General features: G+C 37.6%; 1 protein-coding gene across 1 annotated transcript; it reads left to right on the forward strand.

Moving 5' to 3' along the window:
- Positions 1–22,495: 22,495 nt before the first annotated feature.
- On the forward strand, positions 22,496–23,897 carry LOC133053670 (F-box/WD repeat-containing protein 2-like). The gene has a single exon (XM_061138187.1). It carries the CDS (start codon positions 22,517–22,519, stop codon positions 23,879–23,881), a length of 1,365 nt encoding a protein of 454 aa, XP_060994170.1. The 5' UTR covers positions 22,496–22,516; the 3' UTR covers positions 23,882–23,897.
- The last annotated feature ends 264,461 nt before the right edge of the window (positions 23,898–288,358 follow it).

The following is a 288,358-nucleotide window of genomic DNA, read 5'->3' on the forward strand; positions in this document are numbered from 1 at the left end:
GAAGAGCCTGAAAAGGTGTGAAAAATATGAAGAGCTTCAAAAGGTGTGAAATACATGAGGAGCATGAAACAGTCTGAAAAATAGGAGGAGCATGAAGCAGTGTTGAAAAACATGAAAGGCCTGAAAAGGTGTGAAATATATGAAGAGCTTCAAAAGGTGCCAAATATATGAGGAGCATGAAACGGTCTGAAAAAAAGGAGGAGCATGAAACCGTGTTCAAAAACATGAAGAGTCTGAAAAGGTGTGAAAAATATGAAGATCTTCAAAAGGTGTCAAAAATATGAGGAGTATGAAACGGTCTGAAAAATAGGAGGAACATGAAGCGGTGTTGAAAAACATGAAGAGCCTGAAAAGGTGTGAAAAATATGAAGAGCTTCAAAAGGTGTCAAAAATATCAGGAGCATGAAACGGTCTGAAAAATAGGAGGAGCATGAAGCTGTGTTCAAAAACGTGAAGAGCCTGAAAAGGTGTGAAAAATATTAAGAGCTTTAAAAGGTGTCAAAAATATGAGGACCATGTAACGGTCTGAAAAATAGGAGGAGCATTAAGCGCTGTTCAAAAACATACCCCACTCACAACTATGGATAAGTCAACTAAATAGAAAATTAACAAGGAAACACAAACCTTAAATGACACATTGGACCAGCTAGACCTAATTGATATCTATAGGACATTTCACCCCAAAACAATCAACTTCACCTTTTTCTCAAGTGCACACGGAACATTCTCCAGAATAGATCACGTCCTGGGCCATAAATCTGGTCTTGGAAAATTCAAAAAAATTGAAATCATTCCAGTCATCTTTTCTGACCACAGTGCAGTAAGATTAGATCTCAATTACAGGGAAAAAATTGTTAAAACTTCAAACATATGGAGGCTAAATAACACGCTTCTGAATAACCAACAAATCATAGAAGAAATCAAAAAAGAAATCAAAATATGTATAGTAATCAATGAAAATGAAAACACAACAAGCCAAAACCTATGGGACACTGTAAAAGCAGTGCTAAGGGGAAGGTTCATAGCATTACAGGCTTACGTCAAGAAACAGAAAAAAAACCAATTAAATAACCTAACTCTACACCTAAAGCAATTAGAGAAGGAAGAAATGAAGAACCCCAGAGTTAGCAGAAGGAAAGAAATCTTAAAAATCAGGGCAGAAATAAATGCAAAAGAAATAAAGAGACCATAGCAAAAATCAACAAAGCTAAAAGCTGGTTTTTTGAAAAAATAAACAAAATTGACAAACCATTAGCAAGACTCATTAAGAAACAAAGAGAGAAAAACCAAATTAACAAAATTAGAAATGAAAATGGAGAGATCACAACAGACAACACTGAAATACAAAGGATCATAAGAGACTACTACCAGCAGCTCTATGCCAATAAAATGGACAACTTGGATGAAATGGACAAATTCTTAGAAAAGTTTAACTTTCCAAAACTGAACCAGGAAGAAATAGAAGATCTTAACAGACCCATCACAAGCAAGGAAATCGAAACTGTCATCAAAAATCTTCCAGCAAACAAAAGCCCAGGACCAGATGGCTTCACAGCTGATTCTACCAAAAATTTAGAGAAGAGCTAACACCTATCTTACTCAAACTCTTCCAGAAAATTGCAGAAGAAGGTAAGCTTCCAAACTCATTCTATGAGGCCACCATCACCCTAATTCCAAAACCAGACAAAGATGCCACAAAAAAAAGAAAACTACAGGCCAATATCACTGATGAACAAAGATGCAAAAATCCTTAACAAAATTCTAGCAAACAGAATCCAACAACATATTAAAAAAATCATACACCGTGACCAAGTGGGCTTTATCCCAGGAATGCAAGGATTCTTTAATATCCGCAAATCAATGTAAAACACCACATTAACAAATTGAAAGATAAAAAGCATATGATTATCTCAATAGATGCAGAGAAAGCCTTTGACAAAATTCAACACTCATTTATGATTAAAACTCTCCAAAAAGCAGGAATAGAAGGAACATACCTCAACATAATAAAAGCTATATATGACAAACCCACAGCAAGCATCACCCTCAATGGTGAAAAATTGAAGGCATTTCCCCTGAAATCAGGAACAAGACAAGGGTGCCCACTCTCACCACTACTATTCAACATAGTGTTGGAAGTTCTGGCCACAGCAATCAGAGCAGAAAAAGAAGTAAAAGGAATCCAGATAGGAAAAGAAGAAGTAAAACTCACTGTTTGCAGATGACATGATCCTCTGTACAGAAAACCCTAAAGACTCTACCAGAAAATTACTAGAGCTAATCAATGAATATAGTAAAGTTGCAGGATATAAAATTAACACACAGAAATCCCTTGCATTCCTATATACTAACAATGAAAAAACAGACAGAGAAATTAAGGAAACAATACCATTCACCATTGCAACAAAAAGAATAAAATACTTAGGAGTATATCTACCTAAAGAAACAAAGGACCTATACATAGAAAACTATAAAACACTGATGAAAGAAATCAAAGAGGACACAAACAGATGGAGAAACATACCGTGTTCATGGATTGGAAGAATTAATATTGTCAAAATGGCTATTCTACCCAAAGCAGTCTAGAGATTCAATGCAATCCCTATCAAGCTACCAATGGTATTTTTCACAGAAGTAGCCCAAAGAATTTCACAATTTGTATGGAAATACAAAAAACCTCGAATAGCCAAAGTAATCTTGAGAAAGAAGAATGGAGCTGGAGGAATCAACCTGCCTGACTTCAGACTCTACTACAAAGCCACAGTCATCAAGACAGTATGGTACTGGCACAAAGACAGAAATATAGATCAATGGAAGAGAATATAAAGCCCAGAGATAAATCCACGAACCTATGGACACCTTATCTTTGACAAAGGAGGCAAGGATATACAATGGAAAAAAGACAACCTCTTTAACAAGTGGTGCTGGGAAAACTGGTCAACCACTTGTAAAAGAATGAAACTAGAACACTTTCTAACACCATACACAAAAATAAACTCAAAATGGATTAAAGATCTAAATGTAAGACCAGAAACTATAAAACTCCTAGAGGAGAACATAGGCAAAACACTCTCCGACATAAATCAAAGCAAGATCCTCTATGACCCACCTCCCAGAATATTGGAAGTAAAAGCAAAACTAAACAAATGGGACCTAATGAAACTTAAAAGCTTTTGCACTACAAAGGAAACTATAAGTAAGGTGAAAAGACAGCCCTCAGATTGGGAGAAAATAATAGCAAATGAAGAAACAGACAAAGGATTAATCTCAAAAATATACAAGCAACTCCTGCAGCTCAATTCCAGAAAAATAAATGACCCAATCAAAAAATGGGCCAAAGAACTAAACAGACATTTCTCCAAAGAAGACATACACATGGCTAATAAACACATGAAAAGATGCTCAACATCACTGATTATTAGAGAAATGCAAATCAAAACCACAATGAGGTACCATTACACGCCAGTCAGGATGGCTGCTATCCAAAAGTCTACAAGTAATAAATGCTGGAGAGGGTGTGGAGAAAAGGGAACCCTCTTACACTGTTGGTGGGAATGCAAACTAGTACAGCCGCTATGGAAAACAGTGTGGAGATTTCTTAAAAAACTGGAAATAGAGCTGCCATATGACCCAGCAATCCCACTTCTGGGCATACACACTGAGGAAACCAGATCTGAAAGAGACACGTGCACCCCAATGTTCATCGCAGCACTGTTTATAATAGCCAGGACATGGAAGCAACCTAGATGCCCATCAGCAGATGAATGGATAAGGAAGCTGTGGTACATATACACCTTGGAATATTACTCAGCCAGTAAAAAGAATTCATTTGAACCAGTCCTAATGAGATGGATGAAGCTGGAGCCCATTATACAGAGTGAAGTAAGCCAGAAAGATAAAGAACATTACAGCATACTGACACATGTATATGGAATTTGAAAGGTGATAACGATAACCCTATATGCAGAACAGAAAAAGAGACACAGAAATACAGAACAGACTTTTGAACTTTGTGGGAGAATGTGAGGGTGGGATATTTCAAAAGAACACCATGTATGCTATCTATGGTGAAACAGATCACCAGCCCAGGTGGGATTCACGAGACAAGTGCTCCGGCCTGGTGCACTGGGAAGACCCAGAGGAATCGGGTGGAGAGGGAGGTGGGAGGGGGGATCGGGATTGGGAATACATGTAAATCCATGGCTGATTCATATCAATGTATGACAAAACCCACTGGAAAAGAAAAATAAAAATAATTTTTTAAAAAAAAGAAACAAAAACATGAAGAGCCTGAAAAGGTGTGAAAAATATGAAGAGCTTCAAAAGGTGTCAAAAATATGAGGAGCATGTAACGGTCTGAAAAATAGGAGGACCATGAAGTGGTGTTCAAAAACATGAAGAGCCTGAAAAGGTGTGAATACAATGAAGAGCTTCAAAAGTTAACAAATATATGAGGAGCATGAAACGGTCTGAAAAATAGGAGGAGCATGAAGCGGTGTTCAAAAACATGAAGAGCCTGAAATGGTGTGAAAATATGAAGAGCTTCAAAAGGTGTGAAAAATATGCAGAACTTCAAAAGGTGTCAAAAATATGAGGAGCATGAAACGGTCTGAAAAATAGGAGGAGCATGAAGCGGTGTTGAAAATCATGAAGAGCCTGAAAACCTGTGAAAAATATGAAGAGCTTCAAAAGGTGTGAAAAATATGAAGAGCTTCAAAAGGTGTGAAAAATATGAAGAGATTCAAAAGGTTTCAAAAATTAGATTAGCATGAAAGGGTCTGAAAAATAGGAGGAGCATGAAGTGGTTTTGAGAAACACGAAGAGCCTGGAAAGGTGTGAAAAATATGAAGAGCTTCAAAAGGTGACAAAAATATGAGCATCATGAAACGGTCTGAAAAATAGGAGGAGCATGAAGCGGTGTTGAAAAACATGAAGAACTGAAACGGTGTGAAATATATGAAGAGCTTCAAAAGGTGTCAAAAATATGAGGAGCAGGAAACGGTCTGAAAATTAGGAGGTTCATGTAGCGGTGTTGAAAAACATGAAGAGCCTGAAAAGGTGTGAAAAACATGAAGAGCTTCAAAAGGTGTCAAAAGTGAGATGAGCATGAAACCTTCTGAAAAATAGGAGGAGCATGAAGCGCTGTTCAAAAACATGAAAAGCCTGAAAAGGTGTGAAAAATATGAAGAGCTTCAAAAGGTGTGAAATACATGAGGAGCATTAAACGGTCTGACAAATAGGAGAAGCATGAAGTTTTGTTCAAAAACATGAAGAGCCTGAAAAGGTGTGAAATATAAGAAGAGCTTCAAAAGGTGTGAAAAATATGAAGAGCTTCAAAAGGAGTCAAAAATGAGATGAGCATGAAACGGTCAGAAAAATAGGAGGAGCATGAAGCGGTGTTGAAAATTATGAAGAGTCTGAAAATGTGTGAAAAATATGAAGCGCTTCAAAATGTGTCAAAAATATGAGGAGCATGAAACGGTCTCAAAAATAGGAGGAGCATGAAGCGGTGTTCAAAAACATGGAGAGCCTGAAAAGTTGTGAAAAATATGAAGAGCTTCAAAAGGTGAGAAAAATATGAGGAGCAGGAAACGGTCTGAAAAATAGAAGCTGCATGAAATGGTGTTCAAAAACATGAAGAGCCTGAAAAGGTGTGAAAATTATGAAGAGCTTCAAAAGGTGTGAAATACATGAGGAGCATGAAACGGTCTGAAAAATATAAGAAGAATGAAGTGGTGTTGAAAAACATGAAGAGCCTGAAAAGGAGTAAAAAATATGAAGAGCTTCAAAAGGTGTCAAGCATATGAAGATCATGAGACGGTCTGAAAAATAGGAGGATCATGAAGCAGTGTTCAAAAACATGAAGAGCCTGAAAATGTGTGAAAAATATTCAGAGCTTCAAAATGTGTCAAATATATGAGGAGCATGAAACGGTCTGAAAAATAGGAGGAGCATGAAACGGTGATTAAAAACATGAAGAGCCTGAAAAGGTGTGAAAAATATGAAGAGCTTCAAAAGGGGTGAAATACATGAGGAGCATGAAACTCTCTGAAAAATAGGAGGAGCATGAAGCGGTGTCAAAAACATGAAGAGCCTAAAAGTTGTGAGAAATATGAAGAGCTTCAAAAGGTGTCAAAAATGAGATGAGCATGAAACGGTCTGAAAAATAGGAGTAGTATGAAGCGGTGTTGAAAAACATGAAGAGCCTAAAAAGTTGTGAAAAATATGAAAAGCTTCAAAAGGGGTCAAAAATGAGATGAGCATGAAACGGTCTGAAAAATAGGAGGATCATGTAACGGTGTTGAAAAACATGAAAAGCCTGAAAAGGTGTGAAAAATATGATGAGCTTCAAAAGGTGTCAAAAATATGAGGAGCATGAAACGGTCTGAAAAATAGGAGTAGCATGAAGCTGTGTTCAAAAACATGAAGAGCCTGAAAAGGTGTGAAAAATATGAAGAGCTTCAAAAGGTGTGAAAAATATGAGGAGGATGAAATGGTCTGAAAATTAGGAGGAGCATTAAGCGGTGTTCAAAAAAAAAAGAGCCTGAAAAAGTGTTAAAAATATGAAGAGCTTCAAAAGGTGTAAAAAATATGAGGAGCAAGAAACGGTCTGAAATAGAGACGCAGCATGAAACGGTGTTGAAAAACATGAAGGCCCTCAAAAGGTGTGAAAAATATGAAGAGCTTCAAAAGGTGTCAAACATATGAAGAGCATGAAACCGTCTGAAAAACAGGAGGATCATGAAGCAGTGTTCAAAAACATGAATAGCCTGAAAATGTGTGAAAAATATTCAGAGCTTCAAAATGTGTCAAATATATGAGGAGCATGAAAAGGTCTGAAAAATAGGAGGAGGATGAAACGGTGATTAAAAACATGAAGAGCCTGAAAAGGTGTGAAAAATATGCAGAGCTTCAAAAGGTGTGAAATAATTGAGGAGCATGAAACAGGCCGAAAAATAGGAGAAGCATGAAGTGGTGTGGAAAAACATGAAGAGCCTGAAAAGGTGTGAAAAATATGAACAGCTTCAAAAGATGTGAAACACATGAGGAGCATGAAACTCTCTGAAAAATAGGAGGATCATGAAGCGGTGATCAAAAACATGAAGAGCCTGAAAAGGTGTGAAAAATATGAAGAGCTTCAAAAGGTGTCAAAAATGAGATGAGCAGGAAATGATCTGAAAAATAAGAGGAGCATGAAGCGGTGTTCAAAAACATGAAGAGCCTGAAAAGGTGTGAAAAATATGAAGAGCTTCAAAAGGTGTCAAAAAAATGAGGAGCATGAAACGGTCTGAAAAATAGCAGGAGCATGAAGCGGTGTTCAAAAACATGAAGAGCCTGAAAAGTTGTGAAAAATATGAAGAGCTTCAAAAGGTGTCAAAAATATGAGGAGCATGAAGCGGTCTGAAAAATAGGCGGAGCATGAAGCGGTGTTGAAAATCATAAAGAGCCTGAAAAGTTGTGCAAAATATGAAGAGCTTCAAAAGATGTGAAAAATTTGAAGAGCTTCAAAAGGTGTCAAAATGAGATGAGCATGAAACGGTCTGAAAAATAGGAGGAGCATGAAGTGGTGTGGAAAAATGAAAAGCCTGAAAAGGTGTGAAATATATGAAGAGCATCAAAAGGTGTGAAAAATATGAAGAGCTTCAAAAGGTTTGAAAAATGAGATGAGCATGAAACGGTCTGAAAAATAGAACAGCATGAAGTGGTGTTGAAAAACATGAAGAGCCTGAAAAGGTGTGAAAAATATGAAGAGCTTCAAAAGGTGTGAAATAGATGAGGAGCATGAAACTGTCTGAAAAATAGGAGGAGCATGAAAAGGTGTTCAAGTACATGAAGAGCCTGAAAAGGTGTGAAAAATATAAAGAGCTTCAAAACGTGTCAAAAATATGAAGAGCATGAAACGGTCGCAAAAATAGGAGGAACTTGAAGTGGTGTTCGAAAACATGAAAAGTCTGAAAAGGTGGGAAATATAAGAAGAGCTTCAAAGGGTGTGAAAAATATGAAGAGCTTCAAAAGGTGTCAAAAATATGAAGAGCATGAAACGGTCTGAAAAGTAGGAGAAGCATGAAGCGGTGTTCAAAAACATGAAGAGCCTGAATATGTGTGAAAAAGTGAAGAGCTTCAAAAGGTGTCAAAAAAATGAGGAGCATGAAACGGTCTGAAAAATAGGAGGAGCATGAAACGGTGTTCAAAAACCTGAAGAGCCTGAAAAGGTGTGAAAAATATGAAGAGTTTACAAAAGTGTGAAAATATGAAGAGCTTCAAAACGAGTCAAAAAAATGAGGAGCATGAAACGGTCTGAAAAATAGGAGGAGCATGAAGTGGTGTTGAAAAACCTGAAGAGTATGAAAAGGAGTGAAATATATGAAGAGCTTCAAAAGATGTCAAAAATATGAGGAGCATGAAACGGTCTGTAAAATATGAGGAGCATAAAACGGTGTTCAAAAACATGAAGAGCCTGAAAATGTGTGAAAAATAGAAAGAGCCTCAAAAGTTGTGAAGCATATGAGGAGCATGAAACGGTCTGAAAAATATGAGGAGCATGAAGCGGTGTTGAAAAACCTGAAGGGCCTGAAAAGTTGTGAAATATATGAAGAGCATCAAAAGGTGTCAAAAATATGAGGAACATGAAACGGTCTGAAAAATAGGAGGAGCATGAAGCGGTGTTCAAAAACATGAAGATCCTGAAAAGGTGTGAAAAATACGAAGAGCTTCAAATGGTGTGAAATACATGAGGAGCATGAAACTGTCTGAAAAATAGGAGGAGCATGAAGCGCTGTTCAAAAACATGAAGAGCTTGAAAAGGTGTAAAAAATATGAAGGGCTACAAAAGGTGTGAAAAACATGAGGAGCATGAAACGGTGTATAAAATAGGAGGAGCATGAAGCGGTGTTCAAAAACATGAAGAGCCTGAAAAGGTGTGAAAAATATGAAGAGCTACAAACGGTGTCAAAAATATGAGGAGAATGAAACGGTCTGAAAAATAGGAGGAGCATGAGACGGTGTTGAAAAACGTGAAGAGCCTGAAAACGTGTAAAAAATATGAAGAGCTTCAAAAGGTGTGAAATACATGAGGAGCATGAAACGGTCTGAAAAATAGGAGGATCATAAAGCGGTGTTGAAAAACATGAAGAGCCTGAAAAGGTGTGAAAAATATGAAGCGCTTCAAAAGATGTCAAAATTATGAGGAGCATGAAACAGTCTGAAAAATAGGAGGAGCATGAATTGGTTTTGAAAAACATGAAGAGCCTGAAAACATGCGAAATATATGAAGCGCTTCAAAAGGTGTGAAATACATGAGGAGCATGAAACAGTTGAAAAATAGGAGGAGCATGAAGCAGTGTTCAAAAACATGAAGAACCGGAAAAGGTGTGAAAAATATGAAGAGCTTCAAAAGGTGTGAAAATAATGAGGAGCATGAAACGGTCTGAAAAATAGGAGGAGCATGAAGCGGTGTTCAAAAACATGAAGAGCCTGAAAAGGTGTGAAAAATATGAAGAGCTTCAAAAGGATGGAAATACATGAGGAGCATGAAACGGTCTGAAAAATAGGAGGAGCATGAAGCAGTGTTGAAAAACATGAAGAGCCTGAAAAGGTGAGTAAAATATGAAGAGCTTCAAAAGGTGTCAAAAATATGAGGAGCATGAAACGGTCTGAAAATTAGGAGGAGCATTAAACGGTTTTCAAAAACATAAAGAGCCTCAAATGGTGTGAAAAATATGAAGAGCTTCAAAAGGTGTCAAAAATAGAAGGAGCATGAAACGGTCTGAAATATAGGAGGAGCATGAAGCGGTGTTGAAAAACATGAAGAGTCTGAAAAGGTGTGAAAATTATGAAGAGCTTCAAAAGATTTCAAAAATATGAGGATCATGAAAAGTTCTGAAGAATAGGAGGAGCATGAAGCGGTGTTGAAAAACATGAAGAGCCTGAAATGGTGTGAAAAATATGAAGCGCTTCAAAAGGTGTCAAAAATATGAGGAGCATGAAACGGTCTGAAAAATAGGAGGAGCATGAAGCGGTGTTGAAGAACATGAAGAGCCTGAAAAGGTGTGAAAAATATGAAGCGCTTCAAAAGATGTCAAAATTATGAGGAGCATGAAACAGTCTGAAAAATAGGAGGAGCATGAATTGGTTTTGAAAAACATGAAGAGCCTGAAAACATGGGAAATATATGAAGCGCTTCAAAAGGTGTGAAATACATGAGGAGCAGGAAACAGTCTAAAAAATAGGAGGAGCATGAAGCAGTGTTCAAAACCATGAAGAACCGGAAAAGGTGTGAAAAATATGAAGAGCTTCAAAATGTGTGAAAATTATGAGGAGCATGAAACGGTCTGAAAAATAGGAGGAGCATGAAGAGGTGTTGAAAAACATGAAGAGCCTGAAACGGTGGGTAAAATATGAAGAGTTTCAAAAGTTGTCAAAAATATGAGGAGCATGAAACGGTCTCAAAAATAGGAGGAGCATTAAACGGTGTTCAAAAACATGAAAAGCCTGAAATGGTGTGAAAAATATGAAGAGCTTCAAAAGGTTGGAAATACATGAGGAGCATGAAACGGTCTGAAAAATAGGAGGAGCATGAAGCGGTGTTGAAAAACATGAACAACCTGAAAAGGTGCGTAAACTATGAAGAGCTTCAAAAGGTTTCAAAAATATGAGGAGCATGAAACGGTCTGAAAAAAAGGAGGAGCATTAAACGGTGTTCAAAAATATGAAGAGCCTGAAATGGTGTGAAAAATATGAAAAGCTTCAAAAGGTGTCAAAAATAGGAGGAGCATGAAACGGTCTGAAATATAGGAGGAGCATGAAGCGGTGTTCAAAAACATGAGGAGGTGAAATGGTGTGAAAAATATGAAGAGCTTCAAAAGGTGTCAAAAACATGAGGAGCATGAAACGGTGTGAAAAATAGGAGGACCACAAGTGGTGTTCAAAAACATGAAGAGACTGAAAACGTGTGAAATATATGAAGAGTTTCAAAATGTGTCAAAAATATGAGGAGCATGAAACGGTGTGAAAAATAGGAGGAACAAAAGTGGTGTTCAAAAACATGAAGAGGCTGAAAAGGTGTGAAATATATGAGGAGATTCAAAAGGTGTCAAAAATATGGGGAGCATGAATCGGTCTGAAAAATATGAGGAGCATGAAGCGGTGTTGAAAAACATGAAGAGCCTGAAAAAGTGGGAAAAATATGAAGAGCTTCAAAAGGTGTCAAAAATATGACGAGCATGATTCAGTTTGAACAATAGGAGGAGCATGAAGCGCTGTTGAAAAACATTAAGAGCCTGAAAAGGTGTGAAATATATGAAGAGCTTCAAAAGGTGTCAAAAATATGAGGAGGATGAAACAATCTGAAAAGTAGGAGGAGCATGAAACGGTGTTGAAAAACATGAAGAGCCTGAAAAGGTGTGAAAAATATGAAGAGCTTCAAAAGGTGTGAAAAGTATGAGTAGCATGAAATGGTCTGAAAAATAGGAGGGGCATGAAGCGGGTTTGAAAAAACTGAAGAGCCTGAAAATGTGTGAAGAATATGAGGAGCATGAAACGGTCTAAAATATAGGAGGAGCATGAATTGGTGTTGAAAAACATGAAGAGCATGAAAAGGCGTGAAAAATATGAAGAGCTGCAAAATGTGTGAAAAACATGAAGAGCATGAAATGGTGTTCAAAAACATGAAAAGGTGTGAAAAATATGAAGAGCTTCAAAAGGTGTCAAAAATATGAGGAGAATGAAACAGTCTTAAAAATAGGAGGAGCATGAAACGGTGTTCAAAAATATGAAAGGCCTGAAAAGTTGTGAAAAATATGAAGAGCTTCAAAGGTGTCAAAAATATGAGGAGCATGAAACGGTCTGAAAAATAGGAGGAGCATTAAACGGTGTTCAAAAACATGAAGAGCCTGAAAAGCTGTGAAAAATATGAAGAGCTTCATAAGGTGTGAAAATTATGAGGAGCATGAAACGGTTTGAAAAATAGGAGGAGCATGAAAGGGTGTTCAAAAACATGAAGAGCCTCAAAAGGTGTAAAAAATATGAAGAGCTTCAACAGGTTGGAAATACATGAGGAGCATGAAACGGTCTGGAAAATAGGACGAGCATGAAGCGGTGTTGAAAAACATGAAGAGCCTGAAAAGGTGGGTAAAATATGAAGAGCTTCAAAAGGTGTCAAAAATATGAGGAGCATGAAACGGTCTGAAAAATAGGAGGAGCATTAAACGGTGTTCAAAAACATGAAGAGCCTGAAATGGTGTGAAAAATATGAAGAGCTTCAAAACGTGTCAAAAATAGGAGGAGCATGAAACGGTCTGAAAAATAGGAGGATCATGAAACGATCTGAAAAATGGGAGGAGCATGAAGCGGTGTTGAAAAACATGAACAGCCTGAAAAGGTGTGAAAAATATGAAGAGCTTCAAAAGGTGTCAAAAATATGAGGAGCATGAAACGGTCTGAAAAATAGGAGGAGCATGAAACGATCTGAAAAATGGGAGGAGCATGAAGCGGTGTTGAAAAACATGAAGAGCCTGAAAACGTGTGAAAAATATTAAGAGCTTAAAAGCAGTGAGAAATATGAAGAGATTCAAAAGTTGCCAAAAATAGGAGGAGCATGAGACGGTCTGGAAAATAGGAGGAGCATGAAACGATCTTAAAAAGTGGAGGAGCATGAAGCGGTGTTGAAGAACATGAAGCGCCTGAAAAGGTGTGAAAAATATGAAGAGCTTCAAAAGGTGTCAAAAATAGGAGGAGCATGAAACGACTGAAAATTAGGAACAGCATGAAGCGGTGTTCAAAAACATGAAGAGCCTGAAAAGGTGTGAAAAATATGAAGAGCTTCAAAAGGTGTCAAAAATATGAGGAGCATGAAACGGTCTGAAAAATAGGAGGAGCATGAAGCGGTGTTAAAAACATGAAGAGCCTGAACACCTGTGGAAAATATTAAGAGCTTCAAAAGGTGTGAAAAATATGAAGAGCTTCAAAAGGTGTAATAGTGAGATGAGCATGAAACGGTCTGAAAAATAGGACGAGCATGACGAGGTGTTGAAAAACATGAAGAGACTGAAAAGGTGTGAAAAATATGAAGAGCTTCAAAAGGTGTCAAATACATGAGGAGCGTGAAACGATCTGAAAAATAGGAGGAGCATGAAATGGTGTTCGAAAACATGAACAGCCTGAAAAGATGTGAAAAATATGAAGAGCTTCAAAAGGTGTCAAAAATATGAGGAGCATGAAACAGTCTGAAAAAGAGGAGGAGCATGACACGGTCTGAAGAAGAGGAGGAGCATGAAACCGTGTTGAAGCACATGAAGATCCTGAAAAGGTGTGAAAAATATGAAGAGCTTCAAAAGGTGTGAAAAATATGAAGAGCTTCAAAAGGTGTGAGAAATATGAAGAGCTTGAAAAGGTGTCAAAAATATGAGGACCATGAAACGGTCTGAATAATACGAGGAACATGAAGCGGAGTTCAAAAACATGAAGTGCCTGAAAAGGTGTGAAAAATATGAAGAGCTTCAAAAGGTGTCAAAAATATGAGGAGCATGAAACGGTCTGAAAAATAGGAGAAGCATGAAACGGTGTTCAAAAACATGAAGAGCATGAAAAGTGGTGAAAAATATGAAGAGCTTCAAAACGTGTCAAAAATATGAGGAGCATGAAACGGTCTGAAAAATAGAAGGAACATGAAGCGGTGTTGAAAAACATGAAAAGTCGGAAAATGTGTGAAAAATATGAAGAGCTTCAAAAGGTGTGAAAAATGAGAGGAGCATGAAAAGTTCTGAAAAATAGGAGGAGCTTGAAGCGGTGTGAAAACCATGAAGAGCCTGAAAACGTGTGAAAAATATGAAGGGCTTCAAAAGGTGTCAAAGATATGAGGAGCATGAAACGGTCTGAAAAATAGGAGGAGAATGAAACGGTGTTCAAAAACATGAAGAGTCTGAAAAGGTGTGAAAAATATGAACAGCTTCAAAAGGTGTGAAATACATGAGGTGCATGAAACGGTCTGAAAAATAGGAGGAGCATGAAGTGATGTTCAAAAACATGAAGAGCCTGAAAAGGTGTGAAAAATATGAACAGCTTCAAAAGGTGTGAAATACATGAGGTGCATGAAACGGTCTGAAAAATAGGAGGAGCATGAAGTGATGTTCAAAAACATGAAGAGCCTGAAAAGGTGTGAAAAATATGAGGAGCATGAAACCTTCTGAAAAATACGAGGAGCATGGAATGGTGTTCAAAAACATGAAGAGCCTGAAAATGTGTGAAAAATATGAAGAGCTTCAAAAGGTGTGCAAAATATGAAGAGCTTCAAGAGGTGTAAAAAATGAGATGACCATGAAACGGTCTGCAAAATAGGAGGAGCATGAAACGGTCTGAAAAATGGGAGGAGCATGAAACGGTCTTAAAAATAGGAGGGGCATGAAGCAGTGTTCAAAAACATGGAGAGCCTGAAAAGGTGTGAAAAATAGGAGGAGCATGAAACGGTCTCAAAAATAGGAGGAGCATGAAGTGGTGTTCAAAAACATGGAGAGCCTGAAAACGTGTGAAAAATATGAAGAGCTTCAAACGGTGTCAAAAATAAGAGGAGCATGAAACGGTCTGAAAAATAGGAGGAACATGAAGCAGTGTTGAAAAACATGAAGAGCCTGAAAAGGTGTGAAAAATATGAAGAGCTTCAAAAGTTGTGAAAAATATGAAGAGCTTCAAAAGGTGTAAAAAATGAGATGAGCATGAAATGGTCTGTAAAATAGGAGGAGCATGAAGCGGTGTCCAAAACATGAAGAGCCTGAAAAGGTGTGAAAAATATGAAAAGCTTCAAAAGGTGTGAAAAATATGAGGAGCATGAAACGGTGAAAAATAGGAGGAGCATAAAGTGATGTTCAAAAACATGAAGAGCCTGAAAAGGTGTCAAAAAAATGAAGAGCTTTAAAAGGTGTCAAAAATATGAAGAGCATGAAACGTTCTGAAAAAATAGTAGCATGAAACGGTGTTCAAAAACATGAAGAGCTTGGAAAGGTGTGAAAAATATGAAGAGCATCAAAACGTGTCAAAATTATGAGGAGCATGAAACGGTCTGAAAAATAGGAGGAGCATGAAGCAGTATTAAAAACATGAAGAGCCTGAAAACCTGTGGAAAATATTAAGAGCTTCAAAAGGTGTGAAAAATATGAAGAGATTCAAAAGGTGTGAAAAATGAAAGGAGCATGAAAAGGTCTGAAAAATAGGAGGAGCATGAAGAGGTGTTCCAAAACATGAAGAGCCTGAAAAGATTTGAAATATATGAAGAGCTTCAAAATGTGTCAAAATTATTAGGAGCATGAAATGTTCTGAAAAATAGAGGAGCATGAAGCGGTGTTGAAACACATGAAGAGCCTGAAAAGGTGTGAAAAATATGAAGAGCTTCAAAAGGTGTCAAAAATATGAGGAGCATGAAACGGTCTGAAAATAGGAGGAGCATGAAGCGGTGTTGAAAAACATGAAGAGCCTGCAAAGGTGTGAAAAATATGAAGAGCTTCAAAAGGAGTGAAAAATATGAAGAGCTTCAAAAGGTGTCAAAAATGAGATGAGCATGAAACGGTCTGAAAAATAGGAGGAGCATGAAGTGGTGTTGAAAAAAATTAAGAGCCTGAAAAGGTGTGAAATATATGAAGAGCTTCAAAAGTTGTCAAAAATATGAGGAGAATGAAACAGTCTGAAAATTGGAGGAGCATGAAGCCGTGTTGAAAAACATGAAGAGCCTGAAAAGTGTGAAAAATACGAAGATTTTCAAAAGGTGTCAAAAATATGAGGAGCATGAAACACTCTGAGAAATAGGAAAATCATGAAGCGGTGTTGAAAAACATGAAGAGCCAGAAAAGGTGTGGAAAATATGAAGAGCTTCAAAAGGTGTCAAAAATATGAGGAGCATGAAACGGTTGGAAAAATAGAGGAGCATGAAACGGTGTTCAAAAACGTGAAGAGCATGAAAAGGTGTGAAAAATATGAAGAGCTTCAAAACGTGTGAAATACATGAGGAGCGTGATAAGGTCTGAAAAAGAGGAGGAGCATGAAGTTGTGTTGAAAAACATAAAGAGCCTGAAAAGGTGTGAAAAATATGAAGAGCTTCAAAACGTGTCCAAAATATGAGGAGCATGAAACGGTCTGATAAATAGGAAGACCATGAAGCGATGTTCAAAAACCTGAAGAGCCTGATAAGGTGTGAAAAATATGAAGAGCTTCAAAAGGTGTGAAAAATATGAGGAGCATGATCCGGTCTGAAAAATAGGACGAGCATGAAGCGGTGTTCAAAAACATGAAGAGCCTGAAAAGGTGTGAAAAATATGAAGAGTTTCAAAAGATGTGAAATATATGAAAAGCTTCAAAAGGTGTCTAAAATGAGATGAGCATGAAACGGTCTGAAAAATACTAGGTGCATGAACCGGTGTTCAAAAACATGAAGAGCCTGAAAAGGTGTGAGAAATATGAATAGCTTCAAAAGGTTTCAATAATATGAGGAGCATGAAACGGTCTGAAAAATAGGAGGAGGATGAAGCGGTATTCTAAACCATGAAGAGCCTGAAAAGGTGTGAGAAATATGAAGAGCTTTAAAAGGTGTCAAAATATGAGGAACATGAAACGTTCTTAAAAAAAAGAGGATCATGAAGCGGTGTTGAAAAACATGAAGAGCCTGAAACCATGTGAAAAATATGAATAGCTTCAAAAATGTGAAAAATATGAAGAGCTTCAAAAGGTGTGAAAAATTTGAAGAGCTTCAAAGGTGTCAAAATGAGATGAGCATGAAATGGTCTGAAAAATACTAGGAGCATGAACCGGTGTTCAAAAACATGAAGAGCCTGAAAAGGTGTGAAACATATGAAGAGCCTCAAAAAATGTCAAAAATATAAGGAGTATGAAATGGTCTCAAAAATAGGAGGAGCATGAAGCGGTGTTGAAATACATGAAGAGCCACAAAAGGTGTGAAATACATGAAGAGCTTTAAAAGGTGTCAAAATATGAGGAGCATGAAACGTTCTGAAAAATAGGAGGATCATGAAACGGTGTTCAAAAACATGAAGAGCCTGAAAAGGTGTGAAAAATATGAAGAGCTTCAAATGGTGTCACAAATATGAGGAGCATGAAACGGTCTGAAAACTAGGAGGAGCATGAAGCGGTGTTGAGAAACATGAAGAGCCTAAAAAGGTGTGAAAAATATGAAGAGCTTCAAAAGGTGTCAAAAATATGAGGAGCATGAAATGGTCTGAAATGTAGGAGGAGCATGAAGTGGTTGTGAAAACCTTCAAGAGCCTGAAAAGGTGTGCAAAATATAAAGAGTTTCAAAAGTTGTGAAAAATATGAAGAGTTTGAAAAGGTGTCAAAAATATGAGGAGCATGAAACGGTATGAAAAATAGGAGGAGCATGAAACTGTGTTCAAAAACATGAAGAGCCAGAAAAGGTGTGAGAAATATGAAGAGCTTCAAAAGGTGTCAAAAATATGAGGAGCATGAAACAGTCTGAAAAACAGGAGGAGCATGAAACGGTGTTCAAAAACATGAAGAGCCTGAAAAGGTGTGAAAAATATGAAGAGCTTCAAAAGGTGTCAAAAATATGAGGAACAAGAAACGGTCTGAAAAATATGAGGAGCATGAAATGGTTTTGAAGAAGATGAAGAGCTTGAAAAGGTGTGAAATATATGAAGAGCTTCAAAAGGTGTCAATAATATGAGGAGCATGAAACACTCTGAAAAATAGGAGGAGCAAGAAGCAGTCGTCAAAAAACATGAAGAGCCTGAAAAGGTGTGAAAAATTTGAGGGCTTCAAAAGGTGTCAAAAATATGAAAAGCTTGAAGCTTCTGAAAAATAGGAGGAGCATGAAGCGGTCCTTAAAAACATGAAGAGCGTGAAAGGTGTGAAAAATATGAAGAGCTTCAAGGTCTCAAAAATATGAGAAGCATGAAACGGTCTGAAAAATAGGAGGAGCATGAAGCGGTGTTGAAAAACATGAAGAGCCTGAAAAGGTGTGGAAAATATGAAGTGCTTCAAAAGGTGTCAGAAATATGAGGAGCATGAAACGGTCTGAAATATAGGAGGAGCATGAAGCGGTGTTCAAAAAGATGAAGAGCCTGAAAAGGTGTGAAAAATATGAAGGGCTTCAAAAGGTATCAAAAATATGAGGAGCATGAAACAGTCTGAAAAATAGGAGGAGCATGAAACGGTGTTGAAAAACATGAAGAGCCTGAAAAGGTGTCAAAAATTTGAGGGCTTCAAAAGGTGTCAAAAATATGAAAAGCTTGAAGCTTCTGAAAAATAGGAGGAGCATGAAGCGGTCCTCAAAAACATGAAGAGAGTGAAAAGGTGTGAAAAATATGAAGAGCTTCAAAAGGTGACAAAAATATGAGGAGCATGAAACGGTCTGAAAAATACGAGGAGCATGAAGCGGTGTTGAAAAACATGAAGAACCTGAAAAGGTGTGAAAAATACAAAGAGCTTCAAAAGGTGTCAAAAATATGAGAAGCATGAAATGACTGAAAAAGAGGAGGAGCATGAAGCGGTGTTCAAAAATATGAAGAGCCTGAAAACGTGTGAAAACTATGAAGAGCTTCTAAAGGTGTCAATAATATGAGGAGCATGAAACAGTCTGAAAAATAGGATGAGAATGAAACGGTTTTGAAAAAGATTAAGAGCAGGAAAGGTGTGAAAAATATGAAGAGCTTCAAAAGGTGTCAAAAATATGAGGAGCATGAAACGGTCTGAAAAATCGGAGGAGCAAGAAGCGGTGTTGAAAAACATGAAGAGCCTGAAAAGGTGTGAAATATATGAAGAGCTTCAAACGGTGTCAAAAATATGAGGAGCATGAAACGGTCTGAAAAATAGGAGGAGCATGATGCGGTGTTGAAGAACATGAAGAGCCTGAAAAGGTGTGAAAAATAGGAAGATCTTCAAAAGGTGTCAAAAATATGAGGAGCATGAACGGTCTGGAAAATAGGAGGAGCTTGAAGTGGTGATGAAAAACATGAAGAGCCTGAAAAGCTGTGAAAAATACGAAGAGCTTCAAAAGGTTTCAAAAATATGAGAAGCATGAAACGACTGCAAAATAGGAGGAGCATGAAACGGTGTTGAAAAACATGAAGAGCCTGAAAAGGTGTGAAAAATATGAAGAGCTTCCAAAATTGTGAAAATATGAGGAGAATGAAATGGTGAAAAATAGGAGGAGCAAGAAATGGTCTGAAAAATAGGAGGAGCATGAAGCGGTGTTCAAAAACATGAAGAGCCTGAAAAGGTGTGAAAAATATGAAGAGCTTGCAAAATTGTAAAAATATGAGGAGAATGAAACGGTCTGAAAAATAGAGGGAGCATGAAACGGTTTGAAAAATAGGAGGAACATGAAACGCTGTTGAAAAACATGAAGAGCCTGAAAAGGTGTGAAAAATAGGTGGATCTTCAAAACGTGTCAAAAATATGAGGAGCATGAAACTGTCTGAAAAAAAGGAGGAGAATGAAGCGATGTTGACAAACATGAAGAGCCTGAAAATGTGTGAAAAATATGAAGAGCTTCAAAAGATGTCAAAAATATGAGGAGCATGAAACGGTCTGAAAAATAGGAGGAGCATGAAGCGGTGTTGAAAAACATGAAGAGCCTGAAAAGGTGTGAAAAATATGAAGAGCTTAAAAGGTGTCAAAAATATGAGCAGCATGAAACGGTCTGAAAAATAGGAGGATCAAGAAACGGTGTTCAAAAACATGAAGAGGCTGAAATTGTGTGAAAAATATGAAGAGCCTCAAAAAATGTCAAACATATAAGGAGTATGAAATGGTCTCAAAAATAGGAGGAGCATGAAGCGGTCTTGAAAACCATGAAGAGCCTGAAACCGTGAGAAAAATAAGAAGAGCTTCAAAAATGTGAAAAATATGAAGAGCTTCAAAAGGTATGAAAAATATGAAGAGCTTCAAAAGTTGTCAAAAATTAGATGAGCATGAAACGGTCTGAAAAATAGGAGGTGCATGAAGCTGTGTTGAAAATCATGAAGAGCCTGAAAAGGTGTGAAAAATATGAAGAGCTTCAAAAGGTGTCAAAAATATGAGGAGCATGAAATGGACGGAAAAATAGGAGGAGCATGAAACGGTGTTGAAAAACATGAAGAGCCTGAAAACGTGTGAAAAATATGTAGAGCTTCAAAAGGTGTGAAAAATAAGAAGAGCTTCAAAAGATGTAAAAAATGAGATGTGCATGAAACAGACTGAAAAATCGGAGGAGCATGAAGTGGTGTTGAAAAACATGAAGAGCCTGAAAATGTGTGAAATATATGAACAGCTTCAAAATGTGTCAAATATATGAGGAGCATGAAACGGACTGCAAAATAGCAGGAGCATGAAGCGGTGTTGAAAAACATGAAGAGCCTGAAAAGGTGTGAAAAATATGAAGAACTTCAAAAGGTGTCAAAAATAAGAGGAGCATGGAACGGTCTGAAAAGTTGGAGGAGCATGAAGTCGTTGTGAAAAACATTAAGAGCCTGAAAAGATGTGCAAAATATGAAGAGCTTCAAAAGGTGTGAAAAATATGAAGAGCTTCAAAGGTGTAAAAAATATGAAGAGCTTCAAAAGGCGTCAAAAATGAGATGAGAATGAAACGGTCTGAAAAATAGGAGGGGCATGAAGCGGTGTTCAAACACATGCAGAGACTGAAAAGGTGTGAAAAATATGAAGAGCTTCAAAGGTGTAAAAAATATGAAGAGCTTCAAAAGGCATCAAAAATGAGATGAGAATGAAACGGTCTGAAAAATAGGAGGATCAAGAAGCGGTGCTGAAAATCATGAAGAGCCTGAAAATGTGTGAAAAATATGAGGAGCTTCAAAAGGTGTGAAAAATATGAAGAGCTTCAAAAGGTGTGAAATACATGAGGAGCTAGAAACGGTCTGAAAAATAGGAGGAGCATGAAGCGGTGTTCAAAAACATGAAGAGCCTGAAAACGTGTGAAAACTATGAAGAGCTTCTAAAGGTGTCAATAATATGAGGAGCATGAAACAGTCTGAAAAATAGGATGAGAATGAAACGGTTTTGAAAAAGATTAAGAGCAGGAAAGGTGTGAAAAATATGAAGAGCTTCAAAAGGTGTCAAAAATATGAGGAGCATGAAACGGTCTGAAAAATAGCAGGAGCAAGAAGTGGTGTTGAAAAACATGAAGAGCCTGAAAAGGTGTGAAATATATGAAGAGCTTCAAACGGTGTCAAAAATATGAGGAGCATGAAACGGTCTGAAAAATAGGAGGAGCATGATGCGGTGTTGAGAAACATGAAGAGCCTGAAAAGGTGTGAAAAATATGAAGAGCTTCAAAAGGTGTCAAAAATATGAGTAGCATGAAATGGGTTGAAAAATAGAAGGAGCATGAATCGGTGGTCAAAATCATGAAGAGCCTGAAAAGGTGTGAAAAATATGAAGAGCTTCAAAAGGTGTAAAATACATGAGGAGCATGATACGGTCTGAAAATAGGAGGAGCATGAAACGGTGTTGAAATACATGAAGAGCCTGAAAAGTTGTGAAAAATATGAAGAGCTTCAAAACGTGTCAAAAATTTGAGGAGCATGAATCGGTCGGATAAATAGGAGGAGCATGAAGTGGAGTTGAAAAACATGAAGAGCCTGAAAACGTGTGAAAAATATGAAGAGCTTCAAAAGGTGTGAAATACATGAGGAGCTAGAAACGGTCTGAAAAATAGGAGGAGCATGAAGCGGTGTTCAAAAACATGAAGAGCCTGAAAAATTGTGAAAAATATGAAGAGCTTCAAAATGTGTGAAAAATAAGAGGAGCATGAAACGGTCTGAAAAATAGGAGGAGCATGAAGCGGTGTTCTAAAACATGAAGAGCCTGAAAAGGTGTGAAAAATATGAAGAGCTTCAAAAGGTGTCAAAAATATGAGTATCATGAAATGGGTTGAAAAATAGAAGGAGCATGAATCGGTGGTCAAAATCATGAAGAGCCTGAAAAGGTGTGAAAAATATGAAGAGCTTCAAAAGGTGTAAAATACATGAGGAGCATGATACGGTCTGAAAATAGGAGGAGCATGAAACGGTGTTGAAATACATGAAGAGCCTGAAAAGTTGTGAAAAATATGAAGAGCTTCAAAACGTGTCAAAAATTTGAGGAGCATGAATCGGTCGGATAAATAGGAGGAGCATGAAGTGGAGTTGAAAAACATGAAGAGCCTGAAAACGTGTGAAAAATATGAAGAGCTTCAAAAGGTGTGAAATACATGAGGAGCTAGAAACGGTCTGAAAAATAGGAGGAGCATGAAGCGGTGTTCAAAAACATGAAGAGCCTGAAAACGTGTGAAAAATATGAAGAGCTTCAAAAGGTGTGAAAAATATGAACAGCTTCAGAGCACCAGAAGCCGCTCCCCTGAGAGGCTGCGGACCCAGAGCGGCGGCCGCCGGTCCAGGCGCCATGGCTGCGGAGCGGACCTGGCCGCTGGGAGGCTCTGGCGGCCCGAGCGCGCCTAGTTGGTGTGAGCCCGGCGCGAGGTCCCGGGCCCTGGGGCGCTCGCTCAGGAAAATTTTTCCATAACCTTATGGAGAGAAAGGACTTTGAGACATGGCTTGATAACATTTCTGTTACATTTCTTTCTCTGACGGACTTGCAGAAAAATGAAACTCTGGATCACCTGATTAGTCTGAGTGGGGCAGTCCAGCTCAGACACCTCTCCAATAACCTGGAGACTCTGCTCAAGCGGGACTTCCTCACACTCCTTCCCCTGGAGCTCAGTTTTTATTTGTTAAAATGGCTCGACCCTCAGACTTTACTCACGTGCTGCCTCGTCTCTAAACAGTGGAATAAGGTGATAAGTGCCTGTACAGAGGTGTGGCAGACCGCCTGTAAAAATTTGGGCTGGCAGATAGATGATTCTGTTCAGGACGCTTTGCACTGGAAGAAGGTTTATTTGAAGGCTATTTTGAGAATGAAGCAACTGGAGGACCATGAAGCCTTTGAGACCTCATCTTTAATTGGACACAGTGCCAGAGTGTATGCACTTTACTACAAAGATGGACTTCTGTGTACAGGGTCAGATGACTTGTCTGCAAAACTGTGGGATGTGAGCACAGGGCAGTGTGTTTATGGCATCCAGACGCACACTTGTGCTGCGGTGAAGTTTGATGAGCAGAAGCTTGTGACAGGCTCCTTTGACAACACCGTGGCCTGCTGGGAATGGAGCTCCGGAGCCAGGACCCAGCACTTCCGGGGGCACACGGGGGCGGTGTTTAGTGTTGACTACAACGACGAACTGGACGTCTTGGTGAGTGGCTCTGCAGACTTCACCGTGAAAGTATGGGCTTTATCTGCTGGGACATGCCTGAACACTCTCACCGGGCACACAGAATGGGTCACCAAGGTGGTCTTGCAGAAGTGCAAAGTCAAGTCTCTCTTGCACAGCCCTGGAGACTACATCCTCTTAAGTGCAGACAAATATGAGATCAAGATTTGGCCAATTGGGAGAGAAATTAACTGTAAGTGCTTAAAGACGTTGTCTGTCTCTGAGGATAGAAGTATCTGCCTGCAGCCAAGACTTCATTTTGATGGCAAATACATTGTCTGTAGTTCGGCACTGGGCCTCTACCAGTGGGACTTCGCCAGTTATGATATTCTCAGGGTCATCAAGACTCCGGAGATAGCAAACCTGGCCTTGCTTGGCTTTGGAGACATCTTTGCCCTGCTGTTTGACAACTGCTACCTGTATATCCTGGACTTGCCGACAGAGAGCCTGATTAGCCGCTGGCCTCTCCCCGAGTATAGGAAGTCCAAGAGGGGCTCCAGCTTCCTGGCGGGTGAAGCGTCCTGGCTGAACGGACTGGACGGGCACAACGACACGGGCCTGGTCTTCGCCACCAGCATGCCCGACCACAGCATCCACCTGGTGCTGTGGAAGCAGCACGGCTGACGTGGGGCGCCGGGGCTGCGGCCCTGGCGCACGGCCCCTGGCAGCCACCTGCATGAACCAAAGTTCTCACCTCACGGCATCATCGCGCAGTGCACAATCACTATCTGTTTGCCGGGGCCGGGGCTCGGGGCGGGGGGCTCGTCTTGTGGACACACACCGCAGCACGCTGACGGGGCGCACCGTTGGCTTCATGTGTTCCTAGTTTGTGGTCAGTGTGAGAGGCTTCGTCTGGGGTTCATCATTTATTTGTCCTTAGTTATGTGGGTCCGTGTGAGAGGCTGCATCTGGGGTTCATCTTTCTTGAATATTGGTTTTAAGTAAAGAAATTTAAATGGCTCATTAATCTGCTAATTGGTTGCCTATAAAAACACAGTCTATTATTAAAGCTTTTTACCATTGCCTTTTTCTCTTTTGAAATTGAAGCAAAGGTGCTATGATGTTGTTACAGCAACTTTTCTCACATGGGGCTTAGCTTTTATAACGACCCGTGTTATAAAGACCACCAAGTTCTGTGACATTCATGCTCTCCACCAAATACCAGTTCTAAAGAAAATGTGTCTTCAGTGCAAATCCAGTTCTATAGATTGATGGTTTGTGACACGTTTTAAGCCCTCATTCTTGTCAGAGCCAAGGTCGGCCGTGTCTGAGATGCACGAAGTTCTGTAGTCTTTGTTTCTGTGGAACAAGCTGGCTGGGTCACCTGCCACCTCCATGACTGCGTAGAGGGGACACGGTTCAGTGGAAGGCGCCAAGCTGGCAGACTGAAGCCTGGCTCTGTTCCCTAGGAGCCCCGCAGCCCAGGAGTGCAGTTCTCTGGCCCCGTTTTCTGTGTCTGTATAGCTAGTTGTTAGGCTGTCATTTGATTTCTGGGATTCTTTCTGGTCCTGTGTCTGCCGAGCTGTGCAAAAGTTGATGCTTCAGTTTTGTCCGATTGCTAATTCGTTGTTTCTTGGCATGATGATCTTGGAGATCATCTATAAATGAAACCACTGATACAAAGTTGTCATCTATAAGGAAATCAAACATGCAAAAAAAAAAGAATGGATAAAAGGGAATGTGGAAAATGTTAACATAGTCTGCTTTAAAAACTGTATGCAGTTGGTGGAAGAAGTGCTGAGAGGAGTTGGGGTTCTCTGGAGAGGCAGGGTGTGCCAGTTCAGAGGGAGAGGTCCCTGACCCTGACGCTCCGTCCTCCGCTGTCTCTCTCTTGATGGGTTGCCTCAGGCAGGCTAACTTTCTGTTGAAAGTGAAGGACTTGCGCTAGATTGGGGTTTGCAAACTCACAGGCCCGGGGAGCCATGCAGAGAGCATAGGTGAGCGCCGCCCTCCGGGCAGGATGGAGCTGTACCAGGGGACGCTCCTCTGACGGGCGGTTTCAGAGCCCTGCCTGCCACGCGGGAGGAAGCCCAGCGTTGCACAGGCCTTCTGATGTGTCAGGTGGAGCTAGGCCTCCAGAATTGTGTTTATAATTCCCTAATTTTAAAAATGTGGACAATGACTTGGAGATCATGTGAAATGCAGTGGGCTAATAAACGAAGCGAGTCTGCAGGCTGCCAGTTCACATTCCCCACCTTCTCATTCCTGCAGAGTAGGCGAGGCTGTGATTCGACAGTGGCGGTGTTTTAATGTAATTGTCACAAACATTAGGGAGACAGTCTAGGGAACGAGTGTTGGGAAGAATTTAAGAGTTCCCAGTTGTGTGACAGAGGAGTGAGGAGGGGGCGTTTCAGTCACGGACCTGCAGGAAAGTATTAATAGTTAGAAGATGAATTTAAGAGCTGGAGCCTGAGTGGGAGGCCCTGCCTGGGAATATGAGGGATTCTTTCTTCTTGTTAACTTTGATATTAACCCATTTTTCAGGTAGGAAAAGGGTTGCTGGTAGAGCTGAGAATGATTCAAAGTACAGGGGGAACACCACACTCCCAAATCCTATCACCCTAGAGCCTGACAACAGACCTCCAAATGCTGCAAAGTCAGGGTTTATGAGAACTGACGGTTGCTCCCAAGGATGGATTTAGGTAATATCCATGCCGAGACTCTGAGGAAATCAGGTGAAAGAACAAGATCTTCATACCCCAAATCCATCTCACATTGATTTCTGTGGGTGAGTGCTGCTTGGTCCTTTTAAGAAATGGGACTAGGTTCAAAGCTGGAATCTACTTCTCAGGAAACCCAGGAGGCTTTGGGCCACGGTGAGGGGAAATGACTTTTCTCATTTTCATCCACCTGGAACATGAAACTGAGATCACAGGTCTAATGATCATCCGTAGTCCCACCTCACCTTCCGACATACATCCAGTTGCTTTAAAGACCACGCGATTATGTAGTCATCTGTGGGGAAACTTTGAAATGACAGACCTAAAGCTTGTATGGCAGGCCCCGTCTCCTTTCGGTTTTCAGTGGCGAGTACCAAGGTTACCACCGAGGTGGCGCAGCTGATTCTGACCTCGGTGCTCAGAGCCCTGCCTTCATCCCTCTTCGTATAGTGTTGCGGTCCATAGAGTCAGAGCCACGGTTTTTCCAGTAGTCATGTACAGATGTGAGAGTTGGACCATAAATAAGGCTGAGCACCAAAGAACTGATGCTTTTGAATTGTGGTGATGGAGAAGACTCTTGAAGTCCCTTGGACAGCCAGGAGATCAATCAATCCTAAAGGAAATCAACCCTGAATATTCACTGAAAGGACTGATGCTGAAGCTGAGGCTCCAATTCTTTGGCCACCTGATGCAAAGAGGCAACTCATTAAGAGAAGACCCTGATGTTGAGAAAGATTGAAGGCAAAAGGAGAAGGGGGCTGAAGAGATAGTTTGATAGCATCACTGACTCAATGGACATGAATTTGAGCAAACTCTGGGAGATAGTGGAGGACAGAGGAGGAGCCTGGCGTGCTGCATGCAGTCCATGGTGTGGCAAAGAGTTGGACACGACTTAGTGACTAAACAACAACAACTTCTATAAAAATGGAAAACCGACCCATCCTTTGGAAAAGAATAAAGCGAGGTGGGGAGTTGAGCACAGTGGATAGGGGTAACTCAGGCTCCTTTCACAGAGTTGGGGGCGCTCTTTCCCGGACACTGACTTCTGCTTCCGTAGCTCAGAGGCTAGGGATTTGCCTTTGCTGCTTCTTTTGTGAGTATTCTCATTTCTGAAAAATTCTTAGGTCATGAACAGATAGACTCCATCTTTCTTCCCGAGCATTGGATTTCTCCAGTAACCCTGGTGTGGTAGAAGGTGGGGTGGCTGTCAGCTCAGGTCTCTGGAGGGACTCATAAGAACTTGGGGCTCTGGGGAGAGGATGGGGTCCGAGAGAGCTGAGGGGGTGTGAGGTTTCAGCAGACTTGGTTCCCATTCCAAAGGAAGCTGGTTCCCCCCCCACAGCAAACCCCATTATTTGAAGAATATAATAAGTGATGTCAACAGCTGGGTTTCACCTGACATCTTAGACCTATCAGAGAAGTAGGAAGAAAGACTTCCTCCAGGGGAGGGGCTTGACTTTGAACAAATCCCACAGGAAGTACACATGTTTGAATAGCTTTTAAGTGGAGGAAAGGGAATGTTGCTATTCGGTTTTAAGGTGTGCACTTCCTTTTTCCTAGTTCAAAGTTACTCTGTTCTGGCCATTGGGAGTGCTCAGGAAAACATGAGTGAGGGTCATGTGATCATGCTAGTGTTTGCTCTCGGGAGAATGTTGAGTGCTCTGCATTTGTAAAACATCTTAGGGAGAAAAGAAGTACTTTTGCAAACAGTATTATGTTAGTCATGCAGAAATCGTTGCTGTCAGGTGAGGCGTTTCAGCTGAACAGAAGCGGCTAAGGAGAGGAGCCCAGCTTGATGCGTTACTTTGGCCAAACCCAGCCAACCCCTGAAGCTGTGGTGGTTGCCCCGACTTCTGGGGTGCCTAGAGATGGGTCTCTCCACCGTCTCACATCTGGCTCTCCATGCCTCCTCGTCTGGGCCTCTGCCGGGCCCTGGCATCCGAACCGCTTGCCGTTGCCTGTAGGGAAGCGTGTAGTCAGACTGCTGCCCTGGGAGGCAGCCTGCGCCAGGGCGCACTCTCCGCTTTCCTTCAGCGCCACGGGGTTGTCAGCGTAGGGGAGAGGCCCCAGGTCCGTCCCCGACACAGCCTTCCTACCTGCTTATGCTGGTGCTTGCCAAGGTTTGAGGGGACCAAGACCCTCTTGAGAATTCTGCAGTCCCTAGACAGTGTCTGACAGAGGGGCCAGGTTAGCACTCCCGACACAAGTGCCTGCTGGCCACCTCTGTGTCCTGATCTGCAGCTCCCTGCGCTTGCTCTAGGAAATGGGATTTCTTTCAGGATAAGTCACCAGATGGATTACCAGTTACCTTTGTACCACTCCCTTCAGCCTGATGAGGCTGAGTGACCGTGCTCGGTGCAAAAAGGTGTTTTGCTATCAAGTCGTTTCCGTGTGTATCCAGTCTCCCCCAGTTGCTTAAAACTTGTGTTACAGTCTTGACTAGTGTGAACATACTTAATGGTTGCAGCTTAAGAGACCCAGCTAACTTCTACTCTTCATGAATGTACTCAAATAAAAATGTGTTTTTGCATATTTAAAAAAAAAAAGAAAAATATGAACAGCTTCAAAAGGTATAAAAAATGAGATGAGCATGAAGCGGTCTGAAAAATAGGAGGAGCATGAAGTGGTGTTGAAGAACATGAAGTGCCTGAAAAGGTGTGAAATATATAATGATCTTCAAAAGGTGTGAAAAATATGAGGAGCATGAAACGGTCTGAAGAATAGGAGGAGCATGAAGCGGTGTTCAAAAACATGAAGAGCCTGGAAAGGTGTGAAAAATATGAAAAGCTTAAAAGGTGTGAAAAATATGAAAAGCTTCAAAAGGTGTGAAATACATGAGGAGCATGAAACGGTCTGAAAAATAGGAGGATCAAGAAGCGGTGTTGAAAAACATGAAGAGCCTGAAAAGGTGTGAAAAATATGCAGAGCTTCAAAAGGTGTGAAATACATGAGGAGCATTAAACGGTCTAAAAAATAGGAGGAGCATGAAGCGGTGTTGAAAATCGTGAAGAGCCTGAAAAGCTGTGAAAAATATGAAGAGCTTCAAAAGGTGTGAAAAAAATGAGGAAAATTAAACGGTATGAAAAATAGGAGGAGCATCAAGCAGTGTTCAAAAACTTGAAGAGCCTGACAAGTTGTGTAAAATATGTAGAGCTTCAAAAGGTGTCAAATATATGAGGAGCATGAAACGGTCTGAAAAATAGGAGCAGCATGAAATGGTGTTCAAAAACATGAAGAGCCTGAAAAGGTGTGAAAAATATGAAGAGCTTCAAAAGGTGTGAAAAATAGGAGGAGCATGAAGCGTTGTTGTGAAACATGAACAGCCGGAAAAGGTTTGAAAAATATGAAGAGCTTCAAAAGGTGTCAAAAATATGAGGAGCATGAAACGGTCTGAAAAATAGGAGCAGCATGAAACGGTGTTCAAAAACATGAAGAGTCTGAAAAGGTGTGAAAAATATGAACAGCTTCAAAAGGTGTGAAATACATGAGGTGCATGAAACGGTCTGAAAAATAGGAGGAGCATGAAGTGATGTTCAAAAACATGAAGAGCCTGAAAAGATGTGAAAAATATGAGGAGCATGAAACTTTCTGAAAAATACGAGGAGCATGGAATGGTGTTCAAAAACATGAAGAGCCTGAAAATGTGTGAAAAATATGAAGAGCTTCAAAAGGTGTGCAAAATATGAAGAGCTTCAAGAGGTGTAAAAAATGAGATGACCATGAAACGGTCTGCAAAATAGGAGGAGCATGAAACGGTCTGAAAAATGGGAGGAGCATGAAACGGTCTTAAAAATAGGAGGGGCATGAAGCAGTGTTCAAAAACATGGAGAGCCTGAAAAGGTGTGAAAAATAGGAGGAGCATGAAAAGGTCTCAAAAATAGGAGGAGCATGAAGTGGTGTTCAAAAACATGGAGAGCGTGAAAACGTGTGAAAAATATGAAGAGCTTCAAACGGTGTCAAAAATAAGAGGAGCATGAAACGGGCTGAAAAATAGGAGGAGCATGAAGCAGTGTTGAAAAACATGAAGAGCCTGAAAAGGTGTGAAAAATATGAAGAGCTTCAAAAGTTGTGAAAAATATGAAGAGCTTCAAAAGGTGTAAAAAATGAGATGAGCATGAAACGGTCTGTAAAATAGGAGGAGCATGAAGCGGTGTCCAAAACATGAAGAGCCTGAAAAGTTGTGAAAAATATGAAAAGCTTCAAAAGGTGTGAAAAATATGAGGAGCATGAAACGGTGAAAAATAGGAGGAGCATAAAGTGATGTTCAAAAACATGAAGAGCCTGAAAAGGTGTCAAAAATATGAAGAGCTTTAAAAGGTGTCAAAAATATGAAGAGCATGAAACGTTCTGAAAAAATAGTAGCATGAAACGGTGTTCAAAAACATGAAGAGCTTGGAAAGGTGTGAAAAATATGAAGAGCATCAAAACGTGTCAAAATTATGAGGAGCATGAAACGGTCTGAAAACTAGGAGGAGCATGAAGCAGTATTAAAAACATGAAGAGCCTGAAAACCTGTGGAAAATATTAAGAGCTTCAAAAGGTGTGAAAAATATGAAGAGCTTCAAAAGGTGTGAAAAATGAAAGGAGCATGAAAAGGTCTGAAAAATAGGAGGAGCATGAAGAGGTGTTCCAAAACATGAAGAGCCTGAAAAGATTTTAAATATATGAAGAGCTTCAAAATGTGTCAAAATTATTAGGAGCATGAAATGTTCTGAAAAATAGAGGAGCATGAAGCGGTGTTGAAACACATGAAGAGCCTGAAAAGGTGTGAAAAATATGAAGAGCTTCAAAAGGTGTCAAAAATATGAGGAGCATGAAACGGTCTGAAAATAGGAGGAGCATGAAGCGGTGTTGAAAAACATGAAGAGCCTGCAAAGGTGTGAAAAATATGAAGAGCTTCAAAAGGAGTGAAAAATATGAAGAGCTTCAAAAGGTGTCAAAAATGAGATGAGCATGAAACGGTCTGAAAAATAGGAGGAGCATGAAGTGGTGTTGAAAAAAATTAAGAGCCTGAAAAGGTGTGAAATATATGAAGAGCTTCAAAAGTTGTCAAAAATATGAGGAGAATGAAACAGTCTGAAAATTGGAGGAGCATGAAGCCGTGTTGAAAAACATGAAGAGCCTGAAAAGTGTGAAAAATACGAAGATTTTCAAAAGGTGTCAAAAATATGAGGAGCATGAAACACTCTGAGAAATAGGAAAATCATGAAGCGGTGTTGAAAAACATGAAGAGCCAGAAAAGGTGTGGAAAATATGAAGAGCTTCAAAAGGTGTCAAAAATATGAGGAGCATGAAACGGTTGGAAAAATAGAGGAGCATGAAACGGTGTTCAAAAACGTGAAGAGCATGAAAAGGTGTGAAAAATATGAAGAGCTTCAAAACGTGTGAAATACATGAGGAGCGTGATAAGGTCTGAAAAATAGGAGGAGCATGAAGTTGTGTTGAAAAACATAAAGAGCCTGAAAAGGTGTGAAAAATATGAAGAGCTTCAAAACGTGTCCAAAATATGAGGAGCATGAAACGGTCTGATAAATAGGAAGACCATGAAGCGATGTTCAAAAACCTGAAGAGCCTGATAAGGTGTGAAAAATATGAAGAGCTTCAAAAGGTGTGAAAAATATGAGGAGCATGATCCGGTCTGAAAAATAGGACGAGCATGAAGCGGTGTTCAAAAACATGAAGAGCCTGAAAAGGTGTGAAAAATATGAAGAGTTTCAAAAGATGTGAAATATATGAAAAGCTTCAAAAGGTGTCTAAAATGAGATGAGCATGAAACGGTCTGAAAAATACTAGGAGCATGAACCGGTGTTTAAAAACATGAAGAGCCTGAAAAGGTGTGAGAAATATGAATAGCTTCAAAAGGTTTCAATAATATGAGGAGCATGAAACGGTCTGAAAAATAGGAGGAGGATGAAGCGGTGTTCTAAACCATGAAGAGCCTGAAAAGGTGTGAGAAATATGAAGAGCTTTAAAAGGTGTCAAAATATGAGGAACATGAAACGTTCTTAAAAAAAAGAGGATCATGAAGCGGTGTTGAAAAACATGAAGAGCCTGAAACCGTGTGAAAAATATGAATAGCTTCAAAAATGTGAAAAATATGAAGAGCTTCAAAAGGTGTGAAAAATTTGAAGAGTTTCAAAGGTGTCAAAATGAGATGAGCATGAAATGGTCTGAAAAATACTAGGAGCATGAACCGGTGTTCAAAAACATGAAGAGCCTGAAAAGGTGTGAAACATATGAAGAGCCTCAAAAAATGTCAAAAATATAAGGAGTATGAAATGGTCTCAAAAATAGGAGGAGCATGAAGCGGTGTTGAAATACATGAAGAGCCACAAAAGGTGTGAAATACATGAAGAGCTTTAAAAGGTGTCAAAATATGAGGAGCATGAAACGTTCTGAAAAATAGGAGGATCATGAAACGGTGTTCAAAAACACGAAGAGCCTGAAAAGGTGTGAAAAATATGAAGAGCTTCAAATGGTGTCACAAATATGAGGAGCATGAAACGGTCTGAAAACTAGGAGGAGCATGAAGCGGTGTTGAGAAACATGAAGAGCCTAAAAAGGTGTGAAAAATATGAAGAGCTTCAAAAGGTGTCAAAAATATGAGGAGCATGAAATGGTCTGAAATGTAGGAGGAGCATGAAGTGGTTGTGAAAACCTTCAAGAGCCTGAAAAGGTGTGCAAAATATAAAGAGTTTCAAAAGTTGTGAAAAATATGAAGAGTTTGAAAAGGTGTCAAAAATATGAGGAGCATGAAACGGTATGAAAAATAGGAGGAGCATGAAACTGTGTTCAAAAACATGAAGAGCCAGAAAAGGTGTGAGAAATATGAAGAGCTTCAAAAGGTGTCAAAAATATGAGGAGCATGAAACAGTCTGAAAAACAGGAGGAGCATGAAACGGTGTTCAAAAACATGAAGAGCCTGAAAAGGTGTGAAAAATATGAAGAGCTTCAAAAGGTGTCAAAAATATGAGGAACAAGAAACGGTCTGAAAAATATGAGGAGCATGAAATGGTTTTGAAGAAGATGAAGAGCTTGAAAAGGTGTGAAATATATGAAGAGCTTCAAAAGGTGTCAAAAATATGAGGAGCATGAAACACTCTGAAAAATAGGAGGAGCAAGAATCAGTCGTCAAAAAACATGAAGAGCCTGAAAAGGTGTGAAAAATTTGAGGGCTTCAAAAGGTGTCAAAAATATGAAAAGCTTGAAGCTTCTGAAAAATAGGAGGAGCATGAAGCGGTCCTTAAAAACATGAAGAGCGTGAAAGGTGTGAAAAATATGAAGAGCTTCAAGGTCTCAAAAATATGAGAAGCATGAAACGGTCTGAAAAATAGGAGGAGCATGAAGCGGTGTTGAAAAACATGAAGAGCCTGAAAAGGTGTGAAAAATATGAAGTGCTTCAAAAGGTGTCAGAAATATGAGGGCATGAAACGGTCTGAAATATAGGAGGAGCATGAAGCGGTGTTCAAAAAGATGAAGAGCCTGAAAAGGTGTGAAAAATATGAAGGGCTTCAAAAGGTATCAAAAATATGAGGAGCATGAAACAGTCTGAAAAATAGGAGGAGCATGAAACGGTGTTGAAAAACATGAAGAGCCTGAAAAGGTGTCAAAAATTTGAGGGCTTCAAAAGGTGTCAAAAATATGAAAAGCTTGAAGCTTCTGAAAAATAGGAGGAGCATGAAGCGGTCCTCAAAAACATGAAGAGCGTGAAAAGGTGTGAAAAATATGAAGAGCTTCAAAAGGTGACAAAAATATGAGGAGCATGAAACGGTCTGAAAAATACGAGGAGCATGAAGCGGTGTTGAAAAACATGAAGAGCCTGAAAAGGTGTGAAAAATACAAAGAGCTTCAAAAGGTGTCAAAAATATGAGAAGCATGAAATGACTGAAAAAGAGGAGGAGCATGAAGCGGTGTTCAAAAATATGAAGAGCCTGAAAACGTGTGAAAACTATGAAGAGCTTCTAAAGGTGTCAATAATATGAGGAGCATGAAACAGTCTGAAAAATAGGATGAGAATGAAACGGTTTTGAAAAAGATTAAGAGCAGGAAAGGTGTGAAAAATATGAAGAGCTTCAAAAGGTGTCAAAAATATGAGGAGCATGAAACGGTCTGAAAAATCGGAGGAGCAAGAAGCGGTGTTGAAAAACATGAAGAGCCTGAAAAGGTGTGAAATATATGAAGAGCTTCAAACGGTGTCAAAAATATGAGGAGCATGAAACGGTCTGAAAAATAGGAGGAGCATGTTGCGGTGTTGAAGAACATGAAGAGCCTGAAAAGGTGTGAAAAATAGGAAGATCTTCAAAAGGTGTCAAAAATATGAGGAGCATGAACGGTCTGGAAAATAGGAGGAGCTTGAAGTGGTGATGAAAAACATGAAGAGCCTGAAAAGCTGTGAAAAATTCGAAGAGCTTCAAAAGGTTTCAAAAATATGAGAAGCATGAAACGACTGCAAAATAGGAGGAGCATGAAACGGTGTTGAAAAACATGAAGAGCCTGAAAAGGTGTGAAAAATATGAAGAGCTTCCAAAATTGTGAAAATATGAGGAGAATGAAATGGTGAAAAATAGGAGGAGCAAGAAACGGTCTGAAAAATAGGAGGAGCATGAAGCGGTGTTCAAAAACATGAAGAGCCTGAAAAGGTGTGAAAAATATGAAGAGCTTGCAAAATTTTAAAAATATGAGGAGAATGAAACGATCTGAAAAATAGAGGGAGCATGAAACGGTTTGAAAAATAGGAGGAACATGAAACGCTGTTGAAAAACATGAAGAGCCTGAAAAGGTGTGAAAAATAGGTGGATCTTCAAAACGTGTCAAAAATATGAGGAGCATGAAACTGTCTGAAAAAAAGGAGGAGAATGAAGCGATGTTGACAAACATGAAGAGCCTGAAAATGTGTGAAAAATATGAAGAGCTTCAAAAGATGTCAAAAATATGAGGAGCATGAAACGGTCTGAAAAATAGGAGGAGCATGAAGCGGTGTTGAAAAACATGAAGAGCCTGAAAAGGTGTGAAAAATATGAAGAGCTTAAAAGGTGTCAAAAATATGAGCAGCATGAAACGGTCTGAAAAATAGGAGGATCAAGAAACGGTGTTCAAAAACATGAAGAGGCTGAAATTGTGTGAAAAATATGAAGAGCCTCAAAAAATGTCAAACATATAAGGAGTATGAAATGGTCTCAAAAATAGGAGGAGCATGAAGCGGTCTTGAAAACCATGAAGAGCCTGAAACCGTGAGAAAAATAAGAAGAGCTTCAAAAATGTGAAAAATATGAAGAGCTTCAAAAGGTATGAAAAATATGAAGAGCTTCAAAAGTTGTCAAAAATTAGATGAGCATGAAACGGTCTGAAAAATAGGAGGTGCATGAAGCTGTGTTGAAAATCATGAAGAGCCTGAAAAGGTGTGAAAAATATGAAGAGCTTCAAAACCTGTGAAAAATATGAAGAGCTTCAAAAGGTGTCAAAAATATGAGGAGCATGAAATGGACGGAAAAATAGGAGGAGCATGAAACGGTGTTGAAAAACATGAAGAGCCTGAAAACGTGTGAAAAATATGTAGAGCTTCAAAAGGTGTGAAAAATAAGAAGAGCTTCAAAAGATGTAAAAAATGAGATGTGCATGAAGCAGACTGAAAAATCGGAGGAGCATGAAGTGGTGTTGAAAAACATGAAGAGCCTGAAAATGTGAGAAATATATGAACAGCTTCAAAATGTGTCAAATATATGAGGAGCATGAAACGGACTGCAAAATAGCAGGAGCATGAAGCGGTGTTGAAAAACATGAAGAGCCTGAAAAGGTGTGAAAAATATGAAGAACTTCAAAAGGTGTCAAAAATAAGAGGAGCATGGAACGGTCTGAAAAGTTGGAGGAGCATGAAGTCGTTGTGAAAAACATTAAGAGCCTGAAAAGATGTGCAAAATATGAAGAGCTTCAAAAGGTGTGAAAAATATGAAGAGCTTCAAAGGTGTAAAAAATATGAAGAGCTTCAAAAGGCGTCAAAAATGAGATGAGAATGAAACGGTCTGAAAAATAGGAGGGGCATGAAGCGGTGTTCAAACACATGCAGAGACTGAAAAGGTGTGAAAAATATGAAGAGCTTCAAAGGTGTAAAAAATATGAAGAGCTTCAAAAGGCGTCAAAAATGAGATGAGAATGAAACGGTCTGAAAAATAGGAGGATCAAGAAGCGGTGCTGAAAATCATGAAGAGCCTGAAAATGTGTGAAAAATATGAGGAGCTTCAAAAGGTGTGAAAAATATGAAGAGCTTCAAAAGGTGTGAAATACATGAGGAGCTAGAAACGGTCTGAAAAATAGGAGGAGCATGAAGCGGTGTTCAAAAACATGAAGAGCCTGAAAACGTGTGAAAACTATGAAGAGCTTCTAAAGGTGTCAATAATATGAGGAGCATGAAACAGTCTGACAAATAGGATGAGAATGAAACGGTTTTGAAAAAGATTAAGAGCAGGAAAGGTGTGAAAAATATGAAGAGCTTCAAAAGGTGTCAAAAATATGAGGAGCATGAAACGGTCTGAAAAATAGCAGGAGCAAGAAGCGGTGTTGAAAAACATGAAGAGCCTGAAAAGGTGTGAAATATATGAAGAGCTTCAAACGGTGTCAAAAATATGAGGAGCATGAAACGGTCTGAAAAATAGGAGGAGCATGATGCGATGTTGAGAAACATGAAGAGCCTGAAAAGGTGTGAAAAATATGAAGAGCTTCAAAAGGTGTCAAAAATATGAGTAGCATGAAATGGGTTGAAAAATAGAAGGAGCATGAATCGGTGGTCAAAATCATGAAGAGCCTGAAAAGGTGTGAAAAATATGAAGAGCTTCAAAAGGTGTAAAATACATGAGGAGCATGATACGGTCTGAAAATAGGAGGAGCATGAAACGGTGTTGAAATACATGAAGAGCCTGAAAAGTTGTGAAAAATATGAAGAGCTTCAAAACGTGTCAAAAATTTGAGGAGCATGAATCGGTCGGATAAATAGGAGGAGCATGAAGTGGAGTTGAAAAACATGAAGAGCCTGAAAACGTGTGAAAAATATGAAGAGCTTCAAAAGGTGTGAAATACATGAGGAGCTAGAAACGGTCTGAAAAATAGGAGGAGCATGAAGCGGTGTTCAAAAACATGAAGAGCCTGAAAAATTGTGAAAAATATGAAGAGCTTCAAAATGTGTGAAAAATAAGAGGAGAATGAAACGGTCTGAAAAATAGGAGGAGCATGAAGCGGTGTTCTAAAACATGAAGAGCCTGAAAAGGTGTGAAAAATATGAAGAGCTTCAAAAGGTGTCAAAAATATGAGGAGCCTGAAACGGTCTGAAAAATAGGAGGAGCATGAAACGGTGTTCAAAAAAATGAAGAGCCTGAAAAGGTGTGAAAAATATGAAGAGCTTCAAAAGGTGTCAAAAATATGAGGAGCCTGAAACGGTCTGAAAAATAGGAGGAGCATGAAGCGGTGTTCAAAAAAATGAAGAGACTGAAAATGTGTGAAATATATGAACAGCTTCAAAATGTGTCAAATATATGAGGAGCATGAAACGGACTGCAAAATAGCAGGAGCATGAAGCGGTGTTGAAAAACATGAAGAGCCTGAAAAGGTGTGAAAAATATGAAGAACTTCAAAAGGTGTCAAAAATAAGAGGAGCATGGAACGGTCTGAAAAGTTGGAGGAGCATGAAGTCGTTGTGAAAAACATTAAGAGCCTGAAAAGATGTGCAAAATATGAAGAGCTTCAAAAGGTGTGAAAAATATGAAGAGCTTCAAAGGTGTAAAAAATATGAAGAGCTTCAAAAGGCGTCAAAAATGAGATGAGAATGAAACGGTCTGAAAAATAGGAGGGGCATGAAGCGGTGTTCAAACACATGCAGAGACTGAAAAGGTGTGAAAAATATGAAGAGCTTCAAAGGTGTAAAAAATATGAAGAGCTTCAAAAGGCGTCAAAAATGAGATGAGAATGAAACGGTCTGAAAAATAGGAGGATCAAGAAGTGGTGCTGAAAATCATGAAGAGCCTGAAAATGTGTGAAAAATATGAGGAGCTTCAAAAGGTGTGAAAAATATGAAGAGCTTCAAAAGGTGTGAAATACATGAGGAGCTAGAAACGGTCTGAAAAATAGGAGGAGCATGAAGCGGTGTTCAAAAACATGAAGAGCCTGAAAACGTGTGAAAACTATGAAGAGCTTCTAAAGGTGTCAATAATATGAGGAGCATGAAACAGTCTGACAAATAGGATGAGAATGAAACGGTTTTGAAAAAGATTAAGAGCAGGAAAGGTGTGAAAAATATGAAGAGCTTCAAAAGGTGTCAAAAATATGAGGAGCATGAAACGGTCTGAAAAATAGCAGGAGCAAGAAGCGGTGTTGAAAAACATGAAGAGCCTGAAAAGGTGTGAAATATATGCAGAGCTTCAAACGGTGTCAAAAATATGAGGAGCATGAAACGGTCTGAAAAATAGGAGGAGCATGATGCGATGTTGAGAAACATGAAGAGCCTGAAAAGGTGTGAAAAATATGAAGAGCTTCAAAAGGTGTCAAAAATATGAGTAGCATGAAATGGGTTGAAAAATAGAAGGAGCATGAATCGGTGGTCAAAATCATGAAGAGCCTGAAAAGGTGTGAAAAATATGAAGAGCTTCAAAAGGTGTAAAATACATGAGGAGCATGATACGGTCTGAAAATAGGAGGAGCATGAAACGGTGTTGAAATACATGAAGAGCCTGAAAAGTTGTGAAAAATATGAAGAGCTTCAAAACGTGTCAAAAATTTGAGGAGCATGAATCGGTCGGATAAATAGGAGGAGCATGAAGTGGAGTTGAAAAACATGAAGAGCCTGAAAACGTGTGAAAAATATGAAGAGCTTCAAAAGGTGTGAAATACATGAGGAGCTAGAAACGGTCTGAAAAATAGGAGGAGCATGAAGCGGTGTTCAAAAACATGAAGAGCCAGAAAAATTGTGAAAAATATGAAGAGCTTCAAAATGTGTGAAAAATAAGAGGAGAATGAAACGGTCTGAAAAATAGGAGGAGCATGAAGCGGTGTTCTAAAACATGAAGAGCCTGAAAAGGTGTGAAAAATATGAAGAGCTTCAAAAGGTGTCAAAAATATGAGGAGCCTGAAACGGTCTGAAAAATAGGAGGAGCATGAAACGGTGTTCAAAAAAATGAAGAGCCTGAAAAGGTGTGAAAAATATGAAGAGCTTCAAAAGGTGTCAAAAATATGATGAGCCTGAAACGGTCTGAAAAATAGGAGGAGCATGAAGCGGTGTTCAAAAAAATGAAGAGACTGAAAATGTGTGAAATATATGAACAGCTTCAAAATGTGTCAAATATATGAGGAGCATGAAACGGACTGCAAAATAGCAGGAGCATGAAGCGGTGTTGAAAAACATGAAGAGCCTGAAAAGGTGTGAAAAATATGAAGAACTTCAAAAGGTGTCAAAAATAAGAGGAGCATGGAACGGTCTGAAAAGTTGGAGGAGCATGAAGTCGTTGTGAAAAACATTAAGAGCCTGAAAAGATGTGCAAAATATGAAGAGCTTCAAAAGGTGTGAAAAATATGAAGAGCTTCAAAGGTGTAAAAAATATGAAGAGCTTCAAAAGGCGTCAAAAATGAGATGAGAATGAAACGGTCTGAAAAATAGGAGGGGCATGAAGCGGTGTTCAAACACATGCAGAGACTGAAAAGGTGTGAAAAATATGAAGAGCTTCAAAGGTGTAAAAAATATGAAGAGCTTCAAAAGGCGTCAAAAATGAGATGAGAATGAAACGGTCTGAAAAATAGGAGGATCAAGAAGTGGTGCTGAAAATCATGAAGAGCCTGAAAATGTGTGAAAAATATGAGGAGCTTCAAAAGGTGTGAAAAATATGAAGAGCTTCAAAAGGTGTGAAATACATGAGGAGCTAGAAACGGTCTGAAAAATAGGAGGAGCATGAAGCGGTGTTCAAAAACATGAAGAGCCTGAAAACGTGTGAAAACTATGAAGAGCTTCTAAAGGTGTCAATAATATGAGGAGCATGAAACAGTCTGACAAATAGGATGAGAATGAAACGGTTTTGAAAAAGATTAAGAGCAGGAAAGGTGTGAAAAATATGAAGAGCTTCAAAAGGTGTCAAAAATATGAGGAGCATGAAACGGTCTGAAAAATAGCAGGAGCAAGAAGCGGTGTTGAAAAACATGAAGAGCCTGAAAAGGTGTGAAATATATGCAGAGCTTCAAACGGTGTCAAAAATATGAGGAGCATGAAACGGTCTGAAAAATAGGAGGAGCATGATGCGATGTTGAGAAACATGAAGAGCCTGAAAAGGTGTGAAAAATATGAAGAGCTTCAAAAGGTGTCAAAAATATGAGTAGCATGAAATGGGTTGAAAAATAGAAGGAGCATGAATCGGTGGTCAAAATCATGAAGAGCCTGAAAAGGTGTGAAAAATATGAAGAGCTTCAAAAGGTGTAAAATACATGAGGAGCATGATACGGTCTGAAAATAGGAGGAGCATGAAACGGTGTTGAAATACATGAAGAGCCTGAAAAGTTGTGAAAAATATGAAGAGCTTCAAAACGTGTCAAAAATTTGAGGAGCATGAATCGGTCGGATAAATAGGAGGAGCATGAAGTGGAGTTGAAAAACATGAAGAGCCTGAAAACGTGTGAAAAATATGAAGAGCTTCAAAAGGTGTGAAATACATGAGGAGCTAGAAACGGTCTGAAAAATAGGAGGAGCATGAAGCGGTGTTCAAAAACATGAAGAGCCTGAAAAATTTTGAAAAATATGAAGAGCTTCAAAATGTGTGAAAAATAAGAGGAGAATGAAACGGTCTGAAAAATAGGAGGAGCATGAAGCGGTGTTCTAAAACATGAAGAGCCTGAAAAGGTGTGAAAAATATGAAGAGCTTCAAAAGGTGTCAAAAATATGAGGAGCCTGAAACGGTCTGAAAAATAGGAGGAGCATGAAACGGTGTTCAAAAAAATGAAGAGCCTGAAAAGGTGTGAAAAATATGAAGAGCTTCAAAAGGTGTCAAAAATATGATGAGCCTGAAACGGTCTGAAAAATAGGAGGAGCATGAAGCGGTGTTCAAAAAAATGAAGAGACTGAAAATGTTTGAAAAATATGAGGAGCTTCAAAAGGTGGTAAATTATGAGGAGCATGAAAAGGTCTGAAAAATAGGAGGAACATAAAACGGTGTTCAAAAACATGAAGGGCCTGAAAACGTGTGAAATATATGAAGAGATTCAAAAGGTGTCAAAAATATGAGGAGCATGAAACGGTCTGAAAATTGGAGGAGCATGAAGTGGAGTTGAAAAACATGAAGAGCCTGAAAATTGTGAAATACATGAAGAGCTTCAAAAGGTGTCAAAAATATGAGGAGCATGAAACGGTCTGAAAAATATGAGGATCATGAAGCGGTTGTGAAAAACATGAAAAGCCTGAAAACGTGTGAAAAATATGAAGAGCATCAAAAGGTGTGAAAAATATGAAGAGCTTCAAAATGTGTCAAATATATGAGGAGCATGAAACGGTCTGAAAAAAAGGAGGAGCATGAAACGTTGTTCAAAAGATGAAGAGCCTGAATAGGTGTGAAAATTATGAAGAGCTTCAAAAGGTGTGAAATATATGAGGAGCATGAAACGGTCTGAAAAATAGAAGGAGCATCAAGCTGTGTTGAAAAATATGAAGAGCCTGAAAAGGTGTGAAAAATATGAAGATCTTCAAAACGTGTCAAAAATATGAGGAACATGAAAGAGTCTGAAAAATAGGAGGAGCATGAAACGGTGTTCAAAATATGAAGGGCCTGAAAAGGTGTGAAATACATGAAGAGCCTCAAAACGTGTCAAAAATATGAGGAGCATGAAACTGTCTGAAAAATAGGAGGAGCATGAAGCGGTGTTGAAAAACATGAAGAGCCTTAAAGAGTGTGAAAAATATGAAGAGATTCAAAATGTGTCAAAAATAAAAGGAGCATGAGATGCTCTGAAAAATAGGAGGAGCATGAACGGTGTTCAAAAAATGAAGAGCCTGAAAAGGAGTGAAAAATATGATGAGCTTCAAAAGGTGTGAAATACATGAGAAGCATGAAACGGTTTGAAAAATAGAAGGAGCATGAAGCTGTGTCGAAAAACATGAAGAGACTGAAAAGTTGTGAAAAATATGAAGAGCTTCAAAAGGTGTGAAAAATATGAAGAGCTTCAGAAGGTGTCTAAAATGAGATGAGCATGAAACGGTTTGAAAAATAGGAGCAGCATGAAGTGGTGTTGAAAAACATGAAGAGCCTGAAAAGGTGTCAAATATATGAAGAGCTTCAAAAGGTGTCAGAAATTAGAGGAGCATGAAACGGTCTGAAAAATAGGAGGAGCATGAAGCGGTGGTGAGAAACATGAAGAGCCTTAAAAGGTATTGAAAAATATGAAGAGCTTCAAAAGGTGTCAAAAATATGAGGAGCCTGAAACGGTCTGAAAAATAGGAGGAACATAAAACAGTGTTCAAAAACATGAAGGGCCTGAAAAGATGTGAAATATATGAAGAGCCTCAAAACGTGTCAAAAATATGAGGAGCATGAAACGGTCTGAAAAATAGGAAGAACATGAAGCGGTGTTGAAAAACATTTAGAGACTGAAAACGTGTGAAAAATAAGAAGAGTTTCAAAAGGTGTGAAAAATATGAAGAGATTCAAAGGTGTCAAAAATATGAGGAGCATGAAACGGTCTGAAAAATAGGAGGAGCATGAAACGGTGTTCAGAAACATGAGGAGCCTTAAAAGGTGTGAAAAATATGAAGAGCTTCCATAGGTGTGAAAAATATGAGGAGCATGAAATGGTCTCAAAAATAGGAGGAGCATGAAGCCGTGTTCGAAAACATGAAGAGCCTGAAAAGAGGTAAAAAATATGAAGAGCTTCAAAAGGTGTCAAATATATGAGGAACATGAAACGGTCTCAACAATAGAAGGAGCATGAAGTGGTATTGAAATTCATGAAGAGCCTCAAAAGGTGTGTAAATATGAAGAGCTTGAAAAGGTGTGAAATACATGAGGAGCATGAGACGGTCTGAAAAACAGGAGGAGCATGAAGCGGTGTGGAAAACATGAAGAGCTTGAGAAGGTGTGAAATATATGAAGAGCTTCAAAAGGTGTGAAAAATATGATGAGCTTCAAAAGCTGTCAAAAATGAGATGAACATGAAACGGTCTGAAAAATAGGAGGAGCATGAAGTGGTGTTGACAAACATAAAGAGCCTGAAAAAGTGTGAAATATATGAAGAGCTTCTAAAGATGTGAAAAATATGAGGAGCTTCAAAAGGTGTCAAAAATATGAGGAGCATGAAATGGTCAGAAAAATAGGAGGAGCATGAAACGGTGTTCAAAACATGAAGGGCCAGAAATGGTGTGAAAAATATGAAGAGCTTCAAAAGGTGTGAAAAATATGAGGAGCATGAAACGGTCTGAAAAAGAAGAGGAGCATGAAGAGGTGTTGAAAAACATGAAGAGCCTTAAAAGGTGTGAAAAATATGAAGAGCTTCAAAAGGTGTCAAAAATATGAGGAGCCTGAGACGGTCTGAAAAATAGGAGGAGCATGACGGGGTTCAAAAACATGAAGCGCCTGAAAAGGTGAGAAAAATATGAAGAGTTTCAAAAGATGTGAAAAATATGAAGAGCTTCAAAAGCTCTCAAAAATTAAAAAGCATGAAACGGTCTGAAAAATAGGAGGAGCATGAAACGGTGTTCAAAAACATGAAGAGCCTGAAAAGGTGTGGAAAATATGAGAGCGTCAAAAGGTGTGAAATACATGAGAAGCATGAAACGGTCTGAAAAATAGAAGGAGAATGAAGCTGTGTTGAAAAACATGAAGAGACTGACAAGGTTTAAAAAATATGAAGAGCTTCAAAACGTTTCAAAAAAATGAGGAGAATGAAACGGTCTGAAAAATAGGAGGGTCATGAAGCGGTGTTTAAAAACATGAAGAGCCTGAAAAGGTGTGAAAAATATGAAGAGCTTCAAAAGGTGTCAAAATTATGAGGAACATGAAACGGTCGGAAAAATAGGAGGAGCATGAATCGGTGTTCAAAAACATGAAGAGCCTGAAAACGTGTAAGAATATGAAGAGCTTCAAAACGTGTGAAAAATATGAAGAGCTTCAGAAGGTGTGAAATACATGAGGAGCATGAAACGGTCTGAAAAATAGGAGGAGCATGAAACGGTTTTCAAATCGTGAAGAGCCTGAAAAGGTGTGACTAATATGAAGAACTTCAAAAGCTGTCAAAAATATGAGGCGCATGAAACGGTGTTCAAAAACATGAAAAGCCTGAAAAAGTGTGAAATATATGAAGATCTTCAAAAGGTGTCTAAAATACGAGTCGCATGACACAGTCAGAAATATAGGAGGAGCATGAAGTGGTGTTGAAAACATGAAGAACCTGAAAAGTTGTGAAATAATGAAGAGCTTCAAAAGGTGTCAAATATATGAGGAGCATGAAACGTTCTGAAAAATAGGAGGTGCAAGAAACGGTGTTCAAAAACATGAAGAGCCTGAAAAGGTTTGAAAAATGTGAAGAGCTTGAAAAGGTGTCAAAAAAATGAGGGGCATGAAACTGTGTGAAAAATAGGAGGAGCATGAAACGTTGTTCAAAAATATGAAGAGCCTGAAAAGGTTTGAAAAATGTGAAGAGCTTGAAAAGGTGTCAAAAATATGAGGGGCATGAAACGGTCTGAAAAAGAGGATGAGCAAGAAGCGGTGTTGAAAAACATGAAGAACATGAAAAGGTGTGAAAAATATGAAGAGCTTCAAAAGGAGTCAAAATATGAGGAGCATGAAACAGTCTGAAAAATAGGAGGACCATGAAACTGTGTTGAAAACATGAAGAGCCTGAAAAGGTGTGAGAAATATGACGAGCTTCTAAAGATATCCAAAATATGAGGAGCATGAAACGGTTTGAAAAATAGAAGGAGCATGATGTGGTGTTGAAAACATGAAGTGCATAAAAATGTGTGAAAAATATGAAGAGCTTCAAAAGATATCAAATATATGAGGAGCATGTAACGGTCTGAATATTAGGAGGAGCATGAGCTGGTGTTCAAAAACATGAAGAGCCTGAAAAGGTGTGAAAAATATGAAGAGCTTCAAAAGATGTCACAAATATGAGGAGCATGAAACGGTCTGAAAAATATGAGGAGCATGAATCGGTGTTCAAAAACATGAAGAGCCTGAAAAGCTGTGAAAAATATGAAGAGCATCAAGAGGTGTCAAAATATGAGGAGCATGAAATGGTCTAAAAAATAGGAGGAGCATGAAACGGTGTTGAAAAACATGAAGAGCCTGAAAAAGTGTGAAAAATATGAAGAGCTTCAAAAGGTGTCAAAAATATGAGGAGCATGAAACGGTCTGAAAAATAGGAGGAAAATAAAGCGGTGTTGAAAAACATGAAGAGCCTGAAAAGGTGTGATAATTATGAAGCGCTTCAAAAGGTGTCAAAATTATGGGGAGCATTAAACGGTCTGAAATATAGGAGGAGCATGAAACCTTGTTGAAAAATATGAAGAGCCTGAAAAGGTGTGAAAAATATGAAGAGCTTCAAAAGGTGTCAAAATATGAGGAGCATGAAACGGTCTGAAAATTAGGAGGAGGATGACACGGTGTTCAAAACATGAAGAGGCTGAAAAGGTTTGAAAAATGTGAAGAGCTTGAAAAGGTGTAAAAAATATGAGGGACATGAAACTGTCTGAAAAATAGGAGGAGCATGAAACGTTGTTCAGAAACATGAAGAGCCTGAAAAGTTGTGAAAAATGTGAAGAGCTTGAAAAGGTGTCAAAAATATGAGGGCCATGAAACGGTCTGAAAAAGAGGATGAGCAAGAAGCGGTGTTGAAAAACATGAAGAGCCTGAAAAGGTGTGAAAAATATGAAGAGCTTCAAAAGGAGTCAAAATATGTGGAGCATGAAACGGTCTGAAAAATAGGAGGTGCAAGAAACGGTGTTCAAAAACATGAACAGCCTGAAAAGGTTTGAAAAATGTGAAGAGCTTGAAAAGGTGTCAAAAATATGAGGGGCATGAAACTGTCTGAAAAATAGGAGGAGCATGAAACCTTGTTGAAAAATATGAAGAGCCTGAAAAGGTGTGAAAAATATGAAGAGCTTCAAAAGGTGTCAAAAATATGAGGAGCATGAAACGGTCTGAAAAATAGGAGGAGCATGAAACGGTGTTGAAAACATGAAGAGCCTGAAAAGGTGTGAAAAATATGAAGAGCTTCAAAAGGTGTCAAAAATATGAGGAGCATGAAACGGTCTGAAAAATATGAGGAGCATGAAACGGTGTTCAAAAACATGAAAACCCTGAAAAGGTGTGAAATATATGAAGAGCTTCAAAAGATGTCAAAAATAGGAGGAGCATGAAGCGGTGTAAAAAAACTTGAAGAGTCTGAAAAGGCGTGAAAAATATGAAGAGCTTCAAAAGATGTCAAAAATATGAGGAGCATGACACGGTCAGAAATATAGGAGGAGCATGAAGTGGTGTTGAAAACATGAAGAACCTGAAAAGTTGTGAAAAATATGAAGAGCTTCAAAAGGTGTCAAATATATGAGGAGTATGAAACGGTCTGAAAAATGGGAGGAGCATGAAGCGGTGTTGAAAAACATGAAGAGCTTGAATAAGTGTGAAAAATATGAAGAGCTCCAAAAGGTGTCAAAAATATGAGGAGCATGAAACAGTCTGAAAAATAGGAGGAGCATGAAGCGGATTTGAAAAGCATGAAGAGCCTGAAAAGGTGTGAAACATATGAAGAGCTTCAAAAGGTGTAAAAAATATGAGGAGCTTGAAACGGTCTGAAAAATAAGAGGATCTGGTTTCCTCAGTGTGTATGCCCAGAAGTGGGATTGCTGGGTCATATGGCAGTTCTATTTCCAGTTTTTTAAGAAATCTCCACACTGTTTTCCATAGGGGCTGTACTAGTGTGCATTCCCACCAACAGTGTAAGAGGGTTCCCTTTTCTCCACACCATCTCCAGCATTTATTGCTTGTAGACTTTTGGATAGCAGCCATCCTGACTGGCATGTAGTGGTACCTCATTGTGGTTTTGATTTGCATTTCTCTAATAATGAGTGATGTTGAGCATCTTTTCATGTGTTTGTTATCCATCTGTATGTCTTCTTTGGAGAAATGTCTGTTTAGTTCTTTGGCTCATTTTTTATTGGGTCATTTATTTTTCTGCAATTGAGCTGCAGGATTTGCTTGTATATTTTTGAGATTAATCCTTTGTCTGTTTCTTCATTTGCTATTATTTTCTCCCAATCTGAGGGCTGTCTTTTCACCTTACTTATAGTTTCCTTTGTAGTGCAAAAGCTTTTAAGTTTCATTAGGTCCCATTTGTTTAGTTTTGCTTTTATTTCCAATATTCTGGGAGGTGGGTCATAGAGGATCTTGCTTTGATTTATGTCGGAGAGTGTTTTGCCTATCTTCTCCTCTAGGAGTTTTATAGTTTCTGGTCTTACATTTAGATCTTTAATCCATTTTGAGTTTATTTTTGTGTATGGTGTTAGAAAGTGTTCTAGTTTCATTCTTTTACAAGTGGTTGACCAGTTTTCCCAGCACCACTTGTTAAAGAGGTTGTCTTTTTTCCATTGTATATCCTTGCCTCCTTTGTCAAAGATAAAGTGTCCATAGGTTCGTCTGAAAGAGACACGTGCACCCCAATGTTCATCGCAGCACTGTTTATAATAGCCAGGACATGGAAGCAACCTAGATGCCCGTCAGCAGATGAATGGATAAGAAAGCTGTGGTACATATACACCATGGAATATCACTCAGCCATTATAAAGAATTCATTTGAATCAGTCCTAATGAGATGGATGAAGCTGGAGCCCATTATACAGAGTGAAGTAAGCCAGAAATATAAAGAACATTAGAGCGTGCTGACACATGTATATGGAATTTAGAAAGGTGATAACGATAACCCTATATGCAGAACAGAAAAAGAGACACAGAAATACAGAACAGACTTTTGAACTTTGTGGGAGAATGCGAGGTTGGGATATTTCAAAAGAACAGCATGTATGCTATCTATGGTGAAACAGATCACCAGCCCAGGTAGGATGCACGAGACAAGTGCTCCGGCTTGGTGCACTGGGAAGACCGAGAGGAATCGGGTGGAGAGGGAGGTGGGAGGGGGTATTGGGATTGGGAATACATGTAAATCCATGGCTGATTCATATCAATGTATGACAAAACCGACTGGGAAAAAAAAATAAAAATAATAAAAAAAATTAAAAAAAAATAACAATAAAAAAAAATAAGAAGAGCATGAAATGGTGTTCAAAAACATGAAGAGCCTGAAAAGGTGTGGAAAATATGAAGCGCTTCAAAAGGTGTCAAATATATGAGGAGCATAAAACGGTCTGAAACATAGGAGGAGCATGAAGCGGTGTTGAAAAACATGAAGAGCCTGAAAAGGTGTGAAAAATATGAAGAGCTTCAAAAGGTGCCAAAAATATGAAGAGCATGAAACGGTCTGAAAAATAGGAGGAGCATGAAATGGTGTTCAAAAACATGAAGACCTGAAAAGGTGTGAAAAATATGAAGAGCTTCAAAAGGTGCCAAAAATATGAGGAGCATGAAACGGTCTGACAAAGTGGAGGAGCATGAAGCGGTGTTGAAAAACATGAAGAGCCTGAAAAGTTGTGAAAAATATGAAGAGCTTCAAAAGGTGTCAAAATATGAGAAGCATGAAACGGTCTGAAAAATAGGAGGAGCATGAAGCAGTGTTGAAAAACATGAAGAGCCTGAAAAGGTGTGAAAAATATGAAGAGCTTCAAAGGTGTCAAAAATATGAGGAGCATGAAACGGTCTGAAAAATAGGAGGAGCATGAAGCGGTGCTGAAAAACATGAAGAGCCTGAAAAGGTGTGTAAAATATGAAGAGCTTCAAAATATGTGAAAAATATGAAGAGCTTCAAAAGGTGTAAAAAATGAGATGAGCATGAAAAGGTCTGAAAAATAGGAGTAGCAATAAGCGGTGTTGAAAAATATGAAGAGCCTGAATAGGTGTAAATAATATGAAGAGCTTCTAAAGGTGTCAAAAATATGAAGTGCTTCAAAAGGTGTCAAAAATGAGATGAGCATTAAACGGTGTGAAAAAAATGAGGAGCATGAAGCGGTGTTGAAAATCATGAAGAGTCTGAAAAGGTATGAAATATACGAGGAGCTTCAAAAGGTGTCAAAAATATGAGTGTCATGAAACGGTCTGAAAATTAGGGGGAGCATGAAGCGGTGTTGAAAAACATGAAGAGCCTGAAAAGTTGTCAAAAATATGAAGAGCTTCTAAAGGGGTCAAAAGTAGAGGAGCTTCAAAAGGTGTCAAAAATGAGATGAGCATGAAATGGTGTGAAAATATGAGGACCATGAAGCCGTTTTGAAAATCATGTAGAGTCTGAAAAGGTGTGAAAAATATGAAGAGCTTCAAAAGGTGTGAAAAATATGAAGAGCTTCAAAAGGTGATAAAAATGAGATGAGCATGAAACGGTATGATAAATAGCAGGAGCATGAACCGGTGTTGTAAAACATGAAGAGTCTGAAATCGTGTGAAAAATATGAAGAGCTTCAAAAATGTGAAAAATATGAAGAGCTTCAAAAGATGTGAAAAATATGCAAAGCTTCAAAAGGTGTCAAAAATGAGATGAGCATGAAACGGTCCGAAAAAAAAGAGGAGCATGAAGTCGTGTTTAAAAATATGAAGAGCCTGAAAAGGTGTGAAAAATATGAAGAGCTTCAAAAGGTGTGAAAAATATTAGGAGCATGATACGGTCTGAAAAATAGGAGGAGCATGAAGCGGTGTTCAAAAACATGAAGAGCCTGAAAAGGTGTGAAAAATATGAAGAGCTTCAAAAGGTGTCAAAAATAGGAGGAGCATGAAACGGTCTGAAAAATATGAGCGGCATGAAGTGGTATTGAAAACCTGAATAGCCTGGAAAGGTGTGAAATATATGAAGAGCTTCTCAAGGTGTCAAAAATAGGAGGAGCATGATACGGTTTGAAAAATATGAGAGGCATGAAGTGGTATTGAAAACCTGAATAGCCTGGAAAGGTGTGAAATATATGAAGAGCTTCAAAAGGTGTGAAAAATATGAAAAGCTTCAAAAGGTGTGAAATACATGACGAGCATGAAACTCTCTGAAAAATAGGAGGAGCATGAAGTGGTGTTGAAAAAAGTGAATAGCCTGTAAAGGTGTGAATATATGAAGAGCTTCAAAAGGTATCAAAACTATGAGGAGCATGAAACGGGCTGAAAAATAGGAGGAGCATGAAGCGGTGTTGAAAAAGGTGAATAGCCTGTAAAGGTGTGAATATATGAAGAGCTTCAAAATGTGTCAAAAATATAGGAGAATGAAACGGTCTGAAAAATAGGAGGAGCATTAAACGGTGTTCAAAACATGAAGAGCTGAAAAGGTGTGAAAAATATGAAGAGCTTCAAAAGGTGTCAAAAATATGAGGAGCATGAAACTCTCTGAAAAATAGGAGGAGCATGAAGCGGTGTTGAAAAACATGAAGAGCCTGAAAAGATGTGAAAAATAAGAAGAGCTTCAAAAGTTGTCAAATATATGAGGAGCATGAAAAGGTCTGAAAAATAGGAGGAGCATGAAACGGAGTTCAAAAACATGAAGAGCCTGAAAAGGTGTGAAAAATATGAAGAGCCTAAAAACGTGCCAAAATATGAGGAGAATGAAACGGTCTGAAATAATGAGGAGGATGAAGTGGTGTTGAAAAACATGAAAAGCCTGAAAACATGTGAAAAATATGAAGAGCTTCAAAAATGTGCAAAATATGAAGAGCTTCAAAAGGTGTGAAAAATATGAGGAGCATGAAACGGACTGAAAAATAGCAGGAGCATGAAGCGTTTTTGAAAAACATTAAGAGCCTGAAAAGGTGTGAGAAATATGAAGAACATCAAAATGTGTCAAAAATACGAGGAGCATGAAACGGTATGAAAAATAGGAGGAGCATGAAACGGTGATCAAAAACATGAAGTGCCTGAAAACCTGTGAAAAATATGAAGAGCTTCAAAAGGTGTGAAATATATGAAGAATTTCAAAAGGTGTCAAAAATGAGAAGAGCATGTAACGGGCTGAAAAATAAGAGCAGCATAAAATGGTTTTGAAAAAAATGAAGAGCCTGAAAAGGTGTGAAAAACATGAAGAGCTTCAAAAGGTGTCAAAAATAGGAGGAGCATGAAACAGTCTGAAAAATAGGAGCAGCATGAAATGGTGTTCAGAAATATGTAGAGCCTGAAAAGGTGTGAAAAATATGAAGAGCTTCAAAAGGTGTGAAAAATATGAGGAGCATAAAACGGTCTGAAAAATAGGAGCAGCATGAAGCTGTGCTCAAATACATGAAGAGCCTGAAAAAGTGTGAAAAATATGAAGAGCTTCAAAAGGTGTCAATAATAAGAGGTGCATGAAACAGTCTGAAAAATAGGATGAGCATGAAGCGGTGTTGAAAAACATGAAGAACCTGAAAAGTTGTGAGAAATATGAAGAGCTTCAACAGGTGTCAAAATATGAGGAGCATGAAACGCTCTGAAAAGAGGAGGAGCATGAAGCGGTGTTGAAAAACATTAAGAGCCTGAAAAGTAGTGAAAAATATGAAGAGCTTCTAAAGGTGTCAAAAATATGAGGAGCAATGTAATGGTCTTAAAAATACGAGGAGCATGAAGTGATGTTGAAAACCATGAATAGCCTGAAAATGTGTGAAATATATGAAGAGATTAAAAATGTGACAAATATATGAGGAGCATGAAACGGTCTGAAAAATACGAGGAGCATTAAACGGTGTTCAAAAGCATGAAGAGCCTGGAAAGGTGTGAAAAATATGAAGAGCTTCAAAAGGTGTCAAAAATATGAGGAGCATGAAACGGTCTGAAAAATAGGAGGAGCAAGAAGTGGTGTTGAAAAAAATGAAGAGCCTGAAAAAGGTGTGAAAATTATGAGGAGAATGAAACGGTCTGAAAAATAGGAGGAGCATGAAATGGTCTGAAAAATAGGAGGAGCATGAAGTGGTGTTCAAAAACATGAAGAGCCTGAAAAGGTGTGAAATATATGAAGAGCTTCAAAAGGTGTCAAAAATATGTGGAGCACGAAACGGTCTGAAAAATAGGAGGAGCATGAAGTGGTGTTGAAAAATATGAAGAGCTTCTAAAATTGTCAAAAATATCAGGAGCATGAAACGGTCTGAAAAATAGGAGGAGCATGAAGTCTTGTTGAAAAACATGAAGAGCCTGAAAATGTGTGAAAAATATGAAGAGCTTCAAAAGGTGTCAAAAATATGGGAGCATGAAACGGTCTGAAAAATAGGAGGACCATGAAGCGGTGTTGAAAAACATGGGGAGCTTGAAAAGGTGTGAAAAATATGAAGAGCTTCAAAAGGTGTCAAAAATATGAGAAGCATGAAACGGTCTGAAAAATAGGAGCAGCATGAAACGGTGTTCAAAAACATGAAGAGCCTGAAAACATGTGAAAAATATGAAGAGCCTCAAAAGGTGTGAAAAATATGAAGAGCTTCAAATAATGTGAAATACATGAGGAGCATGAAATCGTCTGAAAAATAGGAGGAGCATGAAGCGGTGTTGAAAAACATGAAAACCTGAAAAGATGTGAAAAAAATGAACAGCTTCAAAAGGTGTCAAATATATGAGGAGCAAGAAACTGTCTGAAAAATAGGAGGAGCATGAAGCGGTGTTCAAAAAAATGAAGAGCCTGAAAAGGTGTTAAAAATATGAAGAGCTTCAAAAGGTGTGAAAAATATGAGGAGCATGAAACGGTGTGAAAAATAGGAGGAGGATTGTAGCGGTGTTCAAAAACATTAAGAGCATGAAAAGGTGTGAAAAATATGAACAGCTTCAAAAGGTGTGAAACACATGAGGCGCATGAAACTGTCTGAAGAACAGGAGGAGCATGAAGCAGTGTTGAAAAACATGAAGAGCATGAAAAGCTGTGAAAAAGATGAAGAGTTTCAAAAGGTGTCAAAAATATGAGGAGCATGAAACGGTCTGAAAAATAAGAGGAGCAGGAAGCGGTGTTCAAAAACATGGAGAGCCTGAAAAGGTATGAAAAATATGAAGAGCTTCAAAAGGTGTCAAAAATATGAGGAGCATGAAACGGTCTGATAAGTAAGAGTAGCATGAAACGGTGTTCAGAAACATGAAGAGCCTGGAAAGGTGTGAAAAATATGAAGAGCCTCAAAACGTGTCAAAATTATGAGGAGCATGAAACGGTCTGAAAAACAGGAGGATCATGAAGCAGTGTTGAAAAACATGAAGAGCCTTAAAACGTGTGAAAAATAAGAAGAGCTTCAAAAGGTGTGAAAAATATGAATAGCTTCAAAAGGTGTGAAAAAAGAGATGAGCATGAAGCGGTCTGAACAATAGGAGGAGCTTGAAACTGTGCTCAAAAACATGAAGAGCCTGAGAAGGTGTGAAAAATATGAAGAGCTTCAAAAGGTGTGAAAAATATGAGGAGCATGAAACGATCTGAAATATAGGAGGAGCATGAAGTGGTGTTCAAAAACATGAAGAGCCTGAAAATTTGTGAAAAATATGACAGCTTCAAAAGGTGTAAAAATATGAGCAGCATGAAACGGTCTGAAAAATAGGAGGAGCATGAAGCGGTGTTCAAAAACATGAAAAGCCTGAAAAGGTTTGAAAAATATGAAGAGCCTCAAAACGTGTCAAAAATGAGAAGATCATGAAACTGTCTGAAAAATAGGAGTAGCATGAAGTGGTGTTGAAAAAAAAGAAGACACTGAAAAGGTGTGAAATATATGAAGAGCTTCTAACAGTGTCAAAAATATGAGGAGAATGAAAGCGTCTCAAAAATAGGAGGAGCAGGAAGCGGTGTTCAAAAACATGAAGAGCCTGAAAAGTTGTGAAAAATATGAAGAGCTTCAAAAGGTGTCAAATATATGAGGAGCATGAAACGGTCTGAAAAATAGGAGGAGCATGAAGCGGTGTTCAAAAACATGAAGAGCCTGAAAAGGTGTGAAATATATGAAGAGCTTCAAAAGGTGTCAAAAATACGAGGAGCATGAAACGGTCTGAAAAATAGGAGGATCATGAAGCGGGGTTCAAAAACATGGAAAACCTGAAAAGGTGTGAAAAATATGAAAAGCTTCAAAAGGTGTCAAATATGAGATGAGCATGAGAAGTTCTTAAAAATAGGAGGATCATAAAACGGTGCTGAAAAACATGAAGAGCCTGAAAATGTGTGAAAAATATGAAGAGCTTCAAAAGGTGTCAAATATGAGATGAGCATGAAACGGTCTGAAAAATAAGAGGAGCATGAAGTGGTGTTCAAAAATATGAGGAGCCTGAAAAGGTGTGAAAAATATGAAGAGCTGCAAAAGGTGTCAAATATATGAGGAGCATGAAACGGTCTGAAAAATAGGAGGAGCATGAAGTGGTGTTGAAAAAAATGAAAAGCCTGAAAAGGTGTGAAATATATGAAGAACTTCAAAAGGTGTCAAAAATATGAGGAGAATGAAACGGTCTGCAAAATAGGAGAAGCATGAAATGGTGTTCAAAAACATGAAGAGCCTGAAAAGGTGTGAAAAACATGAAGAGCCTGAAAAGGTGTGAAAAATATGAAGAGATTCAAAAGGTGTCAAAAATATTAGGAGCATGAAACGGTCTGAAAAAAAGGAGGAGCAGGAAACCGTGTTCAAAAACATGAAGAGCCTGAAAAGGTGTGAAAAATATGAAGAGCTTCAAAAGGTGTTAAAAATAGGAGGAGCATGAAGCGGTGTTCAAAAACATGAAGAGCCTGAAAATGTGTGTAAAATATGAAGAGCTTCAAAACGTGTCAAAAATATGAGGAGCATGAAACGGTCTGAAAAATAGGTGGATCAAGAAGCGGTGTTGAAAAACATGAAGAGCGTGAAAACGTGTGAAAAATATGAAGAGCTTCAAAAGGTGTGAAAAATATGAAGAGCTTAAAATGGTGTCAAAAATGAGATGAGCATGAAAAGGTCTGAAAAATAGGTGGAGCATGATGTGGTGTTGAGAAACATGAAGAGCCTGAAAAGTTGTGAAAAATATGAAGACCTTCAAAATGTGTCAAAAATATGAGGAGCATGAAACGGTCTGAAAAATAGGAGGAGCATGATACGGTGTTCAAAAACATGAAGAGCCTGAAAAGCTGTGTAAAATATGAAGAGCCTCAAGGTGTGAAATACTTGAGGAGCATCAATCAGTCTGAAAATAGGAGCAGCATGAAACGGTGTTCACAAACATGAAGAGCCTGAAAAGGTGTTAAAAATATGAAGAGCTTCAAAAGCTGTCAAAAATATGAGGAGCATGAAACGATCTGAAAAATAAGAGGAGCATGAAGCGGTGTTCACAAACATTACGAGCCAGAAAAGGTGTGAAAAATATGAAGAGCTTCAAAAGGTGTCAAAAATATGAGGAGCATGAAACGGTCTGAAAAATAGGAAGAGCATGAAGCCGTGTCAAAAACATGAAGAGCCTGAAATGGTGTGAAAATCATGAAGAGCCTAAAAGGTGTGAAAAATATGAAAAGCTTCAAAAGATGTCTCAAATATGAGGAGCATGAAACGGTCTGAAAAATTGGAGGATCATGAAGCGGTGTTGAAAAACATGAAGAGCATGAAAAACTGTGAAAAATATGAAGAGCTTCAAAAGGTGTCAAAAATATGGGAGCATGAAACGGTCTGAAAAATAGGAGAAAAATGAAGCGGTGTTGAAAACCATGAAGAGCCTGAAAAGGTGAGAAAAATATGAAGAGCTTCAAAACGTGTCAAAAATATGAGAAGCATGAAACGGTCTGAAAAATAGGAGCTTCATGAAACGGTGTTCAAAAACCTGAAGAGCCAGAAAAGGTGTGAAAAATATGAAGAGCCTCAAAATGTTTGAAAAATATGAAGAGCTTCAAGAGCTGTCAAAAATGAGATAAGCATGAAACGGTCTGAAAAATAGGAGGGGCATGAAGTTGTGTTGAAAAACATGAAGAGCCTGAAAAGGGGTGAAAAATATGAAGAGCTTCAAAAGGTGTCAAAAATATGTGGAGCATGAAAAGGTCTGAAATATAGGAGGAGCATGAAACGGTGTGCAAAAACATGAAGAGACTGAAAAGGTGTGAAAAATATGAAGAGCCTCAAAAGGTTTGAAAAATATGAAGAGCTTCAAGAGCTGTCAAAAATGAGATAAGCATGAAACGGTCTGAAAAATTGGAGGATCATGAAGCGGTGTTGAAAAACATGAAGAGAATGAAAAGCTGTGAAAAATATGAAGAGCTTCAAAAGGTGTCAAAAATATGGGAGCATGAAACGGTCTGAAAAATAGGAGAAAAATGAAGCGGTGTTGAAAACCATGAAGAGCCTGAAATGGTGAGAAAAATATGAAGAGCTTCAAAACGTGTCAAAAATATGAGAAGCATGAAACGGTCTGAAAAATAGAAGCTTCGTGAAACGGTGTTCAAAAACCTGAAGAGCCAGAAAAGGTGTGAAAAATATGAAGAGCCTCAAAATGTTTGAAAAATATGAAGAGCTTCAAGAGCTGTCAAAAATGAGATAAGCATGAAACGATCTGAAAAATAGGAGGGGCATGAAGTTGTGTTGAAAAACATGAAGAGCCTGAAAAGGGGTGAAAAATATGAAGAGCTTCAAAAGGTGTCAAAAATATGTGGAGCATGAAAAGGTCTGAAATATAGGAGGAGCATGAAACGGTGTTCAAAAAAATGAAGAGCCTGAAAAGGAGTGAAAAATATGAAGAGCTTCAAAAGGTGTCAAAATATGAGGAGCATGAAACGGTCTGAAAAATAGGAGGAGCATGAAGCGGTGTTCAAAAACATGAAGAGCCTGAAAAGGTGTGAAAAATTTGAAGTGCTTCAAAAGGTGTGACAATTAGGAGGAGCATGAAGCGGTGTTCCAAAACATGAAGAGCCTGAAAAGGTGTGAAAAATATGAACAGCTTCAAAAGGTGTCAAAAATGAGATGAGCATGAAACGGTCTGAAAAATCGGAGGAGCATGAAGTGGGGTTGAAAATAATGAAGAGCCTGAAAAGGTGTGTAAAATATGAAGAGCTTCAAAAGGAGTGAAAGACTTGAGGAGCATGAAACCGTCTGAATTATAGGAGGAGCATGAAACGGTGTTGAAAAACATGAAGAGCCTGAAAAGGTGTGAAAAATATGAAGAGCACAAAAGGTGTCAAAAATATGAAGAGCTTCAAAAAGTGTGACAAATGAGATGAGCATGAAATGGTCTGAAAAAGGAGGAGCATGAAGTGGTGTTGAAAAACATGAAGAGCCTGAAAAGGTGTAAAATATATGAAGAGATTCAAAAGGTGTCAAAAATATGAGGAGCTTGAAATGGTCTGAAAAATTGGAGGATCATGAAGCGGTGTTGAAAAACATGAAGAGCCTGAAAAGTTGTGAAAAATATGAAGAGCTTCAAAGGTGTCAAAAATGGGAGGAGCATGAAACGTTCTGAAAAATAGGAGGAGCATGAAATCGTGTTCAAAAACATGAAGAGCCTGAAAAGATGTGAAAAATATGAAGAGCTTCAAAATGTGTGAAATACATGAGGAGCATGAAACTGTCTGAAAAGGAGGAGGAGCATGCAGCCGTGTTCAAAATCATGAAGAGCCTAAAAACGTGTGAAAAATATGAAGAGCTTCAAAAGGTGTGAAAAATAGGAGAAGCATGAAGCGGTGTTGAAAAACATGAAGAGCCTGAAAACGTGTGAAAAACATGAAGAGCTTCAAAAGGTGTGAAAAAAATGAACAGCTTCAAAAAGTGTCAAAAATGAGATGAGCATGAAGCGGTCTCAAAAATGGTGGAGCATGAAGTGTTGTTGAAAAACATGAAGAGCCTGAAATCGTGTGAAAAATATGAAGAGCTTCAAAAGGTGTGAAATACATGAGGAGCATTAATCGGTCTGAAAAATAGGAGTAGCATGAAGCGGTGTTGAAAACATGAAGAGCCTGAAAAGGAGTGAAAAATATGAAGAGCTTCAAAAGGTGTGAAATATATGAAGAGCTTCAACAGGTTTCAAAAATATGAGGAGCATGAAACGGTCTGAAAAATAGGAGGAGCATGAAGCGGTGTTCAAAACATGAAGAGCCTGAAAAAGTGTGAAAAATATGAAGAGCTTCAAAAGGTCTGAAAAATATGAAGAGCCTGAAAAGGTGTCAAAAATGAGATGAGCATGAAACGGTCTGAAAAATAGGAGGAGCATGAAGCGGTGTTCTAAACATGAAAAGCCTGAAAAAGTGTGAAAAATATGAAGAGCTTCACTGGTTTGAAAAATAAGAAGAGCCTGAAAAGGTGTGAAAATTGACATGAGCATGAAACGGTCTGAAAAATAGGAAGAGCATGAAGAGGTGTTCAAAAACATGTACAGCCTGACAAGGTGTATAAAATATGAAGAGCTTCAAAAGGTGTCAAAAATATGAGGAGCATGAAACGGTCTGAAAAATAGGAGCAGCATGAAATGGTGTTCAGAAACATGTAGAGCATGAAAAGGTGTGAAAAATATGAAGAGCTTCAAAAGGTGTCAAAAATATGAGGAGAATAGAACGGTCTGAAAAATAAGAGCAGCATGAAGCTGTGCTCAAATACATGAAGAGCCTGAAAAAGTGTGAAATATATGAAGAGCTTCAAAAGGTGTCAATAATAAGAGGTGCATGAAACAGTCTGAAAAATAGGATGAGCATGAAGCGGTGTTGAAAAACATGAAGAACCTGAAAAGTTGTGAGAAATATGAAGAGCTTCAACAGGTGTCAAAAATATGAGGAGCATGAAACGCTCTGAAAAGAGGAGGAGCATGAAGCGGTGTTGAAAAACATGAAGAGCATGAAAAGTAGTGAAAAATATGAAGAGCTTCTAAAGGTGTCAAAAATATGAGGAGCAATGTAACGGTCTTAAAAATACGAGGAGCATGAAGTGATGTTGAAAACCATGAATAGCCTGAAAATGTGTGAAATATATGAAGAGATTAAAAATGTGACAAATATATGAGGAGCATGAAACGGTCTGACAAACACGAGGAGCATGAAGCGGTGTTCAAAAATATGAAGATCCTGAAGATGTGTGAAAAATATGAAGAGCTTCAAAAGGTGTCAAAAATATGAGAAGCATGAATCGGTCTGAAAAATAGGAAGAGCATGAAGCTGTGTTCAAAAACATGAAGAGCCTGAAAATGTGTGAAAAATATGAAGAGCTTCAAAAGATGTGAAAATTATGAAGAGCTTCAAAAGGTGTCAAAAATGAGATGAGCATGAAACGGTCTGAAAGATAGGAGGAGCATGAAGCGGCCTGAAAAATAGGAGGAGCATAAAGTGGTGTTCAAAAACATGAAGAGCCTGAAAAGGTGTGAAAAATATGAAGAGCTTCAAAAGGTGTCAAAAATATGATGAGCATGAAACGGTCTGAAAAATAGGAGGAGCATGAAGCGGTATTGAAAAACATGAAGAGCCTGAAATCTTGTGAAAAATATGAAGAGCTTCAAAAGATGTGAAAATTATGAAGAGCTTCAAAAAATGTCAAAAATGAGATGAGCATGAAACGGTCTGAAAGATAGGAGGAGCATGAAGCGGTATTGAAAAACATGAAGAACCTGAAAAGGTAGGAAAAATATAAAAAGCTTCAAAACCTGTCAAAAATATGAGGAGCATGAAACGGTCTGAAAAATAGCAGAAGCATGAAGCGGTGTTGAAAACCATGAAGAGTCTGAAAACGTGTGAAAGTATGAAGAGCTTCAAAAATATGAAAAATATGAAGAGCTTCAAAAGGTGTGAAAAATATGAAGAGCTTCAGAAGGTGTCAAAAATATTAGGAGAATGAAACGGTCTGCAAAATAGGAGGAGCATGAAATGGTGTTCAAAAACATGAAGAGCATGGAAAGGTGTGAAAAATATGAAGATCTTCAAAAGGTGTCAAAAATATGAGGAGCAAGAAACGGTCTGAAAAATAGGAGGAGCATTAAACGGTGTTCAAAAATATGAGGAGCCTGAAAACGTGTGAAAAATATGAAAAGCTACAAAAGGTGTCAAAAATATGAGGAGCACGAAACGGTCTAAAAAATAGGAGGAGCATGAAATGCTGTTGAAAAACATGAAGAGCTGAAAAGGACTGAAAAATAGAAAGAGCTTCAAAAGGTGTGAAATATATGAGGAGCATGAAACGGTCTGAAAAATAGGAGAAGCATGAAGCTGTGTTAAAAACCATGAGAACCAGAAAAGGTGTGAAAAATATGAAGAGCTTCAAAAGGTCTGAAATATATGCGGAGCATGAAACGGTCTGAAAAGGAGGAGGAGCATGAAGAGGTGTTCAAAACATGAAGAGACTGAAAAGGTGTGAAAAATATGAAGAGCTTCAAAAGGTGTGAAAAATATGAGGAGCATGAAACGGTCTGAAAAGGAGGAGGAGCATGAAGAGGTGTTCAAAAACATGAAGAGCCTGAAAAGGTTTGAAAAATATGAAGAGCTTCAAAAGGTGTCAAAAATATTAGGAGCAGGAACGGTCTGAAAAATAGGAGGAGCATGAAACGGTGTTCAAAAACATGAAGAGCCTGGAAAGGTGTGAAAATTATGAAGAGCTTCAAAAGGTGTGTAATATATGAGGAACATGAAACGGTCTAAAAAATAGGAGGAGCATGAAGCGGTGTTGAAAAACATGAAGAGCCAGTAAAGGAGTGAAATAAATGAAGAGCTTCAAAAGGTGTGAGAAACATGAAGAGCTTCAACAGGTGTCAAAAATGAGATGGGCATGAAATGGTCTGAAAAACAGGAGGAGCATGAAGTGGTGTTGATAAACATGAAGAGCTGAAAAGTTGTGAAATATATGAAGAGCTTCAAAAGGTGTCAAAAATATGAGGAGTATGAAACGGTCTGAAAACGAAGAGGAGCATGAAGGGGTTTTCAAAAACATGAAGAGCCTGAAAAGCTGTGAAAAATATGAAGAGCTTCAAAAGGTGTCAAAAATATGAGAAGTATGAAACGTTCTGAAAAATAGGAGCATGAAGCTGTTTTGAAAAACATGAAGAGCCTGAAAAGGTGAGAAAAAAATGAAGAGTTTCAAAACGTGTCAAAAATATGAGGAGCATGAAACGGTCTGAAATAGGAGGAGCATGAAATGGTGTTGCGAAACATGAAGAGCCTGAAACGGTTTGAAAAATATGAAGAGTTTCAAAAGGTGTCAAAACTATGGGGAGCATTAAACGTTCTAAACATAGGAGGAGCATGAAGTGGTGTTGAGAAACATGAAGAGCCAGAAAAGGTGTGAAAAATATGAAGAGCTCCAAAAGGTGTGAAAAATATGAGGAGCATGGAACGTTCTGAAAAATAGGAGGAGCATGAAATGATGTTCAAAAACCTGAAGAGCCTGAAAAGCTGTGAAATATATGAAGAGCTTCAAAAGGTGTCAAAAATTAGATTAGCATGAAACTGTCTGAAAAATAGGAGGAGCATGAAGTGGTGTTGAAAAACATGAAGAGCCTGAAAAAGTGTAAAATATATGAAGAGCTTCAAAAGGTGTTAAAAATAGGAGGAGCATGAAGCGGTGTTCAAAAACATGAAGAGCCTGAAAATGTGTGTAAAATATGAAGAGCTTCAAAACGTGTCAAAAATATGAGGAGCATGAAACGGTCTGAAATATAGGTGGATCAAGAAGCGGTGTTGAAAAACATGAAGAGCGTGAAAACGTGTGAAAAATATGAAGAGGTTCAAAAGGTGTGAAAAATATGAAGAGCTTAAAATGGTGTCAAAAATGAGATGAGCATGAAACGGTCTGAAAAATAGGAGCAGCATGAAACGGTGTTTAAAAACATGAAGAGCCTGAAAAGGTGTGAAAAATATAAAGAGCTTCAAAATCTGTGAAATACATGCGGAGCATGAAACGGTCTGAAAAATAGGAGGAGCATGAAAAGGTGTTCAAGAACATGAAGAGCCTGAAATTGTGTGAAAAATATAAAGAGCTTCAAAAGCTGTGAAATACATGCGGAGCATGAAATGGTCTGAAAAATAGGAGGAGCATGAAAAGGTGTTCAAAAACATGAAGAGCCTGAAAAGGTGTTAAAAATATGAACAGCTTCAAAAGGTGTGAAAAATATGAAGAGCTTCAAAATGTGTCAAAAATGAGATGAGCATGAAACGGTCTGAAAAATCGGAGGAGCATGAAGTGAGGTTGAAAATCATGAAGAGCCTGAAAAGGTGTGTAAAATATGAAGAGCTTCAAAAGGAGTGAAATACATGAGGAGCATGAAACCGTCTGAATTATAGGAGGAGCATGAAACGGTGTTCAAAAACATGAATAGCCTGAAAAGGTGTGAAAAATATGAAGAGCTACAAAAGGTGTGAAAAATATGAAGAGCTTCAAAAGGTGTGAAAAATATGAAGAGCTTCAAAAGGTGTGAAATACATGAGGAGCATGAAACGGTCAGAAAAATAGGAGGAGCATGAAGCGGTGTTGAAAAACATGAAGAACCTGAAAAGGTGTTAAAAATATGAAGAGCTTCAAAAGGTATCAAAAATATGAGGAGCATGTAACGGTCTGAAAAATAGGAGGAGCATGAAGTGGTGTTGAAAAAAATGAAGAGACTGTAAATTTGTGAAAAATATGAAGAGCTTCAAATCGTGTCAAAAATATGAGAAGCATGAAACGGTCTGAAAAATAGGAGTAGCATGAAGAGGTGTTCAAAAACATGAAGAGCCTTAAAACGTGTGAAAAATATGAAGAGCTTCAAAAGGTGTGAAAAATAGGAGAAGCATGAAGCGGTGTTGAAAAACATGAAGAGCCTGAAAACGTGTGAAAAACATGAAGAGCTTCAAAAGGTGTGAAAAATATGAACAGCTTCAAAAAGTGTCAAAAATGAGATGAGCATGAAGCGGTCTCAAAAATGGTGGAGCATGAAGTGTTGTTGAAAAACATAAAGAGCCTGAAATCGTGTGAAAAATAGGAAGAGCTTCAAAAGGTGTGAAATACATGAGGAGCATTAATCGGTCTGAAAAATAGGAGTAGTATGAAGCGGTGTTGAAAAACATGAAGAGCCTGAAAAGGAGTGAAAAATATGAAGAGCTTCAAAAGGTGTGAAATATATGAAGAGCTTCAACAGGTTTCAAAAATATGAGGAGCATGAAACGGTCTGAAAAATAGGAGGAGCATGAAGCGGTGTTCAAAACATGAAGAGCCTGAAAAAGTGTGAAAAATATGAAGAGCTTCAAAAGGTTTGAAAAATATGAAGAGCCTGGAAAGGTGTCAAAAATGAGATGAGCATGAAACGGTCTGAAAAATAGAAGGAGCATGAAGTGTTGTTCAAAAACGTGAAGAGCCTGAAAAGGTTTTAAAAATATGAAGAGCTTCAAAAGGTGTGAAATACATGAGGAGCAAGAAACGGTCTGAAAAATAGGAGGAGCATGAAGCGGTGTTTTAAACATGAAAAGCCTGAAAAAGTGTGAAAAATATGAAGAGCTTCACTGGTTTGAAAAATAAGAAGAGCCTGAAAAGGTGTGAAAATTGACATGAGCATGAAACGGCTGAAAAATAGGAAGAGCATGAAGAGGTGTTCAAAAACATGTACAGCGTGACAAGGTGTGAAAAATATGAAGAGCTTCAAAAGGTGTCAAAAATATGAGGAGCATGAAACGGTCTGAAAAATAGGAGGAGCATGAAGTGGTGTTGAAATACATGAAGAGCCTGAAAATGTGTGAAAAATATGAAGAGCTTCAAAACGTGTCAAAAATATGAGAAGCATGAAACGGTCTGAAAAATAGGAGCAGCATGAAGAGCTGTTCAAAAACATGAAGAGCCTGAAAAGGTGTGAAAAATATGAAGAGCTTCAAAAGGTGTGAAAAATAGGAGGAGCATGAAGCGGTGTTGAAAAACATGAAGAGCCTGAAAACGTGTGAAAAATATGAAGAGCTTCAAAAGGTGTGAAAAATATGAACACTTTCAAAAAGTGTCAAAAATGAGATGAGCATGAAGCGGTCTGAAAATTGGTGGAGCATGAAGTGTTGTTGATAAACATGAAGAGCCTGAAATCTTGTGAAAAATATGAAGAGCTTCAAAAGGTGTGAAATACATGAGGAGCATTAATTGGGCTCAAAAATAGGAGTAGCATGAAGCGGTGTTGCAAAACATGAAGAGCCTGAAAAGGTGTGAAAAATATGAAGAGCTACAAAAGGTGTGAAGTACAGGAGGAGCATTAAACGGTCTGAAAAATAGGAGGAGCATGAAGCACTGTTGAAAAACATGAAGAGCCTGAAAAGGTATGAAAAATATGAAGAGCTTCAAAAGGTGTGAAAAATATGAAGAGCTTCAAAAGGTGTCAAAAATATGAAGAGCATGAAACGGTCACAAAAATAGGAGGAACTTGAAGTGGTTTTCGAAAACATGAAGAGTCTGAAAAGGTGTGAAATATAAGAAGAGCTTCAAAAGGTGTCAAAATTATGAGGAGCATGAAACGGTCTGAAAAATAGGAGGATCATGAAACAGTGTTGAAAAACATGAAGAGCCTGAAAAGGTGTGAAAAATATGAAGAGCTTCAAAACGTGTCAAAAATATGAGGAGCATGAAACTGTCTGAAAAATAGGAGGAGCATGATGCGGTGTTGAAAAATATGAAGAGCTTCAAAAGGTGACAAAAATGAGATTACCATGAAACGGTCTGAGAAATAGAAAGAGCATGAAGTCCTTTTCAAAAAAATGAAGAATCTGAAAAGGTGTGAAGTATATGAAGATTTCAAAAGGTGTCAAAAATATGAGCAGCATGAAACGGTCTGAAAAATAGGAGGAGCATGAAGCGGTGTTCAAAAACATGAAAAGCCTGAAAAGGTTTGAAAAATATGAAGAGCCTCAAAACGTGTCAAAAATGAGAAGAGCATGAAACTGTCTGAAAAATAGGAGTAGCATGAAGCGGTGTTGAAAAACATGAAGAGCCTGAAAAGGTGTGAAAAATATGAACAGATTCAAAAGGTGTCAAAAATGAGATGAGCATGTAACGGTCTGAAAAATCGGAGGAGCATGAAGTGGGGTTGAAAATAATGAAGAGCCTGAAAAGGTGTGTAAAATATGAAGAGCTTCAAAAGGAGTGAAAGACTTGAGGAGCATGAAACCGTCTGAATTATAGGAGGAGCATGAAACGGTGTTGAAAAACATGAAGAGCCTCAAAAGGTGTGAAAAATATGAAGAGCACAAAAGGTGTCAAAAATATGAAGAGCTTCAAAAAGTGTGACAAATGAGATGAGCATGAAATGGTCTGAAAAAGGAGGAGCATGAAGTGGTGTTGAAAAACATGAAGAGCCTGAAAAGGTGTCAAATATATGAAGAGCTTCAAAAGGTGTCAGAAATTAGAGGAGCATGAAACGGTCTGAAAAATAGGAGGAGCATGAAGCGGTGGTGAGAAACATGAAGAGCCTGAAAAGGTATTGAAAAATATGAAGAGCTTCAAAAGGTGTCAAAAATATGAGGAGCCTGAAACGGTCTGAAAAATAGGAGGAACATAAAACGGTGTTCAAAAACATGAAGAGCCTGAAAAGGTGTGAAATATATGAAGAGCCTCAAAACGTGTCAAAAATATGAGGAGCATGAAACGGTCTGAAAAATAGGAAGAACATGAAGCGGTGTTGAAAAACATTTAGAGGCTGAAAACGTGTGAAAAATAAGAAGAGTTTCAAAAGGTGTGAAAAATATGAAGAGATTCAAAGGTGTCAAAAATATGAGGAGCATGAAACGGTCTGAAAAATAGGAGGAGCATGAAACGGTGTTCAGAAACATGAGGAGCCTTAAAAGGTGTGAAAAATATGAGGAGCTTCCATAGGTGTGAAAAATATGAGGAGCATGAAATGGTCTCAAAAATAGGAGGAGCATGAAGCCGTGTTCAAAAACATGAAGAGCCTGAAAAGAGGTAAAAAATATGAAGAGCTTCAAAAGGTGTCAAATATATGAGGAACATGAAACGGTCTCAACAATAGGAGGAGCATGAAGTGGTATTGAAATTCATGAAGAGCCTCAAAAGGTGTGTAAATATGAAGAGCTTGAAAAGGTGTGAAATACATGAGGAGCATGAGACGGTCTGAAAAATAGGAGGAGCATGAAGCGGTGTGGAAAACATGAAGAGCTTGAGAAGGTGTGAAATATATGAAGAGCTTCAAAAGGTGTGAAAAATATGATGAGCTTCAAAAGCTGTCAAAAATGAGATGAACATGAAACGGTCTGAAAAATAGGAGGAGCATGAAGTGGTGTTGACAAACATAAAGCGCCTGAAAAACTGTGAAATATATGAAGAGCTTCTAAAGATGTGAAAAATATGAGGAGCTTCAAAAGGTGTCAAAAATATGAGGAGCATGAAATGGTCAGAAAAATAGGAGGAGCATGAAACGGTGTTCAAAACATGAAGGGCCAGAAATGGTGTGAAAAATATGAAGAGCTTCAAAAGGTGTGAAATATATGAGGAGCATGAAACGGTCTGAAAAAGAAGAGGAGCATGAAGAGGTGTTGAAAAACATGAATAGCCTTAAAAGGTGTGAAAAATATGAAGAGCTTCAAAAGGTGTCAAAAATATGAGGAGCCTGAGACGGTCTGAAAAATAGGAGGAGCATGACGGGGTTCAAAAACATGAAGAGCCTGAAAAGGTGAGAAAAATATGAAGAGTTTCAAAAGATGTGAAAAATATGAAGAGCTTCAAAAGCTCTCAAAAATTAAAAAGCATGAAACGGTCTGAAAAATAGGAGGAGCATGAAACGGTGTTCAAAAACATGAAGAGCCTGAAAAGGTGTGGAAAATATGAGAGCGTCAAAAGGTGTGAAATACATGAGAAGCATGAAACGGTCTGAAAAATAGAAGGAGAATGAAGCTGTGTTGAAAAAAATGAAGAGACTGACAAGGTTTAAAAAATATGAAGAGCTTCAAAACGTTTCAAAAAAATGAGGAGAATGAAACGGTCTGAAAAATAGGAGGGTCATGAAGCGGTGTTTAAAAACATGAAGAGCCTGAAAAGGTGTGAAAAATATGAAGAGCTTCAAAAGGTGTCAAAATTATGAGGAACATGAAACGGTCGGAAAAATAGGAGGAGCATGAATCGGTGTTCAAAAACATGAAGAGCCTGAAAAGGTGTGAAAAACATGAAGAGCCTGAAAACGTGTAAGAATATGAAGAGCTTCAAAACGTGTGAAAAATATGAAGAGCTTCAGAAGGTGTGAAATACATGAGGAGCATGAAACGGTCTGAAAAATAGGAGGAGCATGAAACGGTTTTCAAATCGTGAAGAGCCTGAAAAGGTGTGACTAATATGAAGAACTTCAAAAGCTGTCAAAAATATGAGGCGCATGAAACGGTGTTCAAAAACATGAAAAGCCTGAAAAAGTGTGAAATATATGAAGATCTTCAAAAGGTGTCTAAAATACGAGTCGCATGACACAGTCAGAAATATAGGAGGAGCATGAAGTGGTGTTGAAAACATGAAGAACCTGAAAAGTTGTGAAATAATGAAGAGCTTCAAAAGGTGTCAAATATATGAGGAGCATGAAACGTTCTGAAAAATAGGAGGTGCAAGAAACGGTGTTCAAAAACATGAAGAGCCTGAAAAGGTTTGAAAAATGTGAAGAGCTTGAAAAGGTGTCAAAAAAATGAGGGGCATGAAACTGTCTGAAAAATAGGAGGAGCATGAAACGTTGTTCAAAAATATGAAGAGCCTGAAAAGGTTTGAAAAATGTGAAGAGCTTGAAAAGGTGTCAAAAATATGAGGGGCATGAAACGGTCTGAAAAAGAGGATGAGCAAGAAGCGGTGTTGAAAAACATGAAGAACATGAAAAGGTGTGAAAAATATGAAGAGCTTCAAAAGGAGTCAAAATATGAGGAGCATGAAACAGTCTGAAAAATAGGAGGACCATGAAACTGTGTTGAAAACATGAAGAGCCTGAAAAGGTGTGAGAAATATGACGAGCTTCAAAAGATATCCAAAATATGAGGAGCATGAAACGGTTTGAAAAATAGAAGGAGCATGATGTGGTGTTGAAAACATGAAGTGCATAAAAATGTGTGAAAAATATGAAGAGCTTCAAAAGATATCAAATATATGAGGAGCATGTAACGGTCTGAATATTAGGAGGAGCATGAGCTGGTGTTCAAAAACATGAAGAGCCTGAAAAGGTGTGAAAAATATGAAGAGCTTCAAAAGATATCACAAATATGAGGAGCATGAAACGGTCTGAAAAATATGAGGAGCATGAATCGGTGTTCAAAAACATGAAGAGCCTGAAAAGCTGTGAAAAATATGAAGAGCATCAAGAGGTGTCAAAATATGAGGAGCATGAAATGGTCTAAAAAATAGGAGGAGCATGAAACAGTGTTGAAAAACATGAAGAGCCTGAAAAAGTGTGAAAAATATGAAGAGCTTCAAAAGGTGTCAAAAATATGAGGAGCATGAAACGGTCTGAAAAATAGGAGGAGAATAAAGCGGTGTTGAAAAACATGAAGAGCCTGAAAAGGTGTGATAATTATGAAGCGCTTCAAAAGGTGTCAAAATTATGGGGAGCATTAAACGGTCTGAAATATAGGAAGAGCATGAAACCTTGTTGAAAAATATGAAGAGCCTGAAAAGGTGTGAAAAATATGAAGAGCTTCAAAAGGTGTCAAAATATGAGGAGCATGAAACGGTCTGAAAATTAGGAGGAGGATGAAACGGTGTTCAAAACATGAAGAGGCTGAAAAGGTTTGAAAAATGTGAAGAGCTTGAAAAGGTGCAAAAAATCTGAGGGACATGAAACTGTCTGAAAAATAGGAGGAGCATGAAACGTTGTTCAAAAACATGAAGAGCCTGAAAAGTTGTGAAAAATGTGAAGAGCTTGAAAAGGTGTCAAAAATATGAGGGCCATGAAACGGTCTGAAAAAGAGGATGAGCAAGAAGCGGTGTTGAAAAACATGAAGAGCCTGAAAAGGTGTGAAAAATATGAAGAGCTTCAAAAGGAGTCAAAATATGTGGAGCATGAAACGGTCTGAAAAATAGGAGGTGCAAGAAACGGTGTTCAAAAACATGAACAGCCTGAAAAGGTTTGAAAAATGTGAAGAGCTTGAAAAGGTGTCAAAAATATGAGGGGCCTGAAACTGTCTGAAAAATAGGAGGAGAATGAAACCTTGTTGAAAAATATGAAGAGCCTGAAAAGGTGTGAAAAATATGAAGAGCTTCAAAAGGTGTCAAAATATGAGGAGCATGAAACGGTCTGAAAAATAGGAGGAGCATGAAACGGTGTTGAAAACATGAAGAGCCTGAAAAGGTGTGAAAAATATGAAGAGCTTCAAAAGGTGTCAAAAATATGAGGAGCATGAAACGGTCTGAAAAATATGAGGAGCATGAAACGGTGTTCAAAAACATGAAAACCCTGAAAAGGTGTGAAATATATGAAGAGCTTCAAAAGATGTCAAAAATAGGAGGAGCATGAAGCAGTGTAGAAAAACATGAAGAGTCTGAAAAGGCGTGAAAAACATGAAGAGCTTCAAAAGATGTCAAAAATATGAGGAGCATGACACGGTCAGAAATATAGGAGGAGCATGAAGTGGTGTTGAAAACATGAAGAACCTGAAAAGTTGTGAAAAATATGAAGAGCTTCAAAAGGTGTCAAATATATGAGGAGTATGAAACGGTCTGAAAAATGGGAGGAGCATGAAGCGGTGTTGAAAAACATGAAGAGCTTGAATAAGTGTGAAAAATATGAAGAGCTCCAAAAGGTGTCAAAAATATGAGGAGCATGAAACAGTCTGAAAAATAGGAGGAGCATGAAGCGGATTTGAAAAGCATGAAGAGCCTGAAAAGGTGTGAAACATATGAAGAGCTTCAAAAGGTGTAAAAAATATGAGGAGCTTGAAACGGTCTGAAAAATAAGAGGATCTGGTTTCCTCAGTGTGTATGCCCAGAAGTGGGATTGCTGGGTCATATGGCAGTTCTATTTCCAGTTTTTTAAGAAATCTCCACACTGTTTTCCATAGGGGCTGTACTAGTGTGCATTCCCACCAACAGTGTAAGAGGGTTCCCTTTTCTCCACACCATCTCCAGCATTTATTGCTTGTAGACTTTTGGATAGCAGCCATCCTGACTGGCATGTAGTGGTACCTCATTGTGGTTTTGATTTGCATTTCTCTAATAATGAGTGATGTTGAGCATCTTTTCATGTGTTTGTTATCCATCTGTATGTCTTCTTTGGAGAAATGTCTGTTTAGTTCTTTGGCTCATTTTTTATTGGGTCATTTATTTTTCTGCAATTGAGCTGCAGGATTTGCTTGTATATTTTTGAGATTAATCCTTTGTCTGTTTCTTCATTTGCTATTATTTTCTCCCAATCTGAGGGCTGTCTTTTCACCTTACTTATAGTTTCCTTTGTAGTGCAAAAGCTTTTAAGTTTCATTAGGTCCCATTTGTTTAGTTTTGCTTTTATTTCCAATATTCTGGGAGGTGGGTCATAGAGGATCTTGCTTTGATTTATGTCGGAGAGTGTTTTGCCTATCTTCTCCTCTAGGAGTTTTATAGTTTCTGGTCTTACATTTAGATCTTTAATCCATTTTGAGTTTATTTTTGTGTATGGTGTTAGAAAGTGTTCTATTTTCATTCTTTTACAAGTGGTTGACCAGTTTTCCCAGCACCACTTGTTAAAGAGGTTGTCTTTTTTCCATTGTATATCCTTGCCTCCTTTGTCAAAGATAAGGTGTCCATAGGTTCGTCTGAAAGAGACACGTGCACCCCAATGTTCATCGCAGCACTGTTTATAATAGCCAGGACATGGAAGCAACCTAGATGCCCGTCAGCAGATGAATGGATAAGAAAGCTGTGGTACATATACACCATGGAATATCACTCAGCCATTATAAAGAATTCATTTGAATCAGTCCTAATGAGATGGATGAAGCTGGAGCCCATTATACAGAGTGAAGTAAGCCAGAAAGATAAAGAACATTAGAGCGTGCTGACACATGTATATGGAATTTAGAAAGGTGATAACGATAACCCTATATGCAGAACAGAAAAAGAGACACAGAAATACAGAACAGACTTTTGAACTTTGTGGGAGAATGCGAGGTTGGGATATTTCAAAAGAACAGCATGTATGCTATCTATGGTGAAACAGATCACCAGCCCAGGTAGGATGCACGAGACAAGTGCTCCGGCTTGGTGCACTGGGAAGACCGAGAGGAATCGGGTGGAGAGGGAGGTGGGAGGGGGTATTGGGATTGGGAATACATGTAAATCCATGGCTGATTCATATCAATGTATGACAAAACCGACTGGGAAAAAAAAATAAAAATAATAAAAAAAAATAAAAAAAAAATAACAATAAAAAAAAATAAGAAGAGCATGAAATGGTGTTCAAAAACATGAAGAGCCTGAAAAGGTGTGGAAAATATGAAGAGCTTCAAAAGGTGTCAAATATATGAGGAGCATAAAACGGTCTGAAACATAGGAGGAGCATGAAACGGTGTTGAAAAACATGAAGAGCCTGAAAAGGTGTGAAAAATATGAAGAGCTTCAAAAGGTGCCAAAAATATGAAGAGCATGAAACGGTCTGAAAAATAGGAGGAGCATGAAATGGTGTTCAAAAACATGAAGACCTGAAAAGGTGTGAAAAATATGAAGAGCTTCAAAAGGTGCCAAAAATATGAGGAGCATGAAACGGTCTGACAAAGTGGAGGAGCATGAAGCGGTGTTGAAAAACATGAAGAGCCTGAAAAGTTGTGAAAAATATGAAGAGCTTCAAAAGGTGTCAAAATATGAGAAGCATGAAACGGTCTGAAAAATAGGAGGAGCATGAAGCAGTTTTGAAAAACATGAAGAGTCTGAAAAGGTGTGAAAAATATGAAGAGCTTCAAAAGGTGTCAAAAATGAGATGAGCATTAAACGGTGTGAAAAAAATGAGGAGCATGAAGCGGTGTTGGAAATCATGAAGAGTCTGAAAAGGTATGAAATATACGAGGAGCTTCAAAAGGTGTCAAAAATATGAGTGTCATGAAACGGTCTGAAAATTAGGGGGAGCATGAAGCGGTGTTGAAAAACATGAAGAGCCTGAAAAGTTGTCAAAAATATGAAGAGCTTCTAAAGGGGTCAAAAGTAGAGGAGCTTCAAAAGGTGTCAAAAATGAGATGAGCATGAAATGGTGTGAAAATATGAGGACCATGAAGCCGTTTTGAAAATCATGTAGAGTCTGAAAAGGTGTGAAAAATATGAAGAGCTTCAAAAGGTGTGAAAAATATGAAGAGCTTCAAAAGGTGATAAAAATGAGATGAGCATGAAACGGTCTGAAAAATATGAGGAGCATGAAGCGGTGTTGGAAATCATGAAGAGTCTGAAAAGGTGTGAAATATATTAAGAGCTTCAAAAGGTGTCAAAAATATGAGGAGCAAGAAACGGTCTGAAAAATAGGAGGGGCATGAAGCGGTGTTGAAAATCATGAAGAACCTGAAAAGGTGTGAAAAATATGAAGAGCTTCAAAAGGTGTCAAAACTATGAGGAGCATGAAACGGTCTGAAAAATAGGAGGAGCATGAAAAGGTGTTCAAATGCATGAAGAGCCTGAAAAGGTGTGAAAAATATGAAGAGCTTCAAAAGGTGTAAAATACATGAGGAACATGAAACGGTCTGGATAATAGGATGAGCATGAAGTTGTGTTGAAAAACATGAAGAGACTGAAAAGGTGTGAAAAATATGAAGAGGTTCAATAGGTGTGAAAAATATGACGAGTATGATACGGTCTGAAAAATAAGAGGAGCATGAAGCTCTGTTCAAAAACATGAAGAGCCTGAAAAGTTGTGAAAAATATGAAAAGCTTCAAAAGTTGTCAAAAATATGAGGAGCATGAAACATTCTGAAAAATAGGAGGATCATGAAGCGGTGTTCAAATCATGAAGAGGCTGAAAAGGTGTGAAAAATATGAAGAGCTTCAAAACGTGTAAAATACATGAGGAGCATGAAACGGTCTGAAAAATAGGAGAAGCATGAAGCAGTGTTCAAAAACATGAAGAGCCTGAAAAGGTGTGAAAAATATGAAGAGCTTCAAAAAATATCAAAAATATGAGGAGCATTAAATGGTCTGAAAAATAGGAGCAGCATGAAACGGTGTTCAAAAACATGAAGATCCTGAAAAGGTGTGAAAAATATGAAGAGCTCAAAAGGTGTGAAAAATATGAGGACCATGAAACGGCTTGAAAAATAGAAGCTGCATGAAACGGTGTGGAAAAACATGAAGAGCCTGAAAAGGTGTGAAAAATATGAAGAGCTTCAAAAGGTGTCAAAAATATTAGGAGCAGGAACGGTCTGAAAAATAGGAGGAGCATGAAACGGTGTTCAAAAACATGAAGAGCCTGGAAAGGTGTGAAAATTATGAATAGCTTCAAAAAGTGTGTAATATATGAGGAACATGAAACGGTCTAAAAAATAGGAGGAGCATGAAGCAGTGTTGAAAAACATGAAGAGCCAGTAAAGGAATGAAATAAATGAAGAGCTTCAAAAGGTGTGAGAAACATGAAGAGCTTCAACAGGTGTCAAAAATGAGATGGGCATGAAATGGTCTGAAAAACAGGAGGAGCATGAAGTGGTGTTGATAAACATGAAGAGCTGAAAAGTTGTGAAATATATGAAGAGCTTCAAAAGGTGTCAAAAATATGAGGAGTATGAAACGGTCTGAAAACGAAGAGGAGCATGAAGGGGTTTTCAAACACATGAAGAGCCTGAAAAGCTGTGAAAAATATGAAGAGCTTCAAAAGGTGTCAAAAATATGAGAAGTATGAAACGTTCTGAAAAATAGGAGCATGAAGCTGTTTTGAAAAACATGAAGAGCCTGAAAAGGTGAGAAAAAAATGAAGAGTTTCAAAACGTGTCAAAAATATGAGGAGCATGAAACGGTCTAAAATAGGAGGAGCATGAAATGGTGTTGTGAAACATGAAGAGCCTGAAACGGTTTGAAAAATATGAAGAGTTTCAAAAGGTGTCAAAACTATGGGGAGCATTAAACGTTCTAAACATAGGGGGAGCATGAAGTGGTGTTGAGAAACATGAAGAGCCAGAAAAGGTGTGAAAAATATGAAGAGCTCCAAAAGGTGTGAAAAATATGAGGAGCATGGAACGTTCTGAAAAATAGGAGGAGCATGAAACGATGTTCAAAAACCTGAAGAGCCTGAAAAGCTGTGAAATATATGAAGAGCTTCAAAAGGTGTCAAAAATTAGATTAGCATGAAACTGTCTGAAAAATAGGCGGAGCATGAAGTGGTGTTGAAAAACATGAAGAGCCTGAAAATGTGTGTAAAATATGAAGAGCTTCAAAACGTGTCAAAAATATGAGGAGCATGAAACGGTCTGAAATATAGGTGGATCAAGAAGTGGTGTTGAAAAACATGAAGAGCGTGAAAACATGTGAAAAATATGAAGAGGTTCAAAAGGTGTGAAAAATATGAAGAGCTTAAAATGGTGTCAAAAATGAGATGAGCATGAAACGGTCTGAAAAATAGGAGCAGCATGAAACGGTGTTTAAAAACATGAAGAGCCTGAAAAGGTGTGAAAAATATAAAGAGCTTCAAAAGCTGTGAAATACATGCGGAGCATTAAACGGTCTGAAAAATAGGAGGAGCATGAAAAGGTGTTCAAGAACATGAAGAGCCTGAAATTGTGTGAAAAATATAAAGAGCTTCAAAAGCTGTGAAATACATGCGGAGCATGAAATGGTCTGAAAAATAGGAGGAGCATGAAAAGGTGTTCAAAAACATGAAGAGCCTGAAAAGGTGTTAAAAATATGAACAGCTTCAAAAGGTGTGAAAAATATGAAGAGCTTCAAAATGTGTCAAAAATGAGATGAGCATGAAACGGTCTGAAAAATCGGAGGAGCATGAAGTGGGGTTGAAAATCATGAAGAGCCTGAAAAGGTGTGTAAAATATGAAGAGCTTCAAAAGGTGTGAAATACATGAGGAGCATGAAACGGTCAGAAAAATAGGAGGAGCATGAAGCGGTGTTGAAAAACATGAAGAACCTGAAAAGGTGTTAAAAACATGAAGAGCTTCAAAAGGTGTCAAAAATATGAGGAGCTACAAAAGGTGTGAAAAATATGAAGAGCTTCAAAATGTGTGAAATACATGAGGAGCATGAAACGGTCAGAAAAATAGGAGGAGCATGAAGCGGTGTTGAAAAACATGAAGAACCTGAAAAGGTGTTAAAAACATGAAGAGCTTCAAAAGGTGTCAAAAATATGAGGAGCATGTAACGGTCTGAAAAATAGGAGGAGCATGAAGTGGTGTTGAAAAACATGAAGAGACTGTAAATTTGTGAAAAATATGAAGAGCTTCAAATCGTGTCAAAAATATGAGAAGCATGAAACGGTCTGAAAAATAGGAGCAGCATGAAGAGGTGTTCAAAAACATGAAGAGCCTGAAAACGTGTGAAAAATATGAAGAGCTTCAAAAGGTGTGAAAAATAGGAGAAGCATGAAGCGGTGTTGAAAAACATGAAGAGCCTGAAAACGTGTGAAAAACATGAAGAGCTTCAAAAGGTGTGAAAAATATGAACAGCTTCAAAAAGTGTCAAAAATGAGATGAGCATGAAGCGGTCTCAAAAATGGTGGAGCATGAAGTGTTGTTGAAAAACATAAAGAGCCTGAAATCGTGTGAAAAATAGGAAGAGCTTCAAAAGGTGTGAAATACATGAGGAGCATTAATCGGTCTGAAAAATAGGAGTAGTATGAAGCGGTGTTGAAAAACATGAAGAGGCTGAAAAGGAGTGAAAAATATGAAGAGCTTCAAAAGGTGTGAAATATATGAAGAGCTTCAACAGGTTTCAAAAATATGAGGAGCATGAAACGGTCTGAAAAATAGGAGGAGCATGAAGCGGTGTTCAAAACATGAAGAGCCTGAAAAAGTGTGAAAAATATGAAGAGCTTCAAAAGGTTTGAAAAATATGAAGAGCCTGGAAAGGTGTCAAAAATGAGATGAGCATGAAACGGTCTGAAAAATAGAAGGAGCATGAAGTGTTGTTCAAAAACGTGAAGAGCCTGAAAAGGTTTGAAAAATATGAAGAGCTTCAAAAGGTGTGAAATACATGAGGAGCAAGAAACGGTCTGAAAAATAGGAGGAGCACGAAGCGGTGTTTTAAACATGAAAAGCCTGAAAAAGTGTGAAAAATATGAAGAGCTTCACTGGTTTGAAAAATAAGAAGAGCCTGAAAAGGTGTGAAAATTGACATGAGCATGAAACGGTCTGAAAAATAGGAAGAGCATGAAGAGGTGTTCAAAAACATGTACAGCGTGACAAGGTGTGAAAAATATGAAGAGCTTCAAAAGGTGTGAAAAATAGGAGGAGCATGAAGCGGTGTTGAAAAACATGAAGAGCCTGAAATGTTGCAAAAATATGAAAAGCTTCAAAAGGTGTCAAAAATATGAGGAGCATGAAACGGTCTGAAAAACCGGAGGAGCATGAAGCGGTGTTCAAAAACATGAAGAGCCTGAAAAGGTGTGAAAAATTTGAAGAGCTTTAAAAATGTGAAAAATATGAAGAGCTTCAAAAGGTGTGAAATATATGAAGAGCTTCAAAAGGTGTGAAAAATATGAAGAGCTTCAAAAGGTGTCAAAAATATGAAGAGAATGAAAAGGTCTGAAAAATAGGAGGAGCATGAAGTGGTGTTGAAAAACATGAAGAGCCTGAAAAAGTGTGAAAAATTTGAAGAGCTTTAAAAATGTGAAAAATATGAAGAGCTTCAAAAGGTGTGAAATATATGAAGAGCTTCAAAAGGTGTGAAAAATATGAAGAGCTTCAAAAGGTGTCAAAAATATGAAGAGCATGAAACGGTCACAAAAATAGGAGGAACTTGAAGTGGTTTTCGAAAACATGAAGAGTCTGAAAAGGTGTGAAATATAAGAAGAGCTTCAAAAGGTGTCAAAATTATGAGGAGCATGAAACGGTCTGAAAAATAGGAGGATCATGAAACAGTGTTGAAAAACATGAAGAGCCTGAAAAGGTGTGAAAAATATGAAGAGCTTCAAAACGTGTCAAAAATATGAGGAGCATGAAACCGTCTGAAAAATAGGAGGAGCATGATGCGGTGTTGAAAAATATGAAGAGCTTCAAAAGGTGACAAAAATGAGATTACCATGAAACGGTCTGAGAAATAGAAAGAGCATGAAGTCCTTTTCAAAAAAATGAAGAATCTGAAAAGGTGTGAAGTATATGAAGATTTCAAAAGGTGTCAAAAATATGAGCAGCATGAAACGGTCTGAAAAATAGGAGGAGCATGAAGCGGTGTTCAAAAACATGAAAAGCCTGAAAAGGTTTCAAAAATATGAAGAGCCTCAAAACGTGTCAAAAATGAGAAGAGCATGAAACTGTCTGAAAAATAGGAGTAGCATGAAGCGGTGTTGAAAAACATGAAGAGCCTGAAAAGGTGTGAAAAATATGAACAGATTCAAAAGGTGTCAAAAATGAGATGAGCATGTAACGGTCTGAAAAATCGGAGGAGCATGAAGTGGGGTTGAAAATAATGAAGAGCCTGAAAAGGTGTGTAAAATATGAAGAGCTTCAAAAGGAGTGAAAGACTTGAGGAGCATGAAACCGTCTGAATTATAGGAGGAGCATGAAACGGTGTTGAAAAACATGAAGAGCCTCAAAAGGTGTGAAAAATATGAAGAGCACAAAAGGTGTCAAAAATATGAAGAGCTTCAAAAAGTGTGACAAATGAGATGAGCATGAAATGGTCTGAAAAGGAGGAGCATGAAGTGGTGTTGAAAAACATGAAGAGCCTGAAAAGGTGTAAAATATATGAAGAGATTCAAAAGGTGTCAAAAATATGAGGAGCTTGAAATGGTCTGAAAAATTGGAGGATCATGAAGCGGTGTTGAAAAACATGAAGAGCCTGAAAAGTTGTGAAAAATATGAAGAGCTTCAAAGGTGTCAAAAATGGGAGGAGCATGAAACGGTCTGAAAAATAGGAGGAGCATGAAATCGTATTCAAAAACATGAAGAGCCTGAAAAGGTGTGAAAAATATGAAGAGCTTCAAAATGTGTGAAATACATGAGGAGCATGAAACGGTCTGAAAAGGAGGAGGAGCATGAAGCCGTGTTCAAAATCATGAAGAGCCTAAAAACGTGTGAAAAATATGAAGAGCTTCAAAAGGTGTGAAAAATAGGAGAAGCATGAAGCGGTGTTGAAAAACATGAAGAGCCTGAAAACGTGTGAAAAACATGAAGAGCTTCAAAAGGTGTGAAAAATATGAACAGCTTCAAAAAGTGTCAAAAATGAGATGAGCATGAAGCGGTGTCAAAAATGGTGGAGCATGAAGTGTTGTTGAAAAACATGAAGAGCCTGAAATCGTGTGAAAAATATGAAGAGCTTCAAAAGGTGTGAAATACATGAGGAGCATTAATCGGTCTGAAAAATAGCAGTAGCATGAAGCGGTGTTGAAAAACATGAAGAGCCTGAAAAGGAGTGAAAAATATAAAAAGCTTCAAAAGGTGTGAAATATATGAAGAGCTTCAACAGGTTTCAAAAATATGAGGAGCATGAAACGGTCTGAAAAATAGGAGGAGCATGAAGCGGTGTTCAAAACATGAAGAGCCTGAAAAAGTGTGAAAAATATGAAGAGCTTCAAAAGGTCTGAAAAATATGAAGAGCCTGAAAAGGTGTCAAAAATGAGATGAGCATGAAACGGTCTGAAAAATAGGAGGAGCATTAAGCGGTGTTCCAAATCATGAAGAGCCTGAAAATGTGTGTAAAATATGAAGAGCTTCAAAACGTGTCAAAAATATGAGGAGCATGAAACGGTCTGAAAAATAGGAGGATCAAGAAGCGGTGTTGAAAAACATGAAGATCTGAAAACTTGTGAAAAATATGAAGAGCTTCAAAAGGTGTCCACAATATGAGGAGCAAGAAACTGTCTGAGAAATAGGAGGAGCATGAAGTGGTGCTGAAAAACATGAAGAGCCTGAAAAGGTGTAAAATATATGAAGAGATTCAAAAGGTGTCAAAAATATGAGGAGCTTGAAACGGTCTGAAACATTGGAGGATCATGAAGCGGTGTTGAAAAACATGAAGAGCCTGAAAAGTTGTGAAAAATATGAAGAGCTTCAAAGGTGTCAAAAATGGGAGGAGCATGAAACGGTCTGAAAAATAGGAGGAGCATGAAATCGTGTTCAAAAACATGAAGAGCCTGAAAAGGTGTGAAAAATATGAAGAGCTTCAAAATGTGTGAAATACATGAGGAGCATGAAACTGTCTGAAAAGGAGGAGGTGCATGAAGTGGTGTTCAAAAACATGAAGAGCCTGAAAAGGTGTGAATAATATGAAGAGGTTCAAAAGGTGTGAAAAATATGAGGAGCATGATATGGTGTGAAAAATAGGAGGAGCATGAAGCGGTGTTCAAAACATGAAGAGCCTGAAAGGGTGTGAAAAATATGAAGAGCTTCAAAAGGTGTGAAATACATGAGGAGCATGAAACTGTCTGAAAAATAGGAGGAGCATGAAAAGGTGTTCAAGAACATGAAGAGCCTGAAAATGTGTGAAAAATATAAAGAGCATCAAAAGGTGTGAAATACATGCGGAGCATTAAATGGTCTGAAAAATAAGAGGAGCATGAAGTGGTGTTGAAAAACATGAAGAGCCTGAAAAGGTGTGAAATAAATGAAGAGCTTCAAAAGGTGTGAAAAATATGAAGAGCTTCTAAAGGTGTCAAAAATATGAGGAGCATGAAACGGTTTGAACAATAGGAGGAGCATGAAAAGGTTTTCAAGAACATGAAGAGCCTGAAATTGTGTGAAAAATATAAAGAGCTTCAAAAGCTGTGAAATACATGCGGAGCATGTAATGGTCTGAAAAATAGGATGAGCATGAAAAGGTGTTCAAAAAAAAGAAGAGCATGAAAAGGTGTTAAAAATATGAACAGCTTCAAAAGGTGTGAAAAATATGAAGAGCTTCAAAAGGTGTCAAAAATGAGATGAGCATGAAACGGTCTGAAAAATCGGAGGAGCATGAAGTGGGGTTGAAAATCATGAAGAGCCTGAAAAGGTGTGTAAAATAAGAAGAGCTTCAAAAGGAGTGAATTACATGAGGAGCATGAAACCGTCTGAATTATAGGAGGAGCATGAAACGGTGTTCAAAAACATGAATAGCCTAAAAAGGTGTGAAAAATATGAAGAGCTACAAAAGGTGTGACAAATATGAAGAGCTTCAAAAGGTGTGAAAAATATGAAGAGCTTCAAAAGGTGTGAAATACATGAGGAGCATGAAACGGTCAGAAAAATAGGAGGAGCATGAAGCGGTGTTGAAAAACATGAAGAACCTGAAAAGGTGTTAAAAATATGAAGAGCTTCAAAAGGTGTCAAAAATACGAGGAGCATGTAACGGTCTGAAAAATAGGAGGAGCATGAAGTGGTGTTGAAAAACATGAAGAGACTGTAAATTTGTGAAAAATATGAAGAGCTTCAAATCGTGTCAAAAATATGAGAAGCATGAAACGGTCTGAAAAATAGGAGCAGCATGAAGAGGTGTTCAAAAACATGAAGAGCCTGAAAAGGTGTGAAAAATATGAAGAGCTTCAAAAGGTTTGAAAAATATGAAGAGCCTGAAAAGGTGTCAAAAATGAGATGAGCATGAAACGGTCTGAAAAATAGGAGGAGCATGAAGTGTTGTTCAAAAACGTGAAGAGCCTGAAAAGGTGTGAAAAATATGAAGAGCTTCAAAAGGTGTGAAATACATGAGGAGCAAGAAACGGTCTGAAAAATAGGAGGAACATGAAGCGGTGTTCTAAACATGAAAAGCCTGAAAAAGTGTGAAAAATATGAAGAGCTTCACTGGTTTGAAAAATAAGAAGAGCCTGAAAAGGTGTGAAAATTGACATGAGCATGAAAAGGTCTGAAAAATAGGAAGAGCATGAAGAGGTGTTCAAAAACATGTACAGCCTGACAAGGTGTGAAAAATATGAAGAGCTTCAAAAGGTGTCAAAAATATGAGGAGCATGAAACGGTCTGAAAAATAGGAGGAGCATGAAGTGGTGTTGAAATACATGAAGAGCCTGAAAATGTGTGAAAAATATGAAGAGCTTCAAAACGTGTCAAAAATATGAGAAGAATGAAACGGTCTGAAAAATAGGAGCAGCATGAAGAGCTGTTCAAAAACATGAAGAGCCTGAAAAGGTGTGAAAAATATGAAGAGCTTCAAAAGGTGTGAAAAATAGGAGGAGCATGAAGCGGTGTTGAAAAACATGAAGAGCCTGAAAACGTGTGAAAAATATGAAGAGCTTCAAAATGTGTGAAAAATATGAACAGTTTCAAAAAGTGTCAAAAATGAGATGAGCATGAAGCGGTCTGAAAAATGGTGGAGCATGAAATGTTGTTGAAAAACATGAAGAGCCTGAAATCGTGTGAAAAATATGAAGAGCTTCAAAAGGTGTGAAATACATGAGGAGCATTAATCGGTCTCAAAAATAGGAGTAGCATGAAGCGGTGTTGAAAAACATGAAGAGCCTGAAAAGGTGTGAAAAATATGAAGAGCTACAAAAGGTGTGAAGTACAGGAGGAGCATAAAACGGTCTGAAAAATAGGAGGAGCACGAAGCGGTGTTGAAAAACATGAAGAGCCTGAAAAGGTATGAAAAATATGAAGAGCTTCAAAAGGTGTGAAAAATATGAGGAGCATGAAACGGTGTATAATATAGGAGGAGCATGAAGCAGTGTTCAAAAACATGAAGAGCCTGAAAAGGTGTGAAAAATATGAAGAGGTTCAAAAGATGTGAAATACATTAGGAGCATGAAAAGGTCTGAAAAATAGGAGGAACAAAAAATGGTGTTGAAAAACATGAAGAGCCTGAAAAGATGTGAAAAATATGAAGAGCTTCAAAATGTGTCAAAAATATGAGGAGCATGAAACGGTCTGAAAAACAGGAGAAGCATGAAGCGGTGTTGAAAAACATGAGGAGCCTGAAAACGTGTGAAAAATATGAAGAGCTTCAAAAATATGAAAAATATGAAGAGATTCAAAAGGTGTGAAAAATATGAAGAGCTTCAAAATGTGTGAAAAATATGAGGAGCATGAAACGGTCTGAAAAATAGGAGCAGCATGAAGTGGTGTTGAAAAACATGAAGAGCCTGAAATCGTGTGAAAAATATGAAGAGCTTCAAAAGTTGTGAAAAATAGGAGGAGCATGAAGCGGTGTTGAAACACATGAAGAGCCTGATATCGTGTGAAAAATATGAAGAGCTTCAAAAATATGAAAAATATGGAGAGATTCAAAAGTGTGAAAAATATGAAGAGCTTCAAAAGATGTCAAAAATGAGATGAGCATGAAACGGTCTGAAGAAAAGGAGGAGCATGAAGCGGAGTTAACAAAAATGAAGAGCCTGAAAAGGTGGAAAATATATGAAGAGCTTCAAAAGGTGTCAAAAATTGGAGGAGCATGAAACAATCTGAAAAATAGGAGGAGCATGAATTGGTTTTGAAAAACATGAAGAGCCTGAAAACCTGCGAAATATATGAAGCACTTCAAACGGTGTGAAATACATGAGGAGCATGAAACAGTTGAAAAATAGGACGAGCATGAAGCGGTGATCAAAAACACGAAGAGCTCGAAAGGTGTGAAAAATATGAAGAGCTTCAAAATTATGAAAAATATGAAGAGCTTCAATAGGTGTGAAAAATGTGAAGAGATTCAAAATGTGTCAAAAATGACATGAGCATGAAACGGTCTGAAAAATACGAGGAGCATGAAGCGGTGTTGAAAATCATGAAGAGCCTGAAAAGGTGTTAAAAATATGAAAAGCCTCAAAACGCGTCAAAATATGAGGATCATGAAACGGTCTGAAAAATAGGAGGAGCATGAAGTGGTGTTGAAAAACATGAAGAGCCTAAAAAGGTGTGAAAAATATGAAGAGCTTCAAAACGCTTCAAAATATGAGGATCATGAAACGGTCTGAAAAATAGGAGAAGCATGAAACGGTGTTCAAAAACATGAAGAGCCTGAAAAGCTGTGAAAAATATGAAGAGCTTCTAAAGGTGTGAAATACATGAGGAGCATGAAAGGGTAAGAAAAATATGAGGAGCATGAAGTAGTGTTCAAAAACATGACGAACCGGAAAAGATGTGAAAAATATGAAGAGCTTCATAAGGTGTGAAAATTATGAGGAGCATGAAACGGTATGAAAAATATGAGGAGCATGAAGCAGTGTTCAAAAACATGAAGAGCCTGAAAAGGTGTGAAAAATATGAAGAGCTTCAAAAGGTTGGAAATACATGAGGAGCATGAAACGGTCTGGAAAATAGGACGAGCATGAAGCGGTGTGGAAAAACATGAAGAGCCTGAAAACGTGTGAAAAATATGAAGAGCTTAAAAGCTGTGAGAAATACGAAGAGCTTCAAAAGTTGTCAAAAATAGGAGGAGCATGAAACGGTCTGGAAAATAGGATGATCATGAAGCGGTGTTGAAAACATGAAGAGCCTGAAAAGGTGTGAAAAATATGAAGAGCTTCAAAAAGTGTCAAAAATATGAGGAGCATGAAACGGTCTGAAATACAGGAGGATCATGAAGCCGTGTTCAAAAACATGAAGAGCCTGAAAAGGTGTGAAAAATATGAAGAGCTTCAAAAGGTGTCAAAAATATGAGGAGCATGAAACGGTCTGAAAAATATGAGGAGCATGAAATGATCTGAAAATAGGAGGATGATGAAGCCGTGTTGAAAAACATGGGGAGCCTGAAAATGTGTGAAAAATATGAAGAGCTTCAAAAGGCGTCAAAAATATGAGGAGAATGAAACGGTCTGAAATATTGGAGGAGCAAGAAACAGAGTTCAAAAACATGAAGATTCAGAAAAGGTGTGAAAAATACGAAGAGCTTCAAAAGTTGTCAAAAATATGAGGAGCATGAAACGGTCTGAAAAATAGGAGGAGCATGAAGCGGTGTTCAAAAACATGAAGAGCCTGAAAAGGTGTGAAAAATATGAAGAGCTTCAAAAGGAGTCAAATATATGAGGAGCAGGAAACGTTCTGAAAAATAGGAGAAGCATGAAGTGGTGTAGAAAAACATGAAGACCCTGAAAAGGTGTGAAAAATATAAAGAGCTTCAAAAGGTGTCAAAATATGAGGAGCATGAAACTGTCTGCAATATAGGAGGAGCATGAAAAGGTGTTAAAAAACATGAAGAGCTTCAGAAGTTGTGAAACATATGAAGAGCTTCAAAAGGTGTCAAAAATATGAGGAGCATGAAAAGGTCTGAAAAATAGGAGAAGAATGAAGTGGTGTTGAAAAACATGAAGTGCCTGAAAAGGTGTGAAAAATATGAAGAGCTTCAAAAGGTGTCAAAAATATAAGGAGCATGAAACGGTCTGAAAAATAGGAGGAGCATGAAGCGGTATTCAAAAACATGAAGAGCATGAAAAGCTGTGCAATTATGTCAAGCTTCAAAAGGTGTGAAAAATATGAGGAGCATGAAACTGTCTGAAAAATAGGAGGAGCATGAAGCGGTGTTAAAGAACATGAAGAGCCTGAAAAGGTGTGAAATATATGAAGAGCTTCAAAAGGTTCAAAAATATGAGGAGCACGAAACGGTCTGGAAAAAAGGAGGAGCATGAAGCGGTATTCAAAAACATGAAGAGCCTGAAAAGCTCTCAAATTATGTCAAGCTTCAAAACGTGTGACAAATATGAGGAGCATGAAACGGTCTGAAAAATAGGAGGAGGATGAAGCGGTGTTAAAGAACATGAAGAGCCTGAAAAGGTGTGAAAAATATGAAGAGCTTCAAAATCTGTCAAAAATTTGAGGAGCATGAAACGTTCTGAAAAATAGGAGGAGCATGAACTGATGTTGAAAAACATGAAGAGCCTGAAAAGGTGTGAAAAATATGAAGAGCTACAAAAGGTGTCAGAAATTTGAGGAGCATGAAACGGTCTGAAAAATAGGAGGAGTATGTAGCGGTGTTCAAAAAAATGAAGAGCCTGAAGAGGTGTGAAAAATATGAAGAGCTTCAAAAGGTGTCAAAAATATGAGGAGCATGAAACGGTCTGAAAAATAGGAGGAGCATGAAGCGGTGTTCAAAAACATGAAGAGCCGTAAAAGGTGTGAAAAATATGAAGAGCGTCAAAAGGTGTCAAATATATGGGGAGCATGAAACGGTCTGAAAAATAGGAACTGCATGAAACGGTGTTCAAAAACATGAAGAGCCTGAAAAGTTCTGAAAAATATGAAGAGCTTCAAAAGGTGTGAAAAATATAAGAAGCATGAAACGGTCTGAAAAACAGGAGGAGCATGAAGCGCTGTTGAAAAATATGAAGAGCCTGAAAAGGTGTGAAAGATATGAAGAGTTTCAAAAGGTGGCAAAAACATGAGGAGCATGAAACAGTCTGAAAATTAGGAAGAGCATGAAGTGGTGTTCAAAAACATGAAGAGCCTGAAAAGGAGTGAAAAATATGAAGAGCTCCAAAGGTGTCAAAAATATGACGAGCATGAAACAGTCTGAAAATTAGGAAGAGCATGAAGTGGTGTTCAAAAACAGGACGAGCCTGTAAAGGGGTGAAAAATATGAAGAGTTTCAAAAGGTTTGAAAAATATGAAGAGCTTCAAAAGGTGTCAAAAATATGAGGAGCATGTAACGGTCTGAAAAACAGGGGGAGCATGAAGTGATGTTGAAAAACATGAAGAGCCTGAAAACGTGTGAAAAATATGAAGAGCTTCAAAAATATGAAAAATATGAAAAGATTCAAAAGGTGTGAAAAATATGAAGAGCTTCAAAAGATGTCAAAAATGAGATGAGCATGAAACGGTCTGAAAAATAGGAGGAGCATGAAGCGGTGTTGAAAATCATGAAGAGCCTGAAAAGTTGTGAAAAAAGGCAGAGCTTCAAAAGGTGTCAAAAATATGAGGAGAATGAAACGGTCTGAAAAATACGAGGAGCATGAAGTGGTGTTGATAAACATGAAGAGCCTAAAAGGTGTGAAAAATATGAAGAGCTTCAAAAGGAGTCAACAATATGAGGAGCATTAAACGGTCTGAAAAATACGAGGAGCATGAAGCGGTGTTGAAAATCATGAAGAGCCTGAAAAGGTGTGAAATATATGAAGAGCTTCAAAAGGTGTGAAAAATATGAAGAGCTTCAAAAGGTGTCAACAATATGAGGAGCATGAAACGGTCTGAAAAATAGGAGGAGCATGAAGCAGTGTTGAAAATCATGAAGAGCCTGAAAAGGTGTGAAATATATGAAGAGCTTCAAAAGGTGTGAAAAATATGAAGAGCTTCAAAAGGTGTCAAAAATATGAGCAGCATGAAACGGTCGGAAAAATAGGAGGAGCATGAAGTTGTGTTGAAAAACATGAAGAGACTGAAAAAGTGTGAAAAATATGAAGAGCTTCCAAAGGTGTCAAATATATGAGGAGCATGAAACGGTCTGAAAAATGGGAGGAGCATAAAGCGGTGTTCAAAAACATGAAGAGCCTGAAAAGCTGTGAAAAATATGAAGAGCTTCAAAAGATGTCAAAAATGAGATGAGCATGAAACGGTCTGAAAAATAGGAGGAGCATGAAGCGGTGTTGAAAATCATGAAGAGCCTGAAAAGTTGTGAAAAAAGGCAGAGCTTCAAAAGGTGTCAAAAATATGAGGAGAATGAAACGGTCTGAAAAATACGAGGAGCATGAAGTGGTGTTGATAAACATGAAGAGCCTAAAAGGTGTGAAAAATATGAAGAGCTTCAAAAGGAGTCAACAATATGAGGAGCATTAAACGGTCTGAAAAATACGAGGAGCATGAAGCGGTGTTGAAAATCATGAAGAGCCTGAAAAGGTGTGAAATATATGAAGAGCTTCAAAAGGTGTGAAAAATATGAAGAGCTTCAAAAGGTGTCAACAATATGAGGAGCATGAAACGGTCTGAAAAATAGGAGGAGCATGAAGCAGTGTTGAAAATCATGAAGAGCCTGAAAAGGTGTGAAATATATGAAGAGCTTCAAAAGGTGTGAAAAATATGAAGAGCTTCAAAAGGTGTCAAAAATATGAGCAGCATGAAACGGTCGGAAAAATAGGAGGAGCATGAAGTTGTGTTGAAAAACATGAAGAGACTGAAAAAGTGTGAAAAATATGAAGAGCTTCCAAAGGTGTCAAATATATGAGGAGCATGAAACGGTCTGAAAAATGGGAGGAGCATAAAGCGGTGTTCAAAAACATGAAGAGCCTGAAAAGCTGTGAAAAATATGAAGAGCTTCAAAAGATGTCAAAAATGAGATGAGCATGAAACGGTCTGAAAAATAGGAGGAGCATGAAGCGGTGTTGAAAATCATGAAGAGCCTGAAAAGTTGTGAAAAAAGGCAGAGCTTCAAAAGGTGTCAAAAATATGAGGAGAATGAAACGGTCTGAAAAATACGAGGAGCATGAAGTGGTGTTGATAAACATGAAGAGCCTAAAAGGTGTGAAAAATATGAAGAGCTTCAAAAGGAGTCAACAATATGAGGAGCATTAAACGGTCTGAAAAATACGAGGAGCATGAAGCGGTGTTGAAAATCATGAAGAGCCTGAAAAGGTGTGAAATATATGAAGAGCTTCAAAAGGTGTGAAAAATATGAAGAGCTTCAAAAGGTGTCAACAATATGAGGAGCATGAAACGGTCTGAAAAATAGGAGGAGCATGAAGCAGTGTTGAAAATCATGAAGAGCCTGAAAAGGTGTGAAATATATGAAGAGCTTCAAAAGGTGTGAAAAATATGAAGAGCTTCAAAAGGTGTCAAAAATATGAGCAGCATGAAACGGTCGGAAAAATAGGAGGAGCATGAAGTTGTGTTGAAAAACATGAAGAGACTGAAAAAGTGTGAAAAATATGAAGAGCTTCCAAAGGTGTCAAATATATGAGGAGCATGAAACGGTCTGAAAAATAGGAGGAGCATAAAGCGGTGTTCAAAAACATGAAGAGCCTGAAAAGCTGTGAAAAATATGAAGAGCTTCAAAAGGTGTAAAAAATTTGAAGAGCTTCAAAAGGTGTCAAAAATGAGATGAGCATGAAACGGTCGGAAAAATAGGAGGAGCAGAAAGCGGTGTTCAAAGAAATGCAGAGACTGAAAAATTGTGAAAAATATGAAGAGCTTCAAAAGGTGTAAAAAATAGGAGGAGCATGAAACGGGTTGAAAAATAGGAGGAGCATGAACCGGTGTTCAAAAACATAAAGAGCATGAAAAGATGTGAAAAACATGAAGAGCTTCATAACGTGTCAAAATTGTTTAGCATGAAAGGGTCTGAAAAATAGGAGGAGCATGAAGTGGTGTTGAAAACATGAAGAGCCTGAAAAGGTGTGAAATATACGAAGAGCTTCAAAAGGTGTGAAAAATATGAAGTGCATCAAAAGTTGTCAAAAATGAGATGAGCATGAAACGGTCTGAAAATAGGAGGAGCATGAAGTGGTATTGAAAAACATGAAGAACCTGAAAACGTGTGAAAAATATGAAGAGATTCAAAAGGTGTGAAATATATGAAGCGCTTCAAAAGATGTCAAAAATGAGATGAGCATGAAACGGTCTGATAAATAAGAGGAGCATGAAGCGGGGTTGAAAATCATGAAGAGCCTGAAAAGGTGTGAAAAATAGGCAGAGCTTCAAAAGGTGTCAAAAATATGAGGAGAATGAAACGGTCTGAAAAATACGAGGAGCATGAAGTGGTGTTGAAAAACATGAAGAGCCTGAAAAGGTGTGAAAAATATGAAGAGCTTCAAAAGGTGTCAAAAATATGAGGAGCATGAAACGGTCTAAAAAATAGGAGGAGCATAAAGGTGTTCAAAAACTTGAACAGCCTGAAAAGGTGTGAAAGGAATGAAGAGCTTCAAAAGGTGTGAAAAATATGAAGAGCTTCAAAAGGTGTCAAAAATTAGATTAGCATGAAAGGGTCTGAAAAATAGGAGCAGCATGAAGTGGTGTTGAAAAACATGAAGTGCCTGAAAAGGTGTGAAATATATGAACAGCTTCAAAAGGTGTGAAAAATATGAAGAGCTTCAAAAGGTGTGAAAAATATGAAGAGCTTCAAAATTTGTCAAAAATGAGATGAGCATGAAACGATCTGAAAAATAGGAAGATTATGAAGCGGTGTTCAAAAACATGGGGAGCCTGAAAAGGTGTGAAAAATATGAACAGCTTCAAAAGGTGTCAAACATATGAGGAGCATGAAACGGTCTGAAAAATAGGAGGAGCATTAAACGGTGTTCAAAAACATGAAGAGCCTGAAATGGTGTGAAAAATATGAAGAGCTTCAAAAGGTGTCAAAAATAGGAGGAGCATGAAACGGTCTGAAAAATAGGAGGAGCATGAAGCGGTGTAAAAAACATGAAGAGCCTAAAAGGGGTGAAAAATATGAAGAGCTGCAAAAGGTGTCAAAAATATGAGGATCATGAAACCGTCTGAAAAATAGGAGGAGCATGAAGCGGTGTTCAAAAACATGCAAAGCCTGAAAAGGTGTGAAAAATACGAGGAGCATAAAACGGTCTGAAAAATAAGAGAAGCATGAAGTGGTGATGAAAAACATGAAGAGCCTGAAAACGTGTGAAATATATGAAGAGTTTCAAAAGGTGTCAAAATATGAGGAGCATGAAACTGTGTGAAAAATAGGAGGACCACAAGTGGTGTTCAAAAACATGAAGAGCCTGAAAAGGTGTGAAAATTTTGAGGAGATTCAAAAGGTGTCATAAATATGAGGAGCATTAATCGGTCTGAAAAATATGAGGAGCATAAAGTGGTGTTGAAAAACATGAAGAGCCTGAAAAAGTGTGAAAAATATGAAGAGCTTCAAAAGGTGTCAAAAATATGACGAGCATGATTCAGTTTGAACAATAGGAGAAGCATGAAGTGTTGTTGAAAATCATGAAGAACCTGAAAAGTTGTGAAATATATGAAAAGCTTCAAAAGGTGTCAAAAATATGAGGAGCATGATACGGACAAAAAATAGGAGGAGCTTGAAACGGTGTTCAAAAACATGAAGAGCCTGGAAAGGTGTGAAAAATATGAAGAGCCTCAAAACGTGTCAAATATATGAGGAGCATGAACCGGTCTGAAAAATAGGAGGAACATGAAGCGGTGCTGAAAAACATGAAGAGCCTGAAAAAGTGTGAAAAACATGAAGAGCCTGAAAATGTGTGAAAAATATGAAGAGCTTCAAGAGGTGTGAAAAATATGAGGATCATGAAACGGTCTGAAAAAATAGGAGGAGCATGAAGCGGTGTTGAAAAACATGAAGAGCCTGAAATGGCGTCAAAATTAGGAAGAGCTTCAAAAGGTGTCAAAAATATGAGGAGCAAGAAAAGGTCTGAAAAATAGGAGGAGCATGAAACGGTGTTAAAAACATGAAGAGCCTGAAAAGGTGTGAATAATATGAAGAGATTCAAAAGGTGTGAAAAATATGAAGAGGTTCCAAAGGAGTCAAAAATGAGATGAGCATGAAACGGTCTGAAAAATAGGAGTAGCATGAAGTGGTGTTGAAAAACATGAAGTGCCTGAAAAGGTGTGAAATATATGAAGAGCTTCAAAAGGTGTGAAAAATACGAGGAGCATGAAGAGGTGTTCAAAAACATGAAAAGCCTGAAATGTTGCAAAAAATATGAAAAGCTTCAAAAGGTGTCAAAAATATGAGGAGCATGAAACGGTCTGAAAAACCGGAGGAGCATGAAGCGGTGTTCAAAAACATGAAGAGCCTGAAAAGGTGTGAAAAATTTGAAGAGCTTTAAAAATGTGAAAAATATGAAGAGCTTCAAAAGGTGTGAAATATATGAAGAGCTTCAAAAGGTGTGAAAAATATGAAGAGCTTCAAAAGGTGTCAAAAATATGAAGAGCATGAAAAGGTCTGAAAAATAGGAGGAGCATGAAGTGGTGTTGAAAAACATGAAGAGCCTGAAAAAGTGTGAAATATATGAAGAGCTTCAAAAGGTGTGAAAAATATGAAGAGCTTCAAAAGGTGTCAAAAATATGAAGAGCATGAAACGGTCACAAAAATAGGAGGAACTTGAAGTGGTTTTCGAAAACATGAAGAGTCTGAAAAGGTGTGAAATATAAGAAGAGCTTCAAAAGGTGTCAAAATTATGAGGAGCATGAAACGGTCTGAAAAATAGGAGGATCATGAAACAGTGTTGAAAAACATGAAGAGCCTGAAAAGGTGTGAAAAATATGAAGAGCTTCAAAACGTGTCAAAAATATGAGGAGCATGAAACTGTCTGAAAAATAGGAGGAGCATGATGCAGTGTTGAAAAATATGAAGAGCTTCAAAAGGTGACAAAAATGAGATTACCATGAAACGGTCTGAGAAATAGAAAGAGCATGAAGTTCTTTTCAAAAAAATGAAGAATCTGAAAAGGTGTGAAGTATATGAAGATTTCAAAAGGTGTCAAAAATATGAGCAGCATGAAACGGTCTGAAAAATAGGAGGAGCATGAAGCGGTGTTCAAAAACATGAAAAGCCTGAAAAGGTTTGAAAAATATGAAGAGCCTCAAAACGTGTCAAAAATGAGAAGAGCATGAAACTGTCTGAAAAATAGGAGTAGCATGAAGCGGTGTTGAAAAACATGAAGAGCCTGAAAAGGTGTGAAAAATATGAACAGCTTCAAAAGGTGTCAAAAATGAGATGAGCATGTAACGGTCTGAAAAATCGGAGGAGCATGAAGTGGGGTTGAAAATAATGAAGAGCCTGAAAAGGTGTGTAAAACATGAAGAGCTTCAAAATGAGTGAAAGACTTGAGGAGCATGAAACCGTCTGAATTATAGGAGGAGCATGAAACGGTGTTGAAAAACATGAAGAGCTTCAAAAGGTGTGAAAAATATGAAGAGCACAAAAGGTGTCAAAAATATGAAGAGCTTCAAAAAGTGTGACAAATGAGATGAGCATGAAATGGTCTGAAAAAGGAGGAGCATGAAGTGGTGTTGAAAAACATGAAGAGCCTGAAAAGGTGTCAAATATATGAAGAGCTTCAAAAGGTGTCAGAAATTAGAGGAGCATGAAACGGTCTGAAAAATAGGAGGAGCATGAAGCGGTGGTGAGAAACATGAAGAGCCTGAAAAGGTATTGAAAAATATGAAGAGCTTCAAAAGGTGTCAAAAATATGAGGAGCCTGAAACGGTCTGAAAAATAGGAGGAACATAAAACGGTGTTCAAAAACATGAAGAGCCTGAAAAGGTGTGAAATATATGAAGAGCCTCAAAACGTGTCAAAAATATGAGGAGCATGAAACGGTCTGAAAAATAGGAAGAACATGAAGAGGTGTTGAAAAACATTTAGAGGCTGAAAACGTGTGAAAAATAAGAAGAGTTTCAAAAGGTGTGAAAAATATGAAGAGATTCAAAGGTGTCAAAAATATGAGGAGCATGAAACGGTCTGAAAAATAGGAGGAGCATGAAACGGTGTTCAGAAACATGAGGAGCCTTAAAAGGTGTGAAAAATATGAAGAGCTTCCATAGGTGTGAAAAATATGAGGAGCATGAAATGGTCTCAAAAATAGGAGGAGCATGAAGCCGTGTTCGAAAACATGAAGAGCCTGAAAAGAGGTAAAAAATATGAAGAGCTTCAAAAGGTGTCAAATATATGAGGAACATGAAACGGTCTCAACAATAGGAGGAGCATGAAGTGGTATTGAAATTCATGAAGAGCCTCAAAAGGTGTGTAAATATGAAGAGCTTGAAAAGGTGTGAAATACATGAGGAGCATGAGACGGTCTGAAAAATAGGAGGAGCATGAAGCGGTGTGGAAAACATGAAGAGCTTGAGAAGGTGTGAAATATATGAAGAGCTTCAAAAGGTGTGAAAAATATGATGAGCTTCAAAAGCTGTCAAAAATGAGATGAACATGAAACGGTCTGAAAAATAGGAGGAGCATGAAGTGGTGTTGACAAACATAAAGAGCCTGAAAAAGTGTGAAATATATGAAGAGCTTCTAAAGATGTGAAAAATATGAGGAGCTTCAAAAGGTGTCAAAAATATGAGGAGCATGAAATGGTCAGAAAAATAGGAGGAGCATGAAACGGTGTTCAAAACATGAAGGGCCAGAAATGGTGTGAAAAATATGAAGAGCTTCAAAAGGTGTGAAAAATATGAGGAGAATGAAACTGTCTGAAAATGAAGAGGAGCATGAAGAGGTGTTGAAAAACATGAATAGCCTTAAAAGGTGTGAAAAATATGAAGAGCTTCAAAAGGTGTCAAAAATATGAGGAGCCTGAGACGGTCTGAAAAATAGAAGGAGCATGACGGGGTTCAAAAACATGAAGAGCCTGAAAAGGTGAGAAAAATATGAAGAGTTTCAAAAGATGTGAAAAATATGAAGAGCTTCAAAAGCTCTCAAAAATTAAAAAGCATGAAACGGTCTGAAAAATAGGAGGAGCATGAAACGGTGTTCAAAAACATGAAGAGCCTGAAAAGGTGTGGAAAATATGAGAGCGTCAAAAGGTGTGAAATACATGAGAAGCATGAAACGGTCTGAAAAATAGAAGGAGAATGAAGCTGTGTTGAAAAAAATGAAGAGACTGACAAGGTTTAAAAAATATGAAGAGCTTCAAAACGTTTCAAAAAAATGAGGAGAATGAAACGGTCTGAAAAATAGGAGGGTCATGAAGCGGTGTTTAAAAACATGAAGAGCCTGAAAAGGTGTGAAAAATATGAAGAGCTTCAAAAGGTGTCAAAATTATGAGGAACATGAAACGGTCGGAAAAATAGGAGGAGCATGAATCGGTGTTCAAAAACATGAAGAGCCTAAAAAGGTGTGAAAAATATGAAGAGCCTCAAAACGTGTCAAAAATATGAGGAGCATGAAACGGTTTGAAAAATAGGCGGAGCATGAAGCGGTGTTGAAAAACATGAAGAGCCTGAAAACGTGTAAGAATATGAAGAGCTTCAAAACGTGTGAAAAATATGAAGAGCTTCAGAAGGTGTGAAATACATGAGGAGCATGAAACGGTCTGAAAAATAGGAGGAGCATGAAACGGTTTTCAAATCGTGAAGAGCCTGAAAAGGTGTGACTAATATGAAGAACTTCAAAAGCTGTCAAAAATATGAGGCGCATGAAACGGTGTTCAAAAACATGAAAAGCCTGAAAAAGTGTGAAATATATGAAGATCTTCAAAAGGTGTCTAAAATACGAGTCGCATGACACAGTCAGAAATATAGGAGGAGCATGAAGTGGTGTTGAAAACATGAAGAACCTGAAAAGTTGTGAAATAATGAAGAGCTTCAAAAGGTGTCAAATATATGAGGAGCATGAAACGTTCTGAAAAATAGGAGGTGCAAGAAACGGTGTTCAAAAACATGAAGAGCCTGAAAAGGTTTGGAAAATGTGAAGAGCTTGAAAAGGTGTCAAAAAAATGAGGGGCATGAAACTCTCTGAAAAAGAGGATGAGCAAGAAGCGGTGTTGAAAAACATGAAGAACATGAAAAGGTGTGAAAAATATGAAGAGCTTCAAAAGGAGTCAAAATATGAGGAGCATGAAACAGTCTGAAAAATAGGAGGACCATGAAACTGTGTTGAAAACATGAAGAGCCTGAAAAGGTGTGAGAAATATGACGAGCTTCAAAAGATATCCAAAATATGAGGAGCATGAAACGGTTTGAAAAATAGAAGGAGCATGATGTGTTGTTGAAAACATGAAGTGCATAAAAATGTGTGAAAAATATGAAGAGCTTCAAAAGATATCAAATATATGAGGAGCATGTAACGGTCTGAATATTAGGAGGAGCATGAGCTGGTGTTCAAAAACATGAAGAGCCTGAAAAGGTGTGAAAAATATGAAGAGCTTCAAAAGATATCACAAATATGAGGAGCATGAAACGGTCTGAAAAATATGAGGAGCATGAATCGGTGTTCAAAAACATGAAGAGCCTGAAAAGCTGTGAAAAATATGAAGAGCATCAAGAGGTGTCAAAATATGAGGAGCATGAAATGGTCTAAAAAATAGGAGGAGCATGAAACGGTGTTGAAAAACATGAAGAGCCTGAAAAAGTGTGAAAAATATGAAGAGCTTCAAAAGGTGTCAAAAATATGAGGAGCATGAAACGGTCTGAAAAATAGGAGGAGAATAAAGCGGTGTTGAAAAACATGAAGAGCCTGAAAAGGTGTGATAATTATGAAGCGCTTCAAAAGGTGTCAAAATTATGGGGAGCATTAAACGGTCTGAAATATAGGAGGAGCATGAAACCTTGTTGAAAAATATGAAGAGCCTGAAAAGGTGTGAAAAATATGAAGAGCTTCAAAAGGTGTCAAAATATGAGGAGCATGAAACGGTCTGAAAATTAGGTGGAGGATGAAACGGTGTTCAAAACATGAAGAGGCTGAAAAGGTTTGAAAAATGTGAAGAGCTTGAAAAGGTGTAAAAAATATGAGGGACATGAAACTGTCTGAAAAATAGGAGGAGCATGAAACGTTGTTCAAAAACATGAAGAGCCTGAAAAGTTGTGAAAAATGTGAAGAGCTTGAAAAGGTGTCAAAAAAATGAGGGCCATGAAACGGTCTGAAAAAGAGGATGAGCAAGAAGCGGTGTTGAAAAACATGAAGAGCCTGAAAAGGTGTGAAAAATATGAAGAGCTTCAAAAGGAGTCAAAATATGTGGAGCATGAAACGGTCTGAAAAATAGGAGGAGCATGAAACGGTGTTGAAAACATGAAGAGCCTGAAAAGGTGTGAAAAATATGAAGAGCTTCAAAAGGTGTCAAAAATATGAGGAGCATGAAACGGTCTGAAAAATATGAGGAGCATGAAACGGTGTTCAAAAACATGAAAACCCTGAAAAGGTGTGAAATATATGAAGAGCTTCAAAAGATGTCAAATATAGGAGGAGCATGAAGCGGTGTAGAAAAACATGAAGAGTCTGAAAAGGCGTGAAAAACATGAAGAGCTTCAAAAGATGTCAAAAATATGAGGAGCATGACACGGTCAGAAATAGAGGAGGAGCATGAAGTGGTGTTAAAAACATGAAGAACCTGAAAAGTTGTGAAAAATATGAAGAGCTTCAAAAGGTGTCAAATATATGAGGAGTATGAAACGGTCTGAATAATGGGAGGAGCATGAAGCGGTGTTGAAAAACATGAAGAGCTTGAATAAGTGTGAAAAATATGAAGAGCTCCAAAAGGTGTCAAAAATATGAGGAGCATGAAACAGTCTGAAAAATAGGAGGAGCATGAAGCGGATTTGAAAAGCATGAAGAGCCTGAAAAGGTGTGAAACATATGAAGAGCTTCAAAAGGTGTAAAAAATATGAGGAGATTGAAACGGTCTGAAAAATAAGAGGATCTGGTTTCCTCAGTGTGTATGTCCAGAAGTGGGATTGCTGGGTCATATGGCAGTTCTATTTCCAGTTTTTTAAGAAATCTCCACACTGTTTTCCATAGGGGCTGTACTAGTGTGCATTCCCACCAACAGTGTAAGAGGGTTCCCTTTTCTCCACACCATCTCCAGCATTTATTGCTTGTAGACTTTTGGATAGCAGCCATCCTGACTGGCATGTAGTGGTACCTCATTGTGGTTTTGATTTGCATTTCTCTAATAATGAGTGATGTTGAGCATCTTTTCATGTGTTTGTTATCCATCTGTATGTCTTCTTTGGAGAAATGTCTGTTTAGTTCTTTGGCTCATTTTTTATTGGGTCATTTATTTTTCTGCAATTGAGCTGCAGGATTTGCTTGTATATTTTTGAGATTAATCCTTTGTCTGTTTCTTCATTTGCTATTATTTTCTCCCAATCTGAGGGCTGTCTTTTCACCTTACTTATAGTTTCCTTTGTAGTGCAAAAGCTTTTAAGTTTCATTAGGTCCCATTTGTTTAGTTTTGCTTTTATTTCCAATATTCTGGGAGGTGGGTCATAGAGGATCTTGCTTTGATTTATGTCGGAGAGTGTTTTGCCTATCTTCTCCTCTAGGAGTTTTATAGTTTCTGGTCTTACATTTAGATCTTTAATCCATTTTGAGTTTATTTTTGTGTATGGTGTTAGAAAGTGTTCTAGTTTCATTCTTTTACAAGTGGTTGACCAGTTTTCCCAGCACCACTTGTTAAAGAGGTTGTCTTTTTTCCATTGTATATCCTTGCCTCCTTTGTCAAAGATAAGGTGTCCATAGGTTCGTCTGAAAGAGACACGTGCACCCCAATGTTCATCGCAGCACTGTTTATAATAGCCAGGACATGGAAGCAACCTAGATGCCCGTCAGCAGATGAATGGATAAGAAAGCTGTGGTACATATACACCATGGAATATCACTCAGCCATTATAAAGAATTCATTTGAATCAGTCCTAATGAGATGGATGAAGCTGGAGCCCATTATACAGAGTGAAGTAAGCCAGAAAGATAAAGAACATTAGAGCGTGCTGACACATGTATATGGAATTTAGAAAGGTGATAACGATAACCCTATATGCAGAACAGAAAAAGAGACACAGAAATACAGAACAGACTTTTGAACTTTGTGGGAGAATGCGAGGTTGGGATATTTCAAAAGAACAGCATGTATGCTATCTATGGTGAAACAGATCACCAGCCCAGGTAGGATGCACGAGACAAGTGCTCCGGCTTGGTGCACTGGGAAGACCGAGAGGAATCGGGTGGAGAGGGAGGTGGGAGGGGGTATTGGGATTGGGAATACATGTAAATCCATGGCTGATTCATATCAATGTATGACAAAACCGACTGGGAAAAAAAAATAAAAATAATAAAAAAAAATAAAAAAAAATAACAATAAAAAAAAATAAGAAGAGCATGAAATGGTGTTCAAAAACATGAAGAGCCTGAAAAGGTGTGGAAAATATGAAGAGCTTCAAAAGGTTTCAAATATATGAGGAGCATAAAACGGTCTGAAACATAGGAGGAGCATGAAGCGGTGTTGAAAAACATGAAGAGCCTGAAAAGGTGTGAAAAATATGAAGAGCTTCAAAAGGTGCCAAAAATATGAAGAGCATGAAACGGTCTGAAAAATAGGAGGAGCATGAAATGGTGTTCAAAAACATGAAGACCTGAAAAGGTGTGAAAAATATGAAGAGCTTCAAAAGGTGCCAAATATATGAGGAGCATGAAACGGTCTGACAAAGTGGAGGAGCATGAAGCGGTGTTGAAAAACATGAAGAGCCTGAAAAGTTGTGAAAAATATGAAGAGCTTCAAAAGGTGTCAAAATATGAGAAGCATGAAACGGTCGGAAAATAGGAGGAGCATGAAGCAGTGTTGAAAAACATGAAGAGTCTGAAAAGGTGTGAAAAATATGAAGAGCTTCAAAGGTGTCAAAAATATGAGGAGCATGAAACGGTCTGAAAAATAGGAGGAGCATGAAGCGGTGCTGAAAAACATGAAGAGCCTGAAAAGGTGTGTAAAATATGAAGAGCTTCAAAATATGTGAAAAATATGAAGAGCTTCAAAAGGTGTAAAAAATGAGATGAGCATGAAAAGGTCTGAAAAATAGGAGTAGCAATAAGCGGTGTTGAAAAATATGAAGAGCCTGAAAAGGTGTAAAAAATATGAAGAGCTTCTAAAGGTGTCAAAAATATGAAGAGCTTCAAAAGGTGTCAAAAATGAGATGAGCATTAAACGGTGTGAAAAAAATGAGGAGCATGAAGCGGTGTTGGAAATCATGAAGAGTCTGAAAAGGTATGAAATATACGAGGAGCTTCAAAAGGTGTCAAAAATATGAAGAGCATCAAAGGGTCTGAAAAATAGGAGGAGCATGAAGCGGTGTTCAAAAACATGACGAGCCTGAAAAGTTGTCAAAAATATGAAGAGCTTCTAAGGGGTCAAAAGTAGAGGAGCTTCAAAAGGTGTCAAAAATGAGATGAGCATGAAATGGTGTGAAAATATGAGGACCATGAAGCCGTTTTGAAAATCATGTAGAGTCTGAAAAGGTGTGAAAAATATGAAGAGCTTCAAAAGATGTCAAAAATATGAAGAGCATCAAAGGGTCTGAAAAATAGGAGGAGCATGAAGCGGTGTTCAAAAACATGAAGAGCCTGAAAAGGTGTGAAAAATATGACGAGCATGAAACGGTCTAAAATATAGGAGGAGCATGAATTGGTGTTGAAAAACATGAAGATCATGAAAAGGCGTGAAAAATATGAAGAGCTGCAAAATGTGTGAAAAATATGAGGAGCATGAAATGGTGTTCAAAAACATGAAAAGGTGTGAAAAATATGAAGAGCTTCAAAAGGTGTTAAAAATATTAGGAGCATGAAACGGTCTTAAAAATAGGAGGAGCATGAAACAGTGTTCAAAAATATGAAAGGCCTGAAAAGGTTTGAAAAATATGAAGAGCTTCAAAAGGTGTGAAAATTATGAGGAGCATGAAACGGTATGAAAAATAGGAGGAACATGAAGCGTTGTTGAAAAACGTGAAGAGCCTGAAAAGGTTTGAAAAATAGGAAGAGCTTCAAAAGGTGTCAAAAATATGAGTAGCATGAGACGGTCTGAAAAATAGGAGGAGCATGAAGCGATGTTGAAAAACATGAAGCGCATGAAAAGGTGTGAAATATATGAAGAGCTTCAAAAGATGTCAAAAATAATAGGAGCATGAAACGTTCTGAAAAATAGAAGGAACATGAAGCGGTGTTCAAAAGCATGAAGAGCCTGAAAAGGTGTGAAAAATATGAAGAGCTTCAAAAGGTGTGAAAAATATGAGGAGTATGAAACGGTCTGAAAAATAGGAGGAGCATGAAACCTTGTCCAAAAACATGAAGAGCCTGAAAAGATTTGAAAAATATGAAGACTTTCAAAAGGTGTGAAATACATGAGAAGCATGAAACGGTGTGAAAAATGGAGGAGCATGAAGCGGTATTGAAAAACATGAAGAGCCTGAAAAGGTGTGAAAAATATGAAGAGCTTCATAAGGTGTAAAAAATGAGATGAGCATGATACGGTCTGAAAAATAGGAGGGGCATTAAGTGGTGTTGAAAAAGATGAAAAGCCTGAAAAGGTGTGAAATATATGAAGAGATTCAAAAGGTGTCAAAAATATGAGGAGCATGAAACGGTCTGAAAAATAGGAGGAGAATAAAGCGGTGTTGAAAAACATGAAGAGCCTGAAAAGGTGTGATAATTATGAAGCGCTTCAAAAGGTGTCAAAATTATGGGGAGCATTAAACGGTCTGAAATATAGGAGGAGCATGAAACCTTGTTGAAAAATATGAAGAGCCTGAAAAGGTGTGAAAAATATGAAGAGCTTCAAAAGGTGTCAAAATATGAGGAGCATGAAACGGTCTGAAAATTAGGTGGAGGATGAAACGGTGTTCAAAACATGAAGAGGCTGAAAAGGTTTGAAAAATGTGAAGAGCTTGAAAAGGTGTAAAAAATATGAGGGACATGAAACTGTCTGAAAAATAGGAGGAGCATGAAACGTTGTTCAAAAACATGAAGAGCCTGAAAAGTTGTGAAAAATGTGAAGAGCTTGAAAAGGTGTCAAAAAAATGAGGGCCATGAAACGGTCTGAAAAAGAGGATGAGCAAGAAGCGGTGTTGAAAAACATGAAGAGCCTGAAAAGGTGTGAAAAATATGAAGAGCTTCAAAAGGAGTCAAAATATGTGGAGCATGAAACGGTCTGAAAAATAGGAGGAGCATGAAACGGTGTTGAAAACATGAAGAGCCTGAAAAGGTGTGAAAAATATGAAGAGCTTCAAAAGGTGTCAAAAATATGAGGAGCATGAAACGGTCTGAAAAATATGAGGAGCATGAAACGGTGTTCAAAAACATGAAAACCCTGAAAAGGTGTGAAATATATGAAGAGCTTCAAAAGATGTCAAATATAGGAGGAGCATGAAGCGGTGTAGAAAAACATGAAGAGTCTGAAAAGGCGTGAAAAACATGAAGAGCTTCAAAAGATGTCAAAAATATGAGGAGCATGACACGGTCAGAAATAGAGGAGGAGCATGAAGTGGTGTTAAAAACATGAAGAACCTGAAAAGTTGTGAAAAATATGAAGAGCTTCAAAAGGTGTCAAATATATGAGGAGTATGAAACGGTCTGAATAATGGGAGGAGCATGAAGCGGTGTTGAAAAACATGAAGAGCTTGAATAAGTGTGAAAAATATGAAGAGCTCCAAAAGGTGTCAAAAATATGAGGAGCATGAAACAGTCTGAAAAATAGGAGGAGCATGAAGCGGATTTGAAAAGCATGAAGAGCCTGAAAAGGTGTGAAACATATGAAGAGCTTCAAAAGGTGTAAAAAATATGAGGAGATTGAAACGGTCTGAAAAATAAGAGGATCTGGTTTCCTCAGTGTGTATGTCCAGAAGTGGGATTGCTGGGTCATATGGCAGTTCTATTTCCAGTTTTTTAAGAAATCTCCACACTGTTTTCCATAGGGGCTGTACTAGTGTGCATTCCCACCAACAGTGTAAGAGGGTTCCCTTTTCTCCACACCATCTCCAGCATTTATTGCTTGTAGACTTTTGGATAGCAGCCATCCTGACTGGCATGTAGTGGTACCTCATTGTGGTTTTGATTTGCATTTCTCTAATAATGAGTGATGTTGAGCATCTTTTCATGTGTTTGTTATCCATCTGTATGTCTTCTTTGGAGAAATGTCTGTTTAGTTCTTTGGCTCATTTTTTATTGGGTCATTTATTTTTCTGCAATTGAGCTGCAGGATTTGCTTGTATATTTTTGAGATTAATCCTTTGTCTGTTTCTTCATTTGCTATTATTTTCTCCCAATCTGAGGGCTGTCTTTTCACCTTACTTATAGTTTCCTTTGTAGTGCAAAAGCTTTTAAGTTTCATTAGGTCCCATTTGTTTAGTTTTGCTTTTATTTCCAATATTCTGGGAGGTGGGTCATAGAGGATCTTGCTTTGATTTATGTCGGAGAGTGTTTTGCCTATCTTCTCCTCTAGGAGTTTTATAGTTTCTGGTCTTACATTTAGATCTTTAATCCATTTTGAGTTTATTTTTGTGTATGGTGTTAGAAAGTGTTCTAGTTTCATTCTTTTACAAGTGGTTGACCAGTTTTCCCAGCACCACTTGTTAAAGAGGTTGTCTTTTTTCCATTGTATATCCTTGCCTCCTTTGTCAAAGATAAGGTGTCCATAGGTTCGTCTGAAAGAGACACGTGCACCCCAATGTTCATCGCAGCACTGTTTATAATAGCCAGGACATGGAAGCAACCTAGATGCCCGTCAGCAGATGAATGGATAAGAAAGCTGTGGTACATATACACCATGGAATATCACTCAGCCATTATAAAGAATTCATTTGAATCAGTCCTAATGAGATGGATGAAGCTGGAGCCCATTATACAGAGTGAAGTAAGCCAGAAAGATAAAGAACATTAGAGCGTGCTGACACATGTATATGGAATTTAGAAAGGTGATAACGATAACCCTATATGCAGAACAGAAAAAGAGACACAGAAATACAGAACAGACTTTTGAACTTTGTGGGAGAATGCGAGGTTGGGATATTTCAAAAGAACAGCATGTATGCTATCTATGGTGAAACAGATCACCAGCCCAGGTAGGATGCACGAGACAAGTGCTCCGGCTTGGTGCACTGGGAAGACCGAGAGGAATCGGGTGGAGAGGGAGGTGGGAGGGGGTATTGGGATTGGGAATACATGTAAATCCATGGCTGATTCATATCAATGTATGACAAAACCGACTGGGAAAAAAAAATAAAAATAATAAAAAAAAATAAAAAAAAATAACAATAAAAAAAAATAAGAAGAGCATGAAATGGTGTTCAAAAACATGAAGAGCCTGAAAAGGTGTGGAAAATATGAAGAGCTTCAAAAGGTTTCAAATATATGAGGAGCATAAAACGGTCTGAAACATAGGAGGAGCATGAAGCGGTGTTGAAAAACATGAAGAGCCTGAAAAGGTGTGAAAAATATGAAGAGCTTCAAAAGGTGCCAAAAATATGAAGAGCATGAAACGGTCTGAAAAATAGGAGGAGCATGAAATGGTGTTCAAAAACATGAAGACCTGAAAAGGTGTGAAAAATATGAAGAGCTTCAAAAGGTGCCAAATATATGAGGAGCATGAAACGGTCTGACAAAGTGGAGGAGCATGAAGCGGTGTTGAAAAACATGAAGAGCCTGAAAAGTTGTGAAAAATATGAAGAGCTTCAAAAGGTGTCAAAATATGAGAAGCATGAAACGGTCGGAAAATAGGAGGAGCATGAAGCAGTGTTGAAAAACATGAAGAGTCTGAAAAGGTGTGAAAAATATGAAGAGCTTCAAAGGTGTCAAAAATATGAGGAGCATGAAACGGTCTGAAAAATAGGAGGAGCATGAAGCGGTGCTGAAAAACATGAAGAGCCTGAAAAGGTGTGTAAAATATGAAGAGCTTCAAAATATGTGAAAAATATGAAGAGCTTCAAAAGGTGTAAAAAATGAGATGAGCATGAAAAGGTCTGAAAAATAGGAGTAGCAATAAGCGGTGTTGAAAAATATGAAGAGCCTGAAAAGGTGTAAAAAATATGAAGAGCTTCTAAAGGTGTCAAAAATATGAAGAGCTTCAAAAGGTGTCAAAAATGAGATGAGCATTAAACGGTGTGAAAAAAATGAGGAGCATGAAGCGGTGTTGGAAATCATGAAGAGTCTGAAAAGGTATGAAATATACGAGGAGCTTCAAAAGGTGTCAAAAATATGAAGAGCATCAAAGGGTCTGAAAAATAGGAGGAGCATGAAGCGGTGTTCAAAAACATGACGAGCCTGAAAAGTTGTCAAAAATATGAAGAGCTTCTAAGGGGTCAAAAGTAGAGGAGCTTCAAAAGGTGTCAAAAATGAGATGAGCATGAAATGGTGTGAAAATATGAGGACCATGAAGCCGTTTTGAAAATCATGTAGAGTCTGAAAAGGTGTGAAAAATATGAAGAGCTTCAAAAGATGTCAAAAATATGAAGAGCATCAAAGGGTCTGAAAAATAGGAGGAGCATGAAGCGGTGTTCAAAAACATGAAGAGCCTGAAAAGGTGTGAAAAATATGACGAGCATGAAACGGTCTAAAATATAGGAGGAGCATGAATTGGTGTTGAAAAACATGAAGATCATGAAAAGGCGTGAAAAATATGAAGAGCTGCAAAATGTGTGAAAAATATGAGGAGCATGAAATGGTGTTCAAAAACATGAAAAGGTGTGAAAAATATGAAGAGCTTCAAAAGGTGTTAAAAATATTAGGAGCATGAAACGGTCTTAAAAATAGGAGGAGCATGAAACAGTGTTCAAAAATATGAAAGGCCTGAAAAGGTTTGAAAAATATGAAGAGCTTCAAAAGGTGTGAAAATTATGAGGAGCATGAAACGGTATGAAAAATAGGAGGAACATGAAGCGTTGTTGAAAAACGTGAAGAGCCTGAAAAGGTTTGAAAAATAGGAAGAGCTTCAAAAGGTGTCAAAAATATGAGTAGCATGAGACGGTCTGAAAAATAGGAGGAGCATGAAGCGATGTTGAAAAACATGAAGCGCATGAAAAGGTGTGAAATATATGAAGAGCTTCAAAAGATGTCAAAAATAATAGGAGCATGAAACGTTCTGAAAAATAGAAGGAACATGAAGCGGTGTTCAAAAGCATGAAGAGCCTGAAAAGGTGTGAAAAATATGAAGAGCTTCAAAAGGTGTGAAAAATATGAGGAGTATGAAACGGTCTGAAAAATAGGAGGAGCATGAAGCAGTGTTCAAAAACTTGAAGAGCCTGAAAATATGTGAAATATATGAGGAGCATGAAACGGTCTGAAAAATAGAGGAGCATGAAGTGGTCTTGAAAAACATGAAGAGCCTGAAAATGTGTGAAAAATATGAAGAGCTTCAAAAGGTGATAAAAATATGAGGAGCATGAAACGGTCTGAAAAATAGCAGCGTGAAGCGGTGTTCGAAAACATGAAGAGTTGAAAAGGTGTGAAAAATATGAAGAGCTTCAAAAGTTGTGAAAAATATGAAAAGCATGAAACAGTCTGAAAAATAGGAGGAGTATGAAGCGGTGTTGAAAAACATGAAGAGTCTGAGAAGGTGTGAAAAATATGCAGAGCTTCAAAAGATGTCAAATATATGAGGATCATGAAAATTTCTGAAGAATACGAGGAGCATGAAGCGGTTTTGAAAAACATGAAGAGCCTGAAAAGGTGTGAAAAATATGAAGCGCTTCAAAAGGTGTCAAAAATATGAGGAGCATGAAACAGTCTGAAAAATAGGAGGAGCATGAATTGGTTTTGAAAAACATGAAGAGCCTGAAAAGGTGTGAAAAATATGAAGAGCTTCAAAAATATGAAAAATATGAAAAGATTCAAAAGGTGTGAAAAATATGAAGAGATTCAAAAGATGTCAAAAATGAGATGAGCATGAAACGGTCTGAAAAATAGGAGGAGCATGAAGCGGTGTTGAAAATCATGAAGAGCCTGAAAAGTTGTGAAAAAAGGCAGAGCTTCAAAAGGTGTCAAAAATATGAGGAGAATGAAACGGTCTGAAAAATACGAGGAGCATGAAGTGGTGTTGATAAACATGAAGAGCCTAAAAGGTGTGAAAAATATGAAGAGCTTCAAAAGGAGTCAACAATATGAGGAGCATTAAACGGTCTGAAAAATACGAGGAGCATGAAGCGGTGTTGAAAATCATGAAGAGCCTGAAAAGGTGTGAAATATATGAAGAGCTTCAAAAGGTGTGAAAAATATGAAGAGCTTCAAAAGGTGTCAACAATATGAGGAGCATGAAACGGTCTGAAAAATAGGAGGAGCATGAAGCAGTGTTGAAAATCATGAAGAGCCTGAAAAGGTGTGAAATATATGAAGAGCTTCAAAAGGTGTGAAAAATATGAAGAGCTTCAAAAGGTGTCAAAAAAATGAGCAGCATGAAACGGTCGGAAAAATAGGAGGAGCATGAAGTTGTGTTGAAAAACAAGAAGAGACTGAAAAAGTGTGAAAAATATGAAGAGCTTCCAAAGGTGTCAAATATATGAGGAGCATGAAACGGTCTGAAAAATAGGAGGAGCATAAAGCGGTGTTCAAAAACATGAAGAGCCTGAAAAGCTGTGAAAAATATGAAGAGCTTCAAAAGGTGTAAAAAATTTGAAGAGCTTCAAAAGGTGTCAAAAATGAGATGAGCATGAAACGGTCGGAAAAATAGGAGGAGCAGAAAGCGGTGTTCAAAGAAATGCAGAGACTGAAAAATTGTGAAAAATATGAAGAGCTTCAAAAGGTGTAAAAAATAGGAGGAGCATGAAACGGGTTGAAAAATAGGAGGAGCATGAACCGGTGTTCAAAAACATAAAGAGCATGAAAAGATGTGAAAAACATGAAGAGCTTCATAACGTGTCAAAATTGTTTAGCATGAAAGGGTCTGAAAAATAGGAGGAGCATGAAGTGGTGTTGAAAACATGAAGAGCCTGAAAAGGTGTGAAATGTACGAAGAGCTTCAAAAGGTGTGAAAAATATGAAGTGCATCAAAAGTTGTCAAAAATGAGATGAGCATGAAACGGTCTGAAAATAGGAGGAGCATGAAGTGGTATTGAAAAACATGAAGAACCTGAAAACGTGTGAAAAATATGAAGAGATTCAAAAGGTGTGAAATATATGAAGCGCTTCAAAAGATGTCAAAAATGAGATGAGCATGAAACGGTCTGATAAATAAGAGGAGCATGAAGCGGGGTTGAAAATCATGAAGAGCCTGAAAAGGTGTGAAAAATAGGCAGAGCTTCAAAAAGTGTCAAAAATATGAGGAGAATGAAACGGTCTGAAAAATACGAGGAGCATGAAGTGGTGTTGAAAAACATGAAGAGCCTGAAAAGGTGTGAAAAATATGAAGAGCTTCAAAAGGTGTCAAAAATATGAGGAGCATGAAACGGTCTAAAAAATAGGAGGAGCATAAAGGTGTTCAAAAACTTGAACAGCCTGAAAAGGTGTGAAAGGAATGAAGAGCTTCAAAAGGTGTGAAAAATATGAAGAGCTTCAAAAGGTGTCAAAAATATGAGGAGCATGAAACGGCCTGAAAAATAGGAGGAGCATGAAGCGACGTTTAAAAACATGAAGAGCCTGAAACGGTGTGAAATATATGAAGAGCTGCAAAACGTGTCAAAAATATGAAGAGCATGAAACGATCTGCAAAATAGGAGAAGCATGAAACGGTGTTCAAAAACATGAAGAGCCTGAAAAGGTGAGAAAAATATGAAGACCTTCAAAAGGTGTCAAAAATATGAAGAACATGAATCGGTCTGAAAAATCGGAAGAGCATGAAACGATGTTCCAAAAAATTAAAGGTTGAAAAGGTGTGAAATATATAAAGAGCTTCAAAACGTGACAAAAATATGAGAAGCATGAAACGGTCTCAAAAATAGGAGGACCATGAAGCGGTGTTGAAAAACATGAAGAGCCTGAAAACGTGTGAAAAATATGAAGAGCTTCAAAAGGTGTGAAAAATATGAAAATCTTCAAAAGGTGTCAAAAATGACATGAGCATGTAACGGTCTGAAAAATAGGACGAGCTTGAAGTGGTGTTCAGAAACATGAAGAGCCTGAAAAGGATTGAAATATATGAAGAGCTTCAAAGGTGTCAAAAGTATGAGGAGCATGAAACGGTCTGAAAAATAGGAAGAGCATGAAGCGTGTTGAAAAACATGAATAGGCTGAAAAGGTGTGAAAAATAAGAAGAGCTTCAAAAGGTGTCAAAAATATGAAGCGCTTCAAACGGTGTCAAAAATGAGAGTAGCATGAAACGGTCTGAAAAATAGGAGGAGCAAGAAGCTGTGTTCAAAAACATGAAGGCCTGAAAATGTGTGAAATATATGAAGAGCTTCAAAAGGTGTGAAATACATGAGGATCATGAAACGGTCTGAACAATAGGAGGAGCATGAAGCGGTGTTCAAAAACATGAAGAGCCTGAAAAGGTGTGAAAAATATGAAGAGTTTCAAAAGATGTAAAAAATATGAGGAGCATGAAGCGGTGTTGAAAAAAACTGAAGAGCATGAAAAGGTGTGAAAAATATGAAGAGCTTCAAAATGTGTGAAAAAAATGAAGAGCTTTCAAAGTTGTTCAAATATGAGATGAGCATGAAACGGTCTGAAAAATAGGAGGAGCATGAAGTGGCTTTGAAAATGATGAAGAGTCTGAAAAGGTGTGAAATATATGAAGAGCTTCAAAAGGTGTCAAAAATATGAGGAGCCCTAAATGGTCTGAAAAATAGGAGGAGCATGAAGCGGTGTTGAAAAACGTGAAGAGCCTGAAAAGTTGTGAAAAATATGAAGAGCTTCAAAAGATGTCAAAATTAACGGGAGCATGAAACGGTCTGAAAAATAGGAGGAGCATGAAGCGGTGTTGAAAAACATGAAGAGCCTGAAAAGGTATGAAAACTATGAAGAGCTTCAAACGGTATGAAAAATATGAAGAGCATCAAAAGGTGTCAAAACGAGATGAGCATGAAATGGTCTGAAAAATAGGAGGAGCATGAAGTGGTGTTCAAAAAAATGAAGAGCCTGAAAAGGTGTGAAATATATGAAGAGCTTCAAAAGGTGTCAAAATTATGAGGAGCTTGAAAAGGGCTGAAAAATAGGAGGAGCATGTAGCGGTGTTCAAAAACATGAAGAGATGGAAAAGGTGTGAAAAATATGATGAGCTTCAAAAGGTGTCAAAAATATGAGGAGCATGAAACGGTCTGAAAAATAGGAGGAGCAAGAAGCTGTGTTCAAAAACCTGAGAGCCTGAAACGGTGTGAAATATATGAAGAGCTGCAAAACGTGTCAAAAATATGAAGAGCATGAAGCGATCTGCAAAATAGGAGAAGCATGAAACGGTGTTCAAAAACATGAGGAGGCTGAAAAGGTGTGAAAAAAATGAAGACCTTTAAAAGGTGTCAAAAATATGAAGAGCATGAATCGGTCTGAAAAATCGGAGGAGCCTGAAATGATGTTCCAAAACATTAAAGGTTGAAAAGGTGTGAAAATATGAAGAGCTTCAAAACGTGTCAAAAATATGAGAAGCTTTAAACGGTCTCAAAAATAGAAGGACCATGAAGCGGTGTTGAAAAACATGAAGAGCCTGAAAACGTGTGAAAAATATGAAGAGCTTCAAAAGGTGTGAAAAATATGAAAAACTTCAAAAGGTGTCAAAAATGACATGAGCATGTAAAGGTCTGAAAATTAGGACGAGCATGAAGTGGTGTTCAGAAACATGAAGAGCCTGAAAAGGAGTGAAATATATGAAGAGCTTCAAAGGTGTCAAAAATATGAGGAGCATGAAACGGTCTGAAAAATAGGAGGAGCATGAAGCGTTGTTGAAAAACATCAATAGGCTGAAAAGGTGTGAAAAATAAGAAGAGCTTCAAAAGGTGTGAAAAATATGAAGCGCTTCAAATGGTGTCAAAAATGAGAGTAGCATGAAATGGTCTGAAAAATAGGAAGAGCATGAAACTTTGTTCAAAAATATGAAGAGCCTGAAAAGGTGTGAAAAATATGAAGAGCTTCAAAAGGTTTGAAATACATGAGGAGCATGAAACGGTCTGAAAAATAGGAGGAAAATGAAGCGGTGTTCAAAAACATGAAGAGCCTGAAAATGTGTGAAAAATATGAAGAGCTTCAAGAGGTGTGAAAAATATGAGGAGCATGAAACGGTCTGAAAAATAGGAGGAGCATGAAGTGGTGTTGAAAAACATGAAGAGCCTGAAATGGCGTCAAAACTAGGAAGAGCTTCAAAAGGTGTCAAAAATATGAGGAGCATGAAAAGGTCTGAAAATAGGAGGAGCATGAAGCTGTGTTCAAAAACATGAAGAGCCTGAAAAGGTGTGAAAAAAATGAAGATCCTTAAAAGATGTGAAAAATATGAAGAGCTTAAAAACGTGTCAAAAATATGACGACCATGAAACGGTCTGAAAAATAGGAGGAGCCTGAAGTGGTGTTGAAAAACATGAAGAGCTTGAAAACGTGGAAAAATATGAAGAGTTTCAAATGGTGTGAAAAATATGAAGAGTTTTAAATGGTGTCAAAAAAGAAATGAGAATAAAACAGTCTGAAAAATAGGAGGAGCATGAAGTGGTATTCAAAAAAATGAAGAGCGTGAAAAGGTGTTAACAATATGAAGAGCTACAAAAGGTGTCAAACATATGAGGAGCATGAAACAGTCTGAAAAATAGGAGGAGCATGAAGCGGTGTTCAAACAAATGAAGAGCCTGAAACGGTGTGAAATATATGAAGAGCTTCAAAGGTGTCAAAAATATGAGGAGCAAGAAACAGTCTGAAAAATAGGCGGAGCATGAACCGGTGTTCAAAAACGTGAAGAGCCTGAAAAGTTGTGAAAAATATGAAGAGCTTGAAAAGGTGTCAAATATATGAGGAGCATGAAACCGTCTGAAAAATACGAGGAACATGAAACGGTGTTGAAAAACATGAAGAGCCTGAAAAGGTGTGAAAAATATGAGGAGCTTCAAAAGTGTAAAAAATAGGAGGAGCATGAAGCGGTGTTCAAAACATGAAGAGCCTGAAAAGGTGTGAAAAATTTGAAGAGCTTCAAAAGGTTTCAAAATATGAGAAGCATGAAACCGTCTGAAAAATACGAGGAACATGAAACGGTGTTGAAAAACATGAAGGGCCTGAAAACGTGTGAAAAATATGAAAAGCTTCAAAAGGTGTGAAAATATGAAGAGTTTCAAAAGGTGTCATAAATGAGATGAGCATGAAACGGTCTAAAAAACAGGAGGAGCATGAAGTGGTCTTGAAAAACTTGAAGAGCCTGAAAAAGTGTGAAATATATGAAGAACTTCAAAGGTGTCAAAAATATGAGGAGCATGAAACGGTCTGAGAAATAGGAAGAGCATGAAAAGGTCTGAAAAATATGAGGAGCATGAAGCGTTGTTCAAAAACATGCAGAAAATGAAAAAGTGTGAAATATATGAAGAGCTTCAAAAGGTGTGAAAAATATGAGGAGCATGAAACGGTCTGAAAAATAGGAGGATCATGAACCGGTGTTGAAACACATGAAGAGCCTGAAAAGGTGTGAAGAATATGAAGAGCTTCAAATTGTGTCAAAAATATGAGGAGCATGAAACGGTCTGAAAAAATAGGAGCAACATGAAACGGTGTTCAAAAACATGAAGAGCCTGAAAATGTGTGAAATATATGAAGAGACTCAAAACGTGTCAAAAATATGAGGAGCATGAAACGGTCTGAAAAATAAGAGGAGCATGAAGCGGTGTTGAAAAACATGAAGAGACTGAAAACGTGTGAAAAATATGAAGAGCTTCAAAGGTGTGAAAAATATGAAGAGATTCAAAGATGTCAAAAAAATGGGGAGCATGAAATGGTCTGAAAAATAGGAGGAGCATGAAACGGTCTGAAAAATAGGAAGAGCCTGAAACGGTGTGCCAAATATAAAGAGTTTGAAAAGGTGTCAATAATAAGCGTTGCATGAAACAGTCTGAAAAATAGGAGGAGCGTGAACAGTCTGAAAAATAGGAAGAGCATGACACGGTGTTGAAAAACATGAAGACCCTGAAAATTTGTGACAAATATAAAGAGTTTCAAAAGGTGTCAATAATAAGCGTTACATGAAACAGTCTGAAAAATAGGAGAAGCGTGCACGGATTGAAAAATAGGAGCAGCATGAAATGGTGTTCAAAAACATGAAGAGCCTGAAAAGGTGTGAAAAATATTAAGAGCTTCAAAAGGTGTGAAATACATGAGGAGCATGAAACGGTCTGAAAAACAGGAGGAGCATGAAGCAGTGTTGAAAAACATGAAGAGCATGAAAAGACATGAAAAATATGAAGAGCCTCAAAAGCTGTCAAAAATATGAGGAGCATGAAACGCTCTGAAAAATAGGAGGAGCATGAAGCGGTGTTGAAAAACATGAAGAGCCTGAAAACGTGTGAAAAATATGAAGAGCTTCAAAAGGTGTGAAAAATATGAAGAGCTTCAAAAGGTGTCAAAAATGAGATGAGCATGAAACGGTCTGAAAATAGGAGAACATGAAGTGCTGTTGAAAAACATGAAGAGCCTGAAAAAGTGTGAAATATATGAAGAGCTTCAAAAGGTGTCAAAAATATGAGGAGCATGAAATGGTCTGAAAAATAAGAGGAGCATGAAGTGGTGTTGAAAAACATGAAGAGCCTGAAAACGTGTGAAAAATACGACGAGCTTCAAAAGGTGTCAAAAATATGAGGAACATGAAACGGTCTGAAAAATAGGAGGATCATGAAGCGGTGTTGAAACACCTGAAGAGCCTAAAAAGTGTGAAAAATATGAAGAGCTTCAAAAGGTGTCAACAATATGAGGAGCATGAAACGGTCTGAAAAATGAGAGGAGCATGAAGCGGTGTTAAAAAAACTGAAGAGCCTGAAAATGTGTGAAAAATATGAAGAGCTTCAAAATGTGTGAAATATATGAGGAGCATGAAACGGTCTGAAATATAGGAGGAGCATGAAGCGGTGTTCAAAAACATCAAGAGCCTGAAGTTGCGTGAAAATTATGAAGAGCTTCAAAAGGTGTCAAAAATATGAGGAGCATGAAACGGTCTGAAAATAGGAGGAGCATGAAACGATGTTCAAAAACATGAAGAGCCTGAAAAGCTGTGAAAAATATGAAGAGCTTCAAAAGGTGTGAAAAATATGAAGAGCTTCAAAAGGTGTGAAAATTATGAAGAGCTTCAAAAGGTGTCAAAAATGAGATGATCATGAAACGGTCTGAAAAATAGGAGGAGCAGGAATTCGTGTTGTAAAACATGAAGAGCCTGAAAAAGTGTGAAATATATGAAGAGCTTCAAAAAGTGTCAAATACATGAGGAGCTTCAAAAGGTGTCAAAATTATGAGGACCATGAAACGGTTTGAAAAATAGGAGCAGCATGAAACGTTGTCCAAAAACTTGAAGAGCCTGAAAAGGTGTGAAACATATGAAGAGCTTCAAAAGGTGTGAAATAGAAGAGGAGCATGAAACGGTCTGAAACATAGGAGGAGCATGAAGCGGTGTTGAAAAAAAAGAAGGGCCTGAAAACGTGTGAAAAATATGAAGAGCTTCAAAAGGTGTGAAACATATGAAGAGCTTCAAAAGGTGTGAAATGGAAGAGGAGCATGAAACGGTCTGAAAAAAAGCAGGAGCATGAAGTCGTGTTCAAAAACATGAAGAGCCTGAAAAGGTGTAAAAATTATGAAGAGCTTCAAAAGGTGTGAAATACATGAGGAGCATGGAACTGTCTGAAAAATAGGAGGAGCATGAAGCGGTGTTTAAAAACATGAAGAGCCTGAAAAGGTGTGAAAATTATGAAGAGCTTCAAAAGGTGTGAAATACATGAGGAGCATGTAACGTTCTGAAAAATTGGAGGAGCATGAGGCGCTGTTGAAAAACATGAAGAGCCTGAAAAGCTGTGAAAATTATGAAGACCTTCAAAAGGTGTCAAAAATATGAGGAGCATGAAACGGTCTGACAAAGAGGAGGAGCATAAAGTGGTGTTTAAAAACATGAAGGGCCTGAAAAGGTGTGAACAGTTTGAAGAGCTTCAAAAGGTGTCAAAAATTTGAGGAGCAAGAAACGGTCTGACAAATAGGAGGAGCATGAAGTGGTGTTCAAAAACATGAAGAGCCTGAAAAGGTGTGAAAAATATGAAGAGCTTCAAAAGGTGTCAAAAATATGAAGAGCTTCAAAAGGTGTCAAAAATGATATGAGCATGAAACGGTCTGAAAAATAGGAGGAGCATTAAGCGGTGTTCAAAAACATGAAGAGCCTGAAAAAGTGTGAAAAATATGAAGAGCTTCAAAAGGTGTGAAAAATGAGAGGATCATGAAATGGTCTGAAAAATAGGAGGAGCATGAAGCAGTGTTCAAAAACATGAAGAGCCTGAAAAGGTATGACAAATATGAAGAGCTTCAAAAAGTGTCAAAAATATGAGGAGCATGAAACGGTCTCAAAAATCGGAGGAGCATGAAGCGGTGTTAAAAATATGGAGATCGTGAAAAGGTGTGAAAAATATGAAGAGCGTCAAAAGCTGTGAAAATTATGAGGAGCATGAAATAGTCTGAAAAATAGTAGGAGCATGAAGCGGTGTTGAAAAAAAAGAAGAGCCTGAAAATGTGTGAAAAATATGAATAGCTTCAAAAGGTGTGAAATACATGAGGAACATTAAACGTTCTGAAAAATAGGAGGAGCATGAAGCGGTGTTCAAAAACATGAAGATCCTGAAAAGGTGTGAAAAATACGAAGAGCTTCAAAAAGTGTGAATAATAGGAGGAGCATGAAGCGGTGTTCAAAAACATGAAGAGCCTGAAAAGGTGTGAAAAATACGAAGAGCTTCAAAAAGTGTGAATATTAGGAGGAGCATGAAGCGGTGTTCAAAAACATGAAGAGCCTGAAAAGGTTTGAAAAATATGAAGAGCTTCAAACGGTGTGAAATACATGAGGAGCATGAAACGGTCTGAAAAATAGGAGGAGCATGAAACGGTGTTCCAAAACATGAACAGCCTGAAAAGTTGTGAAAAATATGAAGAGCTTCAAAAGGTGTAAAAATTATGAGGAGCATGAAAAGGTCTGAAAAATAGGAGGAGCATGAAACGGTGTTCCAAAACATGAATAGCCTGAAAAGGTGTGAAAAATATGAAGAGCATCAAAAGGTGTGAAAAATATCAAGAGCATGAAACGGTCTGAAAAATAGGAGGAGCATGAAGCGGTGTTCAAAAACATGAAGAGCCTGAGAACGTGTGAAAAATATGAAGAGCTTCAAAAGGTGTGAAATACATGAGAGAAATGAAACTATCTGAAAAATTGGAGGAGCATGAAGCTGTGTTGAAAAACATGAAGAGCCTGAAAAGGTGTGATAAATATGAAGACCTTCTAAAGGTGTCAAAAATAAGAGAACAATGAAACGGTCTGGAAAATAGGAGGAGCATGAAGTGGTGTTGAATATGATGAAGAGCCTGAAAAGGTGTGAAATATATGAGGAGCTTGAAAATGTGTCAAAAATATGAGGAGCATGAAACAATCTGAAAAATAGGAGGCGCATGAAGTGGTGTTGAAAAACATGAAGAGCCTGAAAAGGTGTGAAAAATATGAAGAGCTTCAAAAGGTGTCAAAAATGACTTGAGCTTGAAACGGTCTGAAAAATTGGAGGAGCATGAAGCGATGTTGAAAAACATGAAGAGCCTGAAAAAGTGTGAAAAATATGAAGAGCTTCAAAAGGTGTTAAATATATGAGGAGCAAGAATCGGTCTCAAAAATAGGAGGAGCATGAAGCGGTGTTCAAAACCATGAAGAGCCTGAAAAGGTGTGAAAAATATGAAGAGGTTCAAAAATGTGATAAATATGAAGAGCTTCAAAGGTGTCAAATATATGAAGAGCTTCAAACGGTGTCCAAATTATGAGGAGCATGAAACGGTCTGAAAAATAGGAGGAGCATTACGCGGGGTTGAAAAACATGAAGAGCCTGAGAACGTGTGAAAAATATGAAGAGCTTCAAAGGTGTCAAATATATGAAGAGATTCTAACGCTGTCCAAATTATGAGGAGCATAGAACGGTCTGAAAAATAGGAGGAGCATGAAGCGGGGCTGAAAAACATGAAGAGCCTGAGAAAGTGTGAAAAATATGAAGAGCTTCAAAAGGTGTGAAAAATATGAGGAGCTTCAAAAGGTGTCAAAAATATGAGGAGCATGAAACGATCTGAAAAATAGAAGGAGCATGATGCAGTGTTGAAAAATATGAAGAGCCCGAAAACGTGTGAAAAATATGAAGATCTTCAAAAGGTATGAAAAATATGAAGAGCTTCAAAAGTTGTCAAAAAAGAGATGAGCATGAAAAGGTCTGAAAAATAGGAGGAGCATGAAGCGGTGTTCAAAACCATGAAGAGCCTGAAAAGGTGTGCAAAATATGAAGAGCTTCAAAACCTGTCAAAAATATGAGAAGCATGAAACGGTCAGAAAAATAGGAGGAGCATAAACCGGAGTTCAAAAACATGAAGAGACTGAAAAGGTTTGAAAAATATGAGGAGCTTCAAAAGGTGTGAAAAATCTGAAGATCTTCAAAAGGTGTCAAAAATGAGATGAGCATAAAACGGTATGAAAAATAGGAGGAGCATGAAGTGGTGTTGATAAACATGAAGAGCCTGAAAAGGTGTGAAATATATGAGGAGCTTGAAAAGGTGTCAAAAATATGAGGAGCATGAAACGGTCTGAAAAATAGGAGGTGCATGAAGTGGTGTTGAAAAACATGAAGAGCCTGAAAAGGTTTGAAAAATATGAAGAGCTTCAAAGGTGTCAAAATTATGAGGAGCATGAAACGGTCTGAAAAATAGGAGGAGCATGAAACGGGGTTGAAAAACATGAAGAGATTGAAAAGGTGTGAAAAATACGAAGAGCTTCAAAATGTGTCAAAAATATGAGGAGCATGAAAAGGTCTGAAATATAGGAGGAGCATGAACCGGTGTTCAAAAACATCAAGGCCTGAAAAGGTGTGAAAAACTTGAAGAGCCTGAAAATGTGGGTAAAATATGAAGAGCTTCAAAAAGTGTTAAGAATGAGATGAGCATGAAACGGTCTGATAAATTGGAGGAGTATGAAGTTGTGTTGAAAAACATGAAGAGCCTGAAATGGTGTGAAATATATGAGGAGCTTGAAAAGGTGTCAAAAATATGAGGAGCATGAAACGATGTGAAAAATAGGAGGTGCATGAAGTGGTGTTGAAAAACATGAAAGGGTGTGAAAAATATGAAGAGCTTCAAAAGGTGTCAAAAATATGAGGAGCATGAAACGGTCTGAAAAATAGGAGAATCATGCAGTGGTGTTGAAAAACATGAACAGCCTGAAAAGGTGTGTAAAATATGAAGAGCTTGATAAGGTGTCATAAAAATGAGGAGCATGAAACGTTTGGAAAAATAGGAGGAGAATGAAGTGGTGTTGAAAAACATGAAGAGCCTGAAAAGGAGTGAAAAATATGAAGAGCTTCAAAAGGCGTCAAAAATTTGAGGAGCATGAAACGGTTGGAAAAATAGGAGGAGCATGAAGTGGTGTTGAAAAACATGAAGAGCCTGAAAAGCGGTGAAAAATATGAAGAGCTTCAAAAGGTGTCAAAATTATGAGGAGCATTAAACAGTCTGAAAAATAGGAGGAGCATGAAGAGGTGTTCAAAAACATGAAGACCCTGGAAAGGTGCGAAAAATATGAAGAGCCAGAAAATGTGTGAAAATTATGAAGAGCTTCAAAAGGTTTGAAATACATGAGGACCTTGAAACGGTCTGAAAAACAGGAGGAGCATGAAGCGGTGTTGAAAAACATGAAGAGCCTGAAAACGTGTGAAAAAAATGAAGAGCTTCAAAGGTGTGAAAAAAATCAAGAGCTTCAAAAGGTGTCAAAAATATGAGGAACATGTAACGGTCTGAAAAATAGGAGGAGCATGAAATGCTGATCAAAAACATGAAGAGCCTGAAAAGGAGTGAAAAACATAAAGAGATTCAAAAGGTGTGAAACACATGAGGAGCATGAAACGGTCTGAAAAATAGGAGAAGCCTGAAGTGGTGTGGAAAAAGGAGAAGAGCCTGAAAAGGCGTGAGAAATATGAAGAGCTTCAAAAGGTGTCAAAAGTATGAAGAGCATGATACGGTCTGAAAAATACGACGAGCATGAAGCGGTGTTCAGAAACATGAAGAGCCTGAAAAGGTGTGAAAAATATGAAAAGCATCAAAAGGTGTCAAAAAAGAGATGATCATGAAACGATCTGAAAAATATTAGGAGCATGAAGCGGTTTTGAAAAATATGAAGAGCCTGAAAAGGTGTGAGAAATATGAAGACCTTCAAAAGGTGTCAAAAATAAGAGGAGTATGAAACGGTCTGCAAAAAATGAGGAGCAAGAAGTGTTGTTCAAAAACATGAAGAGCCTGAAAAGGTGTGAAAAATATGAGAAGCTTCAAAAGGTGTCAAAAATGAGATGAGCATGAAACGGTCTGAAAAATAGGAGGAGCATGAAGTAGTGTTGAAAAAAATGAAGAGCCTGAAAAGGTGTGAAAAACATGAAGAGCTTTAAAAGGTGTGAAAAATATGAAGAGCTTCAAAAGGTGTCAAAATGAGATGAGCATGAAACGGTCTGAAAAATAGGAGGAGCATGAAGTAGTGTTGAAAAAAATGAAGAGCCTGAAAAGTGTGAAAAATATGAAGAGCTTCAAAAGGTGTCAAAAATATGAGGAGCACGAAATGGTCTGAAAAATAGGAGGAGCATGAAACGGTGTTGAAAAACATGAAGAGCCTGGGAACGTGTGAAAAATATGAAGAGCTTCAAAAGGTGTGAAAAATATGGGGAGCTTCGAAATGGGTCAAAAATATCAGGAGCATAAAACGGTCTGAAAAATAGGAGGAGCATGAAGTGGTGTTGAAAAACATGAAGAGCCTGAAAAGTGTGAAAAATATGAAGAGCTTCAAAAGGTGTCAAGAATATGAGGAGCATGAAATGGTCTGAAAAAAAGGAGGAGCATGAAGCGGTGTTCAAAAAATGAAGAGCCTGAAAAGGTGAGAAAAATATGAAGAGCTTCAAAAGGTGTCAAAAATATGAGGAGCATGAAACGGTCTGAAAAATAGGAGAAGCATGAAGTGTTGTGGAAAAAGATGAAGAGCCTGAAAAGGTGTGAGAAATATGAAGAGCATCAAAATGTGTCAAAAATATGAGGAGCCAGATACGGTCTGAAAAATAGGAGGAGCATGAAGTTGCGTTGAAAAACATGAAGAGACTGAAAAGGTGTGAAAAATATGAAGAGCTTCAAAAGGTGTGAAAACATGAGTAGCTTCAAAACGTGTCAAAAATGAGATGAGCATGAAAAGATCTGAAAAACAGGAGGAGAATGAAGTGCTGTTGAAAAACATGAAGAGCCTGAAATGGTGTGAAATATATGAAGAGCTTCAAAAGGTGTGAAATACATGAATAGCATGAAACGGTCTGAAAAATAGGAGAAGCATGAAGTGGTGTGGAAAAAGATGAAGAGCCTGAAAAGCTGTGAGAAATATGAAGAGCTTCAAAAGGTGTCAAAAATATGAGGAGCATGAAACCGTCTGAAAAATAGAAGGACGATGAAGCGGTGTTGAAAAACATGAAGAGCCTGAGAACGTGTGAAAAATATGAAGAGCTTCAAAATGTGTGAAAACATGAGGAGCTTCAAAAGGTGTCAAAAATGAGATAAGCATGAAAAGGTCTGAAAAATAGGAGGAGAATGAAGTGCTGTTGAAAAACATGAAGAGCCTGAAATGGTGTGAAATATATGAAGAGCTTCAAAAGGTGTGAAAAATATGGGAGCTTCAAAAAGTGTCAAACATATGAGGAGCCTGAAACGGTCTGAAAAATAGGAGGAGCATGAAGCGGTGTTCAAAAACATGAAGAGCCTGAAAAGGTGTGAAATATAAGAAGAGCTTCAAAAGCTCTCAATAATATGAGGAGCATGAAATCATATGTAAAATAGGAGGAGTATGAAACATTGTTGAAAAACATGAAGAGTCTGAAAAGTTGTGAAAAATATGAAGAGCTTCAAAAGGTGTGAAATACATGAGGAGCATGAAAAGATCTGAAAAAAAGGAGGATCATGAAGCGGTGTTGAAAAACATGAAGAGCTTGAAAAAGTGTGAAAAATATGAAGAGCTTCAAAAGGTGTGAAATACATGAGGAGCATGAAACGGTCTGAAAAATAGGAGAAGCATGAAGCGGTGTTCAAAAACATGAAAAGCCTGAAACAATGTTAAAAATATGAAGAGCTTCAAAAGGTGTCAAAAATATGAGGTGCATGAAACGGTCTGAAAAACAGGAGGAGCATGAAACGTTGTTCAAAAACATGAAGAGCCTGTAAAGGTTTGAAAAATATGAAGAGCTTCTAAGGGGTCAAAATATGAGGAGCATGAAACGGTCTGAAAAATAGGAGGAGCATGAAGTGGTGTTGAAAAACATGAAGAGCCTGAAAAGTGTGAAAAATATGAAGAGCTTCAAAAGGTGTCAAAAATATGAGGAGCATGAAACGGTCTGAAAAATAGGAGGAGCCTGAAGCGGTGTTCAAAAAATGAAGAGCCTGAAAAGGTGTGAAAAATATGAAGAGCTTCAAAAGGTGTCAAAAATATGAGGAGCATGAAACGGTCTGAAAATTAGGAGAAGCAGGAAGTGTTGTGGAAAAAGATGAAGAGCCTGAAAAGGTGTGAGAAATATGAAGAGCTTCAAAATGTGTCAAAAATATAAGGAGCCAGATACGGTCTGATAAATAAGAGGAGCATGAAGTTGTGTTGAAAAACATGAAGAGCCTGAGAACCTGTGAAAAATATGAAGAGCTTCAAAAGGTGTGAAAACATGAGGAGCTTCAAAAGGTGTCAAAAATGAGATGAGCATGAAAAGATCTGAAAAACAGGAGGAGAATGAAGTGCTGTTGAAAAAAAAGAAGAGCCTGAAATGGTGTGAAATATATGAAGAGCTTCAAAAGGTGTGAAATACATGAATAGCATGAAACCGTCTGAAAAATAGGAGAAGCATGAAGTGGTGTGGAAAAAGATGAAGAGCCTGAAAAGCTGTGAGAAATATGAAGAGCTTCAAAAGTTGTCAAAAATATGAGGAGCATGAAACCGTCTGAAAAATAGAAGGACCATGAAGCGGTGTTGAAAAACATGAAGAGCCTGAGAACGTGTGAAAAATATGAAGAGCTTCAAAATGTGTGAAAACATGAGGAGCTTCAAAAGGTGTCAAAAATGAGATATGCATGAAAAGGTCTGAAAAATAGGAGGAGAATGAAGTGCTGTTGAAAAACATGAAGAGCCTGAAATGGTGTGAAATATATGAAGAGCTTCAAAAGGTGTGAAAAATATGGGAGCTTCAAAAAGTGTCAAACATATGAGGAGCCTGAAACGGTCTGAAAAATAGGAGGAGCATGAAGCGGTGTTCAAAAACATGAAGAGCCTGAAAAGGTGTGAAATATAAGAAGAGCTTCAAAAGCTCTCAATAATATGAGGAGCATGAAATCGTATGTAAAATAGGAGGAGTATGAAACATTGTTGAAAAACATGAAGAGTCTGAAAAGTTGTGAAAAATATGAAGAGCTTCAAAAGGTGTGAAATACATGAGGAGCATGAAAAGGTCTGAAAAAAAGGAGGATCATGAAGCAGTGTTGAAAAACATGAAGAGCCTGAAAAAGTGTGAAAAATATGAAGAGCTTCAAAAGGTGTGAAATACATGAGGAGCATGAAACGGTCTGAAAAATAGGAGGAGCATGAAGCGGTGTTCAAAAACATGAAAAGCCTGAAACGATGTTAACAATATGAAGAGCTTCAAAAGGTGTCAAAAATATGAGGTGCATGAAACGGTCTGAAAAACAGGAGGAGCATGAAACGTTGTTCAAAAACATGAAGAGCCTGTAAAGGTTTGAAAAATATGAAGAGCCTCAAAACGTGTCAAAAATATGAAGAACATGAAACGGTCTCAAAAAAAGAGGAGAATGAAAGGGTGTTCGAAAACATGAAGAGCCTGAAAAGGTGTGAAAAATATGAAGAGCTTCAGAAGGCGTCAAAAATTTGAGGAGCATGAAACGGTCTGAAAAATAGGAGAAGCAAGAAGCGGTGTTGAAAAACATGAAGAGCCTGAAAAGGGGTGAAAAATATGAAGAGCTTCAAAAGGTGTCAAAAATATGAGAAGCATGAAATGACTGAAAAAGAGGAGGAGCATGAAGCGGTGTTCAAAAATATGAAGAGCCTGAAAACGTGTGAAACTATGAAGAGCTTCTAAAGGTGTCAATAATATGAGGAGCATTAAACAGTCTGAAAAATAGGAGGAGCATGAAGAGGTGTTCAAAAACATGAAGACCCTGGAAAGGTGCGAAAAATATGAAGAGCTTCAAAAGGTATGAAATACATGAGGAGCTTGAAACGGTCTGAAAAACAGGAGGAGCATGAAGCGGTGTTGAAAAACATGAAGAGCCTCAAAACGTGTGACAAAAATGAAGAGCTTCAAAGGTGTGAAAAATATCAAGAGCTTCAAAAGGTGTCAAAAATATGAGGAACATGTAACGGTCTGAAAAATAGGAGGAGCATGAAATGCTGATCAAAAACATGAAGAGCCTGAAAAGGAGTGAAAAACATAAAGAGATTCAAAAGGTGTGAAACACATGAGGAGCATGAAACGGTCTGAAAAATAGGAGAAGCCTGAAGTGGTGTGGAAAAAGGAGAAGAGCCTGAAAAGGTGTGAGAAATATGAAGAGCTTCAAAAGGTGTCAAAAGTATGAAGAGCATGATACGGTCTGAAAAATACGAGGAGCATGAAGCGGTGTTCAGAAACATGAAGAGCCTGAAAAGGTGTGAAAAATATGAAAAGCATCAAAAGGTGTCAAAAAAGAGATGATCATGAAACGATCTGAAACATATTAGGAGCATGAAGCGGTTTTGAAAAATATGAAGAGCCTGAAAAGGTGTGAGAAATATGAAGACCTTAAAAAAGGTGTCAAAAATAAGAGGAGTATGAAACGGTCTGCAAAAAATGAGGAGCAAGAAGTGTTGTTCAAAAACATGAAGAGCCTGAAAAGGTGTGAAAAATATGAGAAGCTTCAAAAGGTGTCAAAAATGAGATAAGCATGAAACGGTCTGAAAAATAGGAGGAGCATTAAGTAGTGTTGAAAAAAACGAAAAGCCTGAAAAGGTGTGAAAAACATGAAGAGCTTTAAAAGGTGTGAAAAATATGAAGAGCTTCAAAAGGTGTCAAAATGAGATGAGCATGAAACGATCTGAAAAATAGGAGGAGCATGAAGTAGTGTTGAAAAAAATGAAGAGCCTGAAAAGGTGTGAAATACATGAAGAGCTTCAAAAGGTGTCAAAAAATATCAGGAGCATGAAACGGACTGAAAATTAGGAGGAGCATGAAGCTGTGTTCAAAAATATGAAGTGCCTGAAAAGGCGTGAAAAATATGAAGAGCATCAAAAGGTGTCAAATATATGAGGAGCATCAAATGGTCTGAAAAATAGGAGGAGCATGAAACGGTGTTGAAAAACATGAAGAGCCTGGGAACGTGTGAAAAATATGAAGAGCTTCAAAAGGTGTGAAAAATATGGGGAGCTTCGAAATGTGTCAAAAATATCAGGAGCATAAAACGGTCTGAAAAATAGGAGGAGAATGAAGTGGTGTTGAAAAAAATGAAGAGCCTGAAAAGGTGTGAAAAATATGAAGAGCTTCTAAAGGGGTCAAAAATATGAGGAGCATGAAACGGTCTGAAAAATAGGAGGAGCATGAAGTGGTGTTGAAAAACATGAAGAGCCTGAAAAGTGTGAAAAATATGAAGAGCTTCAAAAGGTGTCAAAAATATGAGGAGCATGAAACGGTCTGAAAAAAAGGAGGAGCGTGAAGCGGTGTTCAAAAAATGAAGAGCCTGAAAAGGTGTGAAAAATATGAAGAGCTTCAAAAGGTGTCAAAAATATGAGGAGCATGAAACGGTCTGAAAAATAGGAGAAGCATGAAGTGTTGTGGAAAAAGATGAAGAGCCTGAAAAGGTGTGAGAAATATGAAGAGCTTCAAAATGTGTCAAAAATATGAGGAGCCAGATACGGTCTGAAAAATAGGAGGAGCATGAAGTTGCGTTGAAAAACATGAAGAGACTGAAAAGGTGTGAAAAATATGAAGAGCTTCAAAAGGTGTGAAGTACATGAGGAGCATGTAACAGTCTGAAAAATAGGAGGACCATGAAGCGGTGTTGAAAAACATGAAGAGCCTGAGAACGTGTGAAAAATATGAAGAGCTTCAAAATGTGTGAAAACATGAGGAGCTTCAAAAGGTGTCAAAAATGAGATGAGCATGAAAAGATCTGAAAAACAGGAGAGGAATGAAGTGCTGTTGAAAAACATGAAGAGCCTGAAATGGTGTGAAATATATGAAGAGCTTCAAAAGGTGTGAAATACATGAATAGCATGAAACGGTCTGAAAAATAGGAGAAGCATGAAGTGGTGTGGAAAAAGATGAAGAGTCTGAAAAGCTGTGAGAAATATGAAGAGCTTCAAAAGGTGTCAAAAATATGAGGAGCATGAAACCGTCTGAAATATAGGAGGAGCATGAAACCGTGTTCAAAAACATGAAGAGCCTGAAAAGGTGTGAAAAATATGAAGAGCTTCAAAAGGTGTGAAGTACATGAGGAGCATGAAACTGTCTGAAAAATAGAAGGACCATGAAGCGGTGTTGAAAAACATGAAGAGCCTGAGAACGTGTGAAAAATATGAAGAGCTTCAAAATGTGTGAAAACATGAGGAGCTTCAAAAGGTGTCAAAAATGAGATAAGCATGAAAAGGTCTGAAAAATAGGAGGAGAATGAAGTGCTGTTGAAAAACATGAAGAGCCTGAAATGGTGTGAAATATATGAAGAGCTTCAAAAGGTGTGAAAAATATGGGAGCTTCAAAAAGTGTCAAACATATGAGGAGCCTGAAACGGTCTGAAAAATAGGAGGAGCATGAAGCGGTGTTCAAAAACATGAAGAGCCTGAAAAGGTGTGAAATATAAGAAGAGCTTCAAAAGCTCTCAATAATATGAGGAGCATGAAATCGTATGTAAAATAGGAGGAGTATGAAACATTGTTGAAAAACATGAAGAGTCTGAAAAGTTGTGAAAAATATGAAGAGCTTCAAAAGGTGTGAAATACATGAGGAGCATGAAAAGGTCTGAAAAAAAGGAGGATCATGAAGCGGTGTTGAAAAACATGAAGAGCCTGAAAAAGTGTGAAAAATATGAAGAGCTTCAAAAGGTGTGAAATACATGAGGAGCATGAAACGGTCTGAAAAATAGGAGGAGCATGAAGCGGTGTTCAAAAACATGAAAAGCCTGAAACGATGTTAAAAATATGAAGAGCTTCAAAAGGTGTCAAAAATATGAGGTGCATGAAACGGTCTGAAAAACAGGAGGAGCATGAAACGCTTTTCAAAAACATGAAGAGCCTGTAAAGGTTTGAAAAATATGAAGAGCCTCAAAACGTGTCAAAAATATGAAGAACATGAAACGGTCTCAAAAAAAGAGGAGAATGAAAGGGTGTTCAAAAACATGAAGAGCCTGAAAAGGTGTGAAAAATATGAAGAGCTTCAAAGGTTTGAAAAATATGAACAGCTTCAAAAGGTGTGAAATACATGAGGAGCATGAAACGGTCTGAAAAATAGGAGGAGCCTGAAGCGGTGTTCAAAAATATGAAGAGCCTGAAAAGTTGTGTAAAATATGAAGAGCTTAAAACGGTGTGAAAAATAGGAGGAGCATGAAGCGGTGTTCAAAAACATGAAGAGCCTGAAAAGGTGTATAAAATATGAAGAGATTCAAAAGGTGAGAAATACATGAGGAGCATGAAACGGTCTGAAAAATAGGAGGAGCCTGAAGCGGTGTTCAAAAATATGAAGAGCCTGAAAAGTTGTGTAAAATATGAAGAGCTTAAAACGGTGTGAAAAATAGGAGGAGCATGAAGCGGTGTTCAAAAACATGAAGTGCCTGAAAAGGTGTGAAAAATATGAAGAGCTTCAAAAGGTGTCAAAAATATGAGGAGCATGAAACGGTCTGAAAAATAGGAGGAGCATGAAGCGGTGTTGAAAAACATGAAGAACCTGAAAACGTGTGAAATATATGAAGAGCTTCAAAAGGTGTGAAAAACATGAAGAGCTTCAAAAGGTGTCAAAAATGAGATGAGCATGAAACGGTTTTAAAAATATTAGGAGCATGAAGTGGTGTTCAACAAAATGAAGACCCTGAAAAGGTGTGAAAAATATGAAGAGCTTCAAATGGTGTCAAAAATATGAGGAGCATGAAACGGTCTGAAATATATGAGGAGCATGAAGCGGTGTTCAAAATTAAGAAGAGCCTGAAAAGGTGTGAAAAATATGAACAGCTTCAAAAGGTGTCAAAAATATGAGGAGTATGAAACGGTCTGAAAAACACGAGGAGCATGAAACTGTGTTCAGTAATATGAAGAGCCAGAAAAGGTGTGAAAAATATGAAGAGCTTCAAAACGTGTCAAAAATATGAGGAGCATGAAGCGGTCTGAAAAATAGGAGGAGCATGAAGCGGTGTTGAAAAACATGAAGAGCCTGAAAAGGTGTGAAAAATACGAAGAGCTTAAAAATGTGTCAAAAATATGAGGAGCATGAAACGGTCTGAAATATATGAGGAGCATGAACCGGTGTTCAAAAACCTGAAGGCCTGAAAAGGTGTGAAAAACATGAAGAGCCTGAAAATGTGGGTAAAAAATGAAGAGCTTCAAAAGGTGTTAAGAAAGAGATGAGCATGAAACGGTCTGATAAATTGGAGGAGTATGAAGTTGTGTTGAAAAACATGAAGAGCCTGAAATGGTGTGAAATATATGAGGAGCTTGAAAAGGTGTCAAAAATATGAGGAGCATGAAACGATCTGAAAAATAGGAGGTGCATGAAGTGGTGTTGAAAAACATGAAAGGGTGTGAAAAATATGAAGAGCTTCAAAAGGTGTCAAAAATATGAGGAGCATGAAACGGTCTGAAAAATAGGAGAATCATGCAGTGGTGTTGAAAAACATGAACAGCCTGAAAAGGTGTGTAAAATATGAAGAGCTTGATAAGGTGTCATAAATATGAGGAGCATGAAACGGTTGGAAAAATAGGAGGAGCATGAAGTGGTGTTGAAAAACATGAAGAGCCTGAAAAGGAGTGAAAAATATGAAGAGCTTCAAAAGGCGTCAAAAATTTGAGGAGCATGAAACGGTCTGAAAAATAGGAGGAGCAAGAAGCGGTGTTGAAAAACATCAAGAGCCTGAAAAGGGGTGAAAAATATGAAGAGCTTCAAAAGGTGTCAAAAATATGAGGAGCATTAAACAGTCTGAAAAATAGGAGGAGCATGAAGAGGTGTTCAAAAACATGAAGACCCTGGAAAGGTGCGAAAAATATGAAGAGCAAGAAAAGGTGTGAAAAGTATGAAGAGCTTCAAAAGGTATGAAATACATGAGGAGCTTGAAACGGTCTGAAAAACAGGAGGAGCATGAAGCGGTGTTGAAAAACATGAAGAGCCTCAAAACGTGTGAAAAAAATGAAGAGCTTCAAAGGTGTGAAAAAAATCAAGAGCTTCAAAAGGTGTAAAAAATATGAGGAACATGTAACGGTCTGAAAAATAGGAGGAGCATGAAATGCTGATCAAAAATATGAAGAGCCTGAAAAGGAGTGAAAAACATAAAGAGATTCAAAAGGTGTGAAACACATGAGGAGCATGAAACGGTCTGAAAAATAGGAAAAGCCTGAAGTGGTGTGGAAAAAGGAGAAGAGCCTGAAAAGGTGTGAGAAATATGAAGAGCTTCAAAAGGTGTCAAAAGTATGAAGAGCATGATACGGTCTGAAAAATACGAGGAGCATGAAGCGGTGTTCAGAAACATGAAGAGCCTGAAAAGGTGTGAAAAATATTAAAAGCATCAAAAGGTGTCAAAAAAGAGATTATCATGAAACGATCTGAAAAATATTAGGAGCATGAAGCGGTTTTGAAAAATATGAAGAGCCTGAAAAGGTGTGAGAAATATGAAGACCTTCAAAAGGTGTCAAAAATAAGAGGAGTATGAAACGGTCTGCAAAAAATGAGGAGCAAGAAGTGTTGTTCAAAAACATGAAGAGCCTGAAAAGGTGTGAAAAATATGAGAAGCTTCAAAAGGTGTCAAAAATGAGATGAGCATGAAACGGTCTGAAAAATAGGAGGAGCATGAAGCGGTGTTGAAAAACATGAAGAGCCTGAAAAGGTGTGAAAAATATTAAGAACTTCAAAAGGTGTCAAAAACATGAGGAGGATGAAACGGTCTGAAAAATAGGAGGAGCATGAAGCGGTGTTCAAAAACATGAAGAGCCTGAAAAGGTGTGAAAAACATGAAGAGCTTTAAAAGGTGTGAAAAATATGAAGAGCTTCAAAAGGTGTCAAAATGAGATGAGCATGAAACGGTCTGAAAAATAGGAGGAGCATGAAGTAGTGTTGAAAAAAATGAAGAGCCTGAAAAGGTGTGAAATACATGAAGAGCTTCAAAAGGTGTCAAAAAATATCAGGAGCATGAAACGGACTGAAAATTAGGAGGAGCATGAAGCTGTGTTCAAAAATATGAAGTGCCTGAAAAGGTGTGAAAAATATGAAGAGCATCAAAAGGTGTCAAATATATGAGGAGCATCAAATGGTCTGAAAAATAGGAGGAGCATGAAACGGTGTTGAAAAATATGAAGAGCCTGGGAACGTGTGAAAAATATGAAGAGCTTCAAAAGGTGTGAAAAATATGGGGAGCTTCGAAATGTGTCAAAAATATCAGGAGCATAAAACGGTCTGAAAAATAGGAGGAGAATGAAGTGGTGTTAAAAAAAATGAAGAGCCTGAAAAGGTGTGAAATATATGAAGAGCTTCAAAAGGTGTGAAATACATGAATAGCATGAAACGGTCTGAAAAATAGGAGAAGCATGAAGTGGTGTGGAAAAAGATGAAGAGCCTGAAAAGCTGTGAGAAATATGAAGAGCTTCAAAAGGTGTCAAAAATATGAGGAGCATGAAACCGTCTGTAAAATAGGAGGAGCATGAAACCGTGTTCAAAAACATGAAGAGCCTGAAAAGGTGTGAAAAATATGAAGAGCTTCAAAAGGTGTGAAGTACATGAGGAGCATGAAACTGTCTGAAAAATAGAAGGACCATGAAGCGGTGTTGAAAAACATGAAGAGCCTGAGAACGTGTGAAAAATATGAAGAGCTTCAAAATGTGTGAAAACATGAGGAGCTTCAAAAGGTGTCAAAAATGAGATATGCATGAAAAGGTCTGAAAAATAGGAGGAGAATGAAGTGCTGTTGAAAAACATGAAGAGCCTGAAATGGTGTGAAATATATGAAGAGCTTCAAAAGGTGTGAAAAATATGGGAGCTTCAAAAAGTGTCAAACATATGAGGAGCCTGAAACGGTCTGAAAAATAGGAGGAGCATGAAGCGGTGTTCAAAAACATGAAGAGCCTGAAAAGGTGTGAAATATAAGAAGAGCTTCAAAAGCTCTGAATAATATGAGGAGCATGAAATCGTATGTAAAATAGGAGGAGTATGAAACATTGTTGAAAAACATGAAGAGTCTGAAAAGTTGTGAAAAATATGAAGAGCTTCAAAAGGTGTCAAAAATATGAGGAGCATGAAACGGTCTCAAAAAAAGAGGAGAATGAAAGGGTGTTCAAAAACATGAAGAGCCTGAAAAGGTGTGAAAAATATGAAGAGCTTCAAAGGTTTGAAAAATATGAACAGCTTCAAAAGGTGTGAAATACATGAGGAGCATGAAACGGTCTGAAAAATAGGAGGAGCCTGAAGCGGTGTTCAAAAATATGAAGAGCCTGAAAAGTTGTGTAAAATATGAAGAGCTTAAAACGGTGTGAAAAATAGGAGGAGCATGAAGCGGTGTTCAAAAACATGAAGAGCCTGAAAAGGTGTGAAAAATATGAAGAGATTCAAAAGGTGTGAAATACATGAGGAGCATGAACAGTCTGAACAATAGGAGGAGCATGAAGCGGTGTTCAAAAACATGAAGTGCCTGAAAAGGTGTGAAAAATATGAAGAGCTTCAAAAGGTGTCAAAAATATGAGGAGCATGAAACGGTCTGAAAAATAGGAGGAGCATGAAGCGGTGTTGAAAAACATGAAGAGCCTGAAAACGTGTGAAATATATGAAGAGCTTCAAAAGGTGTGAAAAACATGAAGAGCTTCAAAAGGTGTCAAAAATGAGATGAGCATGAAACGGTTTTAAAAATATTAGGAGCATGAAGTGGTGTTCAACAAAATGAAGACCCTGAAAAGGTGTGAAAAATATGAAGAGCTTCAAATGGTGTCAAAAATATGAGGAGCATGAAACGGTCTGAAATATATGAGGAGCATGAAGCGGTGTTCAAAATTAAGAAGAGCCTGAAAAGGTGTGAAAAATATGAACAGCTTCAAAAGGTGTCAAAAATATGAGGAGTATGAAACGGTCTGAAAAACACGAGGAGCATGAAACTGTGTTCAGTAATATGAAGAGCCAGAAAAGGTGTGAAAAATATGAAGAGCTTCAAAATGTGTCAAAAATATGAGGAGCATGAAACGGTCTGAAAAATAGGAGGAGCATGAAGCGGTGTTGAAAAACATGAAGAGCCTGAAAATGTGTGAAAAATATGAAGAGCTTCAAAAGGTGTGAAAAATATGAAGAGCTTCAAAAAGTGTCAAAAATGAGATGAGCATGAAAAGGTCTGAAAAATAGGAGGAGCATGAAGTGGTGTTCAAAAAAATGAAGAGCCTGAAAAGGTGTGAAATACATGAAGAGCTTCAAAAAGTGTCAAAAATATGAGGAGCATGAAACGGTCTGAAAAATCGGGGAGCATGAAGCGGTGTTGAAAATCATGAAGAGCCTGAAAAACTGTGAGAAATATGAAGAGCTTCAAAAGGTGTCAAAAATATGAAGAGCTTCATAAGGTGTCAAAAATATGAGGAGCATGAAGCGGTTTCAAAAATATTAGGTGCATGAAGCGGTGTTGAAAAACATGAAGAGTCTGAAAAGGTGTGAAATATATGAAGAGCTTCAAAAGGTGTGCAATACATGAGGAGCATGTAACAACCTTAAAAACAGGACGAGCATGAAGCTGTGTTCAAAAACATGAGAGCCTGAAAAGGTGTGAAAAATGTGAAGAGCTTCAAAAGGTGTGAAATACATGAGAAGCATGAAACGGTCTGAAAAATAGGAGGAGCATGAAGCAGTGTTCAAAAATATGAAGAGCCTGAACAGGTGTGAAAAATATGAAGAGCTACAAAAGGTGTCAAATATATGAGTAGCATGAAACGTTCTGAAAAATAGGAGGAGTATGAAGCGGTGTTCAAAAACATGAAGAGCCTGAAAAGGTGTGAAAAATATGAAGACCTTCAAAAGGTGTGAAACATAGGAGGAGCATGAAGCAGTGTTCAAAAACATGAAGAGCCTGGAAAGGAGTGAAAAATACGAAGAGCTTCAAAAGGTGTCAAATACATGAGGAGCATTAAACGGTCTGAAAAATAGGAGGAGCATGAAGCGGTGTTCAAAAACATGAAGAGGCTGAAAAGGTGTGAAAAATATGAAGAGCTTCAAAAGGTGTGAAAAATAGGAAGGGCATGAAGCGGTGTTCAAAAACATGAAGAGCCTGAAAAAGTGTGAAAAATATGAAGACCTTCAAAAGGCGTCAAAAATATGAGGATCTTGAAACTGTCTGAACAATAGGAGGATTATGAAACGGTGTCACAAAACATGAAGAGCCTGAAAAGGTGTGAAAAATATGAAGAGCTTCAAAAGGTGTGAAAAATATGAAGAGCTTCAAAAAGTGTGAAATACATGAGGAGGATTAAACGGTTTGAAAAATAGGAGGAGCATGAAGCGGTGCTGAAAAACATGAAGAGCCTGAAAAGGTGTGAAAAATATGAAGAGCTTCAAAAGTTGTGAAAAATATGAAGAGTTTCATAAGGTGTCAAAAATTAGATGAGCATGAAACGGTCTGAAAAATAGGAGGAACATGAAGCGGTGTTCAAAAACATGAAGAGACTGAAAAGGTGTGAAAAATATGAAGAGCTTCCAAACGTGTCAAAAATATGAGGAGCATGAAACGTTCTGAAAAATAGGAGGAGCATGAAGCGGTGTTGAAAAACATGAAGAGCCTGAAAAGGTGTGAAAAATATGAAGAGCTTCAAAAGGTGTGAAAAATATGAGGTACATTAAACGGTCTGAAAAAAGGGGGAGCATGAAGCGGTGTTGAAAAACATGAAGAGCATGAAAACGTGTGAAAAATATGAAGAGCTTCAAAAGGTGTCAAAATTATGAGGAGTATGAAACGGTCTGAAAATAGGAGGAGCATGAAGCCATGTTCAAAAACATGAAGAGCCTGAAATGGTGTGAAAAGTATGAAGAGCTTCAAAATGTGTGAAAAATATGAAGAGCTTCAAAAGGAGTCAAAAATGAGATGAGTCTGAAACGGTTTGAAAAATAGGACGAGCATGAAGTGGTGTTGAAAACATGAAGAGCCTGAAAATGTGTGAAAAATATGAAGAGCTTCAAAACCTGTCAAAAATATGAGGAGCATGAAACGGTCTGAAAAATAGGAGGAGCATGAAGCGGTGTTCAAAAACATGAAGAACCTGAAAAGGTGTGAAAAATATGAAGAGCTTCAAAAGGTGTGAAAAATATGAAGAGCTTCAAAAGATTTCAAATATATGAGGAGCATGAAACGGTCTGAAAAATAGGAGGAGCATGAAACGGTGATCAAAAACATGAAGAACCTGAAAAGGTGTGAAAAATATGAAGAGCTTCAAAAGGTGTGAAAAATATGAAGAGCTTCAAAAGGTGTCAAAAATTAGATGAGCATGAAACGGTCTGAAAAATAGGAGGAGCATGAAGTGGTGTTGAAAAAAATGAAGAGCCTGAAAAGGTTTGAAAAATATGAAAAGCTTCAAAAGGTGTCAAAAATATGAGGAGCATGAAACTGTCTCAAAAATAGGAGGAGCATGAAGCGGTGTTCAAAAACAAGAAGAGCCTGAAAAGGTGTGAAAAATATGAAGAGCTTCAAAAGGTGTCAAAAATATGAGGAGCATGAAACGGTTTTGAGAAACATGAATAGCCTGAAAATATGTGAAAAATATGAAGAGCATAAAAATATGTGAAAAATATGAGGAGCATGAAACTGTGTTCAAAACATGAAGAGCCTGAAAAGGTGTGAAAAATATGAAGATCTTCAGAAGGTGTCAAAATTGAAGGCATTTCCCCTGAAATCAGGAACAAGACAAGGGTGCCCACTCTCACCACTACTATTCCACATAGTGTTGGAAGTTCTGGCCACAGCAATCAGAGCAGAAAAAGAAGTAAAAGGAATCCAGATAGGAAAAGAAGAAGTAAAACTCTCACTGTTTGCAGATGACATGATCCTCTACATAGAAAACCCTAAAGACTCTACCAGAAAATTACTAGAACTAATCAATGAATATAGTAAAGTTGCAGGATATAAAATTAACACACAGAAATCCCTTGCATTCCTATATACTAACAATGAAAAAACAGACAGAGAAATTAAGGAAACAATACCATTCACCATTGCAACAAAAAGAATAAAATACTTAGGAGTATATCTACCTAAAGAAACAAAGGACCCATACATAGAAAACTATAAAACACTGATGAAAGAAATCAAAGAGGACACAAACAGATGGAGAAACATACCGTGTTCATGGATTGGAAGAATTAATATTGTCAAAATGGCTATTCTACCCAAAGCAGTCTAGAGATTCAATGCAATCCCTATCAAGCTACCAATGGTATTTTTCACAGAAGTAGCCCAAAGAATTTCACAATTTGTATGGAAATACAAAAACCTCGAATAGCCAAAGTAATCTTGAGAAAGAAGAATGGAGCTGGAGGAATCAACCTGCCTGACTTCAGACTCTACTACAAAGCCACAGTCATCAAGACAGTATGGTACTGGCACAAAGACAGAAATATAGATCAATGGAACAGAATAGAAAGCCCAGAGATAAATCCACGAACCTATGGACACCTTATCTTTGACAAAGGAGGCAAGGATATACAATGGAAAAAAGACAACCTCTTTAACAAGTGGTGCTGGGAAAACTGGTCAACCACTTGTAAAAGAATGAAACTAGAACACTTTCTAACACCATACACAAAAATAAACTCAAAATGGATTAAAGATCTAAATGTAAGACCAGAAACTATAAAACTCCTAGAGGAGAACATAGGCAAAACACTCTCTGACATAAATCAAAGCAAGATCCTCTATGACCCACCTCCCAGAATATTGGAAATATAAGCAAAACTAAACAAATGGGACCTAATGAAACTTAAAAGCTTTTGCACTACAAAGGAAACTATAAGTAAGGTGAAAAGACAGCCCTCAGATTGGGAGAAAATAATAGCAAATGAAGAAACAGACAAAGGATTAATCTCAAAAATATACAAGCAACTCCTGCAGCTCAATTCCAGAAAAATAAATGACCCAATCAAAAAATGGGCCAAAGAACTAAACAGACATTTCTCCAAAGAAGACATACAGATGGCTAACAAACACATGAAAAGATGCTCAACATCACTCATTATTAGAGAAATACAAATCAAAACCACAATGAGGTACCATTACACGCCAGTCAGGATGGCTGCTATCCAAAAGTCTACAAGCAATAAATGCTGGAGAGGGTGTGGAGAAAAGGGAACCCTCTTACACTGTTGGTGGGAATGCAAACTAGTACAGCCGCTATGGAAAACAGTGTGGAGATTTCTTAAAAAACTGGAAATAGAACTGCCATATGACCCAGCAATCCCACTTCTGGGCATACACACTGAGGAAACCAGAACTGAAAGAGACACGGGCACCCCAAATGTTCATCGCAGCACTGTTTATAATAGCCAGGACATGGAAGCAACCTAGATGCCCATCAGCAGATGAATGGATAAGGAAGCTGTGGTACATATACACCATGGACTATTACTCAGCCATTAAAAAGAATTCATTTGAACCAGTCCTAATGAGATGGATGAAGCTGAAGCCCATTATACAGAGTGAAGTAAGCCAGAAAGATAAAGAACATTACAGCATACTGACACATGTATATGGAATTTAGAAAGGTGATAACGATAACCCTATATGCAGAACAGAAAAAGAGACACAGAAATACAGAACAGACTTTTGAACTTTGTGGGAGAATGTGAGGGTGGGATATTTCAAAAGAAGAGCATGTATCCTATCTATGGGGAAACAGATCACCAGCCCAGGTGGGATGAACGAGACAAGTGCTCCGGCCTGGTGCACTGGGAAGACCCAGAGGAATCGGGGGGAGAGGGAGGTGGGAGGGGGGATCGGGATTGGGAATACATGTAAATCCATGGCTGATTCATATCAATGTATGACAAAACCCACTGGAAAAAAAAAATATGAGGAGCATGAAACAGTCTGAAAAATAGGAGGAGCATGAAACGGTGATCAAAAACATGAAGAGCCTGAAAAGGTGTGAAAAATATCAATAGCTTCCAAATGTGACAAAAATAAGATGAGCATGAAACGGTCTGAAAAATAGGAGGAGCATGAAGCGGTGTTGAAAAACATGAAGAGCCTGAAAAGGTGTGAAATATATGAAGAGGTTCAAAAGGTGTCAAAAATGCGAGGAGCATGAAACCATTGAAATATAGGAGGAGCATGAACTGGTGTTGAAAAACATTAATAGCCTGAAAAGGTGTGAAATATATGAAGAGTTTCAAAAGGTGTAAAAAATATGAGGAGCATGAAACGGTCTGAAAAAAAGGAGGAGCATGAAGTGGTGTTGAAAATCATGAAGTGCCTGAAAATGTGTAAAAAATATGAAGAGCTTGAAAAGGTGTCCAAAATATGAGGAGCATGAAACGGTCTAAAAAATAAATGGAGCATGAAACGGTGTTAAAAAACATCAAGAGCCTGAAAACGTGTGAAAAATATGAAGAGCTTCAAAAGGTGTGTAAAATATGAAAAGCTTCAATAGGTTGAAAAATATGAAGAGCTTCAAAAGATGTGAAAAACATGAAGAGCTTCAAAAGGTGTCAAAAATGAGAGGAGCATGAAAAGGTGTTAAAAAACATGAAGAGCCTGAAAAGGGGTGAAAAATATGAAGAGCTTCAAAAGGTGTCAAAAATACGAGGAGCATGAAATGGTCAGAAAAATAAGAGGAGCATGAAGCGGTGTTGAAAAACATGAAGAGCCTGAAAAGGGGTGAAAAATATGAAGAGCTTCAAAAGGTGTCAAAAATACGAGGAGCATGAAATGGTCAGAAAAATAAGAGGAGCATGAAGCGGTGTTGAAAAACATGAAGAGCCTGAAAAGTTGTGAAATATATGAAGAGTTTCAAAAGGTGTCAAAAATATGAGGAGATTGAAATGGTGTGACAAATTGGAGGAGCATGAAGTGGTGTTGAAAAACATGAAGAGCGTGAAATGGTGTGAAAAATATGAAGATCTTCAAAATGTGTCAAATATAGGAGGAGCATGAAACAGTGTTCAAAAACATGAAGATCCTAAACAGGTGTGAAAAATATAAAGCGCTTCAAAAGGTGCCAAAAATATGAGGAGCATGAAACTGTCTGAAAAATAGGAGGATCATGAAGCAGTGTTCAAAAACATGAAGAGCCTGAAAAGGTGTGTAAAATATGAAGAGCTTCAATAGGTTGAAAAATATGAAGAGCATCAAAAGATGTGAAAAATATGAGGAGCATGAAAGGGTTATAAACATTGGAGGAGCATGAAACGGTGTTGAAAAACATGAAGAGCTTCAAAAAGTGTGAAAAATATGAAGAGCTTCAAAAGCTGTCATAAATAAGAGGAGCATGAGACGGTCTGAAAAACATGAGGAGCACGAAATGGTCTGAAAAATGGGAGGAGCATGAAACGTTGTATGAAAACATGAAGAGCAAGAAAAGGTGTGAAAAATATGAAGAGCTTCAAAAGGTGTCAAAAATATGAGGAGCATGAAACGGTCTGAAAAATAGGAGGAGCATGAGACGGTGTTGAAAAACATGAAGAACCTGAAAAAGTTGGAAAATCATGAAGAGCTTCAAAGATGTCAAAAATATGAGGAGCATGAAAAGGTCTGAAAAATAGGAGGAGCATGAAACGGTGTTGAAAAACATGAAGAACCTGAAAAGGTGTGAAAAATATGAAGAGCTGCAAAAGGTGTGAAAAATATGAGAAGCATGAAACGGTCTGAAATAATGAGGACCATGAAACGGTCTGAAAAATAGGACAAGCATGAAACGGTGTTGAAAAATATGAAGAGCTTCAAAAAGTGTCAAAAATACGAGGAGCATGAAACGGTCTGAAAAACAGGAGGAGCATGAAACGGTGTTGAAAAACATGAAGAACATGAAAAGGTGTGAAAAATATGAAGAGCTTCAAAAGGTGCCAAAAATATGTGGAGCATGAAACGGTCTGAAAAATAGGAGGAGCATGAAGCGGTGTTCCAAAACATAAAGAGCCTGAAAGGTGTGAAAAATATAAAGATCTTCAAAAGGTGTGAAAAATATGAGGAGCATTAAACGGTCTGAAAAATACGAGGAGAATGAAGCGGTGTTGAAAAACATGAAGAGCCTGAAAAGGTGTGAAAAATATGAAGAGCTTCAAAAGTTGTCACAAATAGGAGGAGCATGAAACGGTGTTCAAAAACATGAAGAGCCTGAAAAGGTGTGAAAAATATGAAGAGCTTCAAAAGGTGTGAAAAATATGAAGAGTTTCAAAAGGTGTGAAAAATATGAAGAGCTTCAAAAGCTGTCAAAAATTAGAGGAGCAAGAAACGGTCTGAAAATTAGGAGGATCATGAAGTGGTGTTGAAAAACATGAAGAGTCTGAAAAAGTGTGAAATATATGAAAATCTCCAAAAGGTATCAAAAAAATGAGGAGCATGAAACGGTCTGAAAAATAGGAGGAGCATGAAACGATGTTGAAAAAAATGAAGAGCCTGAAAAGGTGTGAAAAATACGAAGAGCTTCAAAAGGTGTCAAAAATATCAGTAGCATGAATGGGTCTGAAAGATAGGAGGAGCATGAAATGGTATTGAAAAACATGAACAGCCTGAAAAGGTGTGAACAATATGAAGAGCTTCAAAAGGTGTCAAAAATATGAGGATCATGAAACGGTCTGAAATATAGGAGGAGTATGAAACGGTGTTGAAAAACATAAAGAGCATGAAAAGGTGTGAAAAATATGAAGAGCTTCAAAAGGTTTCAAAATTATTAGTCGCATGAAACGGGTAAAAAAAATAGGAGGAGCATGAGACGGTGTTGAAAAACATGAAGATCCTGAAAAGGTGTGAAATATATGAAGAGCTTCAAAAGGTTTCAAAAAAATGAGGAGCATGAGATGGTGTTGAAAAACATGAAGAGCATGAAAAGGTGTGAAAAATTTGAAGAGCTGCAAAAGGTGTCAAAACTATGAGGAGCATGTAACGGTGTTGAAAAACATGAAGAGCATTAAAAGTGTGAAAAATATGAAGATCTTCAAAAGGAGTCAAAAATATGAGGAGGATGGAACGGTCTGAAAAAAGTAGGAGCATGAGATGGTGTTGAAAAACATGAAGAACCTGAAAAGGTTGGAAATATATGAAGAGCTTTCAAGGTGTCAAAAATATGAGTAGCATGAAACGGTCTGAAAAATAAGAGGAGCATGAAACGGTGTTGAAAAACATGAAGAGCATGATAAGTGTTAAAAATATAAAGAGCTTCAAAAGGTGCCAAAATTTGAGGAGCATGAAACGTTCTGAAAAATAGGAGGAGCATGAAACGGTGTTGAAAAACATGAAGAGAATGAAAAGGTGTGAAAAATATGAAGAGCTTCAAAAGGTGTCAAAAATATGGGGAGCATGAAACGGTCTGAAAAACAGGAGGAGCATGAAAACGTGTTGAAAAATATGAACAGCATTGAAAGGTGTGAAAAATATGAAAAGCTTCAAAAGGTGTGAAAAATATGAGGAGCATTAAACGGTCTGAAAAATACGAGGAGAATGAAGCGGTGTTGAAAAACATGAAGAGCCTGAAAAGGTGTGAAAAATATGAAGAGCTTCAAAAGTTGTCACAAATAGGAGGAGCATGAAGCGGTGTTCAAAAACATGAAGAGCCTGAAAAGGTGTGAAAAATATGAAGAGCTTCAAAAGGTGTGAAAAATATGAAGAGTTTCAAAAGGTGTGAAAAATATGAAGAGCTTCAAAAGGTGTCAAAAATATGAGGAGCATGCAACTGTCTGAAAAATAGGAGGAGCATTAAACAGTGTTTAAACATGAAGAGCCTGAAAAGGTGTGAAATATATCAAGAGTTCAAAAGGTGTCAAAAATATGAGGAGCATGAAACGGTGTTCAAAATCATGAAAAGCCTGAAAAGGTGATAAATATGAAGAGCTTCAAAAGGTGTCAAATATATGAGGAGCATGAAACGGTGTTGAAAAACATGAGGAGCATTAAAAGTGTGAAAAATATAAACAGATTCAAAAGCTGTCAAAAATATGAGGAGCAAGAAACGGTCTTGAAAAGGGGAGGAGCATGAAACGGTGTTGAAAAACATGAAGAGAATGAAAAGGTGTGAAAAATATGAAGAGCTTCAAAAGGTGTCAAAAATATGAGGAGCATGAAACGGTCTTTAAAATAGGAGAAGCATGAGACGGTGTAAAAACATGAAGAACCTGAAAACGTTGGAAAAATAAGAAGAGCTTCAAAGGTGTCAAAAATATGAGGAACATGAAACTGTCAGAAAAATATGAGGACCATGAAACGGTCTGAAAAATAGGACAAGCATGAAACGGTGTTGAAAAATATGAAGAGCTTCAAAAGTGTCAAAAATACGAGGAGCATGAAACGGTCTGAAAAACAGGAGGAGCATGAAACCGTGTTGAAAAACATGAAGAGCCTGAAAAGAGTAAAATATATGAAGAGCTTCAAAAGGTGTCAAAAATATTAGGAACATGAAACGGTCTGAAAAATAGGAGGAGCATGAAGTGGGGTTGAAAAACATGAAGAGCCTGAAAAGTTGTGTAATATATGAGGAGCTTCAAAAGATGTGAAAAATATGAGGAGAATGATACGGGCTGAAGAAAAGGAGGAGCATGAAGCGGTGTTGAAAAACATGAACAGCCTGAAAAGGTGGGGAAAATATGAGGAGCATGATACGGTCTGAAAAATAGTTGGAGCATGAAGCGGTGTTCAAAAATATGAAGAGCCTGAAAAGGTGGGGAAAATATGAGGAGCATGATACGGTCTGAAAAATAGGTGGAGCATGAAGCGGTGTTCAAAAACATGAAGAGCCTGACAGGTGTGAAAAATATGAAGAGCTTCAAAGAGTGTGAAAAATATGAGGAGCATGAAACGGTCTGAAAAAAAGGAGAAGCATGAAGCGGTGCTCAAAAACATGAAGAGCCCTAAAAGGTGTGAAAAACATGAAGAGCTTCAAAAGGTGTCAAAAATATGAGGAGTATGAAACGGTCTTAAAAATAGAAGGAGCATGAAACGGTGTTCAAAAATATGAAGAGCCCGAAAAGGTGTGAAAAATATGAAGAGCGTCAAAACTGTCAAAAATATGAGGAGCATGAAACGGTCTGAAAAATAGGAGGAGCAAGAAGCGGTGTTGAAAAACATGAAGAGTCTGAAAAGGTGTTTAATATATTAAGAGCTCCAAAATGTATCAAATATATGAGGAGCAGAAACGGTCTCAAAAATAGGAGTAGCATGAAGCGGTGTAGAAAACCATGAAGAGTCTGAAAAGGTGTGAAAAATATGAAGAGCTTCAAAAAGTGTCAAAAATATGAGAGCATGAAACGGTCTGAAAAATAAGTGGAGCATGAAGCGGTGTTGAAAAACATGAAGAGGCTCAAAAGGTGTGAAATATATGAAGAGCTTAAAAAGGCGTGAAATATATGAGGAACCTGAAACGCTCTGAAAAACAGGAGGAGAATGAAGCGGTGTTGAAAAATATGAAGAGCCTGAAAAGTTGTGAAATATATGAAGAGCTTCAAAAGGTGTCACAAATTTTAGGAGCATGAAACGGTCTGAAAAATTGGAGGAGCATGAAGCGGTGTTGAAAAATATGAAGAGCCTGAAAAGGTGTGAAATATATGAAGAGCTTAAAAAGGCGTGATATATATGAGGAACCTGAAACGCTCTGAGAAACAGGAGGAGAATGAATCGGTGTTGAAAAATATGAAGAGCCTGAAAAGGTGTGAAATATATGAAGAGCTTAAAAAGGCGTGAAATATATGAGGAACCTGAAACGCTCTGAGAAACAGGAGGAAAATGAAGCGGTGTTGAAAAACTTGAAAAGCCTGAAAAGGTGTGAAAAACATGAAGAGCTTCAAGAAGTGTCAAAAATATGAGGAGCATGAAACGGTCTGAAAAATAGGAGGAGCATGAAACGGTGTTGAAAAACATGAAGACACTGAAAAGAGTGAAATATATGAAGAGCTTCAAAAGATGTGAAAAATATGAGGAGAATGATACGGTCTGAAAAAAAGGAGGAGCATGAAGCGGTGTGGAAAAACATGAACAGCCTGAAAAGGTGTGAAAAACATGAAGAGCTTCAAAAGGTGTCAAAAATATGAGGAGCATGAAACGGCCTGAAAAATAGGAGGAGCATGAAACGGTGTTCAAAAATATGAAGAGCCTGAAAAGGTGTGAAAAATATGAAGAGCTTCAAAAGGTGTCAAAAATATTAGGAGCATGAAACGGTCTGAAAAATATGAGGAGCAAGAAGCGGTGTTGAAAAACATGAAGAGTCTGAAAAGGTGTGAAAAATATAAAGAGTTTCAAAATGTGTCAAAAATATGAGGAGCATGAAACAGTCTGAAAAATAGGAGGTGCATGAAGCGGTGTTCAAAAACATGAAGAGCCTGAAAAGGTGTTAAATATATTAAGAGCTTCAAAATGTATCAAATATATGAGGAGCAGTAACGGTCTCAAAAATAGGAGGAGCATGAAGCGGTGTTGAAAAACATGAAGAGTCTGAAAATGTGTGAAAAATATGAAGAGCTTCAAAAAGTGTCAAAAATATGAGGAGCATGAAACGGTCTGAAAAATAGGAGGGGCATGAAGAGGTGTTCAAAAACATGAAGAGCCTGAAAAGATGTGAAACATATGAAGAGTTTCAAAATTTGTCAAAAATATGAGGAGCATGAAACGGTATGAAAAATAGAGGGAACATGAAGCGGTGTTGAATTACTTGAAGAGCCTGAAAAGGTGTGAAAAATATGAAGAGCCTGAAGAGAGTGAAATATATGAATAGCTTCAAAAGGTGTCAAAAATATGAGGAGCATGAAACGATCTGAAAAATAGGTGGGTCATGAAGCGGTGTTGAAAAACTTGAAGAGCCTGAAAAGGTGTTAAAAATATTAGGAGCATGAAACGGTCTGAAAAATAGGTGGAGCATGAAGCGGTGTTGAAAAACATGACGAGACTGAAAAAGTGTGAAATATATGAAGAGCTTCAAAAGGTGTTAAAATTTGAGGAGCATGATACGGTCTGAAAGATAGGAGGAGCATGAAGCGGTGTTGAAAAACATGAAGAGCCTGAAAAGGTGTTAAAAATATTAGGAGCATGAAACGGTTTGAAAAATAGGTGGAGCATGAAGTGGTGTTGAAAAACTTGAAGAGCCTGAAAAGGTGTTAACAATATTAGGAGCCTGAAACGGTCTGAAAAATAGGAGGCGCATAAAGCGGTGTTGAAAAACTTGATAAGCCTGAAAAGGTGTGAAAAACATGAAGAGCTTCAAGAAGTGTCAAAAATATGAGGAGCATGAAACGGTCTGAAAAATAGGAGGAGCATGAAACGGTGTTGAAAAACATGAAGAGCCTGAAAAGAGTGAAATATATGAAGAGCTTCAAAAGGTGTCAAAAATATGAGGAACATGAAACGGTCTGAAAAATAGGAGGAGCATGAACCGGGGTTGAAAAACATGAAGAGCCTGAAAAGTTGTGTAATATATGAAGAGCTTCAAAATATGTGAAAAATATGAGGAGCATGAAACGGTCTTAAAAATAGGTGGAGCATGAAGCGGTTGTGAAAAACATGAAGAGCCTGAAAAGGTGTGAAATATATTAAGAGTTTCAAAAGGTGTGAAATATAGGAGGAGCATCAATTGGTGTTGAAGAACATGAAGATCCTGAAAAGTTGTGAACAATATGAAGAGCTTCAAAAGGTGTCAAAATTATGAGGAGCATGAAACGGTCTGAAAAATAGGAGGAGCAAGAAGCGGTGTTGAAAAACCTGAAGAGACTGAAACGGTGTGAAATATATGAAGAGCTTCAAAAGGTGTCAAAAATATGAGGAGCATGAAACGATCTGAAAAATAGGAGGAGCCTGAAGCGGTGTTCAAAAACAAAAATTGCCTGAAAAGGTGTGAAAAATATGAAGAGATTCAAAAGGTGTCTAATATTTGAGGAGCATGAAACGGTCTGAAATATAGGAGGAGCATGAAGCGGTGTTGAAAAACATGAAGAGCCTGAAAAGGTGTGAAATATATGAAGAGCTTAAAAAGTTGTGAAATATATAAGGAACCTGAAACGCTCTGAAAAACAGGAGGAGAATGAAGCGGTGTTGAAAAATATGAAGAGCCTGAAAAGTTGTGAAATATATGAAAAGCTTCAAAAGGTGTCAAAAATTTTAGGAGCATGAAACGGTCTGAAAAATTGGAGGAGCATGAAGCGGTGTTGAAAAATATGAAGAGCCTGAAAAGGTGTGAAATATATGAGGAACCTGAAACGCTCTGAGAAACAGGAGGAGAATGAATCGGTGTTGAAAAATATGAAGAGCCTGAAAAGGTGTGAAATATATGAAGAGCTTAAAAAGGTGTGAAATATATGAGGAACCTGAAACGCTCTGAGAAACAGGAGGAAAATGAAGCGGTGTTGCAGAATATGAAGAGCCTGAAAAGGTGTTAACAATAATAGGAGCCTGAAACGGTCTGAAAAATAGGAGGCGCATGAAGCGGTGTTGAAAAACTTGAAAAGCCTGAAAAGGTGTGAAAAACATGAAGAGCTTCAAAAAGTGTCAAAAATATGAGGAGCATGAAACGGTCTGAAAAATAGGAGGAGCATGAAACGGTGTTGAAAAACATGAAGAGCCTGAAAAGAGTGAAATATATGAAGAGCTTCAAAAGGTGTCAAAAATATGAGGAACATGAAACGTTCTGAAAAATAGGTGGAGCATGAAGCGGGGTTGAAAAACATGAAGAGCCTGAAAAGTTGTGTAATATATAAAGAGCTTCAAAAGATGTGAAAAATATGAGGAGAATGATACGGGCTGAAAAAAAGGAGGAGCATGAAGCGGTGTTGAAAAACATGAACAGCCTGAAAAGGTGTGAAAAACATGAAGAGCTTCAAAAGGTGTCAAAAATATGAGGAGCATGAAATGGCCTGAAAAATAGGAGGAGCATGAAGCGGTGTTCGAAAATATGAAGAGCCTGAAAGAGTGGGAAAAATATGAGGAGCATGATACGGTCTGAAAAATAGGTGGAGCATGAAGCGATGTTCACAAACATGAAGAGCCAGACAGGTGTGAAAGATATGAAGAGATTCAAAGAGTGTGAAAAATATGAGGAGCATGAAACGGTCTGAAAATAAGGAGAAGCATGAAGCAGTGTTCAAAAACATGAAGAGCATGAAAAGGTGTGAAAAACTTGAAGAGCTTCAAAAGGTGTCAAAAATATGAGGTGTATGAAACCGTCTTAAAAATAGAAGGAGCATGAAACGGTGTTCAAAAATATGAAGAGCTTGAAAAGGTGTGAAAAATATGAAGAGCTTCAAAAGGTGCCAAAAATATGAGGAGCATGAAACGGTCTGAAAAATAGGAGGTGCATGAAGCGGTGTTCAAAAACATGAAGAGCCTGAGAACGTGTGAAAAATATGAAGAGCTTCAAAGGTGTGAAGTACATGAGGAGCATGAAACTGTCTGAAAAATAGAAGGACCATGAAGCGGTGTTGAAAAACATGAAGAGCCTGAGAACGTGTGAAAAATATGAAGAGCTTCAAAATGTGTGAAAACATGAGGAGCTTCAAAAGGTGTCACAAAGGAGATAAGCATGAAAAGGTCTGAAAAATAGGAGGAGAATGAAGTGCTGTTGAAAAACATGAAGAGCCTGAAATGGTGTGAAATATATGAAGAGCTTCAAAAGGTGTGAAAAATATGGGAGCTTCAAAAAGTGTCAAACATATGAGGAGCCTGAAACGGTCTGAAAAATAGGAGGAGCATGAAGCGGTGTTCAAAAACATGAAGAGCCTGAAAAGGTGTGAAATATAAGAAGAGCTTCAAAAGCTCTCAATAATATGAGGAGCATGAAATCGTATGTAAAATAGGAGGAGTATGAAACATTGTTGAAAAACATGAAGAGTCTGAAAAGTTGTGAAAAATATGAAGAGCTTCAAAAGGTGTGAAATACATGAGGAGCATGAAAAGGTCTGAAAAAAAGGAGGATCAGAAGCGGTGTTGAAAAACATGAAGAGACTGAAAAAGTGTGAAAAATATGAAGAGTTTCAAAAGGTGTGAAATACATGAGGAGCATGAAACGGTCTGAAAAATAGGAGGAGCATGAAGCGGTGTTCAAAAACATGAAAAGCCTGAAACGATGTTAACAATATGAAGAGCTTCAAAAGGTGTCAAAAATATGAGGTGCATGAAACGGTCTGAAAAACAGGAGGAGCATGAAACGTTGTTCAAAAACATGAAGAGCCTGTAAAGGTTTGTAAAATATGAAGAGCCTCAAAACGTGTCAAATCTATGAAGAACATGAAACGGTCTCAAAAAAAGAGGAGAATGAAAGGGTGTTCAAAAACATGAAGAGCCTGAAAAGGTGTGAAAAATATGAAGAGCTTCAAAGGTTTGAAAAATATGAACAGCTTCAAAAGGTGTGAAATACATGAGGAGCATGAAACGGTCTGAAAAATAGGAGGAGCCTGAAGCGGTGTTCAAAAATATGAAGAGCCTGAAAAGTTGTGTAAAATATGAAGAGCTTAAAACGGTGTGAAAAATAGGAGGAGCATGAAGCGGTGTTCAAAAACATGAAGAGCCTGAAAAGGTGTGAAAAATATGAAGAGATTCAAAAGGTGTGAAATACATGAGGAGCATGAACGGTCTGAACAATAGGAGGAGCATGAAGCGGTGTTCAAAAACATGAAGTTCCTGAAAAGGTGTGAAAAATATGAAGAGCTTCAAAAGGTGTCAAAAATATGAGGAGCATGAAACGGTCTGAAAAATAGGAGGAGCATGAAGCGGTGTTGAAAAACATGAAGAGCCTGAAAACGTGTGAAATATATGAAGAGCTTCAAAAGGTGTGAAAAACATGAAGAGCTTCAAAAGGTGTCAAAAATGAGATGAGCATGAAACGGTTTTAAAAATATTAGGAGCATGAAGTGGTGTTCAACAAAATGAAGACCCTGAAAAGGTGTGAAAAATATGAAGAGCTTCAAATGGTGTCAAAAATATGAGGAGCATGAAACGGTCTGAAATATATGAGGAGCATGAAGCGGTGTTCAAAATTAAGAAGAGCCTGAAAAGGTGTGAAAAATATGAACAGCTTCAAAAGGTGTCAAAAATATGAGGAGTATGAAACGGTCTGAAAAACACGAGGAGCATGAAACTGTGTTCAGTAATATGAAGAGCCAGAAAAGGTGTGAAAAATATGAAGAGCTTCAAAACGTGTCAAAAATATGAGGAGCATGAAACGGTCTGAAAAATAGGAGGAGCATGAAGCGGTGTTGAAAAACATGAAGAGCCTGAAAAGGTGTGAAAAATATGAAGAGCTTCAAAAGGTGTGAAAAATATGAAGAGCTTCAAAAAGTGTCAAAAATGAGATGAGCATGAAAAGGTCTGAAAAATAGGAGGAGCATGAAGTGGTGTTCAAAAAATGAAGAGCCTGAAAAGGTGTGAAATACATGAAGAGCTTCAAAAAGTGTCAAAAATATGAGGAGCATGAAACGGTCTGAAAAATCGGGGAGCATGAAGCGGTGTTGAAAATCATGAAGAGCCTGAAAAACTGTGAGAAGTAGGAAGAGCTTCAAAAGGTGTCAAAAATATGAAGAGCTTCCTAAGGTGAAAAAATATGAGGAGCATGAAGCGGTTTGAAAAATATTAGGTGCATTAAGCGGTGTTGAAAAACATGAAGAGCCTGAAAAGGTGTGAAATATATGAAGAGCTTCAAAAGGTGTGCAATACATGAGGAGCATGTAACAACCTTAAAAACAGGACGAGCATGAAGCTGTGTTCAAAAACATGAGAGCCTGAAAAGGTGTGAAAAATGTGAAGAGCTTCAAAAGGTGTGAAACACATGAGAAGCATGAAACGGTCTGAAAAATAGGAGGAGCATGAAGCAGTGTTCAAAAATATGAAGAGCCTGAACAGGTGTGAAAAATATGAAGAGCTACAAAAGGTTTCAAAAATATGAGTAGCATGAAACGTTCTGAAAAATAGGAGGAGTATGAAGCGGTGTTCAAAAATATGAAGAGCCTGAAAAGGTGTGAAAAATATGAAGACCTTCAAAAGGTGTGAAACATAGGAGGAGCATGAAGCAGTGTTCAAAAACATGAAGAGCCTGAAAAGGAGTGAAAAATATGAAGAGCTTCAAAAGGTGTCAAATACATGAGGAGCATTAAACGGTCGGAAAAATAGGAGGAGCATGAAGCGGTGTTCAAAAACATGAAGAGCCTGAAAAGGTGTGAAAAATATGAAGAGCTTCAAAAGGTGTGAAAAATAGGAGGAGCATGAAGCGGTGTTCAAAAACATGAAGAGCCTGAAAAGGTGTGAAAAATATGAAGACCTTCAAAAGGCGTCAAAAATATGAGGATCTTGAAACTGTCTGAACAATAGGAGGATTATGAAACGGTGTCACAAAACATGAAGAGCCTGAAAAGGTGTGAAAAATATGAAGAGCTTCAAAAGGTGTGAAAAATATGAAGAGCTTCAAAATGTGTGAAATACATGAGGAGGATTAAACGGTTTGAAAAATAGGAGGAGCATGAAGCGGTGCTGAAAAACATGAAGAGCCTGAAAAGGTGTGAAAAATATGAAGAGCTTCAAAAGGTTTGAAAAATATGAAGAGTTTCATAAGGTGTCAAAAATTAGATGAGCATGAAACGGTCTGAAAAATAGGAGGAACATGAAGCGGTGTTCAAAAACATGAAGAGACTGAAAAGGTGTGAAAAATATGAAGAGCTTCCAAACGTGTCAAAAATATGAGGAGCATGAAACGTTCTGAAAAATAGGAGGAGCATGAAGCGGTGTTGAAAAACATGAAGAGCCTGAAAAGGTGTGAAAATATGAAGAGCTTCAAAAGGTGTGAAAAATATGAGGTACATTAAACGGTCTGAAAAAAGGGGGAGCATGAAGCGGTGTTGAAAAACATGAAGAGCATGAAAACGTGTGAAAAATATGAAGAGCTTCAAAAGGTGTCAAAATTATGAGGAGTATGAAACGGTCTGAAAATAGGAGGAGCATGAAGCCATGTTCAAAAACATGAAGAGCCTGAAATGGTGTGAAAAGTATGAAGAGCTTCAAAATGTGTGAAAAATATGAAGAGCTTCAAAAGGAGTCAAAAATGAGATAAGTCTGAAACGGTTTGAAAAATAGGACGAGCATGAAGTGGTGTTGAAAACATGAAGAGCCTGAAAATGTGTGAAAAATATGAAGAGCTTCAAAACCTGTCAAAAATATGAGGAGCATGAAACGGTCTGAAAAATAGGAGGAGCATGAAGCGGTGTTCAAAAACTTGAAGAGCCTGAAAAGGTTTGAAAAATATGAAGAGCTTCAAAAGATTTCAAATATATGAGGAGCATGAAACGGTCTGAAAAATAGGAGGAGCATGAAACGGTGATCAAAAACATGAAGAGCCTGAAAAGGTGTGAAAAATATGAAGAGCTTCAAAAGGTGTGAAAAATATGAAGAGCTTCAAAAGGTGTCAAAAATTAGATGAGCATGAAACGGTCTGAAAAATAGGAGGAGCATGAAGTGGTGTTGAAAAAAATGAAGAGCCTGAAAATGTTTGAAAAATATGAAAAGCTTCAAAAGGTGTCAAAAATATGAGGAGCATGAAACTGTTTCAGAAATAGGAGGAGCATGAAGCGGTGTTCAAAAACAAGAAGAGCCTGAAAAGGTGTGAAAAATATGAAGAGCATAAAAATATGTGAAAAATATGAGGAGCATGAAACTGTGTTCAAAACATGAAGAGCCTGAAAAGGTGTGAAAAATATGAAGAATCCCAGAAGGTGTCAAAATTGAAGGCATTTCCCCTGACATCAGGAACAAGACAAGGGTGCCCACTCTCACCACTACTATTCAACATAGTGTTGGAAGTTCTGGCCACAGCAATCAGAGCAGAAAAAGAAGTAAAAGGAATCCAGATAGGAAAAGAAGAAGTAAAACTCTCACTGTTTGCAGATGACATGATCCTCTACATAGAAAACCCTAAAGACTCTACCAGAAAATTACTAGAACTAATCAATGAATATAGTAAAGTTGCAGGATATAAAATTAACACACAGAAATCCCTTGCATTCCTATATACTAACAATGAAAAAACAGACAGAGAAATTAAGGAAACAATACCATTCACCATTGCAACAAAAAGAATAAAATACTTAGGAGTATATCTACCTAAAGAAACAAAGGACCCATACATAGAAAACTATAAAACACTGATGAAAGAAATCAAAGAGGACACAAACAGATGGAGAAACATACCGTGTTCATGGATTGGAAGAATTAATATTGTCAAAATGGCTATTCTACCCAAAGCAGTCTAGAGATTCAATGCAATCCCTATCAAGCTACCAATGGTGTTTTTCACAGAACTAGACCAAAGAATTTCACAATTTGTATGGAAATACAAAAAACCTCGAATAGCCAAAGTAATCTTGAGAAAGAAGAATGGAGCTGGAGGAATCAACCTGCCTGACTTCAGACTCTACTACAAAGCCACAGTCATCAAGACAGTATGGTACTGGCACAAAGACAGAAATATAGATCAATGGAACAGAATAGAAAGCCCAGAGATAAATCCACGAACCTATGGACACCTTATCTTTGACAAAGGAGGCAAGGATATACAATGGAAAAAAGACAACCTCTTTAACAAGTGGTGCTGGGAAAACTGGTCAACCACTTGTAAAAGAATGAAACTAGAACACTTTCTAACACCATACACAAAAATAAACTCAAAATGGATTAAAGATCTAAATGTAAGACCAGAAACTATAAAACTCCTAGAGGAGAACATAGGCAAAACACTCTCTGACATAAATCAAAGCAAGATCCTCTATGACCCACCTCCCAGAATATTGGAAATATAAGCAAAACTAAACAAATGGGACCTAATGAAACTTAAAAGCTTTTGCACTACAAAGGAAACTATAAGTAAGGTGAAAAGACAGCCCTCAGATTGGGAGAAAATAATAGCAAATGAAGAAACAGACAAAGGATTAATCTCAAAAATATACAAGCAACACCTGCAGCTCAATTCCAGAAAAATAAATGACCCAATCAAAAAATGGGCCAAAGAACTAAACAGACATTTCTCCAAAGAAGACATACAGATGGCTAACAAACACATGAAAAGATGCTCAACATCACTCATTATTAGAGAAATACAAATCAAAACCACAATGAGGTACCATTACACGCCAGTCAGGATGGCTGCTATCCAAAAGTCTACAAGCAATAAATGCTGGAGAGGGTGTGGAGAAAAGGGAACCCTCTTACACTGTTGGTGGGAATGCAAACTAGTACAGCCGCTATGGAAAACAGTGTGGAGATTTCTTAAAAAACTGGAAATAGAACTGCCATATGACCCAGCAATCCCACTTCTGGGCATACACACTGAGGAAACCAGAACTGAAAGAGACACGTGCACCCCAAATGTTCATCGCAGCACTGTTTATAATAGCCAGGACATGGAAGCAACCTAGATGCCCATCAGCAGATGAATGGATAAGGAAGCTGTGGTACATATACACCATGGACTATTACTCAGCCATTAAAAAGAATTCATTTGAACCAGTCCTAATGAGATGGATGAAGCTGAAGCCCATTATACAGAGTGAAGTAAGCCAGAAAGATAAAGAACATTACAGCATACTGACACATGTATATGAAATTTAGAAAGGTGATAACGATAACCCTATATGCAGAACAGAAAAAGAGACACAGAAATACAGAACAGACTTTTGAACTTTGTGGGAGAATGTGAGGGTGGGATATTTCAAAAGAACAGCATGTATCCTATCTATGGGGAAACAGATCACCAGCCCAGGTAGGATGAACGAGACAAGTGCTCCGGCCTGGTGCACTGGGAAGACCCAGAGGAATCGGGGGGAGAGGGAGGTGGGAGGGGGGATCGGGATTGGGAATACATGTAAATCCATGGCTGATTCATATCAATGTATGATAAAACCCACTGGAAAAAAAAAATATGAGGAGCATGAAACAGTCTGAAAAATAGGAGGAGCATGAAACGGTGATCAAAAACATGAAGAGCCTGAAAACGTGTGAAAAATATGAAGAGCTTCAAAAGGTGTGAAATACATGAGGCGCATGAAAGTCTCTGAAAAATAGAAGGAGCATGAAGTGGTGTTCAAAAACATGAATAGCCTGAAAAGGTGTGAAAAATATGAAGATCTTCAAAAGGTGTGAAAGATATGAGGAGCATGATACGGTCTGAAAAATAGGAGAAGCATGAAGCGGTGTTGAAAAACATGAAGAGCCTGAAAACGTGTGAAAAATATGAAGAGCTTCAAAAGGTGTGAAAAATATGAAGAGCTTCAAAAAGTGTGAAATACATGAGGAGGATTAAACGGTCTGAAAAATAGGAGGAGCATGAAGTGGTGTTGAAAAAAACTGAAGAGCCTGAAAAGGTGTGAAAAATATGAAGAGCTTCAAAAAGTGTGAAATACATGAGGAGGATTAAACGGTCTGAAAAATAGGAGGAGCATTAAGCGGTGTTGAAAAACATGAAGGCCTGAAAACATGTGAAAAATATGAAGAGTTTCAAAAGGTGTGAAAAATATGAAGAGTTTCAAAAGGTGTGAAATACATGTGGAGCATTAAACGGTCTGAAAAATAGGAGGAGCATGAAGCGGTATTGAAAAACATGAAGAGCCTGAAAAGGTGTGAAAAATATGAGGAGCTTCAAAAGGTGTGAAATACATGTGGAGCATTAAACGGTCTGAAAAATAGGAGGAGCATGAAGCGGTGTTCAAAAACAAGAAGAGCCTGAAAAGGTGTGAAAAATATGAGGAGCTTCAAAAGGTGTGAAATACATGTGGAGCATTAAACGGTCTGAAAAATAGCAGGAGCATGAAACAGTGATAAAAAATGAAGAGCGTGAAATGGTGTGAAAAATATGAAGAGCTTCAAAATGTGTCAAATATAAGAGGAGCATGAAACAGTGTTCAAAAACATGAAGAGCCTGAAAAGCTGTGAAAAATATGAAGAGCTTCAAAAGGTGCCAAAAATATATGGAGCATGAAACGGTCTGAAAAATAGGAGGAGCATGAAGCGGTGTTGAAAAACATGAAGAGCCTGAAAAGGTGTGAAAAATATGAGGAGCTTCAAAAGGTGTCAAAAATATGAGGAGCATGAAACGATATGAAAAATAGGAGGAGCATGAAACGGTGTTCAAAAACATGAAGTGCCTGAAAAGGTATGAAAAATATGAAGAGCTTCAACACGTCTCAAAAACATGAGGAGCATGAAACCGTATGAAAATAGGAGGAGCATGAAGCAGTGTTCACAAATATGAAGAGCCTGAAAAGGTGTGAAAAATATGAAGTGTTTCAAAACGTGTCAAAAATATGAGGAGCATGAAAAGTTCTGAAAAATAGGAGGAGCATGAAGCGGTGTTCAAAAACCTGAAGAGCCTGATAAAGTGTGAAAAATATGAAGAGCTTCAAACGGTGTGAAATATATGAGGAGCATGAAACGGGCTGAAAAATAGGAGGAGCATGAAGCCGTGTTCAAAAAACTGAAGAGCCTGAAAAGTTGAGAAAAATATGAAGAGCTTCAATAGGGTTAAAAATGAGGAGCATGAAACGGTCTGAAAAATAGGAGGAGCATGAAGCAGTGTTCCAAAACATTAAGAGCCTGAAAAGGTATGAAAAATATGAAGAGCTTCAAAAAGTGTCAAAATAATGAGGAGCATGAAACCGTCTGAAAAATACGAGGAGCATGAAGGCGTGTTCAAAAACCTGAAGAGCATGAAACGGTGTTGAGAAACATGAAGAGCATGAAAAGATGTGAAAAATATGAAGAGCATGAAAAAGTGTGAAAAATATGAGGAGCATGAAACGGTCTGAAAAATACGAGGAGCATGAAGCCGTGTTAAAAAACCTGAAGAAACTGAAAAGGTGTGAAAAATATGAAGAGCTTCAAAAGGTGTCAAAGTTATGAGGAGCATGAAACCGTCTGAAAAATAGGAGGAGCATGAAATGGTGTTCAAAAACATGAAGAGCCTGAAAGCTGTGAAAAATATAAAGAGCATGAAAATGTGTGAAAAATATGAGGAGCATGAAACTGTGTTCAAAAAAATGCAGAGCCTGAAAAGGTGTGAAAAATATGAATAAATTCAAAACGTGTCAAAAATATGAGGAGCATGAAACTGTCTGAAAAAGGAGGAGCATGAAGCGGTGTTCAAAAACAAGAAGAGCCTGAAAAGGTGTAAAATATATGAAGAGCTTCAAAAAGTGTCAAAAATATGAGGAACATGAAACCTTTTGAAAAATAGGAGGAGCATGAAGCGGTGTTAGAAAATCTAAAGAGCCTGAAAAGGTGTGAAAAATATGAAGAGCATCAAAAGGTGTGTAAAATATGAGGAACATGAAACGGTCTGAAATATAGGAGGAGCATGAAACGGTGTTCAAAATCATGAAAAGCCTGAAAAGGTGAAAAATATGAAGAGCTTCAAAAGGTGTCAAATATATGAGGAGCATGAAACGGTGTTGAAAAACATGAGGAGCATTAAAAGTGTGAAAAATATAAACAGCTTCAAAAGCTGTCAAAAATATGAGGAGCAAGAAACGGTCTTGAAAAGGGGAGGAGCATGAAACGGTGTTGAAAAACATGAAGAGAATGAAAAGGTGTGAAAAATATGAAGAGCTTCAAAAGGTGTCAAAAATATGAGGAACATGAAACTGTCAGAAAAATATGAGGACCATGAAACGGTCTAAAAAATAGGACGAGCATGAAACAGTGTTGAAAAACATGAAGAGCTTCAAAAGGTGTCAAAAATATGAGGAGCCTGAAACCATCTGAAAAATAGGAGGAGCATGAAACGGTGTTGAAAATCATGAAGAGCCTGAAAAGGTGTGAACAATAAGAAGAGCTTCAGAAGGTGTCAATAATATGAGGAGCATGAAAGGGTCTGAAAAATAGGAGGAGCATGAAATGGGGTTGAACACATGAATTGCTTGAAAAGGTCTGAAAAATATGAAGAGCTTCAAAAGATGTTAAAAATATGAGGAGCATGAAAGGGTTATAAACATTGGAGGAGCATGAAACGGTGTTGAAAAACATGAAGAGCTTCAAAAAGTGTGAAAAATATGAAGAGCTTCAAAAGCTGTCATAAATAAGAGGAGCATGAGACGGTCTGAAAAACATGAGGAGCACGAAATGGTCTGAAAAATGGGAGGAGCATGAAACGTTGTATGAAAACATGAAGAGCAAGAAAAGGTGTGAAAAATATGAAGAGCTTCAAAAGGTGTCAAAAATGAGGAGCATGAAACGGTCTGAAAAATAGGAGGAGCATGAGACGGTGTTGAAAAACATGAAGAACCTGAAAAAGTTGGAAAATCATGAAGAGCTTCAAAGATGTCAAAAATATGAGGAGCATGAAAAGGTCTGAAAAATAGGAGGAGCATGAAACGGTGTTGAAAAACATGAAGAACCTGAAAAGGTGTGAAAAATATGAAGAGCTGCAAAAGGTGTCAAAAATATGAGAAGCATGAAACGGTCTGAAATAATGAGGATCATGAAACGGTCTGAAAAATAGGACAAGCATGAAACGGTGTTGAAAAATATGAAGAGCTTCAAAAAGTGTCAAAAATACGAGGAGCATGAAACGGTCTGAAAAACAGGAGGAGCATGAAACGGTGTTGAAAAACATGAAGAACATGAAAAGGTGTGAAAAATATGAAGAGCTTCAAAAGGTGCCAAAAATATGTGGAGCATGAAACGGTCTGAAAAATAGGAGGAGCATGAAGCGGTGTTCCAAAACATAAAGAGCCTGAAAGGTGTGAAAAATATAAAGAGCTTCAAAAGGTGTGAAAAATATGAGGAGCATTAAACGGTCTGAAAAATACGAGGAGAATGAAGCGGTGTTGAAAAACATGAAGAGCCTGAAAAGGTGTGAAAAATAGGAGGAGCTTCAAAAGGTGTCAAAAATATGAGGAGCATGAAACGGTGTTCAAAAACATGAAGAGCCTGAAAAGGTGTGAAAAATATGAAGAGCTTCAAAAGGTGTGAAAAATATGAAGAGTTTCAAAAGGTGTGAAAAATATGAAGAGCTTCAAAAGGTGTCAAAAATTAGAGGAGCAAGAAACGGTCTGAAAAATAGGAGGATCATGAAGTGGTGTTGAAAAACATGAAGAGCCTGAAAAAGTGTGAAATATATGAAAATCTCCAAAAGGTGTCAGAAACATGAGGAGCATGAAACGGTGTGAAAAATAGGAGGAGCATGAAACAGTGTTGAAAAACATGAAGAGCTTCAAAAGGTGTCAAAAATATGAGGAGCCTGAAACCATCTGAAAAATAGGAGGAGCATGAAACGGTGTTGAAAATCATGAAGAGCCTGAAAAGGTGTGAAAAATAAGAAGAGCTTCAGAAGGTGTCAATAATATGAGGAGCATGAAAGGGTCTGAAAAATAGGAGGAGCATGAAATGGGGTTGAACACATGAATTGCTTGAAAAGGTCTGAAAAATATGAAGAGCTTCAAAAGATGTTAAAAATATGAGGAGCATGAAAGGGTTATAAACATTGGAGGAGCATGAAACGGTGTTGAAAAACATGAAGAGCTTCAAAAAGTGTGAAAAATATGAAGAGCTTCAAAAGCTGTCATAAATAAGAGGAGCATGAGACGGTCTGAAAAACATGAGGAGCACGAAATGGTCTGAAAAATGGGAGGAGCATGAGACGGTGTTGAAAAACATGAAGAACCTGAAAAAGTTGGAAAATCATGAAGAGCTTCAAAGATGTCAAAAATATGAGGAGCATGAAAAGGTCTGAAAAATAGGAGGAGCATGAAGCGGTGTTGAAAAACATGAAGAGCCTGAAAAGGTGTGAAATATATGAAGAGCTTAAAAAGGCGTGAAATGTATAAGGAACCTGAAACGCTCTGAAAAACAGGAGGAGAATGAAGCGGTGTTGAAAAATATGAAGAGCCTGAAAAGTTGTGAAATATATGAAGAGCTTCAAAAGGAGTCAAAAATTTTAGGAGCATGAAACGGCCAGAAAAATAGGAGCAGCATGAAGCGGTGTTTAGAAATATGAAGCGCCTGAAAAGGTGGGAAAAATATGAGGAGCATGATACGGTCTGAAAAATAGGTGGAGCACGAAGCGGTGTTCACATGAAGAGCCTGAAAAGGTGTGAAAAATATGAAGAGCTTAAAAAAGTGTCAAAAATATGAGGAGCATGAAACGGTGTTGAAAAACATGAAGAGGCTGAAAAGAGTGAAATAAATGAAGAGCTTCAAAAGGTGTCAAAAATATGAGGAGCATGAAACGGTCTGAAAAATAGGTGGAGCATGAAGGGTGATGAAAAACATGAAGAGCCTGAAAAAGTGTGAAATACATGAAGAGCTTCAAAGGTGTTAAAATTTGAGGAGCATGATACGGTCTGAAAAATAGGAGGAGCATGAAGCGGTGTTGAAAAACATGAAGAGCCTGAAAAGGTGTGAAATATATGAAGAGCTTAAAAAGGCGTGAAATGTATAAGGAACCTGAAACGCTCTGAAAAACAGGAGGAGAATGAAGCGGTGTTGAAAAATATGAAGAGCCTGAAAAGTTGTGAAATATATGAAGAGCTTCAAAAGGAGTCAAAAATTTTAGGAGCATGAAACGGTCTGAAAAATTGGAGGAGCATGAAGCGGTGTTGAAAAATATGAAGAGCCTGAAAAGGTGTGAAATATATGAAGAGCTTAAAAAGGTGGGAAATATATGAGGAACCTGAAACGCTCTGAGAAACAGGAGGAGAATGAATCGGTGTTGAAAAATATGAAGAGCCTGAAAAGGTGTGAAATATATGACGAGCTTAAAAAGGCGTGAAATATATGAGGAACCTGAAACGCTCTGAGAAACAGTAGGAGAATGAAGCGGTGTTGAAGAATATGAAGAGCCTGAAAAGGTGTTAACAATATTAGGAGCCTGAAACGGTCTGAAAAATAGGAGGCACATGAAGCGGTGTTGAAAAACTTGAAAAGCCTGAAAAGGTGTGAAAAACATGAAGAGCTTCAAAAAGTTTCAAAAATATGAGGAGCATGAAACGGTGTTCAAAATCATGAAAAGCCTGAAAATGTGAAATATATAAAGAGCTTCAAAAGGTGTCAAATATATGAGGAGCATGAAACGGTGTTGAAAAACATGAGGAGCATTAAAAGTGTGAAAAATATAAACAGCTTCAAAAGCTGTCAAAAATATGAGGAGCAAGAAACGGTCTTGAAAAGGGGAGGAGCATGAAACGGTGTTGAAAAACATGAAGAGAATGAAAAGGTGTGAAAAATATGAAGAGCTTCAAAAGGTGTCAAAAATATGAGGAGCATGAAACGGTCGTAAAAATAGGAGAAGCATGAGACGGTGTAAAAACATGAAGAACCTGAAAACGTTGGAAAAATAAGAAGAGCTTCAAAGGTGTCAAAAATATGAGGAACATGAAACTGTCAGAAAAATATGAGGACCATGAAACGGTCTGAAAAATAGGACAAGCATGAAACGGTGTTGAAAAATATGAAGAACTTCAAAAAGTGTCAAAAATACGAGGAGCATGAAACGGTCTGAAAAACAGGAGGAGCATGAAACCCTGTTGAAAAACATGAAGAGCATGAAAAGATGTGAAAAATATGAAAAGCTTCAAAAAGTTTCAAGAAAATGAGGAGGACGTAAAGGTCTGAAAAACAGGAGGAGCATGAAACGTTGTTGAAAAACCTTAAGAGCCTGAAAAGGTGATAAAAATATGAAGAGCTTCAAATGGTGTCAAAAATATGAGGAGCGTGAAACGGTCTGAAAAATAGGATTGGCATGAAACGGTGTTGACAAACATGAAGAGCCTGAAAGGGTGTGAAAAATATGAAGAGCTTCAAAAGGTGTCAAAAATATCAGGAGCATGAATGGGTCTGAAAAATAGGAGGAGCATGAAACGTTGTTGAATTACTTGAAGAGCCTGAAAAGGTGTTAAAAATATGAAGAGCTTCAAAAGGTTTCAAAAATATGAGGAGCGTGAAACGGTCTGAAAAATAGGATTAGCATGAAACAGTGTTCAGAAACATGAAAAGCCTGAGAAGGTGTGAAAAATATGAAGAGCTTCAAAAGGTGTCAAAAATATGAGGAGCATGAAACGGTCTGAAAAATAGGAGGAGCAAGAAGCGGTGTTGAAAAACCTGAAGAGACTGAAACGGTGTGAAATATATGAAGAGCTTCAAAAGGTGTCAAAAATATGAGGAGCATGAAACGATCTGAAAAATAGGAGGAGCCTGAAGCGGTGTTCAAAAACAAGAATTGCCTGAAAAGGCGTGAAAAATATGAAGAGATTCAAAAGGTGTCTAATATTTGAGGAGCATGAAACGGTCTGAAATATAGGAGGAGCATGAAGCGGTGTTGAAAAACATGAAGAGCCTGAAAAGGTGTGAAATATATGAAGAGCTTAAAAAGTTGTGAAATATATAAGGAACCTGAAACGCTCTGAAAAACAGGAGGAGAATGAAGCGGTGTTGAAAAATATGAAGAGCCTGAAAAGTTGTGAAATATATGAAGAGCTTCAAAAGGTGTCAAAAATTTTAGGAGCATGAAACGGTCTGAAAAATTGGAGGAGCATGAAGCGGTGTTGAAAAATATGAAGAGCCTGAAAAGGTGTGAAATATATGAGGAACCTGAAACGCTCTGAGAAACAGGAGGAGAATGAATCGGTGTTGAAAAATATGAAGAGCCTGAAAAGGTGTGAAATATATGAAGAGCTTAAAAAGGTGTGAAATATATGAGGAACCTGAAACGCTCTGAGAAACAGGAGGAAAATGAAGCGGTGTTGCAGAATATGAAGAGCCTGAAAAGGTGTTAACAATAATAGGAGCCTGAAACGGTCTGAAAAATAGGAGGCGCATGAAGCGGTGTTGAAAAACTTGAAAAGCCTGAAAAGGTGTGAAAAACATGAAGAGCTTCAAAAAGTGTCAAAAATATGAGGAGCATGAAACGGTCTGAAAAATAGGAGGAGCATGAAACGGTGTTGAAAAACATGAAGAGCCTGAAAAGAGTGAAATATATGAAGAGCTTCAAAAGGTGTCAAAAATATGAGGAACATGAAACGTTCTGAAAAATAGGTGGAGCATGAAGCGGGGTTGAAAAACATGAAGAGCCTGAAAAGTTGTGTAATATATAAAGAGCTTCAAAAGATGTGAAAAATATGAGGAGAATGATACGGGCTGAAAAAAAGGAGGAGCATGAAGCGGTGTTGAAAAACATGAACAGCCTGAAAAGGTGTGAAAAACATGAAGAGCTTCAAAAGGTGTCAAAAATATGAGGAGCATGAAATGGCCTGAAAAATAGGAGGAGCATGAAGCGGTGTTCGAAAATATGAAGAGCCTGAAAGAGTGGGAAAAATATGAGGAGCATGATACGGTCTGAAAAATAGGTGGAGCATGAAGCGATGTTCACAAACATGAAGAGCCAGACAGGTGTGAAAGATATGAAGAGATTCAAAGAGTGTGAAAAATATGAGGAGCATGAAACGGTCTGAAAATAAGGAGAAGCATGAAGCAGTGTTCAAAAACATGAAGAGCATGAAAAGGTGTGAAAAACTTGAAGAGCTTCAAAAGGTGTCAAAAATATGAGGTGTATGAAACCGTCTTAAAAATAGAAGGAGCATGAAACGGTGTTCAAAAATATGAAGAGCTTGAAAAGGTGTGAAAAATATGAAGAGCTTCAAAAGGTGCCAAAAATATGAGGAGCATGAAACGGTCTGAAAAATAGGAGGTGCATGAAGCGGTGTTCAAAAACATGAAGAGCCTGAGAACGTGTGAAAAATATGAAGAGCTTCAAAGGTGTGAAGTACATGAGGAGCATGAAACTGTCTGAAAAATAGAAGGACCATGAAGCGGTGTTGAAAAACATGAAGAGCCTGAGAACGTGTGAAAAATATGAAGAGCTTCAAAATGTGTGAAAACATGAGGAGCTTCAAAAGGTGTCACAAAGGAGATAAGCATGAAAAGGTCTGAAAAATAGGAGGAGAATGAAGTGCTGTTGAAAAACATGAAGAGCCTGAAATGGTGTGAAATATATGAAGAGCTTCAAAAGGTGTGAAAAATATGGGAGCTTCAAAAAGTGTCAAACATATGAGGAGCCTGAAACGGTCTGAAAAATAGGAGGAGCATGAAGCGGTGTTCAAAAACATGAAGAGCCTGAAAAGGTGTGAAATATAAGAAGAGCTTCAAAAGCTCTCAATAATATGAGGAGCATGAAATCGTATGTAAAATAGGAGGAGTATGAAACATTGTTGAAAAACATGAAGAGTCTGAAAAGTTGTGAAAAATATGAAGAGCTTCAAAAGGTGTGAAATACATGAGGAGCATGAAAAGGTCTGAAAAAAAGGAGGATCAGAAGCGGTGTTGAAAAACATGAAGAGACTGAAAAAGTGTGAAAAATATGAAGAGTTTCAAAAGGTGTGAAATACATGAGGAGCATGAAACGGTCTGAAAAATAGGAGGAGCATGAAGCGGTGTTCAAAAACATGAAAAGCCTGAAACGATGTTAACAATATGAAGAGCTTCAAAAGGTGTCAAAAATATGAGGTGCATGAAACGGTCTGAAAAACAGGAGGAGCATGAAACGTTGTTCAAAAACATGAAGAGCCTGTAAAGGTTTGTAAAATATGAAGAGCCTCAAAACGTGTCAAATCTATGAAGAACATGAAACGGTCTCAAAAAAAGAGGAGAATGAAAGGGTGTTCAAAAACATGAAGAGCCTGAAAAGGTGTGAAAAATATGAAGAGCTTCAAAGGTTTGAAAAATATGAACAGCTTCAAAAGGTGTGAAATACATGAGGAGCATGAAACGGTCTGAAAAATAGGAGGAGCCTGAAGCGGTGTTCAAAAATATGAAGAGCCTGAAAAGTTGTGTAAAATATGAAGAGCTTAAAACGGTGTGAAAAATAGGAGGAGCATGAAGCGGTGTTCAAAAACATGAAGAGCCTGAAAAGGTGTGAAAAATATGAAGAGATTCAAAAGGTGTGAAATACATGAGGAGCATGAACGGTCTGAACAATAGGAGGAGCATGAAGCGGTGTTCAAAAACATGAAGTTCCTGAAAAGGTGTGAAAAATATGAAGAGCTTCAAAAGGTGTCAAAAATATGAGGAGCATGAAACGGTCTGAAAAATAGGAGGAGCATGAAGCGGTGTTGAAAAACATGAAGAGCCTGAAAACGTGTGAAATATATGAAGAGCTTCAAAAGGTGTGAAAAACATGAAGAGCTTCAAAAGGTGTCAAAAATGAGATGAGCATGAAACGGTTTTAAAAATATTAGGAGCATGAAGTGGTGTTCAACAAAATGAAGACCCTGAAAAGGTGTGAAAAATATGAAGAGCTTCAAATGGTGTCAAAAATATGAGGAGCATGAAACGGTCTGAAATATATGAGGAGCATGAAGCGGTGTTCAAAATTAAGAAGAGCCTGAAAAGGTGTGAAAAATATGAACAGCTTCAAAAGGTGTCAAAAATATGAGGAGTATGAAACGGTCTGAAAAACACGAGGAGCATGAAACTGTGTTCAGTAATATGAAGAGCCAGAAAAGGTGTGAAAAATATGAAGAGCTTCAAAACGTGTCAAAAATATGAGGAGCATGAAACGGTCTGAAAAATAGGAGGAGCATGAAGCGGTGTTGAAAAACATGAAGAGCCTGAAAAGGTGTGAAAAATATGAAGAGCTTCAAAAGGTGTGAAAAATATGAAGAGCTTCAAAAAGTGTCAAAAATGAGATGAGCATGAAAAGGTCTGAAAAATAGGAGGAGCATGAAGTGGTGTTCAAAAAATGAAGAGCCTGAAAAGGTGTGAAATACATGAAGAGCTTCAAAAAGTGTCAAAAATATGAGGAGCATGAAACGGTCTGAAAAATCGGGGAGCATGAAGCGGTGTTGAAAATCATGAAGAGCCTGAAAAACTGTGAGAAGTAGGAAGAGCTTCAAAAGGTGTCAAAAATATGAAGAGCTTCCTAAGGTGAAAAAATATGAGGAGCATGAAGCGGTTTGAAAAATATTAGGTGCATTAAGCGGTGTTGAAAAACATGAAGAGCCTGAAAAGGTGTGAAATATATGAAGAGCTTCAAAAGGTGTGCAATACATGAGGAGCATGTAACAACCTTAAAAACAGGACGAGCATGAAGCTGTGTTCAAAAACATGAGAGCCTGAAAAGGTGTGAAAAATGTGAAGAGCTTCAAAAGGTGTGAAACACATGAGAAGCATGAAACGGTCTGAAAAATAGGAGGAGCATGAAGCAGTGTTCAAAAATATGAAGAGCCTGAACAGGTGTGAAAAATATGAAGAGCTACAAAAGGTTTCAAAAATATGAGTAGCATGAAACGTTCTGAAAAATAGGAGGAGTATGAAGCGGTGTTCAAAAATATGAAGAGCCTGAAAAGGTGTGAAAAATATGAAGACCTTCAAAAGGTGTGAAACATAGGAGGAGCATGAAGCAGTGTTCAAAAACATGAAGAGCCTGAAAAGGAGTGAAAAATACGAAGAGCTTCAAAAGGTGTCAAATACATGAGGAGCATTAAACGGTCGGAAAAATAGGAGGAGCATGAAGCGGTGTTCAAAAACATGAAGAGCCTGAAAAGGTGTGAAAAATATGAAGAGCTTCAAAAGGTGTGAAAAATAGGAGGAGCATGAAGCGGTGTTCAAAAACATGAAGAGCCTGAAAAGGTGTGAAAAATATGAAGACCTTCAAAAGGCGTCAAAAATATGAGGATCTTGAAACTGTCTGAACAATAGGAGGATTATGAAACGGTGTCACAAAACATGAAGAGCCTGAAAAGGTGTGAAAAATATGAAGAGCTTCAAAAGGTGTGAAAAATATGAAGAGCTTCAAAATGTGTGAAATACATGAGGAGGATTAAACGGTTTGAAAAATAGGAGGAGCATGAAGCGGTGCTGAAAAACATGAAGAGCCTGAAAAGGTGTGAAAAATATGAAGAGCTTCAAAAGGTTTGAAAAATATGAAGAGTTTCATAAGGTGTCAAAAATTAGATGAGCATGAAACGGTCTGAAAAATAGGAGGAACATGAAGCGGTGTTCAAAAACATGAAGAGACTGAAAAGGTGTGAAAAATATGAAGAGCTTCCAAACGTGTCAAAAATATGAGGAGCATGAAACGTTCTGAAAAATAGGAGGAGCATGAAGCGGTGTTGAAAAACATGAAGAGCCTGAAAAGGTGTGAAAATATGAAGAGCTTCAAAAGGTGTGAAAAATATGAGGTACATTAAACGGTCTGAAAAAAGGGGGAGCATGAAGCGGTGTTGAAAAACATGAAGAGCATGAAAACGTGTGAAAAATATGAAGAGCTTCAAAAGGTGTCAAAATTATGAGGAGTATGAAACGGTCTGAAAATAGGAGGAGCATGAAGCCATGTTCAAAAACATGAAGAGCCTGAAATGGTGTGAAAAGTATGAAGAGCTTCAAAATGTGTGAAAAATATGAAGAGCTTCAAAAGGAGTCAAAAATGAGATAAGTCTGAAACGGTTTGAAAAATAGGACGAGCATGAAGTGGTGTTGAAAACATGAAGAGCCTGAAAATGTGTGAAAAATATGAAGAGCTTCAAAACCTGTCAAAAATATGAGGAGCATGAAACGGTCTGAAAAATAGGAGGAGCATGAAGCGGTGTTCAAAAACTTGAAGAGCCTGAAAAGGTTTGAAAAATATGAAGAGCTTCAAAAGATTTCAAATATATGAGGAGCATGAAACGGTCTGAAAAATAGGAGGAGCATGAAACGGTGATCAAAAACATGAAGAGCCTGAAAAGGTGTGAAAAATATGAAGAGCTTCAAAAGGTGTGAAAAATATGAAGAGCTTCAAAAGGTGTCAAAAATTAGATGAGCATGAAACGGTCTGAAAAATAGGAGGAGCATGAAGTGGTGTTGAAAAAAATGAAGAGCCTGAAAATGTTTGAAAAATATGAAAAGCTTCAAAAGGTGTCAAAAATATGAGGAGCATGAAACTGTCTCAGAAATAGGAGGAGCATGAAGCGGTGTTCAAAAACAAGAAGAGCCTGAAAAGGTGTGAAAAATATGAAGAGCATAAAAATATGTGAAAAATATGAGGAGCATGAAACTGTGTTCAAAACATGAAGAGCCTGAAAAGGTGTGAAAAATATGAAGAATCCCAGAAGGTGTCAAAATTGAAGGCATTTCCCCTGACATCAGGAACAAGACAAGGGTGCCCACTCTCACCACTACTATTCAACATAGTGTTGGAAGTTCTGGCCACAGCAATCAGAGCAGAAAAAGAAGTAAAAGGAATCCAGATAGGAAAAGAAGAAGTAAAACTCTCACTGTTTGCAGATGACATGATCCTCTACATAGAAAACCCTAAAGACTCTACCAGAAAATTACTAGAACTAATCAATGAATATAGTAAAGTTGCAGGATATAAAATTAACACACAGAAATCCCTTGCATTCCTATATACTAACAATGAAAAAACAGACAGAGAAATTAAGGAAACAATACAATTCACCATTGCAACAAAAAGAATAAAATACTTAGGAGTATATCTACCTAAAGAAACAAAGGACCCATACATAGAAAACTATAAAACACTGATGAAAGAAATCAAAGAGGACACAAACAGATGGAGAAACATACCGTGTTCATGGATTGGAAGAATTAATATTGTCAAAATGGCTATTCTACCCAAAGCAGTCTAGAGATTCAATGCAATCCCTATCAAGCTACCAATGGTGTTTTTCACAGAACTAGACCAAAGAATTTCACAATTTGTATGGAAATACAAAAAACCTCGAATAGCCAAAGTAATCTTGAGAAAGAAGAATGGAGCTGGAGGAATCAACCTGCCTGACTTCAGACTCTACTACAAAGCCACAGTCATCAAGACAGTATGGTACTGGCACAAAGACAGAAATATAGATCAATGGAACAGAATAGAAAGCCCAGAGATAAATCCACGAACCTATGGACACCTTATCTTTGACAAAGGAGGCAAGGATATACAATGGAAAAAAGACAACCTCTTTAACAAGTGGTGCTGGGAAAACTGGTCAACCACTTGTAAAAGAATGAAACTAGAACACTTTCTAACACCATACACAAAAATAAACTCAAAATGGATTAAAGATCTAAATGTAAGACCAGAAACTATAAAACTCCTAGAGGAGAACATAGGCAAAACACTCTCTGACATAAATCAAAGCAAGATCCTCTATGACCCACCTCCCAGAATATTGGAAATATAAGCAAAACTAAACAAATGGGACCTAATGAAACTTAAAAGCTTTTGCACTACAAAGGAAACTATAAGTAAGGTGAAAAGACAGCCCTCAGATTGGGAGAAAATAATAGCAAATGAAGAAACAGACAAAGGATTAATCTCAAAAATATACAAGCAACACCTGCAGCTCAATTCCAGAAAAATAAATGACCCAATCAAAAAATGGGCCAAAGAACTAAACAGACATTTCTCCAAAGAAGACATACAGATGGCTAACAAACACATGAAAAGATGCTCAACATCACTCATTATTAGAGAAATACAAATCAAAACCACAATGAGGTACCATTACACGCCAGTCAGGATGGCTGCTATCCAAAAGTCTACAAGCAATAAATGCTGGAGAGGGTGTGGAGAAAAGGGAACCCTCTTACACTGTTGGTGGGAATGCAAACTAGTACAGCCGCTATGGAAAACAGTGTGGAGATTTCTTAAAAAACTGGAAATAGAACTGCCATATGACCCAGCAATCCCACTTCTGGGCATACACACTGAGGAAACCAGAACTGAAAGAGACACGTGCACCCCAAATGTTCATCGCAGCACTGTTTATAATAGCCAGGACATGGAAGCAACCTAGATGCCCATCAGCAGATGAATGGATAAGGAAGCTGTGGTACATATACACCATGGACTATTACTCAGCCATTAAAAAGAATTCATTTGAACCAGTCCTAATGAGATGGATGAAGCTGAAGCCCATTATACAGAGTGAAGTAAGCCAGAAAGATAAAGAACATTACAGCATACTGACACATGTATATGAAATTTAGAAAGGTGATAACGATAACCCTATATGCAGAACAGAAAAAGAGACACAGAAATACAGAACAGACTTTTGAACTTTGTGGGAGAATGTGAGGGTGGGATATTTCAAAAGAACAGCATGTATCCTATCTATGGGGAAACAGATCACCAGCCCAGGTAGGATGAACGAGACAAGTGCTCCGGCCTGGTGCACTGGGAAGACCCAGAGGAATCGGGGGGAGAGGGAGGTGGGAGGGGGGATCGGGATTGGGAATACATGTAAATCCATGGCTGATTCATATCAATGTATGATAAAACCCACTGGAAAAAAAAAATATGAGGAGCATGAAACAGTCTGAAAAATAGGAGGAGCATGAAACGGTGATCAAAAACATGAAGAGCCTGAAAACGTGTGAAAAATATGAAGAGCTTCAAAAGGTGTGAAATACATGAGGCGCATGAAAGTCTCTGAAAAATAGAAGGAGCATGAAGTGGTGTTCAAAAACATGAATAGCCTGAAAAGGTGTGAAAAATATGAAGATCTTCAAAAGGTGTGAAAGATATGAGGAGCATGATACGGTCTGAAAAATAGGAGAAGCATGAAGCGGTGTTGAAAAACATGAAGAGCCTGAAAACGTGTGAAAAATATGAAGAGCTTCAAAAGGTGTGAAAAATATGAAGAGCTTCAAAAAGTGTGAAATACATGAGGAGGATTAAACGGTCTGAAAAATAGGAGGAGCATGAAGTGGTGTTGAAAAAAACTGAAGAGCCTGAAAAGGTGTGAAAAATATGAAGAGCTTCAAAAAGTGTGAAATACATGAGGAGGATTAAACGGTCTGAAAAATAGGAGGAGCATTAAGCGGTGTTGAAAAACATGAAGGCCTGAAAACATGTGAAAAATATGAAGAGTTTCAAAAGGTGTGAAAAATATGAAGAGTTTCAAAAGGTGTGAAATACATGTGGAGCATTAAACGGTCTGAAAAATAGGAGGAGCATGAAGCGGTATTGAAAAACATGAAGAGCCTGAAAAGGTGTGAAAAATATGAGGAGCTTCAAAAGGTGTGAAATACATGTGGAGCATTAAACGGTCTGAAAAATAGGAGGAGCATGAAGCGGTGTTCAAAAACAAGAAGAGCCTGAAAAGGTGTGAAAAATATGAGGAGCTTCAAAAGGTGTGAAATACATGTGGAGCATTAAACGGTCTGAAAAATAGCAGGAGCATGAAACAGTGATAAAAAATGAAGAGCGTGAAATGGTGTGAAAAATATGAAGAGCTTCAAAATGTGTCAAATATAAGAGGAGCATGAAACAGTGTTCAAAAACATGAAGAGCCTGAAAAGCTGTGAAAAATATGAAGAGCTTCAAAAGGTGCCAAAAATATATGGAGCATGAAACGGTCTGAAAAATAGGAGGAGCATGAAGCGGTGTTGAAAAACATGAAGAGCCTGAAAAGGTGTGAAAAATATGAGGAGCTTCAAAAGGTGTCAAAAATATGAGGAGCATGAAACGATATGAAAAATAGGAGGAGCATGAAACGGTGTTCAAAAACATGAAGTGCCTGAAAAGGTATGAAAAATATGAAGAGCTTCAACACGTCTCAAAAACATGAGGAGCATGAAACCGTATGAAAATAGGAGGAGCATGAAGCAGTGTTCACAAATATGAAGAGCCTGAAAAGGTGTGAAAAATATGAAGTGTTTCAAAACGTGTCAAAAATATGAGGAGCATGAAAAGTTCTGAAAAATAGGAGGAGCATGAAGCGGTGTTCAAAAACCTGAAGAGCCTGATAAAGTGTGAAAAATATGAAGAGCTTCAAACGGTGTGAAATATATGAGGAGCATGAAACGGGCTGAAAAATAGGAGGAGCATGAAGCCGTGTTCAAAAAACTGAAGAGCCTGAAAAGTTGAGAAAAATATGAAGAGCTTCAATAGGGTTAAAAATGAGGAGCATGAAACGGTCTGAAAAATAGGAGGAGCATGAAGCAGTGTTCCAAAACATTAAGAGCCTGAAAAGGTATGAAAAATATGAAGAGCTTCAAAAAGTGTCAAAATAATGAGGAGCATGAAACCGTCTGAAAAATACGAGGAGCATGAAGGCGTGTTCAAAAACCTGAAGAGCATGAAACGGTGTTGAGAAACATGAAGAGCATGAAAAGATGTGAAAAATATGAAGAGCATGAAAAAGTGTGAAAAATATGAGGAGCATGAAACGGTCTGAAAAATACGAGGAGCATGAAGCCGTGTTAAAAAACCTGAAGAAACTGAAAAGGTGTGAAAAATATGAAGAGCTTCAAAAGGTGTCAAAGTTATGAGGAGCATGAAACCGTCTGAAAAATAGGAGGAGCATGAAATGGTGTTCAAAAACATGAAGAGCCTGAAAGCTGTGAAAAATATAAACAGCATGAAAATGTGTGAAAAATATGAGGAGCATGAAACTGTGTTCAAAAAAATGCAGAGCCTGAAAAGGTGTGAAAAATATGAATAAATTCAAAACGTGTCAAAAATATGAGGAGCATGAAACTGTCTGAAAAAGGAGGAGCATGAAGCGGTGTTCAAAAACAAGAAGAGCCTGAAAAGGTGTAAAATATATGAAGAGCTTCAAAAAGTGTCAAAAATATGAGGAACATGAAACCTTTTGAAAAATAGGAGGAGCATGAAGCGGTGTTAGAAAATCTAAAGAGCCTGAAAAGGTGTGAAAAATATGAAGAGCATCAAAAGGTGTGTAAAATATGAGGAACATGAAACGGTCTGAAATATAGGAGGAGCATGAAACGGTGTTCAAAATCATGAAAAGCCTGAAAAGGTGAAAAATATGAAGAGCTTCAAAAGGTGTCAAATATATGAGGAGCATGAAACGGTGTTGAAAAACATGAGGAGCATTAAAAGTGTGAAAAATATAAACAGCTTCAAAAGCTGTCAAAAATATGAGGAGCAAGAAACGGTCTTGAAAAGGGGAGGAGCATGAAACGGTGTTGAAAAACATGAAGAGAATGAAAAGGTGTGAAAAATATGAAGAGCTTCAAAAGGTGTCAAAAATATGAAGAGCTTCCTAAGGTGAAAAAATATGAGGAGCATGAAGCGGTTTGAAAAATATTAGGTGCATTAAGCGGTGTTGAAAAACATGAAGAGCCTGAAAAGGTGTGAAATATATGAAGAGCTTCAAAAGGTGTGCAATACATGAGGAGCATGTAACAACCTTAAAAACAGGACGAGCATGAAGCTGTGTTCAAAAACATGAGAGCCTGAAAAGGTGTGAAAAATGTGAAGAGCTTCAAAAGGTGTGAAACACATGAGAAGCATGAAACGGTCTGAAAAATAGGAGGAGCATGAAGCAGTGTTCAAAAATATGAAGAGCCTGAACAGGTGTGAAAAATATGAAGAGCTACAAAAGGTTTCAAAAATATGAGTAGCATGAAACGTTCTGAAAAATAGGAGGAGTATGAAGCGGTGTTCAAAAATATGAAGAGCCTGAAAAGGTGTGAAAAATATGAAGACCTTCAAAAGGTGTGAAACATAGGAGGAGCATGAAGCAGTGTTCAAAAACATGAAGAGCCTGAAAAGGAGTGAAAAATACGAAGAGCTTCAAAAGGTGTCAAATACATGAGGAGCATTAAACGGTCGGAAAAATAGGAGGAGCATGAAGCGGTGTTCAAAAACATGAAGAGCCTGAAAAGGTGTGAAAAATATGAAGAGCTTCAAAAGGTGTGAAAAATAGGAGGAGCATGAAGCGGTGTTCAAAAACATGAAGAGCCTGAAAAGGTGTGAAAAATATGAAGACCTTCAAAAGGCGTCAAAAATATGAGGATCTTGAAACTGTCTGAACAATAGGAGGATTATGAAACGGTGTCACAAAACATGAAGAGCCTGAAAAGGTGTGAAAAATATGAAGAGCTTCAAAAGGTGTGAAAAATATGAAGAGCTTCAAAATGTGTGAAATACATGAGGAGGATTAAACGGTTTGAAAAATAGGAGGAGCATGAAGCGGTGCTGAAAAACATGAAGAGCCTGAAAAGGTGTGAAAAATATGAAGAGCTTCAAAAGGTTTGAAAAATATGAAGAGTTTCATAAGGTGTCAAAAATTAGATGAGCATGAAACGGTCTGAAAAATAGGAGGAACATGAAGCGGTGTTCAAAAACATGAAGAGACTGAAAAGGTGTGAAAAATATGAAGAGCTTCCAAACGTGTCAAAAATATGAGGAGCATGAAACGTTCTGAAAAATAGGAGGAGCATGAAGCGGTGTTGAAAAACATGAAGAGCCTGAAAAGGTGTGAAAATATGAAGAGCTTCAAAAGGTGTGAAAAATATGAGGTACATTAAACGGTCTGAAAAAAGGGGGAGCATGAAGCGGTGTTGAAAAACATGAAGAGCATGAAAACGTGTGAAAAATATGAAGAGCTTCAAAAGGTGTCAAAATTATGAGGAGTATGAAACGGTCTGAAAATAGGAGGAGCATGAAGCCATGTTCAAAAACATGAAGAGCCTGAAATGGTGTGAAAAGTATGAAGAGCTTCAAAATGTGTGAAAAATATGAAGAGCTTCAAAAGGAGTCAAAAATGAGATAAGTCTGAAACGGTTTGAAAAATAGGACGAGCATGAAGTGGTGTTGAAAACATGAAGAGCCTGAAAATGTGTGAAAAATATGAAGAGCTTCAAAACCTGTCAAAAATATGAGGAGCATGAAACGGTCTGAAAAATAGGAGGAGCATGAAGCGGTGTTCAAAAACTTGAAGAGCCTGAAAAGGTTTGAAAAATATGAAGAGCTTCAAAAGATTTCAAATATATGAGGAGCATGAAACGGTCTGAAAAATAGGAGGAGCATGAAACGGTGATCAAAAACATGAAGAGCCTGAAAAGGTGTGAAAAATATGAAGAGCTTCAAAAGGTGTGAAAAATATGAAGAGCTTCAAAAGGTGTCAAAAATTAGATGAGCATGAAACGGTCTGAAAAATAGGAGGAGCATGAAGTGGTGTTGAAAAAAATGAAGAGCCTGAAAATGTTTGAAAAATATGAAAAGCTTCAAAAGGTGTCAAAAATATGAGGAGCATGAAACTGTCTCAGAAATAGGAGGAGCATGAAGCGGTGTTCAAAAACAAGAAGAGCCTGAAAAGGTGTGAAAAATATGAAGAGCATAAAAATATGTGAAAAATATGAGGAGCATGAAACTGTGTTCAAAACATGAAGAGCCTGAAAAGGTGTGAAAAATATGAAGAATCCCAGAAGGTGTCAAAATTGAAGGCATTTCCCCTGACATCAGGAACAAGACAAGGGTGCCCACTCTCACCACTACTATTCAACATAGTGTTGGAAGTTCTGGCCACAGCAATCAGAGCAGAAAAAGAAGTAAAAGGAATCCAGATAGGAAAAGAAGAAGTAAAACTCTCACTGTTTGCAGATGACATGATCCTCTACATAGAAAACCCTAAAGACTCTACCAGAAAATTACTAGAACTAATCAATGAATATAGTAAAGTTGCAGGATATAAAATTAACACACAGAAATCCCTTGCATTCCTATATACTAACAATGAAAAAACAGACAGAGAAATTAAGGAAACAATACAATTCACCATTGCAACAAAAAGAATAAAATACTTAGGAGTATATCTACCTAAAGAAACAAAGGACCCATACATAGAAAACTATAAAACACTGATGAAAGAAATCAAAGAGGACACAAACAGATGGAGAAACATACCGTGTTCATGGATTGGAAGAATTAATATTGTCAAAATGGCTATTCTACCCAAAGCAGTCTAGAGATTCAATGCAATCCCTATCAAGCTACCAATGGTGTTTTTCACAGAACTAGACCAAAGAATTTCACAATTTGTATGGAAATACAAAAAACCTCGAATAGCCAAAGTAATCTTGAGAAAGAAGAATGGAGCTGGAGGAATCAACCTGCCTGACTTCAGACTCTACTACAAAGCCACAGTCATCAAGACAGTATGGTACTGGCACAAAGACAGAAATATAGATCAATGGAACAGAATAGAAAGCCCAGAGATAAATCCACGAACCTATGGACACCTTATCTTTGACAAAGGAGGCAAGGATATACAATGGAAAAAAGACAACCTCTTTAACAAGTGGTGCTGGGAAAACTGGTCAACCACTTGTAAAAGAATGAAACTAGAACACTTTCTAACACCATACACAAAAATAAACTCAAAATGGATTAAAGATCTAAATGTAAGACCAGAAACTATAAAACTCCTAGAGGAGAACATAGGCAAAACACTCTCTGACATAAATCAAAGCAAGATCCTCTATGACCCACCTCCCAGAATATTGGAAATATAAGCAAAACTAAACAAATGGGACCTAATGAAACTTAAAAGCTTTTGCACTACAAAGGAAACTATAAGTAAGGTGAAAAGACAGCCCTCAGATTGGGAGAAAATAATAGCAAATGAAGAAACAGACAAAGGATTAATCTCAAAAATATACAAGCAACACCTGCAGCTCAATTCCAGAAAAATAAATGACCCAATCAAAAAATGGGCCAAAGAACTAAACAGACATTTCTCCAAAGAAGACATACAGATGGCTAACAAACACATGAAAAGATGCTCAACATCACTCATTATTAGAGAAATACAAATCAAAACCACAATGAGGTACCATTACACGCCAGTCAGGATGGCTGCTATCCAAAAGTCTACAAGCAATAAATGCTGGAGAGGGTGTGGAGAAAAGGGAACCCTCTTACACTGTTGGTGGGAATGCAAACTAGTACAGCCGCTATGGAAAACAGTGTGGAGATTTCTTAAAAAACTGGAAATAGAACTGCCATATGACCCAGCAATCCCACTTCTGGGCATACACACTGAGGAAACCAGAACTGAAAGAGACACGTGCACCCCAAATGTTCATCGCAGCACTGTTTATAATAGCCAGGACATGGAAGCAACCTAGATGCCCATCAGCAGATGAATGGATAAGGAAGCTGTGGTACATATACACCATGGACTATTACTCAGCCATTAAAAAGAATTCATTTGAACCAGTCCTAATGAGATGGATGAAGCTGAAGCCCATTATACAGAGTGAAGTAAGCCAGAAAGATAAAGAACATTACAGCATACTGACACATGTATATGAAATTTAGAAAGGTGATAACGATAACCCTATATGCAGAACAGAAAAAGAGACACAGAAATACAGAACAGACTTTTGAACTTTGTGGGAGAATGTGAGGGTGGGATATTTCAAAAGAACAGCATGTATCCTATCTATGGGGAAACAGATCACCAGCCCAGGTAGGATGAACGAGACAAGTGCTCCGGCCTGGTGCACTGGGAAGACCCAGAGGAATCGGGGGGAGAGGGAGGTGGGAGGGGGGATCGGGATTGGGAATACATGTAAATCCATGGCTGATTCATATCAATGTATGATAAAACCCACTGGAAAAAAAAATATGAGGAGCATGAAACAGTCTGAAAAATAGGAGGAGCATGAAACGGTGATCAAAAACATGAAGAGCCTGAAAACGTGTGAAAAATATGAAGAGCTTCAAAAGGTGTGAAATACATGAGGCGCATGAAAGTCTCTGAAAAATAGAAGGAGCATGAAGTGGTGTTCAAAAACATGAATAGCCTGAAAAGGTGTGAAAAATATGAAGATCTTCAAAAGGTGTGAAAGATATGAGGAGCATGATACGGTCTGAAAAATAGGAGAAGCATGAAGCGGTGTTGAAAAACATGAAGAGCCTGAAAACGTGTGAAAAATATGAAGAGCTTCAAAAGGTGTGAAAAATATGAAGAGCTTCAAAAAGTGTGAAATACATGAGGAGGATTAAACGGTCTGAAAAATAGGAGGAGCATGAAGTGGTGTTGAAAAAAACTGAAGAGCCTGAAAAGGTGTGAAAAATATGAAGAGCTTCAAAAAGTGTGAAATACATGAGGAGGATTAAACGGTCTGAAAAATAGGAGGAGCATTAAGCGGTGTTGAAAAACATGAAGGCCTGAAAACATGTGAAAAATATGAAGAGTTTCAAAAGGTGTGAAAAATATGAAGAGTTTCAAAAGGTGTGAAATACATGTGGAGCATTAAACGGTCTGAAAAATAGGAGGAGCATGAAGCGGTATTGAAAAACATGAAGAGCCTGAAAAGGTGTGAAAAATATGAGGAGCTTCAAAAGGTGTGAAATACATGTGGAGCATTAAACGGTCTGAAAAATAGGAGGAGCATGAAGCGGTGTTCAAAAACAAGAAGAGCCTGAAAAGGTGTGAAAAATATGAGGAGCTTCAAAAGGTGTGAAATACATGTGGAGCATTAAACGGTCTGAAAAATAGCAGGAGCATGAAACAGTGATAAAAAATGAAGAGCGTGAAATGGTGTGAAAAATATGAAGAGCTTCAAAATGTGTCAAATATAAGAGGAGCATGAAACAGTGTTCAAAAACATGAAGAGCCTGAAAAGCTGTGAAAAATATGAAGAGCTTCAAAAGGTGCCAAAAATATATGGAGCATGAAACGGTCTGAAAAATAGGAGGAGCATGAAGCGGTGTTGAAAAACATGAAGAGCCTGAAAAGGTGTGAAAAATATGAGGAGCTTCAAAAGGTGTCAAAAATATGAGGAGCATGAAACGATATGAAAAATAGGAGGAGCATGAAACGGTGTTCAAAAACATGAAGTGCCTGAAAAGGTATGAAAAATATGAAGAGCTTCAACACGTCTCAAAAACATGAGGAGCATGAAACCGTATGAAAATAGGAGGAGCATGAAGCAGTGTTCACAAATATGAAGAGCCTGAAAAGGTGTGAAAAATATGAAGTGTTTCAAAACGTGTCAAAAATATGAGGAGCATGAAAAGTTCTGAAAAATAGGAGGAGCATGAAGCGGTGTTCAAAAACCTGAAGAGCCTGATAAAGTGTGAAAAATATGAAGAGCTTCAAACGGTGTGAAATATATGAGGAGCATGAAACGGGCTGAAAAATAGGAGGAGCATGAAGCCGTGTTCAAAAAACTGAAGAGCCTGAAAAGTTGAGAAAAATATGAAGAGCTTCAATAGGGTTAAAAATGAGGAGCATGAAACGGTCTGAAAAATAGGAGGAGCATGAAGCAGTGTTCCAAAACATTAAGAGCCTGAAAAGGTATGAAAAATATGAAGAGCTTCAAAAAGTGTCAAAATAATGAGGAGCATGAAACCGTCTGAAAAATACGAGGAGCATGAAGGCGTGTTCAAAAACCTGAAGAGCATGAAACGGTGTTGAGAAACATGAAGAGCATGAAAAGATGTGAAAAATATGAAGAGCATGAAAAAGTGTGAAAAATATGAGGAGCATGAAACGGTCTGAAAAATACGAGGAGCATGAAGCCGTGTTAAAAAACCTGAAGAAACTGAAAAGGTGTGAAAAATATGAAGAGCTTCAAAAGGTGTCAAAGTTATGAGGAGCATGAAACCGTCTGAAAAATAGGAGGAGCATGAAATGGTGTTCAAAAACATGAAGAGCCTGAAAGCTGTGAAAAATATAAAGAGCATGAAAATGTGTGAAAAATATGAGGAGCATGAAACTGTGTTCAAAAAAATGCAGAGCCTGAAAAGGTGTGAAAAATATGAATAAATTCAAAACGTGTCAAAAATATGAGGAGCATGAAACTGTCTCAGAAATAGGAGGAGCATGAAGCGGTGTTCAAAAACAAGAAGAGCCTGAAAAGGTGTGAAAAATATGAAGAGCATAAAAATATGTGAAAAATATGAGGAGCATGAAACTGTGTTCAAAACATGAAGAGCCTGAAAAGGTGTGAAAAATATGAAGAATCCCAGAAGGTGTCAAAATTGAAGGCATTTCCCCTGACATCAGGAACAAGACAAGGGTGCCCACTCTCACCACTACTATTCAACATAGTGTTGGAAGTTCTGGCCACAGCAATCAGAGCAGAAAAAGAAGTAAAAGGAATCCAGATAGGAAAAGAAGAAGTAAAACTCTCACTGTTTGCAGATGACATGATCCTCTACATAGAAAACCCTAAAGACTCTACCAGAAAATTACTAGAACTAATCAATGAATATAGTAAAGTTGCAGGATATAAAATTAACACACAGAAATCCCTTGCATTCCTATATACTAACAATGAAAAAACAGACAGAGAAATTAAGGAAACAATACAATTCACCATTGCAACAAAAAGAATAAAATACTTAGGAGTATATCTACCTAAAGAAACAAAGGACCCATACATAGAAAACTATAAAACACTGATGAAAGAAATCAAAGAGGACACAAACAGATGGAGAAACATACCGTGTTCATGGATTGGAAGAATTAATATTGTCAAAATGGCTATTCTACCCAAAGCAGTCTAGAGATTCAATGCAATCCCTATCAAGCTACCAATGGTGTTTTTCACAGAACTAGACCAAAGAATTTCACAATTTGTATGGAAATACAAAAAACCTCGAATAGCCAAAGTAATCTTGAGAAAGAAGAATGGAGCTGGAGGAATCAACCTGCCTGACTTCAGACTCTACTACAAAGCCACAGTCATCAAGACAGTATGGTACTGGCACAAAGACAGAAATATAGATCAATGGAACAGAATAGAAAGCCCAGAGATAAATCCACGAACCTATGGACACCTTATCTTTGACAAAGGAGGCAAGGATATACAATGGAAAAAAGACAACCTCTTTAACAAGTGGTGCTGGGAAAACTGGTCAACCACTTGTAAAAGAATGAAACTAGAACACTTTCTAACACCATACACAAAAATAAACTCAAAATGGATTAAAGATCTAAATGTAAGACCAGAAACTATAAAACTCCTAGAGGAGAACATAGGCAAAACACTCTCTGACATAAATCAAAGCAAGATCCTCTATGACCCACCTCCCAGAATATTGGAAATATAAGCAAAACTAAACAAATGGGACCTAATGAAACTTAAAAGCTTTTGCACTACAAAGGAAACTATAAGTAAGGTGAAAAGACAGCCCTCAGATTGGGAGAAAATAATAGCAAATGAAGAAACAGACAAAGGATTAATCTCAAAAATATACAAGCAACACCTGCAGCTCAATTCCAGAAAAATAAATGACCCAATCAAAAAATGGGCCAAAGAACTAAACAGACATTTCTCCAAAGAAGACATACAGATGGCTAACAAACACATGAAAAGATGCTCAACATCACTCATTATTAGAGAAATACAAATCAAAACCACAATGAGGTACCATTACACGCCAGTCAGGATGGCTGCTATCCAAAAGTCTACAAGCAATAAATGCTGGAGAGGGTGTGGAGAAAAGGGAACCCTCTTACACTGTTGGTGGGAATGCAAACTAGTACAGCCGCTATGGAAAACAGTGTGGAGATTTCTTAAAAAACTGGAAATAGAACTGCCATATGACCCAGCAATCCCACTTCTGGGCATACACACTGAGGAAACCAGAACTGAAAGAGACACGTGCACCCCAAATGTTCATCGCAGCACTGTTTATAATAGCCAGGACATGGAAGCAACCTAGATGCCCATCAGCAGATGAATGGATAAGGAAGCTGTGGTACATATACACCATGGACTATTACTCAGCCATTAAAAAGAATTCATTTGAACCAGTCCTAATGAGATGGATGAAGCTGAAGCCCATTATACAGAGTGAAGTAAGCCAGAAAGATAAAGAACATTACAGCATACTGACACATGTATATGAAATTTAGAAAGGTGATAACGATAACCCTATATGCAGAACAGAAAAAGAGACACAGAAATACAGAACAGACTTTTGAACTTTGTGGGAGAATGTGAGGGTGGGATATTTCAAAAGAACAGCATGTATCCTATCTATGGGGAAACAGATCACCAGCCCAGGTAGGATGAACGAGACAAGTGCTCCGGCCTGGTGCACTGGGAAGACCCAGAGGAATCGGGGGGAGAGGGAGGTGGGAGGGGGGATCGGGATTGGGAATACATGTAAATCCATGGCTGATTCATATCAATGTATGATAAAACCCACTGGAAAAAAAAAATATGAGGAGCATGAAACAGTCTGAAAAATAGGAGGAGCATGAAACGGTGATCAAAAACATGAAGAGCCTGAAAACGTGTGAAAAATATGAAGAGCTTCAAAAGGTGTGAAATACATGAGGCGCATGAAAGTCTCTGAAAAATAGAAGGAGCATGAAGTGGTGTTCAAAAACATGAATAGCCTGAAAAGGTGTGAAAAATATGAAGATCTTCAAAAGGTGTGAAAGATATGAGGAGCATGATACGGTCTGAAAAATAGGAGAAGCATGAAGCGGTGTTGAAAAACATGAAGAGCCTGAAAACGTGTGAAAAATATGAAGAGCTTCAAAAGGTGTGAAAAATATGAAGAGCTTCAAAAAGTGTGAAATACATGAGGAGGATTAAACGGTCTGAAAAATAGGAGGAGCATGAAGTGGTGTTGAAAAAAACTGAAGAGCCTGAAAAGGTGTGAAAAATATGAAGAGCTTCAAAAAGTGTGAAATACATGAGGAGGATTAAACGGTCTGAAAAATAGGAGGAGCATTAAGCGGTGTTGAAAAACATGAAGGCCTGAAAACATGTGAAAAATATGAAGAGTTTCAAAAGGTGTGAAAAATATGAAGAGTTTCAAAAGGTGTGAAATACATGTGGAGCATTAAACGGTCTGAAAAATAGGAGGAGCATGAAGCGGTATTGAAAAACATGAAGAGCCTGAAAAGGTGTGAAAAATATGAGGAGCTTCAAAAGGTGTGAAATACATGTGGAGCATTAAACGGTCTGAAAAATAGGAGGAGCATGAAGCGGTGTTCAAAAACAAGAAGAGCCTGAAAAGGTGTGAAAAATATGAGGAGCTTCAAAAGGTGTGAAATACATGTGGAGCATTAAACGGTCTGAAAAATAGCAGGAGCATGAAACAGTGATAAAAAATGAAGAGCGTGAAATGGTGTGAAAAATATGAAGAGCTTCAAAATGTGTCAAATATAAGAGGAGCATGAAACAGTGTTCAAAAACATGAAGAGCCTGAAAAGCTGTGAAAAATATGAAGAGCTTCAAAAGGTGCCAAAAATATATGGAGCATGAAACGGTCTGAAAAATAGGAGGAGCATGAAGCGGTGTTGAAAAACATGAAGAGCCTGAAAAGGTGTGAAAAATATGAGGAGCTTCAAAAGGTGTCAAAAATATGAGGAGCATGAAACGATATGAAAAATAGGAGGAGCATGAAACGGTGTTCAAAAACATGAAGTGCCTGAAAAGGTATGAAAAATATGAAGAGCTTCAACACGTCTCAAAAACATGAGGAGCATGAAACCGTATGAAAATAGGAGGAGCATGAAGCAGTGTTCACAAATATGAAGAGCCTGAAAAGGTGTGAAAAATATGAAGTGTTTCAAAACGTGTCAAAAATATGAGGAGCATGAAAAGTTCTGAAAAATAGGAGGAGCATGAAGCGGTGTTCAAAAACCTGAAGAGCCTGATAAAGTGTGAAAAATATGAAGAGCTTCAAACGGTGTGAAATATATGAGGAGCATGAAACGGGCTGAAAAATAGGAGGAGCATGAAGCCGTGTTCAAAAAACTGAAGAGCCTGAAAAGTTGAGAAAAATATGAAGAGCTTCAATAGGGTTAAAAATGAGGAGCATGAAACGGTCTGAAAAATAGGAGGAGCATGAAGCAGTGTTCCAAAACATTAAGAGCCTGAAAAGGTATGAAAAATATGAAGAGCTTCAAAAAGTGTCAAAATAATGAGGAGCATGAAACCGTCTGAAAAATACGAGGAGCATGAAGGCGTGTTCAAAAACCTGAAGAGCATGAAACGGTGTTGAGAAACATGAAGAGCATGAAAAGATGTGAAAAATATGAAGAGCATGAAAAAGTGTGAAAAATATGAGGAGCATGAAACGGTCTGAAAAATACGAGGAGCATGAAGCCGTGTTAAAAAACCTGAAGAAACTGAAAAGGTGTGAAAAATATGAAGAGCTTCAAAAGGTGTCAAAGTTATGAGGAGCATGAAACCGTCTGAAAAATAGGAGGAGCATGAAATGGTGTTCAAAAACATGAAGAGCCTGAAAGCTGTGAAAAATATAAAGAGCATGAAAATGTGTGAAAAATATGAGGAGCATGAAACTGTGTTCAAAAAAATGCAGAGCCTGAAAAGGTGTGAAAAATATGAATAAATTCAAAACGTGTCAAAAATATGAGGAGCATGAAACTGTCTCAGAAATAGGAGGAGCATGAAGCGGTGTTCAAAAACAAGAAGAGCCTGAAAAGGTGTGAAAAATATGAAGAGCATAAAAATATGTGAAAAATATGAGGAGCATGAAACTGTGTTCAAAACATGAAGAGCCTGAAAAGGTGTGAAAAATATGAAGAATCCCAGAAGGTGTCAAAATTGAAGGCATTTCCCCTGACATCAGGAACAAGACAAGGGTGCCCACTCTCACCACTACTATTCAACATAGTGTTGGAAGTTCTGGCCACAGCAATCAGAGCAGAAAAAGAAGTAAAAGGAATCCAGATAGGAAAAGAAGAAGTAAAACTCTCACTGTTTGCAGATGACATGATCCTCTACATAGAAAACCCTAAAGACTCTACCAGAAAATTACTAGAACTAATCAATGAATATAGTAAAGTTGCAGGATATAAAATTAACACACAGAAATCCCTTGCATTCCTATATACTAACAATGAAAAAACAGACAGAGAAATTAAGGAAACAATACAATTCACCATTGCAACAAAAAGAATAAAATACTTAGGAGTATATCTACCTAAAGAAACAAAGGACCCATACATAGAAAACTATAAAACACTGATGAAAGAAATCAAAGAGGACACAAACAGATGGAGAAACATACCGTGTTCATGGATTGGAAGAATTAATATTGTCAAAATGGCTATTCTACCCAAAGCAGTCTAGAGATTCAATGCAATCCCTATCAAGCTACCAATGGTGTTTTTCACAGAACTAGACCAAAGAATTTCACAATTTGTATGGAAATACAAAAAACCTCGAATAGCCAAAGTAATCTTGAGAAAGAAGAATGGAGCTGGAGGAATCAACCTGCCTGACTTCAGACTCTACTACAAAGCCACAGTCATCAAGACAGTATGGTACTGGCACAAAGACAGAAATATAGATCAATGGAACAGAATAGAAAGCCCAGAGATAAATCCACGAACCTATGGACACCTTATCTTTGACAAAGGAGGCAAGGATATACAATGGAAAAAAGACAACCTCTTTAACAAGTGGTGCTGGGAAAACTGGTCAACCACTTGTAAAAGAATGAAACTAGAACACTTTCTAACACCATACACAAAAATAAACTCAAAATGGATTAAAGATCTAAATGTAAGACCAGAAACTATAAAACTCCTAGAGGAGAACATAGGCAAAACACTCTCTGACATAAATCAAAGCAAGATCCTCTATGACCCACCTCCCAGAATATTGGAAATATAAGCAAAACTAAACAAATGGGACCTAATGAAACTTAAAAGCTTTTGCACTACAAAGGAAACTATAAGTAAGGTGAAAAGACAGCCCTCAGATTGGGAGAAAATAATAGCAAATGAAGAAACAGACAAAGGATTAATCTCAAAAATATACAAGCAACACCTGCAGCTCAATTCCAGAAAAATAAATGACCCAATCAAAAAATGGGCCAAAGAACTAAACAGACATTTCTCCAAAGAAGACATACAGATGGCTAACAAACACATGAAAAGATGCTCAACATCACTCATTATTAGAGAAATACAAATCAAAACCACAATGAGGTACCATTACACGCCAGTCAGGATGGCTGCTATCCAAAAGTCTACAAGCAATAAATGCTGGAGAGGGTGTGGAGAAAAGGGAACCCTCTTACACTGTTGGTGGGAATGCAAACTAGTACAGCCGCTATGGAAAACAGTGTGGAGATTTCTTAAAAAACTGGAAATAGAACTGCCATATGACCCAGCAATCCCACTTCTGGGCATACACACTGAGGAAACCAGAACTGAAAGAGACACGTGCACCCCAAATGTTCATCGCAGCACTGTTTATAATAGCCAGGACATGGAAGCAACCTAGATGCCCATCAGCAGATGAATGGATAAGGAAGCTGTGGTACATATACACCATGGACTATTACTCAGCCATTAAAAAGAATTCATTTGAACCAGTCCTAATGAGATGGATGAAGCTGAAGCCCATTATACAGAGTGAAGTAAGCCAGAAAGATAAAGAACATTACAGCATACTGACACATGTATATGAAATTTAGAAAGGTGATAACGATAACCCTATATGCAGAACAGAAAAAGAGACACAGAAATACAGAACAGACTTTTGAACTTTGTGGGAGAATGTGAGGGTGGGATATTTCAAAAGAACAGCATGTATCCTATCTATGGGGAAACAGATCACCAGCCCAGGTAGGATGAACGAGACAAGTGCTCCGGCCTGGTGCACTGGGAAGACCCAGAGGAATCGGGGGGAGAGGGAGGTGGGAGGGGGGATCGGGATTGGGAATACATGTAAATCCATGGCTGATTCATATCAATGTATGATAAAACCCACTGGAAAAAAAAAATATGAGGAGCATGAAACAGTCTGAAAAATAGGAGGAGCATGAAACGGTGATCAAAAACATGAAGAGCCTGAAAACGTGTGAAAAATATGAAGAGCTTCAAAAGGTGTGAAATACATGAGGCGCATGAAAGTCTCTGAAAAATAGAAGGAGCATGAAGTGGTGTTCAAAAACATGAATAGCCTGAAAAGGTGTGAAAAATATGAAGATCTTCAAAAGGTGTGAAAGATATGAGGAGCATGATACGGTCTGAAAAATAGGAGAAGCATGAAGCGGTGTTGAAAAACATGAAGAGCCTGAAAACGTGTGAAAAATATGAAGAGCTTCAAAAGGTGTGAAAAATATGAAGAGCTTCAAAAAGTGTGAAATACATGAGGAGGATTAAACGGTCTGAAAAATAGGAGGAGCATGAAGTGGTGTTGAAAAAAACTGAAGAGCCTGAAAAGGTGTGAAAAATATGAAGAGCTTCAAAAAGTGTGAAATACATGAGGAGGATTAAACGGTCTGAAAAATAGGAGGAGCATTAAGCGGTGTTGAAAAACATGAAGGCCTGAAAACATGTGAAAAATATGAAGAGTTTCAAAAGGTGTGAAAAATATGAAGAGTTTCAAAAGGTGTGAAATACATGTGGAGCATTAAACGGTCTGAAAAATAGGAGGAGCATGAAGCGGTATTGAAAAACATGAAGAGCCTGAAAAGGTGTGAAAAATATGAGGAGCTTCAAAAGGTGTGAAATACATGTGGAGCATTAAACGGTCTGAAAAATAGGAGGAGCATGAAGCGGTGTTCAAAAACAAGAAGAGCCTGAAAAGGTGTGAAAAATATGAGGAGCTTCAAAAGGTGTGAAATACATGTGGAGCATTAAACGGTCTGAAAAATAGCAGGAGCATGAAACAGTGATAAAAAATGAAGAGCGTGAAATGGTGTGAAAAATATGAAGAGCTTCAAAATGTGTCAAATATAAGAGGAGCATGAAACAGTGTTCAAAAACATGAAGAGCCTGAAAAGCTGTGAAAAATATGAAGAGCTTCAAAAGGTGCCAAAAATATATGGAGCATGAAACGGTCTGAAAAATAGGAGGAGCATGAAGCGGTGTTGAAAAACATGAAGAGCCTGAAAAGGTGTGAAAAATATGAGGAGCTTCAAAAGGTGTCAAAAATATGAGGAGCATGAAACGATATGAAAAATAGGAGGAGCATGAAACGGTGTTCAAAAACATGAAGTGCCTGAAAAGGTATGAAAAATATGAAGAGCTTCAACACGTCTCAAAAACATGAGGAGCATGAAACCGTATGAAAATAGGAGGAGCATGAAGCAGTGTTCACAAATATGAAGAGCCTGAAAAGGTGTGAAAAATATGAAGTGTTTCAAAACGTGTCAAAAATATGAGGAGCATGAAAAGTTCTGAAAAATAGGAGGAGCATGAAGCGGTGTTCAAAAACCTGAAGAGCCTGATAAAGTGTGAAAAATATGAAGAGCTTCAAACGGTGTGAAATATATGAGGAGCATGAAACGGGCTGAAAAATAGGAGGAGCATGAAGCCGTGTTCAAAAAACTGAAGAGCCTGAAAAGTTGAGAAAAATATGAAGAGCTTCAATAGGGTTAAAAATGAGGAGCATGAAACGGTCTGAAAAATAGGAGGAGCATGAAGCAGTGTTCCAAAACATTAAGAGCCTGAAAAGGTATGAAAAATATGAAGAGCTTCAAAAAGTGTCAAAATAATGAGGAGCATGAAACCGTCTGAAAAATACGAGGAGCATGAAGGCGTGTTCAAAAACCTGAAGAGCATGAAACGGTGTTGAGAAACATGAAGAGCATGAAAAGATGTGAAAAATATGAAGAGCATGAAAAAGTGTGAAAAATATGAGGAGCATGAAACGGTCTGAAAAATACGAGGAGCATGAAGCCGTGTTAAAAAACCTGAAGAAACTGAAAAGGTGTGAAAAATATGAAGAGCTTCAAAAGGTGTCAAAGTTATGAGGAGCATGAAACCGTCTGAAAAATAGGAGGAGCATGAAATGGTGTTCAAAAACATGAAGAGCCTGAAAGCTGTGAAAAATATAAAGAGCATGAAAATGTGTGAAAAATATGAGGAGCATAAAAACTGTGTTCAAAAAAATGCAGAGCCTGAAAAGGTGTGAAAAATATGAATAAATTCAAAACGTGTCAAAAATATGAGGAGCATGAAACTGTCTGAAAAAGGAGGAGCATGAAGCGGTGTTCAAAAACAAGAAGAGCCTGAAAAGGTGTAAAATATATGAAGAGCTTCAAAAAGTGTCAAAAATATGAGGAACATGAAACCTTTTGAAAAATAGGAGGAGCATGAAGCGGTGTTAGAAAATCTAAAGAGCCTGAAAAGGTGTGAAAAATATGAAGAGCATCAAAAGGTGTGTAAAATATGAGGAACATGAAACGGTCTGAAATATAGGAGGAGCATGAAACGGTGTTCAAAATCATGAAAAGCCTGAAAAGGTGAAAAATATGAAGAGCTTCAAAAGGTGTCAAATATATGAGGAGCATGAAACGGTGTTGAAAAACATGAGGAGCATTAAAAGTGTGAAAAATATAAACAGCTTCAAAAGCTGTCAAAAATATGAGGAGCAAGAAACGGTCTTGAAAAGGGGAGGAGCATGAAACGGTGTTGAAAAACATGAAGAGAATGAAAAGGTGTGAAAAATATGAAGAGCTTCAAAAGGTGTCAAAAATATGAGGAACATGAAACTGTCAGAAAAATATGAGGACCATGAAACGGTCTAAAAAATAGGACGAGCATGAAACAGTGTTGAAAAACATGAAGAGCTTCAAAAGGTGTCAAAAATATGAGGAGCCTGAAACCATCTGAAAAATAGGAGGAGCATGAAACGGTGTTGAAAATCATGAAGAGCCTGAAAAGGTGTGAACAATTAGAAGAGCTTCAGAAGGTGTCAATAATATGAGGAGCATGAAAGGGTCTGAAAAATAGGAGGAGCATGAAATGGGGTTGAACACATGAATTGCTTGAAAAGGTCTGAAAAATATGAAGAGCTTCAAAAGATGTTAAAAATATGAGGAGCATGAAAGGGTTATAAACATTGGAGGAGCATGAAACGGTGTTGAAAAACATGAAGAGCTTCAAAAAGTGTGAAAAATATGAAGAGCTTCAAAAGCTGTCATAAATAAGAGGAGCATGAGACGGTCTGAAAAACATGAGGAGCACGAAATGGTCTGAAAAATGGGAGGAGCATGAAACGTTGTATGAAAACATGAAGAGCAAGAAAAGGTGTGAAAAATATGAAGAGCTTCAAAAGGTGTCAAAAATGAGGAGCATGAAACGGTCTGAAAAATAGGAGGAGCATGAGACGGTGTTGAAAAACATGAAGAACCTGAAAAAGTTGGAAAATCATGAAGAGCTTCAAAGATGTCAAAAATATGAGGAGCATGAAAAGGTCTGAAAAATAGGAGGAGCATGAAACGGTGTTGAAAAACATGAAGAACCTGAAAAGGTGTGAAAAATATGAAGAGCTGCAAAAGGTGTCAAAAATATGAGAAGCATGAAACGGTCTGAAATAATGAGGATCATGAAACGGTCTGAAAAATAGGACAAGCATGAAACGGTGTTGAAAAATATGAAGAGCTTCAAAAAGTGTCAAAAATACGAGGAGCATGAAACGGTCTGAAAAACAGGAGGAGCATGAAACGGTGTTGAAAAACATGAAGAACATGAAAAGGTGTGAAAAATATGAAGAGCTTCAAAAGGTGCCAAAAATATGTGGAGCATGAAACGGTCTGAAAAATAGGAGGAGCATGAAGCGGTGTTCAAAAACATGAAGAGCCTGAAAGGTGTGAAAAATATAAAGAGCTTCAAAAGGTGTGAAAAATATGAGGAGCATTAAACGGTCTGAAAAATACGAGGAGAATGAAGCGGTGTTGAAAAACATGAAGAGCCTGAAAAGGTGTGAAAAATAGGAGGAGCTTCAAAAGGTGTCAAAAATATGAGGAGCATGAAACGGTGTTCAAAAACATGAAGAGCCTGAAAAGGTGTGAAAAATATGAAGAGCTTCAAAAGGTGTGAAAAATATGAAGAGTTTCAAAAGGTGTGAAAAATATGAAGAGCTTCAAAAGGTGTCAAAAATTAGAGGAGCAAGAAACGGTCTGAAAAATAGGAGGATCATGAAGTGGTGTTGAAAAACATGAAGAGCCTGAAAAAGTGTGAAATATATGAAAATCTCCAAAAGGTGTCAGAAACATGAGGAGCATGAAACGGTGTGAAAAATAGGAGGAGCATGAAACAGTGTTGAAAAACATGAAGAGCTTCAAAAGGTGTCAAAAATATGAGGAGCCTGAAACCATCTGAAAAATAGGAGGAGCATGAAACGGTGTTGAAAATCATGAAGAGCCTGAAAAGGTGTGAAAAATAAGAAGAGCTTCAGAAGGTGTCAATAATATGAGGAGCATGAAAGGGTCTGAAAAATAGGAGGAGCATGAAATGGGGTTGAACACATGAATTGCTTGAAAAGGTCTGAAAAATATGAAGAGCTTCAAAAGATGTTAAAAATATGAGGAGCATGAAAGGGTTATAAACATTGGAGGAGCATGAAACGGTGTTGAAAAACATGAAGAGCTTCAAAAAGTGTGAAAAATATGAAGAGCTTCAAAAGCTGTCATAAATAAGAGGAGCATGAGACGGTCTGAAAAACATGAGGAGCACGAAATGGTCTGAAAAATGGGAGGAGCATGAGACGGTGTTGAAAAACATGAAGAACCTGAAAAAGTTGGAAAATCATGAAGAGCTTCAAAGATGTCAAAAATATGAGGAGCATGAAAAGGTCTGAAAAATAGGAGGAGCATGAAGCGGTGTTGAAAAACATGAAGAGCCTGAAAAGGTGTGAAATATATGAAGAGCTTAAAAAGGCGTGAAATGTATAAGGAACCTGAAACGCTCTGAAAAACAGGAGGAGAATGAAGCGGTGTTGAAAAATATGAAGAGCCTGAAAAGTTGTGAAATATATGAAGAGCTTCAAAAGGAGTCAAAAATTTTAGGAGCATGAAACGGCCAGAAAAATAGGAGCAGCATGAAGCGGTGTTTAGAAATATGAAGCGCCTGAAAAGGTGGGAAAAATATGAGGAGCATGATACGGTCTGAAAAATAGGTGGAGCACGAAGCGGTGTTCACATGAAGAGCCTGAAAAGGTGTGAAAAATATGAAGAGCTTAAAAAAGTGTCAAAAATATGAGGAGCATGAAACGGTGTTGAAAAACATGAAGAGGCTGAAAAGAGTGAAATAAATGAAGAGCTTCAAAAGGTGTCAAAAATATGAGGAGCATGAAACGGTCTGAAAAATAGGTGGAGCATGAAGGGTGATGAAAAACATGAAGAGCCTGAAAAAGTGTGAAATACATGAAGAGCTTCAAAGGTGTTAAAATTTGAGGAGCATGATACGGTCTGAAAAATAGGAGGAGCATGAAGCGGTGTTGAAAAACATGAAGAGCCTGAAAAGGTGTGAAATATATGAAGAGCTTAAAAAGGCGTGAAATGTATAAGGAACCTGAAACGCTCTGAAAAACAGGAGGAGAATGAAGCGGTGTTGAAAAATATGAAGAGCCTGAAAAGTTGTGAAATATATGAAGAGCTTCAAAAGGAGTCAAAAATTTTAGGAGCATGAAACGGTCTGAAAAATTGGAGGAGCATGAAGCGGTGTTGAAAAATATGAAGAGCCTGAAAAGGTGTGAAATATATGAAGAGCTTAAAAAGGTGGGAAATATATGAGGAACCTGAAACGCTCTGAGAAACAGGAGGAGAATGAATCGGTGTTGAAAAATATGAAGAGCCTGAAAAGGTGTGAAATATATGACGAGCTTAAAAAGGCGTGAAATATATGAGGAACCTGAAACGCTCTGAGAAACAGTAGGAGAATGAAGCGGTGTTGAAGAATATGAAGAGCCTGAAAAGGTGTTAACAATATTAGGAGCCTGAAACGGTCTGAAAAATAGGAGGCACATGAAGCGGTGTTGAAAAACTTGAAAAGCCTGAAAAGGTGTGAAAAACATGAAGAGCTTCAAAAAGTTTCAAAAATATGAGGAGCATGAAACGGTGTTCAAAATCATGAAAAGCCTGAAAATGTGAAATATATAAAGAGCTTCAAAAGGTGTCAAATATATGAGGAGCATGAAACGGTGTTGAAAAACATGAGGAGCATTAAAAGTGTGAAAAATATAAACAGCTTCAAAAGCTGTCAAAAATATGAGGAGCAAGAAACGGTCTTGAAAAGGGGAGGAGCATGAAACGGTGTTGAAAAACATGAAGAGAATGAAAAGGTGTGAAAAATATGAAGAGCTTCAAAAGGTGTCAAAAATATGAGGAGCATGAAACGGTCGTAAAAATAGGAGAAGCATGAGACGGTGTAAAAACATGAAGAACCTGAAAACGTTGGAAAAATAAGAAGAGCTTCAAAGGTGTCAAAAATATGAGGAACATGAAACTGTCAGAAAAATATGAGGACCATGAAACGGTCTGAAAAATAGGACAAGCATGAAACGGTGTTGAAAAATATGAAGAACTTCAAAAAGTGTCAAAAATACGAGGAGCATGAAACGGTCTGAAAAACAGGAGGAGCATGAAACCCTGTTGAAAAACATGAAGAGCATGAAAAGATGTGAAAAATATGAAAAGCTTCAAAAAGTTTCAAGAAAATGAGGAGGACGTAAAGGTCTGAAAAACAGGAGGAGCATGAAACGTTGTTGAAAAACCTTAAGAGCCTGAAAAGGTGATAAAAATATGAAGAGCTTCAAATGGTGTCAAAAATATGAGGAGCGTGAAACGGTCTGAAAAATAGGATTGGCATGAAACGGTGTTGACAAACATGAAGAGCCTGAAAGGGTGTGAAAAATATGAAGAGCTTCAAAAGGTGTCAAAAATATCAGGAGCATGAATGGGTCTGAAAAATAGGAGGAGCATGAAACGTTGTTGAATTACTTGAAGAGCCTGAAAAGGTGTTAAAAATATGAAGAGCTTCAAAAGGTTTCAAAAATATGAGGAGCGTGAAACGGTCTGAAAAATAGGATTAGCATGAAACAGTGTTCAGAAACATGAAAAGCCTGAGAAGGTGTGAAAAATATGAAGAGCTTCAAAAGGTGTCAAAAATATGAGGAGCATGAAACGGTCTGAAAAATAAGAGGAGGATCAAATGGTCTGAAAATTAGGAGGAGCATGAAACGGTGTTGAAAAACGTGAAGAGCTTCAAAAGGTGTCAAAAATATGAGGAGCATGAAACGGCCTGAAAATTATGAGGAGTATCAAACGGTGTTCAAAAACATGAAGAGCCCTGAAAAGGTGAAAAATCTGAAGAGCTTCAGAAAGTCTGAAAAATATGAGAAGCATGAAACTGTCTGAAAAATAGGAGGAGCAAGAAGCGGTGTTGAAAAACATGAAGACCCTGAAAAGGTGTGAAAAATCTGAAGAGCTTCAGAAAGTCTGAAAAATATGAGGAGCATGAAACTGTCTGAAAAATAGGAGGAGCAAGAAGCGGTGTTGAAAAACATGAAGAGCGTGAAAAGGTGTGAAATATATGAGAGCTTCAAAAGTTGTCAAAAATATGAGGAACATGAAACGGTCTGAAAAATAGGAGGAGCATGAAACGGTGTTGAAAACTTGAAGAGCCAATAAAGGTGTGAAAAATATGAGGAGCTTGAAACGGTCTGAAATATAGGAGGAGCATGAAGCGGTTTTCAAAAATATGAAGAGCCTGAAAATGTGTGAAAAATATGAAGAGCTTCCAAAGGTGTGAAAAATATGAGGAGCATGAAACGGTCTGAAATATAGGAGGAGCATGAAGCGTTGTTGTAAAACATGAAGAGCCTGAAAATGTGTGAAAAATATGAAGAGCTTCAAAAGGTGTGAAAAATATGAGGAGCATGAAATGTTCTGAAAAATAGGAGGAGAATGAAGTGGTGTTGAAAAACTTGAAGAGCCTGAAAAGGTGTGAAAAATATGAGGAGCTTCAAAAGGTGTCAAAAATATGAGGAGCAAGAAACGGTCTGAAAAATCGGAGGACCACGAAACGTTCTGAAAAATAGCAGGCCACTAAACGGTGTTGAAAAACATGAAGAGCATGAAAAGGTGTGAAAAACATGATGAGCGTCAAAAGGTGTCAAAAATATGATGAGCACGAAATGGCCTAAAAAATACGAGGAGCATGAAACGTTCTGAAAAGTAGGAAGAGCATGAAACGGTTTTGAAAAATATGAGGAGCGTCAAAAGGTGTGAAAAATATGAGGACCATGGAACGGTCTGAAAAATATGAGGAGCCTGAAACGATGTGAAAAATAGGAGGAGCATGAAACGGTGTTGAAAAACATGAAGAACTTCAAAAGGTGTCAAAAACATGAGGAGCATGAAACGGTCTGAAAAATACGAGGAGCATGAAGCGGTGTTGAAAAGATGAAGAGCTTGAAAAGGTGTGAAATATATGAAGAGCTTCAAAACGTGTCAATAATATGAGGAGCATGAAACGGTCTGAAAAGCAGGAGTTCCATGAAACGGTGTTCAAAAACATGAAGACGCTGAAAAGGTGTGAAATATATGAAGAGCTTCAAAAGGTGTCATTATATGAGGAGCATGAAACAGTCTGAAAAATAGGAGGAGCATGAAGCGGTGTTGAAAAACATGACGAGACTGAAAAAGTGTGAAATATATGAAGAGCTTCAAAAGGTGTTAAAATTTGAGGAGCATGATACGGTCTGAAAGATAGGAGGAGCATGAAGCGGTGTTGAAAAACATGAAGAGCCTGAAAAGGTGTTAAAAATATTAGGAGTATGAAACGGTCTGAAAAATAGGTGGATCATGAAGCGGTGTTGAAAAACATGACGAGACTGAAAAAGTGTGAAATATATGAAGAGCTTCAAAAGGTGTTAAAATTTGAGGAGCATGATACGGTCTGAAAGATAGGAGGAGCATGAAGCGGTGTTGAAAAACATGAAGAGCCTGAAAAGGTGTTAAAAATATTAGGAGCATGAAACGGTTTGAAAAATAGGTGGAGCATGAAGTGGTGTTGAAAAACTTGAAGAGCCTGAAAAGGTGTTAACAATATTAGGAGCCTGAAACGGTCTGAAAAATAGGAGGCGCATAAAGCGGTGTTGAAAAACTTGAAAAGCCTGAAAAGGTGTGAAAAACATGAAGAGCTTCAAGAAGTGTCAAAAATATGAGGAGCATGAAACGGTCTGAAAAATAGGAGGAGCATGAAACGGTGTTGAAAAACATGAAGAGCCTGAAAAGAGTGAAATATATGAAGAGCTTCAAAAGGTGTCAAAAATATGAGGAACATGAAACGGTCTGAAAAATAGGAGGAGCATGAAGCGGGGTTGAAAAACATGAAGAGCCTGAAAAGTTGTGTAATATATGAAGAGCTTCAAAAGATGTGAAAAATATGAGGAGAATCATACGGGCTGAAAAGAAGGAGGAGCATGAAGCGGTGTTGAAAAACATGAACAGCTTGAAAAGGTGTGAAAAACATGAAGAGCTTCAAAAGGTGTCAAAAATATGAGGAGCATGAAACGACCAGAAAAATAGGAGGAGCATGAAGCGGTGTTCAGAAATATGAAGCGCCTGAAAAGGTGGGAAAAATATGAGGAGCATGATACGGTCTGAAAAATAGGTGGAGCACGAAGCGGTGTTCACATGAAGAGCCTGAAAAGGTGTGAAAAATATGAAGAGCTTAAAAAAGTGTCAAAAATATGAGGAGCATGAAACGGTGTTGAAAAACATGAAGAGGCTGAAAAGAGTGAAATAAATGAAGAGCTTCAAAAGGTGTCAAAAATATGAGGAGCATGAAACGGTCTGAAAAATAGGTGGAGCATGAAGGGTGATGAAAAACATGAAGAGCCTGAAAAAGTGTGAAATACATGAAGAGCTTCAAAGGTGTTAAAATTTGAGGAGCATGATACGGTCTGAAAAATAGGAGGAGCATGAAGCGGTGTTGAAAAACATGAAGAGCCTGAAAAGGTGTGAAATATATGAAGAGCTTAAAAAGGCGTGAAATGTATAAGGAACCTGAAACGCTCTGAAAAACAGGAGGAGAATGAAGCGGTGTTGAAAAATATGAAGAGCCTGAAAAGTTGTGAAATATATGAAGAGCTTCAAAAGGAGTCAAAAATTTTAGGAGCATGAAACGGTCTGAAAAATTGGAGGAGCATGAAGCGGTGTTGAAAAATATGAAGAGCCTGAAAAGGTGTGAAATATATGAAGAGCTTAAAAAGGTGGGAAATATATGAGGAACCTGAAACGCTCTGAGAAACAGGAGGAGAATGAATCGGTGTTGAAAAATATGAAGAGCCTGAAAAGGTGTGAAATATATGACGAGCTTAAAAAGGCGTGAAATATATGAGGTACCTGAAACGCTCTGAGAAACAGTAGGAGAATGAAGCGGTGTTGAAGAATATGAAGAGCCTGAAAAGGTGTTAACAATATTAGGAGCCTGAAACGGTCTGAAAAATAGGAGGCGCATAAAGCGGTGTTGAAAAACTTGAAAAGCCTGAAAAGGTGTGAAAAACATGAAGAGCTTCAAGAAGATTCGAAAATATGAGGAGAATGAAATGGTCTGAAAAATAGGAGCAGCATGAAACGGTGTTGAAAAACATGAGGAGCCTGAAAAGAGTGAAATATATGAAGAGCTTCAAAAGGTGTCAAAAATATGAGGAACATGAAACGGTCTGAAAAATAGGAGGAGCATGAACCGGGGTTGAAAAACATGAAGAGCCTGAAAAGTTGTGTAATATATGAAGAGCTTCAAAAGATGTGAAAAATATGAGGAGAATGATACGGGCTGAAAAGAAGGAGGAGCATGAAGCGGTGTTGAAAAACATGAACAGCCTGAAAAGGTGTGAAAAACATGAAGAGCTTCAAAAGGTGTCAAAAATATGAGGAGCATGAAACGACCAGAAAAATAGGAGGAGCATGAAGCGGTGTTCAGAAATATGAAGCGCCTGAAAAGGTGGGAAAAATATGAGGAGCATGATACGGTCTGAAAAATAGGTGGAGCACGAAGCGGTGTTCACATGAAGAGCCTGAAAAGGTGTGAAAAATATGAAGAGCTTAAAAAAGTGTCAAAAATATGAGGAGCATGAAACGGTGTTGAAAAACATGAAGAGGCTGAAAAGAGTGAAATAAATGAAGAGCTTCAAAAGGTGTCAAAAATATGAGGAGCATGAAACGGTCTGAAAAATAGGTGGAGCATGAAGGGTGATGAAAAACATGAAGAGCCTGAAAAAGTGTGAAATACATGAAGAGCTTCAAAGGTGTTAAAATTTGAGGAGCATGATACGGTCTGAAAAATAGGAGGAGCATGAAGCGGTGTTGAAAAACATGAAGAGCCTGAAAAGGTGTGAAATATATGAAGAGCTTAAAAAGGCGTGAAATGTATAAGGAACCTGAAACGCTCTGAAAAACAGGAGGAGAATGAAGCGGTGTTGAAAAATATGAAGAGCCTGAAAAGTTGTGAAATATATGAAGAGCTTCAAAAGGAGTCAAAAATTTTAGGAGCATGAAACGGTCTGAAAAATTGGAGGAGCATGAAGCGGTGTTGAAAAATATGAAGAGCCTGAAAAGGTGTGAAATATATGAAGAGCTTAAAAAGGTGGGAAATATATGAGGAACCTGAAACGCTCTGAGAAACAGTAGGAGAATGAAGCGGTGTTGAAGAATATGAAGAGCCTGAAAAGGTGTTAACAATATTAGGAGCCTGAAACGGTCTGAAAAATAGGAGGCACATGAAGCGGTGTTGAAAAACTTGAAAAGCCTGAAAAGGTGTGAAAAACATGAAGAGCTTCAAAAAGTTTCAAAAATATGAGGAGCATGAAACGGTGTTCAAAATCATGAAAAGCCTGAAAATGTGAAATATATAAAGAGCTTCAAAAGGTGTCAAATATATGAGGAGCATGAAACGGTGTTGAAAAACATGAGGAGCATTAAAAGTGTGAAAAATATAAACAGCTTCAAAAGCTGTCAAAAATATGAGGAGCAAGAAACGGTCTTGAAAAGGGGAGGAGCATGAAACGGTGTTGAAAAACATGAAGAGAATGAAAAGGTGTGAAAAATATGAAGAGCTTCAAAAGGTGTCAAAAATATGAGGAGCATGAAACGGTCGTAAAAATAGGAGAAGCATGAGACGGTGTAAAAACATGAAGAACCTGAAAACGTTGGAAAAATAAGAAGAGCTTCAAAGGTGTCAAAAATATGAGGAACATGAAACTGTCAGAAAAATATGAGGACCATGAAACGGTCTGAAAAATAGGACAAGCATGAAACGGTGTTGAAAAATATGAAGAACTTCAAAAAGTGTCAAAAATACGAGGAGCATGAAACGGTCTGAAAAACAGGAGGAGCATGAAACGTTGTTGAAAAACCTTAAGAGCCTGAAAAGGTGATAAAAATATGAAGAGCTTCAAATGGTGTCAAAAATATGAGGAGCGTGAAACGGTCTGAAAAATAGGATTGGCATGAAACGGTGTTGACAAACATGAAGAGCCTGAAAGGGTGTGAAAAATATGAAGAGCTTCAAAAGGTGTCAAAAATATCAGGAGCATGAATGGGTCTGAAAAATAGGAGGAGCATGAAACGTTGTTGAATTACTTGAAGAGCCTGAAAATGTGTTAAAAATATGAAGAGCTTCAAAAGGTTTCAAAAATATGAGGAGCGTGAAACGGTCTGAAAAATAGGATTAGCATGAAACAGTGTTCAGAAACATGAAAAGCCTGAGAAGGTGTGAAAAATATGAAGAGCTTAAAAAGCTATCAAAAATATGAGGAGCATGAAATTGTGTTGAAAAACATGAAGAGTGAAAAGGTGTGAAAAATATGATGAGCTTCAAAAGGTGTCAAAAATATGAGGAGCATGAAACGGTCTGAAAAATAAGAGGAGGATCAAATGGTCTGAAAATTAGGAGGAGCATGAAACGGTGTTGAAAAACGTGAAGAGCTTCAAAAGGTGTCAAAAATATGAGGAGCATGAAACGGCCTGAAAATTATGAGGAGTATCAAACGGTGTTCAAAAACATGAAGAGCCTGAAAAGGTGTGAAAAATCTGAAGACCTTCAGAAAGTCTGAAAAATATGAGAAGCATGAAACTGTCTGAAAAATAGGAGGAGCAAGAAGCGGTGTTGAAAAACATGAAGAGCCTGAAAAGGTGTGAAAAATCTGAAGAGCTTCAGAAAGTCTGAAAAATATGAGGAGCATGAAACTGTCTGAAAAATAGGAGGAGCAAGAAGCGGTGTTGAAAAACATGAAGAGCGTGAAAAGGTGTGAAATATATGAGAGCTTCAAAAGTTGTCAAAAATATGAGGAACATGAAACGGTCTGAAAAATAGGAGGAGCATGAAACGGTGTTGAAAACTTGAAGAGCCAATAAAGGTGTGAAAAATGTGAGGAGCTTGAAACGGTCTGAAAAATCGGAGAAGCATGAATCGGTGTTGAAAAACATGAAGAGCCTGAAAAGGTGTGAAAATATTAAGAGCTTCAAAAGGTGTCAAAAATATGAGGAGCGTGAAACGGTCTGAAATATAGGAGGAGCATGAAGCGGTTTTCAAAAATATGAAGAGCCTGAAAATGTGTGAAAAATATGAAGAGCTTCCAAAGGTGTGAAAAATATGAGGAGCATGAAACGGTCTGAAATATAGGAGGAGCATGAAGCGTTGTTGTAAAACATGAAGAGCCTGAAAATGTGTGAAAAATATGAAGAGCTTCAAAAGGTGTGAAAAATATGAGGAGCATGAAATGTTCTGAAAAATAGGAGGAGAATGAAGTGGTGTTGAAAAACTTGAAGAGCCTGAAAAGGTGTGAAAAATATGAGGAGCTTCAAAAGGTGTCAAAAATATGAGGAGCAAGAAACGGTCTGAAAAATCGGAGGACCACGAAACGTTCTGAAAAATAGTAGGCCATTAAACGGTGTTGAAAAACATGAAGAGCATGAAAAGGTGTGAAAAACATGATGAGCGTCAAAAGGTGTCAAAAATATGATGAGCACGAAATGGCCTAAAAAATACGAGGAGCATGAAACGTTCTGAAAAGTAGGAAGAGCATGAAACGGTTTTGAAAAATATGAGGAGCGTCAAAAGGTGTGAAAAATATGAGGACCATGGAACGGTCTGAAAAATATGAGGAGCCTGAAACGATGTGAAAAATAGGAGGAGCATGAAACGGTGTTGAAAAACATGAAGAACTTCAAAAGGTGTCAAAAACATGAGGAGCATGAAACGGTCTGAAAAATACGAGGAGCATGAAGCGGTGTTGAAAAGATGAAGAGCTTGAAAAGGTGTGAAATATATGAAGAGCTTCAAAACGTGTCAATAATATGAGGAGCATGAAACGGTCTGAAAAGCAGGAGTTCCATGAAACGGTGTTCAAAAACATGAAGACGCTGAAAAGGTGTGAAATATATGAAGAGCTTCAAAAGGTGTCATTATATGAGGAGCATGAAACAGTCTGAAAAATAGGAGGAGCATGAAGCGGTGTTGAAAAACATGACGAGACTGAAAAAGTGTGAAATATATGAAGAGCTTCAAAAGGTGTTAAAATTTGAGGAGCATGATACGGTCTGAAAGATAGGAGGAGCATGAAGCGGTGTTGAAAAACATGAAGAGCCTGAAAAGGTGTTAAAAATATTAGGAGTATGAAACGGTCTGAAAAATAGGTGGAGCATGAAGCGGTGTTGAAAAACATGACGAGACTGAAAAAGTGTGAAATATATGAAGAGCTTCAAAAGGTGTTAAAATTTGAGGAGCATGATACGGTCTGAAAGATAGGAGGAGCATGAAGCGGTGTTGAAAAACATGAAGAGCCTGAAAAGGTGTTAAAAATATTAGGAGCATGAAACGGTTTGAAAAATAGGTGGAGCATGAAGTGGTGTTGAAAAACTTGAAGAGCCTGAAAAGGTGTTAACAATATTAGGAGCCTGAAACGGTCTGAAAAATAGGAGGCGCTAAAGCGGTGTTGAAAAACTTGAAAAGCCTGAAAAGGTGTGAAAAACATGAAGAGCTTCAAGAAGTGTCAAAAATATGAGGAGCATGAAACGGTCTGAAAAATAGGAGGAGCATGAAACGGTGTTGAAAAACATGAAGAGCCTGAAAAGAGTGAAATATATGAAGAGCTTCAAAAGGTGTCAAAAATATGAGGAACATGAAACGGTCTGAAAAATAGGAGGAGCATGAAGCGGGGTTGAAAAACATGAAGAGCCTGAAAAGTTGTGTAATATATGAAGAGCTTCAAAAGATGTGAAAAATATGAGGAGAATGATACGGGCTGAAAAGAAGGAGGAGCATGAAGCGGTGTTGAAAAACATGAAAAGCCTGAAAAGGTGTGAAAAACATGAAGAGCTTCAAAAGGTGTCAAAAATATGAGGAGCATGAAACGACCAGAAAAATAGGAGGAGCATGAAGCGGTGTTCAGAAATATGAAGCGCCTGAAAAGGTGGGAAAAATATGAGGAGCATGATACGGTCTGAAAAATAGGTGGAGCACGAAGCGGTGTTCACATGAAGAGCCTGAAAAGGTGTGAAAAATATGAAGAGCTTAAAAAAGTGTCAAAAATATGAGGAGCATGAAACGGTGTTGAAAAACATGAAGAGGCTGAAAAGAGTGAAACAAATGAAGAGCTTCAATAGGTGTCAAAAATATGAGGAGCATGAAACGGTCTGAAAAATAGGTGGAGCATGAAGGGTGATGAAAAACATGAAGAGCCTGAAAAAGTGTGAAATACATGAAGAGCTTCAAAGGTGTTAAAATTTGAGGAGCATGATACGGTCTGAAAAATAGGAGGAGCATGAAGCGGTGTTGAAAAACATGAAGAGCCTGAAAAGGTGTGAAATATATGAAGAGCTTAAAAAGGCGTGAAATATATAAGGAACCGGAAACGCTCTGAAAAACAGGAGGAGAATGAAGCGGTGTTGAAAAATATGAAGAGCCTGAAAAGTTGTGAAATATATGAAGAGCTTCAAAAGGAGTCAAAAATTTTAGGAGCATGAAACGGTCTGAAAAATTGGAGGAGCATGAAGCGGTGTTGAAAAATATGAAGAGCCTGAAAAGGTGTGAAAGATATGAAGAGCTTAAAAAGGTGGGAAATATATGAGGAACCTGAAACGCTCTGAGAAACAGGAGGAGAATGAATCGGTGTTGAAAAATATGAAGAGCCTGAAAAGGTGTGAAATATATGACGAGCTTAAAAAGGCGTGAAATATATGAGGAACCTGAAACGCTCTGAGAAACAGTAGGAGAATGAAGCGGTGTTGAAGAATATGAAGAGCCTGAAAAGGTGTTAACAATATTAGGAGCCTGAAACGGTCTGAAAAATAGGAGGCACATGAAGCGGTGTTGAAAAACTTGAAAAGCCTGAAAAGGTGTGAAAAACATGAAGAGCTTCAAAAAGTTTCAAAAATATGAGGAGCATGAAACGGTGTTCAAAATCATGAAAAGCCTGAAAATGTGAAATATATAAAGAGCTTCAAAAGGTGTCAAATATATGAGGAGCATGAAACGGTGTTGAAAAACATGAGGAGCATTAAAAGTGTGAAAAATATAAACAGCTTCAAAATCTGTCAAAAATATGAGGAGCAAGAAACGGTCTTGAAAAGGGGAGGAGCATGAAACGGTGTTGAAAAACATGAAGAGAATGAAAAGGTGTGAAAAATATGAAGAGCTTCAAAAGGTGTCAAAAATATGAGGAGCATGAAACGGTCGTAAAAATAGGAGAAGCATGAGACGGTGTAAAAACATGAAGAACCTGAAAACGTTGGAAAAATAAGAAGAGCTTCAAAGGTGTCAAAAATATGAGGAACATGAAACTGTCAGAAAAATATGAGGACCATGAAACGGTCTGAAAAATAGGACAAGCATGAAACGGTGTTGAAAAATATGAAGAACTTCAAAAAGTGTCAAAAATACGAGGAGCATGAAACGGTCTGAAAAACAGGAGGAGCATGAAACGTTGTTGAAAAACCTTAAGAGCCTGAAAAGGTGATAAAAATATGAAGAGCTTCAAATGGTGTCAAAAATATGAGGAGCGTGAAACGGTCTGAAAAATAGGATTGGCATGAAACGGTGTTGACAAACATGAAGAGCCTGAAAGGGTGTGAAAAATATGAAGAGCTTCAAAAGGTGTCAAAAATATCAGGAGCATGAATGGGTCTGAAAAATAGGAGGAGCATGAAACGTTGTTGAATTACTTGAAGAGCCTGAAAAGGTGTTAAAAATATGAAGAGCTTCAAAAGGTTTCAAAAATATGAGGAGCGTGAAACGGTCTGAAAAATAGGATTAGCATGAAACAGTGTTCAGAAACCTGAAAAGCCTGAGAAGGTGTGAAAAATATGAAGAGCTTAAAAAGCTATCAAAAATATGAGGAGCATGAAATTGTGTTGAAAAACATGAAGAGTGAAAAGGTGTGAAAAATATGAAGAGCTTCAAAAGGTGTCAAAAATATGAGGAGCATGAAACGGTCTGAAAAATAAGAGGAGGATCAAATGGTCTGAAAATTAGGAGGAGCATGAAACGGTGTTGAAAAACGTGAAGAGCTTCAAAAGGTGTCAAAAATATGAGGAGCATGAAACGGCCTGAAAATTATGAGGAGTATCAAACGGTGTTCAAAAACATGAAGAGCCTGAAAAGGTGTGAAAAATCTGAAGACCTTCAGAAAGTCTGAAAAATATGAGAAGCATGAAACTGTCTGAAAAATAGGAGGAGCAAGAAGCGGTGTTGAAAAACATGAAGAGCCTGAAAAGGTGTGAAAAATCTGAAGAGCTTCAGAAAGTCTGAAAAATATGAGGAGCATGAAACTGTCTGAAAAATAGGAGGAGCAAGAAGCGGTGTTGAAAAACATGAAGAGCGTGAAAAGGTGTGAAATATATGAGAGCTTCAAAAGTTGTCAAAAATATGAGGAACATGAAACGGTCTGAAAAATAGGAGGAGCATGAAACGGTGTTGAAAACTTGAAGAGCCAATAAAGGTGTGAAAAATATGAGGAGCTTGAAACGGTCTGAAAAATCGGAGAAGCATGAATCGGTGTTGAAAAACATGAAGAGCCTGAAAAGGTGTGAAAATATTAAGAGCTTCAAAAGGTGTCAAAAATATGAGGAGCGTGAAACGGTCTGAAATATAGGAGGAGCATGAAGCGGTTTTCAAAAATATGAAGAGCCTGAAAATGTGTGAAAAATATGAAGAGCTTCCAAAGGTGTGAAAAATATGAGGAGCATGAAACGGTCTGAAATATAGGAGGAGCATGAAGCGTTGTTGTAAAACATGAAGAGCCTGAAAATGTGTGAAAAATATGAAGAGCTTCAAAAGGTGTGAAAAATATGAGGAGCATGAAATGTTCTGAAAAATAGGAGGAGAATGAAGTGGTGTTGAAAAACTTGAAGAGCCTGAAAAGGTGTGAAAAATATGAGGAGCTTCAAAAGGTGTCAAAAATATGAGGAGCAAGAAACGGTCTGAAAAATCGGAGGACCACGAAACGTTCTGAAAAATAGTAGGCCATTAAACGGTGTTGAAAAACATGAAGAGCATGAAAAGGTGTGAAAAACATGATGAGCGTCAAAAGGTGTCAAAAATATGATGAGCACGAAATGGCCTAAAAAATACGAGGAGCATGAAACGTTCTGAAAAGTAGGAAGAGCATGAAACGGTTTTGAAAAATATGAGGAGCGTCAAAAGGTGTGAAAAATATGAGGACCATGGAACGGTCTGAAAAATATGAGGAGCCTGAAACGATGTGAAAAATAGGAGGAGCATGAAACGGTGTTGAAAAACATGAAGAACTTCAAAAGGTGTCAAAAACATGAGGAGCATGAAACGGTCTGAAAAATACGAGGAGCATGAAGCGGTGTTGAAAAGATGAAGAGCTTGAAAAGGTGTGAAATATATGAAGAGCTTCAAAACGTGTCAATAATATGAGGAGCATGAAACGGTCTGAAAAGCAGGAGTTCCATGAAACGGTGTTCAAAAACATGAAGACGCTGAAAAGGTGTGAAATATATGAAGAGCTTCAAAAGGTGTCATTATATGAGGAGCATGAAACAGTCTGAAAAATAGGAGGAGCATGAAGCGGTGTTGAAAAACATGACGAGACTGAAAAAGTGTGAAATATATGAAGAGCTTCAAAAGGTGTTAAAATTTGAGGAGCATGATACGGTCTGAAAGATAGGAGGAGCATGAAGCGGTGTTGAAAAACATGAAGAGCCTGAAAAGGTGTTAAAAATATTAGGAGTATGAAACGGTCTGAAAAATAGGTGGAGCATGAAGCGGTGTTGAAAAACATGACGAGACTGAAAAAGTGTGAAATATATGAAGAGCTTCAAAAGGTGTTAAAATTTGAGGAGCATGATACGGTCTGAAAGATAGGAGGAGCATGAAGCGGTGTTGAAAAACATGAAGAGCCTGAAAAGGTGTTAAAAATATTAGGAGCATGAAACGGTTTGAAAAATAGGTGGAGCATGAAGTGGTGTTGAAAAACTTGAAGAGCCTGAAAAGGTGTTAACAATATTAGGAGCCTGAAACGGTCTGAAAAATAGGAGGCGCTAAAGCGGTGTTGAAAAACTTGAAAAGCCTGAAAAGGTGTGAAAAACATGAAGAGCTTCAAGAAGTGTCAAAAATATGAGGAGCATGAAACGGTCTGAAAAATAGGAGGAGCATGAAACGGTGTTGAAAAACATGAAGAGCCTGAAAAGAGTGAAATATATGAAGAGCTTCAAAAGGTGTCAAAAATATGAGGAACATGAAACGGTCTGAAAAATAGGAGGAGCATGAAGCGGGGTTGAAAAACATGAAGAGCCTGAAAAGTTGTGTAATATATGAAGAGCTTCAAAAGATGTGAAAAATATGAGGAGAATGATACGGGCTGAAAAGAAGGAGGAGCATGAAGCGGTGTTGAAAAACATGAAGAGTCTGAAAAGGTGTGAAAAATATGAAGAGCTTCAAAAGGTGTCAAAAATATGAGGAGCATGATACGGTCTGAAAAATAGGAGGAGCATGAAGAGGTGTTCAAAAACATGAAGAGCCTGAAAAGGTGTGAAACATACGAAGAGTTTCAAAATTTGTCAAAAATATGAGGAGCATGAAACGGTATGAAAAATAGAGGGAACATGAAGCGGTGTTGAAATACTTGAAGAGCCTGAAAAGGTGTGAAAAATATGAAGAGCCTGAAAAGAGTGAAATATATGAAGAGCTTCAAAAGGTGTCAAAAATATGAGGAGCATGAAACGATCTGAAAAATAGGTGGGTCATGAAGCGGTGTTGAAAAACTTGAAGAGCCTGAAAAGATGTTAAAAATATTAAGAGCATGAAACGGTATGAAAAATAGGTGGAGCATGAAGCGGTGCTGAAAAACATGAAGAGCCTGAAAAGGTGTTAAAAATATTAGGAGCATGAAACGATTTGAAAAATAGGTGGAGCATGAAGTGGTGTTGAAAAACTTGAAGAGCCTGAAGAGGTGTTAACAATATTAGGAGCCTGAAACGGTCTGAAAAATAGGAGGCGCATAAAGCGGTGTTGAAAAACTTGAAAAGCCTGAAAAGGTGTGAAAAACATGAAGAGCTTCAAAAAGTGTCAAAAATAGGAGGAGCATGAAACGGTGCTGAAAAACATGAAGAGCCTGAAAAGAGTGAAATAAATGAAGAGCTTCAAAAGGTGTCAAAAATATGAGGAGCATGAAACAGTCTGAAAAATAGGAGGTGCATGAAGCGGTGTTCAAAAACATGAAGAGCCTGAAAAGGTGTTAAATATATTAAGAGCTCCAAAATGTATCAAATATATGAGGAGCAGAAACGGTCTCAAAAATAGGAGGAGCATGAAGCGGTGTTGAAAACCATGAAGAGTCTGAAAAGGTGTGAAAAATATGAAGAGCTTCAAAAAGTGTCAAAAATATGAGAGCATGAAACGGTCTGAAAAACAGGAGGAGCATGAAGCGGTGTTGAAAAACATGAAGAGGCTCAAAAGGTGTGAAATATATGAAGAGCTTAAAAAGGCGTGAAATATATGAGGAACCTGAAACGCTCTGAGAAACAGGAGGAGAATGAAGCGGTGTTGACAAATATGAAGAGCCTGAAAAGATGTGAAATATATGACGAGCTTAAAAAGGCGTGAAATATATGAGGAACCTGAAACGCTCTTAGAAACAGGAGGAGAATGAAGCGGTGTTGAAAAATATGAAGAGCCTGAAAAGGTGTTAACAATATTAGGAGCCTGAAACAGTCTGAAAAATAGGAGGCGCATGAAGCGGTGTTGAAAAACTTGAAAAGCCTGAAAAGGTGTGAAAAACATGAAGAGCTTCAAGAAGTGTCAAAAATATGAGGAGCATGAAACGGTCTGAAAAATAGGAGGAGCATGAAACGGTGTTGAAAAACATGAAGACCCTGAAAAGAGTGAAATATATGAAGAGCTTCAAAAGATGTGAAAAATATGAGGAGAATGATACCGTCTGAAAAAAAGGAGGAGCATGAAGCTGTGTGGAAAAACATGAACAGCCTGAAAAGGTGTGAAAAACATGAAGAGCTTCAAAAGGTGTCAAAAATATGAGGAGCATGAAACGGCCTGAAAAATAGGAGGAGCATGAAACGGTGTTCAAAAATATGAAGAGCCTGAAAAGGTGTGAAAAATATGAAGAGCTTCAAAAGGTGTCAAAAATATTAGGAGCATGAAACGGTCTGAAAAATATGAGGAGCAAGAAGCGGTGTTGAAAAACATGAAGAGTCTGAAAAGGTGTGAAAAATATAAAGAGTTTCAAAATGTGTCAAAAATATGAGGAGCATGAAACAGTCTGAAAAATAGGAGGTGCATGAAGCGGTGTTCAAAAACATGAAGAGCCTGAAAAGGTGTTAAATATATTAAGAGCTTCAAAATGTATCAAATATATGAGGAGCAGTAACGGTCTCAAAAATAGGAGGAGCATGAAGTGGTGTTGAAAAACATGAAGAGTCTGAAAAGGTGTGAAGAATATGAAGAGCTTCAAAAAGTGTCAAAAATATGAGGAGCATGAAACGGTCTGAAAAATAGGAGGAGCATGAAGAGGTGTTCAAAAACATGAAGAGTCTGAAAATGTGTGAAAAATATGAATAGTTTCAAAATTTGTCAAAAATATGAGGAGCATGAAACGGTATGAAAAATAGAGGGAACATGAAGCGGTGTTGAAATACTTGAAGAGCCTGAAAAGGTGTGAAAAATATGAAGAGCCTGAAAAGAGTGAAATATACGAAGAGCTTCAAAAGGTGTCAAAAATATGAGGAGCATGAAACGATCTGAAAAATAGGTGGGTCATGAAGCGGTGTTGAAAAACTTGAAGAGCCTGAAATGGTGTTAAAAATATTAGGAGCATGAAACGGTCTGAAAAATAGGTGGATCATGAAGCGGTGTTGAAAAACATGACGAGACTGAAAAAGTGTGAAATATATGAAGAGCTTCAAAAGGTGTTAAAATTTGAGGAGCATGATACGGTCTGAAAGATAGGAGGAGCATGAAGCGGTGTTGAAAAACATGAAGAGCCTGAAAAGGTGTTAAAAATATTAGGAGCATGAAACGGTTTGAAAAATAGGTGGAGCATGAAGTGGTGTTGAAAAACTTGAAGAGCCTGAAAAGGTGTTAACAATATTAGGAGCCTGAAATGGTCTGAAAAATAGGAGGCGCATAAAGCGGTGTTGAAAAACTTGAAAAGCCTGAAAAGGTGTGAAAAACATGAAGAGCTTCAAGAAGTGTCAAAAATATGAGGAGCATGAAACGGTCTGAAAAATAGGAGGAGCATGAAACGGTGTTGAAAAACATGAAGAGCCTGAAAAGAGTGAAATATATGAAGAGCTTCAAAAGGTGTCAAAAATATGAGGAACATGAAACGGTCTGAAAAATAGGAGGAGCATCAAGCGGGGTTGAAAAACATGAAGAGCCTGAAAAGTTGTGTAATATATGAAGAGCTTCAAAAGATGTGAAAAATATGAGGAGAATGATACGGGCTGAAAAGAAGGAGGAGCATGAAGCGGTGTTGAAAAACATGAACAGCCTGAAAAGGTGTGAAAAACATGAAGAGCTTCAAAAGGTGTCAAAAATATGAGGAGCATGAAACGGCCAGAAAAATAGGAGGAGCATGAAGCGGTGTTCAGAAATATGAAGCGCCTGAAAAGGTGGAAAAAATATGAGGAGCATGATACGGTCTGAAAAATAGGTGGAGCATGAAGCGGTGTTCACATGAAGAGCCTGAAAAGGTGTGAAAAATATGAAGAGCTTAAAAAAGTGTCAAAAATATGAGGAGCATGAAACGGTGTTGAAAAACATGAAGAGGCTGAAAAGAGTGAAATAAATGAAGAGCTTCAAAAGGTGTCAAAAATATGAGGAGCATGAAACGGTCTGAAAAATAGGTGGAGCATGAAGGGTGATGAAAAACATGAAGAGCCTGAAAAAGTGTGAAATACATGAAGAGCTTCAAAGGTATTAAAATTTGAGGAGCATGATACGGTCTGATAAATAGGAGGAGCATGAAGCGGTTTTGAAAAACATGAAGAGTCTGAAAAGGTGTGAAAAATATGAAGAGCTTCAAAAAGTGTCAAAAATATGAGGAGCATGAAACGGTCTGAAAAATAGGAGGAGCATGAAGAGGTGTTCAAAAACATGAAGAGCCTGAAAAGGTGTGAAACATACGAAGAGTTTCAAAATTTGTCAAAAATATGAGGAGCATGAAACGGTATGAAAAATAGAGGGAACATGAAGCGGTGTTGAAATACTTGAAGAGCCTGAAAAGGTGTGAAAAATATGAAGAGCCTGAAAAGAGTGAAATATATGAAGAGCTTCAAAAGGTGTCAAAAATATGAGGAGCATGAAACGATCTGAAAAATAGGTGGGTCATGAAGCGGTGTTGAAAAACTTGAAGAGCCTGAAAAGATGTTAAAAATATTAAGAGCATGAAACGGTCTGAAAAATAGGTGGAGCATGAAGCGGTGCTGAAAAACATGAAGAGCCTGAAAAGGTGTTAAAAATATTAGGAGCATGAAACGGTTTGAAAAATAGGTGGAGCATGAAGTGGTGTTGAAAAACTTGAAGAGCCTGAAAAGGTGTGAAATATATGAAGAGCTTAAAAAGGCGTGAAATGTATAAGGAACCTGAAACGCTCTGAAAAACAGGAGGAGAATGAAGCGGTGTTGAAAAATATGAAGAGCCTGAAAAGTTGTGAAATATATGAAGAGCTTCAAAAGGAGTCAAAAATTTTAGGAGCATGAAACGGCCAGAAAAATAGGAGCAGCATGAAGCGGTGTTTAGAAATATGAACCGCCTGAAAAGGTGGGAAAAATATGAGGAGCATGATACGGTCTGAAAAATAGGTGGAGCACGAAGCGGTGTTCACATGAAGAGCCTGAAAAGGTGTGAAAAATATGAAGAGCTTAAAAAAGTGTCAAAAATATGAGGAGCATGAAACGGTGTTGAAAAACATGAAGAGGCTGAAAAGAGTGAAATAAATGAAGAGCTTCAAAAGGTGTCAAAAATATGAGGAGCATGAAACGGTCTGAAAAATAGGTGGAGCATGAAGGGTGATGAAAAACATGAAGAGCCTGAAAAAGTGTGAAATACATGAAGAGCTTCAAAGGTGTTAAAATTTGAGGAGCATGATACGGTCTGAAAAATAGGAGGAGCATGAAGCGGTGTTGAAAAACATGAAGAGCCTGAAAAGGTGTGAAATATATGAAGAGCTTAAAAAGGCGTGAAATGTATAAGGAACCTGAAACGCTCTGAAAAACAGGAGGAGAATGAAGCGGTGTTGAAAAATATGAAGAGCCTGAAAAGTTGTGAAATATATGAAGAGCTTCAAAAGGAGTCAAAAATTTTAGGAGCATGAAACGGTCTGAAAAATTGGAGGAGCATGAAGCGGTGTTGAAAAATATGAAGAGCCTGAAAAGGTGTGAAATATATGAAGAGCTTAAAAAGGTGGGAAATATATGAGGAACCTGAAACGCTCTGAGAAACAGGAGGAGAATGAATCGGTGTTGAAAAATATGAAGAGCCTGAAAAGGTGTGAAATATATGACGAGCTTAAAAAGGCGTGAAATATATGAGGAACCTGAAACGCTCTGAGAAACAGTAGGAGAATGAAGCGGTGTTGAAGAATATGAAGAGCCTGAAAAGGTGTTAACAATATTAGGAGCCTGAAACGGTCTGAAAAATAGGAGGCACATGAAGCGGTGTTGAAAAACTTGAAAAGCCTGAAAAGGTGTGAAAAACATGAAGAGCTTCAAAAAGTTTCAAAAATATGAGGAGCATGAAACGGTGTTCAAAATCATGAAAAGCCTGAAAATGTGAAATATATAAAGAGCTTCAAAAGGTGTCAAATATATGAGGAGCATGAAACGGTGTTGAAAAACATGAGGAGCATTAAAAGTGTGAAAAATATAAACAGCTTCAAAAGCTGTCAAAAATATGAGGAGCAAGAAACGGTCTTGAAAAGGGGAGGAGCATGAAACGGTGTTGAAAAACATGAAGAGAATGAAAAGGTGTGAAAAATATGAAGAGCTTCAAAAGGTGTCAAAAATATGAGGAGCATGAAACGGTCGTAAAAATAGGAGAAGCATGAGACGGTGTAAAAACATGAAGAACCTGAAAACGTTGGAAAAATAAGAAGAGCTTCAAAGGTGTCAAAAATATGAGGAACATGAAACTGTCAGAAAAATATGAGGACCATGAAACGGTCTGAAAAATAGGACAAGCATGAAACGGTGTTGAAAAATATGAAGAACTTCAAAAAGTGTCAAAAATACGAGGAGCATGAAACGGTCTGAAAAACAGGAGGAGCATGAAACGTTGTTGAAAAACCTTAAGAGCCTGAAAAGGTGATAAAAATATGAAGAGCTTCAAATGGTGTCAAAAATATGAGGAGCGTGAAACGGTCTGAAAAATAGGATTGGCATGAAACGGTGTTGACAAACATGAAGAGCCTGAAAGGGTGTGAAAAATATGAAGAGCTTCAAAAGGTGTCAAAAATATCAGGAGCATGAATGGGTCTGAAAAATAGGAGGAGCATGAAACGTTGTTGAATTACTTGAAGAGCCTGAAAATGTGTTAAAAATATGAAGAGCTTCAAAAGGTTTCAAAAATATGAGGAGCGTGAAACGGTCTGAAAAATAGGATTAGCATGAAACAGTGTTCAGAAACATGAAAAGCCTGAGAAGGTGTGAAAAATATGAAGAGCTTAAAAAGCTATCAAAAATATGAGGAGCATGAAATTGTGTTGAAAAACATGAAGAGTGAAAAGGTGTGAAAAATATGATGAGCTTCAAAAGGTGTCAAAAATATGAGGAGCATGAAACTGTCTGAAAAATAAGAGGAGGATCAAATGGTCTGAAAATTAGGAGGAGCATGAAACGGTGTTGAAAAACGTGAAGAGCTTCAAAAGGTGTCAAAAATATGAGGAGCATGAAACGGCCTGAAAATTATGAGGAGTATCAAACGGTGTTCAAAAACATGAAGAGCCTGAAAAGGTGTGAAAAATCTGAAGACCTTCAGAAAGTCTGAAAAATATGAGAAGCATGAAACTGTCTGAAAAATAGGAGGAGCAAGAAGCGGTGTTGAAAAACATGAAGAGCCTGAAAAGGTGTGAAAAATCTGAAGAGCTTCAGAAAGTCTGAAAAATATGAGGAGCATGAAACTGTCTGAAAAATAGGAGGAGCAAGAAGCGGTGTTGAAAAACATGAAGAGCGTGAAAAGGTGTGAAATATATGAGAGCTTCAAAAGTTGTCAAAAATATGAGGAACATGAAACGGTCTGAAAAATAGGAGGAGCATGAAACGGTGTTGAAAACTTGAAGAGCCAATAAAGGTGTGAAAAATGTGAGGAGCTTGAAACGGTCTGAAAAATCGGAGAAGCATGAATCGGTGTTGAAAAACATGAAGAGCCTGAAAAGGTGTGAAAATATTAAGAGCTTCAGAAGGTGTCAAAAATATGAGGAGCTTGAAACGGTCTGAAATATAGGAGGAGCATGAAGCGGTTTTCAAAAATATGAAGAGCCTGAAAATGTGTGAAAAATATGAAGAGCTTCCAAAGGTGTGAAAAATATGAGGAGCATGAAACGGTCTGAAATATAGGAGGAGCATGAAGCGTTGTTGTAAAACATGAAGAGCCTGAAAATGTGTGAAAAATATGAAGAGCTTCAAAAGGTGTGAAAAATATGAGGAGCATGAAATGTTCTGAAAAATAGGAGGAGAATGAAGTGGTGTTGAAAAACTTGAAGAGCCTGAAAAGGTGTGAAAAATATGAGGAGCTTCAAAAGGTGTCAAAAATATGAGGAGCAAGAAACGGTCTGAAAAATCGGAGGACCACGAAACGTTCTGAAAAATAGTAGGCCATTAAACGGTGTTGAAAAACATGAAGAGCATGAAAAGGTGTGAAAAACATGATGAGCGTCAAAAGGTGTCAAAAATATGATGAGCACGAAATGGCCTAAAAAATACGAGGAGCATGAAACGTTCTGAAAAGTAGGAAGAGCATGAAACGGTTTTGAAAAATATGAGGAGCGTCAAAAGGTGTGAAAAATATGAGGACCATGGAACGGTCTGAAAAATATGAGGAGCCTGAAACGATGTGAAAAATAGGAGGAGCATGAAACGGTGTTGAAAAACATGAAGAACTTCAAAAGGTGTCAAAAACATGAGGAGCATGAAACGGTCTGAAAAATACGAGGAGCATGAAGCGGTGTTGAAAAGATGAAGAGCTTGAAAAGGTGTGAAATATATGAAGAGCTTCAAAACGTGTCAATAATATGAGGAGCATGAAACGGTCTGAAAAGCAGGAGTTCCATGAAACGGTGTTCAAAAACATGAAGACGCTGAAAAGGTGTGAAATATATGAAGAGCTTCAAAAGGTGTCATTATATGAGGAGCATGAAACAGTCTGAAAAATAGGAGGAGCATGAAGCGGTGTTGAAAAACATGACGAGACTGAAAAAGTGTGAAATATATGAAGAGCTTCAAAAGGTGTTAAAATTTGAGGAGCATGATACGGTCTGAAAGATAGGAGGAGCATGAAGCGGTGTTGAAAAACATGAAGAGCCTGAAAAGGTGTTAAAAATATTAGGAGTATGAAACGGTCTGAAAAATAGGTGGAGCATGAAGCGGTGTTGAAAAACATGACGAGACTGAAAAAGTGTGAAATATATGAAGAGCTTCAAAAGGTGTTAAAATTTGAGGAGCATGATACGGTCTGAAAGATAGGAGGAGCATGAAGCGGTGTTGAAAAACATGAAGAGCCTGAAAAGGTGTTAAAAATATTAGGAGCATGAAACGGTTTGAAAAATAGGTGGAGCATGAAGTGGTGTTGAAAAACTTGAAGAGCCTGAAAAGGTGTTAACAATATTAGGAGCCTGAAACGGTCTGAAAAATAGGAGGCGCTAAAGCGGTGTTGAAAAACTTGAAAAGCCTGAAAAGGTGTGAAAAACATGAAGAGCTTCAAGAAGTGTCAAAAATATGAGGAGCATGAAACGGTCTGAAAAATAGGAGGAGCATGAAACGGTGTTGAAAAACATGAAGAGCCTGAAAAGAGTGAAATATATGAAGAGCTTCAAAAGGTGTCAAAAATATGAGGAACATGAAACGGTCTGAAAAATAGGAGGAGCATGAAGCGGGGTTGAAAAACATGAAGAGCCTGAAAAGTTGTGTAATATATGAAGAGCTTCAAAAGATGTGAAAAATATGAGGAGAATGATACGGGCTGAAAAGAAGGAGGAGCATGAAGCGGTGTTGAAAAACATGAAAAGCCTGAAAAGGTGTGAAAAACATGAAGAGCTTCAAAAGGTGTCAAAAATATGAGGAGCATGAAACGACCAGAAAAATAGGAGGAGCATGAAGCGGTGTTCAGAAATATGAAGCGCCTGAAAAGGTGGGAAAAATATGAGGAGCATGATACGGTCTGAAAAATAGGTGGAGCACGAAGCGGTGTTCACATGAAGAGCCTGAAAAGGTGTGAAAAATATGAAGAGCTTAAAAAAGTGTCAAAAATATGAGGAGCATGAAACGGTGTTGAAAAACATGAAGAGGCTGAAAAGAGTGAAACAAATGAAGAGCTTCAATAGGTGTCAAAAATATGAGGAGCATGAAACGGTCTGAAAAATAGGTGGAGCATGAAGGGTGATGAAAAACATGAAGAGCCTGAAAAAGTGTGAAATACATGAAGAGCTTCAAAGGTGTTAAAATTTGAGGAGCATGATACGGTCTGAAAAATAGGAGGAGCATGAAGCGGTGTTGAAAAACATGAAGAGCCTGAAAAGGTGTGAAATATATGAAGAGCTTAAAAAGGCGTGAAATATATAAGGAACCTGAAACGCTCTGAAAAACAGGAGGAGAATGAAGCGGTGTTGAAAAATATGAAGAGCCTGAAAAGTTGTGAAATATATGAAGAGCTTCAAAAGGAGTCAAAAATTTTAGGAGCATGAAACGGTCTGAAAAATTGGAGGAGCATGAAGCGGTGTTGAAAAATATGAAGAGCCTGAAAAGGTGTGAAAGATATGAAGAGCTTAAAAAGGTGGGAAATATATGAGGAACCTGAAACGCTCTGAGAAACAGGAGGAGAATGAATCGGTGTTGAAAAATATGAAGAGCCTGAAAAGGTGTGAAATATATGACGAGCTTAAAAAGGCGTGAAATATATGAGGAACCTGAAACGCTCTGAGAAACAGTAGGAGAATGAAGCGGTGTTGAAGAATATGAAGAGCCTGAAAAGGTGTTAACAATATTAGGAGCCTGAAACGGTCTGAAAAATAGGAGGCACATGAAGCGGTGTTGAAAAACTTGAAAAGCCTGAAAAGGTGTGAAAAACATGAAGAGCTTCAAAAAGTTTCAAAAATATGAGGAGCATGAAACGGTGTTCAAAATCATGAAAAGCCTGAAAATGTGAAATATATAAAGAGCTTCAAAAGGTGTCAAATATATGAGGAGCATGAAACGGTGTTGAAAAACATGAGGAGCATTAAAAGTGTGAAAAATATAAACAGCTTCAAAAGCTGTCAAAAATATGAGGAGCAAGAAACGGTCTTGAAAAGGGGAGGAGCATGAAACGGTGTTGAAAAACATGAAGAGAATGAAAAGGTGTGAAAAATATGAAGAGCTTCAAAAGGTGTCAAAAATATGAGGAGCATGAAACGGTCGTAAAAATAGGAGAAGCATGAGACGGTGTAAAAACATGAAGAACCTGAAAACGTTGGAAAAATAAGAAGAGCTTCAAAGGTGTCAAAAATATGAGGAACATGAAACTGTCAGAAAAATATGAGGACCATGAAACGGTCTGAAAAATAGGACAAGCATGAAACGGTGTTGAAAAATATGAAGAACTTCAAAAAGTGTCAAAAATACGAGGAGCATGAAACGGTCTGAAAAACAGGAGGAGCATGAAACGTTGTTGAAAAACCTTAAGAGCCTGAAAAGGTGATAAAAATATGAAGAGCTTCAAATGGTGTCAAAAATATGAGGAGCGTGAAACGGTCTGAAAAATAGGATTGGCATGAAACGGTGTTGACAAACATGAAGAGCCTGAAAGGGTGTGAAAAATATGAAGAGCTTCAAAAGGTGTCAAAAATATCAGGAGCATGAATGGGTCTGAAAAATAGGAGGAGCATGAAACGTTGTTGAATTACTTGAAGAGCCTGAAAAGGTGTTAAAAATATGAAGAGCTTCAAAAGGTTTCAAAAATATGAGGAGCGTGAAACGGTCTGAAAAATAGGATTAGCATGAAACAGTGTTCAGAAACCTGAAAAGCCTGAGAAGGTGTGAAAAATATGAAGAGCTTAAAAAGCTATCAAAAATATGAGGAGCATGAAATTGTGTTGAAAAACATGAAGAGTGAAAAGGTGTGAAAAATATGAAGAGCTTCAAAAGGTGTCAAAAATATGAGGAGCATGAAACTGTCTGAAAAATAAGAGGAGGATCAAATGGTCTGAAAATTAGGAGGAGCATGAAACGGTGTTGAAAAACGTGAAGAGCTTCAAAAGGTGTCAAAAATATGAGGAGCATGAAACGGCCTGAAAATTATGAGGAGTATCAAACGGTGTTCAAAAACATGAAGAGCCTGAAAAGGTGTGAAAAATCTGAAGACCTTCAGAAAGTCTGAAAAATATGAGAAGCATGAAACTGTCTGAAAAATAGGAGGAGCAAGAAGCGGTGTTGAAAAACATGAAGAGCCTGAAAAGGTGTGAAAAATCTGAAGAGCTTCAGAAAGTCTGAAAAATATGAGGAGCATGAAACTGTCTGAAAAATAGGAGGAGCAAGAAGCGGTGTTGAAAAACATGAAGAGCGTGAAAAGGTGTGAAATATATGAGAGCTTCAAAAGTTGTCAAAAATATGAGGAACATGAAACGGTCTGAAAAATAGGAGGAGCATGAAACGGTGTTGAAAACTTGAAGAGCCAATAAAGGTGTGAAAAATATGAGGAGCTTGAAACGGTCTGAAAAATCGGAGAAGCATGAATCGGTGTTGAAAAACATGAAGAGCCTGAAAAGGTGTGAAAATATTAAGAGCTTCAAAAGGTGTCAAAAATATGAGGAGCGTGAAACGGTCTGAAATATAGGAGGAGCATGAAGCGGTTTTCAAAAATATGAAGAGCCTGAAAATGTGTGAAAAATATGAAGAGCTTCCAAAGGTGTGAAAAATATGAGGAGCATGAAACGGTCTGAAATATAGGAGGAGCATGAAGCGTTGTTGTAAAACATGAAGAGCCTGAAAATGTGTGAAAAATATGAAGAGCTTCAAAAGGTGTGAAAAATATGAGGAGCATGAAATGTTCTGAAAAATAGGAGGAGAATGAAGTGGTGTTGAAAAACTTGAAGAGCCTGAAAAGGTGTGAAAAATATGAGGAGCTTCAAAAGGTGTCAAAAATATGAGGAGCAAGAAACGGTCTGAAAAATCGGAGGACCACGAAACGTTCTGAAAAATAGTAGGCCATTAAACGGTGTTGAAAAACATGAAGAGCATGAAAAGGTGTGAAAAACATGATGAGCGTCAAAAGGTGTCAAAAATATGATGAGCACGAAATGGCCTAAAAAATACGAGGAGCATGAAACGTTCTGAAAAGTAGGAAGAGCATGAAACGGTTTTGAAAAATATGAGGAGCGTCAAAAGGTGTGAAAAATATGAGGACCATGGAACGGTCTGAAAAATATGAGGAGCCTGAAACGATGTGAAAAATAGGAGGAGCATGAAACGGTGTTGAAAAACATGAAGAACTTCAAAAGGTGTCAAAAACATGAGGAGCATGAAACGGTCTGAAAAATACGAGGAGCATGAAGCGGTGTTGAAAAGATGAAGAGCTTGAAAAGGTGTGAAATATATGAAGAGCTTCAAAACGTGTCAATAATATGAGGAGCATGAAACGGTCTGAAAAGCAGGAGTTCCATGAAACGGTGTTCAAAAACATGAAGACGCTGAAAAGGTGTGAAATATATGAAGAGCTTCAAAAGGTGTCATTATATGAGGAGCATGAAACAGTCTGAAAAATAGGAGGAGCATGAAGCGGTGTTGAAAAACATGACGAGACTGAAAAAGTGTGAAATATATGAAGAGCTTCAAAAGGTGTTAAAATTTGAGGAGCATGATACGGTCTGAAAGATAGGAGGAGCATGAAGCGGTGTTGAAAAACATGAAGAGCCTGAAAAGGTGTTAAAAATATTAGGAGTATGAAACGGTCTGAAAAATAGGTGGAGCATGAAGCGGTGTTGAAAAACATGACGAGACTGAAAAAGTGTGAAATATATGAAGAGCTTCAAAAGGTGTTAAAATTTGAGGAGCATGATACGGTCTGAAAGATAGGAGGAGCATGAAGCGGTGTTGAAAAACATGAAGAGCCTGAAAAGGTGTTAAAAATATTAGGAGCATGAAACGGTTTGAAAAATAGGTGGAGCATGAAGTGGTGTTGAAAAACTTGAAGAGCCTGAAAAGGTGTTAACAATATTAGGAGCCTGAAACGGTCTGAAAAATAGGAGGCGCTAAAGCGGTGTTGAAAAACTTGAAAAGCCTGAAAAGGTGTGAAAAACATGAAGAGCTTCAAGAAGTGTCAAAAATATGAGGAGCATGAAACGGTCTGAAAAATAGGAGGAGCATGAAACGGTGTTGAAAAACATGAAGAGCCTGAAAAGAGTGAAATATATGAAGAGCTTCAAAAGGTGTCAAAAATATGAGGAACATGAAACGGTCTGAAAAATAGGAGGAGCATGAAGCGGGGTTGAAAAACATGAAGAGCCTGAAAAGTTGTGTAATATATGAAGAGCTTCAAAAGATGTGAAAAATATGAGGAGAATGATACGGGCTGAAAAGAAGGAGGAGCATGAAGCGGTGTTGAAAAACATGAAGAGTCTGAAAAGGTGTGAAAAATATGAAGAGCTTCAAAAAGTGTCAAAAATATGAGGAGCATGATACGGTCTGAAAAATAGGAGGAGCATGAAGAGGTGTTCAAAAACATGAAGAGCCTGAAAAGGTGTGAAACATACGAAGAGTTTCAAAATTTGTCAAAAATATGAGGAGCATGAAACGGTATGAAAAATAGAGGGAACATGAAGCGGTGTTGAAATACTTGAAGAGCCTGAAAAGGTGTGAAAAATATGAAGAGCCTGAAAAGAGTGAAATATATGAAGAGCTTCAAAAGGTGTCAAAAATATGAGGAGCATGAAACGATCTGAAAAATAGGTGGGTCATGAAGCGGTGTTGAAAAACTTGAAGAGCCTGAAAAGATGTTAAAAATATTAAGAGCATGAAACGGTATGAAAAATAGGTGGAGCATGAAGCGGTGCTGAAAAACATGAAGAGCCTGAAAAGGTGTTAAAAATATTAGGAGCATGAAACGATTTGAAAAATAGGTGGAGCATGAAGTGGTGTTGAAAAACTTGAAGAGCCTGAAGAGGTGTTAACAATATTAGGAGCCTGAAACGGTCTGAAAAATAGGAGGCGCATAAAGCGGTGTTGAAAAACTTGAAAAGCCTGAAAAGGTGTGAAAAACATGAAGAGCTTCAAAAAGTGTCAAAAATAGGAGGAGCATGAAACGGTGCTGAAAAACATGAAGAGCCTGAAAAGAGTGAAATAAATGAAGAGCTTCAAAAGGTGTCAAAAATATGAGGAGCATGAAACAGTCTGAAAAATAGGAGGTGCATGAAGCGGTGTTCAAAAACATGAAGAGCCTGAAAAGGTGTTAAATATATTAAGAGCTCCAAAATGTATCAAATATATGAGGAGCAGAAACGGTCTCAAATATAGGAGGAGCATGAAGCGGTGTTGAAAACCATGAAGAGTCTGAAAAGGTGTGAAAAATATGAAGAGCTTCAAAAAGTGTCAAAAATATGAGAGCATGAAACGGTCTGAAAAACAGGAGGAGCATGAAGCGGTGTTGAAAAACATGAAGAGGCTCAAAAGGTGTGAAATATATGAAGAGCTTAAAAAGGCGTGAAATATATGAGGAACCTGAAACGCTCTGAGAAACAGGAGGAGAATGAAGCGGTGTTGACAAATATGAAGAGCCTGAAAAGATGTGAAATATATGACGAGCTTAAAAAGGCGTGAAATATATGAGGAACCTGAAACGCTCTTAGAAACAGGAGGAGAATGAAGCGGTGTTGAAAAATATGAAGAGCCTGAAAAGGTGTTAACAATATTAGGAGCCTGAAACAGTCTGAAAAATAGGAGGCGCATGAAGCGGTGTTGAAAAACTTGAAAAGCCTGAAAAGGTGTGAAAAACATGAAGAGCTTCAAGAAGTGTCAAAAATATGAGGAGCATGAAACGGTCTGAAAAATAGGAGGAGCATGAAACGGTGTTGAAAAACATGAAGACCCTGAAAAGAGTGAAATATATGAAGAGCTTCAAAAGATGTGAAAAATATGAGGAGAATGATACCGTCTGAAAAAAAGGAGGAGCATGAAGCTGTGTGGAAAAACATGAACAGCCTGAAAAGGTGTGAAAAACATGAAGAGCTTCAAAAGGTGTCAAAAATATGAGGAGCATGAAACGGCCTGAAAAATAGGAGGAGCATGAAACGGTGTTCAAAAATATGAAGAGCCTGAAAAGGTGTGAAAAATATGAAGAGCTTCAAAAGGTGTCAAAAATATTAGGAGCATGAAACGGTCTGAAAAATATGAGGAGCAAGAAGCGGTGTTGAAAAACATGAAGAGTCTGAAAAGGTGTGAAAAATATAAAGAGTTTCAAAATGTGTCAAAAATATGAGGAGCATGAAACAGTCTGAAAAATAGGAGGTGCATGAAGCGGTGTTCAAAAACATGAAGAGCCTGAAAAGGTGTTAAATATATTAAGAGCTTCAAAATGTATCAAATATATGAGGAGCAGTAACGGTCTCAAAAATAGGAGGAGCATGAAGTGGTGTTGAAAAACATGAAGAGTCTGAAAAGGTGTGAAGAATATGAAGAGCTTCAAAAAGTGTCAAAAATATGAGGAGCATGAAACGGTCTGAAAAATAGGAGGAGCATGAAGAGGTGTTCAAAAACATGAAGAGTCTGAAAATGTGTGAAAAATATGAATAGTTTCAAAATTTGTCAAAAATATGAGGAGCATGAAACGGTATGAAAAATAGAGGGAACATGAAGCGGTGTTGAAATACTTGAAGAGCCTGAAAAGGTGTGAAAAATATGAAGAGCCTGAAAAGAGTGAAATATACGAAGAGCTTCAAAAGGTGTCAAAAATATGAGGAGCATGAAACGATCTGAAAAATAGGTGGGTCATGAAGCGGTGTTGAAAAACTTGAAGAGCCTGAAATGGTGTTAAAAATATTAGGAGCATGAAACGGTCTGAAAAATAGGTGGATCATGAAGCGGTGTTGAAAAACATGACGAGACTGAAAAAGTGTGAAATATATGAAGAGCTTCAAAAGGTGTTAAAATTTGAGGAGCATGATACGGTCTGAAAGATAGGAGGAGCATGAAGCGGTGTTGAAAAACATGAAGAGCCTGAAAAGGTGTTAAAAATATTAGGAGCATGAAACGGTTTGAAAAATAGGTGGAGCATGAAGTGGTGTTGAAAAACTTGAAGAGCCTGAAAAGGTGTTAACAATATTAGGAGCCTGAAATGGTCTGAAAAATAGGAGGCGCATAAAGCGGTGTTGAAAAACTTGAAAAGCCTGAAAAGGTGTGAAAAACATGAAGAGCTTCAAGAAGTGTCAAAAATATGAGGAGCATGAAACGGTCTGAAAAATAGGAGGAGCAGAAACGGTGTTGAAAAACATGAAGAGCCTGAAAAGAGTGAAATATATGAAGAGCTTCAAAAGGTGTCAAAAATATGAGGAACATGAAACGGTCTGAAAAATAGGAGGAGCATCAAGCGGGGTTGAAAAACATGAAGAGCCTGAAAAGTTGTGTAATATATGAAGAGCTTCAAAAGATGTGAAAAATATGAGGAGAATGATACGGGCTGAAAAGAAGGAGGAGCATGAAGCGGTGTTGAAAAACATGAACAGCCTGAAAAGGTGTGAAAAACATGAAGAGCTTCAAAAGGTGTCAAAAATATGAGGAGCATGAAACGGCCAGAAAAATAGGAGGAGCATGAAGCGGTGTTCAGAAATATGAAGCGCCTGAAAAGGTGGAAAAAATATGAGGAGCATGATACGGTCTGAAAAATAGGTGGAGCATGAAGCGGTGTTCACATGAAGAGCCTGAAAAGGTGTGAAAAATATGAAGAGCTTAAAAAAGTGTCAAAAATATGAGGAGCATGAAACGGTGTTGAAAAACATGAAGAGGCTGAAAAGAGTGAAATAAATGAAGAGCTTCAAAAGGTGTCAAAAATATGAGGAGCATGAAACGGTCTGAAAAATAGGTGGAGCATGAAGGGTGATGAAAAACATGAAGAGCCTGAAAAAGTGTGAAATACATGAAGAGCTTCAAAGGTATTAAAATTTGAGGAGCATGATACGGTCTGATAAATAGGAGGAGCATGAAGCGGTTTTGAAAAACATGAAGAGTCTGAAAAGGTGTGAAAAATATGAAGAGCTTCAAAAAGTGTCAAAAATATGAGGAGCATGAAACGGTCTGAAAAATAGGAGGAGCATGAAGAGGTGTTCAAAAACATGAAGAGCCTGAAAAGGTGTGAAACATACGAAGAGTTTCAAAATTTGTCAAAAATATGAGGAGCATGAAACGGTATGAAAAATAGAGGGAACATGAAGCGGTGTTGAAATACTTGAAGAGCCTGAAAAGGTGTGAAAAATATGAAGAGCCTGAAAAGAGTGAAATATATGAAGAGCTTCAAAAGGTGTCAAAAATATGAGGAGCATGAAACGATCTGAAAAATAGGTGGGTCATGAAGCGGTGTTGAAAAACTTGAAGAGCCTGAAAAGATGTTAAAAATATTAAGAGCATGAAACGGTCTGAAAAATAGGTGGAGCATGAAGCGGTGCTGAAAAACATGAAGAGCCTGAAAAGGTGTTAAAAATATTAGGAGCATGAAACGGTTTGAAAAATAGGTGGAGCATGAAGTGGTGTTGAAAAACTTGAAGAGCCTGAAGAGGTGTTAACAATATTAGGAGCCTGAAACGGTCTGAAAAATAGTAGGCGCATAAAGCGGTGTTGAAAAACTTGAAAAGCCTGAAAAGGTGTGAAAAACATGAAGAGCTTCAAAAAGTGTCAAAAATAGGAGGAGCATGAAACGGTGCTGAAAAACATGAAGAGCCTGAAAAGAGTGAAATATATGAAGAGCTTCAAAAGGTGTCAAAAATATGAGGAACATAAAACGGTCTGAAAAATAGGAGGAGCATTAAGCGGGGTTGAAAAACATGAAGAGCCTGAAAAGTTGTGTAATATATGAAGAGCTTCAAAAGATGTGAAAAATATGAGGAGAATGATGCGGGCTGAAAAGAAGGAGGAGCATGAAGCGGTGTTGAAAAACATGAACAGCCTGAAAAGGTGTGAAAAACATGAAGAGCTTCAAAAGGTGTCAAAAGTATGAGGAGCATGAAACGGCCAGAAAAATAGGAGGAGCATGAAGCGGTGTTCAGAAATACGAAGCGCCTGAAAAGGTGGGAAAAATATGAGGAGCATGAAACGGTTTGAAAAATAGGTGGAGCATGAAGTGGTGTTGAAAAACTTGAAGAGCCTGAAAAGGTGTTAACAATGTTAGGAGCCTGAAACGGTCTGAAAAATAGGAGGCGCATAAAGCGGTGTTGAAAAACTTGAAAAGCCTGAAAAGGTGTGAAAAACATGAAGAGCTTCAAGAAGTGTCAAAAATATGAGGAGCATGAAACGGTCTGAAAAATAGGAGGAGCATGAAACGGTGTTGAAAAACATGAAGAGCCTGAAAAGAGTGAAATATATGAAGAGCTTCAAAAGGTGTCAAAAATATGAGGAACATGAAACGGTCTGAAAAATACGAGGAGCATGAAGCGGGGTTGAAAACCATGAAGAGCCTGAAAAGTTGTGTAATATATGAAGAGCTTCAAAAGATGTGAAAAATATGAGGAGAATGATACGGGCTGAAAAGAAGGAGGAGCATGAAGCGGTGTTGAAAAACATGAAAAGCCTGAAAAGGTGTGAAAAACATGAAGAGCTTCAAAAGGTGTCAAAAATATGAGGAGCATGAAACGGCCTGAAAAATAGGAGGAGCATGAAGCGGTGTTCAGAAATATGAAGCAGCTGAAAAGGTGGGAAAAATATGAGGAGCATGATACGGTCTGAAAAATAGGTGGAGCATGAAGCGGTGTTCACATGAAGAGCCTGAAAAGGTGTGAAAAATATGAAGAGCTTTAAAAAGTGTCAAAAATATGAGGAGCATGAAACGGTGTTGAAAAACATGAAGAGGCTGAAAAGAGTGAAATAAATGAAGAGCTTCAAAAGGTGTCAAAAATATGAGGAGCATGAAACGGCCTGAAAAATAGGAGGAGCATGAAGCGGTGTTCAGAAATATGAAGCAGCTGAAAAGGTGGGAAAAATATGAGGAGCATGATACGGTCTGAAAAATAGGTGGAGCATGAAGCGGTGTTCACATGAAGAGCCTGAAAAGGTGTGAAAAATATGAAGAGCTTTAAAAAGTGTCAAAAATATGAGGAGCATGAAACGGTGTTGAAAAACATGAAGAGGCTGAAAAGAGTGAAATAAATGAAGAGCTTCAAAAGGTGTCAAAAATATGAGGAGCATGAAACGGTCTGAAAAATAGGTGGAGCATGAAGGGTGATGAAAAACATGAAGAGCCTGAAAAAGTGTGAAATACATGAAGAGCTTCAAAGGTGTTAAAATTTGAGGAGCATGATACGGTCTGAAAAATAGGAGGAGCATGAAGCGGTGTTGAAAAACATGAAGAGTCTGAAAATGTGTGAAAAATATGAAGAGTTTCAAAATTTGTCAAAAATATGAGGAGCATGAAACGGTATGAAAAATAGAGGGAACATGAAGCGGTGTTGAATTACTTGAAGAGCCTGAAAAGGTGTGAAAAATATGAAGAGCCTGAAAAGAGTGAAATATATGAAGAGCTTCAAAAGGTGTCAAAAATATGAGGAGCATGAAACGATCTGAAAAATAGGTGGGTCATGAAGCGGTGTTGAAAAACTTGAAGAGCCTGAAAAGGTGTTAAAAATATTAGGAGCATGAAACGGTCTGAGAAATAGGTGGAGCATGAAGCGGTGCTGAAAAACATGACGAGACTGAAAAAGTGTGAAATATATGAAGAGCTTCAAAAGGTGTTAAAATTTGAGGAGCATGATACGGTCTGAAAGATAGGAGGAGCATGAAGCGATGTTGAAAAACATGAAGAGCCTGAAAAGGTGTTAAAAATATTAGGAGTATGAAACGGTTTGAAAAATAGGTGGAGTATGAAGTGGTGTTGAAAAACTTGAAGAGCCTGAAAAGGTGTTAACAATATTAGGAGCCTGAAACGGTCTGAAAAATAGGAGGCGCATAAAGCGGTGTTGAAAAACTTGAAAAGCCTGAAAAGGTGTGAAAAACATGAAGAGCTTCAAGAAGTGTCAAAAATATGAGGAGCATGAAAAGGTCTGAAAAATAGGAGGAGCATGAAACGGTGTTGAAAAACATGAAGAGCCTGAAAAGAGTGAAATATATGAAGAGCTTCAAAAGGTGTCAAAAATATGAGGAACATGAAACGGTCTGAAAAATAGGAGGAGCATGAAGCGGGGTTGAAAAACATGAAGAGCCTGAAAAGTTGTGTAATATATGAAGAGCTTCAAAAGATGTGAAAAATATGAGGAGAATGATACGGGCTGAAAAGAAGGAGGAGCATGAAGCGGTGTTGAAAAACATGAACAGCCTGAAAAGGTGTGAAAAACATGAAGAGCTTCAAAAGGTGTCAAAAATATGAGGAGCATGAAACGGCCAGAAAAATAGGAGGAGCATGAAGCGGTGTTCAGAAATATGAAGCGCCTGAAAAGGTGGGAAAAATATGAGGAGCATGATACGGTCTGAAAAATAGGTGGAGCATGAAGCGGTGTTCACATGAAGAGCATGAAAAGGTGTGAAAAATATGAAGAGCTTCAAAAGGTGTCAAAAATATGAGGAGCATGAAACGGTCTGAAAAATTGGAGGAGCATGAAGCAGTGTTGAAAAACATGAAGAGCCTGAAAAGGTGTGAAGTATATGAAGAGCTTAAAAAGGCGTGAAATATATGAGGAACCTGAAACGCTCTGAAAAACAGGAGGAGAATGAAGCAGTGTTGAAAAACATGAAGAGCCTTAAAAGTTGTGTAATATATGAAGAGCTTCAAAAGATGTGAAAAATATGAGGAGTATGATAAGGGCTGAAAAAAAGGAGGAGCATGAAGCGGTGTTGAAAAACATGAACAGCCTGAAAAGGTGTGAAAAACATGAAGAGCTTCAAAAGGTGTCAAAAATATGAGGAGCATGAAACGGTCTGAAAAATAGGAGGAGCATGAAGCTGTGTTGCAAAGATGAAGAGCATGAAAAGGTGTGAAAATAATGAAGAGTTTCAAAAGGTGTCAAAAATATGAGGAGAATGAAAAGCTCTCAAAAATAGGAGGAGCATGAAGCGGTGTTGATAAACATGAAGAGCATGAAAAGGTGTGCACAATATGGAGAGCTTCAAAATGTGTTAAAAATATGTGGACCAGGAAACGGTCTGAAAAATAGGAGGAGCATAAAGCGGTGTTGAAAAACATGAAGCGCCTGAAATTGTGTGAAAAATATGAAAAGCTTCAAAAGGTGTCAAATATATGAAGAGCATGAAACCTTCTGAAAAATTGGAGGAGCATGAAGCTGTGTTGAAAAACATGAAGAGCCTGAAAAGGTGTGAAAAATATGAAGAGCTTCAAAAGGTGTCAAAAATATGAGGAGCATGAAACGGTCTGAAAAATAGGAGGAGCATGAAGCTGTGTTGAAAAACATGAAGAGCCTGAAAAGGTGTGAAATATAAGAAGAGCTTCAAAAGGCGTGAAAAATATGTGGAGCATGAAACGTTCTGAAAAATAGGAGGAGCATGAAGCGGTGTTGAAAAATATGAAGACGCTGAAAAGGTGTGAAAAATATGAAGAGCTTCAAAAGGTGTCAAAAATATGAGGAGCATGAAACGGTCTGAACAATAAGAAGGGCATGAAGTGGTGTTCAAATCATGAAGAGCCTGAAAAAGTGTGAAAATTATGAAGAGATTCAAAAAGTATAAAATATTTGAGGAGCATGAAAAGGTCTGAAAAATAGGAGGAGCATGAAGCCGTGTTGAAAAGCATGAAGAGCCAATAAAGGTGTGAAATATATGAAGAGCTTCAAAAGGTGTCAAACATATGAGGAGCATGAAACGGTCTGAAAAATCGGAGGAATATGAAGCAGTATTGAAAAACATGAAAAGCCTGAAAAAGTGTGAAAAATATTAGGAGCATGAAACGGTCAGAAAAAGAGGTGGAGCATGAAGCACTGTTGAAAAACATGAAGAGCCTGAAAAGGTGTGAAATATATGAAGAGCTTCAAAAGGTGTCAAAAAATTTAGGAGCATGAAACGCGCTGAAACATAGGAGGAGCATGAAGCGGTGTTGAAAAGCATGAAGAGCCTGAAACGGTGTGAAATATATGAAGCGCTGCAAAAGCTGTCAAAAATATGAGGAGCATGAAACGGTCTGAAAAATTGGAGGAGCATGAAGCGGTCTTGAAAGACATGAAGACCCTGAAAAGGTGTGAAAAATATGAATAGCTTCAAAATGTGTCAAAAATATGAGGAGCATGAAACAGTCTGAAAACAAGGAGGAGCATGAAGCAGTGTTGAAAAACATGAGACCTGAAAATGTGTGAAATATATGAAGAGCTTCTAAAGGTGTCAAAAATTTTAGGAGCATAAAACGGTCTGAAAAATTGGAGGAGCATGAAGCGGTGTTGAAAAAGATGAAGAGCCTGAAAAGGTGTGAAATATACGAAGAGCTTCAAAAGGTGTTAAAAATATGAGGAGCATGAAACGATCAGAAAAATAGGAGCAGCATGAAGCGGTGTTGAAAAACATGAACAACCTGAAAAGGTGTGAAAAATATGAGGAGCAGGAAACGGTCTGAAAGATAGGAGGAGCATGAAGTGGTGATGAAAAACATGAAGCGCCTGAAAATGTGTGAAGTATATGAAGAGCTTCAAAAGGTGTGAAAAATATGAGGAGCATGAAACGGCCTGAAAAATAGGAGGAGCATGAAGCTGAGTTGAAAAACATGAGGGGCCTGAAAATGTGTGAAAAATATGAAGAGCTTCACAAGGTGTCAAAAATATGAGGAGAATGAAACCGTCTGAAAAATAGAATGAGAAAGAAACTATTTTGAAAAAGATGACGCGCATGAAAAGCTGTGGAAAATATGAAGAGCTTCAAAAGTTGTCAAAAATATGAGAAGCATGAAACGGTCTCAAAAATAGGAGGATCATGAAGCGGTGTTGAAAAACAAGAAGAGCCTGAAAAGGTGTGAAAAATATGAAGAGCTTCAAAAGTTGTCAAAAATATGAGGACTATATAACGGTCTGAAAAATAGGAGGAGCACGAAGCGGTGTTCAAAAACTTGAAGAGCCTGAAAAGGTGTGAAAAATTTGAAGAGACTCAAAAAGTGTTAAAAATATGAGGAGCATGAAACGGTGTTGAAAAACATGAAGAGCCTGAAAAGAGTGAAATAAATGAACAGCTTCAAAAGGTGTGGAAAATATGAGGAGCATGAAACGGTCTGAAAAATAGGTGGAGCATGAAGCGGTGATGAAAAACATGAAGAGCCTGAAAAAGTGTGAAATACATGATGAGCTTCAAAGGTGTTAAAATTTGAGGAGCATGATACGGTCTGAAAAATAGGAGGAGCATGAAGCGGTGTTGAAAAACATGAAGAGCCTGAAAAGGTGTGAAAAACATGAAGAGCTTCAAAAGGTGTCCAATATATGAGGTGCATGAAACGGTCTGAAAAATAGGAGGAGAATGAAACGGTGTTGAAAAACATGAAGCCTGAAAAGGTGTGAAAAATATGAAGAGCTTCAAAAAGTGTCAATTACGAGAGGGGCATGAAATGGTCTGAAAAAAAGGAGAGGCATGAAACGGTGTGAAAAACAGGAGGAGCATGAAGCGGTGTTGAAAAACATGAAGAGCCTGAAAAGGTGTGAAAAATATGAAGAGCTTCAAAAGCTGTCAGAAATATGAGGAGCATGAAACGGTCTGAAAAATAGGAGGAGCATGAAGCGGTGTTCAAAAACATGAAGAACCTGAAAAGGTATGAAAAATATGAAGAGCTTCTAAAGGTGTGAAAAATATGAGGAGCATGAAACGGTCTCAAAATAGGAGGAGCATGAAACGGTCTGAAAAATAGGAGGAGCATGAAACGGTGTTCAAACACATGAAGAGCCGGAAAAGGTGTGAAAAATAGGAGGAGCTTCAAAAGTTTTCAAAAATATGAGGAGCATGAAACGGTCTGAAAAATAGGAGTAGCATGAAGCGGTCTTGAAAAACGTGAAGAGCCAGAAAAGGTGTGAAAAATATGAAGAGCTTCGAAAGGTGTGAAAAATATGAGGAGCATGAAACGGTCTGAAAAATAGGAGGAGCATGAAGCGGTGATTAAAAACATGAAGAGCCTGAAAAGGTTTGAAAAATATCAGGAGCTTCAAAAGGTTTCAAAAATAAGAGTAACATGAAGCCGTGTTGAAAAATATGAAGAGCCTGAAAAGGTGTGAAATATATGAAGAGCTTCAAAACGTGTCAAAAATATGAGGAGCATGAAACGTTCTCAAAAATAGGAGGAGCAGCAAACGGTGTTCTAATATATGAACAGCCTGAAAAGGTGTGAAAAATATGAAGACATGAAACGGTTTGAAAAACTGGAGGAGCATGAAGCGGTGTTCAGAAACATCAAGAGCCTGAAAACTGTGAAAAATATGAAGAGCTTCAAAAAGTGTGAAAAATATGAAGAGTTTCAAAAGGTGTGAAAAATATGAGGAGCATGAAACGGTCTCAAAATAGGAGGAGCATGAAGCGGTGTTGAAATACATGAAGAGCCTGTAAAGTTTTGAAAAATATGAAGAGCTTCAAAAGGTGTGAAAAATATGAAGAGCTTCAAAATGTGTCAAAAATAAGAGGAGAATGACACGGTCTGAAAAATAGGAGGAGCATGAAGCGGTGTTGAAAAACATGAAGAGCCTGAAAAGGTGTGAAAACTATTAAGAGCTTCAAAAGGTGTCAAAAATATGAGGAGCATGAAACGGTCGGAAAAATAGGAGGAGCATGAAACGGTGTTGAAAAATATGAAGAGCCTGAAAAGGTGTGAAATATATGTATAGGTTCAGAACGTGTCAAAAATATGAGGCGCATGAAACGGTCTGAAAAATAGGAGAAGATTGAAGCGGTGTTGAAAAACATGAAGAGTCTGAAAAGTTGTGAACAATATGAAGAGCTTCAAAGGTGTCAAAAATATGAGGAGGATGAAATGGTGTTCAAAAACATGAAGAGCCTGAAAAGGTGTGAAAAATATGAACAGCTTAAAAAGGTGTCAAAAATATGAGGAGCTTGAAAAGGGTTCAAAAACATGAAGAGCATGAAAATGTATGAAAAATATGAAGAGTTTCAAATGGTGTCAAAAATATGAGAGCATGAAACGGTCTGAAAAATAGGAGGAGCATGAAATGGTGTTCAAAAACATGAAGAGACTGAAAACCTGTGAAAAATATGAAGAGCTTCAAAAGGTGTGGAAAATATGAGGAGCATGAAACGGTCTGAAAAATAGGAGGAGCATGAAACTGTGATGAAAAATATGAAGAGCCTGAAAAGGTGTGAAATACATGAATAGGTTCAGAACGTGTCAAAAATATGAGGAGCATGAAACGGTCTGAAAAATAGGAGGAGAATGAAGCGGTGTTGAAAACATGAAGAGCCTGAAAAGGTGTGAAAAATATGAAGAGCTTCAAAAGGTGTCAAAAATATGAGGAGCATGAAACGGTCGGAAAAATAGGAGGAGCATGAAAAGGTGTTCAAAAACATGAAGAGCCTGAAAATGAGTGAAAATTATGAAGAGCTTCAAAAGGTGTGAAAAATATGAGGAGCATGAAGTGGTGTTCAAAAACATGAAGAGCCTGAATAGGTGTGAAATATACGAAGAGCTTCAAAAGGTGTGAAAAATAGGAGGAGCATGAAGCGGTGTTCAAAAACATGAAAAGCCTGAAAAGGTGTGAAATATATGAAAAGCTTCAAAAGGTGTCAAAAATATGAGGAGCATGAAATGCTCTGAAAATATGAGGAGGATGAAACCGTGTTGAAAAACATGAAGAGCATGAAAAGGTGTGAAAAATATGAAGAGATTCAAAAGGTGTCAAAAATCTGAGGAGCATGAAATGGTCTGAAAAATAGGGGGAGCACGAATCGGTGTTCAAAAACATGAAGAGCCTGAAAAGGTGTGAAAAATATGAAGAGCTTCAAAAAGTGTCAAAAATATGAGGAGCTTGAAAAGGTGTTCATAAACATGAAGAGCATGAAAATCTGTGAAAAATATGAAGAGTTTCAAATGGTGTCAAAAATATGAGGAGAATGAAACTGTCTGAAAAATCGGAGGAGCATGAAATGGTGTTCAAAAACATGAAGAGACTGAAAACCTGTGAAAATTATTAAGAGCTTCAAAAGGTGTGAAAAATATGAAGAGCTTCAAAAGGTGTGAAAAATATGAGGAGCATGAAACGGTCTGAAAAATAGGAGGAGCATGAAACTGTGTTGAAAAATATGAAGAGCCTGAAAAGGTGTGAAATGTATGTATAGGTTCAGAAAGTGTCAAAAATATGAGGAGCATGAAACGATCGGAAAATTGGAGAAGATTGAAGCGGTGTTGAAAAACATGAAGAGCCTGAAAAGGTGGGAACAATATGAAGAGCTTCAAAAGGTGTCAAAAATATGAGGAGATGAACCGGTCTGAAAAATAGGAGGAGCATGAAGCGGTGTTGAAAAACATGAAGAGCCTGAAAAGGTGGGAACAATATGAAGAGCTTCAAAAGGTGTGAAAAATGTGAAGTGCGTCAAAAGTTTTCAAAATATGAGGTGCATGAAACGATTTGAAAAATAGGAGCAGCATGAAGCGGTTTTGAAAAACATGAAGAGCCTGAAAAGGTGTGAAAAATATGAAGAGCTTCAAAAGGTGTCAAAAGTATGAGGAGCATGAAACGGCCTGAAACATCGGAGGAGCATGAAAAGGTGTTCAAAAACATGAACAGCTTGAAAAGGTGTGAAATATATGAAGATCTCCAAAAGGTGTGAAAAATAGGAGGAGCATGAAGCGTTGTTCAAAAACATGAAGAGGTTGAAAATGTGTGAAATATATGAAGAGCTTCAATAGATGTGAAAAATATGAGGAGCATGAAGCTTTGTTCAAAAACATGAAGAACCTGAAAAAGTGTGAAATATATGAAGAGCTTCAAAAGGTTTCAAAAATATGAGGAGCATGAAACAGTCTGAAAATAGAAGGAGCATGAAACGGTGTTGAAAAACATGAAGAGCATGAAAAGGTGTGAAAAATATGAACAGCTTCAAAAGGTGTCAAAAATATGAGGAGCTTGAAAAGGTGTTCAAAAACATGCAAAGCATGAAAATGTGTGAAAAATATGAAGAGCTTCAAAAGGTGTCAAACATAAGAGGAGCTTGAAACGGTCTAAAAAACAGGAGGAGCATGAAGTGTTGTTGAAAAACATGAAGAGCCTGAAAAAGTGTGAAAAATATGAAGAGCTTCAAAAGGTGTCAAATATATGTAGAGCTTCAAAAGGTGTCAAAAATGAGATGAGCATGAAACGGTCTGAAAAATAGGAGGAGCAAGAAGTCGTGTTCAAAAAAATGAAGAGCCTGAGAAGGTGTGAAATATATCAAGAGCTTCAAAAGGTGTCAAAAATATGAGGAGCATGAAACGGTCTAAAAAATGGGAGGAGCATGAAGCGGTTTTAAAAAACATGCAGAGCCTGAAAAGGTGTGAAAAATATGAAGAACTAGAAAAGGTGTTAAATATATGAGGAGCCTGAAACGGTCTGAAAAATAGGAGGAACATGAAGCGGTGTTCAAAAACATGAAGAGCCTGAAAAGGTGTGAAATATATGAAGAGCTTCAAAAGGTGTCAAAAATATGAGGAGTATGAAACGGTCTGAAAAAGAGGAGGATCATGAAGTGGTGTTGAAAAACATGAACAGCCTGAAATGCTGTGAAAAATATGAAGAGCTTCTAAAGGTGTCAAAAATATGAGGAGCATGAAATGATTTGAAAAGTAGGAGCAGCATGAAATGATGTTCAAAAACCTGAAGAGCCTGAAAAGGAGTTGAAAAATATGAAGAGCTTCAAAAGGTGTGAAATACATGACGAGCATGAAACGATCTGAAAATAGGAGGAGCATGATGCGCTGTTCAAAAACATGTGGAGCCTGAAAAGGAGTGAAAAATATGAAGAGCTTCAAAAGGTGTCAAAAAAAAGAGGAGCATGAAACGACCTGAAAAATAGAAGGAGTATGAAGCGGTGTTCAAAAACATGAAGAGCCTGAAAAGGTGTGAAATATATGAAGAGCTTCAAAATGTGTCAAACATAAGAGGAGCTTGAAACGGTCTAAAAAATAGGAGGAGCATGAAGTGTTGTTGAAAAACATGAAGAGCATGAAAAAGTGTGAAAAATATGAAGAGGTTCAAAAGGTATGAAATATATGAGGAGTATGAAACGGTCTTGAAAATAGGAGGAGCATGAAGCGGTGTTAAAAAACATGAAGAGGTTTAAAAGGTGTGAAATATATGCAGAGCTTCAAAAGGTGTGAAAAATATGAGGAGCATGAAACGGTCTGAAAAATAGGAGGAGCATGAAGCGGTGTTCAAAAACAAGAAGAGCCTGAAAACGTGTGAAAAATATGAAGAGCTTCAAAATGTGTCAAAAATAGGAAGAGCATGAAGCGGTGTTCAAAAACATGAAGAGCCTGAAAAGGTTTGAAAAATATGAAGAGCTTCAAAATGTGTCAAAAATGTGAGGAGCATGAAACGGTCTGAAAATTAGGAGCAGCAAGAAGCGGTATTGAAAAACCTGAAGAGCCTGAAAAAGTGTGGAAAATATGAAGAGCTTCAAAAGCTTGGAAAAATATTAAGAGTTTGACAAGATGTTAAAAATGAGATGAGCATGAAACGGTCTGAAAAATAGGGGGAGCATGAAGTTGCGTTGAAAAATATGAAGAGCCTGAAAATGTGTGAAATATTTGAAAAGCTTCAAAATGTGTCAGAAATGAGAGGAGCATGAAACGATCTGAAAAATAGGAGGAGCATGAATCGGTGTTGAAAAACATGAAGAGCCTGAAAAGAAGTGAAAAATATGAAGAGCTTCAAACGGTGTCAAAAATATGAGGAGCATGAAATGGTCTGAAATATAGGAGGAGCATGAAACGGTGTTCAAAAACATGAAGAGCCTGAAAAGTTGTGAAAAATATGAAGAGCTTCAAAAGGTGTGAAAAATATGAAGAACTTCAAAAGGTGTGAAAATTATGAGGAGCTTCAAAAGGTGTCAAAAATATGAGGAGCATGGAACGGTCTGAAAAATTGGGGGAGCATGAAACGGTGTTGAAAAATATGAAGAGCCTGAAAAGGTGTGAACATTATGAAGAGCTTCCAAAGGTGTGAAATACATGAGGAGCATGAAACGGTCTGAAAAATAGGAGGAGCATGAAGCGGTGTTGAAAAACATGAAGAGCCTCAAATGGTGTAAAATATGAAGAGCTTCAAAATGTGTTAAAACTATGAGGAGCATGAAACGGTTTGAAAAACAGGAGCAGCATGAAGTGGTGCTCAAAAACATGAAGAACCTGAAAAGGTGTGAAACATTCGAAGAGCTTCAAAAAGTGTGAAATACATGAGGAGCATGAACGGTCTGAAAATTAGGAACAGTTTGAAACTGTGTTCAAAAACATGAAGAGCCTGAAAAGGTGTGAATAATATGAAGAGCTTCAAAAGGTGTAAAAAATATGAGGAGCTTCAAAAGGTGTCAAAAATATTAGGAGCATGAAACGGTCTGAAAAAGAGGAGGAGCATAAAGCTGTGATGAAAAACATGAAGAGCGTGAAAACGTGTGAGAAATATGAAGAGCTTCAAAAGGTGTCAAAAATATGAGGAGCATGAAACGTTCTGAAAATTAGGAATAGGTTGAAACTGTGTTCAAAAACATGAAGAGCCTGAAAAGGTGTGAACAATGTGAAGAGCTTCAAAAGGTGTCAAAAATATGAGGAGCATGAAACGGTCTGAAAAATAGGACGAGCATGAAGTGGTGTTGAAAAACATGAAGAGGCTGAAAAGGTGTGAAAAATATGAAGAGCTTCAAAAGGTGTCAAAAATATGAGGAGCATGAAACGGTCTGAAAAATAGGAGGATCATGAAGCGGTGTTCAAAAATATGAAGAGCCTGAAAAGGTGTGAAAATTATGAAGAGCTTCAAAGAGTGTCAAAAATATGAGGAGCATGAAACGGTCTGAAAAATAGGAGGAGCATGAAGCAATGTTCAAAAACATGAAGAGCCTGAAAAGGTGTGAGAAATATGAAGAGCTTCAAAAGGTGTGAAATACATGAGGAGGATGAAACGGGTTGAAAAATAGGAGAAGCATGAAGTGGTGTGGAAAAACATCAAGAGCCTGAAAAGGTGTGAAAAATATGAAGAGCTTCAAAAGGTGTGAAATACATGAGGAGCAAGAAACGGTCTGAAAAATAGGAGGAGGATGAAGCGGTGTTCAAAAATATGAAGAGCCTGAAAAGGTGTGAAAATTATGAAGAGCTTCAAAAGGTGTGAAAAATATGAGGAGCATGATACGGTCTGAAAAATAGGAGGAGCATGAAGCGGTGTTCAAAAACATGAGAGCCTGAAAAGTTGTGAAAAATATGAAAAGCCTCCAAAGGTGTCAAAAATGAGATGAACATGAAACGGTCTGAAAAACAGGAGGAGCATGAAGCGGTGTTGAAAAAATGAAGAGCCTGAAAAGGTGTGAAAAATATGAAGAGCATCAAAAGCTGTCAAAAATATGAGGAGATTGAAACGGTTTGAAAAATAGGAGGAGCATGAAGCGGTGTTGCAAAACATCAGGAGCCTGAAAAGGTGTGAAAAATATGAAGAGCTTCAAAAGGTGTGAAAAAAATGAAGAGCTTCAGAAGTTGTCAAAAATGAGATGAGCATGAACGGTCTGAAAAATAGGAGGAGCATGAAGTGGTGTTGAAAAACTTGAAGAGCCTGAAAAGGTGTGAAAAATATGAAGAGCTTTAAAAGGTGTCAAAAATATGAGGATCATGAAAATTTCTGAAAAATAGGACGAGCCTGAAGCGGTGTTGAAACACATGAAGAGCCTGAAAAGGTGTGAAAAATATGAAGAGCTTCAAAATGTGTCAAAAATATGAGGAGCATGAAAAGTTCTGAAAAATAGGACGAGCCTGAAGCGGTGTGGAAACACATGAAGAGCTTGAAAAAGTGTGAAAAATATGAAGAGCTTCAAAAGGTGTGAAATACATGAGGAGCATGAAACTCTCTGAAAAATAGTAGGAGCAAGAAGTGGTGTTCAAAAATATGAACAGCCTTAAAAGGTGTGAAAAATATGAAGAGCTTCAAAAGGTGTGAAAAATATGAGGAGCATGATATGGTCGGAAAAATAGTAGGAGCATGAAGCGTTGTCCTAAAACATGAAGAGCCTGAAAAGGTGTGAAATACATGAAGAGCTTCAAAAGGTCTCAAAATTATGAGGAGTATGAAACGATCTGAAAAATAGGAGGAGCATGAAGCGCTGTTCAAAAACATGAAGAGACTGAAAAGTTGTGAAAAATATGAAGAGCTTCAAAAATATTAAAAATATGAAGAGCTTCAAAAGGTGTGAAATATATGAAGAGCTTCAAAAGATGTCCAAAATTAGATGAGCATGAAAAGGTCTGAAAATAGGAGGAGCATGAAGCGGCTTCAAAAACTTTAAGAGCCTGAAACGTGTGAAAAATATGAAGAGCTTCAAAAGGTGTGAAAAATATTAAGAGCTTCAAAAGATGTCAAAAATGAGATGAGCATGAAACGGTCTGAAAAATAGGAGGAGCATGAAGTGGTGTTCAGAAAAATGACGAGCCTGAAAAGGTGTGAAATATATGAAGAGCTTCAAAAGGTGTCAAAAATATGTGGAGCATGAAACGGTCTGAAAAATAGGAGGAGCATGAAGCGGTGTTGAAAAACATGAAGAGCCTGAAAAAGTGTGAGAAATATGAAGAGCCTCAAAAGGTGACAAAAATATGAAGAGCTTCAAAAGGTGTCAAAAATGAGATGAGCATGAAGCCGTCTGAAAAACATGTGGAGGTTGAAATGGTGTTGAAAAACATGAAGAGCCTGACAAGTTGTGAAATATATGAAGAGCTTCAAAAGGTGTCAAAAATATGAGGAGCATGAAACGGTCTGAAAAAGAGGAGGATTATGAAGCGGTGTTGAAAAACATGACAGCCTGAAAAGGTGTGAATAATATGAAGAGCTTCTAAAGGTGTCAAAAATATGAGGAGCATGAAACGATCTGAAAAGTAGGAGCAGCATGAAATCATGTTCAAAAACATGAAGAGACTGAAAAGGAGTTGAAAATATGAAGAGCTTCAAAAGGTGTGAAATACATGAGGAGCATGAAACGGTCTGAAAATATGAGGAGCATGATGTGCTGTTCAAAAACATTTGGAGCCTGAAAAGGAGTGAAAAATATGAAGAGCTTCAAAAGGTGTCAAAAATATGAGGAGCATGTAACGGTCTGAAAAATAGGAGGAGCATAAAGCGGTGTTCAAAAAAATGAAGAGCCTGAGAAGGTGTGAAATATATCAAGAGCTTCAAAAGGTGTCAAACATAAGAGGAGCTTGAAACGGTCCAAAAAATAGGAGGAACATAAAGTGTTGTTGAAAAACATGAAGAGCCTGAAAAAGTGTGAAAAATATGAAGAGCTTCAAATGGTGTCAAATATATGAAGAGCTTCAAAAGGTGTCAAAAATGTGATGAGCATGAAACGGTCTGAAAAAGAGGAGGAGCAAGAAGTGGTGTTCAAAAAAATGAAGAGCCTGAGAAGGTGTGAAATATATCAAGAGCTTCAAAAGGTGTCAAAAATATGAGGAGCATGAAACGGTCTGAAAAATAGGAGGAGCATGAAACGGGGTTGAAAAACATGCTGAGCCTTAAAAGTTGTGAAAAATATGAAGAATTTCAAAAGGTGTGAAATATATGAGGAGCATGAAACGGTCTTAAAAATAGGAGGAGCATAAAGCAGTGTTCAAAAACATGAAGAGCCTGAAAAGGTGTGAAAAATATGAAGAGCTTCAAAAGGTATGAAATACATGAGGAGTATGAAACGGTCTTGAAAATAGGAGGAGCATGAAGCGGTGTTAAAAAACATGAAGAGGCTTAAAAGGTGTGAAAAATATGAAGAGCTTCAAAAGGTGTGAAAAATATGAGGTGCATAAAACGGTCTGAAAAATAGGAGGAGCATGAAGCCGTGTTGAAAAATATTAAGAGCCTGAAAAGTGTGAAAAATATGAAGAGCTTCCAAAGGTGTCAAAAATATGAGGAGCATGAAACCGTCTGTAAAATAGGAGGAGCATGAAACGGTTTTCACAAACATGAAGAGCCTGAAAAAGTGTGAAAAATATGAAGAGCTTCAAAAGGTGTGAAATATATGAGGAGCATGAAACTGTCTGAAAAATAGGAGGAGCATGAAGCGGTGTTCAAAAAACATGAAGAGCCTGAAAAGGTGTGAAAAATATGAAGACCTTCAAAAGTTGTCAAATACATGAGGAGCATTATACGGTCTGAAAATTAGGAGGAGCATGAAGCGGGGTTCAAAAACATGAACAGCCCGAAAAGGTGTGTAAAATATGAAGAGCTTCAAAAGGTGTGAAAAATATGAAGACCTTCAAAAGGGGTCAAATATGAGAAGAGCATGAAACGGTCTGAAAAATAGGAGGAGCATGAAGTTGTGTTCAAAAAAATGAAGAGCCTGAAAAGGTGTGAAATATATGAAGATTTCAAAAGGTGTCAAAAATATGAGGAGCATGAAACGGTCTGAAAAATAGGAGGTGCATGAAGTGGTGTTGAAAAACCTGAATAGCATGAAAAGGTGTGAAAAAAAAAGAGCTTCAAAAGGTGTGAAAAATATGAGGAGCATGAAACGGTCTGAAAAAAAGGAGGAGCATGAAGTGGTGTTGAAAAACATGAAGAGCCTGAAAAGTTGTCAAAAATATGAAGAGCTTCAAAAGGTGTGAAATATATGAAGAGCTTCAAAATGTGTAAAAAATGAGATGAGCTTGAAACGGTCTGAAAAAGATGAGGAGCATGAAGTGGTGTTGAAGTACATGAAAAGCCTGAAAAGTTGTGAAAAATATGAAGAGGTTCAAAGGTGTGAAATACATGAGGATCATGAAACGGTTTGAAAAATAGCAGGAGCATGAAGCGGTGTTCAAAAACATGAAGAGCGTGAAAAGGTTTGAAAAACATGAAGAGCTTCAAAGGTGTGAAATACATGCGGAGCATGAAACGGTCTGAAAATAGGAGGAGCATGATGCGCTGTTCAAAAATAAGTGGAGCCTGAAAAGGAGTGAAAAATATGAAGAGCTTCAAAATGTGTCAAAAATATGAGGAGCATGAAACGCCCTGAAAAAAGGAGGAGCATGAAGTAGTGTTCAAAAACATGAAGAGCCTGAAAAGGTGTGAAAAATATGAAGAGCTTCAAAAGGTGTCAAAAATATGAGGAGCATGTAACGGTCTGAAAAATAGGAGGAGCATGAAACGGTGTTCAAAAACATGAAGAGACTGAAAAGTTGTGAAAAATATGAAGAGCTTCAAAAGGTGTCAAACATAAGAGGAGCATGAAACGGTCTAAAAAATAGGAGGAGCATGAAGTGTTGTTGCAAAACATGAAGAGCCTGAAAAAGTGTGAAAAATATGAAGAGCTTCAAAAGGTGTCAAATATATGAAGAGCTTCAAAAGGTGTCAAAAAAGAGATGAGCAAGAAACGGTCTGAAAAACAGGAGGAGCAAGAAGTGGTGTCCAAAAAAATGAAGAGACTGAGAAAGTGTGAAAAATATCAACAGCTTCAAAAGGTGTCAAATATATGAGGAGCATGAAACGGTCTGAAAAATAGGAGGAGCATGAAACCGTTTTCAAAAACATTAGGAGCCTGCCAAAGTGTGAAAAATATGAAGAGCTTCAAAAGTTGTGAAACACATGAGGAGCATTATACGGTCTGAAAAATAGGAGGAGCATGAAGCAGTGTTCAGAAACATGAAGAGCCCGAAAAGGTGTGAAAAATATGAAGAGCTTCAAAAGGTGTAAAAAATATGAAGACCTTCAAAAGGTGTCAAAAATGAGATGAGCATTAAAGGTCTGAAAAATAGGAGGAGCATGAAGTGGTGTTGAAAACATGAAGAGCCTGAAAAAGTATGAAATATATGAAGAGCTTCAAAAGGTGTCAAAAATATGAGGAGCATGAAACGGTCTGAAAAAGAGGAGGAGCATGAAGCGGTGTTGAAAAACATGAAGAGCCTGAAAAAGTGTGAGAAATATGAAGAGCTTCAAAAGGTGTCAAAAATATGAAGAGCTTCAAAAGGTCTCAAAAATGAGATGAGCATGAAGCCGTCTGAAAAATATGTGGAGGATGAAGTCGTGTTGAAAAAGATGAAGAGCCTGAAAAGGTGTGAAATATCTGAAGAGCTTCAACAAGTGTCAAAAATATGAGGAGCATGAAACGGTCTGAAAAAGAGGAGGATCATGAAGCGGTGTTGAAAAACATGAACAGCCTGAAAAGGTGTGAAAAATATGAAGAGCCTCTAAAGGTGTCAAAAATATGAGGAGCATGAAACGATCTGAAAAGTAGGAGCAGCATGAAATGATGTTCAAAAACCTGAAGAGCCTGAAAAGGAGTTGAATAATATGAAGAGCTTCAAAAGGTGTGAAATACATGAGGAGCATGAAACGGTCTGAAAATAGGAGGAGCATGATGCGCTGTTCAAAAACATGTGGAGCCTGAAAAGGAGTGAAAAATATGAAGAGCTTCAAAAGGTGTCAAAAAAAAGAGGAGCATGAAACGACCTGAAAAATAGGAGGAGTATGAAGCATTGTTCAAAAACATGAAGAGCCTGAAAAGGTGTGAAATATATGAAGAGCTTCAAAAGGTGTCAAAAATATGAGGAGCATGTAACAGTCTGAAAAATAGGAGGAGCATGAAGCGGTGTTCAAAAACATGAAGTGCCTGAAAAGATGTGAAAAATATGAAGAGCTTCAAAAGGTGTCAAACATAAGAGGAGCTTGAAACGGTCTAAAAAACAGGAGGAGCATGAAGTGTTGTTGAAAAACATGAAGAGCCTGAAAAAGTGTGAAAAATATGAAGAGCTTCAAAAGGTGTCAAATATATGAAGAGCTTCAAAAGTTGTCAAAAATGAGATGAGCATGAAACGGTCTGAAAAATAGGAGGAGCAAGAAGTGGTGTTCAAAAAAATGAAGAGCCTGAGAAGGTGTGAAATATATCAAGAGCTTCAAAAGGTGTCAAAAATATGAGGAGCATGAAACGGTCTGAAAAATAGGAGGAGCAAGAAGTGGTGTTCAAAAAAATGAAGAGCCTGAGAAGGTGTGAAATATATCAAGAGCTTCAAAAGGTGTCAAAAATAGGAGGAGCATGAAACAGTCTGAAAAATAGGAGGAGCATGAAGCGGTGTAAAAAACATGAAGAGCCTGAAAAGGTGTGAAAAATATGAAGAGCTTCAAAAGGTGTAAAAAATGAAGAGCTTCAAAATGTGTCAAAAATATGAGGAGCATGAAAAGATCTGAAAAATAGGAGCAGCATGAAACGGTGTTCAAAGACATGAAGAGCATGAAAATGTGTGAAAAATATGAAGATCTTCAAAACGTGTCAAAATATGAGGAGCATGAAACGGTCTGAAAAACAGGAGGATCATGAAGCCGGGTTGAAAAACATGCGGTGGCTGCAAAGGTGTGAAAAATATGAAGAGCTTCAAAAGGTTGGAAATACATGAGGAGCATGAAACGGTCTGGAAAATAGGAAGAGCATGAAGCGGTGTTGAAAAACATGAAGAGCCTGAAAAGGTGGATAAAATATGAAGAGCTTCAAAAGGTGTCAAAAATATGAGGAGCATGAAACGGTCTGAAAAATAGGAGAAGCATGAAGTGGTGTTTAAAAACATGAAGAGCCTGAAAACGTGTGAAAAATATGAAGAGCTTCAAAAGGTGTGAAAAATATGAAGAGCTTCAAAAGGTGATAAAAATGAGATGAGCCTGAAACGGTCTGAAAAATATGAGGAGCATGAAGCGGTGTTGGAAATTATGAAGAGTCTGAAAAGGTGTGAAATATATTAAGAGCTTCAAAAGGTGTCAAAAATATGAGGAGCATGAAACGGTCTGAAAAATAGGAGGAGCATGAAGCGGTGTTCAAAAACATGAAGAACCTGAAAAGGTGTGAAAAATATGAAGAGCTTCAAAAGGTGTCAAAACTATGAGGAGCATGAAACGGTCTGAAAAATAGGAGGAGCATGAAAGGGTGTTCAAATGCATGAAGAGCCTGAAAAGGTGTGAAAAATATGAAGAGCTTCAAAAGGTGTAAAATACATGAGGAACATGAAACGGTCTGGAAAATAGGATGAGCAGGAAGTTGTGTTGAAAAACATGAAGAGACTGAAAAGGTGTGAAAAATATGAAGAGGTTCAAAAGGTGTGAAGAATATGACGAGTATGATACGGTCTGAAAAATAGGAGGAGCTTGAAGCTCTGTTCGATAACATGAAGATCCTGAAAAGTTGTGAAAAATATGAAAATCTTCAAAAGTTGTCAAGAATATGAGGAGCATGAAACGGTCTGAAAAATAGGAGGAGAATGAAACGGTGTTCAAAAACATGAAGAGCCTGAAAAGGTGTGAAAAATATGAAGAGCTTTAAAAGGTGTGAAATACATGAGGAGCATGAAACGGTCTGAAAAATAGGAGGAGCATGAAACCGCGTTCAAAAACATGAAGAGCCTGAAAAGTTGTGAAAAATATGAAGAGCTTCAAACGGTTGGAAATACATGAGGAGCATGAAACGGTGTTGAAAAACATGAAGAGCCTGAAAATGTGGGTAAAATATGAAGAGCTTCAAAAGGTGTCAAAAATATGAGGAGCATGAAACGGTCTGAAAAATAGGAGGAGCATTAAACGGTGTTCAAAAACATGAAGAGCCTGAAATGGTGTGAAAAATGAAGAGCTTCAAAAGGTGTCAAAAATAGGAGGAGCATGAAACAGTTTGAAAAATAGGAGGAGCATGAAGCGGTGTAAAAAACATGAAGACCCTGAAAAGGTGTGAAAAATATGAAGAGCTTCAAAAGGTTTCAAAAATATGAGGAGCATGAAACGGTCTGAAAAATAGGAGGAACATGAAGCGGTGTTCAAAAATATGAAGAGCCTCAAAAGGGGTGAAAAATATGAAGAGCTTCAAAAGGTGTCAAAATTATGAGGAGCATGAAACAGTCTGAAAAATAGGAGGAGCATGAAACGGTGTTCAAAAACAAGAAGAGCCTGAAAAGGTGTGAAAAATATGAAATGCTTCAAAAGGTGTCAAAAATAGGAGGAGCATGAAACGGTCTGAAAAATAGGAGAAGCATGAAGCGGTGTAAAAAACATGAAGAGCCTGAAAAGGTGTGAAAGATTTGAAGACCTTCAAAAGGTGTCAAAAATATGAGGAGCATGAAACGGTCTGAAAAAAAGGAGCAGCATGAAGCGGTGTAATAAACATGAAGAGCCTGAAAAGGTGTGAAAAATATGAAGAGCTTCAAAAGGTGTGAAAAAATGAAGAGCTTCAAAATGTGTCAAAAATATGAGGAGCATGAAAAGATCTGAAAAATAGGAGCAGCATGAAACGGTGTTCAAAGACATGAAGAGCCTGAAAGGGTGTGAAAAATATGAAGAGCTTCAAAACGTGTCAAAAATATGAGGAGCATGAAACGATCTGAGAAATAGGATGAGCAAGAAGCGGTGTTGAAAAAAATGAAGAGCCTGAAAACGTTGAAAAATATGAAGAACTTCAAAAGGTGTGGAAAATATGAAGAGCTTCAAAATGTGTCAAAAGTGAGATGAGCATGAAACGGTCTGAAAAATAGGAGGAGCATGAGGGGTGTTGAAAAACATGAAGAGCCTGAAAATGTGTGAAATATATGAAGAGCTTCAAAAGTTGTCAGAAATGATAGAAACATGAAACGGTATGAAATATAGGATGAGCAAGAAGGGGTGTTGAAAAACATGAAGAGCCTGAAAACGTGTGAAAAATACGAAGAGCTTCAAAAGATGTGGTAAAATATGACGAGCTTCAAAAGGTGTCAAAAATGAGATGAGCATGAAACGGTCTGAAAAATAGGAGGAGCATGAAGCGGTGTTGAAAAACATGAAGAACCTGAAAAGCTGTGAGAAATGTGAAGAGCTTCAAATGGTGTCAAAAATATGAGGAGCATGAAACGGTCTGAAAAATAGGAGGAGCATGAAGCGGTGTTGAAAAACATGAAGTACCTGAAAAGCTGTGAGAAATATGAAGAGCTTCAAATGGTGTCAAAAATATGAGGAGCATGAAACGGTCTGAAAAATAGGAGGAGCATGAAGCGGTGTTCAAAAACATGAAGAGCCTGAAAAGGTTTGAAACATATGAAGAGTTTCAAAAGGTGTCAAAAATATGAGGAGCATGAAACGGTCTGAAATATAGGAGGAGCATGAAGCGGTGTGCAAAAACATGAAGAGCCTGAAAGATGTGAAAAATATGAAGAGCTTCAAAAGGTGTCAAAAATATGAGAAGCATGAAACTGTCTGAAAAATAGGAGGAGCAGAAAGCGATGTTCAAAAACATGAAGAGCCTGAAAACGTGTGAAAAATATGAAGAGCTTCAAAAGGTGTGAAATACATGAGGAGCATTAAACGGTCTGAAAAATAGGAGGAGCACGAAGCGGTGTTCAAAAACAGGAAGAGACTGAAAAGTTGTGAAAAATATGAAGAGTTTCAAAAGGTGTCAAAAATAAGAGGAGCATGAAACGGTCTGAGAAATAGGAGGAGCATGAAGCGGTGTTCAAAACATGAAGAGCCTGAAAAGGTTTGAAAAATATGAAGAGCTTCAAATGGTGTCAAAAATATGAGAAGCATGAAACGGTGTGAAAGATAGGAGGAGCATGAAACGGTGATCAGAAACATGAAGAGCCTGAAACGTTGTGAAAAATATGAAGAGCTTCAAAGTGTGTGAAATTCATGAGAAGCATGAAAAGGTTTGAAAAATACGAGAAGCATGAAGTGGTGTGGAAAAACATGAAGAACCTGAAAAGGTGTGAAAAATATGAAGAGTTTCAAAAGGTGTCAAAAATATGAAGAGCATGAAACGGTCTGAAAATTCGGAGGATCATGAGCAGTGTTCAAAAACATGAAGAGCATGAAAAGGTGTGAAAAATATGAAGAGCTTCAATAGGTGTGAAAAATATGAGGAGCAGTATACGGTGTGAAAAATAGGAGAAGCATGAAGCGGTGTTCAAAAATATGAAGAGCCTGATAAGGTGTGAAAAATATGAAAAGTTTGAAAAGGTGTCAAAAATGAGATGAGCATGAAACGGTCTGAAAAATAGGAGGAGCATGAAGCGGTGTTGAAAAACATGAAGAGCCTGAAAAGGTGTGAAAAATATGAAGAGATTCTAAAGGTTTCAAAAATGAGATGAGCATGAAACGGTCTGAAAAATAGGAGGAGCATGAAGTGGTGGTGCAAAACATGAAGAGCCTGAAAATGCGTGAAAAATATGAAGAGGTTCAAAAGGTTTGAAATACATGAGGTGCATGAAACTCTCTGAAAAATAGGAGGAGCATGAAGCGGTGTTCAAAAACATGAAGAGCCTGAAATGTTGTGAAAAATTTGAAAAGCTTCAAAAGGTGTCAAAAATGAGATGAGCATGAAACTGTCTGAAAAATAGGAGGACCATGAAGTGGTGTTGAAAAACATGAAGAGTGTGAAAAGGAGTGAAAAATATGAAGAGCTTCAATAAGTGTCAAAAATATGAGGAGCATGAAACGGTCTGAAAAATAGGAGGAGCATGAAACGGTGATCAAAAATATGAAGAGTCTGAAAAGCTGTGAAAAATATGAAGAGCTTCAAAAGGTGTCAAAAATATGAGGAGCATGAAAGGTCTGAAAAATAGGAAGAGCATGAAGTGGTGCTAAAACACATGAAGAGCCTGAAAAGTTGTGAAATAATGAAGAGCTTCTAAATGTGTCAAAAATATGAGGAGGATGAAACGGTCTGAAAAATAGGAGGAGCATGAAGTGGTGTTGAAAAACCTGAAGAGCCTGAAAAGGTGTGAAAAATATGAAGAGCTTCAAAATGTGTCAAAAATATGAGGAGCATGAAACGGTCTGGAAAATAGGAGGAGCATGAAGCGGTGTTCAAAAACATGAAGAGTCTGAAAACGCGTGAAAAATATGAAGAACTTCAAAAGGTGTCAAATCTATTAGGGGCATGAAACGGTCTGAAAAATACGAGGAGCATGAAGTGGTGTTGAAAAACATAAGAGCCTGAAAAGGTGTGAAAATTATGAAGAGCTTCAAAAGGTGTCAAAAATATGAGTAGCATGAAACGGTCTGAAAAATAGGAGAAGCGTGAAGCTGTGTTCAAAAACATGAAGAGCCTGAAAAGGTGTGAAAAATATGAAGAGCTTCAAAAGGTGTGAAAAATATGAGGAGCAAGAAAAGGTCTGAAAAATAGAAGCAGCATGAAACGGTGTTCAAAAACATGAAGAGCCTGAAATGGTGTGAAAAATGAAGAGCTTCAAAAGGTGTCAAAAATAGGAGGAGCATGAAACAGTTTGAAAAATAGGAGGAGCATGAAGCGGTGTAAAAAACATGAAGACCCTGAAAAGGTGTGAAAAATATGAAGAGCTTCAAAAGGTTTCAAAAATATGAGGAGCATGAAACGGTCTGAAAAATAGGAGGAACATGAAGCGGTGTTCAAAAATATGAAGAGCCTCAAAAGGGGTGAAAAATATGAAGAGCTTCAAAAGGTGTCAAAATTATGAGGAGCATGAAACGGTCTGAAAAATAGGAGGAGCATGAAACGGTGTTCAAAAACATGAAGAGCCTGAAAAGGTGTGAAAAATATGAAGAGCTTCAAAAGGTGTCAAAAATAGGAGGAGCATGAAACGGTCTGAAAAATAGGAGAAGCATGAAGCGGTGTAAAAAACATGAAGAGCCTGAAAAGGTGTGAAAGATATGAAGACCTTCAAAAGGTGTCAAAAATATGAGGAGCATGAAACGGTCTGAAAAATAGGAGCAGCATGAAACGGTGTTCAAAGACATGAAGAGCCTGAAAGGGTGTGAAAAAAATGAAGAGCTTCAAAATGTGTCAAAAATATGAGGAGCATGAAAAGATCTGAAAAATAGGAGCAGCATGAAACGGTGTTCAAAGACATGAAGAGCCTGAAAGGGTGTGAAAAATATGAAGAGCTTCAAAACGTGTCAAAAATATGAGGAGCATGAAACGATCTGAGAAATAGGATGAGCAAGAAGCGGTGTTGAAAAAAATGAAGAGCCTGAAAACGTTTGAAAAATATGAAGAGCTTCAAAAGGTGTGGAAAATATGAAGAGCTTCAAAATGTGTCAAAAGTGAGATGAGCATGAAACGGTCTGAAAAATAGGAGGAGCATGAGGGGTGTTGAAAAACATGAAGAGCCTGAAAATGTGTGAAATATATGAAGAGCTTCAAAAGTTGTCAGAAATGATAGAAACATGAAACGGTATGAAAAATAGGATGAGCAAGAAGGGGTGTTGAAAAACATGAAGAGCCTGAAAACGTGTGAAAAATACGAAGAGCTTCAAAAGATGTGGTAAAATATGACGAGCTTCAAAAGGTGTCAAAAATGAGATGAGCATGAAACGGTCTGAAAAATAGGAGGAGCATGAAGCGGTGTTGAAAAACATGAAGAACCTGAAAAGCTGTGAGAAATATGAAGAGCTTCAAATGGTGTCAAAAATATGAGGAGCATGAAACGGTCTGAAAAATAGGAGCATGAATCGGTGTTGAAAAACATGAAGTACCTGAAAAGCTGTGAGAAATATGAAGAGCTTCAAATGGTGTCAAAAATATGAGGAGCATGAAACGGTCTGAAAAATAGGAGTGTCATGAAACGGTGTTGAAAAACATGAAGACCCTGAAAAAGTGTGAAATATATGAAGAGTTTCAAAAGGTGTCAAAAATATGAGGAGCTTGAAACGGTCTGAAAAATAGGAGTGTCATGAAACGGTGTTGAAAAACATGAAGACCCTGAAAAAGTGTGAAATATATGAAGAGTTTCAAAAGGTGTCAAAAATATGAGGAGCTTGAAACGGTCTGAAAAATAGGAGGAGCATGAAGCGGTGTGCAAAAACATGAAGAGCCTGAAAGATGTGAAAAATATGAAGAGCTTCAAAAGGTGTCAAAAATATGAGAAGCATGAAACTGTCTGAAAAATAGGAGGAGCAGGAAGCGATGTTCAAAAACATGAAGAGCCTGAAAACGTGTGAAAAATATGAAGAGCTTCAAAAGGTGTGAAATACATGAGGAGCATTAAACGGTCTGAAAAATAGGAGGAGCATGAAGCGGTGTTCAAAAACAGGAAGAGCCTGAAAAGTTGTGAAAAATATGATGAGTTTCAAAAGGTGTCAAAAATAAGAGGAGCATGAAACGGTCTGAGAAATAGGAGGAGCATGAAGCGGTGTTCAAAAACATGAAAAGCCTGAAAATGTGTGAAATATATGAAGAGCTTCAAAAGGTGTCAAAAATGAGATGAGCATCAAACGGTCTGAAAAATAGGAGGAGAATGAAGTGGTGTAAAAAAAAAAGAAGAGACTGAAAAGGTGTGAAATATATGAAGAGCTTCAAAAGGTGTCAAAAATATGAGGAGAAGGAAAGGGTCTGAAAAATAGGAGGAGCATGAAGCTGTGTTGAGAAACATGAAGAGCCTGAAAAGGTGTGAAAAATATGAAGAGCTTCTAAAGGTGTCAAAAATATGAGGAGCATGAAACGGTCTGAAAAATAGATGCGGCATGAAATGGTGTTGAAAAACATGAAGAGAGTGAAAAGGTGTGAAAAATATGAAGAGCTTCAAAAGGTGTGAAATACATGAGGAGCATGAAACGAGCTGAAAAATAGAAGCATGAAGTGGTGTGGAAAAACATGAAGAGCCTGAAAAGGTGTGAAAAATATGAAGAGGTTCAAAAAGTGAAATACATTAGGAGCATGAAACTCTCTGAAAAATTGGAGGAGCATGAAGCGGTGTTCAAAAACAGGAAGAGCCTGAAAAGGTGTGAAAAATATGAAGAGCTTCAAAAGGAGTGAAATACATTAGGAGCATGAAACTCTCTGAAAAATAGGAGGAGCATGAAGCGGTGTTCAAAAACATGAAGAGCCTAAAAAGTTGTGAAAAATATGAAAAGCTTCAAAAGGTGTCAAAAATGAGATGAGCATGAAACGGTCTGAAAAATAGGACGAGCATGAAGCTGTGTTCAAAAATATGAAGAGCCTGAAAAGGTATGAAAAATATGAAGAGCTTCAAAAGGTGTGAAATACATTAGGAGCATGAAACTCTCTGAAAAATAGGAGGAGCATGAAGCGGTGTTGAAAAACATGAAGAGCCTGAAAAGGTGTGAAAAATATGAAGAGCTTCAAAAGGTGTGAAAAATATGAGGAGCATGAAACGGTCTGAAAAATAGATGCGGCATGAAATGGTGTTGACAAACATGAAGAGCCTGAAAAGGTGTGAAAAATATGAAGAGCTTCAAAAGGTGTGAAATACATGAGGAGTATGAAATGGGCTGAAAAATAGAAGCATGAAGTCGTGTGGAAAAACATGAAGAGCCTGAAAAGGTGTGAAAAATAAGAAGAGCTTCAAAAGGAGTGAAATACATTAGGAGCATGAAACTCTCTGAAAAATAGGAGGAGCATGAAGCAGTGTTCAAAAACAGGAAGAGCCTGAAAAGGTGTGAAAAATATGAAGAGCTTCAAAAGGTCTGAAAAATATGAGGAGCATGAAACGGTCTGAAAAATAGATGCGGCATGAAATGGTGTTGACAAACATGAAGAGCCTGAAAAGGTGTGAAAAATATGAAGAGCTTCAAAAGGTGTGAAATACATGAGGAGTATGAAATGGGCTGAAAAATAGAAGCATGAAGTCGTGTGGAAAAACATGAAGAGCCTGAAAAGGTGTGAAAAATAAGAAGAGCTTCAAAAGGAGTGAAATACATTAGGAGCATGAAACTCTCTGAAAAATAGGAGGAGCATGAAGCAGTGTTCAAAAACAGGAAGAGCCTGAAAAGGTGTGAAAAATATGAAGAGCTTCAAAAGGTGTGAAAAATATGAGGAGCAAGAAAAGGTCTGAAAAATAGAAGCAGCATGAAACGGTGTTCAAAAACATGAAGAGCCTGAAATGGTGTGAAAAATGAAGAGCTTCAAAAGGTGTCAAAAATAGGAGGAGCATGAAACAGTTTGAAAAATAGGAGGAGCATGAAGCGGTGTAAAAAACATGAAGACCCTGAAAAGGTGTGAAAAATATGAAGAGCTTCAAAAGGTTTCAAAAATATGAGGAGCATGAAACGGTCTGAAAAATAGGAGGAACATGAAGCGGTGTTCAAAAATATGAAGAGCCTCAAAAGGGGTGAAAAATATGAAGAGCTTCAAAAGGTGTCAAAATTATGAGGAGCATGAAACGGTCTGAAAAATAGGAGGAGCATGAAACGGTGTTCAAAAACATGAAGAGCCTGAAAAGGTGTGAAAAATATGAAGAGCTTCAAAAGGTGTCAAAAATAGGAGGAGCATGAAACGTTCTGAAAAATAGGAGAAGCATGAAGCGGTGTAAAAAACATGAAGAGCCTGAAAAGGTGTGAAAGATAATAAGACCTTCAAAAGGTGTCAAAAATATGAGGAGCATGAAACGGTCTGAAAAATAGGAGCAGCATGAAACGGTGTTCAAAGACATGAAGAGCCTGAAAGGGTGTGAAAAAAATGAAGAGCTTCAAAATGTGTCAAAAATATGAGGAGCATGAAAGGATCTGAAAAATAGGAGCAGCATGAAATGGTGTTCAAAGACATGAAGAGCCTGAAAGGGTGTGAAAAATATGAAGAGCTTCAAAACGTGTCAAAAATATGAGGAGCATGAAACGATCTGAGAAATAGGATGAGCAAGAAGCGGTGTTGAAAAAAATGAAGAGCCTGAAAACGTTTGAAAAATATGAAGAGCTTCAAAAGGTGTGGAAAATATGAAGAGCTTCAAAATGTGTCAAAAGTGAGATGAGCATGAAACGGTCTGAAAAATAGGAGGAGCATGAGGGGTGTTGAAAAACATGAAGAGCCTGAAAATGTGTGAAATATATGAAGAGCTTCAAAAGTTGTCAGAAATGATAGAAACATGAAACGGTATGAAAAATAGGATGAGCAAGAAGGGGTGTTGAAAAACATGAAGAGCCTGAAAACGTGTGAAAAATACGAAGAGCTTCAAAAGATGTGGTAAAATATGACGAGCTTCAAAAGGTGTCAAAAATGAGATGAGCATGAAACGGTCTGAAAAATAGGAGGAGCATGAAGCGGTGTTGAAAAACATGAAGAACCTGAAAAGCTGTGAGAAATATGAAGAGCTTCAAATGGTGTCAAAAATATGAGGAGCATGAAACGGTCTGAAGAATAGGAGCATGAAGCGGTGTTGAAAAACATGAAGTACCTGAAAAGCTGTGAGAAATATGAAGAGCTTCAAATGGTGTCAAAAATATGAGGAGCATGAAACGGTCTGAAAAATAGGAGTGTCATGAAACGGTGTTGAAAAACATGAAGACCCTGAAAAAGTGTGAAATATATGAAGAGTTTCAAAAGGTGTCAAAAATATGAGGAGCTTGAAACGGTCTGAAAAATAGGAGTGTCATGAAACGGTGTTGAAAAACATGAAGACCCTGAAAAAGTGTGAAATATATGAAGAGTTTCAAAAGGTGTCAAAAATATGAGGAGCTTGAAACGGTCTGAAAAATAGGAGGAGCATGAAGCGGTGTGCAAAAACATGAAGAGCCTGAAAGATGTGAAAAATATGAAGAGCTTCAAAAGGTGTCAAAAATATGAGAAGCATGAAACTGTCTGAAAAATAGGAGGAGCAGGAAGCGATGTTCAAAAACATGAAGAGCCTGAAAACGTGTGAAAAATATGAAGAGCTTCAAAAGGTGTGAAATACATGAGGAGCATTAAACGGTCTGAAAAATAGGAGGAGCATGAAGCGGTGTTCAAAAACAGGAAGAGCCTGAAAAGTTGTGAAAAATATGATGAGTTTCAAAAGGTGTCAAAAATAAGAGGAGCATGAAACGGTCTGAGAAATAGGAGGAGCATGAAGCGGTGTTCAAAAACATGAAAAGCCTGAAAATGTGTGAAATATATGAAGAGCTTCAAAAGTTGTCAGAAATGAGATGAGCATCAAACGGTCTGAAAAATAGGAGGAGAATGAAGTGGTGTTGAAAAAAAAGAAGAGACTGAAAAGGTGTGAAATATATGAAGAGCTTCAAAAGGTGTCAAAAATATGAGGAGAAGGAAAGGGTCTGAAAAATAGGAGGAGCATGAAGCTGTGTTGAGAAACATGAAGAGCCTGAAAAGGTGTGAAAAATATGAAGAGCTTCTAAAGGTGTCAAAAATATGAGGAGCATGAAACGGTCTGAAAAATAGATGCGGCATGAAATGGTGTTGAAAAACATGAAGAGAGTGAAAAGGTGTGAAAAATATGAAGAGCTTCAAAAGGTGTGAAATACATGAGGAGCATGAAACGAGCTGAAAAATAGAAGCATGAAGTGGTGTGGAAAAACATGAAGAGCCTGAAAAGGTGTGAAAAATATGAAGAGGTTCAAAAAGTGAAATACATTAGGAGCATGAAACTCTCTGAAAAATTGGAGGAGCATGAAGCGGTGTTCAAAAACAGGAAGAGCCTGAAAAGGTGTGAAAAATATGAAGAGCTTCAAAAGGAGTGAAATACATTAGGAGCATGAAACTCTCTGAAAAATAGGAGGAGCATGAAGCGGTGTTCAAAAACATGAAGAGCCTAAAAAGTTGTGAAAAATATGAAAAGCTTCAAAAGGTGTCAAAAATGAGATGAGCATGAAACGGTCTGAAAAATAGGACGAGCATGAAGCTGTGTTCAAAAATATGAAGAGCCTGAAAAGGTATGAAAAATATGAAGAGCTTCAAAAGGTGTGAAATACATTAGGAGCATGAAACTCTCTGAAAAATAGGAGGAGCATGAAGCGGTGTTGAAAAACATGAAGAGCCTGAAAAGGTGTGAAAAATATGAAGAGCTTCAAAAGGTGTGAAAAATATGAGGAGCATGAAACGGTCTGAAAAATAGATGCGGCATGAAATGGTGTTGACAAACATGAAGAGCCTGAAAAGGTGTGAAAAATATGAAGAGCTTCAAAAGGTGTGAAATACATGAGGAGTATGAAATGGGCTGAAAAATAGAAGCATGAAGTCGTGTGGAAAAACATGAAGAGCCTGAAAAGGTGTGAAAAATAAGAAGAGCTTCAAAAGGAGTGAAATACATTAGGAGCATGAAACTCTCTGAAAAATAGGAGGAGCATGAAGCGGTGTTCAAAAACAGGAAGAGCCTGAAAAGGTGTGAAAAATATGAAGAGCTTCAAAAGGTGTGAAAAATATGAGGAGCATGAAACGGTCTGAAAAATAGATGCGGCATGAAATGGTGTTGACAAACATGAAGAGCCTGAAAAGGTGTGAAAAATATGAAGAGCTTCAAAAGGTGTGAAATACATGAGGAGTATGAAATGGGCTGAAAAATAGAAGCATGAAGTCGTGTGGAAAACATGAAGAGCCTGAAAAGGTGTGAAAAATAAGAAGAGCTTCAAAAGGAGTGAAATACATTAGGAGCATGAAACTCTCTGAAAAATAGGAGGAGCATGAAGCGGTGTTCAAAAACAGGAAGAGCCTGAAAAGGTGTGAAAAATATGAAGAGCTTCAAAAGGAGAGAAATACATTAGGAGCATGAAACTCTCTGAAAAATAGGAGGAGCATGAAGCGGAGTTCAAAAACATGAAGAGCCTAAAAAGTTGTGAAAAATATGAAAAGCTTCAAAAGGTGTCAAAAATGAGATGAGCATGAAACGGTCTGAAAAATAGGACGAGCATGAAGCTGTGTTCAAAAATACGAAGAGCCTGAAAAGGTGTGAAAAATATGAAGAGCTTCAAAAGGTGTCAAAAATATGAGGAGCATGAAACGGTCTGAAAAATAGAAGCAGCATGAAATGGTGTTGAAAAACATGAAGAGCCTGAAAAGGTGTGAAAAATATGAAGAGCTTCAAAAGGTGTCAAAAATATGAGGAGCATGAAACGGCCTGAAAAATAGAAGCAGCATGAAACGGTGTTGAAAAATATGATGAGCCTGAAAAGGTGTGAAAAATATGAAGAGCTTCAAATGGTGTCAAAAATATGAGGAGCATGAAAAGGTCTGAAAAATGGGAGGAGCATGAAGCGGTGTTGAAAAACATGAAGAGCCTGAAAACGTGTGAAAAACATGAAGAGCTTAAAAGTTGTGAGAAATATGAAGAGCTTCAAAAGGTGTCAAAAATGAGACGAGCATGGAACGGTCTGGAAAATAGGATGAGCATGAAGCGGTGTTGAAAAACATGGGGACCCTGAAAAGGTTTGAAAAATAAGAAGAGCTTCAAAAGGTGTCAAAAATATGAGGAGCATGAAACGGTCTGAAAAATAGGAGGAGAATGAAACGGTGTTCAAAAACATGAAGAGCCTGAAAGGGTGTGAAAAATATGAAGAGCTTCAAAACGTGTCAAAAATATGAGGAGCATGAAACGATCTGAGAAATAGGATGAGCAAGAAGCGGTGTTGAAAAAAATGAAGAGCCTGAAAACGTTTGAAAAATATGAAGAGCTTCAAAAGGTGTGGAAAATATGAAGAGCTTCAAAATGTGTCAAAAGTGAGATGAGCATGAAACGGTCTGAAAAATAGGAGGAGCATGAGGGGTGTTGAAAAACATGAAGAGCCTGAAAATGTGTGAAATATATGAAGAGCTTCAAAAGTTGTCAGAAATGATAGAAACATGAAACGGTATGAAAAATAGGATGAGCAAGAAGGGGTGTTGAAAAACATGAAGAGCCTGAAAACGTGTGAAAAATACGAAGAGCTTCAAAAGATGTGGTAAAATATGACGAGCTTCAAAAGGTGTCAAAAATGAGATGAGCATGAAACGGTCTGAAAAATAGGAGGAGCATGAAGCGGTGTTGAAAAACATGAAGAACCTGAAAAGCTGTGAGAAATATGAAGAGCTTCAAATGGTGTCAAAAATATGAGGAGCATGAAACGGTCTGAAGAATAGGAGCATGAAGCGGTGTTGAAAAACATGAAGTACCTGAAAAGCTGTGAGAAATATGAAGAGCTTCAAATGGTGTCAAAAATATGAGGAGCATGAAACGGTCTGAAAAATAGGAGTGTCATGAAACGGTGTTGAAAAACATGAAGACCCTGAAAAAGTGTGAAATATATGAAGAGTTTCAAAAGGTGTCAAAAATATGAGGAGCTTGAAACGGTCTGAAAAATAGGAGTGTCATGAAACGGTGTTGAAAAACATGAAGACCCTGAAAAAGTGTGAAATATATGAAGAGTTTCAAAAGGTGTCAAAAATATGAGGAGCTTGAAACGGTCTGAAAAATAGGAGGAGCATGAAGCGGTGTGCAAAAACATGAAGAGCCTGAAAGATGTGAAAAATATGAAGAGCTTCAAAAGGTGTCAAAAATATGAGAAGCATGAAACTGTCTGAAAAATAGGAGGAGCAGGAAGCGATGTTCAAAAACATGAAGAGCCTGAAAACGTGTGAAAAATATGAAGAGCTTCAAAAGGTGTGAAATACATGAGGAGCATTAAACGGTCTGAAAAATAGGAGGAGCATGAAGCGGTGTTCAAAAACAGGAAGAGCCTGAAAAGTTGTGAAAAATATGATGAGTTTCAAAAGGTGTCAAAAATAAGAGGAGCATGAAACGGTCTGAGAAATAGGAGGAGCATGAAGCGGTGTTCAAAAACATGAAAAGCCTGAAAATGTGTGAAATATATGAAGAGCTTCAAAAGTTGTCAGAAATGAGATGAGCATCAAACGGTCTGAAAAATAGGAGGAGAATGAAGTGGTGTTGAAAAAAAAGAAGAGACTGAAAAGGTGTGAAATATATGAAGAGCTTCAAAAGGTGTCAAAAATATGAGGAGAAGGAAAGGGTCTGAAAAATAGGAGGAGCATGAAGCTGTGTTGAGAAACATGAAGAGCCTGAAAAGGTGTGAAATATATGAAGAGCTTCTAAAGGTGTCAAAAATATGAGGAGCATGAAACGGTCTGAAAAATAGATGCGGCATGAAATGGTGTTGAAAAACATGAAGAGAGTGAAAAGGTGTGAAAAATATGAAGAGCTTCAAAAGGTGTGAAATACATGAGGAGCATGAAACGAGCTGAAAAATAGAAGCATGAAGTGGTGTGGAAAAACATGAAGAGCCTGAAAAGGTGTGAAAAATATGAAGAGGTTCAAAAAGTGAAATACATTAGGAGCATGAAACTCTCTGAAAAATTGGAGGAGCATGAAGCGGTGTTCAAAAACAGGAAGAGCCTGAAAAGGTGTGAAAAATATGAAGAGCTTCAAAAGGAGTGAAATACATTAGGAGCATGAAACTCTCTGAAAAATAGGAGGAGCATGAAGCGGTGTTCAAAAACATGAAGAGCCTAAAAAGTTGTGAAAAATATGAAAAGCTTCAAAAGGTGTCAAAAATGAGATGAGCATGAAACGGTCTGAAAAATAGGACGAGCATGAAGCTGTGTTCAAAAATATGAAGAGCCTGAAAAGGTATGAAAAATATGAAGAGCTTCAAAAGGTGTGAAATACATTAGGAGCATGAAACTCTCTGAAAAATAGGAGGAGCATGAAGCGGTGTTGAAAAACATGAAGAGCCTGAAAAGGTGTGAAAAATATGAAGAGCTTCAAAAGGTGTGAAAAATATGAGGAGCATGAAACGGTCTGAAAAATAGATGCGGCATGAAATGGTGTTGACAAACATGAAGAGCCTGAAAAGGTGTGAAAAATATGAAGAGCTTCAAAAGGTGTGAAATACATGAGGAGTATGAAATGGGCTGAAAAATAGAAGCATGAAGTCGTGTGGAAAAACATGAAGAGCCTGAAAAGGTGTGAAAAATAAGAAGAGCTTCAAAAGGAGTGAAATACATTAGGAGCATGAAACTCTCTGAAAAATAGGAGGAGCATGAAGCGGTGTTCAAAAACAGGAAGAGCCTGAAAAGGTGTGAAAAATATGAAGAGCTTCAAAAGGTGTGAAAAATATGAGGAGCATGAAACGGTCTGAAAAATAGATGCGGCATGAAATGGTGTTGACAAACATGAAGAGCCTGAAAAGGTGTGAAAAATATGAAGAGCTTCAAAAGGTGTGAAATACATGAGGAGTATGAAATGGGCTGAAAAATAGAAGCATGAAGTGGTGTGGAAAAACATGAAGAGCCTGAAAAGGTGTGAAAAATAAGAAGAGCTTCAAAAGGAGTGAAATACATTAGGAGCATGAAACTCTCTGAAAAATAGGAGGAGCATGAAGCGGTGTTCAAAAACAGGAAGAGCCTGAAAAGGTGTGAAAAATATGAAGAGCTTCAAAAGGAGTGAAATACATTAGGAGCATGAAACTCTCTGAAAAATAGGAGGAGCATGAAGCGGAGTTCAAAAACATGAAGAGCCTAAAAAGTTGTGAAAAATATGAAAAGCTTCAAAAGGTGTCAAAAATGAGATGAGCATGAAACGGTCTGAAAAATAGGACGAGCATGAAGCTGTGTTCAAAAATACGAAGAGCCTGAAAAGGTGTGAAAAATATGAAGAGCTTCAAAAGGTGTCAAAAATATGAGGAGCATGAAACGGTCTGAAAAATAGAAGCAGCATGAAATGGTGTTGAAAAACATGAAGAGCCTGAAAAGGTGTGAAAAATATGAAGAGCTTCAAAAGGTGTCAAAAATATGAGGAGCATGAAACGGCCTGAAAAATAGAAGCAGCATGAAACGGTGTTGAAAAATATGATGAGCCTGAAAAGGTGTGAAAAATATGAAGAGCTTCAAATGGTGTCAAAAATATGAGGAGCATGAAAAGGTCTGAAAAATGGGAGGAGCATGAAGCGGTGTTGAAAAACATGAAGAGCCTGAAAACGTGTGAAAAACATGAAGAGCTTAAAAGTTGTGAGAAATATGAAGAGCTTCAAAAGGTGTCAAAAATGAGACGAGCATGAAACGGTCTGGAAAATAGGATGAGCATGAAGCGGTGTTGAAAAACATGGGGACCCTGAAAAGGTTTGAAAAATAAGAAGAGCTTCAAAAGGTGTCAAAAATATGAGGAGCATGAAACGGTCTGAAAAATAGGAGGAGAATGAAACGGTGTTCAAAAACATGAAGAGCCTGAAAGGGTGTGAAAAATATGAAGAGCTTCAAAACGTGTCAAAAATATGAGGAGCATGAAACGATCTGAGAAATAGGATGAGCAAGAAGCGGTGTTGAAAAAAATGAAGAGCCTGAAAACGTTTGAAAAATATGAAGAGCTTCAAAAGGTGTGGAAAATATGAAGAGCTTCAAAATGTGTCAAAAGTGAGATGAGCATGAAACGGTCTGAAAAATAGGAGGAGCATGAGGGGTGTTGAAAAACATGAAGAGCCTGAAAATGTGTGAAATATATGAAGAGCTTCAAAAGTTGTCAGAAATGATAGAAACATGAAACGGTATGAAAAATAGGATGAGCAAGAAGGGGTGTTGAAAAACATGAAGAGCCTGAAAACGTGTGAAAAATACGAAGAGCTTCAAAAGATGTGGTAAAATATGACGAGCTTCAAAAGGTGTCAAAAATGAGATGAGCATGAAACGGTCTGAAAAATAGGAGGAGCATGAAGCGGTGTTCAAAAACATGAAGAGCCTGAAAAGGTGTGAAAAATATGAAGAGCTTTAAAAGGTGTGAAATACATGAGGAGCATGAAACGTTCTGAAAAATAGGAGGAGCATGAAACCGCGTTCAAAAACATGAAGAGCATGAAAAGTTGTGAAAAATATGAAGAGCTTCAAACGGTTGGAAATACATGAGGAGCATGAAACGGTGTTGAAAAACATGAAGAGCCTGAAAAGGTGTGAAAAATATGAAGAGCTTCAAAAGGTGTGAAATACATGAGGAGCATGAAACGAGCTGAAAAATAGAAGCATGAAGTGGTGTGGAAAAACATGAAGAGCCTGAAAAGGTGTGAAAAATATGAAGAGGTTCAAAAAGTGAAATACATTAGGAGCATGAAACTCTCTGAAAAATTGGAGGAGCATGAAGCGGTGTTCAAAAACAGGAAGAGCCTGAAAAGGTGTGAAAAATATGAAGAGCTTCAAAAGGAGTGAAATACATTAGGAGCATGAAACTCTCTGAAAAATAGGAGGAGCATGAAGCGGTGTTCAAAAACATGAAGAGCCTAAAAAGTTGTGAAAAATATGAAAAGCTTCAAAAGGTGTCAAAAATGAGATGAGCATGAAACGGTCTGAAAAATAGGACGAGCATGAAGCTGTGTTCAAAAATATGAAGAGCCTGAAAAGGTATGAAAAATATGAAGAGCTTCAAAAGGTGTGAAATACATTAGGAGCATGAAACTCTCTGAAAAATAGGAGGAGCATGAAGCGGTGTTGAAAAACATGAAGAGCCTGAAAAGGTGTGAAAAATATGAAGAGCTTCAAAAGGTGTGAAAAATATGAGGAGCATGAAACGGTCTGAAAAATAGATGCGGCATGAAATGGTGTTGACAAACATGAAGAGCCTGAAAAGGTGTGAAAAATATGAAGAGCTTCAAAAGGTGTGAAATACATGAGGAGTATGAAATGGGCTGAAAAATAGAAGCATGAAGTCGTGTGGAAAAACATGAAGAGCCTGAAAAGGTGTGAAAAATAAGAAGAGCTTCAAAAGGAGTGAAATACATTAGGAGCATGAAACTCTCTGAAAAATAGGAGGAGCATGAAGCGGTGTTCAAAAACAGGAAGAGCCTGAAAAGGTGTGAAAAATATGAAGAGCTTCAAAAGGTGTGAAAAATATGAGGAGCATGAAACGGTCTGAAAAATAGATGCGGCATGAAATGGTGTTGACAAACATGAAGAGCCTGAAAAGGTGTGAAAAATATGAAGAGCTTCAAAAGGTGTGAAATACATGAGGAGTATGAAATGGGCTGAAAAATAGAAGCATGAAGTCGTGTGGAAAAACATGAAGAGCCTGAAAAGGTGTGAAAAATAAGAAGAGCTTCAAAAGGAGTGAAATACATTAGGAGCATGAAACTCTCTGAAAAATAGGAGGAGCATGAAGCGGTGTTCAAAAACAGGAAGAGCCTGAAAAGGTGTGAAAAATATGAAGAGCTTCAAAAGGAGTGAAATACATTAGGAGCATGAAACTCTCTGAAAAATAGGAGGAGCATGAAGCGGAGTTCAAAAACATGAAGAGCCTAAAAAGTTGTGAAAAATATGAAAAGCTTCAAAAGGTGTCAAAAATGAGATGAGCATGAAACGGTCTGAAAAATAGGACGAGCATGAAGCTGTGTTCAAAAATACGAAGAGCCTGAAAAGGTGTGAAAAATATGAAGAGCTTCAAAAGGTGTCAAAAATATGAGGAGCATGAAACGGTCTGAAAAATAGAAGCAGCATGAAATGGTGTTGAAAAACATGAAGAGCCTGAAAAGGTGTGAAAAATATGAAGAGCTTCAAAAGGTGTCAAAAATATGAGGAGCATGAAACGGCCTGAAAAATAGAAGCAGCATGAAACGGTGTTGAAAAATATGATGAGCCTGAAAAGGTGTGAAAAATATGAAGAGCTTCAAATGGTGTCAAAAATATGAGGAGCATGAAAAGGTCTGAAAAATGGGAGGAGCATGAAGCGGTGTTGAAAAACATGAAGAGCCTGAAAACGTGTGAAAAACATGAAGAGCTTAAAAGTTGTGAGAAATATGAAGAGCTTCAAAAGGTGTCAAAAATGAGACGAGCATGAAACGGTCTGGAAAATAGGATGAGCATGAAGCGGTGTTGAAAAACATGGGGACCCTGAAAAGGTTTGAAAAATAAGAAGAGCTTCAAAAGGTGTCAAAAATATGAGGAGCATGAAACGGTCTGAAAAATAGGAGGAGAATGAAACGGTGTTCAAAAACATGAAGAGCCTGAAAGGGTGTGAAAAATATGAAGAGCTTCAAAACGTGTCAAAAATATGAGGAGCATGAAACGATCTGAGAAATAGGATGAGCAAGAAGCGGTGTTGAAAAAAATGAAGAGCCTGAAAACGTTTGAAAAATATGAAGAGCTTCAAAAGGTGTGGAAAATATGAAGAGCTTCAAAATGTGTCAAAAGTGAGATGAGCATGAAACGGTCTGAAAAATAGGAGGAGCATGAGGGGTGTTGAAAAACATGAAGAGCCTGAAAATGTGTGAAATATATGAAGAGCTTCAAAAGTTGTCAGAAATGATAGAAACATGAAACGGTATGAAAAATAGGATGAGCAAGAAGGGGTGTTGAAAAACATGAAGAGCCTGAAAACGTGTGAAAAATACGAAGAGCTTCAAAAGATGTGGTAAAATATGACGAGCTTCAAAAGGTGTCAAAAATGAGATGAGCATGAAACGGTCTGAAAAATAGGAGGAGCATGAAGCGGTGTTCAAAAACATGAAGAGCCTGAAAAGGTGTGAAAAATATGAAGAGCTTTAAAAGGTGTGAAATACATGAGGAGCATGAAACGTTCTGAAAAATAGGAGGAGCATGAAACCGCGTTCAAAAACATGAAGAGCATGAAAAGTTGTGAAAAATATGAAGAGCTTCAAACGGTTGGAAATACATGAGGAGCATGAAACGGTGTTGAAAAACATGAAGAGCCTGAAAAGGTGGGTAAAATATGTAGAGCTTCCAAAGGTGTCAAAAATATGAGGAGCATGAAACGGTCTGAAAAATAGGAGGAGCATTAAACGGTGTTCAAAAACATGAAGAGCCTGAAATGGTGTGAAAAATGAAGAGCTTCAAAAGGTGTCAAAAATAGGAGGAGCATGAAACGGTCTGAAAAATAGGAGGAACATGAAGCGGTGTTCAAAAATATGAAGAGCCTCAAAAGGGGTGAAAAATATGAAGAGCTTCAAAAGGTGTCAAAATTATGAGGAGCATGAAACGGTCTGAAAAATAGGAGGAGCATGAAACGGTGTTCAAAAACATGAAGAGCCTGAAAAGGTGTGAAAAATATGAAATGCTTCAAAAGGTGTCAAAAATAGGAGGAGCATGAAACGGTCTGAAAAATAGGAGAAGCATGAAGCGGTGTAAAAAACATGAAGAGCCTGAAAAGGTGTGAAAGATATGAAGACCTTCAAAAGGTGTCAAAAATATGAGGAGCATGAAACGGTCTGAAAAAAAGGAGCAGCATGAAGCGGTGTAATAAACATGAAGAGCCTGAAAAGGTGTGAAAAATATGAAGAGCTTCAAAAGGTGTGAAAAAATGAAGAGCTTCAAAATGTGTCAAAAATATGAGGAGCATGAAAAGATCTGAAAAATAGGAGCAGCATGAAACGGTGTTCAAAGACATGAAGAGCCTGAAAGGGTGTGAAAAATATGAAGAGCTTCAAAACGTGTCAAAAATATGAGGAGCATGAAACGATCTGAGAAATAGGATGAGCAAGAAGCGGTGTTGAAAAAAATGAAGAGCCTGAAAACGTTTGAAAAATATGAAGAGCTTCAAAAGGTGTGGAAAATATGAAGAGCTTCAAAATGTGTCAAAAGTGAGATGAGCATGAAACGGTCTGAAAAATAGGAGGAGCATGAGGGGTGTTGAAAAACATGAAGAGCCTGAAAATGTGTGAAATATATGAAGAGCTTCAAAAGTTGTCAGAAATGATAGAAACATGAAACGGTATGAAAAATAGGATGAGCAAGAAGGGGTGTTGAAAAACATGAAGAGCCTGAAAACGTGTGAAAAATACGAAGAGCTTCAAAAGATGTGGTAAAATATGACGAGCTTCAAAAGGTGTCAAAAATGAGATGAGCATGAAACGGTCTGAAAAATAGGAGGAGCATGAAGCGGTGTTGAAAAACATGAAGAACCTGAAAAGCTGTGAGAAATATGAAGAGCTTCAAATGGTGTCAAAAATATGAGGAGCATGAAACGGTCTGAAATATAGGAGGAGCATGAAGCGGTGTTGAAAAACATGAAGTACCTGAAAAGCTGTGAGAAATGTGAAGAGCTTCAAATGGTGTCAAAAATATGAGGAGCATGAAACGGTCTGAAAAATAGGAGGAGCATGAAGCGGTGTTCAAAAACATGAAGAGCCTGAAAAGGTTTGAAATATATGAAGAGTTTCAAAAGGTGTCAAAAATATGAGGAGCATGAAACGGTGTGAAATATAGGAGGAGCATGAAGCGGTGTGCAAAAACATGAAGAGCCTGAAAGATGTGAAAAATATGAAGAGTTTCAAAAGGTGTCAAAAATATGAGAAGCATGAAACTGTCTGAAAAATAGGAGGAGCAGAAAGCGATGTTCAAAAACATGAAGAGCCTGAAAACGTGTGAAAAATATGAAGAGCTTCAAAAGGTGTGAAATACATGAGGAGCATTAAACGGTCTGAAAAATAGGAGGAGCACGAAGCGGTGTTCAAAAACAGGAAGAGAGTGAAAAGTTGTGAAAAACATGAAGAGTTTCAAAAGGTGTCAAAAATAAGAGGAGCATGAAACGGTCTGAGAAATAGGAGGAGCATGAAGCGGTGTTCAAAACATGAAGAGCCTGAAAAGGTTTGAAAAATATGAAGAGCTTCAAATGGTGTCAAAAATATGAGAAGCATGAAACGGTGTGAAAGATAGGAGGAGCATGAAACGGTGATCAGAAACATGAAGAGCCTGAAACGTTGTGAAAAATATGAAGAGCTTCAAAGTGTGTGAAATTCATGAGAAGCATGAAAAGGTTTGAAAAATACGAGAAGCATGAAGTGGTGTGGAAAAACATGAAGAACCTGAAAAGGTGTGAAAAATATGAAGAGTTTCAAAAGGTGTCAAAAATATGAAGAGCATGAAACGGTCTGAAAATTCGGAGGATCATGAGCAGTGTTCAAAAACATGAAGAGCATGAAAAGGTGTGAAAAATATGAAGAGCTTCAATAGGTGTGAAAAATATGAGGAGCAGTATACGGTGTGAAAAATAGGAGAAGCATGAAGCGGTGTTCAAAAATATGAAGAGCCTGATAAGGTGTGAAAAATATGAAGAGTTTGAAAAGGTGTCAAAAATGAGATGAGCATGAAACGGTCTGAAAAATAGGAGGAGCATGAAGCGGTGTTGAAAAACATGAAGAGCCTGAAAAGGTGTGAAAAATATGAAGAGATTCTAAAGGTTTCAAAAATGAGATGAGCATGAAACGGTCTGAAAAATAGGAGGAGCATGAAGTGGTGGTGCAAAACATGAAGAGCCTGAAAATGCGTGAAAAATATGAAGAGGTTCAAAAGGTTTGAAATACATGAGGTGCATGAAACTCTCTGAAAAATAGGAGGAGCATGAAGCGGTGTTCAAAAACATGAAGAGCCTGAAATGTTGTGAAAAATTTGAAAAGCTTCAAAAGGTGTCAAAAATGAGATGAGCATGAAACTGTCTGAAAAATAGGAGGACCATGAAGTGGTGTTGAAAAACATGAAGAGTGTGAAAAGGAGTGAAAAATATGAAGAGCTTCAATAAGTGTCAAAAATATGAGGAGCATGAAACGGTCTGAAAAATAGGAGGAGCATGAAACGGTGATCAAAAATATGAAGAGTCTGAAAAGCTGTGAAAAATATGAAGAGCTTCAAAAGGTGTCAAAAATATGAGGAGCATGAAAGGTCTGAAAAATAGGAAGAGCATGAAGTGGTGCTAAAACACATGAAGAGCCTGAAAAGTTGTGAAATAATGAAGAGCTTCTAAATGAGTCAAAAATATGAGGAGGATGAAACGGTCTGAAAAATAGGAGGAGCATGAAGTGGTGTTGAAAAACCTGAAGAGCCTGAAAAGGTGTGAAAAATATGAAGAGCTTCTAAAGGTGTCAAAAATATGAGGAGCATGAAACGGTCTGAAAAATAGGAGGAGAATGAAGTGGTGTTGAAAAAAAAGAAGAGACTGAAAAGGTGTGAAATATATGAAGAGCTTCAAAAGGTGTCAAAAATGAGATGAGCATCAAACGGTCTGAAAAATAGGAGGAGAATGAAGTGGTGTTGAAAAAAAAGAAGAGACTGAAACGGTGTGAAATATATGAAGAGCTTCAAAAGGTGTCAAAAATATGAGGAGAAGGAAAGGGTCTGAAAAATAGGAGGAGCATGAAGCTGTGTTGAGAAACATGAAGAGCCTGAAAAGGTGTGAAAAATATGAAGAGCTTCTAAAGGTGTCAAAAATATGAGGAGCATGAAACGGCCTGAAAAATAGATGCGGCATGAAATGGTGTTGAAAAACATGAAGAGAGTGAAAAGGTGTGAAAAATATGAAGAGCTTCAAAAGGTGTGAAATACATGAGGAGCATGAAACGAGCTGAAAAATAGAAGCATGAAGTGGTGTGGAAAAACATGAAGAGCCTGAAAAGGTGTGAAAAATATGAAGAGCTTCAAAAAGTGAAATACATTAGGAGCATGAAACTCTCTGAAAAATAGGAGGAGCATGAAGCGGTGTTCAAAAACAGGAAGAGCCTGAAAAGGTGTGAAAAATATGAAGAGCTTCAAAAGGAGTGAAATACATTAGGAGCATGAAACTCTCTGAAAAATAGGAGGAGCATGAAGCGGTGTTCAAAAACATGAAGAGCCTAAAAAGTTGTGAAAAATATGAAAAGCTTCAAAAGGTGTCAAAAATGAGATGAGCATGAAACGGTCTGAAAAATAGGACGAGCATGAAGCTGTGTTCAAAAATATGAAGAGACTGAAAAGGTATGAAAAATATGAAGAGCTTCAAAAGGTGTGAAATACATTAGGAGCATGAAACTCTCTGAAAAATAGGAGGAGCATGAAGCGGTGTTGAAAAACATGAAGAGCCTGAAAAGGTGTGAAAAATATGAAGAGCTTCAAAAGGTGTCAAAAATATGAGGAGCATGAAACGGTCTGAAAAATAGATGCGGCATGAAATGGTGTTGACAAACATGAAGAGCCTGAAAAGGTGTGAAAAATATGAAGAGCTTCAAAAGGTGTGAAATACATGAGGAGTATGAAATGGCTGAAAAATAGAAGCATGAAGTCGTGTGGAAAAACATGAAGAGCCTGAAAAGGTGTGAAAAATAAGAAGAGCTTCAAAAGGAGTGAAATACATTAGGAGCATGAAACTCTCTGAAAAATAGGAGGAGCATGAAGCGGTGTTCAAAAACAGGAAGAGCCTGAAAAGGTGTGAAAAATATGAAGAGCTTCAAAAGGAGTGAAATACATTAGGAGCATGAAACTCTCTGAAAAATAGGAGGAGCATGAAGCGGAGTTCAAAAACATGAAGAGCCTAAAAAGTTGTGAAAAATATGAAAAGCTTCAAAAGGTGTCAAAAATGAGATGAGCATGAAACGGTCTGAAAAATAGGACGAGCATGAAGCTGTGTTCAAAAATACGAAGAGCCTGAAAAGGTGTGAAAAATATGAAGAGCTTCAAAAGGTGTCAAAAATATGAGGAGCATGAAACGGTCTGAAAAATAGAAGCAGCATGAAATGGTGTTGAAAAGCATGAAGAGCCTGAAAAGGTGTGAAAAATATGAAGAGCTTCAAAAGGTGTCAAAAATATGAGGAGCATGAAACGGCCTGAAAAATAGAAGCAGCATGAAACGGTGTTGAAAAATATGATGAGCCTGAAAAGGTGTGAAAAATATGAAGAGCTTCAAATGGTGTCAAAAATATGAGGAGCATGAAACGGTCTGAAAAATGGGAGGAGCATGAAGCGGTGTTGAAAAACATGAAGAGCCTGAAAACGTGTGAAAAACATGAAGAGCTTAAAAGTTGTGAGAAATATGAAGAGCTTCAAAAGGTGTCAAAAATGAGACGAGCATGAAACGGTCTGGAAAATAGGACGAGCATGAAGCGGTGTTGAAAAACATGGGGACCCTGAAAAGGTTTGAAAAATATGAAGAGCTTCAAAAGGTGTCAAAAATATGAGGAGCATGAAACGGTCTGAAAAATAGGAGGAGAATGAAACGGTGTTCAAAAACATGAAGAGCCTGAAAAGGTGTGAAAAATATGAAGAGCTTTAAAAGGTGTGAAATACATGAGGAGCATGAAACGGTCTGAAAAATAGGAGGAGCATGAAACCGCGTTCAAAAACATGAAGAGCCTGAAAAGTTGTGAAAAATATGAAGAGCTTCAAACGGTTGGAAATACATGAGGAGCATGAAACGGTGTTGAAAAACATGAAGAGCCTGAAAAGGTGGGTAAAATATTAAGAGCTTCAAAAGGTGTCAAAAATATGAGGAGCATGAAACGGTCTGAAAAATAGGAGGAGCATTAAACGGTGTTCAAAAACATGAAGAGCCTGAAATGGTGTGAAAAATGAAGAGCTTCAAAAGGTGTCAAAAATAGGAGGAGCATGAAACAGTTTGAAAAATAGGAGGAGCATGAAGCGGTGTAAAAAACATGAAGACCCTGGAAAGGTGTGAAAAATATGAAGAGCTTCAAAAGGTTTCAAAAATATGAGGAGCATGAAACGGTCTGAAAAATAGGAGGAACATGAAGCGGTGTTCAAAAATATGAAGAGCCTCAAAAGGGGTGAAAAATATGAAGAGCTTCAAAAGGTGTCAAAATTATGAGGAGCATGAAACGGTCTGAAAAATAGGAGGAGCATGAAACGGTGTTCAAAAACATGAAGAGCCTGAAAAGGTGTGAAAAATATGAAATGCTTCAAAAGGTGTCAAAAATAGGAGGAGCATGAAACGGTCTGAAAAATAGGAGAAGCATGAAGCGGTGTAAAAAACATGAAGAGCCTGAAAAGGTGTGAAAGATATGAAGACCTTCAAAAGGTGTCAAAAATATGAGGAGCATGAAACGGTCTGAAAAAAAGGAGCAGCATGAAGCGGTGTAATAAACATGAAGAGCCTGAAAAGGTGTGAAAAATATGAAGAGCTTCAAAAGGTGTGAAAAAATGAAGAGCTTCAAAATGTGTCAAAAATATGAGGAGCATGAAAAGATCTGAAAAATAGGAGCAGCATGAAACGGTGTTCAAAGGCATGAAGAGCCTGAAAGGGTGTGAAAAATATGAAGAGCTTCAAAACGTGTCAAAAATATGAGGAGCATGAAACGATCTGAGAAATAGGATGGGCAAGAAGCGGTGTTGAAAAAAATGAAGAGCCTGAAAACGTTTGAAAAATATGAAGAGCTTCAAAAGGTGTGGAAAATATGAAGAGCTTCAAAATGTGTCAAAAGTGAGATGAGCATGAAACGGTCTGAAAAATAGGAGGAGCATGAGGGGTGTTGAAAAACATGAAGAGCCTGAAAATGTGTGAAATATATGAAGAGCTTCAAAAGTTGTCAGAAATGATAGAAACATGAAACGGTATGAAAAATAGGATGAGCAAGAAGGGGTGTTGAAAAACATGAAGAGCCTGAAAACGTGTGAAAAATACAAAGAGCTTCAAAAGATGTGGTAAAATATGACGAGCTTCAAAAGGTGTCAAAAATGAGATGAGCATGAAACGGTCTGAAAAATAGGAGGAGCATGAAGCGGTGTTGAAAAACATGAAGAACCTGAAAAGCTGTGAGAAATATGAAGAGCTTCAAATGGTGTCAAAAATATGAGGAGCATGAAACGGTCTGAAAAATAGGAGGAGCATGAAGCGGTGTTCAAAACATGAAGAGCCTGAAAAGGTTTGAAAAATATGAAGACCTTCAAATGGTGTCAAAAATATGAGAAGCATGAAACGGTGTGAAAGATAGGAGGAGCATGAAACGGTGATCAGAAACATGAAGAGCCTGAAACCTTGTGAAAAATATGAAGAGCTTCAAAGTGTGTGAAATTCATGAGAAGCATGAAAAGGTTTGAAAAATACGAGAAGCATGAAGTGGTGTGGAAAAACATGAAGAACCTGAAAAGGTGTGAAAAATATGAAGAGTTTCAAAAGGTGTCAAAAATATGAAGAGCATGAAACGGTCTGAAAATTCGGAGGATCATGAGCAGTGTTCAAAAACATGAAGAGCATGAAAAGGTGTGAAAAATATGAAGAGCTTCAATAGGTGTGAAAAATATGAGGAGCAGTATACGGTGTGAAAAATAGGAGAAGCATGAAGCGGTGTTCAAAAATATGAAGAGCCTGATAAGGTGTGAAAAATATGAAAAGTTTGAAAAGGTGTCAAAAATGAGATGAGCATGAAACGGTCTGAAAAATAGGAGGAGCATGAAGCGGTGTTGAAAAACATGAAGAGCCTGAAAAGGTGTGAAAAATATGAAGAGATTCTAAAGGTTTCAAAAATGAGATGAGCATGAAACGGTCTGAAAAATAGGAGGAGCATGAAGTGGTGGTGCAAAACATGAAGAGCCTGAAAATGCGTGAAAAATATGAAGAGGTTCAAAAGGTTTGAAATACATGAGGTGCATGAAACTCTCTGAAAAATAGGAGGAGCATGAAGCGGTGTTCAAAAACATGAAGAGCCTGAAATGTTGTGAAAAATTTGAAAAGCTTCAAAAGGTGTCAAAAATGAGATGAGCATGAAACTGTCTGAAAAATAGGAGGACCATGAAGTGGTGTTGAAAAACATGAAGAGTGTGAAAAGGAGTGAAAAATATGAAGAGCTTCAATAAGTGTCAAAAATATGAGGAGCATGAAACGGTCTGAAAAATAGGAGGAGCATGAAACGGTGATCAAAAATATGAAGAGTCTGAAAAGCTGTGAAAAATATGAAGAGCTTCAAAAGGTGTCAAAAATATGAGGAGCATGAAAGGTCTGAAAAATAGGAAGAGCATGAAGTGGTGCTAAAACACATGAAGAGCCTGAAAAGTTGTGAAATAATGAAGAGCTTCTAAATGTGTCAAAAATATGAGGAGGATGAAACGGTCTGAAAAATAGGAGGAGCATGAAGTGGTGTTGAAAAACCTGAAGAGCCTGAAAAGGTGTGAAAAATATGAAGAGCTTCAAAATGTGTCAAAAATATGAGGAGCATGAAACGGTCTGGAAAATAGGAGGAGCATGAAGCGGTGTTCAAAAACATGAAGAGTCTGAAAACGCGTGAAAAATATGAAGAACTTCAAAAGGTGTCAAATCTATTAGGGGCATGAAACGGTCTGAAAAATACGAGGAGCATGAAGTGGTGTTGAAAAACATGAAGAGCCTGAAAAGGTGTGAAAATTATGAAGAGCTTCAAAAGGTGTCAAAAATATGAGTAGCATGAAACGGTCTGAAAAATAGGAGAAGCGTGAAGCTGTGTTCAAAAACATGAAGAGCCTGAAAAGGTGTGAAAAATATGAAGAGCTTCAAAAGGTGTGAAAAATATGAGGAGCAAGAAAAGGTCTGAAAAATAGAAGTAGCATGAAATGGTGTTGAAAAACATGAAGAGCCTGAAAAGGTGTGAAAAATATGAAGAGCTTCAAAAATGTGAAAAATATGAAGAGCTTCAAAAGGTGTGAAATATATGAAGAGTTTCAAAAGGTGTTAAATATTAGATGAGCATGAAACGGTCTGAAAAATAGGAGGAGCATGAAATGGTGTTGAAAAACATGAAGAGCCTGAAAAGGTGTGAAAAATATAAAGAGCTTCAAAAGGTGTGAATTACATGAGGAGCATGAAAAAGTCTGAAAAAAAGGAGGAGCATAAGGCGGTGTTGAAAAACATGAAGAGCCTGAAAAGGTGTGAAAAATATGAAGAGATTCAAAAGGTGTCAATAATATGACGAGCATGAAACTGTCTGAAAAATGGGAGGAGCACGAAGCTGTGTTCAAAAACATGAAGAGCCTGAAAAGGTGTGAAAAATATGAGGATCATGAAATTGTCTGAAAAATAGGAGGAGCATGTAGTGGTGTTCAAAAACATGAAGAGCCTGAAAAGCTGTGAAAAATATGAAGAGCTTCAAAAGGTGTGAAAAATACGAGGAGCATGAAACGGTCTGAAAAATAGGAGGAGCATGAAGTGTTGTTCAAAAACGTGAAGAGCCTGAAAAGGTGTGAAAAATATGAAGAGCTTCAAAAAGTGTCAAAAATATGAGGAGCATGAAACGGTCTGAAAAATAGAAGCAGCATGAAGCGGTTTTCAAAACCATGAAGAGCCTGAAAAGGTGTGAAAAATATGAAGAGTTTCAAAAGGTGTGAAAAATATGAAGAGCTTCAAAAAGTGTCAAAAATTAGCTGAGCATGAAACAGTCTGAAAAATAGGAGGAGCATGAAGCGTTGTTCAAAAACGTGAAGAGCCTGAAAAGGTGTGAAAAATATGAAGAGCTTCAAATGTTGTCAAAAATATGAGGAGCATGAATAGGTCTGAAAAATAGGAGGAGCATGAAACGGTGTTCAAAAACATGAAGAGCCTGAAAAGGTGTGAAAAATATGAAGAGCTTCAAAAGGTGTCAAAATATGAGGAGCAAGAAATGGTCTGAAAAATAGAAGGAGCATGAAACGGTCTTCAAAAACATGAAGAGCCTGAAAAGGTGTGAAAAATATGAAGAGCTTCAAATGGTGTGAAAAATATGAGGAGCATGAAACGGTCTGAAATATAGGAGGAGCATGAACCGGTGTTCAAAAACATGAAGACCCTGAAAAGCTGTGAAAAATATGAAGAGCTTCAAAAGGTGTCAAAAATATGAGGAGCATGGAATGGTCTGAAAATAGGAGGAGCATGAAGCGGTGTTGAAAAACATGAAGAGCCTGAAAAGGTGTGAAAAATATGAAGAGCTTCAAAAACTGTGAAATACATGAGGAGCATGAAACGGTCTGAAAAATAGGAGGAACATGAAGTGGTGTTGAAAAACATGAAGAGCCTGAAAAGGTGTGAAAAATATGAAGAGTTTCAAAAGGTGTCAAGAATATGAGGAGCATGAAACGGTCTGAAAAATAGGAGGAACATGAAGCTGTGTTCAAAAACATGAAAAGCCTGAAAAGGTGTGAAAAATATGAAGAGCTTCAAAAGGTGTGGAAAATATGAAGAGCTTCAAAATGTGTCAAAAGTGAGATGAGCATGAAACGGTCTGAAAAATAGGAGGAGCATGAAGCGGTGTTGTAAATCATGAAGAGCCTGAAAAGGTTTGAAAAATATGAAGAGTTTCAAAAGGTGTCAAAATCAGATGAGCATGAAACGCTCTGAAAAATAGGAGAAGCATGAAGTGGTGTTGAAAAAAATGAAAAGCCTGAAAAGGTTTGAAATATATGAACAGCTTCAAAAGGTGTCAAAAATATGAGGAGAATGAAACGGTCTGCAAAATAGGAGGAGCATGAAACGGTGTTCAAAAACATGAATAGCCTGAAAAGGTGTAACAAATATGAAGAGCTTCAAAAGGTGTGAAATACATGAGGAGGATTAAACGGTCTCAAAAATAGGAGGAGCATGAAGCGGTGTTGAAAAACATGAAGAGCCTGAAAGGTGTGAAAAATATGAAGAGCTTCTAAAGGTGTCAAAAATATGAGGAGCATAAAACGGTCTTAAAAATATGAGGAGCATGAAGTGGTGTTGAAAAACATTAAGAGCCTGAAAAGGTGTGAAATATATGAAGAGTTTCAAAAGGTGTGAAATATATGAGGTGAAGAAACGGTCTGAAAATTATTAGGAGCATGAAGCGGTGTTGAAAAACTAGAAGAGCCTGAAAAGGTGTGAAAAATATGAAGAGTTTCAAAAGGTGTGAAATATATGAGGTGCAAGAAACGGTCTGAAAAATAGGAGGAGCATGAAGCGGTGTTGAAAAACATGAAGAGCCTGAAAAGGTGTGAAAAATATTAAGAACTTCAAAAGGTGTCAAAAACATGAGGAGGATGAAACGGTCTGAAAAATAGGAGGAGCATGAAGCGGTGTTCACAAACATGAAGAGCCTGAAAAGGTGTGAAAAATATGAAGAGTTTCAAAAGGTGTGAAATATATGAGGTGCATGAAACGGTCTGAAAAATATTAGGAGATTGAATCGGTGTTGAAAAACATGAAGAGCCTGAAAAGGTGTGAAAAATATGAAGAGCTTCAAAAGGTGTGAAAAATATGAAGAGCTTCAAAAAGTGTCAAAAATTAGCTGAGCATGAAACAGTCTGAAAAATAGGAGGAGCATGAAGCGTTGTTCAAAAACGTGAAGAGCCTGAAAAGGTGTGAAAAATATGAAGAGCTTCAAATGTTGTCAAAAATATGAGGAGCATGAATAGGTCTGAAAAATAGGAGGAGCATGAAACGGTGTTCAAAAACATGAAGAGCCTGAAAAGGTGTGAAAAATATGAAGAGCTTCAAAAGGTGTCAAAAATATGAGGAGCAAGAAATGGTCTGAAAAATAGAAGGAGCATGAAACGGTCTTCAAAAACATGAAGAGCCTGAAAAGGTGTGAAAAATATGAAGAGCTTCAAATGGTGTGAAAAATATGAGGAGCATGAAACGGTCTGAAATATAGGAGGAGCATGAACCGGTGTTCAAAAACATGAAGACCCTGAAAAGCTGTGAAAAATATGAAGAGCTTCAAAAGGTGTCAAAAATATGAGGAGCATGGAATGGTCTGAAAATAGGAGGAGCATGAAGCGGTGTTGAAAAACATGAAGAGCCTGAAAAGGTGTGAAAAATATGAAGAGCTTCAAAAACTGTGAAATACATGAGGAGCATGAAACGGTCTGAAAAATAGGAGGAACATGAAGCGGTGTTGAAAAACATGAAGAGCCTGAAAAGGTGTGAAAAATATGAAGAGTTTCAAAAGGTGTCAAGAATATGAGGAGCATGAAACGGTCTGAAAAATAGGAGGAACATGAAGCTGTGTTCAAAAACATGAAAAGCCTGAAAAGGTGTGAAAAATATGAAGAGCTTCAAAAGGTGTGGAAAATATGAAGAGCTTCAAAATGTGTCAAAAGTGAGATGAGCATGAAACGGTCTGAAAAATAGGAGGAGCATGAAGCGGTGTTGTAAATCATGAAGAGCCTGAAAAGGTTTGAAAAATATGAAGAGTTTCAAAAGGTGTCAAAATCAGATGAGCATGAAACGCTCTGAAAAATAGGAGAAGCATGAAGTGGTGTTGAAAAAAATGAAAAGCCTGAAAAGGTTTGAAATATATGAACAGCTTCAAAAGGTGTCAAAAATATGAGGAGAATGAAACGGTCTGCAAAATAGGAGGAGCATGAAACGGTGTTCAAAAACATGAATAGCCTGAAAAGGTGTAACAAATATGAAGAGCTTCAAAAGGTGTGAAATACATGAGGAGGATTAAACGGTCTCAAAAATAGGAGGAGCATGAAGCGGTGTTGAAAAACATGAAGAGCCTGAAAGGTGTGAAAAATATGAAGAGCTTCTAAAGGTGTCAAAAATATGAGGAGCATAAAACGGTCTTAAAAATATGAGGAGCATGAAGTGGTGTTGAAAAACATTAAGAGCCTGAAAAGGTGTGAAATATATGAAGAGTTTCAAAAGGTGTGAAATATATGAGGTGCAAGAAACGGTCTGAAAAATATTAGGAGCATGAAGCGGTGTTGAAAAACTAGAAGAGCCTGAAAAGGTGTGAAAAATATGAAGAGTCTCAAAAGGTGTGAAATATATGAGGTGCAAGAAACGGTCTGAAAAATAGGAGGAGCATGAAGCGGTGTTGAAAAACATGAAGAGCCTGAAAAGGTGTGAAAAATATTAAGAACTTCAAAAGGTGTCAAAAACATGAGGAGGATGAAACGGTCTGAAAAATAGGAGGAGCATGAAGCGGTGTTCACAAACATGAAGAGCCTGAAAAGGTGTGAAAAATATGAAGAGTTTCAAAAGGTGTGAAATATATGAGGTGCATGAAACGGTCTGAAAAATATTAGGAGCATGAATCGGTGTTGAAAAACATGAAGAGGCTGAAAAGGTGTGAAAAATATGAAGAGATTCAAAAGGTGTCAAAAATATGAGGAGCATGAAACGTTCTGAAAAATATGAAGAGCATGAAGCCGTGTTGTAAAACATGAAGAGCCTGAAAAAGTGTGAAAAATATGAAGAGCTTCCAAATGTGTGAAAAATATGAAGAGCTTCAAAAGGTGTCAAAATGAGATGAGCATGAAACAGTCTGAAAAATAGGAGGAGAATGAAGCGGTGATTAAAACATGATGAGCCTGAAAATGTGTGAAAAATATGAAGAGCTTCATAAGGTGTGAAATACATGAGGAGCATGAAACGGTCTGAAAAATAGGAGGAGCATTAAACAGTGTTCAAAAACATGAAGAGCCTGAAAAGGTGTGAAAAATATGAAGAGCTTCAAAAGGTGTCAAAAATATGAAGAGCATGAAATGTTCAGAAAAATAGGAGGATCATGAAGCAGTGTTCAAAAACATGAAGAGCCTGAAAAGGTGTGTAAAATATGAAGAGCTTCAAAAGGTGTCAAAATAAGATGAGCATGAAACAGTCTGAAAAATAGGAGGAGCATGAAGCGGTATTGAAAAACATGAAGAGCCTGAAAAGGTGTGAAAAATATGAAGAGCTTCATAAGGTGTAAAAAATGAGATGAGCATGATACGGTCTGAAAAATAGGAGGGGCATTAAGTGGTGCTGAAAAAGATGAAAAGCCTGAAAAGGTGTGAAATATATGAAGAGATTCAAAAGGTGTCAAAAATATGAGGAGCATGAAGCGGTCTGAAAAATAGAGGAGCATGAAACATTGTTCAAAAACATGAAGAGCCTGAAATGATGTGAAAAATTTGAAGAGCTTCAAAAGGTGTGAAAAATATGAAGAGCTTCTAAAGGTGTAAAAAATGAGATGAGCATGAAACGGTCTGAAAAAAAAGAGGAGCATGAAACATTGTTCAAAAACATGAAGAGCCTGAAAAGATGTGAAAATTATGAAGAGCTTCAAAAGGTGTGAAATACATGAGGAGCATTAAACGGTGTGAAAAATAGGAGGAGCATGAAGCGGTGTTGAAAAATATGAAGAGCCTGAAAAGTTGTGAAAAATAGGAAGAGCTTCAAAATGTGTGAAAAATATGAGGAAAAAGAAACGGTCTGAACAATAGGAGGAGCATGACGCGGTGTTCAAAAACATGAAGAGCCTGAAAAATGTGAAAAATATGAAGAGCTTCAAAAGGTGTCAAAGTATGAAGAGCATGAACGGTCTGAAAAATAGGAGGAGCATGAAACGGTGTTCAAAAACATGAAGAGCCTGAAAAATGTGAAAAATATGAAGAGCTTCAAAACGTGTCAAAAATATGAGGAGCATGAAACGGTCTGAAAAATGGGAGGAGCATGAAACCTTGTTCAAAAACATGAAGAGCCTGAAAAGATTTGAAAAATATGAAGACTTTCAAAAGGTGTGAAATACATGAGAAGCATGAAACGGTGTGAAAAATGGAGGAGCATGAAGCGGTATTGAAAAACATGAAGAGCCTGAAAAGGTGTGAAAAATATGAAGAGCTTCATAAGGTGTAAAAAATGAGATGAGCATGATACGGTCTGAAAAATAGGAGGGGCATTAAGTGGTGTTGAAAAAGATGAAAAGCCTGAAAAGGAGTGAAATATATGAAGAGATTCAAAAGGTGTCAAAAATATGAGGAGCATGAAGCGGTCTGAAAAATAGAGGAGCATGAAACATTGTTCAAAAACATGAAGAGCCTGAAAAGATGTGAAAATTATGAAGAGCTTCAAAAGGTGTGAAAAATATGAAGAGCTTCTAAAGGTGTAAAAAATGAGATGAGCATGAAACGGTCTGAAAAAAAAGAGGAGCATGAAACATTGTTCAAAAACATGAAGAGCCTGAAAAGATGTGAAAATTATGAAGAGCTTCAAAAGGTGTGAAATACATGAGGAGCATTAAACGATGTGAAAAATAGGAGGAGCATGAAGCGGTGTTGAAAAATATGAAGAGCCTGAAAAGTTGTGAAAGATAGGAAGAGCTTCAAAATGTGTGAAAAATATGAGGAAAAAGAAACGGTCTGAACAATAGGAGGACCATGAAGCGGTGTTCAAAAACATGAAGAGCCTGAAAAATGTGAAAAATATGAAGAGCTTCAAAACGTGTCAAAAATATGAGGAGCATGAAACGGTCTGAAAAATGGGAGGAGCATGAAACCTTGTTCAAAAACATGAAGAGCCTGAAAAGATTTGAAAAATATGAAGAGTTTCAAAAGGTGTGAAATACATGAGAAGCATGAAACGGTGTGAAAAATGGAGGAGCATGAAGCGGTATTGAAAAACATGAAGAGCCTGAAAAGGTGTGAAAAATATGAAGAGCTTCATAAGGTGTAAAAAATGAGATGAGCATGATACGGTCTGAAAAATAGGAGGGGCATTAAGTGGTGTTGAAAAGATGAAAAGCCTGAAAAGGTGTGAAATATATGAAGAGATTCAAAAGGTGTCAAAAATATGAGGAGCATGAAGCGGTCTGAAAAATAGGAGGAGCATGAAACATTGTTCAAAAACATGAAGAGCCTGAAATGATGTGAAAAATTTGAAGAGCTTCAAAAGGTGTGAAAAATATGAAGAGCTTCTAAAGGTGTAAAAAATGAGATGAGCATGAAACGGTCTGAAAAAAAAGAGGAGCATGAAACATTGTTCAAAAACATGAAGAGCCTGAAAAGATGTGAATTATGAAGAGCTTCAAAAGGTGTGAAATACATGAGGAGCATTAAACGGTGTGAAAAATAGGAGGAGCATGAAGCGGTGTTGAAAAATATGAAGAGCCTGAAAATTTGTGAAAAATAGGAAGAGCTTCAAAATGTGTGAAAAATATGAGGAAAAAGAAACGGTCTGAACAATAGGAGGAGCATGACGCGATGTTCAAAAACATGAAGAGCCTGAAAAATGTGAAAAATATGAAGAGCTTCAAAAGGTGTCAAAATATGAAGAGCATGAACGGTCTGAAAAATAGGAGGAGCATGAAACGGTGTTCAAAAACATGAAGAGCCTGAAAAGATTTGAAAAATATGAAGAGCTTCAAAACGTGTCAAAAATATGAGGAGCATGAAACGGTCTGAAAAATGGGAGGAGCATGAAACCTTGTTCAAAAACATGAAGAGCCTGAAAAGATTTGAAAAATATGAAGAGTTTCAAAAGTTGTGAAATACATGAGAAGCATGAAACGGTGTGAAAAATGGAGGAGCATGAAGCGGTATTGAAAAACATGAAGAGCCTGAAAAGGTGTGAAAAATATGAAGAGCTTCATAAGGTGTAAAAAATGAGATGAGCATGATACGGTCTGAAAAATAGGAGGGGCATTAAGTGGTGTTGAAAAAGATGAAAAGCCTGAAAAGGTGTGAAATATATGAAGAGATTCAAAAGGTGTCAAAAATATGAGGAGCATGAAGCGGTCTGAAAAATAGAGGAGCATGAAACATTGTTCAAAAACATGAAGAGCCTGAAAAGATGTGAAAATTATGAAGAGCTTCAAAAGGTGTGAAAAATATGAAGAGCTTCTAAAGGTGTAAAAAATGAGATGAGCATGAAACGGTCTGAAAAAAAAGAGGAGCATGAAACATTGTTCAAAAACATGAAGAGCCTGAAAAGATGTGAAAATTATGAAGAGCTTCAAAAGGTGTGAAATACATGAGGAGCATTAAACGGTGTGAAAAATAGGAGGAGCATGAAGCGGTGTTGAAAAATATGAAGAGCCTGAAAAGTTGTGAAAAATAGGAAGAGCTTCAAAATGTGTGAAAAATATGAGGAAAAAGAAACGGTCTGAACAATAGGAGGAGCATGACGTGGTGTTCAAAAACATGAAGAGCCTGAAAAATGTGAAAAATATGAAGAGCTTCAAAAGGTGTCAAAGTATGAAGAGCATGAACGGTCTGAAAAATAGGAGGAGCATGAAACGGTGTTCAAAAACATGAAGAGCCTGAAAAATGTGAAAAATATGAAGAGCTTCAAAACGTGTCAAAAATATGAGGAGCATGAAACGGTCTGAAAAATGGGAGGAGCATGAAACCTTGTTCAAAAACATGAAGAGCCTGAAAAGATTTGAAAAATATGAAGACTTTCAAAAGGTGTGAAATACATGAGAAGCATGAAACGGTGTGAAAAATGGAGGAGCATGAAGCGGTATTGAAAAACATGAAGAGCCTGAAAAGGTGTGAAAAATATGAAGAGCTTCATAAGGTGTAAAAAATGAGATGAGCATGATACGGTCTGAAAAATAGGAGGGGCATTAAGTGGTGTTGAAAAAGATGAAAAGCCTGAAAAGGTGTGAAATATATGAAGAGATTCAAAAGGTGTCAAAAATATGAGGAGCATGAAGCGGTCTGAAAAATAGAGGAGCATGAAACATTGTTCAAAAACATGAAGAGCCTGAAAAGATGTGAAAATTATGAAGAGCTTCAAAAGGTGTGAAAAATATGAAGAGCTTCTAAAGGTGTAAAAAATGAGATGAGCATGAAACGGTCTGAAAAAAAAGAGGAGCATGAAACATTGTTCAAAAACATGAAGAGCCTGAAAAGATGTGAAAATTATGAAGAGCTTCAAAAGGTGTGAAATACATGAGGAGCATTAAACGGTGTGAAAAATAGGAGGAGCATGAAGCGGTGTTGAAAAATATGAAGAGCCTGAAAAGTTGTGAAAAATAGGAAGAGCTTCAAAATGTGTGAAAAATATGAGGAAAAAGAAACGGTCTGAACAATAGGAGGACCATGAAGCGGTGTTCAAAAACATGAAGAGCCTGAAAAATGTGAAAAATATGAAGAGCTTCAAAACGTGTCAAAAATATGAGGAGCATGAAACGGTCTGAAAAATGGGAGGAGCATGAAACCTTGTTCAAAAACATGAAGAGCCTGAAAAGATTTGAAAAATATGAAGAGTTTCAAAAGGTGTGAAATACATGAGAAGCATGAAACGGTGTGAAAAATGGAGGAGCATGAAGCGGTATTGAAAAACATGAAGAGCCTGAAAAGGTGTGAAAAATATGAAGAGCTTCATAAGGTGTAAAAAATGAGATGAGCATGATACGGTCTGAAAAATAGGAGGGGCATTAAGTGGTGTTGAAAAGATGAAAAGCCTGAAAAGGTGTGAAATATATGAAGAGATTCAAAAGGTGTCAAAAATATGAGGAGCATGAAGCGGTCTGAAAAATAGGAGGAGCATGAAACATTGTTCAAAAACATGAAGAGCCTGAAATGATGTGAAATTTTGAAGAGCTTCAAAAGGTGTGAAAAATATGAAGAGCTTCTAAAGGTGTAAAAAATGAGATGAGCATGAAACGGTCTGAAAAAAAAGAGGAGCATGAAACATTGTTCAAAAACATGAAGAGCCTGAAAAGATGTGAATTATGAAGAGCTTCAAAAGGTGTGAAATACATGAGGAGCATTAAACGGTGTGAAAAATAGGAGGAGCATGAAGCGGTGTTGAAAAATATGAAGAGCCTGAAAATTTGTGAAAAATAGGAAGAGCTTCAAAATGTGTGAAAAATATGAGGAAAAAGAAACGGTCTGAACAATAGGAGGAGCATGACGCGATGTTCAAAAACATGAAGAGCCTGAAAAATGTGAAAAATATGAAGAGCTTCAAAAGGTGTCAAAATATGAAGAGCATGAACGGTCTGAAAAATAGGAGGAGCATGAAACGGTGTTCAAAAACATGAAGAGCCTGAAAAGATTTGAAAAATATGAAGAGCTTCAAAACGTGTCAAAAATATGAGGAGCATGAAACGGTCTGAAAAATGGGAGGAGCATGAAACCTTGTTCAAAAACATGAAGAGCCTGAAAAGATTTGAAAAATATGAAGACTTTCAAAAGGTGTGAAATACATGCGAAGCATGAAACGGTGTGAAAAATGGAGGAGCATGAAGCGGTATTGAAAAACATGAAGAGCCTGAAAAGGTGTGAAAAATACGAAGAGCTTCATAAGGTGTAAAAAATGAGATGAGCATGATACGGTCTGAAAAATAGGAGGGGCATTAAGTGGTGTTGAAAAGATGAAAAGCCTGAAAAGGTGTGAAATATATGAAGAGATTCAAAAGGTGTCAAAAATATGAGGAGCATGAAGCGGTCTGAAAAATAGGAGGAGCATGAAACATTGTTCAAAAACATGAAGAGCCTGAAATGATGTGAAAAATTTGAAGAGCTTCAAAAGGTGTGAAAAATATGAAGAGCTTCTAAAGGTGTAAAAAATGAGATGAGCATGAAACGGTGTGAAAAAAAAGAGGAGCATGAAACATTGTTCAAAAACATGAAGAGCCTGAAAAGATGTGAAAATTATGAAGAGCTTCAAAAGGTGTGAAATACATGAGGAGCATTAAACGGTGTGAAAAATAGGAGGAGCATGAAGCGGTGTTGAAAAATATGAAGAGCCTGAAAAGTTGTGAAAAATAGGAAGAGCTTCAAAATGTGTGAAAAATATGAGGAAAAAGAAACGGTCTGAACAATAGGAGGAGCATGACGCGGTGTTCAAAAACATGAAGAGCCTGAAAAATGTGGAAAATATGAAGAGCTTCAAAAGGTGTCAAAATATGAAGAGCATGAACGGTCTGAAAAATAGGAGGAGCATGAAACGGTGTTCAAAAACATGAAGAGCCTGAAAAATGTGAAAAATATGAAGAGCTTCAAAACGTGTCAAAAATGTGAGGAGCATGAAACGGTCTGAAAAATGGGAGGAGCATGAAACCTTGTTCAAAAACATGAAGAGCCTGAAAAGATTTGAAAAATATGAAGAGTTTCAAAAGGTGTGAAATACATGAGAAGCATGAAACGGTGTGAAAAATGGAGGAGCATGAAGCGGTATTGAAAAACATGAAGAGCCTGAAAAGGTGTGAAAAATATGAAGAGCTTCATAAGGTGTAAAAAATGAGATGAGCATGATACGGTCTGAAAAATAGGAGGGGCATTAAGTGGTGTTGAAAAGATGAAAAGCCTGAAAAGGTGTGAAATATATGAAGAGATTCAAAAGGTGTCAAAAATATGAGGAGCATGAAGCGGTCTGAAAAATAGGAGGAGCATGAAACATTGTTCAAAAACATGAAGAGCCTGAAATGATGTGAAATTTTGAAGAGCTTCAAAAGGTGTGAAAAATATGAAGAGCTTCTAAAGGTGTAAAAAATGAGATGAGCATGAAACGGTCTGAAAAAAAAGAGGAGCATGAAACATTGTTCAAAAACATGAAGAGCCTGAAAAGATGTGAATTATGAAGAGCTTCAAAAGGTGTGAAATACATGAGGAGCATTAAACGGTGTGAAAAATAGGAGGAGCATGAAGCGGTGTTGAAAAATATGAAGAGCCTGAAAATTTGTGAAAAATAGGAAGAGCTTCAAAATGTGTGAAAAATATGAGGAAAAAGAAACGGTCTGAACAATAGGAGGAGCATGACGCGATGTTCAAAAACATGAAGAGCCTGAAAAATGTGAAAAATATGAAGAGCTTCAAAAGGTGTCAAAATATGAAGAGCATGAACGGTCTGAAAAATAGGAGGAGCATGAAACGGTGTTCAAAAACATGAAGAGCCTGAAAAGATTTGAAAAATATGAAGAGCTTCAAAACGTGTCAAAAATATGAGGAGCATGAAACGGTCTGAAAAATGGGAGGAGCATGAAACCTTGTTCAAAAACATGAAGAGCCTGAAAAGATTTGAAAAATATGAAGACTTTCAAAAGGTGTGAAATACATGCGAAGCATGAAACGGTGTGAAAAATGGAGGAGCATGAAGCGGTATTGAAAAACATGAAGAGCCTGAAAAGGTGTGAAAAATACGAAGAGCTTCATAAGGTGTAAAAAATGAGATGAGCATGATACGGTCTGAAAAATAGGAGGGGCATTAAGTGGTGTTGAAAAGATGAAAAGCCTGAAAAGGTGTGAAATATATGAAGAGATTCAAAAGGTGTCAAAAATATGAGGAGCATGAAGCGGTCTGAAAAATAGGAGGAGCATGAAACATTGTTCAAAAACATGAAGAGCCTGAAATGATGTGAAAAATTTGAAGAGCTTCAAAAGGTGTGAAAAATATGAAGAGCTTCTAAAGGTGTAAAAAATGAGATGAGCATGAAACGGTCTGAAAAAAAAGAGGAGCATGAAACATTGTTCAAAAACATGAAGAGCCTGAAAAGATGTGAAAATTATGAAGAGCTTCAAAAGGTGTGAAATACATGAGGAGCATTAAACGGTGTGAAAAATAGGAGGAGCATGAAGCGGTGTTGAAAAATATGAAGAGCCTGAAAAGTTGTGAAAAATAGGAAGAGCTTCAAAATGTGTGAAAAATATGAGGAAAAAGAAACGGTCTGAACAATAGGAGGAGCATGACGCGGTGTTCAAAAACATGAAGAGCCTGAAAAATGTGGAAAATATGAAGAGCTTCAAAAGGTGTCAAAATATGAAGAGCATGAACGGTCTGAAAAATAGGAGGAGCATGAAACGGTGTTCAAAAACATGAAGAGCCTGAAAAATGTGAAAAATATGAAGAGCTTCAAAACGTGTCAAAAATGTGAGGAGCATGAAACGGTCTGAAAAATGGGAGGAGCATGAAACCTTGTTCAAAAACATGAAGAGCCTGAAAAGATTTGAAAAATATGAAGAGTTTCAAAAGGTGTGAAATACATGAGAAGCATGAAACGGTGTGAAAAATGGAGGAGCATGAAGCGGTATTGAAAAACATGAAGAGCCTGAAAAGGTGTGAAAAATATGAAGAGCTTCATAAGGTGTAAAAAATGAGATGAGCATGATACGGTCTGAAAAATAGGAGGGGCATTAAGTGGTGCTGAAAAAGATGAAAAGCCTGAAAAGGTGTGAAATATATGAAGAGATTCAAAAGGTGTCAAAAATATGAGGAGCATGAAGCGGTCTGAAAAATAGAGGAGCATGAAACATTGTTCAAAAACATGAAGAGCCTGAAATGATGTGAAAAATTTGAAGAGCTTCAAAAGGTGTGAAAAATATGAAGAGCTTCTAAAGGTGTAAAAAATGAGATGAGCATGAAACGGTCTGAAAAAAAAGAAGAGCATGAAACATTGTTCAAAAACATGAAGAGCCTGAAAAGATGTGAAAATTATGAAGAGCTTCAAAAGGTGTGAAATACATGAGGAGCATTAAACGGTGTGAAAAATAGGAGGAGCATGAAGCGGTGTTGAAAAATATGAAGAGCCTGAAAAGTTGTGAAAAATAGGAAGAGCTTCAAAATGTGTGAAAAATATGAGGAAAAAGAAACGGTCTGAACAATAGGAGGAGCATGACGTGGTGTTCAAAAACATGAAGAGCCTGAAAAATGTGAAAAATATGAAGAGCTTCAAAAGGTGTCAAAGTATGAAGAGCATGAACGGTCTGAAAAATAGGAGGAGCATGAAACGGTGTTCAAAAACATGAAGAGCCTGAAAAATGTGAAAAATATGAAGAGCTTCAAAACGTGTCAAAAATATGAGGAGCATGAAACGGTCTGAAAAATGGGAGGAGCATGAAACCTTGTTCAAAAACATGAAGAGCCTGAAAAGATTTGAAAAATATGAAGACTTTCAAAAGGTGTGAAATACATGAGAAGCATGAAACGGTGTGAAAAATGGAGGAGCATGAAGCGGTATTGAAAAACATGAAGAGCCTGAAAAGGTGTGAAAAATATGAAGAGCTTCATAAGGTGTAAAAAATGAGATGAGCATGATACGGTCTGAAAAATAGGAGGGGCATTAAGTGGTGTTGAAAAAGATGAAAAGCCTGAAAAGGTGTGAAATATATGAAGAGATTCAAAAGGTGTCAAAAATATGAGGAGCATGAAGCGGTCTGAAAAATAGAGGAGCATGAAACATTGTTCAAAAACATGAAGAGCCTGAAAAGATGTGAAAATTATGAAGAGCTTCAAAAGGTGTGAAAAATATGAAGAGCTTCTAAAGGTGTAAAAAATGAGATGAGCATGAAACGGTCTGAAAAAAAAGAGGAGCATGAAACATTGTTCAAAAACATGAAGAGCCTGAAAAGATGTGAAAATTATGAAGAGCTTCAAAAGGTGTGAAATACATGAGGAGCATTAAACGGTGTGAAAAATAGGAGGAGCATGAAGCGGTGTTGAAAAATATGAAGAGCCTGAAAAGTTGTGAAAAATAGGAAGAGCTTCAAAATGTGTGAAAAATATGAGGAAAAAGAAACGGTCTGAACAATAGGAGGACCATGAAGCGGTGTTCAAAAACATGAAGAGCCTGAAAAATGTGAAAAATATGAAGAGCTTCAAAACGTGTCAAAAATGTGAGGAGCATGAAACGGTCTGAAAAATGGGAGGAGCATGAAACCTTGTTCAATAACATGAAGAGCCTGAAAAGATTTGAAAAATATGAAGAGTTTCAAAAGGTGTGAAATACATGCGAAGCATGAAACGGTGTGAAAAATGGAGGAGCATGAAGCGGTATTGAAAAACATGAAGAGCCTGAAAAGGTGTGAAAAATACGAAGAGCTTCATAAGGTGTAAAAAATGAGATGAGCATGATACGGTCTGAAAAATAGGAGGGGCATTAAGTGGTGTTGAAAAGATGAAAAGCCTGAAAAGGTGTGAAATATATGAAGAGATTCAAAAGGTGTCAAAAATATGAGGAGCATGAAGCGGTCTGAAAAATAGGAGGAGCATGAAACATTGTTCAAAAACATGAAGAGCCTGAAATGATGTGAAAAATTTGAAGAGCTTCAAAAGGTGTGAAAAATATGAAGAGCTTCTAAAGGTGTAAAAAATGAGATGAGCATGAAACGGTCTGAAAAAAAAGAGGAGCATGAAACATTGTTCAAAAACATGAAGAGCCTGAAAAGATGTGAAAATTATGAAGAGCTTCAAAAGGTGTGAAATACATGAGGAGCATTAAACGGTGTGAAAAATAGGAGGAGCATGAAGCGGTGTTGAAAAATATGAAGAGCCTGAAAAGTTGTGAAAAATAGGAAGAGCTTCAAAATGTGTGAAAAATATGAGGAAAAAGAAACGGTCTGAACAATAGGAGGAGCATGACGCGGTGTTCAAAAACATGAAGAGCCTGAAAAATGTGGAAAATATGAAGAGCTTCAAAAGGTGTCAAAATATGAAGAGAATGAACGGTCTGAAAAATAGGAGGAGCATGAAACGGTGTTCAAAAACATGAAGAGCCTGAAAAATGTGAAAAATATGAAGAGCTTCAAAACGTGTCAAAAATGTGAGGAGCATGAAACGGTCTGAAAAATGGGAGGAGCATGAAACCTTGTTCAAAAACATGAAGAGCCTGAAAAGATTTGAAAAATATGAAGAGTTTCAAAAGGTGTGAAATACATGAGAAGCATGAAACGGTGTGAAAAATGGAGGAGCATGAAGCGGTATTGAAAAACATGAAGAGCCTGAAAAGGTGTGAAAAATATGAAGAGCTTCATAAGGTGTAAAAAATGAGATGAGCATGATACGGTCTGAAAAATAGGAGGGGCATTAAGTGGTGTTGAAAAAGATGAAAAGCCTGAAAAGGTGTGAAATATATGAAGAGATTCAAAAGGTGTCAAAAATATGAGGAGCATGAAGCGGTCTGAAAAATAGAGGAGCATGAAACATTGTTCAAAAACATGAAGAGCCTGAAAAGATGTGAAAATTATGAAGAGCTTCAAAAGGTGTGAAAAATATGAAGAGCTTCTAAAGGTGTAAAAAATGAGATGAGCATGAAACGGTCTGAAAAAAAAGAGGAGCATGAAACATTGTTCAAAAACATGAAGAGCCTGAAAAGATGTGAAAATTATGAAGAGCTTCAAAAGGTGTGAAATACATGAGGAGCATTAAACGGTGTGAAAAATAGGAGGAGCATGAAGCGGTGTTGAAAAATATGAAGAGCCTGAAAAGTTGTGAAAAATAGGAAGAGCTTCAAAATGTGTGAAAAATATGAGGAAAAAGAAACGGTCTGAACAATAGGAGGACCATGAAGCGGTGTTCAAAAACATGAAGAGCCTGAAAAATGTGAAAAATATGAAGAGCTTCAAAACGTGTCAAAAATGTGAGGAGCATGAAACGGTCTGAAAAATGGGAGGAGCATGAAACCTTGTTCAATAACATGAAGAGCCTGAAAAGATTTGAAAAATATGAAGAGTTTCAAAAGGTGTGAAATACATGCGAAGCATGAAACGGTGTGAAAAATGGAGGAGCATGAAGCGGTATTGAAAAACATGAAGAGCCTGAAAAGGTGTGAAAAATACGAAGAGCTTCATAAGGTGTAAAAAATGAGATGAGCATGATACGGTCTGAAAAATAGGAGGGGCATTAAGTGGTGTTGAAAAGATGAAAAGCCTGAAAAGGTGTGAAATATATGAAGAGATTCAAAAGGTGTCAAAAATATGAGGAGCATGAAGCGGTCTGAAAAATAGGAGGAGCATGAAACATTGTTCAAAAACATGAAGAGCCTGAAATGATGTGAAAAATTTGAAGAGCTTCAAAAGGTGTGAAAAATATGAAGAGCTTCTAAAGGTGTAAAAAATGAGATGAGCATGAAACGGTCTGAAAAAAAAGAGGAGCATGAAACATTGTTCAAAAACATGAAGAGCCTGAAAAGATGTGAAAATTATGAAGAGCTTCAAAAGGTGTGAAATACATGAGGAGCATTAAACGGTGTGAAAAATAGGAGGAGCATGAAGCGGTGTTGAAAAATATGAAGAGCCTGAAAAGTTGTGAAAAATAGGAAGAGCTTCAAAATGTGTGAAAAATATGAGGAAAAAGAAACGGTCTGAACAATAGGAGGAGCATGACGCGGTGTTCAAAAACATGAAGAGCCTGAAAAATGTGGAAAATATGAAGAGCTTCAAAAGGTGTCAAAATATGAAGAGCATGAACGGTCTGAAAAATAGGAGGAGCATGAAACGGTGTTCAAAAACATGAAGAGCCTGAAAAATGTGAAAAATATGAAGAGCTTCAAAACGTGTCAAAAATGTGAGGAGCATGAAACGGTCTGAAAAATGGGAGGAGCATGAAACCTTGTTCAAAAACATGAAGAGCCTGAAAAGATTTGAAAAATATGAAGAGTTTCAAAAGGTGTGAAATACATGAGAAGCATGAAACGGTGTGAAAAATGGAGGAGCATGAAGCGGTATTGAAAAACATGAAGAGCCTGAAAAGGTGTGAAAAATATGAAGAGCTTCATAAGGTGTAAAAAATGAGATGAGCATGATACGGTCTGAAAAATAGGAGGGGCATTAAGTGGTGCTGAAAAAGATGAAAAGCCTGAAAAGGTGTGAAATATATGAAGAGATTCAAAAGGTGTCAAAAATATGAGGAGCATGAAGCGGTCTGAAAAATAGAGGAGCATGAAACATTGTTCAAAAACATGAAGAGCCTGAAATGATGTGAAAAATTTGAAGAGCTTCAAAAGGTGTGAAAAATATGAAGAGCTTCTAAAGGTGTAAAAAATGAGATGAGCATGAAACGGTGTGAAAAAAAAGAGGAGCATGAAACATTGTTCAAAAACATGAAGAGCCTGAAAAGATGTGAAAATTATGAAGAGCTTCAAAAGGTGTGAAATACATGAGGAGCATTAAACGGTGTGAAAAATAGGAGGAGCATGAAGCGGTGTTGAAAAATATGAAGAGCCTGAAAAGTTGTGAAAAATAGGAAGAGCTTCAAAATGTGTGAAAAATATGAGGAAAAAGAAACGGTCTGAACAATAGGAGGAGCATGACGTGGTGTTCAAAAACATGAAGAGCCTGAAAAATGTGAAAAATATGAAGAGCTTCAAAAGGTGTCAAAGTATGAAGAGCATGAACGGTCTGAAAAATAGGAGGAGCATGAAACGGTGTTCAAAAACATGAAGAGCCTGAAAAATGTGAAAAATATGAAGAGCTTCAAAACGTGTCAAAAATATGAGGAGCATGAAACGGTCTGAAAAATGGGAGGAGCATGAAACCTTGTTCAAAAACATGAAGAGCCTGAAAAGATTTGAAAAATATGAAGACTTTCAAAAGGTGTGAAATACATGAGAAGCATGAAACGGTGTGAAAAATGGAGGAGCATGAAGCGGTATTGAAAAACATGAAGAGCCTGAAAAGGTGTGAAAAATATGAAGAGCTTCATAAGGTGTAAAAAATGAGATGAGCATGATACGGTCTGAAAAATAGGAGGGGCATTAAGTGGTGTTGAAAAAGATGAAAAGCCTGAAAAGGTGTGAAATATATGAAGAGATTCAAAAGGTGTCAAAAATATGAGGAGCATGAAGCGGTCTGAAAAATAGAGGAGCATGAAACATTGTTCAAAAACATGAAGAGCCTGAAAAGATGTGAAAATTATGAAGAGCTTCAAAAGGTGTGAAAAATATGAAGAGCTTCTAAAGGTGTAAAAAATGAGATGAGCATGAAACGGTCTGAAAAAAAAGAGGAGCATGAAACATTGTTCAAAAACATGAAGAGCCTGAAAAGATGTGAAAATTATGAAGAGCTTCAAAAGGTGTGAAATACATGAGGAGCATTAAACGGTGTGAAAAATAGGAGGAGCATGAAGCGGTGTTGAAAAATATGAAGAGCCTGAAAAGTTGTGAAAAATAGGAAGAGCTTCAAAATGTGTGAAAAATATGAGGAAAAAGAAACGGTCTGAACAATAGGAGGACCATGAAGCGGTGTTCAAAAACATGAAGAGCCTGAAAAATGTGAAAAATATGAAGAGCTTCAAAACGTGTCAAAAATATGAGGAGCATGAAACGGTCTGAAAAATGGGAGGAGCATGAAACCTTGTTCAAAAACATGAAGAGCCTGAAAAGATTTGAAAAATATGAAGAGTTTCAAAAGGTGTGAAATACATGAGAAGCATGAAACGGTGTGAAAAATGGAGGAGCATGAAGCGGTATTGAAAAACATGAAGAGCCTGAAAAGGTGTGAAAAATATGAAGAGCTTCATAAGGTGTAAAAAATGAGATGAGCATGATACGGTCTGAAAAATAGGAGGGGCATTAAGTGGTGTTGAAAAGATGAAAAGCCTGAAAAGGTGTGAAATATATGAAGAGATTCAAAAGGTGTCAAAAATATGAGGAGCATGAAGCGGTCTGAAAAATAGGAGGAGCATGAAACATTGTTCAAAAACATGAAGAGCCTGAAATGATGTGAAAAATTTGAAGAGCTTCAAAAGGTGTGAAAAATATGAAGAGCTTCTAAAGGTGTAAAAAATGAGATGAGCATGAAACGGTCTGAAAAAAAAGAGGAGCATGAAACATTGTTCAAAAACATGAAGAGCCTGAAAAGATGTGAAAATTATGAAGAGCTTCAAAAGGTGTGAAATACATGAGGAGCATTAAACGGTGTGAAAAATAGGAGGAGCATGAAGCGGTGTTGAAAAATATGAAGAGCCTGAAAAGTTGTGAAAAATAGGAAGAGCTTCAAAATGTGTGAAAAATATGAGGAAAAAGAAACGGTCTGAACAATAGGAGGAGCATGACGCGGTGTTCAAAAACATGAAGAGCCTGAAAAATGTGAAAAATATGAAGAGCTTCAAAAGGTGTCAAAATATGAAGAGCATGAACGGTCTGAAAAATAGGAGGAGCATGAAACGGTGTTCAAAAACATGAAGAGCCTGAAAAATGTGAAAAATATGAAGAGCTTCAAAACGCGTCAAAAATATGAGGAAAAAGAAACGGTCTGAACAATAGGAGGAGCATGACGCGGTGTTCAAAAACATGAAGAGCCTGAAAAATGTGAAAAATATGAAGAGCTTCAAAAGGTGTCAAAATATGAAGAGCATGAACGGTCTGAAAAATAGGAGGAGCATGAAACGGTGTTCAAAAACATGAAGAGCCTGAAAAGATTTGAAAAATATGAAGAGCTTCAAAACGTGTCAAAAATATGAGGAGCATGAAACGGTCTGAAAAATGGGAGGAGCATGAAACCTTGTCCAAAAACATGAAGAGCCTGAAAAGATTTGAAAAATATGAAGACTTTCAAAAGGTGTGAAATACATGAGAAGCATGAAATGGTGTGAAAAATGGAGGAGCATGAAGCGGTATTGAAAAACATGAAGAGCCTGAACAGGTGTGAAAAATATGAAGAGCTTCATAAGGTGTAAAAAATGAGATGAGCATGATACGGTCTGAAAAATAGGAGGGGCATTAAGTGGTGTTGAAAAAGATGAAAAGCCTGAAAAGGTGTGAAATATATGAAGAGATTCAAAAGGTGTCAAAAATATGAGGAGCATGAAGCGGTCTGAAAAATAGAGGAGCATGAAACATTGTTCAAAAACCTGAAGAGCCTGAATGATGTGAAAAATTTGAAGAGCTTCAAAAGGTGTGAAAAATATGAAGAGCTTCTAAAGGTGTAAAAAATGAGATGAGCATGAAACGGTCTGAAAAAAAAGAGGAGCATGAAACATTGTTCAAAAACATGAAGAGCCTGAAAAGATGTGAAAATTATGAAGAGCTTCAAAAGGTGTGAAATACATGAGGAGCATTAAACGGTGTGAAAAATAGGAGGAGCATGAAGCGGTGTTGAAAAATATGAAGAGCCTGAAAAGTTGTGAAAAATAGGAAGAGCTTCAAAATGTGTGAAAAATATGAGGAAAAAGAAACGGTCTGAACAATAGGAGGACCATGAAGCGGTGTTCAAAAACATGAAGGGCGTGAAAAGGTGTGAAAAATATTAAGAGCTTAAAAAGGTGTGAAATACATGAGGATCATGAAACGGTCTGAAAAATAGGAAGAGCATGAACTGTGTTTAAAAACATGAAGAGCCTGAAAAGGTGTGAAAAATAAGAAGAGCTTCAAAAGCTGTCAAAAATATGAGGAGCCTGAAACGGCCTGAAATATAGGAGGACCATGAAATGGTGTTTAAAAACATGAAGAGCCTGAAAAGGTGTGAAAAATATGAAGAGCTTCAAAAGGTGTAAAAAA

This window comes from Dama dama, unplaced genomic scaffold (genome assembly GCF_033118175.1).
Source record: "Dama dama isolate Ldn47 unplaced genomic scaffold, ASM3311817v1 ptg000020l, whole genome shotgun sequence".
NCBI classification, from domain to species: Eukaryota; Metazoa; Chordata; class Mammalia; order Artiodactyla; family Cervidae; genus Dama; species Dama dama.

Coding starts and splice junctions, on each gene's coding strand:
- LOC133053670 (XM_061138187.1), top strand. CDS start 22,517: ATGGAGAGAAAGGACTTTGAGACATGGCTTGATAACATTTCTGTTACA.